Source organism: Gambusia affinis, linkage group LG11 (genome assembly GCF_019740435.1).
Source record: "Gambusia affinis linkage group LG11, SWU_Gaff_1.0, whole genome shotgun sequence".
In the NCBI taxonomy this organism is placed as follows: domain Eukaryota; kingdom Metazoa; phylum Chordata; class Actinopteri; order Cyprinodontiformes; family Poeciliidae; genus Gambusia; species Gambusia affinis.
This window is the reverse complement of record NC_057878.1, coordinates 27,113,963-27,399,950: the sequence shown is the minus strand read 5'-3', so window position 1 is coordinate 27,399,950 and position 285,988 is coordinate 27,113,963. Positions and strand designations below refer to the sequence as shown.

Sequence of the window (285,988 nt, the reverse complement as noted above, 5' to 3'; positions counted from 1 at the left end):
GTGAACTCATTATATGAGATGGAGATTCTAACACATAGACTGAGGACACAAGAAGAGCAATGCCAGGACAAATGGGAAAAATGGATAAACATCACATCAACGTTACAGGACTAATTTTGGATACGAACGGTACCCTTGAATCTTGTGATACTGTAATAAGAGTCTCCCCCACACTATGTTATATTTGTTTTGTTTGTTCTGCTTTATTTTTGTTTGTCTTTTTGTAGTGTTTGATTTTTTTATTTTTTATTTTTTTGAAAATATTCTAAAAATTCCAATAAAAATAAAGTTAAAAAAAAAAAAAAAAAAAGAATTAAAAGGTAAAAGGAGGGATGCAAAGATTGATTATTCAAATAACTGAATTATTTGTTTTTTTCTATTATTGCATTAAAAAGGCTTAAATAATGTCAGTGTTTTTTATCTGATTAATCAATTAATTGCCAGAATAATGAATCAAATAATCAATTACCAAAGTAATAATTTTCTCCTTTAAAAATTAATTTAATTACTTGTTTATTTCTAATATTGTATGGAAAGGTGTAAATGAAAAATTTGCAGCATGAGTAAACATTTTGTCTGATTAATCGTCAGGATAATCTATTGATAAATTAATTGTTACATCGTATAGACAATTAGAAACTAAAACAGAAATAATCTCCTTTATTTGCTTTAGATTTAAGTTGATCCAGAAACAAACTTTGAATCTCTGCAGTTAGAAAAGTCCGACTAAGTGTTTCTGTGGCTCAACAAGGTTGAATAATGTCTTTGTGACAAAATAGCCATCTGGACAAAACTGCCTTTTCATTAATTATGCAGAACAGAGCTAATCAGAAGTAATGGGCTCCTTAATGACAGCCTTTACAGGAACGCTGTGGAGCAGGTGAGCAGCAGCACCTGGTCACTCCACCGCATGCAGTTTGGAGGAGAAACCTGCAAATTGACGTAATGAGGTTGACAAACTGTCAGCGATTAATGAATCCAGTTTACTGTCTCACAGGTGTCCTCAGGCTGCTGCGTTTCATCTCATCACTGTGTCACTTATTTTAGATAAATTTTGTTTTTAAGCCTCTTTGACATTTTTTACTCCAGTTGATGACTGTAATCAGCTTATTTATGTCTGCATATTGTTTTGGGACAAAGCAGAATTAATGGTTTCATGACAGTAAGAATATTTAGATGCATATTTCGCTCTTTTGACCTCATCTTCTTCTTTGTTTTAAATCCAAAATGAATAAATGAGCCATTTATCCCAGAGTCTGTTCACCAAATTATACCTAATTATAAGTGCATTTTTTATTAATCGGTTGTGATTCATTAACTGGATTCTGATTTTATCTGGTTTTACCAAATTTCTAAAGTTTAGCCGTTACGCATTTAATTCTGCAGTTTTATCTTATGAAGCGTTGTCGTAAACAACATCCTCCTTTAGAAGAGACGAGCCCAACAACGTCTCTGTCAGCAGTAAAATGTCTTAAGCTGCGGGTGTCAAAATGTGGCGCGCGGGCCATTTGTTGTCCTTGGGTTGATTTTTTTGCGGCCCCCAAACTGCAGTTCAAGGCCAATACAGATTTGTTCACTGCAAAAACACAAACTTTTACCAAATATTTTTGTCTAGTTTCCAGTGAAAATCTCCCAGTGTCCTTAAAATAAGACAAAAAAAAAAAAACATTTTCCCAGGTTAGAGGTAAAATAATCACATTTTACAACAATATCAAGCAGTTATTGACTGAAAAGATATCGTGCTGAAAAGTTACGTCTAAGTTAGTTTTGTCTTATTTCAAGTGCACTATGATATTTCCACATGACCAAAAATACTTGGTAACTTTCTGGTTTCCAGTGTGAAATGAGGAACTCCTGCTCAAAGGTACTGAAATAAAACGGTCGCCATCAGAGCAACGACTGACATAAAAACATTTTTATAGTTGGAAAAGGCCTCAGCAATGAGCCTGGCACTCTAAAAATGATTTTTCTTCCACATTTTTTCTACATTTGCAGTGGATTTCCCAGTACAGATGCTCACAGCTGCTGGTGAATAACATAAATTGTTTCTTCAGATCTAAAACTCCCATAACTGCCTATTTCAATAGTTCAGACACTAAATATACCTTCATGTGGGTCGATATTCACAGAAGCTAACATCTACAATCCTCCTTTAAATAAGCACTTATCAAATTTTAGCTAGTAGCATCCCAAACTGCTTTTTCTTTTAGAACTTTTTACAAAAAATCTACAAATTTTCAGTTTTCCACAATTAATTTTAAGTTACAAATCTGAGAAAAATCCACAAAAACGAACTGTAGCCATAAGGGTCAATTATACCAACCACTAAAACATCGTATTTCACTGTAAAGACTCAACAATCACACCAGCTGGAGGGGGTTGATAATTTATTTTAACAAAACCTTTTTCATTTATTTCAGAACATTGACTTTGATTTTTATTAAGTAATTTACACATTCTGTGTTCATTCGATTAGACTTTCTCGACGTAATCATGAAATAAAACGTATATTTGACGCTGGACGTCCTACATTTTCTCACAGAGGACATGTGAGCTGTTGGTTGGTGGAGTTTTGTAATTTAAATTAGCGATTAAGACAAAAGAGGGTGTTTGTTTGAACAGCATGAAAGGAATCGGTGACCGTTCTACGTTTTTCTCTGGAGGCTTCGGCCGCCAACTGAGCAAATTAATCCTTCAGAATCTGGGAAAAACAAATCTGAGAGGACCGTAATTCACAGCGGGCTCTGAAAAGAGGCGTTCAGTGAAAAGACGAGCCATCACTCTCACGGGGGATTTAAGGTTCAACTCCGTCTGAAGCTGATTACGGTTTCAGAAACTCGTAAAGAAAAATGGATTAAAAAAACTCGTTTGTTGAATTCTGCTTCTTTCAACATGTTATGACTTGGATTTGTTGAAGGAAAGAAACTGAACATTTTATACTTGAATCATTGAAAAAGCATAAACAGGATTGAATTGTTTTACTATCTATATATAATATTGTATTCAATACGTCTTAGATTCAGTCTGGGCGCATTAGATGCTAACAAATGCAACACAAACACAGGATTTAATTAGTAAATCTGGACTACAGGCATGTTGCAACATGACATCATCAAGACCCCGCCCCTTAGCTTCCTGCTGGGGGGCAAAAAACTTTTAGCTGACAAAGATTAGCATTGGTATTAGCTGTTAAGCTGTTAATATATCAAGATGAATCTTAAATTTATGCGTGATATACAAGAGAAAAAGGGAGGCAGAGCTTTGGTACTGTAACAACTAGATAAGTTTCAACAAAGAAAAAAACTGAAAGGAAGAGGGAAGTAGTTCAGTTATGCTAGCTTGACTATGACAACGTTAACATGTAGATGCGTTGTGGAATTTGGTGTGTTTCAGTTAAGTTAAAAAATAAAATAAAAGGCGATCTAAACACCAACTCTGACGGATCATCAGTAGAGAAGTTGCTGAAATGAGCTAATCTACCTCTGCAGTGTTAGATTAGCTTATAGCAGCAGTAGCTAATCTACCTCTGCAGTGTTAGATTAGCTTATAGCAGCAGTAGCTAATCTACCTCACCAGGCACTTATTAATAAACACAAAATAAACATCAAGCCTGAAAACATAAAACTGTAATGTTCTGTTTTTGTGTGATAAATGTTAGAATGTTTTTGGTGTTGAGTCCTGATACACTAGTGGAGCTGTTGTCAGTCGACACAGAGAGCGAGAAAACAGTGGTTTCACTTGTTCTTCGATGTTTTTTCGCCGTTATTTTTCCCTTTGCTGTGGCGCACTGCACTAAATTAATAATACCTACATCTCCAGGTTCTTTTACGTAACAGATTTTGGATAGTATGTAAAAAAAGCATCTTTTTTTCCTCCAGCGTTGGAGGTAAAAATGTGCAAAATTTCCAGATATAAAAAATAACATGCATCAGGTCTTCATCACTTTACTTTTGCTTGAGTAACTTTTTGAAAAAATATTGTGATTTTAGGATTATTTTTACTGAGTTTGAGTAACTTTATTATGAAGTATCACTACTCTTACTGTGAGCAATTTTGCTTTTGAAAAGTCAAAAGTTTTTTGGTTTTCCATCCATCCATCCATCCATCCATCCATCCATCCATCCATCCATCCATCCATTTTTTTGTACACCCTCCATAATGACCCTAACACATAATTGTAATTATTGTTGTTTTCTAAAATTCAAATTTTTCCAAAGTGTTTTTAATTGTGTAGAATAAACAGAATAAAACTCTCCAAACTGTACTCTTCTTATTTTATCAGCAAGCTGAACATGTCACTGAAACCGAATGGGTTCAGTTTTTATTGAGACGGTCGTCTAGGCAACAGATTCCAGCTGAGACTTTCACATCATGTGACAAGCAGCAAACAGCTAAACATGCTTGACACGACTGGCTGTTACAGATCATCACCGAGGTTCATGGCAGCAAAACTGAATGATGAAACTGGGTGAAACGAGGAAACGTCTCCAGTTTAATCCGCAGGCATCCGACATGACAAACATTCAGAAAACAAAGAGTCTCTGAGACCAGAAATCAATTAAATGTTGGTCAACTTAAACATTTCAAGATCAGGAACTTCATTATTTGTTTTCTGATTTTACATAATAATCTATGGATTGCATTATGTACAGTATAAAATCAATCCATGTAACACTGAAATGATTTATTTCTTCATTTCTCAATATATTTGTACATTTAAAGGTGACCTGTTAGGATCGGTCTATGGCCTATTCAAAACATGATCATCAAAGATTTTGTACAAAATCTTTGATAATGAGATTTTTGTCTGCTCATTTCTGCTTTTTCTTTTTAGCCCCTTTCAATATGGCTGCAAACAGATACGCAATTATGCAACCGTCCATCTTTGAAAAGCAGAAGTGGAGCCTCCTGCTCAATCAACAAGAATTCAGCCCTGGTTTCTAAATGTGTTAAATTTTTTAATGTTTTTACTTTTATTATCCATTCCCCTGGAAGAAACTTGTTGCTAAAATATCTTAGCTAGTTGGCTTACATATTTATATATCTAGCTAAAATAAGCTAGCCAGGTAACTTATTTTGACAAGGTATTTCAAGTTTTTTTTATTGGAAATTTACTCTTTTTATGATCTTATTTTATTGAAATTTATCTTAAAATGACAGTTCTGGAGTGTGAAAATAAAATACTAATCATTAATATTATTATTTGTTTATTTTTCTATTCTGTTACATTTATTTAACTAAACCAGTTGACCAAACATTCAGGAGCTCCACTTGGGTTGCTAGGCAACAAGGCAGAACTCCGCTGGGGTTGCTAGGCAACAAGGCAGAACTCCGCTGGGGTTGCTAGGCAACAAGGCAGTACCTGCAGATTTACATTCTGGAGGTTTTTGAAACAGCTCATTTTCCAGACACTCAAAGCAGATTGGTGGGTTTCTTTTTTTAAACACTTGGTCAATTTTTTTTTCGAAACAGTAAAAACCCATAAGAAAAACAAAAACATGCAAAATTTTAATTTTGAACAATAGATTCCCTTTGACTGGAACTTAAATGTTTGCAAACTCTACAGAAAGATTCCCACTGCAGTTACTTTTTACATATATGCTCAAAGGCACAACAGCAGCCAATTACTCAGCGCTCCCAGGCCGCCGCGCAGCTAATTGAGTGTCACTTTGAATAGCAGCTAGCTAGTAAAGCTCCTGTGGAGGAAGGAGGGTGTGTTTCTGAAGCGCTGTTCCACCAAATAACGCACATCATTAATCTTGATTTTGGAGCCTAAAGGAAGATGAGAAGAGGCTGAGTTTGTCTCTGATGATCATTTTTAGACTCAGTTTTCCACATTGGTGTCCTGGGGGTTGAGGCGAGTTTTATGGTAAATAATGGGAGTGTTTAATCCTGTTCTTTGTGTTTGCATGCAGACCTGCGAGATCAGAGGTGATTAGATGTAATCAGATGTGGCCGGCTTCACTCAGCCCACATTAACATTCATGCTTCTGACTGAATGGATTAACATTCACGCGCCGCTCTCATATCATGGCTGATTTATCCGTCTGATTAGGCGACTTTATGTCCTGATCACAAGTTTCTGTGCAGAACAAAAGCAGAGCAGAAATCTTCAGATATCACCTGAATCAGTCAGGAAACTCAATTTTTCCACTTGGTCCAGCTAAATTACAGTAGTTTATCAAAACTACTGCGGAAAATTAGTTTTTATTTTGACATTTTTATGGTTTTAGAATAAAAACATCTTCAAATTGAAACATAAAGGAAAAGAATACATTTTCAAACTACCAAAAAGAAACACAACAAAAAACTTAATTAAAAATCAATTTTACATGAAAATATCTAGAATTGTTTTGAATAACTTTATAAAAGTTGTAAAGCTTTAATAAAGGAACATTCCCCTCACTGTAATCAATTTTGCATTAAAGTTACAGCGATAAATTATAATATTGTTTTGAGACTATTTTGAAGTGATATAACGGTACAGGAGAAAACATTAACAAACATTTAACACTGAAACTAGAAAACATGTAAACAAAACCGTCCTTCAAACTTTTATCATCCTGTTTTTCCTAGAAATAGTCAAAAGAGAAAAAGGTAAACTCGTACAAATGGAAATCAATAAGCTTGTTTTAATTTATCGTTCAATAAACTGACTTATTGCAACAGGCTTTGCTCTCATTTCCTGGAAACTAAATATGAAGAAAACATGAAGTGTTGCTCTTGACTTTTACAAAGTCCTGAGAAGCTTCATGCTGCGTTCATGAATCTGCAGCGATACGCCGTTCCTGTCCCGCAGTGACGGACGCCTCCGACGGAGACCGAAGTGCAAACCACTCAGTCTGACTCGACTCAACAAAGCTGCCGTTTCTTCCTGGAACGAAGGCTGACTTCGTCCGGCCGCGGCGCTGCAGCACTGGAGCTCACCAGCTTTTACATGTTGCTCCAGATGTTCATAATGACAGGTTCTAATCAGGATCTGAAGGGTTTTTAAAAACTCAGCAGGTCTTAGAAATCAAACAAGTGTCTCTGATTGGCAGCTTGACCAAACAGTCTGAGCTGAAAATAGAAAACTTAAAATCTCAGCATGAGTTTCTTGCGGCTGTATTCGATTCAATTTGGGACCAAAACTGCAACATTTTCTCCACTTTCAGCTACTGTGGTTCTTTCTCTCTTCTCTGGGTCAAACCAACCAAACCGGTTCCCCTCCTGGCCTGTGGGGGCGCTGCACCTAGAACCACTGGAGGAAACGACTGAGTGCAACTTCCTCCTTCATGAAAGGGTAACAAAAAACAGGTGCTGTTATATTTTAGGGGTTGGAGGATTTCTCTTTTGTCTTTGGTAAAAAACCACGAGCCATTTCTCCTGCTAGCGCTAAGCTAACACGTTTGGTTTGGTTGAATTTACCCAGAATGCCCTGCACTGTAGTCCACTTCCTGCTTTTGGAGCGGTCTCTGTTCTCTTTGAGTATCTTATTGTTAGCCTTGATGTTCACTGAGTTTTGTCGTCGTTTAGGATGAAAACACATCAACACAAACCGATTGTTTCATCTGGTTTAATGAAGCTTTCTGTTTACTGCGCCTTCACACACTGTTTTACTAATGTAGTTTGATTTGAATTTTGCTGTTTAGTTTTGCTGTTGTTGCATCGTAACAATTTGCATATTATTTTCATCATTATTTCAGTTTAATTTTCCAGAAATGCTTCATTTGTTTCCAGTTTTTCCTGCCTTTCCATCGATTTTCATGCTTGTTCATCAGATCTGAGTTACTTTCTTGTTAACTTTATGTTCTAAACTATCATCATTCAGGCGTGTATTTATTTAAATTATCGCATTATCTTTGTGTTTTCTCAGTTCCTTCCCTGTGTTGTGATTTTTCACTGATTTAAAGTTTTTTCCCCGCTTTGTTTTGTCTTATCAGTTAGTTTATTAAAGTTCAGTCTTTGCTGATTTATCTTGCTGGTTTTGCATTTGTGTTTTCTCTTCTTATCGCTCCTCTGACCACAACACAAACCTGCACCAAAAGCCAAACATCTGCCCGGGAAAATAAACCGTCTGCTGGATGGAAACGGTGCAGAGATAAGATGATAACATGATTTCCTGTCAGTCACCAGAGAAATCATCGTTTATTTCCTGGCAGTTCAAGAGGCGCTGAAGCTGCAGATGATCGTTAATAGAAGTGATAAAAACACACCTGTCGGTTCGCAGGATGTGGCGTTTTCATTTCTGGGTTGCATGGCTTTATTACGTTTGTGAAGGTCAAAGTTTGGTTTGGTGTAAAAACCAGCATGGAAATAAGAGAATATCTCTGCCTTGACTGCCACAGTCATAACTTTGATATTTGTATGAATAAATGCTGATAAATGCATAAATATATGGATACTGAAGAATATTTTATCTTCTCCATGAATTTGGACAATCAAAGTAGAAACAATTTCTGAAATTAAGCTCAAAATTTTACCGTTGTTTTTTTTTTTTTTTTGCCTCAGATTTACAACTTTTTGAGCTCAGAAATAAATGAAAAAAAGTTCTATAAAACTTTTGAAATTTATCTCAAAATGTGACGGTTTTCTCGTAAATTGTTGATCTCTGAAATTTCTATGTTTTTCTAGAAAATTTCTGAGAATAATCTCAAAATTTCTGAGTTTTGGTGCAGATTTACTACTGATTTGTTTTCTTTGTACAGTGGCTCTAATAAGCCTCCATAGAAGAGACACAAACACAGAATAACTTCTTTGCCAAATCTTCTTTTTAAACTAAATCAGCTTCAGATCTGATAAACTAACAGCATAACCCTGATAATCAGACTTCTGATGATCCTCTTCATGTGAAGCTGCGTTGTTGTTTTTGTTTTTTTGGTCTGTTTATTGTCTCTGCTGTCGATGTGAAACCCGGCTAACGACTCGGCTAACATCCCGCGCTCCAACGCTGCCACATTCAGTCAATATGAGGCTAAACGTCAACGAGGAAATGAAGACGTCCGTAAACAAACACAGAACAGAAGCTGTTTGTGTGTAAAATGCAGATTTTATTAAGCTTGGACATGTAACTTTTTTGAAGTGCTCTTCAGGAAGCAGATGGCAGCAGCAGGAAGAGGAAGACTTGATTGGCGTTCAGTGGTTGGCAGTTTGACGGCTGCTTTCTATTTATACACCAGCGTCTCTGTCAGTTACATATGAAAATAAAATCTGCCTTCTGCTGCTGGACGTTCCCTCCAAACGTTTTGCATTAAGGGACAAAAAACAGGAAATATTTTAACAATATTGATTAAGAAGACTTTTACCAGTGACTTACCATTTTGGTTCTGTTTTTTATTTTGTTGGTCTATAAAATGTTTTTTTCTCTCTTTTAGAGCAACATAACTGAGAATTTTACTTAATATGTACTGGATATTTCTGTAAAATAGTAAGTAAATATTAAACATTTTACTTAATACATACATATTAATAAATATTAAGATTTGTACTTAAAATGTTAATAAAGCTTTATATTTTGATTTAGAGAGTTATTGTAAACTATATATTTAAATTTTTAGAAGAATGAAAATACTCGCTTGTTTGTTTTTATGATGTAAACAACTGAACTGCCTTGTTGCTGAAATTTTCTAATCAAATAAATTTGATTTATTGCCACGAATTACTAAATTACCACAAAATGATATAGAGAGTCTGTGTATCCTTAAAGTTTTAAACGAACGTATATAAATTTAAGGCTTTTAAATGAGCTGTATTTGTTTTAAAAAAATTGTTGCTGAAAATCTATTTAATCCATCACAGCAACACAACCAACAAGAATCCAGCAACTGGTTTCTGCTTGGTGAGTCGACAACAAAACACTTTGTACAGCAGTAAAACCAGCTGACCAAACATGCTGGAGCTCAGCTTTTGTTGCCAGGTAACGGGCAGAACTCGGCTGGAGTTGCTAGGTAACGACGCAGTACGACTCTAGTCTGGAGACTTTTAAAACGGCTTGTTTTCCAGACACCAGAACCTGTCTTGGTGGGTTTTTTAGTGCTCTGTTGTTTTTTATAAACATCTGAGAAACAAATGAAAGTAGAAAAACTAGGGAAAGTGAGTTTTGCATAATAGATCCCTGTTAACGACTGAAAACTGCATGTTGGGTTCAGACTTCAAAAGTGTAAACAAACTTTAAATGTAAATTTATGTCCAAGGTTTTCTCCTTTAATGTGATTTTTAAGCTTAAGCGCAAACAAGGACATTTCAGTTAGACCCACTGTGGAAGAAAATTACTCTCCTTCTATTATTATTATCCAGCAGATCTTTAGTTATGCATTCTGTCTATTTATTACAAGGAACAACAAAGAAGGAGTGAATAAACTCTTAGCTTGTCCCCTGAATTGGGAAGTCATGGCATTTGTCTGGGTGTGAAGAAGTCGTGTGTTTGGTCTGCTGACTCGGCGCTCACAGCTCCAAGCAGCTGTTTGTTTATTCAGACCTCTGCCCGGGTTCCCGCGGTATCCTCAGTGTCGCTGTCTCTCTGCATCAGGCTCAAAGGCGACTGCATGGGAAGCGCAGCAGAATGTTTACGTCGGTGCCTTAAAGTAATCCGAGCAGCTTAGCCGACCGGCCTGATGCCTCACTCTGCTGGAAATCCTCCAGGCCACAAAATATTCATCAATATGAAGGTTTCAGAGACTCCAAGTCGACCCCGTCAACTCACACTTTCTGCTGCTCAGCGTCTCACTCATCCTGCTGTTCGCATCTGGATTCAGAGCCTGAAAATGGAATAAAATCCAGAAAACGTCTCAAAACACGTTAAAACAAATTGTTGTAATAGTTTGGGTTTTTCATTGTAGTTTACTATTATTTTTTTCTAATTTAGTTTAAGTTAGTTTTTAGAGTATATTTGTTAGTTTTCATTAGTACTAGTAGTAGTTTTGGTTGTTTAGTTCATTTTTATTTGCAGAAATAAAAAAAAGTCAAAGTATTTTGATTATGTGAACATTAATTTGGTAATGAAGACTATTTTAAAAGATTGGATTAAATTACTGATGAGTAAAAACTTTTGCCTTCTAGTTTTACTGCTTGTGTGGGAAAAAAAGCAATTTGACATCAGATTGATAAGCAAATAAATGTATTCATTAACATAAAATCTATAATTCCTGTATTTTTACTTAGTTTTATAAAAGTATGGTACAGTCCCAGTTAGTTATAGTTTTTCCCATTCAATTACCGTTTTTAGTTATTTCCATTAGCAAAAATATTTTGTCAATTTCTGTTTCTGTTAATTCGTTCAAATAAAGCATGAATTTTTCGCATGAAAATTTTTAACACAAGTAATTATTTTCCTCACATGAGATTTCAGTCTGGTCAGTTCTGCCTATTTTGAGCTCCTTTCAAAACCATACTCTTTGAAAAGCAGAAGTGGAGCCTTCTGCACAACCAACAAGAATGTAGTAAGTAGTTTCTGGATGGAAAGTCAACAACAAAACACTTTGTCTTTTCCAGCAGCCATTGTACAGCAGTACAACGGCCAATTTTAAATTGGCTCATTTTCCAAACACCAAAAACTATTTTACTGCATAAAAAATGTCTGGATGTCCTTTTTTTAAGTGCTTGGGCTGTTTTTAGGAGCAACAGAAACCCAAATGGAAGAACAAAAATGTTCCATTAGCTCTGTCTAGTGTCATCTCCTGAAATAAATGTCCTGACCTGCAGCAAATTATTAAAGTAAAACTTTGAACTACTTCAGCCACAGCTCTGATATTACCACCCTGTAGCTAACAATCCCAAGTCTTGCTGCTTAACTTTGGCCTGTGAAGGGATTTTGTACCATTGCCCATTCAGAACGTGAGCCGGCCCGTTTGGTCGTCCCGGCGGTCTCGCGATCCCTCACGGCCAATTTAAGAGAGGCACTTGTGCCGCTGGAGCCGGAGCCAAAAGGTCCCCGCTAATTTCAGCTCTGAGTGAGCAAACGCTGATGACACGCCGCTTTGTTCTGAAGTCGCTCTGCCCCGCTGGCCTCCGCATCAGAATGCAAATGAAGGGTGGAGGACTGTGGATGTTGGTGGGGCGCCTGGTAAATATTTAAATTAGGGGAAGCATGGAGGCACCTAAATTAAGATGGAGCGCGGGCGCGTGGGGTTAGGGTGGAGAGCGCCACTGCATTTCATAAAACGGTCACACAAGCGCCGTCTTTGTGATCTGCTGAATCAATATGTACTGTGCTGTTGGCTGACGTTGGCCTGAATTCAGTATGAGCACAGCTTGGACACTGACAAAGTGTGCTAATTAAGGATTTTCCCCGTTGGCTGGTTTCCTTTCAGATTCCGTTCTGAGGCACTTGGAGAAACTATTTCTAAACAGATCCGCCATGAAAACACACTTAAAAGCGTGGCAACGACATGTGACCTATGAATATTTCACTCTTTTCATCCTTCTGCATGCTCTTTGACTTTGACTTCCTTTCATTTGGTCTTTCACTGAAGCCAGCTGGGACTTCTCTCCAACAGTTTAAAAATAAATACATTAGAATAATTTAAGTAAAGATGTAATGTTGAGTAAATTGCATAGAAGCACATCAATTTGTCCCCAGCAGCAGCTTGTAGATACAATTATGGCACAAGAGACGACGACTCAATACATCGCTCAGGCAGAATAGCTAACCCTGCTAATTGGACTGAACAAACCAGAAATTCCCAGAGGACAACCCACATTATGCATCACTAATCACAGACTCGCTGTATATTCCTGTAGTGGGAAACTCCATGAGACAAGATATTTTATGTTGACTTAAGCAGAACAAAACAACCCTCTGTAGTTTTGGGTTCCCTCATGTATGGCAGCGTTAGCAGAAATTAACTTAAATACATTTAAATACATAATACTTTTCATTCCAGAACATTTACTCATGTGTTCAGTTATTGCCAATCCAACCTTGAAAAACCTGTTTCCCTCCCAGCCTGGAGGGGGCGCTGCCCCAAGAACCACTGAAGGAAACGACACAAAAACATCTGAAGACACAGAGAGCAACTTTCTTCTTCATAAAATGTAAACATGAATGGAGTGGCATCAAATTGTAGAGGTTGTAGGATTTCTCTACAACCAGCAAACTAGTCTAGCACTAGACTAGCCAGTTTGTTTTGTTAGTATTTACCCAGAATGCTTTGCTCTGTAGTCCACTTCCTGCTTTTAGAGCGGTCTACAGTCTGCTTGGTGTTCACATATGCATTCAAACTGCACCAGAGTTCACTTCAACCAAACTGAGACCCAGTTTTGTAGGCAGACCAGTTTGTTTCAGCCAAAGTGCTTAATTAATTAGCAAGCTAAAGCTAAACCTTTACATAATTAACTATTTGCTTTGAAACTGTTGCATGGTGAAAATATATATTTTTTTTGTTATGAAAGTCAACATAACCAAATTATTGCTGTTAATTTTTCACTGTATTTTTACGAACGGCAGGATGTGAAGCACTTTTATAAAAAAAAAACTTGATTGGCTAAAACTCAGCTGTGGTTGATTTCATGAAGCAACTCTGTGGATTTTGTGATGAAAGTAAAAAAAGTGAGTCCATGTCTGATCACATTTAAGTAGTGGTGTGTTGGTTTTCTGAGCCAACAGAGTCGATCGACAGTACAAAGCATAATGAGTCTATTTGGAGGTCACTGGTGCATTCATGAATATGATTCCTGGACTGATGTGCACATTAGCTGTCAGTTAGGAGATATTAAGTGTTTCCACTCTGTTAAGATGAGCCTGGGTTGTCAATCATCTGTCATAAAGTGGATGAATCCAGATGGAACAAATGAGATGTGCTGTCTGTGTCCAGTCATTACTGAGAGCAGTTAATCAGAACTCTGAAAGCGACGGCTCCCTTTTTCACTGCAATAATAAAGTTTGGATTCAGTCTACAAATAAGAATAAGATGTGTGTTTGTCACCGCAGTGCACAAACTTATAAAAGGGAGTAACAGCCATTTTACCTGGAGTGTCTCCACACACAAAGCCTCTCCCAGGTTGGTGAGCTTCAATCTCACGGCGGTAATTCAGGCCATTCAGAGGCGCCTTTTCATCCAGAAGCAGGTCATCAGCCACCTGAGATGAGTTCTTCATCTCGTCCTGCTCTGTGTGACGAGCCTGAGGACAGGTGGGCGTGCAGGTGGGCCCATTGATCCAAAATGACAGGCGGCCGCGGAGCATTGCCTGGAGACAGAGCGCTGGCAGGCTGCTGCAGAGGGGCAGGCTGGACGTGGCGCCACAAACCGTGACTGACATCGGGTCAGAGCATGCTGGGTAATTTCAAATAACTTCCCCTTGAGAAAAGATTCTCCCCAGATTTCATATTTGCAGGAATTTGTTGGGGGGGAAAAGGAAAATCTAAATCTCAACGCTCCAAAATACTCACTTTCCGTCACCCCACTTCCTCTCTGCTTCCTACCACAGAGCCGGCGCTGCGCTGTTCTGCAAACCGCGACGTCGACATGGATATTTTTAGCTGACTGCTGCAGTGAGAGTCCTGACTGAAAGAAGCACACACTCCTCCAAATTGCACCTAGTCTCACCTGTTCTAGTTGCTGAGACTTCTAGTTTTAACAGTTTTTGACAAAAGTCACAAATTTGCACCGATCCTGTTCCTGTATGAAAACAACATGATGTTTTTATACCACAGATGTTTGCAGATGTTTCCATACCGAATACAAAAACCGGACAGTCAAAGTCACAGTTCGACCCGGTCCTGGTGTCGAGTCCAGCAGGCCGTGCCTCTCCGTGAACAAAATGATGCAGTTTTCGTCATGAGAAATGATTTTGGCCCTTTGGATGGAGAATATTGAGACCTTAAACAGACAGTGTCGTGTAAAATAGACTTTTTAAGCTTTACATCATCTTATAATCCCTCATCAGAAACAAACCTGGAGTGTTGCCTGGATTATTTTATACATGTTTGAGAAATCGTTTAATCTCCATAGTAACCATTCCGCCTTACAAAACGCCTGGTTGGACGTAGCCCCGCCTTCCAGACGCAGCTCCTCCTCTGAGCTTCACACTCAGCTCCTTCAGACTAGCCAGCAGCACTTAGCATCTGCTGAGCTCATTATAGGAGCTACTTCTCATTTCAATGCTGTTAAAAATGTTGTTAAAGGGTTAATAGAGGAGCCATGTTGGGAGGACTTCCTGGAGGCGGAGCTTCAGAAAAAGCAGGAGTTCCTTAAAGAGACAGAGGCCCAATTTCTAGATGTTAAATCAGGGGAAAAAAATAATTTTGAAGTCATGTTTGATATATACAGCATTTTTATAACAACTGAAGGTAACGTAGTTACTTCATTATAATATAAAATGATGATCTGTGCCTGGAAAATACATAATACTGTGGTTTAAATGTTGGTGGACTTTTTTTGTAATATGAACTCTGTTTTTGGATTAACTTGTAAGGAAACCCTTTAGAGTAAAAGAATGAAGGTCATAATCTTTAAAAGTGCTAGAAAGTATAAAAGCACTGACTGTGTTGAACAGGAGATGTTTGGGCTCCTTGAAGGACTCACCTTCCCCCATCTGCCGCTCTGCGGATGGCCCGGGTCCAGGCTTGTTCTGGTTCAGGTTCGCCAGCTGTGAGCGCTTTTAAATGGCACAAGGAGCACCATCTGCACCTGTTAATAGGGATGAGAAGGGATGTAATGTAGTGCTAAATAATGGTGCTGGGATATCTGGCATCCTCACCTCCCACCGCATTAAAGCGCCATCACTTCCTGGAAGCCAGAGACGGCGCGGCCTCTTCGCCTCACGGGTCGGGCCGCGTTCACGCTCCTGTGGAAATATCGATTTTTTCTTCTTTTAATCAGCCTTTCAGTCATTTTCTCTGTGGAGGAATCTGCTGTAATCTGTTGTCACGTCTCACTTTTCCTCCTTTGTTATGCAGATGTTGTTCTGCTGGGAACCGATCCAGTTCCCCCGAGACCCGGACCAGGCAGGAATCACACAGACTGGGTTTTTATCCTCGTCTTGTAACACGTGTCGGATGCTGCAGCTCCTCTGGTCGGGACGTCAGTTTACATGTTTAGTTCTCGTTTCGCTTGGTGAGCTGATTACTGTCACTTTGTTGTGTTATTCTGTCAAAATCATCATTTCAACTGCAGTTTAATCTGAAAAAGCATCAAAAAGTCTCTATTTTACCAAAAGATTAGAGATGAAATCCGTTCAGATATGGATTTACTGTTATAAAACTCAATTATATTAAAACAATCATGGAGCCACAAACACAAATACTGATCATTTAATTTTTACTTCTTCAGGATTTATTTCACAAAATTGCACCATATTTCCACATTTAACTACATTTATTGATCCTCTTTGGAACAAATAGTACAAATAAAATTTCAGATAATGTCAAATTTAGTTCAAAATTTAGATCCATATGGATCTATAATGATCCATATAGATCTATAATGATCAATATGGATCTATAATGATCAATATGGATCTATAATGATCCATTCGGTGAGGAATAACTTGTCTACCGTCATACATATGTGCAGTTACCACAAACATTTAGATTTTTATTGTAAATAATCACAAAAGCAAAACCCTGTAGGGACTGATCCATATCATTTTAGAATTTATTAATATTTAAAAGTTTGTTCACAGGTTTTATTGATACATTCTGGTGCAACCGGCCCTTTAAGAGCATCCATGATCCTGATTTGGCCCAAAATGAAAATGAGTTTGACACAGAAACCAACAGATGTCTTTCAAATAAATTCATGTTTTTGTTTGTCTCAAATTTTTTCTGTACTGATAACAAACAGAGACGCTGTGAATCTGGTTTGGCAAACAGAGATCCACCAGCGCAGCAGCAAGGGAAGGAGAGAGGGAAGGAGGAAGGGAAGGAAGAAGGGAAGGAGGAAAGGGAAGGAGAGAGGGAAGGAGGAAAGGGAAGGAGAGAGGGAAGGAGGAAAAGGAAGGAGAGAGGGAAGGAGGAAAAGGAAGGAGAGAGGGAAGGAGGAAGGGAAGGAGGGAGGGAAGGAAGAAAGGGAAGGAGAGAGGCAAGGAGGAAGGGAAGGAAGAAGGGAAGGAGGAAGGGAAGGAGGAAGGGAAGCTCCTATATCCAGGTAAAAAGTTTCTTGTAAGTTAATTTTGTATTATTTCAAGTGTATTAAGATATTTGCACTAGAAACTTGACCACATTACTTGGTAATATTTTGTGTTTTTGCAGTGTGTTTATCTTAATTTAAATTGTACCATTATGCTCTGATTAGAAAAAGTTAATCAATATGAAGCTAATTATCATAAAAGCACAAAATAATATGTATTTTTTTGTTCTCTGTCAAAGACTTTATTTTATTGTTTAAAACTGTAAATAAATCATGTTGAAGAGAAAAGACACGAATAAATAAAGAAATTCAAACAATAATATTCAGGTAAAAACTTGAACTTCGTGGTGATATGGATGTGGCAGTATAGCGCCACCTAGCCTAATCCGGGGCAGCAGGTCAGACTTTGAAGTGATGCCAATCATTCTGCGCTGCTCGCTGTAATAAAGCAGCTCTGCACCAGGAGGCGCCGACTGCTGAGGCTCTGGGACGATGTGGCCGGTTTGAGGTCAACTTCCTGTTTCAGGGATTCACTTCCTGTCTGCAGACCCGACTGACTGTCTGCTCATCTGGTACCGACACAAACCACTCAGCATTATTATCTACAAACCACTCAGTCCTACTGATCAGGACTCAAAATAAGTTTAATTATTAGTTTCTCCTGAGTAGCTGAACCTCTAATGTTACCAACAACCCAAACTCTGCCGGAGTTCCTTTGAGCAGCTAATTGGTGCTGTTATTAATATAAATGGACAGAAAGTGAAATGAGTCAGTAGCACCACTGAGTTAAACTAGGAATAAAAACAAACAGATTGAAATTAAAGGAAACCCTAAACCTGAACAATAAAAGACGTATAAAACAACACGGCGCAGGTTTCCACGTTGGCGCAGCGCCCCCACAGGTCTGGAGGGGAACAGCCTGCTGAAAGCGTTTTGGTTGGTTTGACTCAGTGCAGTGAGAAATAGAATCTGAAAATGTAACAAATGCTCTAATTTTGGTCCCCAATCGAACAGAATCTACTGGATTATCAGGTGTAAAAACACCCAAATCTCAGGTTTCACACGCAAATACAACTACAGGGTTTTCTCAAAGCCCCACTTTGTTTTATATAAATAATCATTTTTAGTGGTCTAAAGCAGACTTTCCATCCTACAATGCATTTTGACCTTTGGATGAAAGGTCAAAATGCATAAAAATATTTATGTTTTCCCAGATTAGACTAGAGCTGAGTCAGCCATAACTCTCCTGATCTCTAAACCGGTGAGTATTTCGTTGTAACTTATGGTGCTTGCAGCCGTTCCAGCTGTGAATCATCAACTCTGCTCGTCTTTATCTTTCCACTTCCTGTCGGCCATCAGACCCGGCGCCATGCGAGGTCTGATCCGCGGCGTGAGGTCGCGGGTTTACGAGTCCTGATGACCCCGAGCGGACCTGCAAAGGTAAACAAGGGGATGGACACTTCCACATGACATTGGGAAGAGGTAGCCAGTGGCCCGTAGCAGCTACATTATCGCTGGAACATTAACTGTAAATCCAGGCAACGCCGGAGAGAGGCCTCAACGGCAGCTCATGAGGGTCAATCTGCAATAAAAGGCGTCCCTTTTCATAGCCTGCAGCAGGAAGACTGGAGACCTCCCTCCACTCTGCGAGCCATTAACTTCACCCTTTCACGGCGGCAGAGCGGCCGGTAACTGAGCTCCCATAATCCTGAGCGTTACCTTCACCTGACCTTCATATGCCCAAGAAAAGAGCAAGGATGGATGAAATGATGGGACATGTGAAGAGAGGCAGCAGCTGTTGGGAGATAATTCAGTGGAGCCGAGGTGAAAACAGAGCTAGGTTGAGTATTTTCCAGTTTAAGGAAAGTCGTCTGAAGGACGAGGATTAGCGCATCAAACGGCGACCCCAATCAATCCTGGAATTTCAATCATGCTGGAGTTTTGGACCACAGTATTTTCAGAATAATGCCAGCAATTTTTCACTGCAAGGAAAAGTGTTTTAAGTAAAAAAATGCAGTGAAGTTTTAGAACGAACATGTGAACTGGTCCAGTTGTGACGTAGATCCTAAGTTGTGCTTATTGTGTGAGAAGTTCAGGGCCAGCCGCCTGTTTCCTGCTTCTTTTCTTCCACATTGAGCTGCACATTTTTGAGATAAATTGAAATTGGTCTGATGTAAATATGGAGCTGGTTAGAGGGCATCAAGAACCACTGAGGGAAACGACACAAAAACCTCTGAGGAAGCAACCGAGAGCAACAAACGGAGTGGAGACATATTTTCTCGTTTGTCATGAGTTTGGAGCCTGGAAATGTAGCTGTTAGCATATCATGACTCTCATTCAGCAACATCTTCAGTCAGAGGCGTCTTCAGATTCACTGCCAGACTGACTGCTACTGGAGATGCTTCCTGGCCACAGGAATATTTTTGACACGCTGCTGGAACAAACTGCTGTGTCATTTTGGAGGTTTTTAAACAACTTTCCACTGAAGTGAAGAAGAAAACTCACGTTTTTCATGAGCTTTCGGTTTCAGATGAATTTTTTTTCCTCCAGTCTGATGAACAAATGTGATGATTTAATGATCAGAAATGTAGTTAAGTGGATCCAACTGCAGAACATGAGATGCTTTATGGACTGCAGCGGATCTGTGGAAGTTCAGGGATGTGCAGAAACGCTGAAGGGGGAAATATTGTTTTTATTGTCATGGGAACACAGTCGCCTCACAGTATTAACATTCATTTCTGTGACATGAACACGGAGGATAATTTAGGTCGCAGTGAATCACTTAAAATCATTACGTCTGTAGGAATGGCGGAGCTGAACAGCAGAGCCACGGCGCCCTCTGCAGGTGGAGGGAAGAAGCGTTTTTATCTTCCAGATTCTAAAAGAGAAATTCACCTTCAGCAGCTCTTAAATGTTTTTGTTGATGTTGTTAGGAAGGACTGCTGGAACATTTTCTCTCTATCAGCTCTGTTGAGACATAAACTCCAGGTGTAGAAATTGGCTCCCAAACTTGCACAGATGCCCGTCTGTGGTGGCGAACAGCAGCTTCACAGCAAACACTGTCATTAAAACCCCTGAAAGAGACACAAGTCTCATTTCCTATCAGGAGAAAAACAGAGGAAATCTTTTTAAATCCAATACTTCCAGGTGTTTCAATGAATTTGGGCTTAATGAAAGGAAAGGAAAGAAAGTTAATACCAAACAATAATGACAGCAGCCTGTAGCGTTCTGTTTGTAAAGTTACACTGTCAAAAATTATCAGCAATAATTACTCTAATTATTGCTGTTAATTTTAGAAGAGAAAATGAGGGTTCATCTTTCAAAGTCATATTTTCACCATGTTATTCAATAATTTATAAATGCCACGGTTTCAAACTAAATATTCAGTATTTTAAGCTAATTAAATAGCAAGCTAATTATCTTGCTAAGTAGCAAGCTGTCTAGTTAACTTTATAAATAAACAATTTAGTTAGTTAGGTAGCTAAGTAGCTTACTATTCAGTTTGTTAAATAGTAAGCTATTTAGTTAGCTTGCTAAATAAACTGTTTAGTTAGCTTAGTAGCTACATAGCAAACTAATTAGCTAGATAAATGGATAACTATTTAGTTAGCTTGCTAAATAAACTACTCAATAAGCTTGGTAGCTAAATAGCAAACTAGTTAGTTGCTAAAAAGCAAGCTATTTAGTTAGCAGTAATTTGCATATTAGCTTAAATATATAGCTAAATATTTAGCTAATATGCAAATTACTGCTCCTAAATATTGAAATTTGACTAAATTAAGTTTAATCTAAAACCTTAAACTAACAAAAACTATTAAAAATATCTAAAAAACTGTTAAAATATAAATAAAAACGTTTAAATTACCAAGAACACATTTCTGTTTTTCAGATTTCGAGTTAAAAATCTGACATTGAGTTTCAAATCATTTTTTAGGAAAATGCTATAATTATGACCGTTTTCTGGCTCCGTAGTGTTGATGTTCACAGAAAACCTCCAGCTGAATAAAAATCTGCACATTCCAACACTAAAGATGATCTTCCATGTGAGAGGAAGTGAACTAACTGACAGAGACGTGGAGGATCCACTTCCACAGTGGGGGTCCTTCTCACACACTCTGTAATCAATCACATTTCTTCCCCTTTCATTCACACAACCTTCACTGCAGCTTCACACTAAAACGTCTTCGCCATAAAAAACCAATAAAGGTTATCATCTGAGCAAATCCTGATGAGTGGGAACCTGAATGCACCACGAGAGGCTTTTCGCTAACGACTAAATCTGCACAGAAAGTGTCTGTAAATTAGAGGAAGGAAACACAAAGACTGGGAGGGAATGATTTTTGAACGAAGCTCCAGCAAAGAGCGGACAGAATAAGAGGAAGAAAATCAGAAAAATATCTTCAGTCTGGCATTTTCTTGAATGCATTTTGATAAACTAACAGTTGTTTGTTTTTAAATAATCTAAAAAGAAGCAGGAAAGCAAACGCATGTGGATGTAAAAGTAGGACAGAAAGCGAGTTTTCTTTAAAGTGCTAATGTTGTTCCGTATATCAATGTGACTGAGTGCATGTTCGGTTCAAATAGGACACAGGTGTTTCAGTTCACCTCAAACAGCTCAGATTCTGCAGACTTTGCAGCCGTAACACCAGTTTTCCTGGATTTTACCCCTGGATTCATGAAAAAGGTTCTAAAAGCACAAAGGCGTCGCCTCATGTGCTGCTGCTTTTTTACTTTCTGGATCCTACTGAAGCTAAGTTCACGCGCCAAACTGAATCTGATTTACGACCCATATGAACCGGTTCCCTGCAGCCTGAGCGGCCCGTTTCCAATCTTTCTACCCCCCAAAAATCCAATTTATGCCACTTCCATCTAAACTAACCCGGATACGTGATTTGTGTTTCTTTAGGTTTCACCAACTCAAATTTTAAACTTTCTAAGGTCTTTAAACACCATTAGGAATTAAATTTAAGACCCTCATCTCCACAGAATTGTACAAACTTTGTCCATCTAACTGCTGATAACTAGCTAACAAACCTGCTAACTATGCATGTTAGCAGCTAGTTAGCGGGAGCCTCAAACTACCGCTAACCGCTTCCATACACAGAACTAAATGGATGTAAGGTTTTTTATGTTTCACCAATTCAGATTTAAAACTTTTTAAAACCTTTTAGAGGCTATTAGGAATAATAAAGTCAGAAATTAGAAAGAAATGCAACAGAAATTCTCTCGATTGATGTGGTTAGATTATGAGATGCACATCTGGATATTTTTTTTATTTAATTGTTATTTCACCACAATAAAAACCCACTGAGATTAAAAACATCTTTTGCGAAGGAGCCCTGGCCAAGAGGCAGCGACAAACACAACACAAAGAACTATACATTTAAAAGAAAATGAAGGGAAGGCGATATAACAGTTTATTTTCTTACAAATTTCCAACTTTACAACTAATGACATTTACTTAATTACTTTTACTTGAGGAATTTTATTTCAAAGTATTTCTACTCCTAATTGAGTAAAATTTCTGGATTTTCTACCCACTGAATGGAAAACAAACATGTTTTAACCACAAACCCACCAGACAGAAACACCTGCAGCTTCTGTTAAAGTTTCATCAGTTTTCTATTGAAAGAAAAAACTTTTTCTTGTTATTTTTTGTTACTTATATGAATTATTGTTATTTTGGTCCTTAAAATACTAAAGTTTCCACTTTTTAGTCCATCTGATGGAGTAATCTTTAAATATTAACTGATTGATTATATGATCAGTTGCTCTGTACTTGAGTAAACTTGTTACTCAAGTACTAAATACTACCAAATACCAAATACTAACTTCTTGGATGGCTACCCAAAGTATTTCTACTTTTACTTGAGTATATTCTAACAACCTCTGATTTCTTCTTGAAATTAAACTCCAGATTTCTCAGTTTTTTACAGAAATTTGCTCCTTTTTTCTTCTTTTATCTAGAATCAATGCCCCTGTCACTCAGTTAAAGTATAAAATTAAATATTAAACATATCAGCAGCTCCAAAGTGTCTCGGTTTTGTTGTGTGAGAAACTTCAGTACTGAAGTCGGAGCCGTAACTCAGCTTGTCCTCCGTCTCCCGTCTCCGTTCTTCACTCACTTCATTCACAAACCATTTGTTTGTCAGCATGCAACAGAAACTTCTCTTTCATGTCAGAGTGTCATAAATCCTCTTTCTTTTGCTTTTTTCCTTCCCCTGACAAAAGCAGAGAAAAACCTCAGGTTTTTGGATAGTCTGCTACCAGTATGTTTTTTATATTTTGTGTCATAAAGGTAGCTTTATATTCACAACAAAGCGAGTGTTGCAGTCTCCAGAAGCCCTGAAGGAACTGTGGCGTTTTATTGTTTGTGTTTTTACACGACGTACCAGCGGGGTTCGCCAAGACTGGAAAGGCGGTAACCTCAGGGGGTCGGAAGTGGCAGCGACAAACACTCCAAACGAAAGAGAAAAGGCCTCAGCGGGGGGCAACAGGGAGGCTTTTTTCAGCCAGCGTCTGATATCTAACAAACTCAGGTAACCAAATATTAAAATCAGCCACTCTGACACACTTCAGACAGGAACAAAACCCTGATTCGGTTTCCGCGCCGCATAATAGTTCCTTTTGAAGAGCACTCAGAAATCCCTCTCTGCTCCAGAAGTTTCTACATCCACTTTCTCAAACTTGTTCAAAGCTTTTTTTTTCCAGCTTTAAAGTAGCTTTAGAGCATTTTCTGAGATTCATCACAGGAGCTGAGTCAGCATTTAACTCCTGATGGTTCCTGTTGCCCCAGTAAGGATTTGTATTTATAAATATTGTGACCATAAATACGATCATTAATGACTTAAATTTCACTAAAGAGCAAAACAAATAACAACAACAAAATATATATTTTTTATGATAATTTATTTTGGAACTTAAAAAACGACAACAAATTAATCTACGTTCTGTCTGGGATTTCCCCGGTAGAATTTCTACCCGGCCAATCAGCAAAGAGAACGACACGTCCTGAACGATGACGTCAATTCCCTGCGCTGTTTTGGATTTGTAGTTTGCCTGTAGTTTCAACACTGCCAGCAGAGGAAGTGAACGAAGCCTTTCAGTCCGAGTTGGCGACTCTTTTAAATACTGAATTACAGCATTAACATCCGCCTTGTTCGGCTCGGCGCTTCTCTCTTCGCAGTAGAGGACGTTTTTTCCGGTAACAACGGCAACTTCCGGTAAGCTTATTAGCGTCAAGCTAGCACAGCCGCTACGTAAGGCAGAGTTTTAAACGTTAATAGAGGGTCCAGACTGTCTGTACGAAGCAAAGCGTTTTTACCAGGCTGATTATTTCCTAACACAAAATTTAAATATGTAATTCCTCATTCTGTAACTATATGGACCACTGGGTATCTGAAATGAAAGAATAAGAAAAATAAGATGCTAGAAAAGAAAAAAAAAATTTCTTGCCGATTTGTACGGATTTTCAGAAAGGTAAGAGGACTTTTTAATTAAGATGTCTGATAATTTTATGTATTTGAATAGTTACAAATATTATTGTATAGAAAGTAGCTTAAAGATCTCTGTAGTTTGCGTTTCACTTATTTTACATTGAAAAGTGAAACAGTTTTATTGGGATGTATGAGACCAGGGTAATGAACATTAATCTAAATTAATCCAAATTATTCTGACGGATTCAGGAAGAAAATATCTCTTAAGAAGTTCTCTCTCAATTCAGACAAAGAATTAAGGTTTTGTTTGATTTTGGGCAAACTCATTTGTAGTTTTATACTGAAAACTGCACAGAAAACATAAAAATAACAAGACCTTTTTCTATTCTTAAGGCTTTAAAATCACAAATTGTTGCTTTGGGCTTTTTCCGGCTGCATATTTAATTTCTGTGTTTTAAATTGTGCTTTTATTTGGAATTTATAAATATGCATTGCTATTAAAACATGAATGTTAAATATTCAGGGCTAAGCTGTTGACTATTTTTGGATTGATGGATCAATAATTGGACATATTGTGGAATATATTCATAGACAAAGATGTTTTATTTTTTTACTTTTAAATACAAAATCAGTTGTTGGGGTTTTTTGGTGTAACTACTGCTCTGGCTGTGTTGTTCTTTCAGCAAATCAGCTGTTTTTGAGTTTGTATGCACCAGTTGACAATTAATCAATGACTAAATTAGTTGACTGTTATTCTGATTAATCATGATTAATCTAAATTGTTTCAGCCTTACAAGATATAAGAGCTTGTTTCAAGTCAATTATTCCTTAAATTTGTAATTTATTGAATTAAATATAGTCTTAATCACTGAAAGTTGTGTTTTAGCCTTTCATATATTTAGTTTTTGTTTAGTTTTATTGAATCAGAATTCAAATAATTCACATTAAATGTGGTCAGTTTCCAGCTGGCAGCAAATCCTCTGAATATGAATGAAGCATTGAAATGTTCACGCCGCTGTAAGTCTTCTGGAAGGACAGTAAGGATTGATGAAACTGGAACCAAACGAGCCCATAAAGCAGCATCAACGTCGCTCACCGCCGCCTTCCATCACCCACGCCGTCTGAGGCATATTTACTGTACCTCATCTTATATGCACTTTAATAAACACGCACTTCATCACGCTCACACGTCCATATGCATCCGACAGCCTGCGAACGCCACATTGTTCCTCCAGCTAACGGAGTGAGAATGGCTGACACCATGTTGACAGCGAAGGAAAGAAATAAAGATGTCAATATGTTGAGTTTGACTTCATTGAACATAATGTAATAAAAGATGTATACAAAAGAAGATCGGTTGTAAAGTATACTTACATCCACTATTACTATTCATGTCAATTTAGTTATAATGTTCCTTCTTACATAAAAACTGTAAAATCAACAGAAAAATACTGTGGAAACAAAATGTTTTTACATCAACAATATGAGTTTAATCAAATAAACCAGGAAATTGGAAAATGTGATTAAATACAGTTATTTAGTTTAGTGATAACACTTTTTAAAAATAAAAATGATGATGTTTTTCAATGCAATATTTATGTCACAGCCATAAAGTTACCTAAAAAATAAGTAATAGTTATTTTGTTTTCTTTTTTTAACATGATCACAATAGTAGTAGAGATAAAACGATAAAGTTTTATTGCCTAAAAGAACCCATCCAATGTTTATGCAAAATTAACTTTTTAGAGGTTTATGTATTTATGTTTGTTTCTCTACTGCTTCTAGAAACATCCAACCACTTAAAAAAAACCATTCAGCTACTTTCTGGCAATAATGTTCAAAAACCTTCCAATATTGACATCTCATTTGGCAGGCAGTGCCCCGTTACCTAGCAACCAAAGCCCCGCCCAGCCCGTCACCTAGCAACCTCAGCAGAGTTCCGCCCACTTTGTTAATAGAATGGTGTGTAGTCACGGTTTTTAAAGATTAACTCGTGAAAAACGCACTTTTATTAGTGTTGGAATGATATTTTGTCAGTTTGCTTCCAAATATTCTTTTAGTTTCTTGATCTATGGCTGTAAATCTTTGCCTCTCTTAAAATAAGTCTCAGTTGAAATGAGAAATGTCACATTTTAAACTTTTTTATGATCCAGAGAAATGCAGGTGTATTTTTTAGGTTTTGTGTTTTTATTGGATAAAAGTAGCAAAAACAATGTACGGTAAAGTCTCGTAGATATTAGCTTGTGGCATGTCTTTAAAAAAAAAGTGTTTTGAGCTGAGTATCTGTAAAAAGCTGGAAAAAAATAATTATGAAGCCATTTTGTTTAACTTGTCCTCCTTTTGTGGCTTTCACATGAAATTCTGGAAGTTTGTAGGTTAAAAACATTCCTTTGGGTTTAGAAAACGTTTTGAGTTCTTAAGTGTTTTAAAAATGTCAAAAAGACAACACTGAGATTCTTTATTAAGCAGCAGGAAACAAATGAGGATGGAGAAAAGCTGAACTGCTGGGAATATCAGCGTTTCACTATGATGAATGAGCAATGATTCCTATATGTAAATTGGGAAGTACATTAATAAGAGGTGTGAGGTTCGTTAAAGAAAATGTTTGGGGTTTTTTATGGTTTGACTTAACCCAGTTTCAGCCCGCAGCATGACGGATGCTACAGTTAGTGCTGCCAGAAGAAGCTAATCAGCTGGAACTGCAAAATAACAGCAATGCTGGAAAAAATGGTGCTGCTGCTGCTGCTTGTGTTCAAAAATAAAAACTGTTTGGCTGGATATTTTTTACCCCCTGTAGCTCAGTAATAATAATAAATGCATAATGTTAACATCTTTTTGATAACCAGGCCTGCAGAGACTTTATTAGATAAACACATTACAACCATAAATATTTAAGCATTTGTTTATTAACAACTAAACAGTGTGAGGTGTGGACAATTACCTCATGTTTGGTTTTTGTTTAGGGAATGAAACTGAAAAATCAAGCAACAAATAATAAAGAACTGCAGCAGCTTAAATGCTGCTAACCTGCTAATAGCAGAGCTAATTTATCACTTTTGCTAACTTTAAAAACGCTTGGCTCACTCAGCTTCCCCTAAATAACTTTTTTCTCAGAGAGTCTAAAGCGATATTTTACGTGGCTGTTTTGTAAACTTTCAGTTGAATAAATTTCTTCCGGTATTTTTCCGTTTACATTCATGCTCTTACTTTGAAGGGGGTGAAGAGTGTTTACCAGGATTATAATAGTTTTGGGTTTTTCAGTATAGTTTAACTTTATTTTGTTGTGACTTTTTGTTTGTCTAATTCAGTTGGTTCTAACTAGTTTCAGAAGGTTTTTATTAGTGAAATATTGTTTAGTTTTTATTTCTTCCAGTAATTCTTATAATGTTTTCATGATTTGGTTCAAAAGGTCATATATTGTGATTATGGTTACATTGACTGGATAATGAAAACTCAACAGAAGACACCATTTCAAAAGCTGCAGGTGTTCATCTGGTAGATTTTTGGTTAAAACATGTTTTTCATTCAGTGGGTAAAAAACCCAGAAGTTTTACTTAAATAGATGAAATTACTCAAATAAAAGTAAACATAAGATACTCCAAAAGTACTTTTAAAAAGTTACTAAAGTAGATGTAATTGAGTTAATGTAACTAATTGTTTTTAGAGCAGTGACGCTGGTCGTGGTAGGATTGAGTGACGCTGCCCTTTGACCTTCTGAAATGACACATTTCCTTCTTCTTCTCCTTTCCGTGTGGCATCATGACAGGATCAAAGCAGAACGATGGCTTTAGAGAAATAGTTGGAGCAGAACTTTCCCCACTGATGTGCTTCTGCCCCAGTTTCTATGGCAGAGAAATATTTCAGCGACTCAGAGCTCAAAGAGAATCTTTGAGCTTTTATCTTTTTCTTGTTCAGATCTACGAAGGAATCCGTCTCTTTTCCTTTGGCATGAAGACACAGAAACATGAAAACTCAACATGGGCATTTGAATGGGGCATAAATAATGATAATTACGCCTCCAGGTTCTTTGCATGTGCCGTTTCTCCAGGACGCGCCGTACAGTAGAGCGAAGGGCAAACTGAGACGCTGCTCCTCAACGACTCGTTACGCAGACAGCCATCCATCTCCGGCGGAGGATGAGTTGAGCTGGAGGACACTGCAGGCCCATTTCCCTCATTACCCAAAATCCTCGGCTGGTCTCAGAGGAACCGCGTCCATTTTAATAACTGGTTGTCAGACAAGTTTCCAAAGGCTCTTAATGCATCTGCTGTAACGAATGACAGCTGTGACCTTCTGACTGCTGCAAGCGCCGAGAAAAAGTGAGCAGCAATTAGAGCAAATTTACCTTCCTATTGTCCACTTTTATAATGACATGATTTATTCTTACGTTGCTAATATTTTCTACTGAATAAAGTTTAAATGAGGCTGCAGAGGAAGATTAGAGTCTGATTCTTAATGCATATTATTGTTTTCCTAAATTTAGGAGTTTTTCCAATCACTTTTCATTGATGTTGTAAAACTAGGTCAGTAAAAGCAACACTAGAAAATGTTGCCGTTTTTTCTGTGCTGTAGGTGAAGTTCTCTGCCATTGGAGTTTCTTTTTATCAATATTAAAGCTGCAGTATGTAACTTTTATAATTAAAATAAAATCTGCACTACTCCCAAACAAAAACAACCAATGAGAGCCAGGAGGAGGGGCTTAGCGCTGTCAATCAACCTCATGAACACATTGCTTAATGTGCTAATGACTGAGAAACAATTTACAGTTACAGGAAAACTGTTTATCTGCTGCCGTTGCCAGCTATGCTAACTAGCTTTAGCATTTACAGCATGCTATCTGGAGGGTGATTGGCAGCGCTAAGCCCTGCCTCCTGGCTCTGATTGGTTGTTTCTAGTTAGCACTTTGATCATGGCAGACAATCTTTTTTTTTTTTCCTATACTGCAGCTTTAAGGAATTATTGACTTAAAACAACCTCATGTATCTTGTAGGGCTGAAACAATTAATCACGATTAATCGATTACTGAAATAATTGTCAGCTGATTTTGTTATTGATTAATCGTTAACTGAGATATACGGACTCAAAACATATTCTGATTAGTAATTAAAACTATATCTTACATTTAAGATGAAAACATCTTTCTAGCGTTACCTCTGCTAGCAGCTGGTTGGAAAAGCAGCTACATAAAACTACAGCTCCATTACTCAAAAACTTCTTGGACTTTTTAGGATGTTTTTATTATATTTTTGCTAGAAAGACCCAAGCATAAAGTTATAGTGGTGACTGTGTTGTGTGGGTTTTACTGCTGGCTTATTCATTTATTTTATTTTATTTTTATGTGATAGAATAAAGTCAGTCTGATCTGTTGCAGAGAGAATAACAAAATTTTGCAAAAATATCTTACTAATAACCAAGTTTCGCAAAGCTGAGTTATTATTTTTGCTGCGTTTTGTTGTAAGTGCCCCGCCCCCGCCACTAATTAAAACAAGTAAACCTCTTTTAAACTGTTGTGTATTTTTATTGCCCAAAATAAAATCAGCTTGTTTTGATTTGGTGCGAAGCGATACATTAGAAACCAGCTGACTGCGCCCGACTCTCTGCTGTCACAGGAATAAAAGCAATATTTAATAACGCTGAGTAATAACATTTGTTTTCCTGACATGCGAGTCATTAAAGCGAGCTGGGGAGCGCTCTTTGCCTGGCCAGAAACGATCAGGATGCATCATGAAACGACATTAGAGCCATATTGATGCCAGCCATTACCAACTAATCCAGGCTTTGCTTGTGTGAGCTTTTTGTGGCCTCTGTAGAGCAGAGAGAACGCAATAAAGAGCCATCTCAGAGATCTATGCTCACAATTTCAATTATTTTATATTTGTCCATTCTAAGTGCTCAGGGATAAAATGCTATTTTTCTGAATAGACACTTCAAACAAATTTCTCTTCAACCTCTAAATGAGTCTGAGTGCTGCCAGCATTCATGTCACGTATCTCTGATTAAGTTTTAATTTGCACGTGTTTGTGGCTGTGTGTCAAACACGAGCATTACTACAAATTTAAGAGCATTATGAATTAAATTTAAAACCTGTATCCCATCAGAAATGTACTGAAGAAGAAAAGCAAAGCTAGCTGGCTTGTTTACACGTTTTAAAGCTTGCTAGCTAGCTGCAGGTTTTACCAACTCAAATTTAATGTTTTTTAAAGAAATCTTTAAGGGCATTATGAATTAAATTTCAGACCTGTATCATGACAGAAATGCACTAAACCTTGCAAATAAATCGTAGAGTTTGGCTAGTTAGCTTTATCCTTGATAGCTACCAAAGGTATATTAGCTCACATGGTTTCTGCAGCGTTTCACCGCCTCTGATGTAAGATTTTTAAGAAATTTATAAATGAAATGTAAGACCTGTATCACAACAGAAATAAGTAGTATGGCTTGGCAACAGGCACTCTAATTTAAGACTTTTTAAGACTTTTATGAATAAATTTTAAGACCTGTATCGCAACAGAAATGTACTTAAGAAAATCAGACATAAATAAATTGCGTGGTTTGGTAGCAGACATAAATCAATGGCTAAGAACAATATCATCCAGCCAACTAGCGCTACATTTGAATTTACTCATGATGAACATAAAAAAGATAGCTAGCTTTAGCTTTGCTAGCTAGCAAGCATAAATGAGCTCACCGGGTTTCTGGAGGATTCACCAACTCAGTTAGGATTTTTTAAGATAACTATGAATAAAAATTTAAGGCCTATATCACAGCAGAAATGCACAAAAGATCAGCGAGAGAGAGGCTGAGGTTGGATGGATGGATGGAGGGATGGATGGATGGATGGATGTGTCATTCTGAAACTGTTAAAGCTTTAAAGTTTACGTTATTGCTTATGATCAAGCTAATGTTTTGTCAGTCTGCTTCTTCACAACACTTTGTTTCTTCTTTTCTTTGCTGAAATTCACTCAAGCAGCTAAAACTTGATTTAGGAGACGTAAATATTCAGAGCTTAATTAAAATGCAATTTACATGCATACATTTAATCCAGTTCATTATCAGTCTGGATGAGTAAATGACAGTAGGATCTTTAAGTATCGCATTAATCCCATTTACAGCACCAACCAGATGCCACATGAAGTTAAACATCATTTGAACCTACAAGCCCCTGCAGAGACGAACGTCTGACCGACACCCACCCACAGTTTTCAGGAGGATTCCCATCAGATCTTCCAGCTCATTCCTGCTGGATTTTATAAAGAATGACAGCAGAGAGGCAGTGTGCATCAGATCTAAACAAATCTGTCTTTTTCTTGAACAAAATGGATTAACTTGAACGCAATGATGCCTGAAGACAGAGCCTACAACACTCCATGGCTCATTTGATTTGTAATAAAATGAGGCAAATATTTAATATTTTTACAAACCTCAACATTGAAACTACGCAGAACTGTTGAAATTCTTCTGCCTGATGTCTTACCAGAAGTTTGTCCTGTTGGTGGAAGTGGGTTGTATGAATTATTAACAGATAGGGAGACAATAAACGTGGGTTTTTCTTTTCTTTGTAGGATCCTGCTGAATTATTTCACTGACAATGTTGCTACAGTGATCTACATTTCTCCCCAGGGCCCAAATTAACTTTCATAATATCTGTTCTGTCACACCTCATCTCATTTGTTAAACCCACGTGTCACCTCTGGCTGTGCAATGATATGCAACATAAGCACAATATCACTTCAATTTGCTTTCTCTAAAGAGAAATCCATCAGTTTTTCATGATCTGAAACAATGATTGCTTTTAATGCGGGGCGTAGCGTCGCCAACATGACTCAAATCAAGGGCAACAAAAGGGGCTTTTTCAAAAAGAAACTCTATTGTTCCACACAACGGCGTGAGCTTTGGGTTTGTGATTAATCACTGTGGCAACACTATTAATAGTGGCATTACAGCCGGGTCAGCTGGGAGGCATCATCCGGCGAACGGAGACGACTGAAACGGAGGAAAATGAGGTCTCCAGACAGTCGGCCGTAACGTTTTATGGGAGCCCCGGACACCGGGCGAGGCCAGGCCAGGCATTAATCAAAGAGTTGCCAGAAACCAGAAGAGCGCTCATTGTTGCCACACATGCCCAGATTACCTACAAGTGATTGATTGGTTTTCATTATCCAATGATTGGAGCTTTTTCCCAGTGATATGTCATCTGTGGATCCGTCATGGCCTGATTGTTTTTGTGTGAAGGGACGGGAGCTGTAAGAATAAAACACGAGGGACTCGGCAGCGGGCTGCTCACCAATCATCGACATGCAGACGACTGTGGGAATAATTCAGTTTGGACAGCAAGCACCTTCATCTGAGCATTAATGCCACAAAATACGTAAAGAAAAGAGTTTTTTATTTATTGCTTAATAATTATTCCATTCATATACCATACATTTTGTTTCGTACCATCCAATTTTAGATCTCCAAGATTTCTGTGGCAGAAAGTTTTGACTTTACTAGATAATACAATTTTTCATCACAATCAGCTATTTTGATCACAAGAAAATAAGATTTTATTTTTATCACTTTAAATTGGATTTTGTTCCCAAAGTTCTCCAAGCAAATGAAAATGTAAATAAACAAGCATTAGCACAGCAAGCAAATGCTAGCATAGCAAAGAAGTGGTAGAACTGGTAGCAAATGGCAGCAAAGCTTTCTATGCTAGCAAATGCTAGCTCGCTATGCTAGCTTCAGGAGTAAAGTAGCCAATCAGAAAATCAACATCAGAGGTAACATTTAAACCAATTTGAACTTATATTTTATTTTTAGCATTAGCAATGCATCACAGCTAGCTGCTATAACCAGTTAACTTAAAACAAACTCCAATAATTTTTTATTTATTGTATTGGTTTGTGTTGCAACACAGCAGCCATTAAGCAGATCACTTTATACTGATTACTCTGCAAACTGGACGTAGTGGGAAGTGATTAAGAGCTACTAGAGATGATGTTTCTTCCAGAAATCTTTTCTTTATTTAAATTTGTACGAGTTTCAGCAGTTTTGATGAAATTGCACTTTATATGTGAGTCAGGAAATAATGCAGTAAATAATGAAAAACAAAACTTTACTGTTCATCCATCTGTCGTCATTATCTTCGCATTGTAATGTTTGTGTTATGGTAATAATAATCTGTTGCCTTTTTCAGTTTATTAAACTGTAAATGTTCATGCTGTGTATTAATTTAACTTCATTTTCAAGACATAAACTTTTCAAAACTTTCATTACAAAAAGCTAATTTTTCTTTCATTCACAACACTAGAAAAGGTTAAACATTTTGTAAGAAAGGTTAATTAAACTCTAAGAACAGGAAAAAGCTTCTGTTTTACAGTAAAACCAACTGTAAGAATCCGACTGGTAAAAATGGCAAAAATATCTTTGCCTCCAATCTCACATGAAGATTAAGCAGAACAAATTGTTCTCTTGTTCCTCTGGCTGCTTCTTGTGGCAGTTTTCAGAGGAAATCCTTAAAAATGTGCTATGGACTTGTTAATTAAATGTGGGGAAAAGTTTTATCTTTCCAAACCAATTTAAAACACATAAAAAAGAAAATTTAATTTAGTTTAATAAAATTTTGATTATGTTTTTTTGAGCAGTTGTATTTATAGAGCTGCTCCTTTGGGCTGGATATCAATCCAACGCTTCATATTTGTGATTCCCCAATCACAAATATGATTAAACAAAATTCAGGATTAGTTCAGGAGATATTTTGACTTTATTGCATCTTTTCTTTTCTGATTAGATCAGATTTCACCTCCCTGAAACAGCCTTACAGTTATTTACAGTGTCGCCTCTTTCTGCTGGTTTATTATCATTTTTATTGCCAGAGGAATCCTCCCTCTTTCCAACCCAGAGTCCGCCATCAGCCGCTGTCTGTTTAGCCGTGTTCTCACTGCATGAATGAAAGAGCTGCGTTTGAAACTGACGGTTTTTACGGCTCTACGCTCCGTTTATCTCACGTCCAACGGCTCCAGAAGAACGAGTTCAGATGAGAAAAGCTTGTTTTACAGGAAATCTCTACACTCCAGAGCAGGAAGGAGGAACGCATGTGTGTCCTTCATAGTGGTGTTTGATATTTATATGTCATAAATATTATAGTATTGCTCAGTGAATATGCTTTTGCGACATGCATCAAATGGGACCTGTTATGAAAAATTCACCTTTTACTTGTTTTTAAACGTCCATTTGGGTTTCTACTGCTTCTAAAAACAGCTAATAAAACAGCGGCTGGTTTTTGGTGATACTTAGTTCTCATGTGGTGTCACACTTAACTGGCATCCATGTTGGTAGGTATCCGTAACTATCAAGGCAGTTGCTTTGATAACAATAAACAAACTACAGGTTTAGAACAAGCTCTCTAACTTACAAACAATGTAAGTCCATTCCACCTATATTTATTTAATTGTTTTGAGGATAACCCTTTGAGATGTAGCATCTCATTTCCAAAACATAAAATACACAACAATAACACAAATAGTAATAAATAAATCTAAAATCTGAAAAACAAAGCATTTAAACACAAGTCTTAAACTGTTTTTGTTTCTTTTTGTTGGTCTGGAAGCCATGGTTCATCTACGCATTGAGCTGCGTTTCCTACCAAGATGGCGGTTCAGTGATGCGGATCCCTTCCGCTTCAGACTGGTGGCAACCAGGTTTAAGTTAATATGTTTTAGTATCTGGAAAATGAGCCATTTCTAAAGCATCCCAATTGTTGAGTCACATTCTGCTGTTACTATAGCAACCCCAGCAGAACTCAACCCATTACCTAGCAACCCCTGAGGAGTTCCGGCCCATTTGGCTGGAAAAGGCAAATGTTTTGTTGTTGACTTTACATCCAGAAACCACTTGCTGCATTCTTGGTTGTGCAGGAGGCTCCACTTCTGCTTTTCAAAGATGTACGGATGCATAATTGCCCAGTTGTTTGCAGCCATTTTCATGTGGGGGATGTAAACGTTGAGTTGCGGAGCATTTAGATTTAAAGTGACAAAACACCCTGAAACAGGTACAATCTCATTATCTAAGAATAATTTTGAATGTTTTGTGTCGACCACAAAACCAACCTGTTCAAGAAAACATCAGTCACCATTCAGGGTTCTCCTTGGCGTCAGTACTGAATGTTTCATCAGTACTACATCGATGAAGGCAGCCATGATGGTTTTATGTCCAGCTAGAGGAAACAAATTCAGAATAAAATGCAGGAAGGAGCAATTGGAAAATAAACTTTATATCTCTGCAGAAGAAGGGAGACGGGAAAGGAAATGACAACGAGCCGAGTAAAAATACTCAGAAATTTATGAAAGTTATGAACAAACAAAAATAACACCCAGGGGCAAACTGAAAACATAATGTATGCAAATATGCATATGAACAGGGATGTGAATAATCAGCAAAAATAACTAAGAGTTGAAAAGATACACAATAAAACCCACAACAGTAGAGAAATCTGCACAGGTTTGCTTTCTTCTCTTCATTTGGGCCTCCGTTTGTTTAAAAATCCTCTTTATTATCCTGGAGCGGTGCAGTCTGAACTTCAGACTCTTAGACTGCAGAAAAGATTAATTTAGTCTCTCGCAGTGCTGCAAACACATCTTTATATTCTGTTAGCGCCGTTTTTTCCAGGTTTTCTCTGATTCCTGTTATGTTTTCTGAATTATTATGTCGCAGAATTTACTGCTAAACATGTCATAAACGTCTGGCTAACCAATTCCTCGAATCTGCCATCTTTACTTCTGTTAGCAGTCAAAGAGAGTTGCTGTCTTTTATATTTGTGATCAGCTTGTAAAGAAAGTTTGTTGTCCACAACTGTAGCCATTGTGAATTAATGAGTTGCTCCATTTCTCGGCCGTTTGTTGGTCTGGATCCAGACCCAGATGCAGCGTCTTCCAGCCTCTGTCCCAGACACGACTCTCCTGCACTCTGCAACAGTCTGCCAGTGCATTTCAGAGCAGCATCTTGTAAATCTTTAAAGACTTATTAATTCTCCCCGGCTTTTGATCTGGGTTCTATCTATGTATCTTTTATTATTTGTGTTAATTTTGATAGTTCAAACTCAAAATATACCTTTATATGCATTAGTATTCACAGTAGAAACCAACTTAGCACCTCTGTAGAGGCTAACATCTACAGTAAATTATCTCAGTCAATCAGGAAGATTAATTTCCAAACACCAACCAATAGAGTTAAAGGGACAGTTTGATGCATTTTCCAGACACATAGTGTCATTTTATAGCACAATCAAGTAACAAAGTTGCATTCAGTTGTTATGAAAACAATGTACAGATCAAAAACAGATTAAAGTAAATGTGGCTTTGCTTCATAGTGTTATTGGAAGCCTTGAAATTAAGAACTGACACTGTCCCTTCATGCTATCATCACAACAGTGCTCCTCCGTGATGCTGTTAACAATGGTCCTTTGGAGGTCAGCAGACACGCAGTTCCTCCAGGTGTTTGCTAACTGCTGCTGCCACTAGTCTGAAGGAATCTAAGCAGAACTGTTCCTTGGTATTTCAGCTTCTCAAACTGCACTTTACTTAGAATAATTTAGATGAGCTCTATGAAAAAATCTACAAAGAGGCAAAAAGATGTACCTCTTCGAACAGCAGAAGTGGAGCCTCCTTCACGACCCACAAGAATGCATTTAATGGTTTCTGGACGGTAAACACTTGTGTTTTCTAGCAGCGCATTCAGCTGTAAAACCAGCTGACCAAACGTGTTCGAGTTCCTCTTGGGTTGCTTGGTAACGGGCTGGGCTTCTGGTGTTGCTAGGTAACGCCTCATGGAACGAGAGTCAAATGTGATGTTTTTCAAATGGCTCATTTTCCAGACACTAAAAAACCTTAACTTACTGTTTTTGAATACACAGACTGTTGAGACCCAAACTGAAGTTAAAAAATATGCAAAAAGTGAATTTTCCATAACAGGTTGAATTCAAAATGAATCTTTTCATTTTTTTAAGACACTGACAGAAACGTCTCACTGGAAATCTCTTAAAAGTTTCCCAAGACAAATCTATGAAACTAATTCTGTAACTCCTTGAACACGCTGTCTTTATATTTCTGGATCATTAATATCATTGTACAGCAAATCGTCTCCCTCTATCCATTTGGAAATAAAAGCATTCCACATTGTTAGCCCGCTCTAATCTGTTTTCCTTATAATTTAATACTTTCAGAGACGGCAGGCGGTGAAATATGGCGGAGGCGTCAAGGCAAAGTGCGTTCCACAAGCCCTGGGTGGCGATTTGTTGCCTAATGAGGCCATTAACCTCACACTACCAAACCTGATACAAGCAAAGTAATGGCTTCATTAGAGGGAGAAATTGCGCCACGTAACAGAATTTCAATGCACGTGTTGGTGGTGCGAAATGATCCGGCACCCAGGAGAACGACGCCGACAAACACAAATCTTAGTTGTTGTTAATGACGAGCCGCGCGAGTCTCTGCAGCTGCGAGGGGCGTTGAGGAGCAGCTGCTGCACGCGACGGCCCAAACTCTCACTCATTCATTTCTGGATGCTGTAATTATTTTGAAGTGACTTTACCCGATAATCTGCTTCGTCTTCGGAGAAAATTGCATCAGGGTATTTGCTCACCATGCTCATTGCAGATGCAGCTGTTGGTGGCTGTAGATGAACAGCTGATGGAGCAGCAAGCCTGTGAGAAGTGTGGGAGAAAAATTACTTTCACTCTAAAACTATGAAATATTTGAGCTCAAAATACATAAAAACATTAACGGAAAAGGATTCATGGACCACACAACTTGAACCTGCGAAATGTTACAGGGTGAACATTTTTTTCATATTTCAGATGTTTGTAAAATGATGTAGAAAAAAAAACAGTGTTTAGAATGGATGTTTGCTGTTTTTATGGAGAAAATCTGTAAAAGTAAATTTTTGCAATGTTTCTTTTTTTTACTTACCTTTTTAAAAGTGGCACTTTTGGCCTGCCATAGGCAAAGATGAGTTTGAAGACTTGAGCAAGTGGCAGATCATGTATTGAGTGATTAAAGATGTTTAATCATCTCAGTGGGAAAAGTGTTAATACAATGACATTCCCCCTGGAGCGGCGGCCAGGTGATGGCCTCAGCTGGCAGCCATCTTCCCGCTCTGCATGGACCATCAGCTCGGTCATTAGCATTAAGACGTGCTAATTAGCAGGAGAAGAGTTGGCCTTTGCTTTCAGAAGACAGCCAAGCACAAAAAGTGCATTAGGATCTGTTACTGCAGCAGATAATTGAATGGTTCAGCAAAATTTTTCACATGAAGCTTCACTCTTTTAAAAAGTAAACCCATTACAAAATTCAAGATGGCTGCCAAGGTTGTAAAGGAAAATGTATTTATTCACTGAAACTGCCATTATTAATCACAAATGAATACTTTTGGTCTCAAATCACACATAATTGGACCCATACAAAATCATATTTATGGATAATTTTTTTATTTCAAACTTATTTTTGTTGGGAGACAGTCTTTCAAGATGGACCCTGTGGTTGTCCTGTTCGTCCTCTTCCTCTGTCCGTCACCCAGGTCAACAGTTCCCGCAGTAAATTACAGTCGGTGACTTCTGTTTGTCTCTCCCGGCTCGTCCCCTTTCTCTCCAAGGTTCCCGGCTCCGTGTAATACATCATTCATTAAATTATGGAAAAGCCATTAGAGGAGAGATTGGGAACTCGCAAACTCTTTGTGGCATTTCGCTTAGCATATAAAGCAGAACGCGGCGGCTTTTATGCCCAACTAAATACCGATGACGGTCCTTGTTACACTTGATGGATGAGCTTCATAATTAGATGGTGCCACCGCTTTCGACTATTAATGAGGGTCGCGAATGGAGCCCTCCTCTTTGTGCTGCACATAGCTCATGTTTGGCAGTCAGACCTGTGAACAACAGCCTGTCTGCAGCATCACAGCCTCCAGGAAGGCAACAGGTTTTCCTGCAGGAAAATTTGATTGGAGAGCTTGAAATGATGGCATGACCTGGAAAAGGCCTCACAAATACTGTGTCACTAACAAAGGCAAAGATGTAAACTTTATACTGTTACATAACGTGTATATACAGTGAACTGTATTATTACCAAATATACAGATTATAGTGACTCCTGTACTTTTTAGAGAACTAATAATGTTACCATAATTTTCAAACTACAGTTGTCACTAAAAGTATGTTGAATTTATATAAATCACTTCCGATAGATATTTTGTTCACATAGATAAAAAGAAAGAGCCACAGACAAAGTTTATGAGTTTTTGACCGAGTTATTGTCTGAAGAAGGAGACAATAGAAAGTTGCTTCTTCAAGCAGCTCACTGTGTTTTCTGAAACTCTGCAGTGGAACTTTGCCTTTTATTAGCACAAAACAAGAGCCAGGGGCTGATGCTGATAAGATTAGGAACCCCCAGAAACTACACTCTAAACAAACAGTTTTACAACTAAGGATTATCTCAGAAGACCATCTACAAAGAACATGTTTAAGGTTAAAAAGAGGTTAGCTCTGTCTCACACACTTTAACAAATTCCTCCTCTGTTAATAACCTTTAAATGAAAAGCAAACTGGTAACTACAAAACATAATTATTCTAACAACTTCTGTTACTCATGTTGAAGCATTTAAACTTGTTTTCCTGTTTGTGCATTTTGGGTAAAAAACAAAACAAAACAAAGAAACTACTTCCCAGTTGAAGATTGGACAATTTTTGTTGCAACTTTAAAGAGTCAAACTGAGTAAAAACAACGTCTGGAGTTAAATCTTTAAAGTGGAAACAAGTTTATTTATTGCATTGTTATGTTGGAGCCACTGCTGCTGTTAGGCTGGAGATTTTGGGTCGCAGCGCAGGACTGGAGGGATGAAATATTTAAAAGCTTGCTCTTGCTGTTACTTGGTGTTTCATTACTTATTCATGTTGGCCTAAAACGCTTCCACAATATGCAGAGAGGAGAAATGCATCCCCATCGGCCCAAACACGCCGCGCTGAGGGTTACGGGAGGTTTCTGTTCTCTGGGTTCACTCCTGGAACTGGTTCCCGTCCAAAACCATTCAAAAGCACGGAAAATATCAGAGATTACAGTTTACTCAGCAATCTGTGCTCTGGTTAACATACATGTTGGGTAAAAACACAAAATTTTAATTAAACTCTCCAATTTCTATTTCTGATTTTGACATGAAACAAAACTAACTTACAAAAAAATTCAGAAAGGTGTACAGGATCTTTTTTAATGTTAATTATACTTTAATATTGATTTAAAAATATTAGTTCCACTGGCAGTTTATTTCATTCATGACCTTTTTTTGTTTTAAAGAAATAAAATCAACTAGTATTTTAAGTCAATAAATATTGACTTAAATGATTTATCCAAGTCTCAAATAAAAAAGAAGTCATTTATTTATTTGACTTAAGGAATTGTTATTAAATTACTTTTTCAAACACATCTAATATTATAAATCTACATTTTCGGCAGACAGACCCTCAGTCTTCCAGATTCAGACATTCAGAGACAAATGAGGCATTCAAGTGTTCTCTGTAAATAGAAGCGCCCTGGTCATGTGCTCAGCCGGCCTGAAGGGAAATCATCAGAGCCAGAGACTGTAAAAAACTCGCTTCTGTTTCCGTCACAGTCAGGATGTCTGCTGTGGGTGGGGGGCCGTTTACGGCCTCTAGAATGATCTCATGTGGCCCCCAAAGCACGATTCAAGATGGCCGCTTCTTCAAATTCATAGCAACCATTTACAAGTTTATATTTCTTTAGTTTAATCTTACAATAAATAGGACCAGAAGCATTCAGAGACTTTAAAGGTGAGCTGTTAAGCTTCCTTGAACAAGTCAGAATCGATAAAAAACATGTTTGTTACATTTTTCCACAAAATGATTCTTAGATAACGAGATTTTCAGTGTTTTAGAACCTCTTGTCACTTTAAATCCACATAACCTTTTGCTGTCCACGTCTCCCTACTCAGTGTTTAAAAAATGGCTGCAGACAGATGCGCAATTAAACAAACATTCATCTTTGAAAAGCAGAATTGGAGCCTCCTGCACAACCAACAAGAATCCAGCAAGTGGTTACTGGATGGTAAGTCAACAACAAAACTCTTATCTTAACCAGCAGCATACAGCGGTAAAACGAGCTGACCAAATACACTGAAGGTTGCTAGGTAACGGGCTGGGGTTGCTAGGTAACGATGAAATGTTACTTAACAATCCAGAGGTTTTTCAAACAGCTTATTTTCCAGAAACATAAAAAACATCAACTTACTATCAAAAAAACAACTGGATGGTTTGTTTTTAGTGCTTTTGTTGTTTTTAGAAGCAGGTGAACCAAAATCAAAGTACAAAAACTTTCAAAATATGAAATTTGCAAAGATTTATGCACAATTATCAATCAAATTTTGATAAATGAGACTCATTTGCAGTTTCTGTTGCTCAACTAATTGGATAAAAATCAAATAAAACCAATCAAACCAAAAAACATTAGGAACTTTTGATGTTTCTTTTGATGAGGCATTTGTCCTTAATTTCAGATCAATGTGATTATGAGGAATATAGCAAACTACTTTGTTTATTTCATGAAAACATGGCATGTCTAGTGTTTTTGTAGCCAAACCAAACTCAATAAAACCACATTTTTAATTAAAAACAAAAAATTTTGTTGCCCTCAATTAATTTTAACTTGACAATTTTGCCCCAGAAGTTATTAAAACATTTGGATACTTCTCATCTGTGTCGTATATTCTGGAAAATGTTAAAGCAAAGCTGATTTAATGGAGTATAAATGTCACTAGGAATTTTTAAGTATCTGTGTTTTCATGATGTTGAAGAATTACAAGGATTTCTGAGCAGCATTTGGTTGCACTTTATCTATAATTTATTACTTTCTGTTCCAAGTACACTTCTTACAGTCGTTTTTCTGCCTCCCAGCATGTAGGAAAGCTTTTTTCTTGACTTGATTCTGGTGCATTTTAGATTTTTCCATCCACTTGGTAATTGCATGAGCTTCTCTTGACCTTTTCCAGGAGATAACTTCAACTTATCTGCCTTCACTTTGAGTTTCAGACTTTATTATGTACTCGAACAGAGAGCCCTTTGCCTCTTATCTAAATGTCATCAAGCCTGGAGAAATACTGGAGAAGCTATTTCACTCTGGAGGAGTTTAAAACAACTTCTGTGTCCTTTTCTGCAGTTTTTGCTCTTCCTCTGCTCGGAGGAGATTTTACTTTGGGGGATATTCTCTGTCTGCTTGAGGCGTGAAGCAGCCAAACTGCGGCTAAAGGCCACCATGAAAACTGCAGTACAAACATCCTCCGTTCAATCTGTACCGCTCATTTAATCATTTAAAGGGACAGTGTTTTATATTTCACATAAAGCCATTTTATAGCACAATCAAGCAACTGTTATCTTCAGTTGTTATAAAAAAATGCTACATATATCAAATAGAAATTTTACTTCCTGATTTAATGCCTTGAAATTGGGTCTCTGTCTCTTTAAGAACTCCTGCTCTTTCTGAAGCTCCGCCTCCAGGAAGTCATCACCCCTGTTAACCTTTTCGCACAGTTTCTCACTGAGAAGTAGCTCCTATGATAAGCTCAGCAGATGCTAATTGCTGCTGGCTAGTCTGAAGGAGCTGAGTGGGGGAGGAGCTGCATTTTGAAGGCGGAGCTACATCCAACCAGGCATTTTGCACAGCTGAATAGTTGCTATTGAGATTAATAGGTAACTCAAGAATATAAAGAATAAAACACATCAGAAATGTTTTGGATGAGAATAATGATGGAAAGCTCAACAAAGTAAATTTTACATGATCCTGCCCCTTTAAAAGGTTTTGATAAATGTTTCCAGAGGTCAATTAAGTTCACAAAATCAGATCAGATTGGTGTCAATCAACTTTCTCTGAATTTTTGCAGTCTTGACCTTTCCGCAGAGTTTTTCTCAGAATTCAGAAGATTAACATCAGAAGAGGAAAAAGTCAAAATCATTTTTTCTTCTCCGTCATGTTAGCGGCTCCTGGGTGCTGGACGGAGCGTTCAGCATTTTAAAGAGAAGATGTTTTCGTCTTGCTCTGCTGCGTGACATCTGAAGAACCAAACATGGCCGCCTTATTGAATAATTGCTGCGATGTTTGTGGTTAAGTATGCTGGTGATCTTTCAAATTAAACTGAAGGATGGTGACGGGGTTAGAAAAAAGCAGATTTGTGTTGTCAGCGTGGAGCCGCCGTTCGGTCATCAGACGACCGCTTTCCAGAACGGATGTGACAGAAAACTCATAAAATTATGATAATGATTGGGAAGCGTAATAAAATCTGTATATGTGTGAAAGTGAAGCTGAGCTGTAGGCCGTCTGGAAAACACAGAGGAGTTGGAGAGAAAGCCGAGAGCGTTGCTTCGCTTTTCTTCAGCAGAATAAAGGATGCAGATATCTGCAGCGTGTGAAATCAGCCTGTCAGCTTTATTTTCTGTTATGGCTTGTAAAACACCATCTGTCCTTTTTCACTGACAGAGATAAGAAAGGCAGGAAAAGTTTTTCAAATTAAGATTTTCTGCAGTTTCTGTGAAGCTCTGATAGAAAAGGAGTCAAGATTATAATCTCACATTTGGCTGAGCAAATTTTTAAAGAATGAGTTAAAAGAGACAAAGAATCCTGAATCTGAGGAGAAACTCGTTAATGTTTCTCTCTCATCTCTGCTGAAGAGCAAGATGTCCAAATTCTGCTGCGTCAGCAGAAAAATCCAGCCAGGTGTCAGAAACGTTTTCAGGACGTTTCCTGGCTCACAGATTATTTAATGAGCGGAGAGACCGAAGGAAAACTGACTGCAGCACAGCAGATTGTAAAAAAGGCCCAGGGATTTTCATTTTTTACTTTTAGATATAAAAATCTGGTAACTAGGAAAAAGATTTGGGCCACTGAAAATAAATAATTTACTTTTTTCAGAATTCTGACATTTTATTAGAAATTTTAGTTTCATCCAACTTTTCTGACTTTAATTTCAGAATTCTGACTTTTCCTGATGTGAATTTTTACTTCCCACTTTTCTGACTTCTTATAAGCACAAATTTGAAATTAATCCCAAATTTCAGACTTTTTAAAATCAGAATTCTGAGATTAAAATCCAAATACTGAATTTTATTTGCTGGTTATATAACGTCAAACTGTGTTATTTCTCTTTTGGTTTTGGATTTCTTTAATTCTGTCTTTCTGTTTAGTGATTTATATATAGTAACTGAAATGTTTTGGCTTTTTTCCATTTTGTAATGATTTGTGAAGAGATCATTTAGTTTAATCTGATGAGTAGATTAGACATCAATATTAGTTTGCACCTTTTCAGCCAGGTTTTTGGTGACTAAATAAATAAATAAAATAATTAATTACTGCAAAGCAGCAGCATTGAAATTTTCTTCTGACTAAAGAATTTGTCTTTTTCCTGCTTTCCATGAAAATACCCAACATGATGTGAGGATTTTATCTTTTAGCATCACATTATGTACTACAGTCTGTATAATGGCTCCAGTTCATCTCATTTCTATTGTTTAAAGTGAATTATATTTTACTTTGAAAGACTGAGTCACTTTGAAATGACTCTTCTCTGCAGGAACCTTTGAACATGTTGCTTTTATTTTATTATTTTCCCTCAGAAATGAGAGACGCTGCCCTGGAGCTGGATTTAGAAAATGTCAGAACTGAAAGGACTTGTGTGGGTTGAAGGAATTAAACTCTCTTACTGTGAACAGCGGACCGAGTCTCGACTGGACAATCTCCAGTCCGTCACAAAGCAGAGAATCATGCTGCAGATATTCACATTGGTTTGGACCTGGAGGACACAGAGACTCTGCTCCTCTTTGCTGCTGCCGTTAGCGATCTGCTAACAACACATTCACCCGGAGGCTGAACAGCAGCAAACATCTGAAATTCCTGTGTGAAAAACTCCTTGATGCTCTGACTTGGCTTTACCCACGTTTGGATGTAAAAACAGCAGAAATTAGAGCCAGAACGACATTGGCTTATTGGTTTCTTCTGGAAGGTATCTAAGGGTCTGTTCACATCAGCCATGTTTGATCCGCTTTAATCCAACTCCAGTCCATTTGCCTAGAAAGACCAGTTCGTTTGGGGAGGTGTGAATTCTAAACGACCAAAAAACCAAACGGGTCCACCTAGAAATCCCCGGTGTCGGTTTGACTGAAGTGAACTCTGGTTTGGTTAAGATACATATGTGAACGCCAGGCGGACCAGAGGAACTCCAAAACCAGGAAGTGGACTACAGCGCAGGGCATTCTGGGAAAATACAACCTAAGTCTACCAGACAGTCAGGGACCTAAAAAGGCTCAACAGCCTGATGAAGACTGGTTCTATTCTGGGGAGGACTGGAACCTCAGGAGATGAAGAGGCAAAGCAGGATTCTTCATAAAATCAAGAACATTTCATTTCCTTTTGGCATCAATAAAGTATTTTTGAATTTGAAAAAAAAGTCAAAGTATCACTTAGTGATGACATATTATGAAAATTCTTAGAATTTCTGGAATTCTGTGATTTTTTTCTTAGTTCTTGTGTGACTTCTCTCTTCTGGGAACTTTTCAGCTGTCAGCCATCTTGGTAGGTATCCGTAGCTAACTATCATGACAGTTGCCATGGAGTTGCTATGACAACAATAAACAAGCTACATTCTCTGTCTCATTTGGGTTGTGTTGACATATCTTTCAATCTTGGTGTAGCGTGTCAATATATTTTCATCTTGCCTACCAAGATGGCGGCTCAGTGGCCCGGATCACTTCCGGTTCAGTTTTGTGGGAACAATGTATTTCACTTCAGCCTATACTGTAGTAAAAGTTTTTCACTGTTCATTTCCACACAGAAACACTTTATAGCGCCTGGACGCTCCCTGCTGGTCACATCGATCCAGGGTGTGTGAGCTGAAACACATCGGTGTTGGCTGGTGTGTGTGTGTGTGTGTGCGTGTGTGTGTGTGTGTGTGTGTGTGTGTGTGCGTGCATTACTGTTTTGGCAGGTACAACAGACCTGAGGGGCAAACAAGCAGTTACACTCAGCTTTTCTTTACTTCTTTTTTTTTTATATCAAGCTCCACCCAATTAAAGGGAATGAAAAATCCATGAGCGTTCATTACAGAGGTCTACAGGTGGCTAATGAGCCGATATTTAAAACTTCTTCCATGCTGAATTTCTCCCTGTCCTCCTTTTGTCCCTTTTCTTCTGTCTGTCTTTGGCCGCCCTCCAGGCCACGGCGCCGGTGTTGTGCCAGAACTGCTGTGTCTCAGCAAACTGTGCGCCAGGAACATGAACAACGATACACAAGTTCCAGATTACAAATCCCTGAAGCACATTTCCTCCGGCAAAAGCACCCATTCAGGATGGATGAGCAACTCTGACTCCAGTAATGTGGCTTCCTAATTAAGAAGGAAAGTGAAATAAAACCGTTTCCTCTTGTGTCTCCAACCAATGAAAGATCATAAAGCATCAGGTTGCCGTCAGTGCAGCAAAGTACTGTTAAAATCTGTCAGATGTGAAAACAAGCATAAAAGTTAGCATGGTCTCTCCTCATATTTCCCTTTAGCCACTTAATTTTCAAGATGACAACCAGTTTACAAAGTGGCGGCTGTTTGTAAGCCTTTTAAAGCAATTATTGACATAAATTGTGACTAATTTTTAAAACTTGGGTTAACTTTATGCCACACTATATGTTTTTGACTTTGGTTACCATTTTTATTCAACTTTAAAGTGATAATATGTAACAAGTGGAGCATCAGTTGTTTTTATGCTTAGTGTTAGCTTCTGCTAATTTTAAAGCAGTTATTTACATAAGTCATTTATTTTCACAACTTGGATTAACTTTATTTCACAATATATGTTTTTGAATGTAGTTAACATACTTAAGCAATTTTAAAGTAATAATGTGTAACATTTAGCAGGTTGGGCAACAGTCGTCTTCATGATTAGCGTTAGCTTCCGCTAATCTTAAAGCAATTATAGGCATAAAATGTTACTTATTTTCCCAGTTTGATTAACTTTATGTTTTTGCTGATTAGCGTTAGCTTCTTCTACTTTTTTATGCGTTTAGAAGTTTAGCATTAGCTAAGCTAAGACTCTTGTTGGCTGGCTGTGCCCACCACTCGTTCTTAGTACAAATATGTATTCTCCATTACAACCATGACGGCCATTTTGAAAATGGTCACTAGATAAGTTTGCCAAACTGTATTTACATTTGTTTAACATAACAACTTAATATTTTTACTTTATTAGTTCTAATATATTAACTCAATTTTTTAAGTTAGATCACCTGTTTCAGTGTATGGCTCCAAATACATATATATATATGTATGATTTGACACCAAACACAGTCATCTAATTCCTGGACAACCATGGAGTCCATCTTGAAAAACCATGTTTGGTTCTTGTATCCACATTTTCTGCACTAAATGAATACTTCCAATTGTTCTTCTTGTTAAAAATTTGCGCTTAATTACAAACTGTGTGATTTTAAAAAGGCAGGAATCAATACTGTAGTCAGAGATCCATTGGTGAAAGCCTCACCAGACCATTACCACTTTGGTTGCAGTGTAGGAAATATTACATCTGTAATCTCTACAAGAGCCACTCTAGCAGGAAATGGCTCCCTGTGTATATATGGTCAGGCCTGAGTGTGGCTCATAACTCAAAGTGATCATTGGTGCTATTCATCGTCTGTCTGCTGAGCCAGGGTACCGCCTAAATGACAGTAAAAGCCACAGTGGCACTTTCAGCATTGCTTTACGGCTGGCAGGAACCCTGGGGCATCATGACTGGAGCGCTGAGTGAGAACATGGCTGCCAATCACTTGGCATTAATCTCCCTGAGATCAGGAGAAACGTGTCGGGAGGAGCCGGGAAGGAGGCCCAGCTGGACAGAAATTAGCTCAGTGTTTGGTCTCCTGGTGTCCCACTGCTTCACACACACCTACACACACACACACACACACACCCCACACACACATACACACACACACACACACACAGAGTGAAGGTCAGCTCCTCTCACTGCAGTCTGAACTATAACACATAATTCATTCAGACACAAAGTTTCAGAGCACATTGTCTCGATGGATCCCTGGGAGCTTTGTGGATGAAATTACTGATTGCTCTGACACTCTGCTAAAAGTTCAGACCCCCACTGAAAGAACAACTACTGAAAATTTTGAAGAAGAAACAGGAGATATATTATAAAAGCAGTGACAGTTACAAGTAAGAATATTTTCCTTTTTTTACACTTCAGAAGGCGTGTAAGGATGATTTTACACATGATAGTCCAGTAGATGTGGTTTGATTTGGGACCAAAACGGCAACATTTCTTACACTTTCAGCTGCACTGAGTCAAATCAACCAAATCCTTTGAGCAACCTGTTCCTCTGCTCGCCTGTGGGGGCGCTGCACCAACATCCACTGCAGAAGACGCTTCCTTCTTCACAAAATTTGAACAAAGATGGATTAGCGTTAGCTTGTTAGGATTTCTCTTTCATATTTGGTAAAAGATCACGAGCCTTTTCTAATGCTAGCATCAAGCTATTGAATCTGTTTTGATTGTGTTTACCCAGAATGCCCTGCGCTGCAGTCTGCTTCCAGCTCATCCCCATCAACTCCAGTCCATTTGTCTAGAAAGTCCAGAAAGTCTGAATGAGTAATCAAACTTTTCAGACTGAAAAAATGAACTCTGTTCTGCCAACAAACCTCGTTCTCAGTTGAAGTGAACTCAGAACAAGGTAAAAGCGGGAAGCTGACTACAATGCATTCTGGGTAAATACAACCAAAGCTAACATCCTTCAACCACTGAAATCTAATCCACTACATTTTTGTTTACGTTTTGTGAAGAAGATGTCTTCTTCTGAGGTTTTCATGTTGTTTCCCTTAGTGGTTCTTGGTGCAGCGCCTCCACAGGCGAGGAGGGAAACAAGTTGCTCAAATGGTTTGGATCGTTTGAGAAAGAGAACCACAGCAGCTGGAAATGGAGCAAATGTGGCAATTTTGGCCCCAAATTGAACCAAACCTTCCAGACTATCAGGTGTGAAAACATCCTAATGGTGCGTTCACACCAGCCAATTACAACACAAGATCAAACTCTGTTTCCTGTCTGGAATGAACACATCCCCACAACATGATGCTATTTGTCCTTCCACTGTTTGATTTACTGAATCCCACTGCTGATATGTCACCTGTTTGTTTTCAGTGGCTGGTATTACTCACGTCCTACTATCATTATCTAGATGTAACACATATTTAAAGATTTGGTAACAGGTTTTAGGGGCTTTAAACGCCTTTACTCAACACTTGACACACCTTAGCCACAACAACATGTTTTGTCCTCTTCAGTTCCAGTATTCCTGCATACACAGCACCTTATAGTGCTTGTTTCTTCCTGTTAAAACTTAGTTTTTCCTCTCCACTGTCACCACAGGCTTGCTGAGGATAATTTATTGCAAATTCATTTGGAGAAGATGGTGGAACAAAGGATTTTACATAAAATCAAAAAGATTATGGACAGACCCGAGCGTCCTCTTTAAAAGCAGTGTTTTCAGTCAGAGGCTTATCCGCTTCTGCTGTAACACAGAGTGCTACAGGAGAATCTTGAATAATTTGAAGTACAACATTTAATTTTCCTTTGGGATCAGTAAAGTAATTTTGAATTTGAAACATGAAATACCTGAACTAAAAAACAAATCTGAACAAGAATTAATCTTAACTATTATTGTACAATTAACCTAAATCAAGTTTTTATATATATATATATATTTCTGATTAATTTATGTAAGCATGCAGAAAGGTTATTATAGAGTCAAGCTGAAATGTCTGAGTATTTCAACAAAAATTTATCATCAGTGTAAATAACTATATTTTTAATAAAGCCAATTTATATGTTTGTTTTGCTGTGCTCAGAATTTATTTATTTGTTATTTATTTATTTATACAAAAATATGTACAACAAATTACAAAGATGAACATATGGTGGTGTGTTGAGGATTAAGGCAGGCAAAATAAAGATTACAAACACAAAACTAAAACAAAGTTTTGGCAAACTACATTATAAATATGATGATAACATATTAAGATATGCTATCATAATAAAAAGGAGTGCATTTCTTCCAAAAAACTTTTGAAGATTAATCTCAGAAATTTTCTGGGAAAAAGCCAAAAATTTTCCACTTTTGAAACCCATAAATTTCCAAGATTTTTTAAAGAAAATTTCTATGTACAATGACCATAATACGCCGTCGTAGTGAAACGACAAGTCCATTTTAAATGTACTTTTTTCTCCTGTAATGCTTTTGCAGTTGGAAACACAACTTCCTCATTTCAATCATGTGACGGCGGAAGAGAGTTTTTACCTCTGCGAAGACTGCGCAAGCTAACGGCGCACTCCCGCCATTTTTTCTCTGAAACAGCGTAAGTGCGGTTCGTGAATGGGCTGAACTGTAGTTCCCGAACGTAACCTCTACGCAGGATTTTTTTGGTACCGAGCGGAGAGGAGATGCACACGGCACTCGAGTGAGGTAAAGCGTTTGTTTTCATTCACTCCCCCAACATGGACTCTGGTAGCCGGAGTCACTGAGCTCTGTTAGGCACATTTGGAGCGAAACAGAGGGCCGTAAATGACTCGCTATTCCCCGCGGACACCGGGTTGATTCCCCGGCGGTCGTATGCTAGCTAGCGTTAGCTGTTTTAGCTGTTGTTGGTGAAGGTTAGCGTTAGCATGAGGCGAGCCATGAGGTTTGCTGCTTCCTTTCGTTCATAGGAAGCTGAGAAACTAACCGGTGATGAAGATGAGGTCAAATATTACTATTTATCTGTGTTTATGTTACTCTGCGTCCGCTGTAATTCTGTGTTTTATCTACTAGGATGTGTGGGAGTGTTTTTTTAGTTTGAAGCGGAAGAGATTTGCTCAGGTATGCGCACCACGTGTCGCTCCTCTGTTGGTCCATTGATTATTGATTGGCCGAGTTGATTGGAGGGAATGCCTGCAGTTGGTTTACTGTGATTTCTCTGTCATGTTTCGCTGGGACAAACCATCCGAACTGGTTTGTGTTCATTGAACCGATGGAGCTCCACCTCCCGATAAATACACCGTCACAGTGCAGAGGAGGCGCCAGTGGCGGAGTTCAGACGCTATTAAAGCTCAATGTTCCGACATAATAGTAATAAATATTTAAATGAATAAAAATAACAAACAAACAAAAACACGTCAGTGAGTCGACTATAACTGAGATTGTACAATATGTATACAAATAAACAGACATTAAAACTATATATATATATATATATATATATATATATATATATATATATATATAAAAATGTATTCATGTATATCTATTGCATAAACATAAATTAGTAATATAGCAGCATATGTATATATGTGTGTGTGTGCGTGCATGTATGTGAGAGAGGTTTTATATATATATATAACTAATTTCAACCTTTTATTTATATATATATATATATATATATATATATATATATATATATATATATATATATATATATATATATATATCTATATATATATATATATATATCCCCCAGTAGGGACGAAGGGTAATTAGAAAATGGATGGATGAATGGATATATAGATATATAAAATACTGACTAATTCCATTTGCTGAAAGAATAAAACCCTGACAACAGCACTTAAGCTGGGACTGCACAATAAATACAAAATTAAGATCGAAATGATTTTTGTAAATATATGCAACATTACATAAATAATGTAAAAGAGAAGTAATTGCTTTTCTTTTGGTGAATCATAACTAGCCTTTCAGTGAAGGTCAGAGTTTATGTTTCTTCAGTGAGTAAGAGACTGGCCTAAATCGTTCTAATGTTGTGCGGACCTTCAGTGAAGGTGTGATTTCTGCTGGTACTCCTGTGTTTCTGGCATAAATCACACCCTGAAGCACAGCTTGCTAGCTCCATAAAGGGTTTAATTTGATGCTATGCAGTTTCATGGTGTGAGCTCTGGGTTGGTTCAGATCTACATGAACAACCGTGTTGTTGTTTTTTACTGCAGCGTGCTTGTCAGTCGGAACCGTTTCGGATGTTTCTGCTTGGAGGTAGGAATTTCAAAGGAGTGTGTGCAGCTGGGAAATCACTGAGCGTGCAGAGCAACAGCTGCTCACGTATGAACAGCTGCTGGGAGAACGTCTATATATACAGAGAGGCGGATGGAAAGAAAATACAACAATAGATCTGATGTTTCTCTTTGTAGTTTCTCCTGTAATCTTGTTGAGCGGTCCCCAAGAAAAAGTTTGAATTCAATCCAATAATCTCAACTGCAACAATAACAACATTTTGCTAGATGCTAAATTGTCCCAGTAATTGTTGCAATAAACGATAATATTGTTCTTTTGAGACCATTTTCAACTATTATGGAACTGGAAGATATTTTATATAACGTGAGGAAAATACAAAATTTATAACATTTTTGTACATTATTGGCTTAATTGCTTCTCTTAATATGTTGTTTTTCATCTAATTGCTTTTTTTTTTTAAATTCACTCCAGTTAACGATTAATTGGTGATTAATTGATCCAGCGTAAATCCTCTTCAGTCAATTTTAACTTGTTCACTTGGTAAAAATGGGCGACGGTGTCGATAGTTTTAAAAGAAAACTACTCACTATTCAGATTGATTTTAAGAAAATGTGACAAAACTTAAAGAAAGGGCTCAGATTTTTTTCATTCCAGATTTTAATAATTTTTTTTGCTCTCGTTTTCTGAAAATAAAATATTTTCAAAAAAAATTTTTTTTTTCCTCCTAAAGTTACTTTTGTTTGCCTTGAAAGTTCGGTTAATTTGGGGGAAGTTGCCGATTATCTTAATAATCGATTAATCGTGATTAATCATTTGAGCCTTAATCTCAGCTGTAACCAGCGTCAGGACGGTGAATAATTCAAATCTTTCCTCACATCCTGCTTTGCTGAGTTCCCTCTGAACTTGCAAGAGTTGGGCTCTGCTTGCAGCTTTTCACTGATGTAAAATGGATGAGCTGAAGGTTTGCTTCAGTTCTCGCTCACTTCCTGCTAAGGCGTCTGACAAGGCAACCGAACCCGGAGTTTTACACGTAGCAAACCTCCAACACCAAACTTGCGTCTGTGCCTGCCTACTGACAGCTCTTCTTACACGAGTAAAGCCTGTTCCTTGTTCTGAAATGCCACCAAGCTTTGAATAATAGATCTGTGTTGTTTCAGGAGGAATGGATTCATATTTAAAAATGAAACGTCTTGTGTAAATGAGACTCTGTGCAGTGTGAAAGGAAAACTCCCATATCTCACTTTAGCATTGCTTTCAGTTCCTGTAGATTTATGCTACAGTTCGCATTATTGCTTTTGGTAATTGTTATCACAGAAAGATTTACAGTGTATTCACACCAGCTCTGGTTAGTCCACTTTAATCCAACTCCAGTCCATTTGTCTAGAAAGTCTGGTTCAGTTGGGGAGGCGTGAATAAAGTGAACTCTTGGGAGAAATGGCTCGTGATCTTTAACCCAAAGACAAAAGGGAAATATGACGCCACTCCATTTTGTTTACACTTTGTGAATAAGGAAGTTGCGCTCAGTGTGTTCTTCAGAGGCTTTTGTGTAGTTTCCTTCAGAGGTTCTTGGTGCAGCGCCCCCATAGGCAAGGAGGGGAACAGGTTGCTCAAAGGCTTTGGTTCATTTGACAAAGTGCAGTGAGAAAGAAAACCACAGCAGCTGAAAATGTAAAAAATGTTGCAGCTTTGGGCCCTAATCAAAACGAGTTTACAGGGGTACCAGTATTGTCATGACTTATATCACCCATTTAAAGAGTTGCTGTTGATGGGACAGATCTCTGGTTGCAGTCAATCAGACTGAGCCTTCTGATTTATTGTACTTCCGTTGCAAACATGAGCAAAACTTTGTCAAAAAAAAAAGACAATTTCGCAGTTGCAGTGTTTCCATTAAATAAGAAACAATTAAAATCAGATTAAAATCATGCCACCATGACTACTTTCTGTTATCTTTATCTTTGATATAATTGGTTGTTGGCAAGCACTGCTAATCCTCTTCATTTGCTTCAACTCCTTTTCGATTCTCCTTCCGGCTGTATGGTTAGAGATGTTGGAGTAGGGGATATGATGCTTGCCCGTTGTGATTGATGGAAGACATGACATATTTTATTTAAAATGGGTTACAGTTGTTACTTTCATGTCATCATTTTTAAAACCTTTTTATGATTTATTTAAATTTTTCTGTTTCCAGAAAGAAATAATTATCAAACATAAAACTGTAAATGGTTTTAAAAACAACAAATAGGAGATAGTTTCTGATCTATACATGGTTAAAATGATACATATACACTCAAAAACATAACTCTGGATGAACATAAAAAATCATGGAACCTGATTACTTTGCTATATTTCAACACTATGTAATTCTGTTACTCCAATTTAAAGCAAATTTGTTGGCTCAACTTAACTTTTAAGGTTGAATCAACTCATTTATTATAGTTGGACCCAATGTAATTTAATAGAGCCAGCACAACGATGTTTTGGACCAAATAATTGACTTCACTTGATTAAGATTAATCAAGTTGGTTTAGTTGAAACCAACTTATTTTACAGTGATACCTTCACACTACTTATTACGTTGATCCAACTCATGAAAGTTAAGTTAGCTCAACAAACATGCTTCATGCTGAAAGAAAGATATTTAATCGTGTGAAAATCCTTTCCTTGATTGAATTACGTTACTTCAAAGTCAATTTTTTAAAGTTACATTAAGTGTTTTAAGGACTGGGTGAAAGGGTAGAAAGAAAACTCAACAATTAGAAAAGGTACAACAGAACTGTATTTTGTTATGGATTTTCTTTTCCATGTGCACTTCACTACAAAAGGTATGAACTATTGCCATATGACAGCCCATTTGAACATGCATTTAAACCAGCTTAAATTAATAGTTTAAACAAAACCTTTAAAGTCGGTGTTAAATTAGTAACAAGAAACTTCAAAATAGTTCAGCCTATTTTGAACAGTTCTTAAGTGCCAATAGTTCCCTGCAGAGGAAAACAATAACAGCACAAAAAACAGCTGAGTTGAACATTGATGCTGGAAATGCTCACATTCCTAGATTTACACAAACATCTGTAGTTTAATGTGTAACTAAAAAACAACAAAAGGTTAAAGTTTTGTTTTTCCAGCCAAAACTGGGCTGTGTTGATCACTGTTTAGCATAGAAATAAAATCCCTAACAAAATAAAAAGTGTCAGTAAATTTGCTCTTCAACTGGAACAATTTAAATCTTGTTTTCGGCTGCAGTCTTTAAGGACTGATTGGTCTTATGAAGCTTTCCTCAAGTTTGGAAAACCATATAGCAAGTTTGTTTTGAGAACTTGTGCTTTGTCGGATAGTTTGTTTCCATCCAATTCCAGAACAATTTTCTGCAGAACCTCAAAAGTAAACTTGAGCTCCTGAGGGTAGCTCAAGTTTAGTGAATAGATAAGACCCAGCAACATCACCACCGCAAAAGATACATTCTCCAAGTTGTTCATCACTTCCATCCCCTTCGGGAAAAACCCAACATCCACATGGGCATCGCCAGGCTCTGCACCTTCTGGTCGAATAACGGAGATTCACAACACCGTCTCTGCTGTGGCCATTTGTGCACCTTGGTCAACGTCCTATGGGAGTCAGGGTGGGATATGATATTGGGGGGGAGAGATTTCACATCTCATTAAATAAAAAATTTACGTTAAAATTGTTTGGCTGGCTCAGGGTAAAATACTTCCAACAACAAAGGTCCATGAAGGACCTGTCTGTTAATTGTTCATCAAATTAACTAGATGCACGCCAGGAATCTACGCGCTTCTCTTAAAAAACCACCCTTGAAGTTTTCCCAGGCGTTAAACGGTTATGTCGCGGGATCTTCCGTAATCTCGCTAACATCTCGCGTGATCTCCGGATCTCACTAGACGGCAGGAAATCAATCTGATTAAATTGAATCACGTTATCTCAACTTGAATACATTTTATTAATGCTAGGTTGTTGAGTTTTATGTTTATCTGACATGATTTTATCATGTTTGCCTTTGAAACACAAAATTATTTTGTTAAGACATGTTATCTCTTTGTAAATGCAATGACCATCTCCATAAATTTTTTTGACACAAGCAGAAAATGGTGCAAATGGTAGAGAAACGCTGATTAATTGCCAGCTAACCATCACTTCATGTGATATTAGCACATGTTAGCCACTGACTTGAGTAAATCAATTACATAGAAACATGACCAAATATGTTGCCAGGAAAATTTAGTCTTCTCATAACTGCCGGTGGAGTTTTCCTGGGCACACAAAACTATTATCTCACGTGATTTCCCATGATCTCACGTGATTTCCCATGATCTCACGTGATTTCCCATGATCTCACGTGATTTCCCATGATCTCACGTGATTTCGCTCGTCTTCAGCACAAGATCAGTCTGATTAACATGATTAATTTTCATAAACGTTAAATTGTTGAATTTCTTGTTTTTCCAACATGATTTTATCACGTTTTCATTTGAAACATGAAATTATTGTGTTAAATGTACAAGATATTCTTTTGTTAATGTAATAACCCCCAAAATTATTTTTTTTGAGTGTAAGGCTTGAAATGAATATTTATATTAATCTGAATCTGTTAAGTGGTTCTGAAGATTTTAGATCAGGGTCTTGGGAGACTTTACTAGCAAAATTGTAACTACTTTATTAAAATATCGTAACATTTTTCAGGTAAAACCCCCAGAAAACTACGGACGATTCTGGGTGGGAAAAAGCAGGAGGAACCGTCCACATTCGCCAACCTCTCCCCAGATCAGAGGACAGTTTCTGTTCGTGGACTCTAGAAAACAACATTAAAGCCCTTTAGCTGAATTTATTTAGTTTTTCTCTAGTTATACAGACCACTAAAAGCATTTTTACACTCCGTGTCACATTCACCTCGAACTGCAAATATTATTATTACCGCCTTGGCAGGAATCTCCACAGCCGTAAACGTAAAAGTTCAGACTGCTCTCTATTAATAAAACATACACACTAATATTTCATTTAAATTCTGAGGTTTTACATCAGGCTAAAGCAAAGAAAAACATCTTCATATTTCTGTTAAAACAAAGTGAATAAAACATTTGGTGAATAAATTTAAGCTAGGAAATTGCATTGCAAATAACTTTTACTTTCTTTTTCTGTGGTTAACAATGTTTTTTAGATACAATTGCAAATCTTAACACACTTTGGTTTTCAACAGTTTGTTTGTTGCACTTTGGAGGCATGTTCACTAAATTAACACAAACTTTGTGTGTTAATTTAGGGGTAGAAAACAACTGGATATCAGGGCCATTGCAGCTAGAAAAAATGAGCTAATTTTTGGATTACGTCCAGACATTTTCTAGGAAAAAAACATGGAAATTTCTGATTTCCAAAAGTCAGAAATTTTCAAGAAAAAACCTGAGTTTAATTACTTGAAAAAAATGTACTTTTTGACTTTTGAAACCCAGGTTTCCAAAAGTAGAAAATTTTCACCCTTAGAAAATTTCTGAATATTTTGGCAGAAATTTACTGGCCCTAATAAATTGTCAAACAGAAGATTAGTCAGGATAATTTCCTTTGATTTGAGAAATTCCTATAAATCCCAGTAGAACTTGATATTTTGAGTAATTAAAACAAGGAGTTTTGTTACAGGATGAAACAGTTTGACGTGTGCTTTTACATGAAATAACCGTAAAGTGTTCATCAGTATTTACTGCCTCAGCTATAAACACCTACAGGACTGAATGAAGCAGCGATTCCTTTGTAAAGCAGGAAAATACCTCAGTTTAAAGACATAAATCTTAACAAGTACCACGCTGTGACTGGGAGTGCTGGAAGCACTGGGAACCAGCATCTGGGTTCAGCAAACACAGATGGGACCCCATGAGTTCATCTGTTGCTCTCGCACTCCTGTTTGCTGCGGCTCCACATTTGGCTCACAGTAAGCTGATTAAGAATAGATATGTGGGTATAGAACAGCTTCCCAGATGGGTTTGTGGTGCTTTTTGCTTATTGATTGCAGCAATATGATCCAATATTGGAGAATTTATCAGAATTGAGCCAGGACTGTTATGAGATTATAATGATCTTCAGCAAAAATATCATTTTTTTCATACTTTTAAGCAGAATAGGAACACAAATTTCTACTTCTGCCTATTTTATCTTTAGCATCTATTGATTGTTTCTTGATTTTCATACACAAATTTGATCAGAAAACAAAATTCTTGATTTCCTGATGCAGTTGGTGATATCTTCATCAGAGGGATAGGTGGCGCTCTTTTAGTTTTCACATCCTGACAGTCTATTTGTTTTATGGGTTTTCTCATTGAGAGAGCAAGATAAAAGTGTAGTCAGCTTTCAGCCAGCTGACTAGCAGTGAGTAGCTGCAGGTGAAAGAGGGTGTCCAATTTAAAAAAGCTAAAGTATTGTGAAGGTTTTTAAACCAGAGCTTTTAAAAACTTGATTAACCAATCGAACTGTAGATGATCTAATGATTTTGGGTTCTTGTTTGACCAAAACTCTCCCCAGTTTCCTGAAAATAAGAGATTATGATCCCACATATTAACAAAAATACTCAAATTGTCACTGTGTTTCAAAAGGAAAACAAAACTTTGATAAATTAAAGACACTGTTGTCTTAATATCTGGTTAAAACCTGTATTTTAATGAGTCAAACCCAGTTTAAAATCAGTGTTGGTGACAGCAGCTGGTTCCTAATGAGCTCACTGCTAACAGAGCTGTTTGGTATATTTGTTGTTCTGCTGCTAATGGTCCCAATCTGCTCTCCATGTAACACCATCCCACACTAATGCTGCTTATGAGACAGTCATTTATGCAGCTGCACAGTGAGGCAGTGTGATATTTATATCTGCAAGGCTTTATGGGTAATACTCCAAATGGTCAGGTCAAAGCCACCGATTCGGTTTGAGATGGCTGCATGCAGCGGAAGCAGCTTCAGGTGAGTCAACCTGTTTCACTTTGAGTTAAAGTTGAGATCACTGCTGCAGCCATCTTCTGTTTTTATTTAGAAGAAACCTTTATATTCTGATGTCTGGAAAATACACAAACATTAGGAAGTGAATGTTTGTTCTGGTCTTTATTGGGCGTTTGAGTCTGCATTGAAGTTGGCAAAAATCACATTTGGAGTTCCACAAGGCCCCTTATGGGGGCTACTTTCATTTATATACAGCTATTAGTTCAGATTGTAGCACATGACGAGATAAGCTACCAGATGATGGACAGCTTTACATTACAATGTCACCTGGTGACAATATTAAAGCCAGTCAGTGAGTGGAGGTGCCATTACTTTCTTCAGCTAATCAGAAGCAAATTGAAGAAATTATTTTTAGACGTAAAGAGGAACAATCAAGAGTAGGGGTAATGACTTATTTATTTATCACATTGACTATTGCAACACTCTCTCTACAGATTGGAGAATAAACTTTAAAATATTTTGTTAGTTTTATAAATCACTGAACGACTTAGCGGTAAAATACATTAAAGATCTGCTGTTGTTGTATCAACCTTCCAGACCTCTCAGATCTCCTGGTTCTGGTTCTGGTTCTGATGCAGAACCAGAACCAAACATGGAGAAGCTGCATTCAGCTTCTATGCACCACAAACCAGGAACAAACTTTCAGAAAACTGCAAAGCAGCCGAAACACTGAAATCCTTTAGAGTTAGATTATTAACAGTAACATCAATAATTTCAGTCTGTAATGAAACTTTCCTTTTCTTTATTGACCTCTACGATGTACTCTTTATGTTTTCATCAGCACAAGTTTGATCTTCAGGCTCATCCATATTGTTCAGTAAACTGTGTTTGACTATTCCTACATTTTTAAGCTCAATATAGTCTGATAGTTAAAGGTGTGGAAAGAAAACAGGTTGAAAGTGGTCTCCATGAAAGTCTGTTCTTGTGAATAAGTCTGTTGAAACGTTCCCACATTGTTAACATTTGGGTAAAACACAATAATGCACAGTAACTGCTAGAGCCTGATGAGTCTGGTCAGGTGGTTTCTGCTCAGCCCGCCTCCCTCTGCAGATGAGTTCACCCTCCAGACATCCAACCTGTTAGTCTGCCCTGATCGCTCACCCAGGGTTAGCTTCACTTCTTCTTTTTCCTGATTAGAGGTAAGCATCACATTCGCTCTGCTCCACCGTGTTGGACGTTTGCGTTTACGTTGGATCTGCTCGAGGTAACTCTTGTGGTCGTCGCGTCCTGTGGTCTTCAGCTGTTGCGTGCTGCCATGGACGTGTTTCCAGGCCACAGAGCATCAGCCCTGCAGCTGGGACTTCACACAGCCGTCTACCAACACGTCACACTGCAGATCTCTCTGTCTGAGGGCTGAGAAACCTTTAAAGTCAGAGCAGGAACCCTTGACCCGGTTGGCATTTGATGTTATAGAGAAGTCTAATGATTGGTTCTTGAATAAAAGCCAGAGGAATTTCTTGAGTCTTCAGTAGATGGATGTGTCCTGTGTTTGTTGTAGTTGTGATACACCAGTTGGACGTCTGCCTGTAGCCTGGCTGTCCACAGACATAGACCTTTGGTACCAAGTCAGAGTTGGATGTCAACACATTATGTGCTAACGTTTGTGTAATTGAGATCTCTCCTGTGGCACTTGGGACTTGTCTTGACCAGGTGATGACAAAAAGAAAACCTTCAACGATATTTTCCCACGAATAGCTGGAATCTGTGGCTGCTTGTGAAAAAAAACATTAAAAACTGTCTATTCTGACAGTTCAAACACAAAATATACTGTAATAATCATTAGTTCGCACAGTGGAAACCGTCTTAGCACCATCACTGAAGCTAACGTTGAAGTTCTTCCATATTTACACACTTGTGGGTTACAGCCAATCAGTGGCAAGAAAAATGAACACTGCTTCTGAATTGGCTGCTTTGCGAACGCCAGCCAGTAGCATTTCTCGTACCATCGTGTTCCAGCTTCTAAAGGTGTCATTTCTACCCAACAACTTGCAAATATTTTGGGGTCCACTTTAGGCCTGTGCTGCAACATTGGGCTACCGATGGTTGACCTGATGTGATTTATTGCTTCCTGCTCAAAGGTCCTACATGTTGTTTTATATTCAGTATTTTCGTTTCGTGGGACATTTCTGTCAGGCAAAAATATGAGTCTGTCAAACTTCTTCATTGCGTTCTGTGACTTGAGACGTTTAAGGCTATAGCTAACTCATTGCTAACATCCTTGGGCTAGCCAACTGGATAGCTTTGTCTACCCTGGTAAGTGGAAATTTATCGCTGATTGGATGGACGAAGTTCGTACATTTCTGTGGAGATCTGGGTGTTAGGAAGTCTTACATGTGAGTTAATTTTTAAGTTTCTTAACATTTGTTAAGACAAAAACCTGGCCGCTGATGAAGTGCCCTAACCTTCCTACCGCTGAGCTTAGCTCATTTCAACCCTGCCTGAAAACTTGCATCTCCTTCAGTGAATCTGTTTTTGTTGAAGTAAAAAACAGTGAATCTGTTTTTGTTGAAGTAAAAAACAGTGAATCTGTTTTTGTTGAAGTAAAAACCCATTCAAGCAGATCAGTGGTTGTTGGAGATCCACTAATTGCTGTTCTGAGCAGACAAAGTGTCGGACCAACGCTGACTTTGTGTTGTCTGCAGTAGCTTGTCAGCCCAACCTTCAATCATCTGTGGATAATCACATGCAGCAACATCGTGTCTGTTCAGAAAGATGTAATTTTCCAACTTGTTGTGATTATCGTTGAACTTCAGTCAGACGACTCCTGCTTGTTGCTCTCCTGAACTTCGTCTTTCGTCAGCAGATTGCAGTCTGCAGATTTCTAGACCATCTGTTAGGAGTTGGGTCCATGTGGCGGCCGGCATCTGCCCTCCCTTCGGCCCTTTCTAAGAAAAAACGCTCCTCTGACACTTTCCTCAGAGATGCAAACTGTTGTCTGTCCCTGCTACCATGCAGGCGTCGGGTTTGTGTGGATCACAAACTCCAACCTTAGTTGTTACTGATAGGAACTGGAAGGTCTCAGATAGTTTCTTCTGTTTATTCCAACTTGAATTGATGATTTATCTGAAAACAACCAAAGTTATTTTATTAACAAAATGAAATAACATCAAATTTTTACTCCTTTTTTAATGGATATTAAAATACAGAAGGTTTTAATTTACTTTGTTTGAATTTTGACAAGACACGACAGCATAATTATTTTTTATCTTTTAACATCCAAAAGCTAAAAAGTAATTAATATCAGCCGGTACCAATGTGCAGCGGAGTATTGGGGCCGTTTAGAAAAATTAAAATAAAAAATATAATGAGCATTAAGTAAGTGTTTCAAGAATAAAGTCTAAATAATATGTGAATAAAATTGTTGCATTTAGATTTTATTCTCATATTAGTTTATTCTCAAAATATTATTCCTCCAATCTTATATCTTTATTCTCTTATTTCCATGTTTTTTATTTGATCTTTTTCTCAGTGCGGCTGTAACTCTCTGCCGATGTAAATCATCCAATAAATAAAAGAATAGTTGATGATTAGCATCAAAATTCCCTCTCATGTTTTAGTAAGACATGAATCTTTTTCTGAGGGTTTCAGCTCCTGACTTGTGATGAAGAGTCGGTGCAGGATGAAGATGAGGAAAGAACGACTCTTCAGATTTACGCCCCGGGGAAGTGATGCGACTTCCCTCGGCTGATCATTTATAACTTCTTCCAGAGCGGCGAAGTCAAGAGTCAGCGCTCACCATGCAGCTTAGCGCTTCTTCTGGACGACTTGCTGTTTCCACAAACCGACGAGCAAATTCAGGAAAAGGGGCACAGCTAAAACATTCAGGGCCCCGAGTCGAGTCGGACACCTCGGCTTTCAGAAAATATCTTTAGTTCATTGAATATTGTTTGGGTTTTTTTTTTTTGGTGTGTTGCCAGCGGGGTTCCCAGAGTTGTGGGTTTTTGTTTTTGTTTGTTTTTGTTTTTTGGTGTGTTTGCGTGCGGAGCTCCCAAAGTTGTGGGTTTTTGTTTTTGTTTGTTTTTGTTTTTTGTTTTTTTTTGTGTGTGTGTGTGTGTGTTTGCGTGCGGAGCTCCCAGAGTTGTGCGTTTGCCTCAGAGTTTGACTTCGTTCCTCGGCTCGCTCCCTGCAAACAGCCGCCTGCTGCGTAGATGGGAGGAATGTTTTCGCCGTGTGAGAATCATATGAAGCAGCTTAAAGGTCAAAGCCGTTTTTTTCCTGCTTCTGCTAAGGAATCCCAGCTTTCCTTCTCATGTTGAATATCTAGAAACAATGCTGGGAAAAAAACTTTCCTCTAACAAAGTGAGCAGAATTTGAACTTTATTAGTGTGGCAATTAATTTTGTTACGTTTAACAGCAGCTGTTTAAAAAGGGTTTCCAGAATGAAATGATGTTTTAACTGCTGTTATCCGTGTTATTCAGTAAGATTCAACATAAAGAATAAAAAGTACTACTACTACTCAAGTACTGATCAAATTATCAATCATTTGGTATTTAAAATTTACCTAATCAGACCAACCAATAACAATTAATATTGTTCCAGTAATATTAACTAATAAAGTACAATACTGTTGTTTTGAGATCATTTTAAAGTAATAAATTGGTAATGTTGAGACCAATAAACTAGAATTTAACTTAACATTTGAACTAGAAAAAATAAAACAACCAAAGAAACAATAAATTAAACAGAAATAAACCTGGAATCATAAAGAAAATTTAAAAATATGATTGAGCTCATTTTAGTTTAATTAATTGATCTTTATTGAAAGTCTTATGTGGTTTCAGCCTGATGACGAGATTATTGTCTCGTCTTAATCGGCCCTCGTTGTCGTCGTGGTAATTGCATCTCTTAGCTTCCATCTCAGTTAGCACAAAGCGAGTTAAAACGCTGCAAAACTGCTGCAGAATAACATTTTACAGTCAAACCAGTTCAACTCCGAGTGAATAAAGATTTTCTTGTTCATTAAATACCAAACTGTACAACAAAGAGTCGTGTCAGGAAGTGGCTGCAGGCTGCTGCTAGGTGGGTGTGTTCTTAAAAATAGGCCCTAGTTGGGTTCAAAGGTCAGTGCCGCCTGGTCTATAAACGCAGAGCAGTCTGCAGCGGTTCCAGCAGCTGAGGTCTGTTGTTGGTCGGAGTGAGTTTCACTCATTCCTGGGGTTCAGGTAGGTCCATCCCATTTTATTATAACCACAAGTAGGTTTGTTTTTAAAAACTGAAGTTTTTATTTTTAAATATTTGCAACAGATCAAATCTTTTGAAGCAGATTATGTGACAGTAATTATCAGAAATTGTTTGTATTTAATGTGAAAATGTTTTAAAGAAGTCAAACTGTAGAGAGGAAGGAAGTCCTTGATGATCTGATCAGCTCTGATTTAATCGGGTCAATGATCAGTCAACAGGGCGGCCGTTTCCACGGTAACGGGTTGTTTCCTAACACATTGATGGGAATGAAACGCCGGTTTCTATCTCATGTTTATTCACTGGCTGATGTTAACTGTTCTTCTGTTTTACAGCAACACCAGAAAGTATTCACATCACATTTTTACATCAAAAACTTTAATTAGACCAATTTGAGCACATATGTGAAAAATGGCAGAATGTGAAAACACACTTTAGGACATAAAGAAGTATTTAAAATGTAAATAATGTATATAAATATTCACATCTAACTTTGCTGGATGATAAATTGTCCCAGAAATGATATTGTTGTTCTGAGAATATTATCAAGTTGTTTAATTGTGTAATAATGTAAACCCACCTTCTTAAAGATCTTTAAGATAAAGATAAATAAAGATCTTAAAGACCTTTAATTCTAGTGAACATTTAACACTGGAGCTGGAGAACAATTTAAATTTCCAAAATAAATGAACAAAACAACAGAAAATAAAGTTATCATTTAGTCTCTGAAAATTAAATTGTCCTTCAGGAAAAGACGAAGCAGCAGACTGAACATTTTTATCGTCCAGCTTTTGGCAGAAACAGAGAAGAGAGAAAAACAATAAACCAGGCAAATGAAAATGATTCAATTTAATTTATTTTACAATTATAATTTTTTTGTTTACTGCAACAAGAATAACCACAGGTCTGGTATAGACAGTTTCCCTCCCTTGTGTGAAAAAATGTTCCTCAGGCAAAAGTTTAAGTCACTCAAACTTCTTCACTGCGTTCTGCAACTTTAGCCGGTTGAGGCTACCGCTAACCTATTGCTAACATACCTTCTCTAGCTAGCTAGCTTTATTGCATCTGTCGTGGATGGATGAAGTTTAAGTTTTTCTGTGGAGATACAGGTCTTAGAAAGTTTTAAATTTATATTTTCAGATTTCATGTGAACATTTTTCTAAGACAAAAACACAGATGGCCGCTGGTGAAGTGCCCTGGCCTCCCTCCTCCTAGACTTGGTACAACATTGTTGCATGTGATGATGTTGTAGTCATTGTCTAGTGTTTGGTTTCTGTATGTTTGTCCAGATTCAGATTTATTTGTTAGTTTGTGTAGAGTGAGAAATTGATGCTGCTAAATATTGATGGTCTAGTTGGTGTTGAAACTCGACTGTGAGATGAGGATGAAACGTCTTCATCTTTGTTTTTAACAGTCCTGAAACTGGAGAGCTCTGTGATAAACTTAGTTAACAAGCTGGCGGCTAAAAGTGTGTGTGTGTGTGTGTGTGTGTGTGTGTGTGTGTGTGTGTGTGTGTGTGTGTGTGTGTGTGTGTGTGTGCGCACGTGCTGCCTCACCTCTTCTTCATCTGACCTCTCTTTATTTCCCTCTCTCCACGCTGCAGCCACCCACGGGCCTCGGCAGAGACCTTATGAGGATCATTTGACTGGATTCATATTGCTGCTTCAGGCTTTTTAAAGTGGGAGAAAACAAGCAATTTGTTTCTCAATCCTCTGTGGAGTTTGTTGGGCTGCAGAACGTTGGATCTGTTATTCCAACATGAGAGGTGCTGCAGCTTTGAAAGCACTGTTTGTCTACAAGCTTGTTATCCTAATTCTCCTGCTGGATCCATGAAATTCTGCTTTGGAGACTCGTCATCCTGCAGTGCGTCGGTGGTTAAGTGCAGCACTGGATCAGTGTGTCACTGCATTAGTGTGTCAGTGTTCAGCAAGTCACTTTGTCAGGGAGGCGGTTTATTACTGAGTTAACGTGTCAGCGATTCATTGAGTAGCTACATCAGTGAGTGATAGTTTGGTGAGTCAGCTGTGTTTGCTCTGCTTTAATCCAACTCCAGTTTGTTTGTTTAGAAAGTCTGGTGTGAAAATAATTTAACTCTGGTCCGCCTATAAACCTTGGTGTATGTTTGGTTGAAGTGAACTCTGGTGCGGTTTGAATGAGGATGTGACTCCAAAAGCAGAAAGTTGTGACATCATGTTGGGGTCATTGTAGATAGAAAAATAAAGAATGAGGAGAACATTTCTGCCACAAAACTCAGACGTTTTCCAGAAAAGAAATCTGAGATTTCTGAGCTCCAAAAGCTGGAAATTTGCTAAGAACTCAGAAATGTTGAGATTAACCTTTGAAATCTGAATTTGAAAAGTCAAAAATTTTGCTGGAATAAACACAGAAATTGTTGTTTCAGGATAGCACAAAAGTACTTGTGCTATCCTGACTGCTATATGCTATCGTCCAGACTTGGAAATTTGGAGTTTATTTTAAAAGTTGAACATTTTTTACTTTTAAAACACTGAACATTTCTCCTTTCTTTTCTTGAAAATAAACCATTAAAGTTTTTTGATGGACGTTTTTTCCCCATTTACAATGGTGCTAATACTCCGTTGTAGAAAGCGGAGTATGGCTCAAGGCATTCTGGGTAAATGTTGAGCGCTAGCTCGAGACATGGCTCGTGGTTCTTTTACCAAAGACTAAAATCTCACAAATGAATTTTTGATTACATTTTGTGATGAATGAAGTTTCACTCGGTGTCTTCTTCAGACTGTCATTTCCTTCAGTGTTTCTTTGTGCAGCGCCCCCACAGGTGAGGAGGGGTACTGATTTTTCAAAATATTTTGTTGGTTTCACTCAGTTCATTGTGAAAGAGAATTAAGCAGCTGAAAATGTAGCAAATGTTGCAACTTTGGACCCTAATTGAACCGAGTCTGCCGGACGCAGTGCAGTGACTCACTGGATCAGTTTTCAGTGTTCCAGTGAGTCTGTAGTCCATTGTTTTGGTGTGAATCGTTACATCATCGTGTTTGTCCCTGAATAAGCATTTCAGTGACTCGTTGGTGTTTTAGTGAGTTATTACCTCTGAATTAAATTTCAATTTTGCCTCTTTAGGCGCCTTTGTGGTTAAGTGACTCTGTTTTTGTTGCAGGGGACCAATAACGAGGACACAATGCGAGTGCACGTACACACCAAATTCTGCTTCCTGTGCGTTCTCACCTTCATCTTCCATCACTGCAACCATTGCCACGCGGACGGACATGACCACCCAACCGTCAGACATCAGCACAACGACCGGCAGATCTCTGAGGCTCCGTATGTCCGAGCCACCAGCGAGTCTGACGCTGAAGAAGGGGGACCTCTAGAGGAAGAGCAGCGTTTCTATATCCAGAAGCTGTTCAGGCGCTACGGACAGAAAGACCGCTTGGACTTCCAAGGCTTCCAGAGTCTCCTGATAAGTCTGGGTTTAGGGGAAGTGAAGTTGGTAGGTGTGGATCATGAGGATCTGGGTCATGACCATGTAGCCCACCTTGACCTACTGGACGTTCAGGAAGGGCTTCACTCACACACATCCTCTAGCGACGACCACAATCATGACCACCACAATCATGATCATCACAGTCATGACCATCATGACCACAGTCATGACCATCATGACCACAAGCCCCGTCCTCCACAAACAGAACAGGTTCCCACACGATGCAGCCACACCACTGCTTCCAGTCCGCCTACTGGTGAGCCGAGTGGGAACCAGGAACAGTCTGATCATGATAGGCGTGATTACAGCCGTGATGAGGACCACCCACACCAGCAAACAGAGGTACAGACCAGCCGCAAACATCTGACCTCTGTGCATCATGGCCACAGAAACCACAGACACGACCGACACAATCTCACCGACGGACAGCTGGAGCCGCCGGTCGGTCCGACGCAAAATCCTCCCAGGAGGACCAGGAGGCCGGGAAAGGTCAGAGGCCAGCGGAGGCCCAACAAGTCACCCACACCTGAAACAACCCAATCTGGTGGTCATGACCACCCTCATAAAGACAAGAGAGAGGCTCCGGGTGTGGCTGCTGTGGTTCCAGGTTCACCAGGGATTACAGAACATCCAGGTGGAATGACGCACCAGCATGAGGAGGTAGAACCTCACCCTGATTGATTAACTGATCAATAATTATTCAGAAATCATTTTGGATGCTCCTGTTTTTGTCTTTCTACTCCCTAAAACGTTAGCTGATATGATTCTGGTATTTAGGTCTGAAATGATTAATCAAATAAATTGTGATTAATTTATTAAATAATCAACTCATTTAGTTAATTGTTAACTAGAGTATTAAATCGATTGCTAAAATTTGTTGATTATTTCAGTAATTGATTAATCATGATTGGTTGTGATTAGTTGGATTGATCATGATTAATCGATTATTCAAATAATCGTCAACTCGTTTAGTGATTGTTAATTGGAGTATTAATTGATTATACAATTAGTTGGTAATTTATATTATGCATACGGTTTTATTATGTTTCTTTGATGATGCATTTCACTCACCATTACCAAATCCACATTTAATGCTCTATAATTCATTAGTATGGTATCATGTATCTATGCTTTTCAGTAATGAATAAAACTATATTTAGTATTTTTATTAAGGGTATTTTGTAAGATAAACGATGAACACTTCACCTGGTTCAAATTCTGTTAAAAATAATTTATTAATGGATTTAATTAGATTACTAAAGTAGTTTTCTTACTTTTTAACTCTTTCCGCCTGGCCAGTGTCTGAACCTGACTCAGCTCCTCACCTACTACGGCCTGCATCCCGACTCGGTCATCTCCCCCAGCGAGTTCACCTACCTGTGCCCCGCCCTGCTCTACCAGATAGACAGCCGCGTCTGCATCCGCCATTACCACCAGATGGAGGTGGAGCAGGAAGCCCTGGAGCCCATCAGTTCTGGTAAGCAGCCACATTGATCCGGCCCGTGGTTCAGGCACCAGCAGAAGTCTGAGGAGAACAATAAAGGAGCTCTGATTCATGCTGGTCAGGTGTGCAAAAAAAAAATCTGGTATGAAATTAAACTTGAAAAATCCAGAAGAAATTCTTCTGGATTATAATGAAAGTTTTGTTGGTGATTTAGGCCTGAAATCAGTTCACATTTAAAGGGAATTTATTGTGAAAAATTCACATTTTGTTCTTCCATTTGGATCTGCTGCTTCTAAAAACAGCCCAAGCGTTTAAAAAGTACTTGTGCTATCCTGACTGCTATATGCTATCGTCCTCTAAAATCCTAACAAGCAATTGTTAGTGAATAGCAAAAGGTATTAGCTACATAAAAATAAACTAATAATACCATGTGGGATTACTATTAAGCTTTAGCGTATGTACTCTCCTTCGCTACAATGCTAACATTTTCTAACCTACTGAGATATGTTATCATTTTCTAAAATGCTAAGTATTAGTTGGTGTCAATAGCAAAGATTATTAGCTATGCTAATGTTAGGAAGTATGCTAGCATTTGCTACTATGGTAGCATTAGCTGGAAAACCACTGCTAATTGCATAGCAACGTATTGCGTCTAACACTGCAGCTTATATGTGTCCTTAGCTACAAGGCTAATGTTTTCTAACATGCTAAACTATCCAGTTATTAGCTTATATTCTAAAATTAGCTACATTTAGCATGTTAGCATTGAATACTGTAATAAAATTCACCTGTTTACACATGTTAAAGGTCCAGAGCTTTTAGTTTCACGGCTTGCTCCTTTATTTACAGGTTTAGCTATAATGGCGGATTCTGTGTTTACATGTTGGCAGAAGGAGCAGATATAAGGAAAGTGACTCTGAGCGGTGACCTTCTCTGGGGTTACGTTTATTAGCCTTTAAAACAGGAAAGCACAGAGTTGCACAGTTAATGAGTAACAAGTTCCAGAAATACAACCCATAAAACCATAAACATTTTATACCGATAAGTCCAGAACCAGTAATCGCTTACCCTGATTAAGCCATATATTAAGAACGTATGCAGCCCACAGTTACGTTAAATGAAAATGTTTCCGGTGTTATCCTGGAAGTTGTGACGCTGAGCAGCTTGGTGAGTGGAGGGGTCATAAAATGTCCCGCTCAGCCTAATTCAATGAGAATTAGTGCTTAAAAAGTCAGCTTCCTCCATTTCAGCTGCAATAATTTGAACTTTAAGATGTTTTTTTTTCTTCCCGGATGGAATAAAGTTCAGTTATTAAACATGGAGGAACCTGCATCACATGAGCCCCATGCTGCTGCTCACAATAATCATAAAAATGGAAATGATGACGGTAAAACAAGTCAAAAGGGCAGCGATGGCTCCTCATTAGAGGGAAACTAGAGGCGCTAGACATCAGGAAGCGCTGCGGCGCTGCCTCTCATCTACCTCCTGCTGGCCTTCATGGGGAGCTTCCCCCCCGCCGCCGCCGCTCACACCCTCTCTTCGCCGAGCCAATTAGGAAGCCGTTGGCCATTTCTCGGCACAATTGGAGAGAAGCCTTCGTCTTCTGTCCTTTGTTGCTGCGCCGCAGCGCCACACCTGCATTAAGGTAACGAGCTGCGTGAGCGTGAGGGAGCGGCGGCGACGCACCGCCCGGCTGATGTACAGCCGCCGCTCAGGGCGGCGAAGCTCCAACGGCGACAAATGGGAACGCAGCGAGCTGTGAAACCGTTTCCCTGTACGGCGCGGGAAAACAGGAAAACATGAGAGAGAAGGTTATCTGTGATGTTTGTCCTCCATAATGATCCGTCTGCGATATTTACATCCTGAAAACTGCAGCTCAGACTGACAACACTATCTCTCTTTTCTTTTTCTTTCCTTCCTCCTTTTCTTTATTTCTTTGCTTGTTTCTTCTGATTTTTGTCTTTTATTTCCTTTGGGGTTTTTTTCTTGCATCATTTTCTTTCTTTTTTTTCTTTTTCTTTCATTCTTTCTATCTTTCTTTTTCCTCTTTTCCCCCTCTTTTTCATTTTTTCCTTTTTCGCTGTTTTTTTTGTCTGTTTTCTTTTTCTATTCTTCTTCTAGCTTTCTTTCTTTGTTCTCTCGCTCTCTTCCTGCCTTCATGCTCTGAATAATGAAAGTTAAATGTTCACAGCTGGAGTTTTTAAAGAGACAGAGGCCCAATTTCCAGGCTAAATTAAAAAGTCACATTTGTTTCAAGTCATATTTGATATTTATGGTGTTTTTATAACAACTGAAGTTAACATGGTTACATTATAGTGCTATCAAATGGCACTATGTGCCCGGAAAGTGCATAATATTGCCCCTTTAAAAACTAAATTAACCAAAGTATGTAAAGTACTACTATAACTAACAAAAACTAAACTGAAACTAGAAAGTATTTAAGTGTTAATATCTAATTGATAATAGCAAACACACTAAAAACTAATTAAAACTAACTGAACAAAACGTCTCAAAACGACATTAAACTATAATGAAAACCCAGGATTGTTGTAGCCCTGGGAAGGAGCCGTCATGCAGAACTGATCAGCCAATCAGACGCTGACTTAATGCTACACAAATAAAAATGGATGCTATTATTTCTTCTGGTGTTTTTAATAAGAAAGGGAGAGCAGGAATGTAAACAAAAACATTTGTTTTTGTTGCTATCTCCAGTGTTTTTGTTGGTATTTTCAGCCATCAAATGTAACATTAATTATAAACTTAAAAAGCATTATTTTCTAACGCTGTGTGGTTTTAAGCTCTGATTCAGGGTTTGTTTTGCCTCTGGGTAAAGTTTAACTCGACAACAAAATGTTTGTAGTTAAATAATAATCCTTTGCTGATGCAGACGGAGCTGCAGTCTGTGAAACGTGTCGTAGTTTTGGTTAAAGCTGATTTTAAAGGACGAACTCCTGCGCTGGTTTTTACGACGCTGCGTCTGCAGTTACGGCCGCAGCGCTCCGTCGGGTTTATGAGCTCCAGCTGAGCCGCCTCCAGAACTCGCCTGTCCTCTGCGCCGCTCTCGTTTACTGCAGTACAGATGAACGGAACGGGAATCCAGAACAAACGTTGGACCGAGTGTGAACCAGTAAAACTGCTGCAGTAGCTGGTTTAAATGGTTTCACTGGTTTGGGTTTGAGGTTCGAGTTTATCCCAGTTCCTCGGCTGAATATGAGCGTTGCTATGGCAACCAGCACAGACTCGCCGTGACGTTCAATTTGATCCGACATTAAACTTTTGGTCGTCTCCGAGGAGAGGGTCACAAACGTTTCTCACCCACGACTCGGTCGGCATGGCAACGGCCGACAGGCGGACGACACTTTAAATAATATTCTGTCTGTCTTTCTTTCTATCTCCCTTTCTTACTTTCTTTCTTTGTTTGTCTCTTTATTTCTTTCTATCTTTCTCTCTCTTGTCTTTCCCTCTTTCTTTCTTTGTCTTTGTTTCTGCCTCTGCAGTGACTGCCCCCAGAGGGGGGCCAGAGGGGACCATTGCCCCAACCAGAAAATCACATTCAATTCATACAAAGGCATAAAGAGTCATATTCAATCAAAACATAAATGTAGAACCCAATAAATTATATGCAATAATTAATTACATACACTTTAACATGTTACAGATTTTAATGCACTTTATTCTTGGTTTTTCTTTTTTTTCTTCTTTTTTTTTTTACTTCCAAAAGTCTGGAGCCAGAACCTTCGTTTTGTGTAAATCTGACGCACCAAGTACCTGCTTAAAACTGGTCAGTTTTCAAAGCCTACTTTTAACCTGATAAATTAGCTTTATTGGAGCAAATATTACATCATCTGATGATTTAATGATCTAAATAACATTAAAACAATAAATATCTCTGTTGTTGAGCTTACGTGTGTATTTATCCGATAATTTAGCAGCAAAAAGTGTTTTCTGTGTTGAAAATGCTGCTTATGTTTTTTTGTTTTTTTGGGGGGGGGGGGTTTCCCACCAGGGGGTCCTTTTTGTGGGCTCTAGTGTCCCTTATACCACAGCAGGCTGACAGGAAAGGGGGAAGTAGAGGGGAGTAGACATGCGGCAAATGTCGTCGGGTCCGGGAATCGAACCCGCGATGGCCGCGTCGAGGCCTGAAGGCTTCCAAACGTGGGGCGCGCTAACCTCTACGCCACTGGAACACGCCCCAATGCTGCTTATTTTGTTGATGTATTGATAATATCAGTCTTTTCTGATTGTGGTCTGTGCAGTGTGGGTGTGGATCTGGGGCTTCGTCTCCATCACCATCATCAGCCTGCTGTCCCTTCTGGGGGTCGTTCTCGTCCCCATCCTCAAGCAGTCCTGCTTCAAGTTCCTGCTCACCTTCCTGGTGGCGCTAGCGGTGGGAACGCTGAGCGGAGACGCTCTCCTTCACCTGCTGCCTCACGTGAGTTCAGCCCGACCCGAAAACCTTCTGGGTCGGAAAGACTGGATCCAAACAGCAGCTGAATAAAAATAAAAGGCTCAGAGCTTTTAGACAATCTGCTAATAGTGGAGCTAATGTTAGGCTCTTAGCTTTGCTAAAATAATAGCTAACGCTAAATGTTAGTTAGTTAGGGTTAGTTACCTGGTGATTATGACGTTTATTCTCATAATTCTACTTTAAAATGCCTAAGAATGAATTTAAAACCCATAATTCAGACTTATTTTTATAATTATGACTTTAGAATCTTAATTAAGACATTTAATTTATTTAAAACATGTAATTATGACTAATTGTTATGATTATAACTTTTAAGCTTTAATTATGATTTCCTTTGGCTTTTTTTAAAACTTTTCTTTTCTGTTTGGAATGGGCTTTCCTGTCATTGTGACCTCATAACTCTTGATTGTGTAAATTATGTATAGAAAACATTGGTATCATTTGGACCAAACTCTAGAACAACCTGCAGGATGTTTCAAAGTTTATTTTCTGGAACTGTTTTAGTCATTCTTTTCATCTAAAAACAGAAAAATAACGCCAACGCCGTGTAATCCGTCTGGTTTCCTCTCTGCAGTCTCAGGGTCATCACGACCACAGCCAGCAAGACGCCGACGCCGACGTCGATCTGCTCACGGCCTTCGACGGTGTGTGGAAGGGCTTGACTGCGCTGGCCGGCATCTACCTCCTCTTCATCATCGAGCATTGCATCGGCATGTTCAAGCACTACAGAGACCAGAGGGTGAGATGGGTCGGCCAATCAGAACCGACGATCAGGACCGCCCATCAGAACCGCCTCATACCTGCTGTCGTTTCCCCGCAGGAGCTGAGGAGGCAGCACCAGGAGAGGAACATCGGCAGGAAGCTGTCGGACCATCAGCTGAGCCGCCGCTCCGACGCAGAATGGCTGAACCTGAAACCACTGGCAGAAGGTGAGACAGGGTGTACAAACTTTATCACAGCGGCCAAAAGGCGAGAACGGGGTGTACAAACTTTATCACAGCAGCCAAAAGGCGAGAACGGGGTGTACAAACTTTATCACAGCAGCCAAAAGGTGAGAACGGGGTGTACAAACTTTATCACAGCGGCCAAAAGGCGAGAACGGGGTGTACAAACTTTATCACAGCAGCCAAAAGGCGAGAACAGGGTGTACAAACTTTATCAAAGTGAACAAATTGAGGAGTCAGGATTACTTCAGCGTAAAAGTAATGTTATTACTAATCAAGTAAAAACAAGGAAGTTGAGATGTAATAATAATATAATAAAGTCAGAATAATACAACTATTATATATTATTTCAACTTTATTTTCATACTTTTACGACTTTATTCTCGTTACATTATGTCTCATAGTTTGACTTTGTACGTGTAATTCGGTTTATTTTTTATTAGCATAGCTTAATTCTCCGTCGCAGTAAATTGTGCTAAAGCCAAAATTTTAACGTGTTTTAGACGAACGACCTCCAGTGTGTAAATGTTTGAAGAGTTTCTCTGGGGGAAAATAAATAGAAGAATTTCTTGACATTTTTGGATCACATTTTCTGTATTTAACAAATTTTAAAAAGTTAATCAGTAGCAGATTTGAATGCACCAAAGTCTGTTTTAGTGTCACTAATTACCTAGGAGATTAAAGAAAATGCTGCTGATTAACAGTTGAATGCCTCCAACCTTCTCCCTCCAATATAATTTTAATTTGTTTGTAATAATCCTGCAGTGATTTAAAACTAAACACTCTCAGCCGAGGTGCCACATTTGGCCCACGCGCCCCAGGTTTAGACGCTCAGGTCCTGGTTGTGACGTTTCCTCCTCTTTCGTTCAGACCCGGAGAGCTCCGCCGTTTCCTGCGACAACGCGCACAACGACACGCAGCTCAGCGACCTGCAGCCGCCCGACTCCCCCACCACCAAAACGCCGCTGGCGCCCGGCACGGACGGAGGCCGCAAGGCCCGCAAGCACGGACACGGACACGGACACGGACACGGACACGGAGGGAACTGCCACTCGGACCAGGAGATGAAGGACGCCGGCATCGCCAGCATCGCCTGGATGGTCATCATGGGAGACGGGATGCACAACTTCAGCGACGGCCTGGCGATCGGTGGGAGACGCATTTTAACACATCATGGCTTCATCCTCATAATATTACAACTTTAATTTTCTATTATTATGACTTTATTCTTGTGCAACTGCTTTGACTTTTTTCTTGTAATATTAAAATTTTTTCATGCATCAACATTTTTCCACACATTATTTTAACTTTATTTCTTGCTTTATGTTTATTTAAAATCTTTTAACTTTATCGTCTTTTTATAACTTCATACAACTATTTTATCCCAGTATCACTAAGACTTTCTTCTTTTTTCTCATCACTTACCTGTTATTTTGTCACAATATTATGACTTTTATTCTTATAATACAATTTTCTGAATTTTTTCATGTATTATTTCTCGTATTCAGTGGTTTGTTTTTTGAGTTCAGAAACACTTTAAATAGCAGCAAACATGAAGTTTAAATGGAAATAACAGATTATGGACTCAGTGGATTGAATGAAATGATGAAAACTGTAATTTTTTTGTTGATTTTGGTGATTTTTTAACGTGAAGTTTGACTGGATCTTGCAGGCGCGGCGTTCAGCTCCAACATAACGGGAGGCATCAGCACGTCTGTGGCCGTCTTCTGCCATGAACTACCTCATGAACTCGGTGAGTTATAGTAATCAGAAATGATCGATTAGTTAATACTGCTGGGAGATCAATCCACTTTATCCACTAACCAGATTTTTGGTTGTTGAAGATTTATTTTGTGGAAAATCTGGATTTTGTCCCACCAAGAACTGCTTGTGTTTACGAAGCTGAAAGTGATGTCAGCGCCAGGGCGGCCATCTTGTTTTACAGCTTCTACTAAAGACATAAAATCACGAGGAAAAAGTGGTAATATTGAAACAAAAAGTCATGTAGGAAATGTAATATTAGGAGAATAAACCGTACAGCAATAATTCAAAATAATGTGAGAATAAAGTTTTTAACAAAAAGTCAAAAAATAAGAATAAAATTGTAATAATACCAGAAATATGTCAGAATAAATAAAACAAGTCATAATATTGCAACAAAAAAATTAGATAAAAATTGTCATGATGAGAATAATAAGTTGTAAATATTAAGTTGATATAATGCAAGAATAAAGTTGTAAGATAAAAAGTCCATCCATCCATTTTCTTTACACCCTTCTTCCCTAATGGGGTCGGGAGGGTTGCTGGTTCCTCTCCAGCTGCGTTCCGGGCGAGAGGCGGGTCACCCTGGACAGGTCACCAGTCTGTCGCAGGGCAACACAGAGACACACAGGACACACAACCATTCACACACACACACACACCTAGGGAGAATTTAGAGAGACCAATTAACCTGACAGTCATGTTTTTATTGGACTGTGGGAGGAAGCCGGAGAACCCGGAGAGAACCCACCATGCACAGGGAGAACATGCAAACTCCATGCAGAAAGACCCCGGGCCGGGAATCGAACCCAGGACCTTCTTGCTGCAAGGCAACAGCTCTACCAACTGCACCACTGTGCAGCCAAGATAAAAAGTCATAATATAAAAATAAAATTGTAATAATGAGAATAAACTCATAATATTAGAAGAAATAAATAAATTTATCATAACTTTGACACAAAAAATGAAATTAAAGTGTTTTGTGAATTTTTTCTTTTCTTTTTTTCTTGTAACTTTAAGATGTTTTTGTTTTTTTTCTGGTAAAATGACGTCGTTGTTCTCGTATTCTGGTCGCACAACTCAGAATAGGAAAAATATTCAGAATATTTCCTGTGGAGTGTAATTCCTATTTTAGAAAAGAAAGCAACAAATAGAAACCCTAGAGGAGCTGATGTGTGTTCCTCGTTGCCTTTATCTGCTTTAATCTGTCGCCGTGGAAACGTGTTGAGTTCCCAGACGTCCAGAATTCGCTCTTCGGTTCCTTTAGAGGCTCATCAGACGGATCGCTGCCAGAGCGGCTCGTCTTCCCACATCTGGGCGGAGAAACACCGTCACAGCGCTGAGGGCTCTTCAGCCGCACACGGAGAAGCTAATTTGGCGGTGATGGGTGTGTTAATTGCGGTAGACGATGCGGCGGGAGGAAGTGGAAGTGAGGAAGAGTGCGAGCCGGCGCTCTTCCTCCTGATTGATGAATGAGAGCAGAGCGATGATGTATTCATCGCGGTAATTAGCGAGGAAAAGAGGACGCTGTTACAGGAAATGTAGGCCAACCCCCCCACCTCCAAATCCAGGCGTTTCCACCGAAACTCGGCCGCTCCTCGCGTTTGGCCCGGCGATGATTGAAGAGGCTAGACGCTGCGGCGGCGCGCCGTCACACAGAATAACAGAGAAAAACTCCAGACGGATCCAAATATCAGAAATACCAGAACCTTCCTGGGTTTTAGGGATTTTTGCTGCCTAAAATCACCTTTTAAAGTTTTAAAAGGCGATTTTAGGCATACGCAACAATTTAAACTTTAAAAAAGTTTAAAGTTCCCAAAAAATACAGGATTTTAACATACTTCATATTTAAAGAGGAAATAATATTTTCTAAGTAGCTTCTTGATACATAAAACAAATCAGATCCTGAGGAAATGTTAAGTGATTAACTCCATATTGGTCATTCATGTTAGCATAGGGCTGAACAAGATGGCAATGTAAACATTTCATATCAGCTGGTATTGATAATTATTGATTATTTTTTGTTTTAAAGATCTGAAATTCTGCCAAACTGAAAACAGTTTTATCCAGTTTTTACTCCACTAAGCTGTTTTTTTATTTTTAAGCCGTTATAAGGCACGATGGGGAAACCTGGCCAAATTACCCAGCACGCCGTTGCTAGGCAACCAAAGTTAGGGGGAACTTGAAACTGCTTCTTACCCAGCGGGTCGTTGCTAGGCAACCAGAGACTGAGTTGATTCCACCCACTTAGCTTAGCCAGGCGTGAGAGGTTGAGTTTCCTCTGCCCACATCTCCCAGAATGCCTTGCGGTTCTGGATCTGAACTCATACTTTATCACACGTATTATCTATTGATATTGATCAACTATTGATCACGATAGATATTTTTATTGATTTATTACCCAGCACTAAGTTAGCATGAACTGTTTTCGTAGTATCAGTTCACTCATCATTTGCTAATTTTCCATGGAATTGCAATTTCCACAAGTCAGTGCAACTTTTCCACAAATCTAATCTAGTTTACTGAGGTGATCTAAAATCACCCGAGTACAAAAGAAGATCAGGATCACTGAAAGAAAAAAAAGTAATTTGGACTTCAGTCTGAGAATTCAGACATTTTCTCAGAATGTCTGAAAAGTTTAGTCATATTTAGCTTCAGACAGCGAGGAAAAACTGTTTCTGTTTTTATTTGGTCTGAATAAATATCTGGTTTCAAGCGTCTATAAGTGTTCATAGAAAGTGACATATTTCAGCTGTGATAGGTAGTTTGTCTGGTAGTTTGTCTGGTAGTTTGTCTGGTATTGACCGGTTGTTTGTGGGTCCAGGGGACTTTGCGGTCCTGCTGAAGGCCGGCATGTCGGTGAAGCAGGCCATCGTCTACAACCTGCTGTCCGCCCTCATGGCGTACGTCGGCATGCTGATCGGCACCGCCGTGGGCCAGTACACACACAGCCTCACCAACTGGATCTTCGCCATCACCGCCGGCATGTTCCTCTATGTGGCGCTGGTGGACATGGTAAGGCCCGGCTAACCTCTGACCTCTAACCAGGGCTACTATAGTTCTGGGTTTTTCATTAGACTTTAGTTTTATTTATTTGTGACATTTTGATTGTCTAATTTTGTTCGTTTGCTAGTCATTATTAGTTATTGCTTAGTTACCGTTTAGTTATTAGTTAAGTATTACTTAGTTTCAGTTTAGTTTTTTAGCTATTAGTTAAATATTGTAAATAATAGATTCATAAACACAAAAATTATGTATGTTATATCTATAATTTTAGCATGTGTTTAGTTCAGTAAAGACACAATAAAGTTCCAGTTATAGTTTTATTTATTTCAGTTAATAAAAATGATTTCTTTATTTTAGTTTTCATTATTTTATTAGTTAGCTATAATAAGCCTGGAGAGGAGCCGTCATGCAGAACTGATCAGCCAATCGGATGCTGAGTTAGAGTATCTGATTGGTTGATTAGAGTAGCATCATGTAGCATTACACTGCTACATGCGGCTATGCAATGCTACATGCTGCTACATAATTCTGTATGCTGCAATGTGATGCTACATGATACTACGTGTTGGTACATGATGCTACGTGTTGCTACATGATGCTAAGTGTTGCTACATGATGCTATGTGTTGCTACATGATGCTACGTGTTGCTACATGCTGCTACATGCTGCTACATGATGCTAAGTTTTGCTACATGATGTTACGTGTTGGTACATGATGCTACGTGTTGCTACATGCTGCTACATGATGCTAAGTGTTGCTACGTGATGCCACGTGTTGCTACGTGTTGCTACACGATGCTACATGATGCTAAGTTTTGCTACACGATGTTACGTGTTGCTACATGATGCTACATGTTGCTACATGATGTTACGTGTTGCTACATGATGTATAAAATGGATGCCATCATTCTGACGGTTGGTGTCGTCCCCAGCTGCCGGAGATGCTGCACGGCGACAGCGAGGAGCACAAGCGCTGCCACCTGGGCCACTTCATCCTGCAGAACGTCGGCCTGCTGACCGGATTCGCCATCATGCTGCTAATCGCCATCTTTGAGGAACGCATCGTCTTCGACTTCGGCTTCTAGCGGCCGGACGCGCCTGCGTCTGTCCTGCATGCGCTCCGTTCGTCTGCGTGTCGCGTCGTGCTGCTAGCGATGTTTATGAAGCACAACGTCCATCTGTGTCGTCGTCTTGTCCTTCGTCGAGTCCCACCTGCTGATGTCATCATGCTGCGTCCTGATGGGAACAGAAGCATTCCTCCGCACAATATGTCGTGTTTTTACGTTGTCTGGGTTCGTAGGGAACCTGGATCGGTAGAGTAGCTGCCAAACAGGGCTGGGTGATAAATTCAACTCACGGTTTCTTGGTTAATGAAGAGTTTGTTTTTTTTAAATCGGGATTTTTTTTCACCAATCCATCCTTTGTTTTCAGAGCTCAGCGGCCATTTTGTTCACAGCTTCTGTTTATCTGGACTTTATTTAGAATTTAGTGATGAAATATAACGGCCAGACTACAATTTTAGTTTTAAATTATGAGAACAAATATAGTTGAAATAATACAATAAAGACGCAAGAATAAAGTTGCAAAATTACCAGAATAAATTTGTGATATTAGGAAAATAAAGTCATAGTTTTATGAGAACTCCAATTTGAGAAATAATCAAACATAAACTTTGCTGCATCATGCATCTTGTGAAGTTATACTTTTGTATCAGTAAAAGAAACTATTTTTTAACTCATCAGCATCAAATTATTATCAGTAGCAGGATTTTGAAACAATTGTGCAAATAAAGGACAAAATGAACCGAACTTGATAATATTAAAACCTTTTTTCTTGAAATTTTATGAATCTTTTCTGGTAAAATTGCGTCTTTATCTTCTATTATGACTTTATTCTCAAAGAAAAAATCCACTTTTTGAAAATATTTTTCTCTGTCCTTTAGAAAAGAAAGCGAGCCAAAAAAAATCTGTTAAACTCAGCCTTATGTACCAGACTTTGAAGGAAATAGTGACTTTTATTTTGGCGTTGTGTCGCCCAGCCCTGCTGCCAGAGCCTGTTAGCTTTAGCATGTCCAGCTGTCCGCCATGTTTCTGAAAGGATTCAATGATCTGGAGCCAAACTGCAATGACCTCCACGTCACATTCATATTTTAATGAGAGCTATGGAGCTACATAAGAGCCTTAAAGTTTGCACAAAAAAAAATAAAAAATACGTTTTGAAACCAAAAAAGTATATTTTAAATGAAAAAAATTAAAACTAAAAATAGATTTAAAACTGAAAAAATAATTTTGAAACAACAAAGATTAGAAGCTAAAACAATCAAATTGAAAAGAATTTATACTAAAAATTATTTTGAAACTGAAAAATAATTTAAACTAGAGAACAATTTTGAAATTGGAAAATAAAGGTTTACTTCTCAGATGAAACGTTTTTTTTATTTTTTGTTTTTCAGCTAAAATAAGTAAAATTTTAGTCAAACTTTATGGCACCAATTTATCTCCATAGAGAACCAACCTGAAGCTCTGAACTTGTCTCTGCTGCAGTTTATTTATGGTTCCAATCTATGCAGATTTTCTGCGTTTCTGTTGGACGCTGAAGCCGCCAAGAAACGTTTTGGTCATTCCAGGCTCTTTTGTTGGAGAGCTTCGCCGGCCGGCGCCACCATCTTCATCACATTCCACTAGCGCATAAGCTAACGCGGCGTTCATGACCGTATCCTGTCACTGTGTGACATCACCGTCTGGTCCCACCCGGCGGCGAATCATCCTCATGCTGTTTGAATCATGGAGCCTGAGACGCTAACGAGGTCCGACTGGACTCATCATGTGAAGGAATTTTTTAATTTCATCAGACGTTCATGTAGTTTCAGCAACGGCCTTTTCATCCCTTCATCATTTTTTATTTTTTTTTTAAGTTATGAATTTATAGTGGCTCTCAAATCAACACAACTAATTTAAAATATCAGATTAATTATTTTTATGTGACTAATCTGCACAATTCAACTAAAAAAACAGAAAAACATCATACACACAAGTGAACACGGTGGTGGCAGCATCATGCTGTGTTGTTGCTTTTCTACAGATGGAGCTGGAAATTAAAACCCAGAGGGAGTTTGTTTCTCACACTCCTCACGATAAACATAAAGGGGATTTAAAAAGAGGAAACTTTATTTTTTCAAGATAGTTCTGGATAAAAACTCAAAAAATTTTGAAAATTTTAGGTAAATTTGACCAAGACAAAAAGACACAGAATTAAAATATTATTTCAGTTTAAGGCTGTGAATTCTCATTTTTACATCAGAGTGTAAAAAAAGGGTGTGTAAACGTTTGAAAGCCACTGTAAAGCTGAATGAAAATATGTACCAGACTTTGCTTTACGGAAGCCCATTGCTGCCATAAAAAACATAAATGCCCAATAATGAGTTTTAAAGTCATAAAAACGAGAATAAGTCAAAATTACGACTTTCTTTCAAAATTGGTTCAGAAAGTTGAAAGTATGACTTTCAAAGTTGAAATTAACTTTTTATCTCAAAATGTTGACTTAAAATCTCCAAATTGACTTTCAAAGTCAGAATTATGACTTTTTTTCCCCAAACTGGGTTTAAATCTCAAAAATCATGACTTTGACTGTTGAAATTCAGAATTTTTATATCAAACTTATGACCTCCTGTTGGGCTTTTATTTTTGTCATTCATGACAGAAATGGCCTTCCATAAGAAATACATTAAAATAGGTAAACAGCCACAGTCTGGGTTAAATACTTGGGCCAAAGTGGAGGTAAGAAGGAGCGACTGAAGTGACTGTGAATTAGTGAACCGACCCGGATCCGTTCCAGCAGAACCTGAATGTTTTTACTGTAATCTGGAATCGATTCATTTCGTCTCGTTCTGTTGGACAAACATGAACTCCGCTCCAGGGATTCCTGCTGCTGATTGGCCGTAAGAAGAAAACGCTCTGATCATCATCATTATTATTTTTATTATGTGTATGTATATTTGTTTTTGTAAAGTATAAAATGTAACATGTCGCTGTTAGCTTGTTGGTGCGTTTTCCTGAAGAAGAATAAAGAGAAAGGATGATGCTGAATTCTGCAGGTTCTGGTTCTGTTTTTTGACGTTAAATACCAATCCGTGTTTTTGAAAGATACGCCTTCCTAAAATATTCACACCCCTTCAACTTTTTCTCACATTCCAACCACAGACTTTATTTTAAGGGGATTTTATGACCGAAAACAGAACTGAAAGGAAAATTGTGCTTTTTTTAAAATGTTTTTATTTTTAAATAAAGATTTGAAAAGTATGGCATGCTTTTTTGTTTGGCTTCTTTTATTCTGATATCACTAAATAAAATATTTAATGCTGTCAGAAGTCACCAATTGGCAGAGAACTGGCAAAATGAAGACCAAACCTCGTTTTAAAAAATGATCGTACATACAGGATTATTTTCAGAAACGTTTTTGTCCACATGAAGCAAACCTGGCCCTCAGCGTTACTTTAAATATGCCAAACCCATAGGGGGCAGTGTAGCGCAGAGCTCTATCATGCTACGTTAAAACTGGCTCACCTGTTGCTAACTCATTCTGAGTGGAAAAAAACGTAGCCCATTATTATATAAAATATACCATTTTTTTAATATTTCTGTTGTGAAACGAGACTTAAATTTTATTCAGTAAAGGTTTTAAAAAGTTTTAAATTTGAGTTGTGAAATATTTAGAAACTTTCTGGTCCTCTGGAGAGGTGAGACCAAAACTGTCCTAAAATATGAAAAAGTTCAAAGGGTGTGAATAATCTTAATGTTCTTGGTGTGAAACATAAAAAACTTGGGATGTGCCATTATTTTGCAATTTAACAGAAGTCTAGACTCCAGTTCTGTAATAAAATGGCGTAAAAACTCCCCTATGTGTCATAAAAAGACCAAGAATCTGAGAAGTGTTGCAGGAGGAGTTGATGAAAATCCTCCAAATGAGAACAGAAAGAATCTGGGCCTCGTACATTAAACATGAACAATGTTTATTAAACATTATTGGAATGTTACCGACCATGAAACTGGTGAAACTTTGGTTCTAAAAACTGAATGAAAGCTGAGAGTATTTTTTAAAATAACTTCTTACATCTTTAAATTCATTAGATTTGGGAATAAGCTCATCTTTAGCTCACCTACTTTTCACAGACCTTTAGATCAAATCACTTTTTCTTTGCACTTTGCTGTAAAACACAAAGCTCTTTTTGAAAGCAGCTCAGATTTAATGAGAGTGGATCTCTTCTTGGATGGCTACCCAAAGTATTTCTACTTTTACTTGAGTATATTCTAACAACCTCTGATTTCCTCTTGAAATTAAACTCCAGATTTCTCAGTTTTTTGCAGAAATTTGCTCCTTTTTTCTTCTTTTATCTAGAATCAATGCCCCTGTCACTCAGTTAAAGTATAAAATTAAATATTAAACATATCAGCAGCTCCAAAGTGTCTCGGTTTTGTTGTGTGAGAAACTTCAGTACTGAAGTCGGAGCCGTAACTCAGCTTGTCCTCCGTCTCCCGTCTCCGTTCTTCACTCACTTCATTCACAAACCATTTGTTTGTCAGCATGCAACAGAAACTTCTCTTTCATGTCAGAGTGTCATAAATCCTCTTTCTTTTGCTTTTTTCCTTCCCCTGAAAGCAGAGAAAAACCTCAGGTTTTTGGATAGTCTGCTACCAGTATGTTTTTTATATTTTGTGTCATAAAGGTAGCTTTATATTCACAACAAAGCGAGTGTTGCAGTCTCCAGAAGCCCTGAAGGAACTGTGGCGTTTTATTGTTTGTGTTTTAAACCTGTAGATTTTAAGTTTCATCAGTTTCATATTGAAAGAAACTGATTTGTAAAATATTTGTTTTGCTTGATTTTGTTATTTGGTTGCAGATTGATGCAGCCCACTGTCGCCATGCAGCTAGAAGGTCCTGGGTTCGATTCCCAGCCCGCCATCTTTCTGTATGGAGTTTGCATGTTCTCCCTGTGCAGCTTCCTCCCAGTCCAAAAACATGACTGTCAGGTTAATTGACTGTATGAACAGTCCTTAGGTGTGAGTCTGTGTGCATTCTTAGTTTTACACAGTGGTGGGTAGAGAACTCAAAAATAGTAATAATTTTACTGACATTGCTTACAAGTGAAATAGGAATGAGGTGAACTAGTGCTGAGCTTGTTTATTGTTGTCATAGCAACTCCTGAACATTTTTTTTCGGTGCTAGTGGCTCGTATTTTTGTGACAGTAGGCAGACAGGAAGGCGGGTGAGGAGAGGAGGGATGACATGCGGCAAAGGTGGTCGGGACCGGGAGTCGAACCCGTGACGTTCGCGTCAAGGACTAAGACCTCCCAACAACCCCCTGCACCGCCACAGCACGCCCCAACTCCTTAACTTTTGTACATTTTTAAGTCTGCTCGGGTGTAAGGGGAAACACTGAACACATCCGTGGGGAGAAGGTATGGATCTGTTGCTAAGCTAGCCATTTCCAACTAGGTTTGCTACTTTCTCAGAAACATTAGCTTGACTCCAAGTAGATGCCATAGATACACTGACAAAAACTGTGAATCCCGTCTTCAATAAAGACAAAGGCCAGATGGATCTGATTAACTGGATTTATTCAACTTTTATTTACATATAGGAACTGAAACTAAGCTGCAGCTACGCGTTGAGCTGGCAGAGCAGAGCGACGCCTCGTCTGATCCAGTGCTCTGCGGGGACGTTGGTGTTCAGCGTCATGGCGATGACGTAGTTGGTGGAGTGTCCGGTGGTGGACAGAGTGCCGCGCCGCTCGCTCGTCTTGTAGACAGGAGACAGGTAGCACATCCTCTCAGGAATCTCCACTCGCTTCATGGGCTTCAGCCACATCTACAGAGCAGAAGACGGAGACGTGAGGAGTGTGCTAACGAGGGGCGGGGCCAACGGGGGCGGGACCAACAGGGGCGGGGCCTGACTAGCCTTGAAATCTGGTGACAGAAATGCTTCCGTTCATAACAGAGAAAAAGCGGTAATTAAACGGTTGTAGTTAGTAACAGCTCAACTTGTTTCACTTTAAATTGAGTTGAATAGAGTTAGCATAATGGTGCTAACAGAGTTTTATACAGTTAGGCTAATTGTGAGACTATAAATATTAGCATGTTGACCTATGACTGTGATGCATCGTAGGTAGAAAAAATTGAATAAATTTACACCAACAAACTGAAATTTTGAGACTTGAGACGTTTTCAAGAAAACAAGTGGAAGTTTCTGAGCCTGCAAAGTCAAAAATGTGCAATAAAAAAACTAATGAAACATTTTTTAACTTGAAAAGTCAAAACTTTGGTAGAAACAATTTTTGAGATGAAGCTAAATTTTTTTCAGAAAAAACTTGAAAATTGCTCAATTTAAAATGTTTAAAAAAAATCTGCTAGAAAAAATAAACATGAAATTTTATGTTTCAAAATTTGACCTTTTCTGACTTTTCAAACTCAGAAATTTCAAAAATATTCTAGACAATTTCTATGATGAATATAAAACAACCATTTTGGTAGAAATGTGCCATCAGTTACTTTTTTCTATCTAAACGGCTCTAATACCGTCGTACTAAACGGATTAATGAATTTTGTTCATAAATGATTACAAAGAACATTCGGCCAAAACGTGAGTAACAAATCTCAGACTGCAGTGCTTTCAGATCACATTGTGATTTCAGTTTGCTGCCTGTCTGCACTTTGTGCCACGTTTGGGGCTTCTTTCCGGTCGTATTTGCCTGGTGGGGTAATTCAGTGAACCTCTGGGTCTGGACGGAGCAGCAGGGACTAACCTGAATCTCTTTGTTATCCAAACACAAACAAATTGAAACTTTGGGGACGTGAACTCGTAAAAGCACGAACCCCCTGGAGTTATTATGAAGTTCTGCTTATGCAGAAGAGATAAACTGGGCCAGTGAAGAAAAAAAACATCTTAAAGAGAGTAAAACAAAAGCGGTTTGTTGAGCAGTGCAGAGCGGGGGCCTCGGCGCACATTTACATTTCAAAGTCGCTGTTCCTCTTTTTTTTTTTCACCCACACAAATAATAAACACATTTAATGAAGTTCTGTTCTTGTTAATAAGACGCCCTGAAATGCCTGAATATTAAATAAGAGAGGCTGGTGCATTATTCATATCCAGAGAAAGGAGAGAGAGGAAAGGAGAAGCTATAAGATTCGTCTTTCCGCTCTGATGATCCACGTCAGGCTGAACCGCGAAGGGATGGCCGGCTTCCCACAGGAGACGCAGCGCCGCGGGTCCGGGTCCGGATCCGCGGTGCCGAGCCCAGGGACACTCAGAGCAGCAGAAAAATAAACCTCCATCCTGCAGCTCCATGCATCGTCATGCAGACCTGACCTGCTGGTGTTGCAGCGTTTCTTTTCAGTAACGCTGCAACACCAGGGGTGTGAATACTTTTCCACAGTGAAACCCTAACAGCTTACAAGCATTAAACCTAAACAAACTGTACCACCAACCCCACTACCAATCTTACAACAAACCCCATTTCCCAACAAAATGTGGCTTTTTGACAAACAAAATAGAGAAAATCATTTTAATGTCAAAGTTAAAACTGATTGAGCATCACTAAACCTGGAAAATTAAAATAAACTCAAATATGAATTAGCAGGAAAAAAATGTGAGGAAATGTTGATCTTCCGTGAACGTCTGAGTTTGTAGAATCACGTAAACCTGGAGGGCCTGACCGCCACACGGTAATAACACGCTAACAACATGCTAACAACAACACGACCACAAGGGGGCGACAACACAACAAGCTCACAATAGCTAAGAGCATTCTTCACAAACTGGTGTGATAAATTCATTGATCTGCAGAACTTCACCAACCTTAACTTGGATTCAGGTGTGTGTGTGTGTGTGTGCGTGTGTGTGTGTGTGTGTGTGTGAGCTCCTCACCACTGGCATGGAGTCGTGCAGCACTTTGGGGAAGGACTCTGCCAGAAGATTAGTGTCCCTGTTCCAGCGCGCGCCGTCAAGGAACAGACCGTGAACGTAAACACCTGACAGCAGATCAGAACAGAACAGAACAGATCAGATCAGATCAGAACAGATCAGAACAGAACAGAACAGATCAGATCAGAACAGATCAGATCAGATCAGATCAGAACAGATCAGAACAGAACAGAACAGATCAGATCAGAACAGATCAGATCAGATCAGAACAGATCAGATCAGATCAGATCAGATCAGATCAGAACAGATCAGATCAGATTCTACGTTCACACAGCAGGAAATGTGACCTACATCCACATTGTTTACCAGTGTGTAACTTTTTCACGCCAGTCTAAAAATATCAATTCTGAAAAAAAAAAATCTAATTATTGATGGATAATAATTATTTGTCATCATTGGTGGCCATGGTAACTAGATTGAACGTTAATGACAGGCTGTCCTAGCAGTGCTACAGGAGGGTGATTGACAGCTCTAAGACCCGCCTCCTGGTTCTGATTGGTTGTTTCTAGTTAGCTTTGGCGGCACTGGGAGGCAGAGGAGCAAAAGGTCACAGGTGACCTGTCTGATGACACGGTGACAGCTAAAGAATATTTTCTGTAAAAGTTGCAGCTTTGCGGAGGCCTTCAGCCTGCGTCTAGGCGTCTAGGCGTCCTACCGTCCTCGGGGGGGTGGGTGTACTGACGGTCGTCCAGGACCTGGAAGTCGAAGCCCAGCAGGTCGATGGGAATTGTGTGTTTCCTGGCGTAGTTCTGCTGGCTGCCGGTGAGGAAGGCCTGGGTGAAGAAGAACCCGGAGATCCAGAAAACAGGAGGCGTACCGTGGTCATACCAGTCCTGAAGAACAAGGAGAAGAAACGCAGTTACACTCAACCAAAATACGAGAGGACGGACTCACCGATCCGTACTGCTCAGGGTTTAACCGCCCAGTTCAGGGGCGACGAAAATCCTTTTCATTTCAGGTTGCATTGAGATCAAAGGCTGTGGCAGAATGTTTAAATAAAAATAATTAATAACAAACTGCTAAAAGATTACAGCTGTCTCTGCGTTAGATTTGTATTAAGATGAAATACTCAACATCTGTTCTCAATAATGTAATTTGGTTTAACTGATAAAATAATTGAAGCATAAAACTTGAGTCTGCAGTAGGCTGAAAACATGATGGTTTAATCTTTTCATATCAGTTGATATCGATTATTATTGATTAGATTTTTAAAAATGTGTTAAAATACCAAAACTGTTGGCATAACCTTTACTGCTTCCTCCAGTTTTCACTTCAGAGTGTTTTTCATTATTAAGCCGTTATGAGGCTCTGTGAGGAAACCTGAAACTGCTGCTGCGCCAGTTACTCAACAGCTTGTTACCAGGCAACCAAACTTAGAGGGAGAAAGAGTTAGTTGATTCCACCGACTTTTCTAAGCTAGCTGTGAGCCTCTAAAGTCTTTCTTCTGCCCATATCTCCCAGAATGCTGTTCGGTTCTGGATCGGACTTCAGTGAAAGTTTTAAATACTGAATGTTGTATCAGATGTACTGACCACGCATCCATTGTGATGTACAGTGACCTTTACCTTCCACAATGAAGCTTAATAGCTTTGATTAAAAATGATAGATACAAAGTTTTAAAAATAGATGTAAAAATTAATTTCAATTAAATTACATTTAACTCCACAATGAATGACACTAAAAGTACTTTATTTTTGTCATTAAACTGGAAACTGTGCAAATAACATCTCTGTGAAAACATTTTTTCTTCTTTACTTTAAAGCCTAATAACAGGAATAAAATAACTATTATTTAAAAACAGATTTTTTGTAGCAGATATTTATAAAAAAATATAAGATGTGTTTTTTCCTCAAATGGTCAGGTAATATTTGCAGCTCTTAATCAGTTTTATTCAGCTGTTCTGTGAATAATCAGTAAGTTTAATTTGATTTTCAGACACATTTGTTCAGCCTTTCACCAAAGCCAAGGCGTATGTAAACTTCTGACCCCGCTCAGCTGAGCTCCTGATCTCCTTCATTGTCCCGCCGGCGGCGGTTCTGTCTGAGCTGAGGAACCCGTGACTCTGCAGTTCAGCGGGTCAGGAGTCACGCAGACATTCCTGTTAGCCAACACACAGGAATCCTTTCAGCGTGACGATCTCTGGTGGCAGCAGGGAGGATTTCTGCTGTGGGAATGAACCGACTGACCGGCTCATTCCCGGTCATGTGGCTCCCTGGATGCTGCATTCCCCTCTTTCATAACGACTCATGTGTTGCGTCCTTAAGCAGGTTCAGTTAGTGCAGCATTTTACTGTAAAACTATTTCCAGTCTGGATACAAACACAAAGAGTTTTTTCATTATCCCCACTATCTTTTGACCTTTTAAATCAGTTATTGCAATAAAATATTGCCTGTTTTCATGACTTGGTAGAACTTTATGTCACATTGTATGTTTATAACTATGGAGTTCATTTTTAAAGTAACAAAATGTAGCAAAATCTGTTTTTGAATCCCAGACCAGTCGATGACTGGATTCAGATGAAGATGTGTGACAGAATGAGTGACAGTCGTCTTAAGACACTTTTTAAAAAAAACTTTTTTTTATAACTTTTTTTATATGGTTAGCGATTTAGCATTAGCAGAGCTAAGATTCTTGTTTAGCAAATTAGTGGAACATTTTGGTTGGTTGTGCCCACCACTGGATGCAACCATAGAGTCTCCTTTACAACCATGGCGGCCATCTTAAAAAACCCAAACATCACCAGTAAATATGATTTCTATTTGTCCAATCATGGATGATTTGTTTTTTAAAAGTATTCATGTGTGGGGGTGTGCTGTGGTGGCGTAGGGGATAGCACAACCCACATTTGGAGGCCTTTAGTTCTCGACGCGGCTGTCGCGGGTTCGATTCCCGGACCCGGCGACATTTGCTGCATGTCTTCCCTCCTCTCCTTCCCCCCTTCCTGTCAGCCTGCTGTTATATAAGGGACACTAGAGCCACAAAAGACCCCCTGGAGGGGGGGGAAGTATTCAAAAAAGTATTGAAAGTATTCAAAAAAGATAAAAATGGACAAATTTGGTGTAAAAATAAGTCTTCCTTGACGTCCATCTTGAAAAATGGCTGCCATCTTGAACCTTTCAGTGGCTAACATTTTCTTTTTTTTCTTCTTTTTTTTTTGATGAACATCTGAACCAAGGTTTGTTCTTGCATCTGCATGTGAAAAATGTAATTATCATGCAACAGAAGAAGCTTTACTGTAAATATAAAACTACATTATTCCCAGAGTACAAACATCTCTCACTGCGCGGCTGCTCCTCATTCATTAACACAGAAAAAATGTTTTGCCTCTGCTGACGCCCCGGGGTCATCTGTTTATGACATCACAACTCTATAACAAATATTCCTCCTGTTAACAGAAATAGTTGGTGAGCTTCCAGGCACCTGTAAGAACTTGAGTCTCTGGAGGAAGTCGTTGACGTAGCCGCCTAGTGGTTTCAGGCTGGGGTACGACTTGCTCATCCACATGCCGGGAATTTTACCTTTCAAGATGCTGTTCACCACTTCCTCCAGCTCAGCTGACATCACCACCAGACCCTGCAGGACGACACACACACACACACACACACACACACACACATGAGCATGTACGGTTCTGATATGGAGCTACTAATAAACTAGCAGCAGAGTTAATATTTCTCTTAGCGTGTTAGCATCTCTGCTAACTTTCGTAGCTTCCCCTAGATTCATTTTTTCCAGATAAATTCTAACACAATAATTTACTTGGGTATTTAGTAAACTTTCAGTTAACTAAAGTTCAACATATGTGATGAAGTTTTGGTTAAGAATTAGACATTTATGTTCATGCTCTTATTTTGGAGTTCCATTTCCTCTCCAAAAAGGTTAATGCACTGCTTTAGATCTACAGTAAAGAGATTAAAACCTACTATGGTCAATTAGGCAAAATCCGCAACAAAGTTAGCGATAATCAATAAATATAAAACATAAACCAGGGGTGAAAGGTCAAGCCCAACCGTTCAGGTAGGTGTGTAATAACAAATTTGACCCAGTTGAGAAAGATGTACTACGTTGCAACACATCAACGCTATAGCATTAGCCTCTATTAAATCCTATGCTGGTTTACCAGTTAGCATTAGCCTCCACTAAATTCTGTGTTGGATTACCATTTAGCATTAGCCTCCACTAAATAATCTGCAATTAAGACATGCAGGACTCTAAAGGGTTGCAATTGGCCACCCTAGTAGTTTTTTAGCTTGAATGCTTTTTAATTCTATTAGCTTTTGGATACAAATTTTATTTCTATGGAGGAATTTGCAGCTAAAGTTTCATAATTATATTTTGGAATAAATAAAGTATCATTTAGCTTCTGTATGTTGCATCCTGTTGGAAATGAACTGAACTCTCCCAGTTCCAACCCAATATTAGTCAGAATGACGCCAGAAACTCACTAATGGCTAAAAAATAAAGCTTGTGGTTGAGGTGCAACTTGCTGTTAGACATTTAACCTGCTTCACTTCCAGACTCTACCTTCAGTCTGTTGAGGATTGTGGACTTCAACATGTTTGCTCTGTAAATACAAAAGTAGCTTTTTATATTTAAATGTAGTGTAATTAACAAGGCAAAGATAGATGACAGAAAAACCCACTGATGACTTTCTGTCGGCTCGTTTAATAACGTAACTCTGGTGTCTAAAGATCCTCTGCTGAAATCTTTAATTCGTAGCTTTTGGCTTTCAGAGACCTTTTGAAATCAAACAAAAGGCCTGATTAAAATGACAGATCCGCTAAATTAATTAAGCATTGGAGCAGCTGTCAGTTCTAACTTATTTCTGAACAATATGCTGATTATAATGACAGATGCTGAAATATTCACACAATAGCTAAGGCTGCAGCTGAACCAAAATCACAACATAATCAGACAAACAAGCAAACCTGATGACGGTTGTTCACCTTTCATTCCCAACAGGACAGATGTTGCTTGTTATTTACAGAGCGGCGCACATGGAGACGTTGCTTTCTGTTATTATTAGACATTAATAAGCTTTTCAGGGAGGTCTAATGTCTTTGTTTAGATTAAAGAAATGTGATTTTTGCTGCAGTTTTCTGCCTGATTAAGACGGATGCTACAGTTACTTTTAGTTGTTTTTTTTTTTTTACCTTTATGTCCAGGAAACTCTAAATAATTACTAATAAAATGTTATTTCTCCTTCACTACCTGCCACTGCAGACTTCAACCCAAATGTGTTTACAGAATCTGATTTTCAGTGGAAGTGTTGAAATAATGAGAAAAAGTTAACTTTGTGGTTCACAAATTTAAAATCAATAAGATGTAATGATTTGGAGCCAGTGTTTATATGAACAACAAGAATCTTAGCTATGCTAATGCTAAAATGTTGAACAAATAAAATAATTAGCAGAAGCTAATGCTAACTAGTAACATTTTTAGAAATGACTGCGATGGCTGGAATGGAGAATGTTTGTACTAAAACCTGCAGCAGTTAGTGGCAGCATTGGGCACAACTAACCAAAACGTTCCACTGATTTGATCAACCAAAATGTTAGCTCTGCTAACGCTAACCATTAAGATGGCTGCCAACCAGCCTGTGTCACAGCTTCATCAGTTGACAACGGGTGTGAGACTCACAAACAACAAAGTCTTCAGTTTCAGTTTTTGTTTCATATTATCACTGATGTCACACAGCCATGCTAATGGGTAACATTTTATGATAATAATTGGCTTAAGAGGGTCAAAATGGCAAAAAGTCATCCTGAAATTCACTTGGCTGATGGGAAAATGCGACCTGAGGAGTGACCAAGCTCATTCTCATGCTTGTATCCAGTCTTGAAAGATTTCCAGAGCGAAACGCTGGAGTGCTGCGTACCTTTATGGCCTTCTGGATGTTGATGCAGGAGCTCCGGATGGTGCAGAGCAGGTTGTTGAAGCGGCCCATCTCCTGCACCAGCACCGTGTTCATGCTCTGCTTGTAGCTGGTGGGGAAGCTCCGCAGCGCCGCCTCCAGGTCGAAGTCCGGCGGCAGCTTGCTCAGGATGTCGGCTGCCACTTCAAACACCATGTCGTCGGTGGATTTGGCGTCTCCGCCTCCGGAGCGCGACTGATCAGAGACACAGAGCGGCGATCAGAACAAGGAGGCGTCTCATTAAAAATGACAGTTTCTGGGAAAAACGATCATTTTCCGCTTCTCCTGTGTCACATCATGAATTCCTCTTCAAATTCTCCAAGGTCTAACTTCTGTTTCATCACAGTGATGATTGATTTAATCTAAAACATCTCAAAAAGAAACAGACTGGGGATGAAAGTTATTGATTAATGAGTTAATCTAAAGTTGAGTCATCCTATTGCTAAGCGGCTCTTTTCTTAAAACCTGATTTTTGTCTTGTATCAAGAAATAAACACCTTTGTGGGATGATAAACTGTCCCAGAAGTTATTGTTACTCTAGTTTCTAGACCATTTTCAGATGTTATAATGAAATTATCACGAGAAAAAAAACATTGTTTCAAAGATCAATAACCTTTAAATTCTAATGAACATTTAACACTGGAACTGGAACACATTTTAAATTTCTAATAAATGAAAAAAGAAAACAAAAGAGACAACAAATAAAATTAATTATGAAGACGTTGTAAAGAATCGTCCTTAAATAAAAGGACTTGTTGAGACCAAAGCACCAAACTGAAGGCTGTTCTCACCAGAAAAACAATAAATCAGACAAATGGAAATTATTTAACTTGTTTTAATTTCCTAAATTAAAAACTTATTACAACAGATAAAGGCTGTCAGTCGTTCCATAATATAAAAGGCTAAATCTTTCAAAATATGCTGAATTTAAGAAAAATGATCACAGTCCAACATTATTTTGTGTCAGCTGTCTTAAATACTGACTGAATAAACAGAAAATAATCAGGAACCTCTGAAGCTGCAGAACAGAAAAATAAAATATGTGAAGCAAACAGAGTCACCATTTCAGTAAAAATCTCTGGTTGAACATTTTGTTAAAGCTTGGTTATAAAAACACTTTGTGTTATACTTTACATTTTCCATTGTTAGAAAATTATATCCAGAGTAATTTTTCCTTTTGTATCATTTTTGAATTGCAGCTGAGGGCCCAACAAAATCAGTCTAAAGGCCACAAACGGCCCCCAGGCCGCACTTTTGGATGCCCTTAGTGCAAGAAGACGTTATTAGTTAATCAATTTAAAGAAATTTTAATCTAATAATAAATCGATTAATTTTTTGCCTCCCTAAAACAGATACATTATGAGCTTCTATGTAATTTTAGCTTTATTTTCTTTATTTGCAGACAGAAGTCGGAGCTGAATGGCGTCACATTTTCCGTCCAATTTCTCCCACACACCAATTTGACACACTCTCATCAGCCGTTCGTTCTGAAGCTCATTCATGGTGATAATTATTCACTCTAATCTGCGATTCTTCCGCTTTTCGTCTTATCCATTCACCTACACGATGTTCAGCCAGCGGTAATGGATAATCACCGGCTAATGGCGGCCGCGTTGCAGCAGCAGAATGACAAATAGCCGCTTCATTCCGCTTTAAGTGCGTCGCTGTTTATCGATCATTGAGACTGATGAGAGCGTATCAGATGCTAATGAAGTCCACACATGACTGACGCCAATATTAATCTTGCCGAATAATATTAATAGGAATAAATCCCAAAGTCTGTGGAGCTCTAAATTTAACTTTAAATGTGGGAGTCACGGTGCGTCTGGAGATAATTGTCTATTTATCTGTTGCAACCAAAAAACTCTGACGCTCTGGAAGTAAGCTGCTACTGTAAATATAGAGCTGAGAAACACACACACACACACACACACACACACACACACACACACACACACACTCAGCTGTGAGTCTGAAAACACCTGGATGTAGAAATAAATCAGCTAGAAGTGCGCAGGAGCAGCGACTCTCATCTAGAAACAGGCGTTGAGGTGAAATCTTTGGATTTGATTTGCAGTGAAATGTTTCAGAGTTCAGAGCTGCGGTATCATGATGTGGGATCACAGGATCCACCAGAGCCAAAAATACTGAAAAAGTCAACTGAAATATTCACGTTTGGTTTACAGAGTGAAGTTTATTTTAATGTAGATTGGCCATTAATAGGATTAATCAAAAAGTCTCACCAAGTACTTTTGGTCTAGTTTGGTGCAAACATCTTATTACACTTAAAGTAAGAGAAAAGTAACTAACAACTAACTTTTCAGAAAGAAATATGAGCTTTTTTAAAGTAAATAACTCCTTAATATTGTAAAGTTGTAGATCTGCTGGGCCGCGGCGTTACCTGTGTGAGCAGGATGCTGTCAAACAGCAGCTGCGTCTCGGCCTGATCCTTGGTGATGTCCGCGTTCGCGTTCATGCCGAAGATCTCCGGCGACGGGTTGAGGGGAAGCGACTTGGTGAACTCCAAGTAGCTGTTGTACTGCGGCAGAAACGGCGGCAGGCGGGGGGCGAGAGGTTAGACATTTTTAACGTAACATCGGAAAACATCTGCAGTAATAACCCTCACTGAAAAACAACTGTGCTCCAAAGATTGCTGACATTTGTTTTAATGAATATGTAAATGTGACTTCATGAATAAAAGATGTGATTGGAGGGGGGTGAAGTACGGCGGAACAAAATGCCAAATAAAATGCCGCTCGCCGCAGACCGCGCTGCGTTAACAAATCCATCAGCCGTCGGTGGCAGCGGCCGCCTGCTGCGCCTTATTACACACATTTTATCTGCTGATGACTTTTTAAAGGTAGCTCATCAACAGTTAGAGCGAACTCTGGGTCAGGGGCTGCGGCTGCTGGGGAACTCCAGAGTTTATGGAGTTTTTAAAGTGCCGGCGCGGCCTGAAGCGACCTGAAGCACCGCTTACCCGACGGTCATTAACTGGCCTCCTAACATGCTTCCCACTGGGATCCAAAAATTCAGCAAAACGCAAAGTTTTATAGATGCAAAAACAACAAAATCCACCTTTAATTTAGACATTTAACCTTCACAATTCAAGAGAAATATAAACAAATGTGCTACAGGGTGAAAATATTTAACAAAATCAAGTTACATCCTCAATCTGTTACTTTATTAAAGCACCTGTTTCTATAAAACATGAAATATTACAGGAGTTATTGTCAGGAAGGAGCTGAACTTTGACCTGGACTGCAGTTCAGCGTTGAATGTTTGTTTTATTGTAATTTAAAAACAAAACGATCTTAGCCTTAGTGTAATGGTCTGTTATAAAAACATTCAACGCTGAACTGCAGTCCAGGTCAAAGTTCAGCTCCTTCCTGACAATAACTCCTGTAATATTTCATGTTTTATAGAAACAGGTGCTTTAATAAATTTGTAAAAATTCCAAGAATAAAACCTTCAAAATGTAAGAAAAAAGTTGTAGCATTACGAGAGAAAAGTCGTGAAAACTATAAGAATAAAGTTGTAATTCTTTGAGAACAGCAGTCTGAGTTAAAATGAGGATTTTTCAAATAATGAAATACTTTATCTATTAACACATCGGCATTAAAACGACTGAGACAACAGAACCAGACGGAGTTACGAAGTGGGTCTGACTTACATCGCCGTCTGGTGGCACGTAGTAAAGCCCGCTGGAGTCAAACATGTAGTCGGGGTTATCGATCAGTTGTGTCGTGTAGAAGATGGAGAGGATGGTGCGCAGAGTTCGTCTGTCCCAGTCGTCTGTGACGCGTCCTCCGTAGTTACACTCTCCAGTCATGTAGCGCAAGGCATCGAACGGCACTTCCTGGAAACACAAATCAGTAAAAGGTTTTAAATTTAAAAATATATTGAGAAAGTAGAAAGTAGGTCAGCTACGCTAGCTTGACTATGACAGATCTAACATGTAGATGTGCTGTGGAATTCGGTGTGTTTATTTAACTTTAAAATAAAGTGAACCACACACCAACTTGGACATCCTTGCTTTAGCGGCTTACAGAGAGACTCGAGGAGAGTTTCACTGACATGCTGAAAATGTCACCATCTACAAAAAAAAGATCTCCTCTGCTCTCGATTTCCGCCGTGAATGTTGGAGTGTTTGTGGAAAAATGTCAAGAGGAGCTTGGAAAATGTCTCATGAAAAAGAATACTTCATTAAACCAGAACCAGAGGAGCTGCGATAATAAAACGTGACTGTAGGACCTGGTACTGCTCCAGGAACATGTGCAGCTGCTGCACGGAGATGCGCAGGTCCGTCTCGTTGAACTCGTACGGGATGTTCCAGCCTAACGGGCCGAACTTCCTCCTCTCCTGCGTCAGGGCGTGGAAGAAACACAAACCGAACAGCAGCTTCTTGAACACAACCTGGGACAAACACAAACAAAAGGAGGAAGGTTATTGTGGAGCCCCTGCAGGTTACTGTTTACATCCAGAAATTTTGCACATGCGCACATCACTGGAGGGCAGAAAGACGATTTTTTACATGCCGCTCCGCCGCAGTGGAACAATTAGATCAACTAAATTAAACCTGGAGATTTAGGTCCTATTAATTTAATGCAGTGCGCCACAGCAAAGGGAAACATAATGCAGAAAAACAACTCAAAACCTGGTTTTCTTCTTCTTTCTCACTACAAACAGTCTCGTTGCCATAACAACTGACAACAACGCCACTCTATGTGTCAGGATTCAATGCCAAAAAACAATCAAATGTTTCCCACACAAAGAACAGAACATTCAGTTCGTTACAGTTTTATATTCTCAGGTTTGGTGTTTATTTCGTGATTATTAATTAGTGTTCACTGTAGTTGATTAGCTACCGCTGCTATTAGCTAAGCTACGACAGCGGCGGTTGACCAGCTAATTTAAACATTAATCTATTGATGATCTGTTTCCTGGACCTGTCTTCCCCCTTCTCTCATTACCCACTTTCTTGTCAATTAACTGTCAAATAAGGGCCACTAGAGCCAATAAAATCCTTTAAAAAAAACCCCCAAAAAACCTGATAAACACTAACAAACTGACCGGCTTGTTGGAGCTGTTGAAGAACTCCGGGTCGGAGATGGGGTCCATCAAGTAGGAGCGGCCGATGTTGGAGCGGAGGCCCTTGGGAGCCTCGTTGGTCATCTTCACGCCGTTCTGCAGCACGGTGACGGGGAAGGTGGGCGACGGGTAGCTGGTCAGCCACAGCCTGAAGTCTGGGTGGGTGGTGTCAGGCAGCAGGCCCTGCTCAGTGACAACACACCAACCTGCTCAGCTGGGTCGGAATACAACTACGTCAGAGACGCGATTGGCTGTTTCTACCTCACAGACTCTCTCCAGTATCGGCATCCAGGAAGTGGCTAAGTGGCAGTTCTGCAGGACGACCCAGGTGCCGTCGTTGACGCCCGTCTGAATCATTTTCATGGCTATTGGACCCTGGCCTTGGCCCAGAGACAGGGAGGTGAGCTTACTGCCTGAAAAGCCCTGAGAGAGGAAACCAGCAACACATCTCATGGCTCTGTTGCAGAGGAAGGGGTTAAAGTTATTCTACCAATAGTGTACAATGATCTGCAAAAATCTTACCAAGTATTTTTGGTCTGGCTTCTAAACAAAACAAAACTAACCGATAAATAATTTTTCAATAAGACACAGAAGCTTGTTTAAGTCAATAATTTCTTAATATTGATGAAAGAAATGATTCTATAAGTGAAAAAATCTTCCACTGGAAAAATACATTGTTCAAATTTGGTAGCAAATTGTATGATCCCAACTTATGGAGCTAAATTGGTGCCACAAAGTTTGCTCCAATTTTTTTTTAATTGAGAAAAATAATTTAAATTGAAAAGAAAAGATTTTAAACAAAAAAAAATATATTAAAGCTGACAACATATATGTGAAGCTGAAAAAAAGTTTCAAACTGAAAAAAATTCTAACTTAAAAACAAACAGAAAAAAGTAAAAAAATTAATGTTGAACTGAAAGTAAATATTTGAAGCCGGAAAACTAAAATAATTGTAAAACTCAGAAAAAAATCTAAATGCAGATGATTTTCAATTGAAGAAAAATATTTGAAGTTAAAAAAAAGATTTGAAACTGAAAAAATAATTAAAAAAAATAGAAATTGAAAGCAGCTCAAAATTAATTTTAATTTTTACGTTCTGTTTTTTCTTCAGTTTTAAAAAATGTAAGCAAATATTATGGCCTCCATTTAGCTCCGTACATTCATTTTTGATCATTTGGTGAAAACTGTGTAACATCTTTTTTTTAAAAGTGTGTCTGTTATCTACAAATTTGACTAAATGATTTGTCACCCTGACTTGAATGTCAGTTATTTTTGCACCAAATGTGGCTCCATCTGAGGTTCCCTCATCAAAACAAGAGCTTGTTGAGACTTTCCCAGGGTGGTTATACCATTTCGTCTCCGAATTTCAGCAGAGCCGCCATGGGGTCGGAGCCGGGGGACAGGATGAAGATGAGGGGAGCGCAGCAGTGGCTGTCTGAGAAGGCAGTGCTCAGGTTGAAGGGCGGCGGTTCGATGAAGAGTTGGCCAACGCTGTCTGAAACAAACTCCTGCACCATCGGGACAATCTGGGGCAGAGCAACGTCTTCAGTGTTCGTCACGGTGAAACAAACTCACAGTAATCACCGTCGGACAGACCTTGTCGGGTCGGAGACATCGGATCACCATCATCTTCTGGAACTGGGACAGGTTATCCTGCCACACGCCAGGGAATGGAGTCTGATGGGGGTTCTGCAAACATTCACAACAAAAAACAAAAACACTCATCAAAGACATCTAAATATCGTACACACTCAGTTGGGGAGAATCCAACACAAATACCAAGAACACTGCACGTCTCAACTCTTTACTCCTTCACAAACACACATTACTTTTAGGTTTTTGTGACACTAGGAACTAGACTACAGACACTAGGGACTAGACTATAGACACTAGGGACTAGACTATAGACACTAGGGACTAGACTACAGACACTAGGGACTAGATTATAGATACTAGGGACTAGATTATAGACACTAGGGACTAGACTATAGAGAGTAGGGACTAGACTACAGACACTAGGGACTAGACTATAGAGAGTAGGGACTAGACTATAGAGAGTAGGGACTAGACTACAGACACTAGGGACTAGATTATAGATACTAGGGACTAGATTATAGACACTAGGGACTAGACTATAGAGAGTAGGGACTAGACTACAGACACTAGGGACTAGACTATAGACACTAGGGACTAGACTATAGACACTAGGGACTAGACTATAGACACTAGGGACTAGATTATAGACACTAGGGACTAGACGATAGACATTAGGCACTAGACTATAGACACTAGGGACTAGACTATAGACATTAGGGACTAGACTATAGACACTAGGGACTAGACTATAGACACTAGGGACTAGACTATAGACACTAGGGACTAGACGATAGACATTAGGCACTAGACTCCAGAATCTAAAGACTGGACACTACAGACCAGACACTCTGCACTAGAGATTGGAGATCAGAGACTCTTGGCACTGGACACTAAAGGCTGAACAGGCTAAACTTTTGTGTGAGAAAAGTAAAAAGTCTGCAGATGTCAAACAGAAATATTAGAAGGTATGTTGTAGAAAACTGAGAATGTTAATGCGGTACCATGGGAATAATGGTACATGTGGTTTCCATGGGATGGACATATTTTTATTCTAATCACCTAGGATTTCTGTAAAACTATCCATGTGGGTGTGTGTTTGCGTGTGTGTTGAATTGAACAGCTGTTCTCATACTGAGATTGAATAAATGTGAATTTTACAACTGGAACAAACTAGAACTAATTAGACAGAAGTGTTGTGGCTGATTGTGTTGATTATACATCAAACCTGGAGTGTGTGTGTGTGTGTGTGTGTGTGTGTGTGTGTGTGTGTGTGTGTGCAGCAGCAAAAGATAAGTTGGTGTGCACCAAACATTGATTTAACAGCTGTTCTCTCCTCTAAACTGCATAGATGTGACTGGCACAACCGAGCAGAGAACATTTAATGAGATAAAAATTCAATTTGAGCTCTTTTGTATTTCAAAGACATGTCTATGAGCATCACCTCCTCTGAGTCTGGCAGCAGATCTTCTCCTCTTACTGCCTGAACTCAGCCATTTAAAACAAAACATGATAATACAAAAACAGATCCTCACTTAATTAGTACACAGAAACACCACATACATAATTAAATTTAGCCATACCCTGAAATAACAGGGTGTAGAAACCATTGGGGCCTGGGTGTAGAAACAGGAAGTAGCAGGCAGATCACAGAATAAGAGACAAACGACTCTAAAATGACTAACATCAGAGACTAGAGACTATATTGGACAATAGAGACTAATGTCTAGAAACTAGACACCGGACACCAGAGACTAGACCGAAATACATACTTTTTTGGCACTACTAGAGCTCCATACAATGGCTTTGTGATTAAGGTTCTTGGTCATTCATGTGTGTCCCACAGTGCTTAGGCATAAATCCAAATACTAAAATGTTTTTTTATCAACTTCCAGCCAAGAGTCTGGCGTTTCCATGGATACCAAACCTGGTCTATGTTAAACCCATGTGAAGTGCTATAATGAACATAGGGGAAAGAAGTACCAGGGGTGTTTAAACCAAGACCGAGCTGGGCCTCACCGGGCTGTCGTAAACCTCCTTCCAGTCTGAGAGGAGTCCTTTAAAATCCTGCCGGAAGCTGTGGAAATGTTCGATCTCGTCCAGACGGCAGAGTTCATCCCAGGACGTCTTGGGGAGCCAGTTGCAGGGGTTGGGGTGAGGGTTGTCCAGGCCCACGCCGCCTGTGAGCAGGAAGCGCCAGTCCACCTCATTCACCTGAAACATTCACATCAATTCAGGCATTGGAAGAGTAAAAATGTCTGAGCGCTTTATACGAGGTTATGCCGTCCATAAAATGAGGATAACTTGCTCGTCTGGTTGCCTAATCACTCAGTGAAAAACATGATAGGAAAAGCCATCAGAGACGTTACGCTGGTGTCACAGATGTGTGCGCGTGTGAGCGTGCACCCACCAGCTTGTCGTGCATGAGCAGACTGACACTGAGGCAGAAGGAGAAAAGCAGCTTGTCCTTCTCAAACAGGGAGCGGCACACGTTGACATACAGCGCGTAGGTAAAGTGGTCCCTCAGGATCTGCAATCTGAGGCAGGAACATGTGTCACAGTTTTAATCAGCACGATTATTCCAGCAGAAACCAAACCGAGCGGCGCTGCAAACCCGTCCTCATGCATTAAAATCACTTCAGATGTGTTTTAGAGGAGATCTATCATGAAAAAAATTAAGTTTTTGTGCTTCCATTTGGGCCTCTACTGCTTCTAAGAACTTAAAAAAAAACACCTGGATGTTTTTGAGGAATGAGTTAAAACTTCAGTGTGTAATTTTTATTTAAAAAAATATTTTTTTACATAATATCATGACAGTTTGTTACGAGACGGACAACCAGAGCTTCTACTGCCGTCCTGAGAAATGCACTTCTCCCAACAAAAATCAGCCAATCAAAGCCAGGAGTAGATTGCTGGTGCTGTCAATCAACCTAACATACGCGCTGCTAAATGTGGTAATGGCGGAGAAACAGAAAAACCATTTATCTGCCATCATTGGTGGCCATGCTAACTAGCCTAGCATTCACAACATTCTGTGCAAGCTGCAGAGTGTCGGATGAGCTGCGCCACACAGAGGATGATTGACAGCACTAAGACCCGCCTTCTGTCTCTGATTGGTTGTTTCTATTTCTAGAAGGCAGAGAAGCTTAAAATTTTCACAGATTATCCGTCTCAAAACAAACTGTCACAACATAAAGACAGTTTCAACAAATATGTTAATTTTTTTTCTATTTTTAATAAAAGTTAAATCTGCAGCTTTAATGTTTTTTTGGTCTCTGGAAAATGAGCCGTTTCAAAAAAATCTTCTGAAAATAATGTTCTACAATAACTCTGACTAAATGAGATACTACAACATTTAATTTCTCTTTGGGATCAATAAAGTACTTTTGAATTTGAATACGCATCCAATGCCTGTTACCTAGCAACCCCAGCCTGTTACCTAGCAACCAAAGCAGCGCTCCAGCACATTTGATCAACTGGTTTTTCCTCCGTATGCCCTGTACAACTTGTTGGTTGTGCAGGAGGCTCCACTTCTGCTTTTCAAAGATGTATGGTTGTATAATTGTGCATCTGTTGTCGGCCATTTTCATGTGCGAGTGTAAACGTTGCGTGGCCAGCAGCAGCTTGTTTGGCTTTAAAATGGCAGGTGGCTCCAAAACATCTAATTTTAAAAGAAAATCTCATTATGTAAGAATAATTAAAAAATATAATGAACATGTTTTGTTTTGCCCATAGATCCTATTCTACCTGTTCAAGGAAGCATAATAAGTCACCTTGAAGCTAAGCGGCGGAGATGGAGCGGCTTACCTCTTGTCCACTTCATCAGACTTCTCTGAGCTGTCGATGGAGTTGATGAAGAGGTTGATGAACCAGGTCAGGGAGTACTGGTACATCGGCTCGATGTTTGCCAGGTCAGCAATGGAGAAGAACAGGATGGCAGAGTGAATGGCGATGGGTTTGTAGCCCATCCGGGTCTCGTCGATCTTCTGCTCGGTCTCCTCAGCCACCGCCTGCTTCTCAGAGATTTCATTGGCTAACACCTTGGAACAGGACAGGATCTTGATGGCCGTTTCGTCCTCCAGAATGTTGCCCTCAGAGGAGGAGAGCACCTCCAAGATTTTATCCTCGATCTCCTTCAGTTGTCTGACAAAGAACCACAGTTTGGTTTAGGGTTGGAGTCTCCAGGCAGCTGGTTGGACGGCGCACCGTGGAGGGAAACCTCACCTTTTGTTTTCTGCACCCTGCCGGATGAGGACTTGCTTCTCCTCCTCCAGATCGGGCCGTTCCCGAGCCACCACGATGCCCAGCAGCTGGTCCTCGATGCCTTCAGGCGTGATCATGAAGTTCAGCAGTGTGACCTAAACAGTGCAGCACATAATTTAATATTCCAGCAAAATCTTTCACATGCAGGTACAGGAACCTAATGAGGCACTGATGTACTTAAGGGCTTGCTGCTTAAAAAAAGAATTCAAGACAACCATTTTGGCAGCCATCTTGAAAAATGGGAGCCAAGATGGTGGTCAAGGAAGATTTACTTTTTGCACTAAATTTGCCCATTTTTATCAGAAATGAGCAGTTTTAGAGTCAAATCACACATGACTGAACCAACAAAAATCATATTTACTGATAATGTTTTGAGTTTTCAAGATGGCCACCATGGTTGACATGGAAAATGCATTATTATCAACATGTCAAACTGACAACAAAATTGTCAATTAGATGAATGTCTGTGGAGTCAAATCATAGCTACATATCTCAAACCATAGAAATCAGATTTATTTTATTAATTCTGTGTCTCTTTTTTTCTTGTGAACATTTTTCAAAATGGCCGCCATGGCTGTAATGGAGAATATGCGTTTGAACTAAAATCGGCAGTAGTTATTGTCAGTCACAAAACAAGAATCTAAATATGCTAATGCTAAACCTCTAAACACAAAACAATTAGCCAAAGCTAATGCTAACCATAAACATTTTTGATAATGGCTGCCATGGTTGTAATGGAAAATATGTTTGTACTAACATCAGCAGTTGTCATTGCCGATGGTGGGTGTTCCACTAAACTGCTGAACAAGAATCTTGGCTATGCTAATGCTAACTGCTAAAGACATAACAAAATTAGCAGAAGCTAATGCTAACCACTAAAATGACTATCAGTCTGCATCAGACATCTTGAAATCCATCCCGTTGACGACTGGTGTGAGACTGAGACAGCAAAGTTCTCAGTTTCAGTTTTGAATTTTTTGTTTCTAAAATAAAAATCTTTCTACTTTCGAAACTCTGAAAATGCCACGTTTCAAAATTTCTGAGTTTTGTGGAGTAAATTTATTCCTTTTTCTGTCTATTAACAATGTTCCCAATACACCATCATAGTTTAATCTTATTAGAAAGCAGTATAACTGGTATTAAACAGCGCCCCCTGTCAGAGATCTGGAGCAGAACCACTGCAGTCAGCAGCAGCCGTGGCTCTATTGGTGAAACCGATACAAATATTGCTTCATCCCAAACGCCACTACAGATCTCAAACGATTTTGACCAAATGTGTCACATTTTGAACATTTTTGAAACATCTGTTTTCTCATTTTTTGTCACTGAATGTCGTATTTGTGTTGTCTGCAGCAGTGGAATCATAAAGTACTGAACTGAAGAGTTATTATTGCTTTTGTAAATCGCTGTGCTTATCTCAACATGACATTTCCTCTGTAATCACTAAAGTTTGTTGGTTTTCTCTGTTATAAATCAGTTGCAACGATCAGATTGCCTGTAATAAAGCAGAAGGTGAGAAGGTGTTGCAGTTTCTTAGCTTTTACCTGGAGGTTCTTCTCTATAAGCTAAATAAGAAGCATGCTTCTCTGGGGTTTAATTTTATTTCCATTGATGCAGTGAGGCCCACTCTGCTGGTGGTAACAGCTTGGATCTCATATAAATCTTCAGTTTGTCCTTTTCACACATTCACATTGGAAAAGAGCCGCTTCTCCAGTGGATCAGCCCTCTTTTGCATTTCGAAAAGCGGTTTAATGGGCGTAATGGAAACCCTCACACTAATATACCGTATGCCAAAAAAAGATTTAGACAAAAATGGAAGAGAAAGGGACTGAGCCAGTTGTGAAAAATGAGCTGAATCAATCTAATAGCCGGCCATAAAGCGGCGAGCTGCTACAAATAGATGCTGGAAATGTGATCTTCTGAAATGCTTTCCAACCTCTTCCTTCCCTGTAATGTGATTTACTTTAATGATCCTTTTCCTGAAATACTTTTTCAGATTATGGAGGGTGGGAGAACAATGATCCACTGTGTGATTGGGGTAAAAGTGATCGTTGTAATCAAATAACAAACATCTGCCTAAAAAGGGAGAAAAAAATATTCAAGCTGTGAGACAGAAAGAGCAGAGACTTTCTGACAGAATCGTCAAAATGACGACATTTCATTTCATTTACTAATGAAAATTGAAACAGAATATCATGTTTCTCTGATATTTTGAACATAAACAAATCATTTTCCAGATTTGAAAGGACAGACATGAACACTGCAAAAATCACAAAATCCCACCAAGTATTTTTGGTCTCCATTCCAGTGCAAATATCTTATTACATTTAAAATAAGACAAAACTTACTTATAAGCAACTTTTCATCATCCAACCAGTTGGGTTAGAGTTGCGTAACTTGTGGTTGCCTAGCAACAAACTGTTGCGTAGCTAGCGCAGCAGCAGTTTCAGGTTTTGCCTCGTAAGTGGTTAAAAATAAAAAAATAACGGCATGGAGTGAAAACTGGATAAAACAGGAAAGGTCACGGCATCAGTTTGGAAGCATTTCAGATATTTAAAACAAAAGCAATCAGTAACGATCAATATTGATCGTTACTGTACGTCATGCTAGGTTTTTCGGCCTTATCGTCCGGTCCTGCAGGACAGATTTTAAATCCAGAGAGTTTTACCTTCACTGAGATCTTGGGTAAGTAGTGAGGGTTGCGCAGCTTGGTGGTGATGTAGAAGCGGAAGTCGGGCGCGTACTCGATGGTGGAGTCTCCCAGGCGGATGCACAGCGCCCCGCCCTGCTTGAAGGTCTGCTTCAGCAGCAGAGGCTCCAGGATGGGGTCCAGATCCTCGCCGATGTTCTCCAGCAGCACTGGAACACAAAACCCGCCTCATCTTTACAAACCATCGTCATCATCCGGGTGTCAGCCGCTACAACGGTGAAGCTGCACCGGTTTAAATGGTTCCAGTCGAACCAAACTGTTTCCCTCCACAACATGTCAGAGTTTTCACTGAACTGGTTTCCGAAATGACTCTCAGTCAGAGACAGAGCAGCGTAATGCTGTCAGGTCAACAGAGCGAAAAACATCCAGGAAAAGCTCAGAGGCTTTTGTCCCTCATTTTACTCAAACTCATATAGATTCATTTACGTTTCATTACAATTTTATTCTCATAATTTTATGAGTTTATTCTCGTATTATTCAGACTTTTGTCCATTTTACTTCAAGTTTATTCTCATTAGATTATGACTTTTTTCTCATATTACGACCTTTTTCCTGTATTATTGTAACATTTTGTTGTTATATTGTGACTTTTTTTCTCATATTATTACGACTTTATTCCCGGATCATTACAACTTCTCTTTCATATTATCACCTTTTTCTCACACGGTTACAACTCTATTAGCGCTTTAGCATTAGCTTCTGCTGCAGTGCTGATGTAGTGCTTTAATGTTAGCGCAGCTAGTGTTTTAGTTAGCGGTTCCTACCACCGGCAGCTACTACCTTATTTTAGTTATCAGGACGAATAAATTGACCAACATTAACTCTTGCTCTGTGGAGCGCATGTGAACGACCAGGAAACCACTGAGGCTACAAACGCCGGACTCCCCTAACATCACTGCTAATGTGATTTCACATTAAGGATGGTAATGCTGTTCTCATGTTTCCAACGCTGGCCCCTTTATAATTGATGTTGCTCTGTCAGGAGGCAACTCGGCTCCCAGAGGCAACTGGGAGCGGCGACCTTTTCCAAACACAAACCAGCAGCAACTTGCTAATGATTACGTAAGAGAAACAACAGTTCGGTCCGGCCGGAGGAGCGAACGGCGGCACATCGTTACGGACTGCGACACAAACACAGAGAAAGTGCAAAAGTGTGAAATAAGAAAAGAGGCCATCAGGGAAGGAACTGTTCCCTCTGGGGACAATTTTACAGAGACGTTGCTCTGCCAGTGTGCTGGTGAGCGAAGAATCTGGTCGTTACTCAGATGTCCTTTTAATGCCTCTGTTTCTCACTTTAAACACGTCGCCTCTGAATCCAGTCAAATGGATGTTTTTTTAGTGTTTTTCCTCCTCAGAGCAGCTTCTTCTGCTGTTTGGTGGTTCATTAGGCCACATCCACTAAGAAGGTTCTACTTTAGTGCTTCAGCATCACAAGTCAGCCCACACACTTCAATCATACCCGCCTCCCGTTTTGGTGGGGAAAACTACAGAATTTCACCCGATTTCTGAGATCAGCTCATCCAGCCTGACTGAGCGTCGAGTCGAGTCGTTTTGAACAACTTTCTCTGTTGTTTACTTCTTTTAGACAAATTATGTTAACACCAATAGCATACAAAGCTTTATGCTCAAAGTTACAATAAGGGTTCATCTCGTTTATCATTTCCTGCCCAATGAAATACAATTTCTGCATGAAATTATTATTTCAGGAAGGAATTATTTCACATAAATATGGTTGTGTAACAGGTAACAAAAAGTTGTTTCTCCAAACGTTGTTGATGGATTAAGTTCTGTTAGGCTGCTTTTGACAGTTGGTGGTTACCGTAGCAACCGGTAACTGTTGGCTCCGCCCCCTTTTTTTCTTTCTGTTGCCATTTGAAACTGTGGTTTGTCAGGATCAGCCCAGTTTTTTCTTTTCAAGTATTGCAAGTATTATATTTCAACATATATTTTACACAAATTTAATTATATACAGTGTTTCACGAGTAATGTTTTGTATGTATTTCTATCTGTTATTATTAATGCCCATTTTAGCTGTTTAAATTTATAAATATCAACTCCTGCTAACTGCTCATTGGGAGCCATTGTTTTGTTTAGGGTTATTTATTATGTTTTATTTAATGTTTAGAGGCAGAAGCTGCTGGACTGATGTTAACCATCAACGTGATTTCCTCTTTTGTTAGAATAAATAAAGTGGATCTGTGTGTTTCTGTTGTGAAGTCAACCTACTGGACCTGAGACGAACACTGAATTGTTACAGTTGATGAAAATGTAAATAAATGTGCTTCAGTGGCTTTTTGTGTTTTCATTTAGGCTCTGAAATAGGAATTACACTGGAATTTCCACAGCACCTCAGTGTTAAAAGTCAGCCGACCAGATTCTGAGCGGCTGATTGTAGTTTGTGGTTAAATGTTTGTTTTTTCTTTTTAAAATTTCTTGTCCTATGATTTAGGGGATACTGGACCGAGGTTGTGCTGGTGGGTCGGCTCGAATCAGGCAGCGAAAAATGTCCCTTATTTTTAAATCCAAAACTTGACAGGTATGATTTCAATCTGAGTGCTGAGGACACTAGCAGATGCTAACAGCTGCTAGCAGATGCTAACAGATGTAGCTCTCTCTCTGCAGCGTTAATGTGATTCTCTGCTGTTTTAAACACAGCAGCCAGAATCAAATCCCATCTGAACAGAACATCTCAGTGGCTGATTTCAGTTTCCCTCTGCAGAGACCAGAACAAAGGAGAGCAGCAGTCTGTGAGGTGAAGACTGACACCGTGTGGCCGGAGCTGGAACTGCAGATATAAATGAGGGGAAGGAGAGACCTGGGTTCCCGAACTGGATGCAGTTCTCCAGAGTGCGGACAAAGTCGGAGTCGCTCAGCTTGATGACATGGAGGTTGTTGGCTTTCTCCATGTTCTTCACCCACTTGTTGGCCTGACCCTGGGGGTCGATCATCAGCGGCCATCGCCTGGCGTTACTGGAGGGAGGGAGAGGATAGATGGAGAGAGGGAGTAAGAGAGAGCGTGAACAAGAGAGAGAGAAAACAAAACAGAGAGAGAGAACAAAAAAAGAGAGAGATAGATTCATAAACAGAACAATGTCTTGCAAAAATATTCACATACCTTTATAAAAAACCCAAAAATGTGTTTTTATTGGGATTTTAAGAGTGACATGAATACAAAATATAGTGTCCATCCATCCATCCATCCATCCATCCATCCATCCATCCATCCATCCATCCATCCATCCATCCATCCATCCATCCATCCATCCATCTATCCATCCATCCATCCATCCATCCATCCATCCATCCATCCATCCATCCATCCATCCAAAGACAGCCAATCAGCTACTGGAGGACAAACTGACCACTTCTGCTCACTCTGCACAACGACTAATGGTGATTAATCACCATTAATCGTTTCACTGAAATAATTGTCAATTAATTTAGCAATCAATTAACCATTAATTGGAGTATACAGACTCATAAAACTGCCCTTTGCTGACAGAATAACTCACTCAGAGCAGTAATTAGACCCAAATAAAAAAAATGTCTTTAAATATTAGTTTAACTAATCTCCTAAACAAAAAATCTCCTATTAAGCAATTATTGTTTTCCAAAGATTGATCAACTAATCCAAAAAGTAATCACTGGATTAAGTGAAGCAGAAATGGCTCAGATATTTACATGTAGATTTTGGAAGAATTATTTCAGCTGCAGATGAATCCTTTGCATAAAAATATCTGCAGAAAGTGCAAATTGTTTTACACGATTAATTGATTTATCATCAGAATAATAATAATAATAATTTGAATAATTAACAAAGCTAATTGAACTGTTTGATAACTTTTGAAATTAGTTCTTTGTAAAATGCTTTAAGACAATATCTGTAGTAATTTAAATAAACTGAATTGTTTGGAACCAGAAAAAATGACATTATTTCCTAAAGGAAGGATCTGGATGTGACGCATCCTGCAAAAATCTGTTTCATTTTGCTTTTATCTGCCTCCCAAAGTTTGTAAACTATTAAAAAGAAACATCCACAGATTTGTATTGCATTTCAGGTTTATCAGTTGTTTTTTGTCACATTTGTTTCTCCGCCTCTGTTATCAAACTTGGATATTGCTAAGATACAACCTGGTGTGTTTTTCCTCCAGCCTCTTATCAACACAGAAAAAAATATCTGTGTTGCTTTTTTTTCCAGAATTGAAGCTTCTCTCACAGTTTGCTAACAGCAGCAAACAGCAGACGTCCAGCAGAAAAGACTTCGTCTCTGTGCTGCTGCAGCTTTAACACAAGCCAGGAGCGACGAAGATACATGTTTTGATTCACCAAGTCTGAAGGAGCTGAGTATTTACATCTTCCTTGTTTTTATTTCACTTTATTTGCTTGAAAAAAACCAAACAAAATTCTTAGTTTTTTTCTAGCAAATGTCCAATTTTAACAACTCTTTCATTTCCTTGGTTTCATTTTGGTGGAAATTTAATTTAAGCAGGAAGATGAGCATTCCAAATAATATTTCAATTAATCATTGGAAATTATATTTTAGATTTTGTAATAATTTTTATTTACAAGAATTTTTTAAAATTCTCATCTTCCAGCTTTCTGCGGGCCTCTATATCGCCCTCTGGTGGCTGATGTATGACATAAAATCCCAGTAATTTGTGTGTTCAGTGTGTTGAAATAATGAGACTAGAGGTGGGAATGTCTTTGTGTCCTGAACTCACGATATTATGATGCCGTTTTCTATGGAGAAGCTGTCTGACGGCAGGCCGGCGATGTTCCACGCCTGGATCTTTACCGGGTCGCCCAGAGAGCTGGTGAGCGACATGTTGGAGGAACACGGGATCTCCATGACCTTACACATTTCCAGCCACTGCTCTATTTGATCCTGGAGGAAACGTTTCAATAATCAGTAAAAAACACACATAAAAACATCAAAGATTTCAGTTGGACACAGAATGCTATGCTAGCATTTAGCATACAGAAGAACTTTAAGCTCAAAAGTAGAGTTAGCTGCAGCAGGCGGACATCTTGGCTGCCTCCACCTGTCTGTATTTGGAGGTGAAGGCTCCCAGGTAAGCCACGATGCCTGATGAGATTAGCATGTCCCCAGTTAGATTGTTGTAGAGCAGGCCCAGATTAAAGGCCATTTCACTCCAACGGGTTTTTTCTCCGCCCAGGCCTCCAATCAGCTGCTCGGCTCGCTCCAGTTTCTTACTGCACAGATCCACCTGCAGGCAAAACCAACACAAAGTCAAAGTTTGGAAACATTTATTGCAGCAAGGACAAAACTCTCAGCACAATTCCATAAAGTTTGAGCACAAAAACATTTTTTGAAGCAAAAACAAGCAGACCTGAATTGGAAGAATTTTTATTTTCAGTTCCATTTTTTTCTTTGTTTCATTTTGAATAGTTTTTTTAGTTTAAAAATTATTTTTCCGCTACAAAATCTTTTCTTTAATTTTCCATTTTTTCAGTCTCAAAATTACTTTTTAGCTTCAAAATCAAATTTTTTGAGCAACGTTTATTACCCCAAAAAACACCTAATAGGCACCCTTCAGTCAAAATTTAATCGGGGGATGATTGATGAGTGATTAATGACCCTAATTAATTCCTGTTAAATTCCAGTGATATGAATTCTGAACACATGATGTCCCCTCCCCCTCAGAATGCTTACATGGATTTAAGAAAACTTAAATGATGTTACCACAGTGAAGATTTGCGTAAACAGCTCATATTCTATTATTTCTCAAAATCAATGTGCATAATGGTTTAATATACATCCTTCTACTATTTTGTAGAATTGATTTCCTGAAGACTTTATGTTTCAATTGGCCAGTGTGGGGATGGAACCCATGACCTTGGCATTCTTAGCAAGAGGCTCTAAGCAGTTGAGCTAACCAGCCATACATAATGTTGAGTTTTCATTTCAAAATCATCATGAATTATGGTTTAATTTAAAACCTTGTGCTATATTGAAGTGTTGACTTTATGAAACACTTTATGTTTCCATTAGCCAATGTGGGGATTTAACCCATGACCCTGGCATTATAAGTGACCTACTCTTAGCAGCTGAGCTAATCAGCCTCACATAATGGGGAGTTTTCATTAATGTTCGAAAAACTTACATAATCTTGACAAAAGCAGGGAAACTGTAAGGTTTTTCAAAATAAACATGAATAAATGTTTCATTTAAAGTCTCCTGCTATTTTGAAGAGTTGATCTTTTGAAAAACTTTGTTTCAACTGGCGAGTATGGGGATTGAACCCATGACCTTGGCGTTCTTAGTAAGAGGCTCTAACCAGTTGAGCTAATCAGATACACATAATGGAGAGTTTTCATCGATATAAGAAACACTTAAATAATCTTACCACAATGAAGATTTGCGTAAAGAGTTCATACTCTACTGTTTTTCAAAATCAATATACATAATGGTTAAAAATACAGCCTCCTGCTATTTTGAAGAGTTGATTTTATAAAAACTTTATATTTCAGTTGGAGGATTTAACCCATGACCCTGGCATTATAAGTACCTACTCTTACCAGCTGAGCTAACCAGCCACAAATTATGGGCAGTTTTCATCAATGTTTGAAAAACTTGCATAATCTTGACAAAAGCAGGGAAATTCAAAAGTTTTTCCAAACAAACATGAATAACAGTTTAATTTAAAGTCTCCTGCTATTTTGAAGAGTTGACCTTATGAAAAACTTTGTTTCAACTGGCGAGTATGGGGAACCCATGACCTTGGCATTCTTAGTAAGAGGCTCTAACCAATTGAGCTAACCAGCCACACGCATGATCTTCTTACTTCGTCAATATAAGAAAACCGTAGATGATCTTACCACAATGAAGATTTGAAGAAATTCTGTCATGCTTTTCAAATTCAACATAATTAAAGGTGTATTTTCCAGCAATATTTTATTTTTAAGTGTTGATTTTAATTTACACCCATTTTTATTTTGAAGTATTGATTTTAATTTACACCCATTTTTATTTTGAAGTATTGATTTTGTTTTACACCCTTTTACATTTTGAAGTTTTGATTTTGTTTTACACCCTTTTACATTTTGAAGTTTTGATTTTGTTTTACACCCTTTTTCATTTTGAAGTGTTGTTTGTCTGAAAGACTTTAAATGTCCATTGACCAGTATGGGGATTGAACCAACTACCTCAGTTATATTAACACCACACCTGTCCAGCTGAGCTATCAGCTGGACAGAGATTCCCTAAATAGATGGTAACTCATAATGTTTAGTTTCCATGATTATAAGAAAACTTACATGATCTTACCACAATGAAGATTTGAGTAAAGATTTCATATTCTAATGTTTTTCAAAATCATTGTGCTTAATGGTTAAAAATACAGCCTCCTGCTATATTGAAGAGTTGACTTTATGAAACACTTTATGTTTCCATTGGCCAATGTGGGGATTTAACCCATGACCCTGGCATTATAAGTGACCTACTCTTACCAGCTGAGCTAATCAGCCTCACATAATGGGGAGTTTTCATTAATGTTCGAAAAACTTACATAATCTTGACAAAAGCAGGGAAACTGTAAGGTTTTTCAAAATAAACATGAATAGCAGTTTCATTTAAAGTCTCCTGCTATTTTGAAGAGTTGATCTTTTGAAAAACTTCTTTTCAACTGGCAAGTATGGGGATTGAACCCATGACCTTGGCGTTCTTAGTAAGAGGCTCTAACCAGTTGAGCTAACCAGCCACACATAATGGAGAGTTTTCATCGATATAAGAAACACTTAGATAATCTTACCACAATGAACATTTGCGTAAAAAGTTCATATTTTAATGATTTTCAAAATCAATGTGCATAATGGTTAAAAATACAGCCTCCTGCTATTTTGAAGAGTTGATTTTATAAAAACTTTACATTTCAGTTGGCCAGTGGGGGGATTTAACCCATCACCTTGGCAGTATAGGTACCATACTCTGACGGGTTGTGCTAACCAGTCACACATAATGTTGAGTTTTCATCAATGTTAGAAAAACTTACATGATCTTGACAAAAGTGTTGAAATTATAAAGTTTTTCAAAATCAACGTGAATTATGGTTTAATTTAAAACCTAATTCTATTTTGAAGAGTTGACTTAAAGAAATACTTCATGTTCCCATTGGCCAGTGTGGGGCTTGAACACATGACCTTGGAATTATGAGTAACACGCTCCAACCAATTGAGCTAACCAGCCACACGCGCAATCTTCTTCTTCGTCAATATAAGAAAACCGTACATGATCTTACCACAATGAAGATTTGAAGAATTGCTGTCATGCTTTTCAAATTCAACATAATTAAAGGTGTATTTTCCAGCAATATTTTAACTTTATGTTTCACCTTGCAATTTTGGGGATCGAACCCATGACCTTGGTGTTCTTAGTAAGAGACTCTAAACAGTTGAGCTAACCAGCCATACATGATGGAGAGTTTTCATCAATATAAGAAACACTCAAATAATCTTACCACAGTGAAGATTTGAGTAAAGAGTTTATATTCTAATGATTTTCAAAATCAATGTGCATAATGGTTAAATATGCAGCCTCCTGCTATTTTGAAGAGTTGATCTTTTGAAAAACTTCTTTTCAACTGGCAAGTATGGGGATTGAACCCATGACCTTGGCGTTCTTAGTAAGAGGCTCTAACCACTTGAGCTAACCAGCCACACATAATGGAGAGTTTTCATCGATATAAGAAACACTTAAATAATCTTACCACAATGAAGATTTGAGTAAAGAGTTCATACTCTACTGTTTTTCAAAATCAATATACATAATGGTTAAAAATACAGCCTCCTGCTATTTTGAAGAGTTGATTTTATAAAAACTTTATATTTCAGTTGGCCAGTGGGGGGATTTAACCCATCACCTTGGCAGTATAGGTACCATACTCTGACGGGTTGTGCTAACCAGTCACACATAATGTTGAGTTTTCATCAATGTTAGAAAAACTTACATGATCTTGACAAAAGTGTTGAAATTATAAAGTTTTTCAAAATCAACGTGAATTATGGTTTAATTTAAAACCTAATGCTATTTTGAAGAGTTGACTTTAAGAAATACTTCATGTTCCCATTAGCCAGTGTGGGGCTTGAACCCATGACCTTGGAATAATGAGTAACACGCTCCAACCAATTGAGCTAACCAGCCACACACACGATCTTCTCCTTCATCAATATAAGAAAACCGTACATGATCTTACCACAATGAAGATTTGAAGAAATGCTGTCATGCTTTTCAAATTCAACATAATTAAAGGTGTATTTTCCAGCAATATTTTATTTTTAAGTGTTGATTTTAATTTACACCCATTTTTATTTTGAAGTATTGATTTTATTTTCCACCTTTTTATTTTGAAGTATTGATTTTGTTTTACACCCTTTTTCATTTTGAAGTTTTGATTTTGTTTTACACCCTTTTTCATTTTGAAGTTTTGATTTTGTTTTACACCCTTTTTCATTTTGAAGTGTTGTTTGTCTGAAAGACTTTAAATGTACATTGACCAGTACGGGGATTGAACCACCTACCTCAGTTATATTAACACCACACCTGTCCAGCTGAGCTATCAGCTGGACAGAGATTCCCTAAATAGATGGTAACTCATAATGTTTAGTTTCCATGATTATAAGAAAACTTACATGATCTTACCACAATGAAGATTTGAGTAAAGATTTCATATTCTAATGTTTTTCAAAATCAATGTGCTTAATGGTTAAAAATACAGCCTCCTGCTATATTGAAGAGTTGATTTTATAAAAACTATATATTTCAGTTGGCCAGTGGGAGGATTGAACCCATGACCTTGGTTTTAGAAGTACCCTACTCTTACCAGCTGAGCTAACCAGCCTCACATAATGGGGAGTTTTCATTAATGTTCGAAAAACTTACATTATCTTGACAAACGCAGGGAAATTGTAAAGTTTTTCAAAATCAACATGAACTATGGTTTAATTTAAAGCCTCGTGCTATATTGAAGTGTTGACTTTATGAAACACTTTATGTTTCCATTGGCCAATGTGGGGATTTAACCCATGACCCTGGCATTATAAGTGACCTACTCTTACCAGCTGAGCTAACCAGCCTCACATAATGGGGAGTTTTCATTAATGTTCGAAAAACTTACATAATCTTGACAAAAGCAGGGAAACTGTAAGGTTTTTCAAAATAAACATGAATAACAGTTTCATTTAAAGTCTCCTGCTATTTTGAAGAGTTGATCTTTTGAAAAACTTCTTTTCAACTGGCAAGTATGGGGATTGAAACCATGACCTTGGCGTTCTTAGTAAGAGGCTCTAACCAGTTGAGCTAATCAGCCACACATAATGGAGAGTTTTCATCGATATAAGAAACACTCAGATAATCTTACCACAATGAACATTTGCGTAAAAAGTTCATATTTTAATGATTTTCAAAATCAATGTGCATAATGGTTAAAAATACAGCCTCCTGCTATTTTGAAGAGTTGATATTATAAAAACTTTATATTTCAGTTGGCCAGTGGGGGGATTTAACCCATCACCTTGGCAGTATAGGTACCATACTCTGACGGGTTGTGCTAACCAGTCACACATAATGTTGAGTTTTCATCAATGTTAGAAAAACTTACATGATCTTGACAAAGTAGTGAAATTATAAAGTTTTTCAAAATCAACGTGAATTATGGTTTAATTTAAAACCTAATTCTATTTTGAAGAGTTGACTTAAAGAAATACTTCATGTTCCCATTGGCCAGTGTGGGGCTTGAACCCATGACCTTGGAATTATGAGTAACACGCTCCAACCAATTGAGCTAACCAGCCACACGCATGAGCTTCTTCTTCGTCAATATAAGAAAACCGTACATGATCTTACCACAATGAAGATTTGAAGAATTGCTGTCATGCTTTTCAAATTCAACATAATTAAAGGTGTATTTTCCAGCAATATTTTATCATATTTTAACTTTATGTTTCACGTGGCAATTGTGGGGATTGAACCCATGACCTTTGTGTTCTTAGTAAGAGACTCTAAACAGTTGAGCTAACCAGCCATACATAAGGGAGAGTTTTCATCAATATAAGAAACACTCAAATAATCTTACCACAATGAAGATTTGAGTAAAGAGTTTATATTCTAATGATTTTCAAAATCAATGTGCATAATGGTTAAATATGCAGCCTCCTGCTATTTTGAAGAGTTGACCTTATGAAACACTTTATGTTTCCATTGGCCAATGTGGGGATAACACTTGGTAGTGTGATACATGTCAGTAAAAGTTTCCAATCTGTAAAGTTATTTCTGAAGAATATCCGACAGGGACTAAACAGGCCTAGGTGAGGATACTCATATGTATCTTTCAAACGTATCTTAAAGTTGAAAGTTTTTTACATTGCACAACCACACTCCAAGAGTTACTGCAACATGGGAAATTATTATTTTTTTATGTTTAAAATTATAGACCCAATAGAAATGATCAGAAATATAGAGAACCACACATGTCACGCATGCTGACCAGAGGTCATGAGAGTCTTCTTGACTCTGTTTAAAACCGGACGTAATTACAACATCCAAATCTATTTAAATATACCATATTGTATATTATTCTTGATTATTTAACACTTATTGTTTTTTTATATTTTAATTGTATTACTCATAAAACTCAGAGCCTGTCTCTATTTCTATTGGTTGAATTAAAATTACCGGGAATATAGTGTCACACATGTTAAGCATGCTAAGGTCATGAGACATCCTGGGGGGGGAATCATGTGACCGGATAGGGGGAGGGGTGGATCATATGACGGAAATTAATAGCAATTAATTAGGGTCATTAATCACTCATCAATCACTCCCCGATTAAATTTTGACAGGGTGCCTATTAGGTTTTTCCCCAATGTAGCTCCATACGATTCCCAAAATCTATGCAGCTCAAAGTGCTCAGTGCTGTTAGCTTCACACTTTACAGTAGGAGTTGTTACAGACCTGGAACTCCAGATCAGCTTTCTTGTTCTTGTTTGCCTCCAGCGTCTCTTCCAGCTTCGCCAGTTTATCCTGGACTTCTTTGAGCGCCGCCTGCTTGATGTGCAGAGCGTCCATGGCGATCTTCAGCTCTCCTTCAGCTTCTGCAAGTTTGGCTTTCTTTGGCGCAACCACCTTGGCCACTCTGTATGCATATTCACAAGACGAAAAAACAATTTACACAGAATTGTATGGAGCCAAATTGCTCCAAAACATTTTTTTAGAAACTGAAAAAAAAAAAATGTAAAATTGACAAATAAATTTGAAACTGAAATTGAAATTTTAAACTAAAGAAAAGCTCTGAAGCTAAAAAAAGTTCTCAAACTGGAAAATAAAATAATCTACAGAATAAAATAAACAGAAAAAAGGTCAAAATTACTTTTCATATTGAATTTTTTTTTACTAATATATAAAAAATTGGAGCAAATCTTTTGGCCCCAATTCAGCTCCATAAATTATGAAAAATAAAAAGAAATTAAAACTGAAAGGAAAAGATTTGAAACTGAAAAATAATTTAGAAACTAGAAAATGAGTTTGAAACAAATAAAAAATTTTCAAAAATACTTTTCAGAATCAAGGTTTTGTTTTAGTTTCAATAAAACAGAAACAATTTGTACCAAACGTTATGGCCCCAATTTAGTTCTATAAATTGCGACCACAAATTTAAAACTCTGGAATTATATTTTTAATTATACAAATTATTATTTTTATTATATAATTTTAAACTGACAAAGCTAAAAACTAATATGAAGGTTGAAGGGTTTTTTAGTAAAAAAAAAAAGTTGGAGCAAATGTTTTAAAAACAATTTATACCTGAAAAAAATGAAACTGACAAGAAAAGATTTTTGATACTGAAAAATAAATAAATACATTTTAAGATGGAAAAAAAAAAAACGACCAAAAAAAGTAAAACTCCCTTTAAGATTCAAGTTTATTTTTCAGTTTAGCTCCATAGAATTTAAGCTACGATGGAAATAAATACTACAAAAATAAAGGCAAATGTTGGTAAAAATTTAGAACAAACTTTATGGCCACAATTTAGCTCCATAAAATCCAAGCAAAACAGGAAATATACACCGTAAAAACTATGGGTAAAAATAGGTGTTTATAAATACGGATGAGATTCAGTAAATGTGACTGAGACAAAGTGTAAGAAAGGAGCTGAAGGGAAACTCTTACTTGTCGTACTTGTCCATGGCACAGACCCACTTACACATTCCCTCCGCCGCTGTGGACGCCGTTCTGATCTTCTCCGGCACAAAGTCCGGGTTGGTGATGTACTTCTGGCGGATGACGGTGATCAGGTTGAGAGGGATGTTGTCCTTGTTGTACTCATGCAGACTCTGCAGGAAGCGCATGTCTCCCAGCAGCTTCTTGGCCGGACCCCAGTAGTCCTCCACCTTCTTCAGAGAGCCGCCCGGGTCCGGGATTCGGTCCGGCTTCACGCCCTTCAGGATGCAGATGGCCTCCATCACCAGCTTCACCCCTGCAGGCGGGTTCTTCATGGACTTCACCAGCGAGATGTCCTGCACATTTCAGCACACAAATCAGAGAAGATGGAAAAAATTGAACCGGATCAAAGGAGTGGGAATTCAAACTCATCTTTGAACAAATATAGCAGCTAAATCAAGACTGACTCTTATGTTACACTGCAAAAACAACAAAAGATTTTGGTCTTGTTTCTGGTGCAAATGTTTTAGTACATTTGTAAGACAAATCGAAATTTTTAGGAGGAAATTTGAGTTTGTTTCAAGTTAATAATTCTTACAATTGATACAAATAATTATTAGTCCCACAGGAGGATTTAACCTTATTTTTATCTGAAGGTTATGTGGCTGTTGGCCTTTTTACAAGAATGAATGTTTTCTGTGGAAAAGTGGACGTTATGAGTCGGGTTTTATTATTTCAGTTCACAGTTCATGAAGTGGGTCTATCATAGTTTCTATTAATTCCATATTCAAGAAAGAATTTGATGTAAATTGTACGTTTTGTGATTCATCTCCTTAAACTGTTGTCCACTTGTTTTGGCGCTGTCCCTTTGTTGATGCTTTGTGACTTTATCCACAACAACATAGAAGCTCAATTTATGGGAAGATTCTCACTAAAAGCTCAACAATTCAGAGTTTCTCATAAATCCTTTATTGTCACTAAATATCATGTTCATTGTTCCAGGCAGGGGAAGCCATGCCTTGCTGCATTTTACAATGAAGTTAAGTTTTATATCCGGACTATCAAAGGCATAAAACAGCTGTTAAAATAATTGAAATCTGTATTGCTTTGAATGAACCGAAGCCCCTGAAGTTTTTCTTTTCCTTGAATTTGTTTATCCGTATTCATCAGTATTTTTTTTCTTGAGGCATAATAAATGTTTCACTCTGTTGTTTTACAGTGTATCTGTGGATAAAGTTTAAAAAAACCCATCCTCCCCACAGCCCCCCTCCCTCACACCCAACAGACTTCTTGTGGCTTTGATGTCAAACAGTGATGTCACTCATCCTGTCTGTGACATCACTGGTGACTGTCTTTGTATTCCCAGATTCCACAGAGAAATTCATTTGCAGTTTTAGATCTCACCGACAAAGAAAGCAGAATGAAGGGACAGTATTTATTTTCAGCTGATCTTGACGCTTTAGAAAAGTACCGCCAGCAGCTGGACAGTGAAAATGAACAGCTGCAGGAGTCTGTCAAAAGCTTGAGGATAAAATTCCAGCGCCTCAACAACAGACGAATTGAAACTGCAAGAACCTGGCAGAAGAAAAAGGAGATTCTGGAAAGACAACATGAATATAATAAAAATCTGTTAAGGTCCCTTAAGATGAACTTCGAAGAAACAAGTGGACCAGCTGATTGGTTAAAATGTGATTGGTTAAAATGTGATGGCGATGTCATAGCACAGCTAAAGGTGGTCCTTCAGCAAAAACGAAACACCGAAAGAGAAAATGTAGAGAACTCATGTACTGACAAGTCCAAAGAACTTAATGAGCTAAAAGCAGACCATGAAGAGCTGCAGGAAGAGATCGGTGCTTTGAATGTGAAGCTTCAGAGTATTAATGTCAGAATGGCAAAAGAAAACAAGGATGTCCGGCCCAGAAAAAAGAGCCCTGATAAAACCCCTGACAAGGCGTCTCTTCAGGGCTCTTATCAGGATGAAACCCCTGATAAGAGCCCTGAAGAAATCCCAAAACCGACATTGATCAGAAGAGTTGGACATGTTTTGATCAATATGTACGAATCTGGGACGCTGAGGTACTGGGTGCCACTGTGGATTTTTTGAACTGCTCTGCAGCAGAGGGTGAACTTTGGCCAACAAACGGCCTCTTGGAAACATAAAAACTGAGTTTAATCACCTCTGGGAAAAATGTAAAGTTTCTCTGATTTTACTCTTTATATGTTTGAGTAAAATGAACATTGTTTATTCTATGAATTACTGACAACATGTCTCTTAATTTGGTTTGTGAATGTTTGTAAATAAACAGATTTAGAAAACTGCACCAAATATCTTTTCATGGGTTTTAGCCCTGCTGGGGGATCGGCAGCCCTAAAGGTCAGATCCTAGAACCGCCCCTGCACTGCAAAAACACATTTTCCTTGTATTTTTAATTATTATTTTTCTTACTACACTTAAAACAAGATGAAAATAACTTACAAGAAACATTTCATTAAGATTTAGGAGTTTATTTAAATTAATAATTAGTATCAGTATTAAATTATTTAACTTCTAACAAGACATTTTTCCTTTAAATAAATTAATCTGCCAATGGAACTAGAACTTTTTCATCAATATTGAGAAATTATTGACTTAAACAAGCTGTTATAATTTTTCGGTAAAATTTAACAGCTTGTTTTAAGTTAATAATCCTTAATATTGATAAAACAGTTCGAGCTCCACCGGTAAATTATTTCAGTTACTGTGTAACAAGACGTCTTTCCCATGAATATTAAAGAATTATTAAAGTTATTAATTGGTTTTCTCTTACTTCAATTGTGCTGAGATATTTGTACTAAACTTAACCAAAAATACTTGGTAAGATTTTATGTTTTTGCAGTGTAGGAAACCCTTCCTTTGCTTCTCACTGCAGAAACATAAGTTACATATTTTGCCAAATATTTTTGTCTAGTTTGTAGTGCAAATATCTTCATACATTTGAAATAAGGCAAAACTGAGTTATTAGTAATTTTTTACCTATAAGTAGGAGTTTGTAATAGGTAAATAATGCTTGAATACAGGTAAAAATTAGTAGTTTCACTGGCTGATTATTTCACTTAAAATATAGGAAAAATGTTTTGTTATAAAGGAAATAATTAGGCCTGTTGCAATAAATGATAAATCAATTAATCGTACGATAAATTAAAACTATCTACGTCATTTTAATTATCGGCGTTATCGTCTCTTCCAGCCTTTTTCTCTTTCTGTTGATGACGCTAAATGAAAAAAGGTTCAACTCCGCTGCTCTCCACTGACCCTCCCTTCCTCATATCTTTAGTGTAATGTCCAGTTCACACTACACCATCTTAGAGCTGTCGGTCGATTGTCGGCCCATTTTCAAAACCTGAGAGATCACACATTAGCCGACAGAAATCCTAGGTATAACGGTTCCATTGGGCCGTGTGGTGTCCAACAGTAGGCACAACATAATGGCTACAAGTCCAGTTAACTAATTTTAAAACCAGGCATTAATCAATGCTTTACTACAATCTATCTGCAGTGCATGTGGCTCTAATGTCAGCGTAACGTCCTGACTGAATGAAAATCATTATAATCTATTTAAATCACGTTAACGAAGAACAGCTGAAAAGTTACCGGGTTCATCAACTGGTAACAATTTCGCTCCAACTCCTCCCCTCCTCATTTCTATATTCTTTGCACCAAATGTTTTATAAACATTAATGTTGTTTCCACATATTATCTCCAATGTCCGCTGGACTTCGGGTTGCTCCGTGTCAGCTGTTTGGGATTCCCCTCTGTAATTTCCCCTCAGAAAGCAGGAGGAGAATCCGGCTTTCTGATTGGCTACCTGTCACATTCAACAGGCTGCGTTAACATCCCAGTGGGGAAAAACCCCTGATTTAGATCGGAGCGGCCACAACGATCTACTTTAACAAAACACACAGCAGCCCTAAAGGTCAGATCCTAGAACCGCCCCTGGTGTGGAGCAAAATGTCAAGCGCCTGAATTCTACGATGCGTTCACACGCGCATCAAAAACACGTCCGATGCTTCAAGTTCGACTCGTGTTCACTTTGAATGCAGACTCTGCTGTTCATTCAGACTTTGTGGAAGCGCGTCGAGGGCGTCAGCTGCAGTCGGTGTTTTGCCCTGGATGCTCTTGACGTGTCAAACTCTCGAAACGCTGCGCGGCGGCCCGCCACGCGCCTCCACAGGGACTGTGACTGTAAACCTGACGCACCTGAAGCTCAAAACCTGTTTGGTGAGAACGGAGCAAAGCGGACACGCGTCACACCTGAAGCCTCGGACACGTTTTTGATGTGAGTAACACGCTTGTTGTGAACGCAGCATTAGAAAACCCCAGACCTTGACATCACCAGAACACAAAACTACTGCTAACCTCAGTCTAAACTTCATCTACACCTTAACCCAGATGCTAAATATAATGCTTCACAGTGTTAGGATCAGGCTTCTACAACATACACAAGTGAACAATAGAGACTATATAGACACCCTTATGTCAAAATGTAATCACTGGAGTGATTTATGACCTTAGTAATTAATTGCCTTTAATTTTCAGTGATAGAAGATGTAACTAAGTCTCCGTGAGAAAGACCTAGGCTAATTTGTGGTATTTAAGAAATAAACACAAATTCACTGATTGAATTTGTCTTTGATATGCAGCATATCAAACATGCTGCATGGTGCTGTTGCGTAACTTGTGGGTTATCTTTGCAAACGTTGTTGTTTGTGTACTTATATGTATTCTTGTTTTGGTTTTTATTGTCATTTTCAATAAAAAAAAAAACATATTATCATATAAAATCCATTGAATTTTGCGATTTAAACAGAAGTAGGGTTTCTTTTGGCGCCTCCTACCTGCGGGGTGAGCGTGTTCAGCGCGTCCAGAGCCGACTGCAGGATGGGCGTGGCTTCGGCCAGGTCGGCGTCGCATTCATCCTTTATGGCCTTGGCGGCCATGGCCTGCTCGTTGGACACCGCCTCGTCCTCCTTCACCACCTTCTCCGTGGCGGCCACCTCCTTGGATTCGTGCTCGATCACCACCATCATCTCGTCCACCTGTTTGCTGGCCACCAGCAGCTGCGGCTGCAGCGCCTCCAGCTCCACCTGCATGGTGGCCACCTGGTCTGCGGCTGACTGCAGCTTTTCCAGACCAACTTTGTAGCGATACTTTAGCTGCATCACCTCGCTGGACAGAGAGGCAAGAAAATATTGCTGATGTCCAGATGGATTGAGATGAAATGTTGCCTAATCGCTTAAAGTCAGTGGTGGGCACATTTCTGCTAATATGCTAATAGTATAGCTAAGTTAGCATTTTAGCGCTATACCACTTTTACTAAAGTTTAACAACAGTATTGAAGTTTTAGCAATCAACTGTTTTCTTTTTCACGTTCTTTAGCAATAGCTTAGTCTAAATACCATGTTGATGTAGCACTTTAGCATTTTTGCTAACTTTGAAAACATTTAGCACAGATTCTTTAGCATGAGCTTCCACTAAATATAATACTGGCGTAGCGCTTTAGCATAATGCAACTAATCTTTGACTAATGCCTTAGTGTTAGCTTCTGCTAACTTTTTCTTGTTAGCGGTGCCCACCACTGCTGTAATGCTAACATTGACGATTCGATTGTCTCACGTTCTTTTCGTCCTCAGCAGGTTTTTGAAAGTGGAAATGAGCTCCAGGTAGGACGTCGGTGTGACGTAGTTGTGGCGCTGCAGCTCGTCCAGAAAGCGAGCCGACAGCTCCATAGTGGACGTGTGGAACCTCTTGCACATTTGGATGCAGCCCTGGCGGTACTGATCCGTCATCTCAACGTCCTCCAGGAAGCGATCGGCCACGGCTTGCAGGGCGTCTTCAGGCCACGGCTGATGGACGCAGAAATGTGTCCAGTTTATCGTCAAGAAAAGTTGTTTTTTAGACCAGGTATGATTGAAATGTTCAAAATGGAAGAACATCCTATAAGAATATTAAAGTTGGGCTCCACCAGACTAGTAAAAGTATTAAAAATATCCCTGGATTGTCAAATGTTCTGTTAGGAAATGTTTCAGCCAAGCTACACAGTTTTAAAGCTCATCATCCCAATAATACAGAATATCACTGCAAAAATATTTAAAATGTCGATACAAACATGAAAATGTGTACGATCACCAATCAGGTTGGTTTTCATGTTTCCCATCAGGCACGTGAATTTCAGGATGACAGCCATCTTTAAAGATGGCCGCCATCTCACAAATTTTGCTGTTTGTGAGTCTTACAGCTGTCGTCAACTGGAATGAGATGAAGATGTGTGATACAGGCAGAGAGGCAGCCATCTTAATGGTTAGCATTAGCTTCTACTAATTTTGTGTTTGCTGAGCAGTTTAGCGCTATCTGTGCTAAGATTTAAGATTCTTGTTCAGCGAATATATATATATATAAAAAAAGATTCTTGTTCAGCGAATTAGTGGAACTTTTTGGTTAGCTGTTCTCAACACTGCCAAACACTACCGTTGATTTTAGTGTAAACATTTATTCTCCATTACTACCATGGCGGCCATTTTGAAAAATGTTGATGGTTCTTATTAGCTCCTGCTAATTTTTAAATTATTAAATGGTTTAGTGTTAGCGGAGTTAAGATTCTTATTTACCGAATTAGTGGAATTGTTTGGTTAGCTTTGGAAACATCATATAATCTCCAGTATAAAAATGGCAGCCATGGTGAAAAAGAAAACAGAGGCACAATATCAAAAAAATTTAAATGATATCTATCATTCAAAATATGTAGCTGTGATTTGTCTCCAAACAAATTCCTTTAATTGATGATTTCAAGGAAAAATACATTTCCATAACAACCATGGAGGCCATCTTGAAAAATCAAAAGAGTATCAGTAAATATGATTTTTAATGGTCCAAGTATGTTGGATTTGACACCAAATGCCAATAAAAATTGGCAAATTAAGTGAAAAAAAATCTTCGTTGATGACCATCTTGGTGGTTTGAAAAATGGCCGCCATCTTGAATTTTTCTACAAATTCTACATGTAGAATACAAGAACCTACATGTTGTAGGTTCTTGTATTCTACATATGAAAGATTCAACAATCTGCTGCACTACAAAACTTCAGACCTGCAAACTCAATAGATCCCACTGCACCTAAACATTGAAAATCCGTCAGACCCCCGATCCAAGCTCAGAAAGTTCTGGTACCAAAGTCATGAAATCGGGTTAGTCGGCCCACCTGGAACCAGTTAATGGTGCAGCAGTTAATGAGGGCGGGGAATCGGCGTAAGCGGTCCCTGAAGGCGTCGCCGATGGGACTCATGGCCAGCACCACGTGCAGCTGTGTGCGGCAGCGCTCCAGGAACATGTTGAACAGGGCGAGCGGCGAGCCGTCCGTCTGCTTGTCGCGATCGCGCTGCCGGTCCAGAACCCGCATCTTCTCACAGATTTCCTGCTTCTCGTCCACAGCGAACAGGTTGGGAACCTGGAAAAAAACATCAACATGTCAGCCGAAGTTTTAGTCATTTTAAAATTAATCCAACGACTTTCAACTCTTCTGCTCCTATTTTGATGGGTGTTATTTGTAAAGTCACTCCATAAAAAATTAAGATCAATATTTTTGTTTATTTAGATAATCGTAAGACAAAAAAGGGTGTTCATTTTTCAAAACTATATATATTTTTTACCATATTTAGCTAATAATCTAAATATTTAGCTGGCAAACTATTTATGTCCCAGCTAAACCTTTAATTTGGAAATTAAATGTTTTATCTTATAAAGTAAATATTTACTAGGGAACTAAATATATACAAGCTAAACATTAAATTCCCAAATAAATATTTAGCTATCAATCTATCAATCTATTTAGCTTGCTAGCTAGCTATTTGGAAATTAAACTAAATGTCTAATTTCCAAACATTTATTTTGGAAATTAAATGTTTATCTTAGAAAATAAATATTTAGTTTGGAACTACACATTTACTTTAAAAACTAAATATATAAATTGTAACAAAATATCAGCTCAGATCTAAACATTTAGTTGTGTAGCCAAATATTTTGCTTCCCAAGTAAATATTTAACTTGTGAATTAAATATGTAGTTTGAAACTGTGACATTTAAAAATGAATAACATCATTTAGTTGTTTTTTAACTTTATGACTAAATAAACTAAAACATTGCTGTTAGTTTTTAACAGCTCTCTGCTGGTCTCACCTCTCCGGTGTTCAGCAGGTTGCCGATGTCCTCCAGGAAGGATTCCTTCTTGATCTGCGTGTCGGTGAAGAGGAAGACGCCGTGCGCCTCGCCCTGCGTCGACTTCCTCATCACCATCTTCAGGTCTTCGTGCCACTCGTTGCTGCCGTACGTCTTGCTGATTTCCACCTGGAAGAGCTCCGAGTCGGCCATGTAGGCGGCCAGCCGGGTGAGCGACTGGCGCCCGCTGCCGCCGACGCCCACCAGCAGCGCGTGGCCGCTCGGCTGCTTGATGATGCGCGAGATGCGGCAGACGTGCTCGATGGCGAAGCGGAACAGCACCAGGTTCATGGGCGCCTTGCTGATGTTGTTGTACTCGTCCAGGTGCGCCTCCACCACCAGGCGCAGCTGCTCCAGGTCCGGCACCTCGCGGTAGTTCTGGTCGTCGCCCTTCGGGTCGTGGAAGTCGCAGAACATGAGGCTGCGCAGGTCGTCCTCCGTCACCACGCCGTCCCGGTCCTGGTCCAGGTGCTGGAACAGCTGGTGGAAGTCCTCCTTCATCTGCTCCGCGAACACCACCTGCAGGTGGCTGACGAGCCAGGAGCGGTCCAAGTCCTGCACCAGCCGGTCGCAGTACACCCTCAGAACCTGACCGGGCCCAGCAGAACTGTATTATAGCAGAACTCTTCAGCAACAAGGCAGCTCAAACAGAAAACCAGCAACAAACATCACATTTTATCAAAGATCATCAGAGAGCTGCTCTTCATTACAAACATGAGGAAATTTCTGCCTACACTGCAAAAAGTCAACATTTTACCAAAGATTTACGTCTAGTTTCCAGAGCAAATGTCTTAGTACACTTGAAATAAGACAAACATTATTTAGAAAGATATAAGTTTGTTTTAAGTCAATAACTATTTTATATTGATGAAAAAGTACCAGTACTGGTTCCACTGGCAGATTATTTACTTTATTTTTCTCCATGTTACAAGTGAAATAATCTGCCAGTGAAACTAATAATTTGTATCTATATTCCAGCATTATTTACCTAAAACAAGCTCCTGTGTCCTGCTGAAAAGTTACCAGTCAGTCAATTTTGTCTAAGATATTTGCACTAGATACTAGACAAAAATATTTTTTAAAATTTTGTAATTTTGTAGTGAGGGAATAAGGAAGGGTTCCCTACACTGCAAAAACACAAAATTCTACCAAGTATTTTTGGTTTAGTTTAGCACAAATATCTCAAACTGAATTACCAGAATGTTTTCAGCATGTTTTGGGTAAATAATTATTTCATATTGATTAAAAAGTTCTGGTTCCATTGGTAGATTATGAACCGGACTTTCCAGAGAAACGGACTGGAGTTTGATTAAAGCGGCCTGAACGGGTCTGTGTGACTCTGAAGGTTCGGGTCATGGCCTGATGGACTGTTCTCCTCTGTTACCTCGTGGACCCAGAGCCGTTTGATGACAGACGGCTCCTCTGCGGATTCGGGCCGGGACAAGCAGATGCCCTGGATGACCCGGGAAACGTCGCGCAGGTTGAACAGGTAGTGGGACTTGGCTGGTGTTGGCAGCAGGTTCTTGGTCGCTTCCCGGTACACGGACAGAGTGCTGTTGACGATGTCAGAGGTCAGAGACGCGATGTAACTCGGGAAGGGAAACCTGGAGGTAAAAACGGGTCAGAACTTAGACAGGAAACCTCTGCTCAAGTATGGGATTAAAATCTTGTCTGAACTTTTCATTTTAATGAATGAATGAATGAATGAATGAACTGAGAGATTTCAGTCCAATTATAGACGCCATAAGCATCTTATCAAGTATTTTTGTCCAGTTTCTAATGAAAATATCTTTGTACACTTGAAATAAAACAAAACTAACTTACATGTAACTTTTCAGCTTGCTTTATGTCAATGATCCTTGAATAGTGATGGAAAAAAAAAACGGTTCAACCAGCAAACTGTTTTACTTATGACAAGAATTTTCTTCCATATTATATGTGAAATAAACTGCGAATTGAACTGGTATGTCTTCATCAATATTAAGGAATTATTGACTTAGAAAAGCTCATGAATCTTACTGAAATGTTTCCTGTAAGTCTCGTGTGTCTTATTTCAAGTGAAGATATTTGCAGTAGAAAATGAACAAAAATACTTGGTAAGATTTTGTGTTTTTGCAGTGCATTTGTCTCTTTAGGCCCTCCATTTTGAGTTTTTCAATAACTTTGTTCAAAAGAGTTTTACAATGTTTTAAGATGTAAAAGTATTTTTTTTTAAAGTTTAAATATTGTTGAAAATGCACACCACACTTTTCAGATCCTTGTTTCCAAAACCTGTTGTTACCTTATGGTGAAATGCCAATCTGTGATCCTGGAGAAGATGGTGAACATTGTCTTCTCATCGAATTCGTTGATGGTTGCCACGTTAAAATGGCGGAGGAAACGAGGAGTGACAGGATTCCTTCCACCGCCTGAAAAACAAACAATTTAATCGTTTGGTTTTTCTCCTCTAAAAATATGAGTTACATGTTTTTTATTTCATTTTGTAGTGTTAATTAGAACCAGGCTACACAATTATTTGTTTAATTAAAAGAATACAGACTCTATATTAGGAGAACAAAAACATAATTTTACCAGAAAAACATCTTTAAACTTTAACTTTATATTTATATTTTTGTCCGCCTGGTGATGGAATCTTTAAATATTCAATGATTGATGTTTTGATCAGTTACTCAGTATTTCAAATACCTTCTTACCAAATAATTTTTTACTTTTGCTTGAGACATTTCTGGGATGGATACTTTTTACTTTTAGTTGATTAAAAATATATCGAAGTGATGCTGCTCTAATTTGAGTAAAAGTTTTGGGTTATCAATGTTTTGCTGGGCATCTTGTCACTTTAAATCCAAAGAAGCTGCTGCTGGCCACATCCCTAAAGTCAATGTTTACACTCACATAAGAAAATGGCTGCCAACAGAGCCACAATTGTACAACAGTATATCTTTGAAAAGCAGAAGTGGAGCCTCCTGCACAACCAACACGAATGCAGCAAGTGGTTTCTGGATGGTAAGTGAACAACAAAAGTCTTGTCTTATCCAGAAGCCATTGTACAGCTGACTAAACATGCTGGAATTCAGCTTGAGTTGCTAGGTAACCGGCAGAACGCAGCGGGGGTTGCTGGGTAACGGTGGAATGTGACTTAATAATAGGGTGGCTTTAGAAATGGCTCATTTTCCAGACACCAAAAAAACTCTGCGAGTTTTTAGAAGCAGTAGAAACAAACATGGAAGAACAAAAACCTCCAAAATGTGAATTTTTGCACAGCAGGTCTCCTTCAACTGCCAGTAGATGCGGAGGAAGAGGATGAACTGCTTCCTGTGACAGGGCTGCTGCTCACCTGGTGGCCCCATGGCACACATGATCTGAATGTCCAACAGGCGGATCATGGAGCAGTCCTTCAGGTCGTACCAGTTCCAGTGGTCCAGCCACTGGCGCAGCAGCTCCACAGGAGGCTGAGCGCCGTAAACCTCCCTGGCTGGCATGTTGACGTCGTCTACGAACACCACCTGAGACGAACCCAGCCGATGAGGTCACACACGACGACTGGCTGGTGGTTTAGCATTTAAAGTGTTGACAGAGACACGAGCCGTACCATCTTCTTCCCCATCGGAGGCCCGTATGTGCCTTTCCGCCGCTTATCGAGCTTGGATATGATGAGGTTTTGAGTCTGGGCCGCGGTGGTCTGGGCTGAGAAGCTGATGAATAACGGGCTGTACACATCCTTCTGCAGCCTAGTCAACAGGAAGTCCTTCAGAACACAAACAGGAAGTGGAAATGTCAGATTTTAGATGGTCCAGTGGAGGGAACATAAACAGTATGATCTCTCCTCGTGAGAGAACGTAAGAAATTAGACTAATTTAGCAATAAATATAGTTTCTGATTTAAAGTGGAAAAAAAGTGAATTTAATTATTTGTTTATTTTATTTTTATGCAGTATGTGGTAATTTGTTTTATTTGACTAATTAATTAATTGTAAGAGTAATCGATTTAAAAAATCAATTACTATAATAATCGTTAGTTGAATGTGTTAGTCTTTAACTGGTTTATTTGTATTTTTAATATATTTCTACTGTTGTTTAAAATAGGCTTAAGTAATTAAATGAAAAATCTGAAGAATGTGTTAATTTTTATCCAATTAATCTATAAATTGTCAGAATAATCGATTGCTAAAATGCCATATCGGGTGATCAGAGCATCATAGTTACAGAAGCGATGTGACTGAGGCGATGAGAAGATGCAACCCAACTGGTCCCAGTCTGATTCTGGACCAGAGCAGAGGAAGTGAAGCAGCGCCGTGTGCAGGTAGCAGGTAGGGCATCGTGTTGTTTGTTTTCTCATGCTTTCCTCCTCTATCACGTCTGCCATGTTTGGGATTCAGTCGCGGTCTGCTGCCTGCGGCGTGGGATGGAGGCGCTCCGCCATGCAGGCAGGCGGGGCGATCAGGGCCGGGCGGCGGGCTCCCTGCTGAGATGAGCTCCGTTTACTCGCCAGCCCGAAGTTTGAGCAAACTAATGGATGAAGCTACAAGGGCAGGAAGCGAGTCCTCTATCCAAATACAGAACGATCCACTGAGAAATACTCTGTGTTCGTTCAAGAAACTCTGTTAACTCTGTCACAGAATCTAAGAGAGAAAGTAGCAGCCAGGAGCTGCTAATCAGTTTTAGCACCTCTAATCCAGACAGTTCACTACTCTGGATTACACTGGTGTGTCAACGAGGCACCAATGTCAATTAACTAATTAGTTACATAAATCTTAACATAATTAATTACATTATTTGTATTTTATATACAAAAGCCGGAACCTTTGTTTGTGTTTCCGGTACACCCCTAAAACTGACGCACAAGCTTCGTTCGCATTAATGGCCAATCAATCCGCTTCTCTCGGCCCGGGGGGTTAATTTTTTTGCTTCAAAAACAATCAGACGGGACGCTAGTAAAGACAAATGTTGTGTTCAAGATGTGCTAAAAGCAGTTAGCTTCTCAGCGAAGCTTTTCAAGGCTAAAATAACGATGCTAAACATGTAGCAACTAGCTTGAGCCATGAACGGTCAGGGGTTGAAAGCTGAACATAAAAGCACTTTGCATCAATCTGATAGTTGAATAACATGGACAACAGATTTAAAACAATAAATATCTTTGTTGTTGAGTTCATATGTCTATTTATTCAATATCATTTAACTTTAAGGACCACTCAAAAAATTGAGAGATGGCTACTTATTAATTTTACAACAGTTTAAGAGCTACATTCTGGCACAACCAGCCTTTGAGGACATATGATTTTTTATATGGCCCAAACTGAAAATGAGCTTGACAACTATATTGTGTAGAGAGAAATGTTAATCTCAAAAAATTAAGACAGCTGCTAATCTTTTCAGGAGTGTATGTCCCAAAGATTCAGAGCATACAAGCGCTGCAAAAACCAAAATATTACCCACTATTTTTGTCTACTTTTTCTTGAGCAAATATCTCAGTACACTTGAAATAAGACAAAACTAAAACAGGTGTAACTTTTCAGCAAGAAATATTAGTTTTTTAAGTCAATATTTCTTAAATATTGATGAAAAAGTTGCAAGTGAAATAACCTGTCAATATAACTGGTACTTTTTTTATCAATATTAAGTAATTATTTAATTAAAACAAGCTTTTATTTTGCTGATATGCTCCCTATAAGTTATTTTTTTCTTATTTCAAGTGTATTAAGCTATTTGCACTAGAACAGGAGTGGACAACTCCAGGCCCAGAGGGCCGCATGGGCCCTCTTTGGGCCGGAGGGCCCTCTAGGGCCGGTCTCCTGCAACCTTTAGATGTATCGCTACTTCAACACGCCTGAGTCCAATAATGAGGTCATTAGCAGGTTCTCTGGAGAACCCGACTGGTTCTCCGGAGAACCTGCTGTTGGACTCAGGTTGTTGGACCAGGGAGCCTCTAAGAGCTGCAGGACTCCGGCCCTCCAGAACCAGGACTGTCCACCCCTGCACTAGAAACTAAACCGAAAACACTTGGTAATATTTTGTTTTTCTAGAGCGCTTTAGAAGGTCGGCCATTTTGGCTGCACCTTCGTGCTTTAAAATCCACCGTTTGGACTCACAGTGATGTAGGCGCTCTTCCCGGTGCCGGTGGGGCCGATGAAGATGGTCGGCTTCTGGTGAGTAACGAGGAGCTGCATGAGCGCCATGTAGCGCACGGTGTTCTCCGTCGGCACGATGATCTCGTTGAACTCCATGTCTCTGCTGATGGCGGGCGCGGCCTTTAGCTCGTCCGTCCAAAGCTCCCACCGGCCCGGGCCCTGAGGAACCAGAAGTTAGGCGGCTCAGATTTAGGATCACTCTGCTCTGCGTTAAACATGGAGACAGTTAGCGAGAAGAGAAACACACCGATCTGGGGATTTAATCACATTATAAACTGGATGTTTGCTGAAACGGATTAGTTTTTAGTTTTGTATCGTCTGTAAAGTGAACAATTTCTGTCAGACTAGAACGGAAGAGGATTGGAGACACTGAAAACAAAACTTGAATTTTGACATCAATTTGCTGATCTTAAAGTCAGAATTTCTTTCAAAAAACAACAAAAAAACCATCAGAATTCTGACTTTTAAATTAAATTCTGAGATTAAATCTAAGTGGAAGTTAGCATCACTTTAACCCAATACTTTTAACTATTTTTGAGGAATAAATAGTTAAAAAGCTCACAATTACGCATTAGTGTGAAAAAATATGTGACTCTATTTTGAGGTAATTTCCATAAAAAACGAGCCGCAGCATAAACTAAAAAAAATAGATTTGATTTGATATTTGATCACACACTGATCTTCTTATGTGTCTCTAGCAATTTACTGGTATTTGGTACGTAAACATTTGATCTTAAAATAAGTTAAAAACAATTTTAACTGAGCCGAAACAGGAGCCTTTAATATCAAATGTTAAGAAAAGATTGAGTCTCTTCAAAACTAAATATCAGGTGCTGACTGGGGATCATCCAATCACACGTCGCTTTACGGTCGTACCTCTTTGATGAAGCGGTACTGGTAGACCGTCCCGTCGGAGGGTAAAGGAACCGTCAGCTGTTTCGGCGGCATTTCGACTTCTCCCAGAATGCCATGAAGGTTCATCGTCTCTTTGCTCAAAGGTCCGGTCAGGATCTCTCTCACCACGGAGTCGAACTTCTCTCGACCCAAATCGTCGCAGGTGGCGCCGACCGACCACACCAGGCAGAACACAAAGATGCCCTTCGAACAAGAACAGAATCTGACACTGATTTCTTTTTGAGGTTATAACTGAATATCAATGTTTTTGACAGAAAAATCTCATAAAGTTTCTCTGAAAGAGTCCAGAAAATTTCTAAATTTAAAATGTCTAAAATTAGCTTGAAAAAAACTCAAAAATGTTGAAATTAATTTTAAAAAATTCCTACTTCGGTTTAGTTGCAGCAGTAAGAAACAGTTTAAAATGGAAAACAGTCCATCACCCTGTTTCATACGACGGCGTTAAACATTATAGACGAAAAAATGACAAATGAAGCTAATTTGCTCCAAAAAAATTCTGAAATTTGGAGATTATTCAAAGAATTTTATATAAAAGAAAAAATTTATTCTGAATTTCAAAACTTTAAAAAATTGCTAGAAAAAAACTCAGAAACTTTTAGATCTAAGAAATTTTCTAAAAAAAAGAAAAACAAACAAAAAAAAAAACAAGGAAATTTCATTGATAATTTGAACAAAAAAACCTCGGAAACTTTGAGAATAATGATAGACATTTTTAAGAAAAAAAAACCCTAGAAAATTTCAGAGAATTTGACTTTAGGAAATTTCTGAGGTTCTTTTAGAACATTTTTGACTTGTTTTTTCAAACGTAGAAACGTTCTTGTTTTTTCTGATTCTTTCTAGAAATTTTTAACATTTTTAAACTTCAAAATTTCTAAAATTAACCCACAGATCTCTGAGTTTTTCTAGCAAGTCTAGAAGATTTCAGATTTCAATCTTAGCTGTTTTTTTGGAACAAACTTCCTCCTCTTTCTTTCTGTCTGCAGCGCCTCTGACTCGTGGTTGCATCAGACAGGGTGATGGGGTATTTTCCCATTTTAAACTCTTTCCTGCTGCTGCAGCTACACCTGAGTGGGAGGTTAAACCAAACAGGATTTATTCTTATAAAGGCGTTTTAATCACCGTGGAGCACCAACGCCTTCAGTGGTTAAATCCTCTTAGAGCCGCCATTTACAGCTGGAACAGCAGGTTAGCTGCCTCCATTTATAGTTGTTAAGTTTTTTGAGGTTTCAATAAAATGCTTTGGAGAATTACAGGAACACAGATCAGTTATGATTAAAGACAAAAGGCTGTGTGATTCAGTGGTTCCAGATTTCATCTGGTGTGAGATTATTTGAAACTATTCAGGTGATTCAACACAGAAACTCGGTGTAGCAGCCGGCTGGACCATTAAAGCTCATATCTGTGAGGAACGTCAGTGTCATGACCTGACCTGACCTCTCAGACCATTCCTTTGGGTTTCTACGTCAAAATAAAGCGTCTGAATTTATGGGTTCTTTAAAAAACTGATGGCAGCACGTTGTAACTGAAGCGATCCTTCAGACTCTAACAGTTTTAGCAACACTCCGTGTTTGAGGCTCCACACCTTAAGGACCAATGTTCCCCGCTCTAAAGAGGAAATACTTTCCCCCAAATGTATTGTTACTTAAAATACTTTTTTTTTTTTTTTACTAAAAACAATTTAACTACATATCTCAACAATAAAAGTATTTATTCTACTTGCAGTTATAATAATTTTGTTAAATTAAATAAGCACCTATAATGTTAGGTAACTCGACTGCTAGCTAGTTAGATTGGTAGATTAGTTGGTAGGTAGCTAGATAAGTTGGTATCAAACTTGACTCTAGCTAGCTAGATACCCAGCTAACTAGTTAGATTATTTTGATAGATGCTAGATAGTTAAATAGCTACCCAGATATATAGAGATCAAGCTTGATCAATTGCTTGGTGACTAGCTATGTAGTACATCGTATCATAGCTAAAAGGATGATAGATGACAGATAATATGCATAATATTGTCCTTTCAAAATTAGTGAATGTTATTTCTGTCCAATCTTATGTCTCTGTGGTCGCACCGATCTGTTAAATTAAATAAAAATGAACTTATCCTGGAATTAAAGATGTGATTTATTGATGTTTTATAAAGATGCTGTGGTTCTATGTTATTTCTGCATGTCACAAACATTTTATTTGGACCTGAAATCGAGTCAGTCTGTGAACAGAGGGCAGCACACGTCTCCCTAATGAGCAGAACAAGTACAGTGGCTGCAAATGAAGGTTATTCTGTCAAACATCTCACTGTGTAAGGAAAGTTTGTTATTAATCGTCGGAGTTAAGTCTGCACAAATAAAAAGCTTTGGCCAGAGTGTGTATTATTGCATGAGACATGAAACAAAATCCAGAAGAAAGGGATGTCTCTGTTGCAATCAAAAAAGAAAAACTAAAACAACACAAATCAGCAGGGATTCTGTAGAGATTGTAAATGAGGCTTAGCAGCTTCATGATGGCTCCTGCTGCTAAAAAGCTGATTAATTCAACACTTTGATAATGACTGGCGGGGAAACAGCAGAGAAGGTTGAAAGGCATTCATCATTATCATCATCATCATCATCAGTGGCGTTTTCCACAGGAAGATAATAGCAGCGTTCTCAAAGAATCCTTGCAGGAGGCAACAAAACAGGTCTCAGAAAAATTTATTTTTCTGTTCCCTCTGTGGGGGAGCAAATCTTAATAATTAAAGCAATCTAATATTTAGATGTTATTTTGGGTAAAAAAAAAAAGTAAACATGGAGCGTGTTTAAATCTCAGCTCCACTGTTCGTATTTGTTGTTTAAATAATTGTGCAAAATCAAAAGCTTTTAAAGTTATTCTCATCAGAAACTAACCTGGAGTGTTGCCTTGATTATTTTATTCATGTTTGAGAAATCCTTTAATCTCCATAGCAACCATTCAGATCTGAGAAACGCCTGGTTGGACTTAGCTCCTCCCCCTTTCAGCTCCTTCAGACTAGCCAACGGCAGTTAGCAAACACCTGTTGGAACTGCTGAGCTCATTATAGCAGCTGGTAAAAACATTAAAGCGATAACAGAGGAGCCATGTTGTGATGACTTCCTGAAGGCGGAGCTTCAGAAAGAGAAGGAGTTTTTAAAGAGACAGAACCTCAATTTCAAGGTGTAAATTTTCTTTTGAGTTATATTTAATGTTTAAAGACTTTTTATAACAACTGAAGGTAAAATTGTTACTTGATTATGTTATAATATTTAATTATGTGCCTCAAAAATACATAATACTGGCCCTTTAAAGGATTTGTCTTTGACCAATGAAGTAACGGGAAAACTTTTTCTGTTTCTTTCAGTAAAATAAAACCCATCCATCAGTCTTCATCAGGATATTAAATTAAATCTGAATGTTAACTACGGCCAATCCGCCACATTCAGGGTGACAGTTTTCAAATTATTCATCAAGGTCTCATCTTTGTTCAAACAAAAAATTCAAACACTTTTGAGACGTTCTGCATAAAACAGGAAGCTGATTAAGTTCAGTTTATCAGGCTGCTTTGTGAAACTTTAAGGAAAATTCGATACAAACCTCCAACCAGGAGCGAACATCGTCTTTGCTTATGTGCTTCATTTTTCCTTCGTCGTGAAACTCATCCATCATGCAGTCCATCAGATTCATCAGGGACTTGACCAGGTTGGTGTCAGAGGTCGGGGACAGCTCCTGTAGTCAGACAACACAATTAGAAACCGCCAACACGCTCTGCTGCCTGAACATCCGGTGAGACCCAGAGCTCGTTAGAGTCTGGATGTCTGACCAAACTCAGGAACCGACTCAGATTTCAGCCTGCAGCTGAACGCAGCAGCACATTCCTGCAACAATCGTTCAAGTGTGGAGACAAGCATAAAAATCAGCTTTTCACTTTTCCCACTTGAGTTTGAGGGTGACGGACAATTTTCAAGATGGACGCCTCGTCTGAGCCTTTGAAACGAATTATTTCCAGAAGGAGGGAAAGACGTGTGAGAGACTGAGGAACAGTCGTCTTACTGGTTACTGTTAGCTTCTGCAAAAAGTTTACTGGTGTAGCCGTTTAGTGCAAATTTTATATGTGCTAAACGGTTTAGCATTAGCTTCCACTATTTTTTTTGTGTTTAGCAGATTAGCATTAGCTCCCAGTAATGTTTTTAGTGGAATGTTTTAACAGTTTAGCTTTATCTTCTGTAATTATTTTTACATACTTAGCAGGTTAGCAATAACTTCTGCTAACTTGCTAAATGGTTTAGCATTAAACCATTTACGTGTTTAGCAGATTAGCATTAGCTTCCACTAACTCTTTTATGTGGTTAGCCGCTTGGCATTAGCTTCCACCAAAGTTTGTGTGGAAAGTTTCAGCACTTTAGTTGTAGTTTCTGCACTTTTTAGTATTTAGCAATTCAGCTGTAAGTACCACTAATTTGTTTATATGATTAGCAGATTAGCATTAGCTTCCACTAATATGTTTAGAGGTGAAAAATCTCCACCAGTAAAAGGAAACGCAAAATCAAGACAAAAATAAATGTTTTATATGGCTGGAAATATGATTTGACGCTAAACATATTCATATAATTTTGATTTTAGTCAAGAAATTAATTTTACATGAGAACCACAGCGGCCATCTTGACAAATCAAAACAGTATCAGTGGATATGATTCCAATCAGTTCTATTATCTTTGATCTGACAATAAAAATATAAATCTGTGATAAATTTCTGATGCAAAAGTACATTTTCTATGACGACCATCTTGAGTTTTTCAGCAGCCGACTCAGGTTCTTGTGATGAAATATTCAGTTACCTGCTGCACTAGACGTTAACGTTCAGTAGATTTAAACAAATTTGCTTGTGAGAAATGTTTCTTTTTCCTGTTTGGTTGCAGCTGCAGCACCTTGGTGGCCTTCCGGATGAGCTGCAGGCAGGCCGGCAGCGTGCGGTCGAAGAGGCCGGTGATCAGCGCTTTGTGCTCGTTGTTGAGCGAAGCCGGCAGAGTGTTGAGCCAAGACAGCAGGTGAGGTCTCCAGCCGAGCATGTGGGGCTCCAGGTAGATCATCCCGCAGCGAGACACCTGTCAGTAACACAGCAGGTAAAAACACTTTGGTTCTTTTGTTTACAGGAGAGAGTTTACAGATTAAAAACTCTTCAGTGAGACGGATAAAACGAACCGATTCCAGACTTTAAAAAAACACAAATGTTTAATAAAAACCCAGTTATCTTCAGGAAGAAACAGGCTGAAGAGCAAAGTTATGTAACTCGTATTGGAAATGCTGTTTTCAGCTTATGAAGGAGGATTGAACATCACTAACAAACAGCATCTCTAACTATAAAAACATTTTTCTTTCAACTCTACAGGAAAAAAGTGGAAAATATTTTTTCATCTTAAGTTAGAAAAATTACAGAACTTTTCCACTCGTCATTCAGGACATAATTTAAAAAATATATAAAAAAGACTGAAAAACATTCAACTGATTTATTTTATTTTTTTGCTTGTCTTTTAGGACTCAAGAGAGAAAAAAATACAGAACATTTTCTTTTCCACTTTGTTGGTTGTTTGCTGCAGTAATGAAAGAATTTTTATTTTTTTATTCAGAAATACTTAACAAAAAAGGAATTTTGCACATCGCATTTTTTAAAAATGATTCCCTTGAGAAAAATTATTGAAAGAAAGAAAAAAAACTTTATAAAGGTCGGAAAAAAAAGAAAAAGATTTTGGCTTCCAGGATCAGAGACCAAACAGTTTAAAGGTGACACAAAATAAAAAGAGTAACAAGAAAACAGGAAGTAGATAGAACCCAGATCACCAAAATAAAACCAGAACTATGACCGGTTAAAACTCCTCCAGCTCGTCTAACAGCTGGGCGGCTCTCTCTGACGTTTCACAGTATTTTTTGTTTTATTCAGGAGTCATCCGTTAGCTTTTTGTCCCTCCGTTCTCACCGTAGCCGGGGACGCCACCTCCAGGTCCATGGGCTCAAAGATCAGGCTCATCTGCGGCGACATCTGGATGATTTCGCCGCTCATCAGGCACAGCTTCTTGTTGTCGTCCAGCACGGTGTTCATGTTCTCGATCCACACGGCGTCGACCGGACCGTCAAAGATCAGCCACTTCCTGTCAGGACTCTGCCGGACAGGAAGTCAGAGGTCAGCTTTGGTTCCTGAGCTTCATTTCCATCACAAAGGATCAAATATATTCAAACGTTCATCTACATTTCAGTTATGACATGGAAAAAATTAAATAATCTGCCAACTAACTAATAGTTTTCTGATCAATATTAAGAAATTATTAACTTAAAACAAGCTCCCACATCTTGAAGAAAAGTTATTTGTAAGTTAGTTTTGTCTTAATGCAAGTGTAATAAAATCTTTGCAATAGAAACTAGTAAAAAATATGGGGTCAAATTTTGTGTTTTTGCAGTAAAGTTGCTGATTGAGAGTTTAGAATCGTAGCAGAACCAGAAGAGGCTTTAAAAAGTCGTTCAGGCTGATCTGATATCCACAACAGTCTAAAAGTTAAAAACAGACTGCAGATAAAAAACAGGAACAAAAAAGAAAGCAAAAAGAAAACAGAAAATTTTCTTAAGAAATCTTGGAAATCTTTTTTCTAGCAAATTTCTGAATTTGCTAGAAAAAAACAAATAAATATTGAAACTAATCTCAAAATTTCTGATTTTTGACTTTTTGATTTCATAAATTTTCTAGTTATTTTTTTTTTTACTTTCTGAGATTAAACTAAAAGTTTCCTTGTCAAAAGATTTTAGCAGTTTTTTGACTTGGATCTAAAAAATGTTCTTGGTATTTTTTCTATAAACTTTCTGAAATCAGTCTCACAATTTCAGGTTTTTTTACTGGTAAATCTTTTAACTTTTAGAGCTCAGAGATTTTCTTTTTTTTCCAGAAAATTTCTGAAATTAAATAGTTTTTTTTCTATCTAGAATGGCCATAATATGTGGTGGTAGATACATAAGTTTGATGAAAGTGAGATTTTCAGAGTTTGGGTTTTGGGTCTTTAAATGCCCGTCAGAGCGCCGCCGGTCCAACATCCTTCATTATCCGCTAACTGCAGTCTCTTCCTCAAACAGCGATGCGCAGACTCCCAAACACTCGTTTTAGCTCCCGGGAATCATCAACAAGGTGACGGACAGAAACACACAGCTGAGGAGATTTAATGGAAGCTGACCGGAGCCGTTGGTCCTCCAGAACCTTAAATTAAGGCGTTATCATGCAGACAAATGGGCCGGGCAGCGCCGGCGCCATCTGTGGCAGCACAGGGACGTGATTATGTTGTAATATGATGATCTCGCAAGAAAATAAATAAAATCAAAATGTGCGCATGAGGAATTTAATAATTATCAGTTATGAAATCCTGTCATTTCTAAAAAAAAATAATTTTTTTTTACTGTTTTTGTTGAATTGTCTCTCCCAGTTGAAACAAAGAGCAATTTGCAAAGAAAAAAATTACAACTTCATAAAAGAAGTCTTTTTTGAGCTGACAAGTTCATTCGCAAACAATTCAAGAAACGGTCGAGGAAATGATTTTCCTTCAGCGCGTCTGCAAACTGCCTGCAGATCTGGAAACAACGTTATTAAAGATCAAATTTTAACAAGACAACCAAATGTTTCTATTGTTCGGCCGTCAGCGCGGCCGTTCTTCCTGCTCGCTTTTAATTGAAATGTCAACTCTTTTAAGCAATAATCCATCCAGAAGTGCCGCTCTGACGTGGAGGAGGCGATGCTGCGTATCAGCGGCGCTGCTCAGGCTCAGTGTGATTCACCACTGAGTTGCTCATTATAAAGGAATCATACTGTGTGCTGCATCGACTGATTCTTCATCACCGCTGAACTCTGCCAGGCGGAATCGCTGCCCAAGCGTTTCAGCGCCAGAAAACGTTGCCTTCAGGCATCAGCTGACCACATAAAAAAAACAGGGAAACTGCTTCCTCAGTCCGTCTGTGAGGAGAACTGAATGCTGACTCTCATGTTGTCCTGATTTACATGGGAACCTTTAAGGGCTTTAACAACAACTGAAACTGATGCTTTTGTGAGTTTTACTTGTGAAAGTTGCTACATAAGCAAATTTATCTTACTTATAGATTGAATTATCAATGAGTCCTATCAAAACAGAGCAAACATGCTAACGTTAGCTCAGCCGATCAGCTAATGGACACCTTGCTGCATGACGTCTCAGGCTTAAGATTCCACCTCCATCTCCCTGCTGGAGGGCAAAAAGCTGCCCGCTAATCATGGCTAGCATCGGTTGTAGCTGTCAAGTTGTCAAAATAAAGTCCTAAATGTTAAAAATATGTGATGAGCAAAAGAAAAAGGGATGTAGTGCTTTGATACTAACTGTCTACACTATGACAACTAGATAACAAGATCAGGAAAAAGTGTTAATTAAAGAACAGGGGAGAGGCTAGGTCAGTTATGCTAACCTGACTATGACAATCTTAATATGCAGATGTGCTGTGGAATTTGGTGTGTTTTGGTTCAGTTAATAATAAAAAGGCGACCTTCACACCAACAGATCCTATTTTTAATTAGCTAATCAACTATTGTGTTAGCTTAGCTAATAGCAGCATTAGCTAATCTATCACTGTGATCACTTATTAGTAATCATAAAATAAACATCAAGCCTAGAAACATAAAACTGTAACAGACTGAATGTTCTGTTCTTTGTGTGGGAAATGTTTGAATGATTTCTCGGGTCAAATCCCAAAACATAAAGCAGTGTTGTTGTCAGTTGCTATGGCAACGAGTCTTTGTGTAGCTCAGCCGACACAGAGGACTAAAAAAGTGGTTTTGAGTTATTTTGCAGTTTTTCTGAGTTATTTTTCCATTTGCTTTGGCGCACTGCACTAAATTAATAAGATCCTCTTTTCCACTAGGTACTGTGTTGGTGCAACACTTTAGCATTAGCAGAACCAAAGTTTACTACTAGTTCTTTAGGGTTAGCGCAGCTAGCTTTTTCGTTAGCAGTGTGCACCGCTGATAAGTTTTTGATTCTCCAGGGTTTTTGTGGTATTGACTGTTGCTAACACCCTCTGACTGACCTCAGATCTGAGGCTGCAGGTATTAGCTAACATGACAGGCGGTGGTTTTACCTTGGAGGAGGCGAAGATCCTGAAGCTGACAGCCAGGATGCCATCGGACCACTCATGGGAAACCGGGTCAAACTGGCCGTACAGTTGGCCCATGGTGATCGATTTGGGGTTGATGACTGTGATCTGGACCTGGTTCTCCTCCATCAGACCCTAAAGCGATGACACGTTTGCACAGACATGAAAACCCAACAAACGGAAAGAGGAACAACTACAGACAGAGCAAACTGCTTCTCCACAATGAGAGACGGAGGAGAGATGAACACGGCCACAGGGAGGATGATGAGTCTCCACATCTTCCTCCTCCTCGCCATGTAAATCCAGCGAGGTCCAAAAATTGTAAATCCAAAGGTGTCTGGGTGTTAGCTGTACCTCAACAAGAAGGTTTCAGAATAACACAGATTAGGATTAGGGGCTCTGAAAAAAATTATGAAAGAATTCTGACTTTTCTCACAATTCTAACTTTAATTTTTTCTCGGGATTTTGACCTTTTTCTTAAAATTCTTACTTTTCTCAGATTTAAATTTTTTCTCAGAATTCTGCTTTTTCTCCAAATTTTGACTTTTTCTCAGAAATTTCTTTTTCCTCAAAGTTTCAACTTGAATCTCAAAACTGAAGTTTTTTTCTCAGAATTTCAACTTTAACCTCAAAGTTAATTTATTTTACTCAAAACAACTTTTTTTCTTTGAATTCAGTCAGAATTATAAGGTTGAAGACAAAATTCAGAAAAATACTTTGGAAAAAAGTCAGAATTCTTTTTTTTAATTGGCCCTAACTGTCTTCCGTAGAATAGAGATCCTCGTGCTGTTAGGGTTCGGGAAGCTTCTTAAAGTCTTGATTGGACCTGCAGTTTGTGTCCCGCTGCTGCACAGACGGCCTCCCACCTGGGTGAAGATGTCCTGAAGCGCTGCAGCCAGCACGCGGTAGGCCGAGGTTTTCCCTCCGAAGGGTTCGCCCACCACCATGAAGCCGTGCCGCACGATCATCATCTCATAGATCTGCAAGATTTTCTCAGCAAAGAAGTCGGTGACCTGCAGGTTCATGGTCTGGCAGTTTTCTGTGATGGCGTTCAGGAGAATGTTGTAGTCTCGATCCGGGAGCTTCACACCCGGGAAGAGATCGGAGGTGATCCCCTGCAACGGTACGGTCAGTTATTTAGTTACTAAATACGGAATGAAGCACAACAATGTAAACACACTGATGATTATTGGCATCCCTGCAACAGACGGGTAAAAATAACATAGTTTTAATTTCCTATAATTAACAGTACTAAGGATTATTTCAATAATCGCTTATTTTGACAATAAATTGGATTTGTTATCAAACAATTTAAGATTTTTTAATGCAATATCAGAAATATATTAAAATATGCAAATAAGCCTCTAATTTAATTCCTTTTCTATATAAAAAAAAAATAAACACTTTATTACTTATTGCTGAAGCAAAACTGTCTGTAAAATGATGCAGCGTCTCTGCTTCAACATACATGTGGATTTTTTTAACGCTTAGTTAAACAGTTGGGAGATAAATCATGATGGATGGACGTCGTGAAAGGAGATTATGGATGAGGAAAGCAGGACTGACAGGCGTGAGCTCAACAAACCTCAAAAAGCTGCAGGTCTTGGGCCAGGAACTTGGGCAGATTGACGTCGATGATGGATCTCAGCAGCAGAGTGTCTTCGTTGTCATCTGGGAAAGCCAGCTGCAGAGGAAGGAGGGAGCGGGATGAGAGAAACAGCAGGAAGGACTAAAACGAAACCAGAGAAATGGAAAACGAACAGGAACACCTAACACTGAGTGTTTGTATAATATGCTGATATAAACACATGTATCATGCATGGGAAATATACCATACACTATAACTACGGACAAAAAGGGGGAGAAAATTTCTGAGGAAAAAATTTTAATTTCTCAGTTTGAAAAGCCAAAAATTTGCGAAGCAAAAAATAAAAAACTTTCTGGCAAAAACATGGAAAATTTCCAAAGGTAAAACATTTTCGACCTTTGAAATATAGAAATTTAAAGGTTTTTTCCTCGGATTTATAAAAGTATTTTTTGTAGCAAATTTTTGACTTCTCAAAATGTGAAAAGTTTTTTTTCCTCAAGAATCTCAAAAGGAGTTTTTGTAGTAAATTTTGGATTTTTCAAACTCAAAAATTATTTTTTTTCTAGAAAATTTTTGAGATTAATCTCAATATTTGTCAGCAGTGGATTTACTTTTAAAAAATTTCACTAAAGGTGTCAACAGCGGCCCTGTTTAACCCACGGCGCTCAGTCCCAATTTTAGCCACGCCCCCTCCACGTCTCTAGGCTGCGCCCACTTCGTTGGAAATTTTTGACATTTGCGTCCACAAAAGGACTAAAATACAGAAAAATTACACAAATAGCATAATTACAAAATAAATTCAGAGAGAAGAAAAACTTAAAAGACAACATTTTCTAACACAAATCTTGAAACCAAGATTTATTGGAAAATATTATCAGTATTAGTCTTTTTGACATCGAAAACAGAAACTTCTGAAAAAAATTTATGTTTGTGTTGATATACCCACATCACTATAATCTAACTTAGCATTTCAGCTGTTTTTCAAAGCTGATTAAATGTTTTATTTAGACCAACAGCATGGACCAACCTTCAGGTTTCCAGCGGCGGTCAGCACAGATTTGACGGCTCTCATGCCGTAGTCGTAGTGGCACTGGGAGGACAGCTGCTCCGAACACAGCCGATATGTGGCCACGATTTTCACCGAAAGAGGCCGAGCCGTCACAAAGCCGCAGGAGTACAGCACGATCTCCGCGATCATGGCGTAATCTGGCACCATCATGGCCACCGTCCTGAACAGAGCCTGGAGGGAAGCGGCGGTTTGGGTCACAGAAAGAGTCCAGATTTAACTTAATAACACTCTAACACTGCAGCCACATCAGAATATACAATGAATTACTCTAAATGATCGATTAATGGTTAGTTAGATTAAAAATAGACTAAATTAGTTCCAATCAAAGGTTCGCTTAAACCTTCTTTAAGAGTTGTAGTTTGGCCACCATCCAGCAGAGGGCGCCGCTGGTCATCCTGAAGCGGAGCCAGAAACAAACAAAGTTTTATGTGGTTCTGTTTAGAAATACTGAAATAGTGCCTTAAATTATATTAATAGTGCTTTATTCAGCACAGCTTCAACTTCTCATTCAAGAATTACTGATTTACTTTAATGACAGAAAAACACAAAACATAACAGAGAACAAACATAAAGGTAAAAACATACAACAGTGTGTGTGTCTATCTCCTTGGAGATAGAAAAGAAGAAATAACTTCCACCAAAAAATGAGAGTAATCTCAGAAAAATCTTAAGAAAAAAACCTTCTAAGTTTTCTAAAATTTCCTTACGAAACTCAGAAATGTCGACATTTTTTCTAGAAAATTTTGGAGAGTCTCAAAATGTCTGAGTTTTTTTTCTAGCAAATTTTAGAATTTTGAAATTTCAAAGTTTTTTATTACGGAGATCAATCTCAAACTTCTACAACTGTTATGCAAAATATACGCCTTTTTTTCTGCAGTGGAACAAAATGATGTAAAAACAAATAAATAAATGTCAGTAAGTGAAAAAAAAGTCTGTTTATTCAGTCAATATGTAACGTTTCAGACACAAAATAGCGTTAAAATGTAATTTTGTGTGTTTTTTTTTATTATAAAAAAATTAACCCTTTATGAGATTTAGAAATAGAAGAGTCATCGTTAGATTGACTCATTAATCGCTAAGTGTTGGAAGTCAGTGTGTTTTGTAAAGTCTGGGCTGGCGGCGCACCTTGAGGTTGTCTGGCAGCTCTGATCGTCCAGCGTAGCCAGGATTCATGGTGATGAAGACGGCGCAGGACGGGTCCAGTTTCAGCTCCGTCCCCTCAAACATCAGCATGTCAGAGTGAGCAGCGATTCCTGCACAAACGCACACAATCAGACGGACGGACAGTTTTACCCGACATGGTGCAAAACCCAAAACACAACACCTGGAAAACCACTGAAATACTGAAACATGACAAAGTCCAAACCTGTTTACTGTCAAAACTGTGAAACACTAAACACAAAACTAAGATAAACTAAGTTAAACTAAGTTAAACTAAGATCAGTGATTTAGGAAATTACTGAGCAGCATTAGCAATCCATCCAGGAAAAAGATAATTGAATGTTTTTAGGTTATTTTACTTAAATAATGTGCTTCATGTGAGAAGAAATCATTTTTCCACTTTATTAAAAACAGCTGCATATTTGTACCTTTACAAAACCTAAACTGAAAATAAAGACTTGTCTCTAAAGGATAGAAAACATGCAGAATGTGTTTTAGTTCTCTTTAAACGGTTATGAGAACTGTAAGGTTATTCAGAGTAAATAAAACATTAATAAACATTTAAAAAGCAGCAGCAGCATCTTTAAAATGATAAAAACCTGAAGCAGACTCAGCAGAGGTTTTCCTGGCCTTTCCTAACAGTTGCCTTTCTTTGTAGTTTAAAAACGATTAATTTTTCTTATTTCTTCACTCCTGAATCTTTGCCATGCCTTTGTTTTCTGGTCCACTGCCAGTTTCCTTCAGCATCAGACGGGAAAGCGAAGCCGAGTTTTGAGAACGAACCTCTCTGGATGGTGAGAATCTGCTGCGCCACAACGGACAAAACCTCCAGGTCGATGCGATTAAACTCGTCAAAGCAGGCCCAGGCGCCGCACGACAACAGGCCCTGCGCACACACACACACACACACACACACACACACACACACACACACACACGCACACACACACACACACACACACACACACAGTAAGATTCACCCCAAAATAACAACAACAGAAAACATCAGGTCTGAATTTTTAAAGCCATCTTTTATTTATCAGGTGTTGAGCGGAGAGATGCACCTTTGTGCAGGAATTTAAGGTGAGGCGGATCGAAGGTTGTGTTAGAAACAAACTGAAAACAAACGTGGCATAAAAGAAGATATTCTCATGTTGATGCGTTTTTCAGATGGATTTTTGGATTTGATATCTCCGCCCACACCAGAGGTTACCAAAACATTATACTGAGGTAAGAGAAGCTCGACTTTAACTTATCTTTGTTCAAGTAAAAGTAAAACGTATCCGTCCAAGAAGTTACTCAAGTAAGAGTAAAAATGTATTTGGTAAAAGTTTAATCAAATACTGAGTAACTGATCAAATGATCAATTATTTAATATTTAAAAATGACATGGTCAGAATATAAAGTTAAGTGGAAATTTTGGCATCTTTTTAACCAGAATGGCAATAATTATTATAAATAAATACAAAAGAAAAACAAACTTTTCCAAATCACTTTCTTTGATTTCTTTACTCTTAATTGAATAATTTCCTGGACATATTTTTATTCTACTTTTGAGTAAAAACATGTTAAGTAGTGCTACTTTTACCTGAGTGTAACTTTTGGATACTCTGCCTGTGTTTATGATAAAATCATCCAAAGGTAATAAAATAAAAACAGGAGAAGTTTCTGGGTTGACAGCATGTTGCTATGGCAACAGGGACAGGCGTGAATGTAAACACTGGATCTGTGTTGTAAGAAGCTTTAGAGGGGATCTATTATGAAACATTCACACTTTGGAGGTTTTTGTTCTTTCGTTTTGGTTTCTGCTGCTTCTAAAAACAAACCAAGAGTTTAAAAAAGAAAACAAGAAAAACATCCAGCTGTTTTACTGACTTTGAAGAATTTTCCCAGCGCGATGTAGTCCAGTCCGTCGGAGCAGTTGAAAACCACGCACTGCTTCGCCACAGCTTTGGCCAAGTCCTTGGTGGTTTCTGTTTTTCCTGTGCCTGCGGGGCCCTCAGGGGCCCCACCCAGATGCAGGTGGAGGGCGCCAAACAGGGTGCTGAAAATCGAAGAATAAAGTCACATTTTAAATATAAAATTATAATATTATGAGCGTGAAGTCATTCTATGACATTATTCCAGTAATTTTATAATTTTTTAATTTCTTAGCGTGGCCCTAACACTCCGTTAAAAACCAGAGTTTTCCTGATCTATTTTTACCGGCAGTGATGTCAGTAACGCGTTAATTTGTAACGCGTTACTGACGTCGGACCACTTTTTTTAGTAATGAGTAATCTAACGCGTTGCTATTTCAAATGGAGTAGTCAGACTACAGTTACTTATCAAAATCACTGTGCGTTACTATCTTCTTTTGTTATTGAATCGTATTTCCTCTACGCGTCTTGTCGAGTGACCGACGTCTCTATGCGACAGAAATGTAAACAATGGAGGGAGATGCGCATTTTGTTGGTGGAAAAACTGGAACTATTTTGAGTTTCTGTCGCCAAGTCCGATTATTATAAGCGGCTTTGGGGTTCATTTTTTTAAAAAGTCGCTTGCAGATTTAATGAGCGGCGTGTTGCGCCTTTTTTGGCTCGTTTTTGAACGTGAAGTTGCTCATTTGGGTTTGGAAATAAGCAGAGACTCATAATAAATTCCAGAATTTGTCCGTCATTAAGGTAGTTTTACTCCATCTCTCTCTGTCCATCATTTCCCGGATGATCCGTCCCGCTGTGTCTTGTTAATGTCAAATTAATATATTACCTCTGAATGACGTCGAGCTTCACGTTGCGCTCCAGAAAACTGCAAACATTGAGACCAATATGAACAGCGCAATAAACGTGAAAACAGCCACGAATAAACGTGTCCGTAGTTGGCAATAATTATAATGGCAATTTAACGCCACTATAATTATTAATATTAAGATACGTGTCACAAATCTGTGCAGCCATCTGAGTTGTGGAGCTGCAGGAGGAGCTCTGTGTGCTGTGACACCAAACGCAGGGCCGTAACGCAGAACCTGAAGGTGGGGGTTGGGGGGCTTTACAATCCTTCTTAGAGTTTTCCAGACAACAGTGGACCACACAAATTACTCAGGTTTTTTATTTTTTTGTACTGTTTTTTCTACAATCTCCTCTTCAGTTCAACCTTATCAGTGGAGACACATTGTTGATGTTACCATTATAAAATAGCTTACAATTAAATATTGGCAAAGCTCAATGTGATTTTCACAGGAGGCGGAGCGTTGTTGTTAGCAGCTGCTGAAAGTAACTAAAAAGTTACTTTTAGTGTAACTTAGTTACTTTCCAAATCAAGTAGTCAGTAATATAACTAAGTTACTTTTTCAAGGAGTAATCAGTAGTCCGATTAAAGTTACTTTTTCAAAGTAACTATGCCAACACTGTTTACCGGTAGCAGCGGTCAGTCAGTGGAGTAATGACCAGCCTCGGTGTGTTGCCCAGGTATTCGTAGCCGTACGGTAAACCAGCGTTGATCATCTTGGTGTAAAGGTTATTCTCCTGCACAGATTGGACAGTGGAGCCACTGAGTTTCTGCCGTGAGCCAATCAGAAAGCCCCAGCTGTGCTCAACGTACCAGCCAGTAATACCGCAGCTGGCTCAGCCACTCAAAGTCATTCTCGTCTCGCACGTCTTTCTGCACCAGCGTGGCCAGAACGTCGCGGGCGTGGACGTCCAGCACCACCAGGGCTCCCAGGGTCACCCGGATCTGTTTGGACAGCTTCCCCCGAACCAGAGCCACGATGTCGTCAATCTGCCTGTTGTTCTGCTGCAGGTAGGCCTCCAGGGCCTGGGCAGAGGCAGCAGGTTCACCAACACAAAGCTTTTCACTCATGTTAAAGTCGTGTTGCAGCTCCGTCTACACACTACAACATATTATTACCAATAGTGTTTAGGAGACAAAATTCAACCATATCAGCAGTGCTGGGCATCAGCTAATGTGCTATTAGCACAGCTAATTTGTCACTTTGCCCTTAGCCCTTTTTTTCACACCTCGCAGCCCCATAGATTCTGTTTGATTCGGGAACAAAGTTGAAACATTTTTTATATTTTCAGCTGCTGTGGTTTTCTCTCACACTGAACTGTCAAATTATTCAAACTTCGGCCTCGGATGGTTGGGATGGTTGGGTCATTTTTGTTCTGCAACCCCAGCAGAGATCCACCCGTTACCTAGCAACCCAAGAGGAGCTCCAGCACTTTTGGTCAGCTGTACCGCTGTACAATGGCTGCTGGAAAAGCAGCCATTCACACATGTGGAGGATGCTCCACCTCTGCTTTTCAAAGACGTACGGTTGTATAATTGCACGTCTGTTTGCAGCCATTTTCACATGCGAGTGTAAACATTGATTCAGAGGACGTGGCAAGCAGCAACTTTTTAGAATTTAAAGTGACAAGACGCCCTTAAACAGCTAAAATGTAATAATCTAAGAATAATTATGTGAAAAAACCTTTTATGAACATGTTCTGTATCGCTATGGATTTACCCTAACCTTTTCAAGAAAGCACAATCGGTCACCTTCTAGCTAGCAGTGCCCACCACAGGTAAACCTGAAGCTAACAGTTGGGAACAAAAACAGAACGGAGCAGATCACCTTCGGTCCAGAAGCCAGAGCTTCGTGGATGTCTTTGGTCCAGTAGACCTGTGAGACACACAGCACCGTCTGACCAGGCCAGGCGCGGACCCAGTCGGTCCTCTTCTCAATTGGGTAGGCCGTGATCGCGTCTCCGATGACCTTCTGCAGGGACACGGTCATGCCGTTCTCCAGCTCCAGCAGCCATTTCTCCACCTGGCCCCTGGTTTTGGAGGTGGAGATCGTGTCCAGCAGCTTCACCGTTTCTCCCTCGCTGCTCTTCATGTGGGTTATGTCCAGAACCTCGGTGAATATAACACTGGCAATGCCTTCAAAGCACTTCTTCAGATGGGGCTGCACTCTGGTTCAGGAAGCAGAACAACACCGAGACCAACACCGGCCCGTTACACACAGACACGCAGAACAATCTTTTACCTTTTAGTGACTTTTAGTTTAACTTGACTAAACAAATTGAAATATCAGTGGAAGAAAAACCAAAAAAGTGAAATGAGATCATTTCACAAAATCAGGTGTTGCACTGCAAAAACACAAAATCTTACCAAGTATTTTTGGTCTATTTTCTATATGGCCAAAATCTTATTACACTTCAAATAAGACAAAACTAAATTACTAGTAAGTTTTCAGCAAGAAATGCGGTAGGAGCTTCTTTATGTCAGTAATTCCTTAATATTGATGAAAAAGTTCTGGCTCCACTGGCAGTTTATTTCACTTAAAAACAAGGGAAAATTGTGTTGTTTTAAGTGTAAAAATCTTAAACTTTTTTTAAATCAACCAATCAAGAAATTATTTCTGTAAAACAACCTCTTATATTGCTGAAAACGTATCTGTAAATTGGTTTGTCTTACTTCAAGTGCACAAAGATATTTGCCAGAGAAAGTACACTAAAAATACTTGGTAAGATTATTTGCTGATTTTTCACTTGTAACATGAGAAAATGTCTTGGTCTAAGTTAAATAAATAAATACCAGTGAACCAGAACATTTTCATCTTAATGGAGGAATTATTTTTAAATCAAAAAAAGCTCCTGATTGTTGCAGAAAAGTTGCTACTAAATTAGTTTGGTTTTATTTTGAGTGTTCTCAAATATTTGTATTAGAAAATAGACCAAAAATAAAATAAAGATTTGGTGTTTTTTTCAGTGTGAACAAGTTTTTTCAAAAGATCCGAGTGCAGAACCACAGGAACTATTTAACAAATGTAACAAATGTTGCAATTTTAACCCCCAGTTCTGGATTACCGGGAGTTAAACCCCCTAAGTTTAACATATTTCTCTGCTGTTTTTTAACATAATTTACATCCCTGTTTGTGTTGCAGGAGTTTGTAGAACACTGACGACATAAAACTGCAGCTGTGACCAATCCGACAAACATCTGCCCAAAATAATACAGTGTTTCTACTATTAACCACCATCTGTGTGCGACACAAACGGCAGAAATCCTCGTCTCACAGAGCGGACGGCTGGCTTTGTGTCTGCGCTGACATAATGAAAAATTCCTGCCAGTCGCACAGAGATTGAGGAACTACAGAGTGAAAAGGAAGCGAAAATTGAAATAGCACAGAGAGTATGAAAGGTTAAAGCATCTTTTGTTTGGAATCACAATCTACTAAATGGAATTCCCCTGTGAAATTAGATAAGCGTGGATTATTGTGGAGAGTTTATGGAGAAGCATTACGGAGATAGAGGAGGTTTTATACCGCGCCGTGTTTCCAGTTCCACCTTTCAATTCTGTTTTTGATTCTATTCTTTCTGCACCTCCGATCATCTTAATAAAAATAACCAAAGTAAATACAAAAAGCTGCTCTTTCAATTATAATTTCATTGATTAAAGGTGAAAGCTTTTACACAAATATGGTACCATGTGCAAAACATAACTACTTTTTGGTTGACTGCATTTGTTTGGTTCAGTTTTATGAACCACATTGTATGGTTCCATCTAGTTTCATGTGCAAATATCTTAGAAACCTGAAATAAGACTAAACTAACTTACAAGTAACTTGTCAGTAAGAAACAGATGCTAGTTTTAAGTAAATAATCTCTTAATATTTATGAAAAATGACTGGCTCTGCTGGCAGATTGTTTCGTTTATGGGAAAAATTTATTATTTCTTGCTGAAAAGTTACTTGTAAGCTGGTTTTTTCTTCTTTGTACTAAACTGTTTGAACTAGAAACTAAATAAAAAAAATACTTGGTAAGATTTAGTGTTTTTGCATGCTGAGCTCTCGTCACTAACAGACTTGAGAAACTGGGAAATATCCTAAATAAAACCCGTTTGACAACTGGAAGTAGGCTCTCACCAAGCCCTGCTTCAGAGCTCTACAAAACTCAGTCAGGGTCAAAGTTCATTACGTTTTGCACATTTTTGTACTTACTTCGGCCTCTATTGCTTCTACAAACAGCCCAAGTATTGGGAAAAAAACACCAAGCAATTTTTTTTCAAAAAAGTTTATCTTTTTTGGTGTCTGGAAAATGAGGCATTTCAAAAACTTCCTGACCTGGCAACCTCAGCGGAGTTCCGCCGGTTACCTAGCAACCCCAGCGGAGCTCCAGCCCATTTGGTCAGCTGGTGTACCGCTGTATGCGCTGTAGAGTTGTGCTGTTGACTTAGCATCCAAAAATCACTTGCTGCATTTTTGTTGGTTGTGCAGGAGGCTCCACTAATGCTTTTCAAAGATGAGTAGTTGCCTAATTGAGCATCTGTTCACAACCATTTCAATGTGTGAGTGTAAACATTGAGTCAGGGGCCGCGGTCAGCAGCAGATTATTTGAGTTTAAGGTGAAAAGATGCCCTAAAATACGTAAAACTTCATTGTCTAAGAATGATTTTGTGCAAAAAAATTATATGAATGTTTTGTATAGACCATAGACCTATCCTAACTTGTCCATGGAAGCATAATAGGTCACATTTAGGCAGGATTTGTCTGCCTACACACCTAGACTGATGTCATTAATAAAATTAGAGCTACAGCAGGTTACCTTGTGGGGTCTTTGGTCTCTGAGAGGATCTCCAGAAGTTCTTCATTGGACAGGAAGAAAAATCGAGGGAAAAAGAGACGTTTCTTCTCCAGGTAGTTATTCAGGCCTTTGAGGATACTTTCCAGGAACTCGTTTGACTGTTTCAGCTTATCCAGCATTTTCTCAAACTCCACCACAGCCAAAACACGTTTGTCCTGCAACAGAAACAGCAGTGACCAAGACTTTCTTCAGCCAGAGACGGTGAAGTTGTTGTTAACGTTTCAGGGTGAAATGTGAAGGATTGTATGTTGCAGGTCAAAGATGCAGGTTAAAAAGAAGCAGAAACAGTTTTTACACTGCAGTTTCAGATCTGATCAATTTATTTGATTTCAAGATTTACATTTTGGAAAATCTTTATTTTTTTCACTAAAAATAAATGTTGTTTGACATGCTTGTTTTACAACTTCTATTTATTTGGACTATGAATTCAGGTCAGCTAGAATAGAATGTTTTATTTTTTTTTTTATTACAAGAATAAAGTTAAAATATTACCACAGTACAGTCATAATATTAGGATGATGTAGTGATTTTATCACTTTTTTTTTACTCCAACATGAAAAACAACAGCAACAAAAACTTAAATGATGAATGTTGTGAAGGTATACTTTGGTTCAAATAAGGAAGTACTTAAAAAAATACAAAACTGCACAAACTCAGTTGGTTACGTCAGAATCTTTTTTCACATTAAAACTTTCTTTTTTCTTTTGTTTTCTTTTTTTTTTAAATAGTTGGGAGCAGCCCAACTTTATCCTCCTATTAATCAAAAATGTTCTAGCCTGGTTCTAATACTCCATTATACAACACACAGAAAGGATGATTCAAATAAAAGCCACTTTCTGAAAATACTTTTTGTACATAATTTAGGTAATTTAGGTAAAAAAACGAGAAAACCCAAAAACAGTTGTTGAATCTCTTGTGAAAAGATCAGATTTCTGATGTTCATGTTGTATCGGCCCAGTGGCCTAATGGATAAGGCATCAGCCTCCGGAGCTGGGGATTGTGGGTTCAAGTCCCACCTGGGTCGCAGTGACACAGCCATTGTTTTCTTCTGTAGGGTGAAAGGTCAAGTTAGAGAGAACGCTGATGAGGCTGTGTGTGTTGCCTGTTTGTAGTTGTGTAATCTACTGAAGACCTGTTTTGTTTAAAGTCACAAATAAAAAAAGATTCTACATGTTATGTTATGTTGTGTTTTATTTTGGCTGTTAGAATTTAACATCAACAAATTTCAGTTTCTGCTCAACTAAATTATCCATTTACAGGATTTAAATTAAAATTCATCACACTTATGCAACCAGAAACTTACGTCAAAATGTGAGTGTAGTGATGAACTCTGACATTCAGAGTCACATAAAGACAGTTACAAAGTCGGCCTCCTAACACCTGAAGAACATTTTCTAAGATTAAAGGACTAATCCACCTGTTTAGAGCCGCCTTTGATTCATATTAACTGGAACACTAATAAATAAATTTGATATCTATTTGCTTGATGATAGCCTTAGACAAAATGAAATGTTTGTTGCTTGTTTATATTATATTGTATGGTGTAAAACACTTGCCTTATTGCTGAAATGCGCAACACAAATAAACTTGACTTACATCATATCTACAATTAAAACCAGAAGATAAATCAGATTAAACTTCTATTGCTTTAGGTTACTTAAAATTACTAAAATTATTTCTATTTGCTAAATGCAACAATAACTGGAGAGAGAATATGTCAGAAATTTATTTCTGAATGTCTTCAGGAGTAGAAATTTACAAATAAAATTCTAACTGTGTCTTTAAGCAATGAGACAGCTTGTTTTAAACCAGTTATTGAATATTGATAAAAGTACTAGTTCCACTGACAAATTATTTCACTAATAACTTGAGAAAACATCTTGTTATACGTGAAAAAGTCTGGAACTAGCACTTCTTATCAATATTAAAAAAATATTCACTTATAATTTTGCTGAAAAGTTACTTACCTTATTCCAATTGTTCTAAGATATTTAGACTAGAAACCAGAACAAAATACTTGGTAAAATCTTGTGTTTTCACAGTGCAGCAGATAAAAATCTGATATCAGCCACCCCTAACATGATCCTGCCCTGGGCAATTGCCCATTTTGCCCAGAAATTGCCACTGGTGTAACTAGAACTTTTTTCATCAGCATAAAGGAATTCTTTACTGACAACAAGCTCCAATATCTTGCTGAAAAGTTACATGAAAGTTAGTTTTGTCTTATTTAAAGTGTACATTTTCACCAGAAACTACAGTAGACTAAAATACTAGGTAAGATTTTATATTTTTGCAGTGTATTGAGTGAATGACGTTAAAAAATGAAATGAAATCTTTGCGGGGTTTTTTTGTCAGTAATGTTTCCTTTTAATGGTAAAATAATATATAATGTAATTATAATATCACTGCTCTTGATTCCTTACAGTCACAAAATCCAACAATACCATCAACAATAAAAGTAAGAATATTAAAACCAGAGAATGGGAGGTTTTTGTCTTTAATCGTACAATAATCAGCAAAAGAGTCGGATGTCTTAAAGGCTAAATGAAGCGATCCGGCTCAGGCGCCAACACCAAAAAAAAAAAAAAGAGTGATTTGATTGGGCTTCAAAGGCCAGACCATTATTCCAGCAAAGTGTGTCTGATTGATGAAGTATGATTCCATCTTTTCGTAAATCTCATCATGCTTATGATTTTGTCCCATTCTTTGAGAGGACAATGTAATAATGGGTCTAATTTTATATTCAGGGAGCCAGCGGGAGCTATTCATGAGCACACTGAATGGATAACATGGTATTATGTGTGATAATGTCGTTTTTATGCACCGAACAGATGGCTTTGGTGGAGGACAGAGAGTAGGAAACTCTGAGGTAAAAGCATTTCAACAGATATGCAAACCACATATGGGACAAATGTGGCTTATTAATTCAGGGAGCAGAGAAACTGTTTCACTAAATATTCGTTGCTGCTCTGCATGAATATGCTCTGAAACAATTTGTCGCTTATTTCCAATAAGCTGAGAGGAGAAAACAGAGAGGTGAGCATAACACCATAAAACAACCAGCTGAAAATTAAATAAAAATATTACAGAAAACAAAGAAACATCTAATGTATTTGAAGATCCGTGGATCTTGAGCTCCTCCTGGTGGCCGAGCTGAAGATGGCAGTTTAGGACAAATCAGGTTTTAATGATGATGTTGTTGGATGAAGCTGGGATTATTTTTTATTTTATGGTCTGGATTGATTCTGCTGATCTTTGCATCATGATTTCAACAACAAAAGGATAAATACATTTGACAAAAAACTGATCTAAAGTATTTAAACACAATGAGCACTAGTTTAATTTCCTTTTGTATTTTTGAGCCTCTGATTTTTTCTAGATTTTTTTTTCATATAAAAAAGCAAAAAGCAAATTTTCCACTTTTCAAATACAAAAATAAAAAATACTTTTTTGCCAGAAATTTTCTCCTCTTTTTTTTCAATGTACAATGGCCCAAATACGGCACTGTCATTTGAAAAGTTATACAGATTTCCAAGTTTTCGTCTAGAAATTATTTGAGATTGATTGAGATTAATTTCTGAGCTTTTTCTAGAATTTTTTAACTTTTAAAATTCAAAAATGTACATATTTTTAATAGAAATTTTCTGAGATTAATGTAAAAGACAAATTCTGAATTCTTTTCTAGCAATTTTTTGACTTTTCTAACTCTAAAATTTCCATATTTTTTTCTGAAAAGCTTCTGAGATTAATGTAAACATTTCAGTTTGTTTTTTTGTTTTTTTAAGAAATGTACTCCTTTTTTTCTTTCTATCTACAATGCCTCGAATACACATTTGTACGTAACAGAACAAATGTTTCATTTGGTTTCTTTTTCAAATAAACAGTGAAAGACATAAAACGGTGGGTCCTGGTCCAGATTTCTGCTGTAGTTCTGGGTGGAACTCATCTGTTAGCTTGTGTTCTCCACGGAGCTCTAAAAAATGAAACACAGGAAGGAAGAACTCACCTGGGAAACCTGCATCATAGTTTCCCTCCATGTCCTGTCCACGGCCGTGAAGCGCCGGCCCTCCTCAGGCATCTGCACCATGATGTCCGGGGAGCTGAAGATGGGCTCCAGGTACAGCCAGACGAACTGCACCTTCAGCCACTCATCCAGGATCTCCTGCAGGAGCAGCATCTTTCCTTCCCACGCACTGAAATGAAGCAGAAAAACGGGACTTGCACCTCGGGATGGTAATTAATCAACTTACGATTAATTATCGATTAGATTATAATTAGTTCCAATTGATGAGCTAAAAACGTCACATTAGATCTTCCTTTAAAGTTGCAGTTTGGCCACCATCCAGCAGAGGGCACCACTGGTCATCCTTAAGCGGAGCCAGAAACAAAGACGGCGGTATTGTACCAGAACAGTAAAGAGTAACGGTCCACGTGAAATGTTCTTTTCGTGGAACTTAATTTTAAACTTTATTGTTCATAAGCAAACACCGCCTTTAATTAGTTCCGTTTAGAGTTGCAGGCGCTTCATGTAGCACTGATTTCAGATTGTTTGTAATATGCCTCCCTGATCACATCTGCTGCTGATGCGAGGAGCGGCCATATTGAAATGCAAAGTTGGCCTTGTAAGTTGTAACTCGGAATAGTCTGAGTTGCTCCCATTTTTATTGTGGGAAATCCGACTTCGTAGGAAAAACACCTTTGACTTTTCCTGCTTTGAAGTTGGAATTTCCCAGTTTTGATCACAACTGAAACGCAGCACTAGACCAACAGGGATTTTCTTCAGAAGTGTGTGTGTGTGTGTGTGTGTGTGTGTGTGTGTGTGTGTGTGTGTGGGGTGGGTGGGGGGGGGGGCAGCAGCCAAGCCATTTTGTTTCTTACAGTATCTCTGCCTCAAAGGGCTTGATGAAGGGTGAGCCCTTCATGGTTTGCGTCTTCACGATGTGGTCGTCCAGCAGTAGTTGGACCTCCTCCACGGACGACAGGATGAAGGTTCCCGTCTCCCGATAGGCCAGCAGGGTGAACTCTATGTCCACCCACTCGCCGGCCATCTTCTCCAGGGCCTTCTCCAGAGAGTACTCCTTGCTGGCCGCCTCGCTGATGCCGTCGAAGCTGGGCAGGTGTTCCTCCAGCTTCAGGGACAGGTACTGAGCCACGCAGGCCTGCTCGTCGGCCGGGTGCAGCGAGAAGCCGGCCAGCTCCGACATGGCGTCCCAGTGGCGGGCCCGCAGCCCCGGGTTGCACAGCACCTACACACCGCCAGAGATCCCCAGCAGCACAGAAATGTAAGCTATCTAGGCTACCACACAGTGAATATTTATATGGGAAATGAAAAGGAGGAGTAAATTTCCCCCCCACAAAAAAGTTCAAACTCTGAGATTAATTTTAGAAATTCTGTAGAGAAAAAAAACTTCTGAACTCCAAAAGTCTAATTTTTGCTAGAAAAAACAAAATATTTCCAAGAAAACACTCGAAAACTTGTGAGTTCCTAAAGTAAATAATTTGCCAGAAAATATTTAGAAATTCTTAGTTTAAGCTGTAAAAAATGTTTAAATCTGAGGTTTCAAAACGTGAACATTTTAATCTCAAAATTAAATTTCAAGATTATGTTTTGCAAATTTTTTCTCGCAAAGTACTGAGGAACTCAAATTTCCACATTATTCATCAAAATTTTTTGAGATTCTTTGCAAAATGTCATTTTTCTTTTGCAACTTTTGAACTCAGAAATTAACATGTTTTTATATAAATTATCCTCAAAATATCAGTATTTTTTTCTGCAAATCTTTTAACTTTACAAACTCAGTAATTTCTACAATTTTCTTGAAAATATCTGAAATTAATCTCAGAATTAATTTTTTCTTGCAAATTTTTGACATTTTGATCTCCGAAATTTCCATGTTTTTCTAAAAAAAATTCTGGGATCAATCTCAAAATTTTATTTATTTTCCCACAAATATTTGAGTTTTCAAAGTCATAAATTTCCACGGTTTTTGTTGGTTTTTCTTCTTGAAAATTTTCAGGAATTTTGGTGGAAACTTACTGCTTATTCTTCTATCTATAATGGCCGTAATCCAGGTCATATCTACCAGAGGACAAACTGTTTTTGACGGTCTCTACCTGCACCATGGGGATGTGCGACTTGAAACTCTCCACTTTAGCCTTTACGATCTTGGCTATTTTCAGGGCATTGGGAACTTGAGAGAAACCTTTCTCCAGCTTGTACAACGTGCGCCAGTAGTTCCCAACGTCGCCCTCCACCTACAGGAAAACAGTTTTTATTGGGCATGAAAATATTAAAACACTAGAGTCACGTGAGCGTTATTTTGTGGTTTGGTACCTTGTCTGGAGGAACCCCGGACAGCGGCCCGTGGAGCCACTTCTCATTGTCCTGCAGGAATTCAGACGACGTTTCATACAGGCGCAGGAACGGCGTGAGCCCGTCCTGGATCTGTTTCCGCTGGGGAAACTGGGACACGGGCCAGCCGAAGGCCTCCTCTTCCATGTTGAGGTCGTTAATCTTCTCAGAGCGAGACGAAGGAAACGGACAATCCAGAAATGATTAAACTTTTAGAAAATAAAATGACAAAACTGATAAAAAATGACTTCTGGAATATTTTGGGACGATAACTGAAAATAAAGATGATTAAATGCTGTTTCGCATCCAATGCTGCCCTCTGGTGGTAAAAAATCCACTTGGAGGCACTTTGCAATTAGCGTAAAAACACCAAATCTTACCCAGTATTTTTGTCTAGTTTCTAGAGGAACAAAAGTAACTTACAAGTAATTTCTATTGAAGATATAAGAGCTTGTTTTAAGACAGTAATTCTAGTATATTGATTTAAAAAATGACTGGTTCCTTTGGCAGATTAAGACATTTGTTCCCTGCTATAAGGGAGTAAAATCTGCAAACTTTTTTATTTCAAGGATTACTGACATAAAATAAGCTCATATATCTTGCTGAAAACTTACTTTTAATTTAGTTTTGTCTCATTCAAGACATTTGCAGTAGAAACTAGACAAAAATACTTGGTAAAAATGTGGGCTTTTGCAGTGATGAGTTAATGGAGCTATAAAACCTCCGTCCTTGGTCCTACTGCACCTTGTCACTGGCCATGTCCAGCCTGGCGTTGAGCGTCTGCGCTTTCTTCAGGTACTTGCTCAGATCCGCCAACTCACCAAAACCAAGAAACTCCTTCAACTGCATGTTGTAGCCCACCAGCTCATCCATGAAACGCTCTCGTTGCAGCTGCAACAATTAAACCAGGCAGCTTTTTATCATTTCCCTTTCAGTAAATCCTTCATTAACCCTCGGTAGCTCCTCCGCTTCAAGCAGACCTTCAGCGCGTTCTGGTAAAGCTCCGTCTTCTCATCGATTATCTGCTGGTGTTCCTCAAACACGGCCGGCATGCGCTGGAACCAGTGGACGGTTCGGGCGTTGAGCTCCAGGTCGTCCGGCGACAGGGTGACGAAGTCCATCAGGTCGCAGAGCTGCTTGTTGGAGTCAGCCAGCCGCTGCTCCAGCACAGGCATCTCTGTTTCTATGACCTTCTGGATGTAGGTCTGCAGAGAGATGCAGGGGAAGCATCGGCACAGTTAATCAGGTCATATCTTAAAAGCTAACTGATAGATTTCTGTTACCGTTTTGAGACACTAGCATAGAATTAGTTAAAGGCAGCCTCTTATGCTTCCTTGAATGGGTAAGGATTGATCTATGGTCTAAACAAAATATGTTCATTACATTTCTTGTATTACTTTTAGATAATGAGATTTTAGCTGTTTTTGGACTCTGTCACTTTAATGCAAGTAAGCTGCTGCTGGCCACACCCCCCAACTCCATGATTACATGGCCGAAACAGATGTACAGTTATGCAACTGCGCGTCTTTGAAAAGCATTCGTAGAACCTCCTGCACAGCCAACAAGAATGCAGCAAGTGGTTTCTGGATGGTATGTCAACAACAAAACACTTTGTCTTTTCCAGCAGCCATTGTACAGTGCATATAGCCCACCAAACATACTGGACTTGGCTAAGGTTGCTAGGTAACAGGTGGAATTCTGTGTGGGTTGTTAGGTAACGGGGCAGTGCCTTCTGATTTGTTACATTCTGGAGGTTTATGAAACGACTCATTTTCCAGTCACCATTGCTAAAAAGCAGCTGAGTGTTTTTTTAAGTGCTTGGACTATTTTTAGAGGCAGAAGAAACACAAACGGAAGCATAAAAACATGCAAAACGTGAATTTTGCATCACAGTTCCCTTTTAAATGAAAATCTCCAGAAACAATATTAAAACAAAATAAAATATACTTTTACAAGTTAAAAAGACAAAAACTTTCAAGCTTAATTTACTGACTGGACAGTATAATTATCACTGTGTGACTGGAAACAAAAAGTCACCTTTAGCTCCACCATTTTCAGAGTATCAGGCGGCGTACTCAGGGCCGTCTCTGAAATCCTCTCAAACTCTCTGCAGAGCCTGTCAGAGAGAAAAGATTGTTATTCTGATAAAAAATGTCTGAAACCAGAAACATCACTGCTTCAAATTCTCCAGACAAACACAACCTGGAGGTTTTATTTTCTCCAAAGCCTCCTTGAGCTAATAGCTGCACAGCTACACAACACAGCAAAATAAATAAATCTTAAGTGTTTTGGGTTTAGTTTCTGATTAAATATTGTAGTATGCTTGAAATAAAGTTAAACTAACTTACAGGTAACTTTTCAGCAAGATATAGCAGCTTGTTTTAAGTCAATAATTCCCCAGTATTGATGAGAAAGTATTATTTCCACTGGTACGTTATTCTATTCATTTCACAATCAACAGCACAGTGTTGCGAGGTAACACTGCGCTGTTACCTAGCAACCCCAGCCAAGCCCAGCCCGTTACCTAGCAACCCAGTTGTAGTTCCGCTGGAACATTATTGTACTTTTAACAGGAAATATCTCTTGGTATAAATTAAATAACCTGCCAGTGGAAGCAGTACTTTTTTATTTACTTGTTTTAACTCCTTCAGACTTTACGTCTAATGGAATGAATATCACACATTTCTGGGTTTAAACCAATACAGAAATATGGATTTGGTCATTATAGTGATTCTTGTTACTGACTAGTATATTTAGTTTGGTCATTGGTATCAGATAAGACGAGCAATTATCTGAAAGAGCATCAAAAATATAAATTTAAGTTCAACAGAACGGCTCCCATAATTTTATTTTTATTTTTTTTTATTGATTTTCATAACTTTATGTAAACACCAACAAAATTAAACAAAAACAACCCACCCCAAAACAACAAGGAGCACTGCAAAGTCCACATAAAAACATACATACATACAGCCCACATACACAAAATACAGTAGTCATGATTCAAAATAGTCACAACTGTCAGACAGCCAAATGAGTGATATATCGAATGTAAGAGAGAGAGAAGAAAAAAAAAAAATATAAAAATAAAAAAAAATTACAGCCTCTGTAAAAAGGATTGCAGTGGGGCCCAGATCCTCCAAAATTTGTCCGACTTTTGATGAAGGTCATGAGTGAGTTTTTCAACTGAGACAATGGCAGAAATCTGTGAAATCCACATATCAACTGTAGGGGCCTGTGGTGCTGACCATCTCAATAGTATACATTTCTTGGCCAGAAATAAAAGGATTGCAAGCAGATGTTTAGTGTCTGCATGGCTCCCATAATTTTTAATATCTCCACAGATAGTATTTGAAGTTATTTTGAAAATATTTTCCATCATTTAATTTATCCCAATGGACAAATTTAATGAGTTGGGATACATTAGGCAACACTTAAATATTAAGTGTTACCATGCAAAGAAAAAAAGTATTTGTAAGCATTTTATAGCTTTTTAGTGGTTTCATTATAAACTCTCAGACTTTCTTAAACTGCTTTTAAAAGACGTATTTTTTCACTTTATGTGACATGGAGTAAAAATGTGTTGGATAAAAATGTAACTAAATGAAAGTACTACTAGCAGATTATTTCACTTTTAACAAGACATTTTACCTAACTTGAACCTAACTCATATCTTGCTTAAAAGTTTCATGTAAGTTACTTTTAATTCCCAGTGTACTAAGATGTTTCCCCTAGAAACTAAACCAACTATATTTGGTAATATTTGGTGTCCAAAGGCAAAGGATGAGGCAGGAAAGCAGTGAAACCCTTTAAGGAACCTTTCATTAATTTCCTGATGATCGTGTAACATCTGTATAGCCAGTTTCTCCTTGAGCTCCAGCGCACGTTCGGCCAGAGAGCTGAGGAGTTTCTGGGCCTGGACCTCAAACATGCCGAGTCGCGCCACCTGAAGTCCAAAATATGACCAATCAACTCTCACAGAGCAGAGTGAATCTTTCAGAAGAAATATCTCTATTTGCTGCTAATAGGACGACCGATACCAGTGATCTACTGAGTAACAGACGGCTCAGGTTCCAGATCTTACCTTGGATGATGTGTACTGAATCTCATCGGCAAGCTCCTGGTAGTAGATGGCCTTGTCCTTGATTTCCTGGAAGGGTTTCGGTTGACTGAGGAAGTTCTGGACCTTCTCCTCCGCCTCCTTGGTCACCAGCATGGTGTACTTGTCGAACAGGTGGATGTGCTCTTTGGGGCTTTCCGTCTCAGCCCAGAACGCCCGGCGTACTTCCTCCTGCTGGGCCTTGATGATCTCTGGGAGGATGATGGGTCTCAAGGTTTTCACAACTTGGGAATCTTCCTGATAGAAGGTGAAATTAGGGAAGAACTCAGGCTAAACTCAAACTGTCCCCCTGAGACATCAATAGGTACGTCTGGACAATAAATCAATAACATGTATAACACTAGACACATGATCAATATGAAATATGAACTCTGTGTCAATAACAAGGTTCTGGTGACTGGCAGGATAAGTACATGTAGCAACAAACACCTAGGCTACATGTCCCTCTTAGCGGGCAGATAAAAGCTACGTTAGCTAAGCTAATTTTTGCTAGTTCAGCATGAAGTACTACAGTAAATTTCACTGATATTCATCTTAATATTACAGAGGTGTAATGCTATAAAAAGTGATCAAATTGTAATGTACTTACACTTTTTAATTTAGATGGGGACTAGTCTAATTCTTAGCTTGTGGCTTTATTGTTGTCATAGCAACTCCATATTAACTGGATACCAAGATGGCTGTCATTTACAAAGTTCATAGAAGTGCAACGTCACATGAGAACCATTTAGATCAATAGATAATAAATCTGATAGAATATTTAGTCATTTCCCTGAACTCCGATCCAGAACCGCACGGCATTCTGGGGGATGTAGGCAGAGGAAAGGCTTTCTCCACCAGCTGGCTAAGCCTGTGGAGTCAACTCACTCACTCTCTGGTTGCCTAGCAACGACCTGTCTGTAACTTGCAGTTTTCTGTTTATTAACTGTGCTTTACAACTTCTTAAAAATAAAAAAACTATGGAATGGAGTGAAAACTGCAGATAAAACAGAAAATGTCACACCAACTGTTATGTTTATTGTGTATAATATTGCTAGTGTTATTATTAGTTGAAATACGCCACCTTGTGGTCACTTTAAGTTATTGTTTGAATTAATAGTAGAAGAAGAATATGGACAGGAAGTGCTACATTGTTGCCCTTGGTTACCAGAATCGAACGGCCGCTCCACACTCCTCCTGGTTCTTTCTTGGTGTTTGTTAAAGCATTGTCTGTGAGTATTACTTGGTTAAAACATTGAGACACCTGTAATGTTACATGATATGATGGTATTGTGTAAAGTTGTATGTATATAGCCCGTTATTATTACGCTAATGAGTCCGTTTTTATATGCTAATTTCTTGTTGCTAATCGCTAGCTAACATCCTCATTTCATTGAAAGTCAATGCCATGTTGGTCCTTTATTTTATTTATATCATTCTGTAAAGCCTAGATTGTAATACATTGCATTTCTGTATGTTACAGTTTCACAAATTGAACTACTACTGAAGTAAACTTCATTAACCAGTCATCGCTGTCCGGAGTTTCTTCATTGTTCAAGATTGTTTAGCTGTTTGGATAGCTGGTGCAGTATCTAGCGAGGCCAATAACAGTGAAAAGACAGCACCACGGCAAGCAACAAAGCTACAGAACCTATCACGTGGAGCTCCAGTCAGCCCAAAGAGCCAAGTAAAGTGCTTTCAGTCATCATAAGCCACAAAATGTCTGAAAACAAATCCCAAAAGTCTCAAAATAAGTCAGTACACTCTCTAAAGTCATCAAAGGCAAGTTCTACAGCTGGCATTGAGTTACTAAGAGCTAAAGCAAAGGCCGAAGCTGCTCAAGCAAGAGCTACATATGCAAAGAAAGAAATAGAAATCAAAGTGGAACAGGCACGTCTACAGGCAACCCTTGATGCACTTAGAGCAGAGCAAGAGCAAGAAGCTGCAGCTGCAGAAGCAAATTCATTGGAAGCAGGACTACTACAATTGGGCTTTGAAACACGCAGTGTAACATACGGGTCATGTCTTACAGAAAATAAAGCAACACGCACAGCCCAGTATGTTTTAGATCAAACAAATCGCACTGCAGCAGAGTCACCTGCCCCTGTTCAAATTGAAATAAATAATCCAGAACTCCCGTTGCAACCCTTCGTTGTAAAGCAAGAAATGAACTACGCAGCTCCTGAAAGTGAAGTTTGTGAACCCCAGTCTGCCAGTTTCAAGCAGTTTGCTCCTCTTGCCCCAGTGTTACCCAAAATGAACCATGCACACAATAGCTACGTCGAGACCCAGCCAACTTACGATCTGGCCAAGTATCTAGCCCGCAGCCAGCTCGTCACTTCAGGCCTCACAAGCTTCGATGACCAACCCATGAACTACTGGGCATGGAAATCATCTTTCAAAACCGCTATAACAGGTTTGGACCTTTCTGCAGGAGAGGAACTAGATCTGCTTGTACGTTACCTCGGTAAGAACTCATCGAGACAAGTCAAACAAATGAAAGCTGTCAACATTAGATGTCCTGAAGCTGGTTTAGCCATGGCTTGGGACAGGCTCGAAGAAGTCTATGGCTCTCCAGAAGCTGTAGAACAAGCACTCTTTCAAAAGGTAGAGAGCTTCCCCAAAATCAGCCCCAGAGAGCCTTTCAAACTCCGAGACTTAGCTGACCTAATGTTGGAGCTTGAAGCAGCTAAACTTGATGGATATTTACCAGGCTTGTCTTACTTGGACACATCCAGGGGAATTCAGCCAATAGTTGACAAGTTACCTTACAATCTGCAAGAGAAGTGGATGACATACGGCTCAAAGTATAAACGTGATCACGGCGTCAGTTTTCCGCCTTTCACTGTGTTTGCTAACTTCATTCGCACTGAGGCCAAAACGCGAACTGACCCAAGCTTCACCCTCCACAGCTCAAACCAGTTACCTGAGAGAAAACAAATGCCAGAAAGGTTTTCCAAAGTGCCCATATCTGTCCACAAAACTCAAGTACAAGACAAAACAGAAAATAAGGAAAAAATCACAAGTACAGTAAACCCCAACAAACAGTGTCCAATACACAACAAACCCCACCCGTTAAAACGCTGCAGAGGATTCAGAGAGAAACCTTTGGAAGAACGAAAACAGATAATCAAAAGTTTAACATCTGTTTTCGCTGCTGCTCATCTACAGATCATCTCGCCAAGAACTGTACAACAGACATCACTTGCACGGAGTGTGACAGCAATAATCACATTTCTGCCCTCCATCCAGGTCCAGCACCGCAGGAATCTAAAACGCCGCCTCCCCCACAGCACGGCGGGGAGAGCAGCAAAGCGGATGTCCAAGAAGTCACCTCTCGGTGTACTGAGGTGTGCGGAGAAGGGGTGAGCGCCAGAGAATGTTCCAAAATCATACTCGTCAATGTGTATCCTGCTGGCCACAAAGAACAAACAAAGAGAATGTATGCAATCTTGGACGAACAGAGCAACCGTTCTCTTGCACGTTCACAGTTCTTCGAGTTGTTTCGGATCCAAGGAGCAAGTTATCCCTACACATTGAAGACGTGTGCAGGGCTCACAGGAGTTTCAGGAAGAAGAGCTGGTGGCTTCATGGTGGAGTCAATAAATGAACAGTTAAGCCTTCCTTTGCCAACACTCCTCGAATGTAATGACATTCCCAACAACCGCTCAGAAATACCTACCCCGCAAGCTGCATCCCACCACACTCATCTGCATCGGATCGCGGACAAGATTCCACCATTGGACTCTGATGCTGACATACTTCTACTGCTGGGCAGAGACGTATTGAGAGTTCATAAAGTCAGAGAGCAAGTAAACGGCCCAGGTGACTCCCCATTTGCTCAGAAACTGGATCTGGGATGGGTTGTGGTTGGTGACGTCTGCCTAGATGGTGTACACAGACCCACACAAGTAAGCAGCTACAAGACTTACGTTCTGGAGAACGGTCGTGCGAGTCATCTTCAACCATGTAACAGTCAGATAACTGTCAAAGAAACATTCACAGAAACACCTGAGCTCTCTCACAGCCTCAGAAGCTTCCAAGCGTCAGGATGTAATGTGGACAGGATTGGTCAACAAGTTTTCGCTCACACACCTGACGATCACAAATTTGCACCATCAGTTGAGGACATGCGGTTCCTCCAAATAATGGACTCTGAGTTCTACCAGGACAGTGACAACAGCTGGGTTGGTCCACTGCCCTTTCGGTCGCCACGACAACGTCTACCTAACAACAGACAGCTGGCTTACGATCGTCTCATGTCACTCAGGCGCTCTCTAGGAAAGCGGCCTGAAATGAAAGCACATTTTCTGGAGTTCATGGAGAACATGCTCGCTAGAGGTCATGCAGAGGTCGCACCATCTCTAGCCCACAATCAGGAATGCTGGTACTTACCTTTGTTCGGGGTTTACCATCCCAAGAAACCCACAAAGATCAGAGTTGTGTTTGACTCAAGCGCCCCCTATGAAGGAGTCTCTCTCAACGACGTGCTACTCACAGGCCCTGACCTTAACAACAGTCTCGTCGGAGTACTCATGAGGTTCAGAAAAGAACAAGTAGCCGTAACCGCTGACATTGAACACATGTTTCACTGTTTTGTTGTTAAAGAGAGCCACAGAGACTTTCTCCGCTTTTTGTGGTACAAAGATAACAACATGTCCTGCGAAATAATTGAGTACCGCATGCTTTCGAACAGTCCCTCCCCCTCTGTCGCTATATATGGCCTCAAGAAAGCGGCAACGACTGGTGAAGCAGAGTTCGGGACCGATGCGCGCAGGTTCATAGAGCGAGATTTCTATGTCGACGATGCCCTCAAGTCATTTCCTACTGAGCAAGAAGCAGTTCATGTTCTAAAACAAGCACAAGAGGCTCTCGCTTGTTCAAATCTCAGGCTACATAAAGTCACCTCAACCGAAGCTGTTCTGGAAGCTTTTCCACCAGAAGACAGAGCTAAAGATGTCGAAAACTTGGATCTGTGTGCACCAGATCTCCCTGTCCAGCGGAGTATGGGACTGTTGTGGAATGTTGGCCTTGACACTTTCACATTCAAAGTCGACGAGGATCAAAAGCCCTTCACTCGTAGAGGCGTCCTCTCTACTGTCAATAGCCTCTACGACCCTCTTGGGTTCCTCGCCCCCATCACAATCCAAGGCAGGCAAATACTCAGAGAGCTAACCAGTTTGACGGACGACTGGGACGCACCTCTTCCCGACGATACAAAGGCAGACTGGTGCAAGTGGAAGGACTCTCTCCAAGATCTGCAAAGTCTGCAAATACAGCGTCCTTACACCTCGCTCTCCACAACTAACGCCCAAAAAAGAGAACTCTTCATATTTGCTGATGCGTCTGTAAAAGCCATTGCAGCCGTTGCATATATCAAAGTCTCAACATCAGAAAGCACAGAAATTGGATTTGTGTTTGGAAAGACCAAGTTGGCTCCTCAATCAGGCCTCACGATTCCAAGACTCGAGCTATGTGCCGCAGTGCTCGCAGTTGAAGTTGCAGAGTTGATAGTAGCAGAAATGGACATTTCATTTGACAACATTGAGTACTATACGGACAGCAAAGTTGTGCTAGGATACATATACAACCAGACCCGAAGATTCTATGTGTACGTGCATAACCGAGTCCAACGCATACTCCAGTCGACACGCCCTCACCAATGGAAGTACGTTCCATCTGGGCTCAACCCAGCAGACTACGGGTCTCGTTCTGTGACAGCAGCCCAACTGAGCAACACAACATGGTTGGAAGGACCGGCCTTCCTCCTCAAGCCTTCACTACAGGTACCTCCTTTTGAAAATTACAACCTTGTTGATCCTGCTGCTGACATAGAAGTACGCCTTGGTGACAACAAACCTGACTCAAGGCCACAAAACCAGCAATCGCTCCAACATGTTTTGAAAAGTTTTCAAACTACAGCGCTCTCATCAGAGCAATAGCCCAGTTGATTCATGTTGTTCGCTCATTCAATCACTCCAACCAAGCATCCAGCTGCCACGGCTGGCACCTTTGTCGACCTACAGAAGAAGAAATGGCAAAGGCAAAGATTTGTGTCATAAAGAATGTTCAAAGTGAGTACTACAAAGAAGAGCTAAAATGCATATCAGAAGGGACAAAGATTCCCCTCTCAAGCAGTCTTTGGAAGCTGCACCCCATATTGGACAATGATGGACTCTTAAGAGTTGGGGGCCGAATCGCACATGCTGAACTGGGTATCGACACCACTCACCCTCTCATCATTCCAGCCAGACACCACTTGGGTACCCTCCTGATACGCCATTACCATGGATCTGTGAAACATCAGGGGAGGCATTTCACAGAAGGCGCGATAAGAGCTGCAGGATTCTGGCTGGTGGGAGCCAAACGAAGCATTAGCACTGCTCTTTTCAAGTGTGTCACATGCAGGAAGTTACGAGGAAAAGCTGAATGTCAACAGATGGGAAACTTGCCTCCTGAACGGATGAAGGTCGCACCCCCATTCACGTACGTGGGTGTGGATGTATTTGGGCCGTGGGACGTTTTCACCCGTCGCACAAGAGGAGGTCAAGCCAATTCCAAAAGGTGGGCCGTCATGTTTTCCTGCATGTCTACGAGAGCAGTACATATCGAGTTAATCGAAACAATGAGCACTGACAGTTTCATAAACGCTCTGAGGCGGTTTTTTGCAATCAGAGGCCCGGCAAAACAAATCAGGTCTGATTGCGGCACAAATGAAGCCTAGGCGAAAATTCAAGCTGGGAGACAAAACACAGCCGTCACACATCAGACACTCACCACGCTCCCGCCGCAGCCAATCAGGACAGGTGCGCCGCACCGCTTCAGCCAATCGTCGTTCACGGATCCCTTCAAAGGACAAGCTTCCCCGGATCTTCTTGCTCGTCAGCCGTGCTTCGACCCACCTCCTCCCCATCTCCACCATCATCCCAGGGACATCTTCCTAGCTCCCTCTCTGCTCCTTCGTTCAAGGCTCCGTTCCACCACCAGTATTCGGACCGGGGGGAAGACTACCCTGAGCTAAACCTGGACCGATCACCTGCCTGGTGATCCTCAGCTCACAAGTCTTCCGCCGGGTTCGAGCGCCAAAGTTTCTGTATCATTAAATCTTCTAACTGCTTCTCTTTCTCTGTGTGAGTCTATCCAGATTGAAATTTCATCGGCGCCTCTCACGAACTGAAAATGGTTGAGACGGATCTCTCCATCGAAGATGTCGAAGGCTACTTGAACAAACAAAACTGCTCATGGATCTTCAATCCTCCGCACGCATCACATATGGGTGGTGCTTGGGAGCGAATGATCGGGATTGCCAGGCGCATCCTCAACTCCATGTTCCAAGATTGTAAAAGGGCAATCTTGACCCACGAACTGTTGTCTACGTTTATGGCTGAAGTCTGTGCCATCATGAATACTCGTCCTCTTGTTCCTGTGTCTACCGATCCTGAGTCACCTCTTATCCTCACGCCGTCGATGCTGCTCACCATGAAAACAGGATGTGCGCCACCACCTCCTGGAAACTTTGAAAATGGGATACTTCTGAAAGAACAATGGAAAAGGGTTCAAAGTCTCGCTGATATCTTTTGGTCGAAATGGAGACGTGAGTATCTTCATACTCTGCAGTTGCGCCACAAATGGCAGGATAAGAAACAAAGCCTGAAGGAAGGAGACATCGTTCTGCTCAAGGACTCTCAGGCCAAAAGGAACGAGTGGCCCATGTCTATTATCTCCAAGACCATCCCAGGGAAGGACGGACTTGTCAGGAAAGTTGAAGTAACTACTTCTCATGCGGGAACTAAGAAGACTTTTTCGCGCCCTGTGACCGAAGTGGTTCTGCTTTTGTCCCCCGAGCAATTCAGTGACTGTTAATTTGAATGTGGGATAGTATTCTCCCAGGCGGGGAGTGTTATGTTTATTGTGTATAATATTGCTAGTGTTATTATTAGTTGAAATACGCCACCTTGTGGTCACTTTAAGTTATTGTTTGAATTAATAGTAGAAGAAGAATATGGACAGGAAGTGCTACATTGTTGCCCTTGGTTACCAGAATCGAACGGCCGCTCCACACTCCTCCTGGTTCTTTCTTGGTGTTTGTTAAAGCATTGTCTGTGAGTATTACTTGGTTAAAACATTGAGACACCTGTAATGTTACATGATATGATGGTATTGTGTAAAGTTGTATGTATATAGCCCGTTATTATTACGCTAATGAGTCCGTTTTTATATGCTAATTTCTTGTTGCTAATCGCTAGCTAACATCCTCATTTCATTGAAAGTCAATGCCATGTTGGTCCTTTATTTTATTTATATCATTCTGTAAAGCCTAGATTGTAATACATTGAATTTCTGTATGTTACAGTTTCACAAATTGAACTACTACTGAAGTAAACTTCATTAACCAGTCATCGCTGTCCGGAGTTTCTTCATTGTTCAAGATTGTTTAGCTGTTTGGATAGCTGGTGCAGTATCTTGCGAGGCCAATAACACCAACAGTTTTTAAGTGCTTTGGATATTTAAAACAGAAATGAATAAAATATTTTCTAAAACAGAAATCACTTTACATGTTGGGGAAACTCAAATAAATAAATCTCTGGAAGAACTTAGGGCTGCACAGTGGCGCAGTTGGTAGAGCTGTTGCCTTGCAGCAAGAAGGTCCTGGGTTCGATTCCCGGCCCGGGCTCTTTCTGCATGGAGTTTGCATGTTCTCCCTGTGCATGGTGGGTTCTCTCCGGGTTCTCCAGCTTCCTCCCACAGTCCAAAAACATGACTGTCAGGTTAATTGGGCTCTAAATTCTCCCTAGGTGTGAGTGTGTGTGTGAATGGTTGTTTGTCTTGTATGTCTCTGTGTTGCCCTGCGACAGACTGATGACCTGTCCAGGGTGACCCCGCCTCTCGCCCGGAACGCAGCTGGAGAGGAACCAGCAACCCTCCTGACCCCATTAGGGACGAAGGGTGTACAGAAAATGGATGGATGGATGGAAGAACTTAAACATTGTTTATCTATTTGTCAACTGTTTGTTTTTCCTCAGAATTGTGTATGAAAAAGTTAAAAATAACTAAAATAAAATGAATGAATAATTATCAACTGATATGAAACGTTTATTTTATCGTTCAGCCCCAGTATTGTGTAAAAACTAACCACCATATCAGGGTTTACTGATGACTGATGCTGGGTGGTTTTATTCTTACCCATTCTGGGAACAGGGTGGATTCGACCCGTGGAATATCGCTGGTGGACTTCAGCATGAGCTCAAACACGTTGATGAGCGCCTCCTCGTACATCTTGAAGTCCGGCTCAAACTTGATTTCAGTACCTTCTAAGACCAGATGCAGAATAAAGCCTGATGTGCCTCTGGCTCTGTCTGAATGCTGAGAGACAGAGGGCAGGAATTAAAACTAAATTCACCAGCTTGATTTATTCTTTAGATTAAGCCAGGATAAAAAGTGAAATTGTACCATATTTGTAGAAATGAGTTTTGTGTAGTCGCTCAGTGAGTTGAGCGTAAGTTTCTGCAGATGCAGTGTCATCAGAGCTGCTGCAGAGTTTAAGAAAGACTCGAGTTTTCCTTTCTTGCTCAGAGAAACCAGCAGATTTGGAATGCAGAAAACCTTGTGCACTTCAGAAAGCCAACTAAAAAAAAAATCAAATAACAAAATAACATGTTGAGTGTTTAAAACCAGGCATCAAACGTGTAAACGTTTGGATGTTTTCAAACTCAGAAATGTTTGTTTTTTTTAATTGCTGAGATTACTCTCAAAAATCTGCAAGAAAAAATTTTATTGCTAAAATTTCCTACAAAAAACAAACACATTTTAATTTAAACTTTTTCTGAGTTTCAAATGATGTTTGAAACAAAAATTTCCAAGGTTTTCTTTTCAAGAAAATATTTGAGATTATTCTGAAAATGTCTAATTCTGCAAATTTAAAATTTTTCAAACTCAGAAATGTTTCTGAGGTTAATCTCAAAAAGAGTCTGAAAAGTCAAAAAATTGTAAGAAAAAACAGAATCTGAAGTTTTTTAGAAAAACCTTGGACATTTCTATGGAAACTGAAGGGACTGATTGGTGTAATTTGGTCGTATGCAGGTGAAAAACTGCTTTGATTTGATTGACGACACAACAGTTTAGCACAACGCTACCTAAAACATAAGAACGCATGGCGGGCCGGATGAGGCCACATAGGGGATCAACATGGAGTTATGCTGCATTCTTCCTTGTGTTGGAAATCACTGTGATTTATTTCACTGCTGCTGGATGCGATGAGTTATCTAACTTTGTGTCAGACGGACGTCTTGCTTACTTTTCCATGAGGAAACCTTTGGAGAACTCAACATGTTTGGCCACAACCTGCTGAAACTCAAAGAGCTCCAGGAACTTCTTGTTGAAGCAGATCGCTGCCACGTCGATCAGTCGGACGTCTCTGAAAGCAGATTGTTGGAGAAAGCGCCGATTACACAGAGTCTGTGGTGGCATGCTCAGGGCCACCACCTCCACCACAAAACCGGTAGATTTTGAGTTGTTTTTTAAGAAAACTGCTTCATTTACACAAAGACAGTCTGAAAGCTTCTGTTGTACCTACTTGTACAAGTCATACCACAGAAGCACCAATTGCAGCAAAGGGCGGCTGACGCAGTGAAGGTTTAGGCTGATCTTCTTCTTCGCTTGGATAAACGATCGATTCCACGGCTTCGGCACTACTTTCATCCTGACAGGGAATGACATCAGAAAATACTTTTATTTTCATACAAATATCACCACATTTCTAATGTTTTCAGTTTATTCTTGTTGTTTCAAGGTCAAGCTACTTAGCATTTTGTAAGCTAAGCTAAATATTTCACTTTCTTTCTAAGTATTTAGCTCCAAACTAAATATTTGATTAGCATCTTAGAAGGTCAAGCAGACTGACTCCAGCCTGTGAGAGGGCAGCTCCTCCTCGGCGCCCGCCTCCTTTCCACTCTGATCTTGGAGCGTTTTTGTTACTGCAGTCAAACACAGCAGACATTAAGTCATTACTTAAAAACAAAATCATAATTTTTCTAAACAGATTACAATCAAAACACATTCAGCCGTTCATCCATTTAGTCCATATGAATCTGAGAGGATCAGCGAACCTCTGTCATCTGTTTACGTTATTATTTGGAAATAATTGGGTTCATACGGATTGCAGCCCTGATGCTCTGCAGATATTCCTCCTTGGTCTCGTCATCCAGCTCCTCCAGCGATGTGCTCAGGCGCCTCAGCTTGGGGGGGATCAGCGCATGGATGTTGTCCATCCAGGAGTCCTGCAGACGCGCCAGGTTCACCAGGCCGATGCCCCTCTGGATGTAGTAGTTAAACATCTGGCAGGACACGACGCAGCGTTGAGGAGCAGGGAGACGCCTCCAGGCGGCACACAGTGAACTCAGGAAGAGTTATTTTGGTTTTTATAAGATGTTTGTTTATTGAGAATAAAAATAAATCACATGATAGATTAAAACAAGCTTAGTCATTTTCATTTGCATGATTTATATCAAAAATTGGATGACAAAAACAGCTGTGGTTGGTCTCAAATACACTGCAAAAACACAAAGTTTGACCTTTGTGGGTTTAGTTTCTGGTGGAAATGAAAAACAAAACAAAACTGACTTAAATAACTGGTCAGCAAAATATGAGGGCTATTTTAAGTACATAATTCCTTAATATTGACAAAAAGTAGATTATTTCATTAATAACAAGGGAAAGATATCTTTTTACAAGTGAAATAATCTGCCAGTTGAATTGGCACGTTTTTATCGTTTTATGTCTTCTCTCCGTTATTCTGCTTAAAAATCGCCTCAAAACAACAATTTAGAATTAAATACTAATTCTAAATGATGATAAATGTCATCATTTATCTGGGACGATTTATCGTCCAGAAAATTTGTTATATCCAAAGTAACCAGCTTTGATCACAACGCTCCTTGACGCACTATTGGCTGATGCTTATAAACCAGCCAATCCAGGAGCAGCATTCACTTCCATTGATGCTGATTGGCTGAAAAGATCAGCCAATCAGACTGCAGATGTTAGATCAGTAATTTTTTCTGCTGTTGGCACAAGCAGAGCAGATAAACTGATATATTTGTATGTTTAAGGAGCATGTGTTTTTGATTATTATTATTATTTTTTTACCAATTTACGTTTGGCATCGTCTGTAAATCTTAAGGGTCCAGTTTCTGTGGCGCTGCCCTCAGCAACCCGCTGGCTGAAATCAGACAACATCTTTTAATTACTGGCATATTTCACAAGCAGGAAGTGTGATTAACTTGTTCTGTACTAGAAATGCTACGGAAGAGGATTAAGGTCAAAAGGGTTAAAATTAAATGTAACTTTTTTTCCCCTCAGATTTAGAATTGTTTAAATTGTTTCTGCACCATCAAGCAAATAAGAGTCTTTAAATGAAAATCTGCCAAATAAGTTTGGGGTTTTCAGTTTTGGATAAGGTACAGATTAAGAAATCCTATAGCAAGGAAGGAACAGCTGGGTGATTATTTTCATTTGCTAACTACTTAACTGACATACACCCATAATGTCTGGATATTTATTTGGATTTTGACAGAAAGAGAATTCTGAGATTATAGTCTGAATTCTAAGGGGGAAAAAAGTCAGAAATATGAGATTAAAATACCAATTCTAAGATTAAATAAAAAATTTTAGAAAGCATGAATTCTGAGGAAAAAGTCAACATTCTTAAAAATTTTTATCTGAGATTAAAGTCCAAATGTTGATATTAAAGATTAAAATGTCAAATTTTGAAGTAAAGAATTTCAAAGAAAAGGAAATCTGAGATTAAAGTTGGAATCTAGAGAAAAAGTCAAAATTCTGAGAAATAATATGATTTTAAAATACTAATTCTGAAATTAAAGTTTGAATTCTGAGAAAAATTCTAAATTCTTCAAAAAATAAATTCTGAGAAATATATATCTGAGATCTAAGTCGGAATGTAGACGAAAAAAGTCTAAATTCTGAAAAAAAGTCAAAATTCTGAGGAAAAAATATCAGAATTTTGAAATAAAAATCATTAATCTTAGAAAAATGTCAACATCACATTTTCCAAAATAATAAAAATATTCTTAATGACTGTAATCTTCTTCCGTAGTAGAAATAACCGGACATGTTTCCATGGGAACCTGATGAAAGCTCACCCCAGGGCTTCCACGACACTTTCAGTCAGTTTCCGGTCATGCTCCCTCAGATCCGCCCGGCTCGCCCTGGTGCTGCGCTGCTTCATCGGTGTCGGTTTTCGGTAAAGCCCAATTCCAGTGCTGCTGGTGGTTCCTCTGGGTCTGCTGCCAGCTCCATGTCCTGCAGCTAAACAGTGCAGCTAAATGCACCAACAATTTCATACGAAGCTACAAGAATTATAGATATATTGTATTTACTTTCCACAGCTGCTGCTTCGGTCGTTTCTTCCGTTTGAAGACCTTCTTCATTTTCAAAGAGAGAAAATGAAGGTTTTGCTTCAATCCACGGCTCCTGGCTGCCGGACTAAACAACGGATGTTAGTGAATAACTTTTCTTAAAACAAAAAATTAATACAGCCAACTACAAAAACATAGCAAAGATGTATCAAGATAATATTAAAGATAACACCAGGCGGCGTATTTAGCGTCAGAATCGCATGAACTTGAAGAGAATAAAAATAAAAGAATAAATAAACATTTTCTAAATAATTCAGTTTTCTCCCGCTTACCTGTCCATCCGCGGTATGTACATACACATCTGCGTTATCTGCAAAATCGGGTTTCTTCCTCTTTAAACTCATCGTGGTTAAAAACTTTCTGCGATCAACAGAAACATTTATTCCGTTGCTAGGGCGGTTGCTAGGCGACGCGGAAACACCTGAGCGCAGCGGGGACTGAGATTTATGAGATTTATGAGCACAGATGCATTTCTCCCACCGATAAACGGCTTTTTAAAACCCTTTCTCTTCTTCTTTACAAAAGAAAACAAAATTTAAACGGAACCTCACATCTATCGGAACCAACTGGCCCGATTTAAGACACATTGTGCAGCCAAAAGGAGCGTGATTGCATTAAAAAACGACGTAAGGAAAACTTGACTCAACTTCAAACGTTCCTGTTTACATTGCCCCCCCCCCATTGATTCTTCCGTTATGTTATTTTGCCAATGATAAAAACCCCCCAACACATTTCTGTTATATTCCACTTTTTTGTGGGTCTATATTAAGAGACTCAACAGGGCAACACGTATCGTTGTAAGTAGAAAAAAAAAAGAATTAAATTTCCACCCAAATACAAAATATTTGAGATTAAATTCGAAAATTTTCTAAATGAAAAACAGAGTATCAAAAGTCGAAAATTTTTTACTTCTGGAAACGTTCTGACTTTCAACTTTTGGACCTAAACGATTTCATTTTTTCCCCTAGAACAATTCTTGAGATTAATCTCTAAGCTTCCGATATAACAAAAAAAAAGATTAATATCAGAAGTTTGAGAAAAAATGCAGAAGTTTCTAAAGCTTAAAATTTGTGTTTAATCAAGAATTAATCACAAAATCTGTTTTTTCTCACAAATATTCAACTTTTCAAGCAGAAATGTTTTTGATTTTGAAAAGTTTTTTTTACTTTATTTTCTGGAGGTTAATATCAAATTTCTGAATGTTTTTTCAGCAAGTGTTTTATGTTTTTTGGTGGAAATGTTCCATCCATCACTCTGATTCAACATCATATAAAAATCACTCACATTTTAAAAATGTCACACTTTTTTATTTCATAAACTTTAACATGCTGAGTCATAATTTTACAGTAAAAACAAATAATTCCACAGTTTGTCTTTTTGAATAGGTTTATTTTTTAATAAATATTTGACAAAAAAATGTTGTTTTACTTCACCAACAAACTTGGAAACAATTCTCCTTTGTAACTTAAAAATAACAGAGAAACATTAAAAGAAAATGGTGCACAAATTTCTCAGAGAAATCCTAAAATGATTTATGGTATTTATTATGAATCAGGTATTTATTATCAGCCACAAAGTGGATGTTTTCAACCAAGAAATGTGACTTTTCTGTTTAATAAAATTGAGTTTTGGAACTCTACAATGTAAAAATGTGTTAAAGTGAAACACGTCGATGACAGAAATTATGAAACAGGAAATGCGGTTTGTGGTAAAACGTGTTTAAAAACTTTCTAAAACAGTAAAATCTCTCAGTGTGATTCGCTCTGAAAGTTTTTCACCCAAAGCTTCAGAAAAACGACGCGGCTGCATGGACACGTTTTAAATTTCCTCAATTTAAAATGATTCTCTTGATTTCAGTGCAACAAATATTTGCCTTTTTAAGTTGTTTCTGATTTGGATTATTTCCAACTGCAGCACAGATGAAGAGGAAAAACTAAATCTTTTGGTCTCTGTGGAATGAATCAGCATTTTTTAAAAATATTTTCAATAAAATAATACAAACAGCTTTAACAATAATATGCAATATGATCCCACTCTGCTCATATTACAGAACAAAATATTTGCACATTCACTTGGTGCTGCAACATTCAGGACAGAGAAACGCCACCTCCACAGAATTTCAAAATAAGAGTTTTAGAAGCTGCTGGAAAGGAGTCACTTCCTCTAAAAGTGACTCTGCATCGTCGATCTCGACAGTCCAGGTATTGTAAGTTCAAACCTTAAAAAGAAAGAAAAAGAAAATAGACAAAATAGGTTTATTGTTACACAAACAGGTTTCTGTAGAGCAGCCAAACCATCAGTCAGGGCTCAGCAGAGGGAGAATGTTGCTCAAAATTATGGGAATTAAATCTAAAAATATTCAAAATATTATGAGGCATTTTCATCCAGTTTCCAGTTAGGTGTACCTGGTTATGTCTTTGTTAAAAAAAAAAAGAAAATAGAGTAAGGAGTACATTTGATTAATCTAAATTAATGATTAATCTAAAGTTTTTGAGAAAAACTGTTAGAATTTTCTGACCTCCAAAAGTTGAAAAATTGCAAGAAGCAAAAATCTGAAATTTTGAGATTCATCCGAGAAATTTTCTATAAAAAAACTTTCAGAGTTTTAAGAGTCAAAAGTTTGCTAGAAAAAACTCAGAAATTTCCAACTCAGAAATTTACAAATTTTTCTAGATGATTTCTGAGATTAATCTAAAATTTTTGGATGTTTTTCCATTAACTTTTAAACTCAGATATGTTAGCTTTCTTCTGGAAAATTTGAGCTTAATGTAAAAATTTCTGAAAAATGTCAAGCAAATCTTTCAGTTTTTAAACTCAGAATTTTCAGCTTTTTTTCTGGAAAATTTGAGTTTAGTCTCAAAATTTCTGAGACTTTTCAAGCAAAATCTTTTACTTTTGAAACAGAAATTTCCAGTTTTTTCCTAAAGAATTTCAGAGTTTACTGGTGGAAAGGTTTTTTTTTTTAAATACATTTTTCTTAATTTTTTTTCTATTTGCAATGACCCTGGTTGTAATCTAAAACCAGTTACAGAAGGAGAAATTAACCTCCTAATTTCAGTTTTAGGATAAATTTTGCAACAGAAACTACATTCTACGACGTTATTGTATGTTTTTCTGTTGATGCAACAGGTTAGTAAAGAGAGACGTTTTGCTCCATACCAGTCTGAGGTTCCTTTGACCAGATCGATCTGGGAGAGATCCAACATCAACTGTTGAAAAAAGCAGAATGTTAAAATACATTTGTTCAAAATGTAAAAGAAAGAAAGAACCAAACTAAAGGTACCATTCCAATGTCTGTTCGCTCCCTTTTACGGAACATCTTGTTATTTTTGACGGACACGTCCAACTGCCTGATTTGAGCTTCTTCAAGCGGCACATCAAACTCAAACCTGTATTTAAAAAAAAAGGAGATTCTTCATGATTTTCTGTTTCAGATTATTAATCTGTGCTTCACAGGATAACTGAGTTGTCTTACTTTTCTTCAAAAATAGGCCTGACTGTGTTCTTCTTGACGTGCGTCTTCTTGCGGTGTCTCCAGGAGACGTCAGGGAGGAGATATATGCGGACGTAGGAGTCAGTGCCGCTGTCGCTGCAGGGAAACAGGTTTCTGCAGGGAAACGTTCCAGTTTTTAATTTTGGTTTTGCACATTTTCAAGTCCTGAGGATTTGTATCGACTCTCTGTGCATGACGGAGGTCAAAACAACCAACGGATGTCGCTCTGTTCCGACATCCATCATGGCGCCTCAACGTGATTAAGTGCAAAAGGTCAATAACATCAATAAATGATGTTGATGCTGGAGAATCATTAAAGGATGAATGCTGTAACAAACCTGCAGGAATGAACCAGGACCATGAGTTTGTTCCTCATGGTGGCATAGCGAACAGTCAGGTTGATCTCCCCAAACGAGCCCTGATGGTCCCTGATGGCCCTGAAAGGGTTAAAAATAACAACAAGTTTAAGTTTTTGCAGCTTTCTGCATTAAGAGGAGGACATTTCTGCCAAAATCTCTCAAATTAACCCAGGAAAAACAAGATTTTTGAGTTTGAAAATTTGCTAAGAGAAGTTCAGAATTATTTAAATCAATCTCAGTTTTCCACGTTTGTTTTTCTAGAACATTTCTGAGTTTCAAACATTTTAGACTTTTTGTAATTCTGATATTTGGAGCTTTTTGACTTTTGAGACTCAGACATTTTCCAAAAGTGGAAAATTTCAAAATTCTGACAATTTGTGACTTATGAAGCTCAGAAATGTCATTGTTTTTTCTAGAAAATTGTACAGATTAAAATAAAAATTAAAGAAAAAAAAACATGGGAAATTTTTGAATTTCATAAGTTTTTTAGGAAATTTCCAAAGTGTGAAAATGTTTGACTTTTCAAACTCAGAAACATTCTTGTTTCTTCTAGGAGATTTCTTAGATTCATCTCAAAACTTCTCTGTTTTTTGGCAGAAATGTAATTTTTTCCTACGTAACGTGCCGTCAGACCACCGAACCGGGCCGGCATTACAGGTTTCAGAAGGAGGAAATCGTCTCCACTCACTGTGGAAAAGACGCTCCGTCTGTGAGGTCGAAGCGCGACGAGGCGATGGAGTTCTCCGACAGCAGGCTGTGGGAATCGTACCGACGCATGTTTAGGGTGGAGTGCTTGCTGGTTTCAGAAGCCAGGAAGGAGTTGCGCCGCGGCTGAGGTGAAGCTGCCTTGTCCGTCCCGTCCGGCGGGACTCCGGGCAGACCCGGAGAGGAAGCTGCAGGCGCACCGTTGAGGGGAACCGGTGTGGCGGCGACGTTTCCTCCTGCTTTCACCTGCTGGTTCTGCTGTTTGACGGCCGATGGAGAACTGACGGTGATTTTAGGCGGCGCCCGTTCCTCTGTAAGAATCTGTAATCAGTTAAACATCTTTATTTGTTTTTGCATTTTTTTATAACAATTGATTTTGGATTTGTCACAAATGGATCTAGTCAAAGGCGCCTCAGGCGAAGATTTATTTATTTTTATTACTCACATTGACAGAAAAACAAACATCACTGTCATATAATGTTTCTTTTGCAAAAACCGATTGCGTATTTAATCTGTTCTGGAGATGATGTTCATTTCTCCTCCTATTTAAAAAAGTAATTATGACGGCATATTGTTGTTAGAAGTAAAAATAAATGAATGAATTCCAACCAATAAATTTTGAAAATGTTCTGAAATTGTGCTAGAATAAAGCTCAGACATTTTTAGATTAATCTCAGAAATTTTCAAGAAAAAAAAACAAAAAACTTTCTGATATTGAAATGCCAAAAATTTGCTAGAAAAAAAAAACCAATCTTGAGTTTAATCTCAGCAGTTTTCTAGATTTTTTTATACATTTCTGAGTTTGAAAAGTCAAAAATTTGCCGGAAAAAAAAAATCTGATTTTTTAAAGATTATTGTCAGAAATTTTGTTAAAAGTATAAAATTGCTAGAAAAAAAAAAACAGAAAAAAACTCACCATGAGAGTGGCCTTCAGTTTGATCTGGCTGTTGGTTCCGGAGTGATCCAGCAGGAAGTTCTGGTCCAGACACATGGAGGAGATGGAGTAGAGGCGCTGGAGGGGAATGTTGAGAGAACCGAGAACAGATTTCTTCTCCTCCTCTTTGACCTAAACCAAGCAGGAATGCAACTTATCAATTAATACGTTAAATTAAATCAGATCATTTTCCTGTATGTTTAGCATTGAGATGCTGGATTGCTCTTGAACTGCTTTAGCACAACGAAAGCCTTTTCCAGCGTCCGTTTTATGAAGCATAATTAACCCCATGTGGGCCGAGAGAAGCAGCTTTGCTTGTTGCTCGTGTGTCAGATGTATGGAAGTCGCCTTTGGGCCGTTGTAGAATAAAGACAGGAAATTTCCACCAGAAAACTCAGAAATTTGGAGACAATCTCAGAAATTTTCTAGAAAATAACAGACATTTCTGAATTTGTTTAAAAAAAAACCCCCGCTGAAACTGAGATTGATATCAGAAATATCAATTTCAAAAGTGGGAAATTTTCAAAGTTTTAAAACTCCGTTGAAATGTTGAGTTTGACTTTAGAAATTTTCAAGGAAAACAAACTTTTTTTTCCCTAAAAGATTTATGAGATTTTTTGGTGGAAATTTACTCTTTCCCCCCCCCCCATCTACAAAATAGCCTTAATATGCTAATATAACCTTCTCCTCTTAATAAAACTGATTTTTTAAATTTACTTTATTTAATTTAATATGTGGTTGATGATTTCAACCACATAACAGCAGAACTCTGTAATTTTCCCATCATGCCAGCAGCTCCTGCGTGTTTCCCGACTGACCTGAAGTGTGAGCTGCTGAGTTTTTATGTTCTGCACAAAAAAGGTGAAGCCCTGCTCCCACACTGGGTTTTTACTCAAATATGCAACCTGTAAAAACAAAATGGCCGGTTGGAAAACAATTAAACACAAACAGCCAACATAAATCATTTATAAGTAGATAAGTTAATTAGAAAATGTGTGCCGATTCCTACTTTGCTCTTCTGAACGTCCTTATCAAGAGTAAATTCGACGTAGGAGTTGGGGCCCACATTCTTCTTTGTGAGCTGAAAACAAACCAGAGAAGAAGTCGGTAAATTCCCCAGCGCAGCCACGCCTCCATCACCAGGCGTCCACTCCACAGATCCTCCCTCTGGAACGATGCTGCTGCTGCTGCTGGTTAAATTTCATTTTTAACATTCCAGAAAAATCAAAACAAGCAATTATTATGTTTGAAGTCCCTGCTTTGTCCAGCAGAGGGCGCTCAGCAGCTACTGTCGGCACTATAAACCTTATGGACCAAAAGAAACTGCAGCTGGTGAAAAATGTTTTCTTCATTCACTAAAGTTATTCACAGCGGGTCAAACATCAGAAATTATTCAGATAAGAGTAACTGATCAATATTTAATAATTACATCATCAGATGGATTAAAATAAAGTTATGTAAAAAATGTTGGTATTGTAAAAAGTCAAAATGAAAATAATAAATCTAAATTACATAATTAGAAAATGAAAACATTTTTCTTTCAACATAAAGTTAGTGAACTTCAACACAAACTGCATGTGTGCATCTCTGTCTGGTGAAAACCTTTTTGTTTTCATTCACTGAAGCAAAAGTAAAACGTACAGTGTAGTAAAAACACTAATTTTCCAACAAAAAACTTTCTAACTGAGTAATGTATAAAATTAAATGGAAAACTGAATGAACAAAAGAAATCTACAATCTTGCAACTCTACAGAAAAATACATTTTTTGTAGCTGTTTCCACGCAGAAAACCGAGTTAAAAATAGACTGAACTCCCTTCAGATCAGCTGATTAAATACCAGGCAAACAGGAAAAACCAGCCGAAAAACTGTCTGATCTGCCCGAGCCGTTGGGCCAAACATCCCAACGCCGAGGTCGAATCCCGCTTCGAAAGGTTGACCCCACGACCTCTGGCACAAAATACTGGGAAGTTTTCAGATAATTCACTGAGAAGAGAGGCACTCCTTCAACCTGCATGACTGAATCTCACTTCATTACCAGGGGGAGTCGCTAAAAGGCCGCGTGCAGGAAGATAAACAAGCGTAACCATGGCAACACAGGCAAAAACACACGAGAAAGTCAGAAGCATTTTCAGTTGTGTTCGATACAAACTACGTAAAGACTGTTTTCAACAGTTTGTAAAAAATATTCATAAATATTCAAATGCAAATGAAAATAAAACAGCAAATAATTATATTCCCTACAATCCAAAAAATATTTAGTTCACCTTTAAATCAGTTTATAATGACGACAGAGGCCAAGTTAATAAAAAATAATTAACTAGAACAGTCAAAATATTACAATAAAGTCGCATGGCAAAAATTCATAATTTCACAAAAATAAAGTCAGAATAATACGAAAAAAATATAATATTACAACAATTCATTCCTACGTCAAAAAGAAAGTCATCATGCAAAAAAGCTGTAATAACACAAGAAAAAAGTCAAACTATTACAAGAATAAAGTGGTAAAAATAAAACAAGTCTCAATATTATCAGATTAGAGTCGAAATAATACAAGGATAAACTCCTTTTACGAGAAAAAAACATGATATATATATTTAAAATTTTAAATGAGGAATGTTGAGCATTTTATGAAGTTACACTTTGGCCTCCATTTTAAAGGAAATAGTTTATCTTTGAACGCATCAGCATTAAATTACAATCAGAAGCAGAACTGAAGGGTGAGAGGAAGTGTTGGTCTTACCCGAGCCTCTTTGTCTTTGTTGTGTTTCCCATGTTTATGATGAACAGTTAACTCCTTTTGGTCTTTCTGTGGGCAACATGACGAAAACCTGTAAAAACTCGACTTACTGTCACAAATTATTGGAAAATGAACTGAATCAGATCCAGGCGTCTTACTGGAAGGTTGGAAGCGCTGTCCAGATAAACAGCGAGCATCGCGCAGGACAGGCCGGCGTTGGACTGGAAAAAAGACGGGACAGCCCTGATGTTAACCACTGAGCCCTAACCTGACAGAAATGTCCCTGCCAGGCTGCCGTACCTCGTTCAGCAGAGAGGCTTCGGTGCTCAGAGCGAGCCACTGCAGCTTCAGGTGAATCTCTCCATGAGGAACGCCTTCCAGAGGAAACCACTTCAACAACACGACCGGCGGTCAAAAGGAACAAAGTTTAACATTTAAACGGATAAATCTTTGGATTGTTACACTGCAAAACTTTTAGATTTGGTCTATAAATAACTCTTCAGAAAAATATAAGCTTGTTTTAAGTTCACGATTCCATAATTGATGCCAAATGTCTCATTTTAAAAAAATATTTTCCTCAACAATTTGCTGCATTTCAAGGATATGTTGCACACATGCACATACTTTTTAAATTGGTAAAAGCAATAAATGCTTTTGAAGAATCATATAATGTTTTCATAATGGTTACAAAATGGATACATTTAGTTATGACATAAAAGCCTGATGCATTAATTACAATGGAAACAAATTTAGTTAAAAATTTTCATTTTTTGCACAATGAAACACATTCAATGTTTCATTTAAAAGAAAATTCAGAATTTTCTCATAATTGTTCATGTTTAATATTGATTTTTAAAAAATACTTAAAAGAAATTTTTTCCATCCAATAAAGAAAATAATCTGCCAAAGTTACCCATATTTTTTAAATCATTATTAAGGAATTATTTACGTAAAACATACGTTGAGAAAAAGTTACTTGTAAGTTAGTTTTGCTTTACAAAGATGTTTGTTTTACAACGATATCTGCAGTAGGACCCAGAATCTTTTTTTCTTTTAAGATTTAGTATTTTTGCATATTTTTTTACCAACTTTATTCTGGATTTTCTCACCTGATCCATTTCTTTCTCCCGTTTCACTTCTCCAGAATCCAGGTTATATCTAAAGTAGAAAAACATTTCTTTACAACATGAAGTATAAAAAATCACACTCATCAACCAGGAAAGCAAAAGACATATTTTCACACCACAATAACCTTAATATTGCTTTTACAGGCGTCATATGATTCTTCCTCCTGGTTTATTCATAATTCTGTAGAAGGAACCTGGGAATTACAGGTTCCCAAAGATTTCCGTCAACATTTCAACTCTGGTTGCTCGTTTGCTGCGTTTAGTGGATATGTTGCAGTTATTCATAGCTAAAACCAGACTCCGATGTGGCAGGATATCATAAGTTATGAAAATCTACAAATCTAACATGCATTTGTACGAATAACAAATGCATGTGTTCATTTTTGCACGTAACACATGCAGAAATGAAATCAGGTCCAGGATTTAAACACGTAACGCGTCGCATTAACAGCCTCCTTCGCTTTCGTTTCTTAATCACAAAATATCCAGGTTAAAACATGGAGGTGTTTCTACAAATATGATCATATTTATAACAGCATAGTATTTAAAAACGCATCCAGTGACACACTTCTGTTAGACTGACTCTCACCTTCCCATAAAATCATCCTTGTCTCTGTCCTCGTCATACAGCTCCATCTCCAGCTCTTGTCCAGGCGCCTCGTGAATAACAAACTGCAAAGAAAAGAGTTTTATGTTCATAATTTCAGAGACTATAAAGTTGAGTACATTTCTTAAAGAAAGAAATGTGTGATTGTAATTCAGCTTCAGATCCTGGTGGGTGTAGAGGCGACCGTTCAACAAAGCACACACATGAAGGAAAATGCTAATTAGTTGTGTACATTTTAGGACTGATGGAATGACGGCATAATTGCTCAAAAATCATCAAATGAGTCAAAGCGTGTAGACGTTTTGTTACCGACCTCATAAACTTCATTCCACTTCGGATGCAGGTTTTCTTTGATGGTCTTGGTTCTGAAGAGTCGGTTGCCGACTCGGAGCGTGAGGTAAGGGTCCGACTTGCCTTTCACCAAGCCCATCATGTAGGTGTCCTTGGCCACCAGGTCCCTGCCCTCCAACACGTGGACCCTGACCACGCCCTGAAGGGGGCAGCAGTCAGGAGGGTTCACATCAGAACCTTTTGGATTAAACTCCCATCCTCTAAACTCCAGATTAACACATAATCAGAACCTTCAAGATAACAGTTGTGTACTCAAATATGAGATTCTAAATCAAATGTCAGAAGATGTTCAATATTTAGTATTAAGAGATTCTTATTAAATGAGGATACAGCTATTTATTAATATTTTATCAGTCTCTGAATGGATTTTATCAATACATTCTGACACAATCTGTCCTTTGAGGACATTCATACTCTTGATGCGTTTGACAGATTTAAAGTAGCTCTTCAGGTTTCGTCTCATACACACCCGAGGAAGAGGAAATCTCATCTCATCTACTTTGAGTTGGTCAATCAGAGGAATGCACATGCGGTTTGGCAAAACCAGGAGGGACGCAATGATGTCTACAATGGCCTCCTCAGACAGGGAGCTGGACAGAGGACAGGTCAGATTAAAGAGGACGTCTAAACCTCAACAGGTGTGAGTGAATAAGAAGACTCCATCAGTCAGACCTAAACCCAGGACTGTCCAACAAATTGGTCATGCCTGTCCAGTTGATCTGCAGAGTCTGAGGATAAAAACATGAGTTCTGATCTTACAGCTGCTCTTTACTAGTCACATAAATATGTGTGTGTGTGTGTGTGTGTGGACTTACAGGGCGGCGAATGAAGAATAAAGTGACTCCTCCCACCAGCGGGGCCTGACTAATCAAAGGCTCTAAGATGACTCTGAGCATTCCTCGGAACTGGAAGAGTCAGGAGGATTTTACAGCAGCAGTTAACAGAAACAGGAGAAGCAGAAATGAAACACGAACACCAACCTTCAGTCCTTTAATGCCAACTTTGATAGCTGAGTTCACATCCGCGTCGATGTCCACGTCACTGTCGTAACTGTGCAGGAAAACGCAGCTGATTAGAGATAACGGAGGTCACTCTGAAACTGAAATGTGTTTAATTTCACTGACTCGATGTTCATGTCCAGAATCACTTCCCTCTGGTCCACTTCATGCGTATATGCTCTAATCCCAGTGATCCTTAAAGGCTGAACGACGTCAAAAAGAGACAAAACAGGAGGCACAAAGTTATCTCCAGCCATGCTTAGCTTGCATGTTAAAAACTGGAATCTGTTTAGTTTAATTCTACACTTTATCATTTATTTTACATCACATTTATAACTCCTAATTGCTCTTTATGGACCATTTGAAAGGTTTATTGCAGTTTATTTTTATATGTTTGACCAAGGTAGTCAACCTATAGTTTCTGTCTGTTTCAGTTTCTTTTATAATTTAATTAGCATTGGTTGTTATACTCCTAATTATACTTGACTTAACAAATTAGAGTTGTGTTGTTTTTACATGTTTGACCAAACTTGCTGCACTAGTACAGAGTTATCAAACAAATGTATAATTCATAACTTTTGATCAATGTTTAACATCTTAAGTCAATTCAGCAGTGTGTTTCTGTACTGGATCGGTATCAGCCGACACCAAACAGTATCGGAAGTAAAAAATGAGGATCGCTGCATCCATATTGAAAACAAAGTAATGTACGCCCTTTTTCAGTTCTAGGGTTTGAGAAATCATAAAATATTCTGTTTTTCACAGGTTCTAAAAATATTTCAAGTAACAGCACAGATTCCAAATTCTGATAGTTTGTGATAAGAAGATGAAAAAAAATCTTATCTACTTTGTTTCATTCTTGAACAAAACAAAATCAGGAAATATCTCTGTGTTCACCTGGACAACAGACTGGACTAGAGACGCAGCAGTGAATGGACAGAGCTGATTTTACTCGTTGAGGAAGTAGCAGCATCAGAGTCGGGGGCTTAAAACAGGCTAACATACTATAAAATGGCGGACATTACTGACAACCTTGAGTACATCATCTGACAACAGTACAGGCTTCATTACACTATAATACCGACCACAAGTGCTGTAATGATTCATCGAATGACTGAGGAACCTTGAGTATAAAATTCCTCGAGGCAAATTATCCATGTCGAAGCTTCGCTAAATTATCTTTTACCATTTAGCGCGCTGTGTTCCGGTCGGGCCGTTATTAGAGTTGCACTAAGCTCTCACTTCCGCCAACGAGCCGTTGACGAGCCGTTGACGATTGCTAAGTGCTATTAGCAGCTACGGAGGACAACCGCCAGGGACGTAAAGAGATGCCGCCAAGAAAGAGACAAAAAGTGTCAAAATTATGGCATGACTTTAAATTAAGTATAAATATATGTTTTAAAAATACATTTCAGAGTCTGTACTGCAAAACGGAATTGACATTTCACAATAACACGTCCTCGATGCTGCAACACCTCAGAAACGTCCACTTTCGTGGCTACTAAAAGGTAACGGTTTTTTTAATGTGATTCTTAGTACATAATCTGGCATGTTATATGTACAGGAAAATACATTTTTAACTAATTACATGTACTTGCTTATCAAAAAGAATAACAATGTAAAAAATAGATATATTTATTTTTATAAATGTTTTTTATGCTTTAAACTTGAGACTAGCGGTAATATTTAAATTGTATTTAATTTTAGGCAATACAATTTAAATACAAGAAGCAAAATACTTTTTTTTTACTGGCCTAATGTTTTTTGAATACTCAATTAATTGTCAAAATTGATAGATTATGCTAGTACTGAAATAAAATGGGAGATACAACTACTTGTTTTGTTGGTAGATTATTTCACTTAAAAGAAGACATTGTTCCCTTGTTTTAAATTAAATGATCTCCCATCAAAATTAAGGAGTTATTGACTTAAAAAAAACTATTTTCTTGCACAAAGGTTACTTGTAGTTAGTTTTGTCTTATTTCAAGTGTACCAAGAAAGTTGCACTGGAAACTAGACAAAAATACTTGGTAAGATTTTGGGTTTTTGGAGAGTATGGGTGGATGTTTTATTGTTATTACTTATATTACTTATTATTTTTAATAACTGTGGTATTATTGTTATTACAATAGTACCACATAATTTTGTGATAAAACTTTTAAGTCAATATTGCAAACCACTACTTTTCACATGATTTAAAATTAAACTTTCAGCAGAAAAAGAGAAAGACGTGATAACCAGGTGCAAAGTAGTTCAGCTAGCTGCTTATCTACCCAGTAGTGACAGTTCAAAGTCTATCTGAAGTGTGTTTTATACATAAAACTCTAGAATCAGAGTTTTATGTACTTTCTTTTTACGTTAAGTTTTATGTATGTTCTTTTTTATATTAAGTTTAAACTTGCTTACGAATCAGACTCACTTTATGTCCGAAGTGGATCTTGGTAAACGTGAACATTTTGAGCGCAGAGTTGGATGTCCTGACCTTCTGCTGGATTGTTTCTCTCAAAAGTTTCTCCATGTACATCCCGAAGAAGGGCCAAGCCTGCTCCAACACCTGATCACATGACCAAACCCAAAGCACAACCAATCAGAACCCAGTGGTTCAACTATCAGCTCGACAGAGGAACCCAACAAATACAGCGAACAATAACTTTATTATGATCAGTACCGTACCTTGTTCACCCACTGAACTTTCTCAACGTTGGTGAAGTTAATCTTTAGAGAAAGCAAATGAAAGATTTTTAAAGTGATTTGTGATCAAATCTGGAAGGAAAACAGTCAATGCAGATGAAATGCTGGATTAGACAGTAAATCTGCAGGTAAACTGATTAAAAGACAGTCTTAATTTTCCATTGCTGTAATTAAAAATTCATTGGTTTGGGGGTTTTAAAGCCTCTTTGAAGCAGCAACATTGGAAACAAAATTAGATATCATATTCTGATGCTTATTGTGGAAGAGGCTTAGGGCCACCGAAAAAAAAAAAAAAAAAAAATTCTGAAATTTTTTCAAGAATTCTGACTTTGATCTCAGATTGTGAAAGACAAAATTCTTAGAAAAAGAAAAATTGGACAAAAAAAATTCTGAGGTTAAAGTTTGAATTTTGAGAAAAAACAAGAAGACAATTTTAGAGGGAAAAAAAAAAAATCAAAATTTTTATTTAAAAAAAAGTGTCAGAATTTGGAGAGCAAAAAGTCAAAATTTTGAATTTAAAGTCAGAAGAAAAAGGAGTTCAAATTCTGCAATGCCATATTAGATAGAAAAAAAAAGGACTAAATTCTACCAAAATAGCTCAGAATTTGAGATTAATTTCAGAAATTTTCTAAAAAAGTGAAACATTCGGATCAGAAAAGGTTGTAGATTTGTGAGGGAAAAAAACCCTCTGAAATGTTTTAATTAATCTCAGAAATTTCCTGGAAAAAATGTGGAAATTTCTGAGTTTCAAAAGTCAGATTCTGAGTTTCAGCTTTTGAAACTTTCAGTGTTTTTTTCTGGAAAATTTCTGAGTTTAATCTCTAATTTTCTGAGTTGCTTTTCATGCAATTTCTTTTTACTATTGGAGCTCAGAAATTTCCACATTTTTTCTAAAAATTTTATGAGATTAATCTAAAAATATTTGTTTAACTTGAAAATTCTTGACTTTTGGAACTCAGAAATTTCTGTGTTTTTCTATAAGATTCATTCTATAAGATTCATTCCTGATATGAATCTAAATATTTCTGATTTGGTGGAGAAATGTACTCCTTTTTTTCTGTCTACAGTGGCTCCAATACGCTGCAGTAGATTTTGGAGAAAATGTCAGATTTAATTGTTTTTCCAGTGGCGCTAGTCCTGTTCTGTATCTTATGTGTCAGAAACACACTGTGCTCTGCAGGTGGACACTGTGTTTTGACTTTAAAGTCAGTAAGCACTTTGCTACAATCCACTGATAAACCCCAGAATGTGATCACAAACATTCCTCCAACACTGAAACAAGTTTTGTTCTTCTCCAGTTACATGAGTCACTGCGTTTCTGGGTGTGGTGCAGTGAAATGTGCAGAGGTAAAACTCCTGCACCAATCCGTGGGTCAGGCTCCTGGGTTGGTCATGCAAATAAAGAACAAAAACAACATTCACGGAGTCCTGAACTTGTGTTATTTTTTTACTACATTGGTGTATTAAATGAGTAAAAAACACCATTCCAGACATGCAGAATGTCAGAAATGTTGCTCCCAGCCTGGAAACTTAAACCATCTGCTGACATTAAACCTCTAAATCATGAAAATTGGATTCCTCCTCACCCATGAAGCCATCTGTAAGGACTTCTTCAGCTCGCTGCTGATAATATTTGCTTCGTTATCCATTAAATCGATCGCAGAATCGATCCGGACGTCCTTCCACCGCCGGTTCTTCTGCCACCAGGTGAACATGAGCATACAGAGCAGGACCCAGCTGATGCTGAGGCCCAGGTACCCGGTCAGGTACACCGGGTAGAAGACCACCACGGCTCGGCCGAAGTAAATCAGGAACTCCATCAGAATGTGGTTGACAGCGGACGGCGTCAGGCTCTCCGTGCCGCCTGGCTGCGTCTGCGCGGCGGATGACATTTCACCAAAAGGATCCGCTCAGAAAGCGTTCAGGTTCGGAGTCTGGACAGATTTATGCGCTGGATGACAGCATGAAGTGTTGCCTCACTCTGCTGGAGAACCTCCCTCAGCCTCAAAACTTCCGTGTTTTTAACTGACGAAAAGCGAGGTGTAGACACACCTGCGGAGCGACACACCTGGAAAAACCGGATTCCGATTAAAAAACAATGGAAAACCCAACAAACCTTCACTGATTATTAACTTCAGAAGTTATACAAAATGCTGCTAGGAACGAAATTGTGTTGACGTGGATCTAAGTGGGGGCCTTGGGAGGATTTATTGCAAAATGAAGCAGAAATAATCCAGTGAAAGATTTATGCAATAACAAAACGTGACCTGCAGGTGGCGCCAAAGATGAATAATTGTCTTCCAGTTTCTCTTTATTATTAGTCCGACTATTTTAACTATGTCCTATCTACTTTTGCTCATCAGAAACATTCATCTCATTAAGGACATTACGACTGTGACTTTTGGTTTGAATACTCTTTATACTTTTTAAAATATTCCGCTTTTTGTGACAATTTTTGCTTCATTGAAATACATTGAAAGTGTTAAAATTCTGCAAAATTACTCTTTGGAGTTTCTAGCTTAAAGTAGGCAGAAGTAGTTAGTTTTCAAAGTTTAGGCGAATCACAAAGCTCTGGGCTATCTGCAAATTATTAATATTTTTGCTGTCTGTTACAATTTTTCTGAAATTGCGATTTAAGTTTTATTCAAAATTTTCCACGTTTTTAATTTACAATGTAATCCCATTACATTGTAAATTGGACATAATGCGCAATTTAGTAACTGAGTATTTTTGAAGTTTGATGCTTTTTCTCAAACAAAATGCTGCTGTTCATACACATTCCACTCTACAAAAATAACTTTTGCATCAAACATGGCTAGGAGTGTCTGCTTTGAGTCAATATGAGCATCACTGCATCAGATTCACTTTAGCACTTTATTTTCAGCCTCCCCTGATGCTGAATCCCAGACCTTAAAACCAACTAAAGCATCACAAACAAACTCGTGTGGAAATTATCTTCTCAATAAAATATTTTCCAGATTGAATACATTTAATTTTCACAACACAAACATTGTATTGTCTGTTAAGATGTAAATAATAAAGACTTTCAATTACAGTCTATCCAAAATCCATACAAAATCTCAAATAAATGTTCAAAATTTTCATCATGAGTTATAAAAATGGATACTAAGCATTTTAAATTGCATCTCATTCATGGTATTAGGGAGAAACAAGGAAATGTAACCTCCCCAGTACTGAGAATATGCCTTATTATCGCCACCTACTGGTTTGTTTGTCCCTACAAACTGTAACCTTTTACAGAGTTTTACTCTCCACAACCTTTTTTTTTGTAAATCTTTATTCAAGTTTGAAGAATAAACTGTAAACATCAGATTAAAAAAAACATTTTGACATGATAAACTGAGCAGAAAAGGAATACATAAAAAGAATAGTCTACAGAAATAATACACAAAATAACATAATGTGAGGAAAATAAAGTAGAAAATATTACAAACCCAAGAGGAATCAAATCTTCAACTACTCACATATTGGTATATAGATTGTTTTATTGTGTTATTGCAATGTTTAAGCATTTCCTCAAATAAAATTGTTTCACTTATAAAATGTTGAAAATTGGGGTAATTTTTAAGTGAAGGCATTTACAAATAAAAAATGTAGCCACAAGGATTAAATAGTTTGACTCTTCATGCTGTTAGAAGATCACATTTTAAATATTAAGACAATATTATGACATCGACATTAAATAAAGTCACAATGAATTATCTGATAATAAAATTTTCCACCATAATCAATTAAAATCAGAACGCAGGAGGCAGCACAATGTTTTTATGCGTTTATTGTCAGTATCAAACAGACCAGGTAACGGGGGGGATTTCGGGGGGATTTCGATTTGGGCATTTTGCTTCTGCATCATGAGGAAGGACAACAACCCCATAGCTTAAACGTAGGGCAGTATTGATATCAGCTGACTAGTTCTAGTTCAGCTGATTGTTCAGGTTCAAAGTTGTTGCTAATAGAAAAATATGGCCGTCTTCCTTAAGGTCCCCGTGTTATTTCTTTTTATTACTTTTGCCTGCTTGTTGCGAAGAGCTCAAATAAGATGGTGTTTACAGCAATGTGTACAGGCGGATCAGTTGCTCGGCTGTCTGGCTCTGGTCTGCTCTCTCGTTCCCATACTCTCGCTCTTTCAGGCTGAATAGAGAAAGTGATTCCATGGAAATAATACAGGATGGCTCCTTTATTTACCTTCTTTAGGCTGAAGAAACTGATCCGGAGTGAAGTGAAGGCTGCAAACTTTGCTGTGCAGCGTTAACTTTAACTGGTACCGACAAATATTTACAAGCCACTGTCTTCTTAATTCAGGATCGCTTAGAAATCCATAAAAACTTAAAAGCCCATTATATTAGGAAGACAATAATGTTCATAGTATTGCTTTATTTGCGTCTGAAATACGAGTTTGTCTTTTCTAGCTGTCATGGTAACTCAAAGTGGAAACAAGAAAGCCACATTTGCTCATGTGGATGTGACGTCAATGCCGTACGTGCAAAGAGCCCATTGAAGTAGCTTTAGTCTTTATGCTTTGAAAGCTTCAGATTTTCTGTTTCTTGCAACCTGTTGAGTTGATTTGTGTAAATTGGTTTATGGTTGTACACTTTTGAAGTAATCCAGCGTCTTTTCTTGAGAATCAAAATTGAAAATTGCACTTTTCAGGGAATGAACCCTAGCAACTCTGTTTGAGTTTATATACAGTTGTGTTCGAAATAATAGCAGTGCCTTTAGAAAAATGAGTAAATGTCAAAATTCTTCAAAGAAATTGTACTTTAATGAACACAAATACATTGGGGACACAGTACATTCTATTCCAAAGCAAAACAATTGCGCAAAGTCATCAAAACTTAAATAATAATAATAATATTTCAAATAAAGTAAGAAATGGCATGTTCAAAAGAATAGCAGTGTTGCCATCTTTCCTTGGAAACTCAAAAATGTACTGTACAAACAGAAATTCTTGATAAGTGAACCTAGCTGAGTATCCTAAACTAATATTTTGTTGCAAAACCACGGTTTCCGATGACTGCTTCACATCTGTGGTGCATGGAGTCAACCAACTTCTGGCATCGTTCCACAGGTATTGCAGCCCAGGATAATTGCACTGTATTCCACAATTCCTCAGCGTTTCTTGGTTTTGCCTCATGCACTGCACTTTTTATGTCAGCCCACAAGTTTTCAATGGGATTAAGGTCCGGGGATTGTGCTGGCCACTCCATCAGTTGAATCTTGTTCATCTGGAACCATGCTTTTGCTCGCTTGCTGGTGTGTTTGGGGTCATTATCCTGTTGAAAGGTCCACCTCAAAGGCATTTCCTCCTCAGCATATGGCAGCATGACCTCTTCCAGGATCCTGATGTACTGGAACTGATCCATGATCCCTTGTATGCGGTGAATCGGACCAACACCATAGTATGAAAAACATCCCCATATCATGATGCTTGCACCACCATGCTTAATGGTCTTCAGTGAGTACTGTGGCTTGAATTCTGTGTTTGCAGGGCGTCTGACATACTGCCTGTGACCCTTAGACCCAAAAAGAACAATCTTGCTTTCATCTGTCCACAAGATATTATGCCATTTCTTTTCAGGCCAGTCAATGTGCTCTTTGGCAAATTGTAAACGCTTCTGCACATGTCTTTTTCTCAGCAGTGGGACTTTGGGGGCTTCTTGCTGGAAGGTTAACCTCAGTAAGACGTCTTCTGATTGTCACAGTACTCACTGTCAACTGAAGGTCTTGCTTGATCCTCTTGGATCCCATCATTGGCTGAGTCTTCGCCAGTTTGGCTATTCTTCTGTCCATTCGAGGGGTTGTCTTTCTTTTTCTTCCTCGTTTTTCAGTTTTTTGCTCCCATTTCAGGGCATTTGAGATCATTTTAGCTGAACAGCAAATGATTTTCTGCACCTCTTTGTATGTTTTCCCTTCTTTAATCAATTTTTTTATTAGGAAACGCTCATCTTCAGAACAGTGTCTTGAACGACCCATTTTCATTGTTTTTTCAGGAGAAATGCACAGCCAGCATGCCAGTTGTCTTGATCCTTAAATACGGATCATCTGTTAACACCCTTTTTTCCCAGAATACCCTCCCTAATTGATGCCCTCTCTAATTGAACTCACCACTGCTATTTTTTTGAACACACCCTTTTCAGTTAATCATTCAATTTCACAGAATCCACAGTATGCATGGCTGTCCTGTTGGGTTTGTTGGTTTTCTATACCTTTATTTTACCCCCCAGAAACTTATCTGGGGTATAGAGTTTGAAATGTTAATAAAACCAGTGATTTTCTTGCTACTGTTGAGGCACTGCTATTATTTCGAATACAGCTGTATAAACCAAAGACTATACAATTTTGTTCTTGGAAGAAATACTTTGTCTTTTCATGCAGGCCAAGTTAAAGTTGAATCAACAATGTCTTATAAACTGCCGGTGGTTGTAAGAGCTACAGTGTGATGGACTTGCTAAAAACTGAAATGAAACACAAAGCGGTATAAAGGTTCAGTTCAGTTTGTTACCTACATCTGAAATTAAACTTTTATTGATATCATAAAGAAGTGTGAGTAGAGAATGATTTGTTTGAACCAGTTAGTCATACAAAAGTAAATGCATGGCAAGTGTATTTTTTATTTGTTTTGTTTCTACTTTAAATAATATCAGCCTTAGTAAAACAGATTTTAAAGACCTTTAAAATGTTTATAATAGCTTTTGTATCATAGAAAACCAGCAACAAACTTGTCTTTGGTTTTCAGTAGTAGTAAAACTAGACTAGTATCCTTTTTTTGCTAGGCTTGTTGAATTTTCTCATTATTTTCCTTCTTCGGACAAATTAAACAGTATATTGGAGGACAAATTTTCAGACGTTGGAAATTAATTTTGATTCTGTTCTTAGTGGAAACTTGTTTAATTATATTTTGTATAAATTTAGAAAAATTTTCAGATTGAGTTAAATCTTCATAATAGCTACTTTCTTAAGAAGACTCACTATTGTAACAATATTTGAAATAAAGTAAAGATTTTAAAGTTGTACAAAAGTCATAAACAATAAAAAAAAAACCACTTCAAAGTTGACTTTATGAACTTAGAGAGAAGAAGTCATTTCTCTTCTTGGCTCCATCTACTTTGATCACAGACATGGAAGAATGTTGGCTCCACTTTAACAGTCTTAATATCAAACACCCCGTCTTCCTGTTTGTTGTCAGCACTTTCTGATCCAAATACAGTTGCAAGAATAACAATAACTTGAAATAGAACGTCAGATAAAAACATTTATTATAAAGGCAAAAACAATTTTTCTTCCCATACTTACATTTTATCCAATGTTGGCCACTTAAGTTGTGGCAACATTGGACCAGAATCCGCCTTTGTCCTTTGGTGCAGTGACATTTCTTTCTTGCATGCTGCTGTACAGAAGCTATGAGTTTGTTCTCTGACGCTGCCAGGCATTTCATGTGAAATTCAGGTTAGATAAACTTGCCAACAATTATTTCAATAATAATAAGTAAAGCAATACTCCTGTGATAGCACAGGAACTTGTCTATGAGTCAGATTATTAACTAATTTCCACTTTTTAGCTCTCACCTGTTTCTGTTTTCCGTCTGAAGGAAGGCGGACTGTCATCTTTAGCACTCCTTGATCCAAACTGATCTGGTGCTTCTCTTTGCACAGGACATTTTTCTGGTCTGAGGCAGAAAACGGGTTAAATCCAGCAGGTTTTTACTCAGGACTGATCAGAAACCTGACCGTCTGGGACTCACCCTCCTCTCTGCGGAAGTGCAGCAGCGCAGTTGGGCTCCCGGACTCATAGTCCACCTCGCAGTCTCCTCCGTTGGACTTTTTACTCTGAAAATATTTCACCAACTTATTTTTCAGTCTCGGTGTGTTGCTTTCTTCCAACTCCACCAGAACAGGGAAGGCTTTTTCCGTAATATATAGTCATGGAGAGTGAGACATTGTAGGTTGTGTCCAGGACCATTTAGTTTCTGACTTGCAGTACAGTAACAGTGTTCAAACAACGACTGACCGTGCTATCTAGTGGTCACAGTAAAGTCCCAATGCCTTCCATAGATAAACCTGCTTTTATAATTCTTACCTAGTAAAGGAGACACACTTTTTAAAAAACAGATAAGAACATTTCTTTCACTTTCTGACAGTAAATCAGACTCTCCGCTTTGTCAGCAAGAATTATCTAAATAATTTCTGTCTACAAAACGGCAGAATAATGAGAAAAGAAGGTATTCAACAATGCTTTATTACTTCAAGTACAGAAGAAAAGTGAACAGTGAAATCAGCTGTGCTTGTTCATAGCTCATTCTTAAGTTTTCATTAAGGTTTGTTTCATTTTTAAATGTAGAAATTATTGTTAGTCTTAAACTTCCACAATTACATGATTTATATAACAGGAGTGAGATCGTGTAAATAGTTCATAGGCATTAAGGCATGAGACATTAAGGCATCACTTTGAGGCACTAAATGTTCCAGAACACATAAAGTACTAATTAAGTGAACTTAAGACAAGTTAAAATAAGTATATCAGGAAGAAGATCAGATTTTCTATGGTTATTAGATGTTGCATTTGTATTTAACATTTTCTAGGTGTTGCTACTTGAAGGTGATCAGATACTCAGGATAGGCCTGAGTGTCATGAAACACTATAAACATGCTGGGGGGGATCTTATCGTCCACCACACTGTCATACATGTGGACACCGGAGCCTCCTTTGGGTGGTGGAGCGATCATATTTGCTTGTCCCTTGGTGTAGTCTCCTGTCAGAACTCTGCACAGGTACATGAACTTCTCTCCATTTGCATTGGGCTTCGAGTAGGTGTCTTGTGCAGAGTAATCAGCTTTAACTGCAAAGTAGGAACCGTTTCCATAATAGGCAGCTGAAAATAGATCAGTCAGTGTGTAAATATGTGACATAGTTACATATTAGAAAAACAACATGTCAAAAGCTAACACAGTATTTAATTATGCTGCAAATAAATAAGTACAGTACTGCTTAAAGGTCTTGAGTCATTCCTCATTTACTTAAGTTTTGCCTTAAAGGACAATTTACGGACTCATTTACACCTCTAGGTAATAGCACTACAATATCTCACTTAAAACTAGATCAGATTTCAAAAACTAGAATTAAAACTACAGAGATTTTTGTTAAAAGTTACTGATTCAGCAGACAGATCTCCTAAAGACAAAGAAATCGCTGAAAGTCTCACCATTTTTTCCTGCGTAGCTTCTGTTGAAGCCAGATTCATTGATGATGGGGACGGTGTCTTCACTGGTGCCGTGGAAGAGACGTTTCTCATTGTTCTGATGATTATTTCTCACCTCCATCTCTTGTTTTTTGATCTGAAGACTTTTCCATAGTGCAGGGTTCTGGATCCTTTCAATCTAAGATTTGTAGAATGGATAGACTTTGATTTCTTCTTTTTTTATCTCATGCTTTTTACCCAAGACTTTCTTAAAATCTGTGGATTAGAACATAAAGTTACACTCCTTGACTCACTATTGGTATCAACCAATTTTGTGAATTGTAGAGCATGTTGTTAGAATAAACTGCAACAGGCAATGTTCACACTGCTGTCTGAAATGACCGAAATTAAAAGAAAATTGCTCTTATGGGACCTGTTTCTGATCTTTTCTTGACAGTCTGTATAACACAGATCTGATTTTTACAAATGACCGCCTGATGAGTCTGTACAGCCAAGGAGCATTCTTCTGTCATTGATACTTGATAAACATCAGCATTCTGAATCCTCAAATTCAAAGGAAGCCTGAAGAAAAACAACAAGCGTGGTGCATGCTCATGTGGATTAAGTTGTTAATGTGCTGGCTGCAGTTGGACAACAGCCATCCATGTTTATTTTCGCAGACATTGAGCATGCTCACTATGTGTGACGTTATTGCGCCCTCTAAAGTGCATGTGGGACACTTTTAGTTTGTCTGCGGTTCACACAGATAATTACATACATTTGGAGTCGCATACATTTGGAGATGTGACATAACGCAAAGAACATCAGATTTCACAAAAAGTTGGAATTAAGCATCAAGGCCTGCAGTGTGAATGAAGCCATGTGGGGCAAGTGAACTACCTTGATGATTTTTAAACGTGACAACAGCAGACTGTTCAGCTTCATTCAGTTGAACATCTTCCACCTCTCCGCCTTGATCTTCAAAGTAGAGGCAGAGGATGTCTTCGCTGCAGTCCGCAACTCCTTCAACCACAATCTTCTTTGTGGTCTCAAGGGGTCGGACTGATAACTCCTTCTTTGTAAACATCCGGATTTGAGGACATCTTTCTATAAAGTCAGTGTTATCTGTGAAAAAGTTCCAAGCTAAAATAAGCAAAGGTTCCAAGTTTCAAGTTGTTCATTTTACATTCATAAACTATGTGGGTACCTTTTCCACTCTGGAAAGTGACAACAGCAGATGAGATGTCAGGGATCAGTTCCAGGATGTAGTCCTTGGAGGCAGTCGGAGAGCTTAGGTCTTTCAAAATGGACTTCACCAGCATTTCCAGGAATTCTGACGTTGCAGAATCTGGAATATTCCCTATAACAGCCGATTCGGAGCACTGCTCCTCATCACCTGAATCACCATCTTTGCCTTTTGGGCCTGTCTCACCACCATCCACAGGGTTGGGTTCTTGAATTGTTGACTGTTTGTCGACCCCTGCATGATCCGCTGTCATTGAAATATAAAAGATGATATAGTAAAAACCTGGTACAATGAAAAGTATTATTGTATTACTATTTCGGTACTTTAATGGCTTTTGGTGATTGTTTTTTGTGATTCACACACATCTATTTGGCATGAAGACAAGACAAATGTGTTCATAGAATCACAAAATACAAATGTTTATTAATAGGCTATTTAAAGCCCGGGTATAATTTTCTCAGCAATCAGAGAGTGTTATTCCATTTAATGAAAATTAGGTGAGATAATTTCATTTGTCTATATGTTGGATAGTTGAAAGATGTGTAATTAAAGCTTAACACTGCTGTCTATCTGCATAACAGTAACATAAAGCCGCGAACCTCCAGCCCAGATCCCGTCAGTAGCGGCTTCAACCCATCAGGTAGAAACGTTAAGGAGAAGCAGATCGAACAGAGACCAGGTGGTGCCGGGTGGTGCCGGGTTTTGCCGGGTTGTGCCGGGGCTGCGTTTCGACTCGGGATGACAGTCGGTACCGTGTCTTACATCAGGATGTCTGATATAAAGACAGGTGTTCTTTATGTCTGTCGGTGGGACCGACTCAGACTGCCTGTAGCGAACCGGGCTTTTAGCAGAATGAATAAGTTAGAGTCAGAAGTTTTCTGTGCAGCTGAAGCATTTATGTGTTTAGGGGTGAGGCGTTTTTTGTCCCACTATTGCAAAGACGCTTATAAAAATATATATAGAAACACTTTTTCTAACGTCAACATCAGACCTACGTTTTAATTCACATAACAAGGTAAAAAAAATAAAATAAAAAGAATAAAATAAATACATTTGTTTTTCTTGCCCATAATTTGATGGTTAGAGGGCACAGATTGGCCCCCCTCCTCACCATGGACCCGAAGTCTGAACAACATGGAGGCTCTGAGAGTCATTAAACTGAGGGCAGCCAGACTAGTTTATTTTTTACTAAATTATTATATTTAGCTAAATATTACTGCTGAGGGGCACAAACAGGCCTTCTGGCATACAGATTAAAAATAAAAAATTAAAAAAATCTTTTTTGAAAAAAACCCAAAACTCAAAAAGGACACTAGGGGCATCAAGGATAAAAAGGGCAGGAGCTCAAGCCCCCTTTGCCCCCCCTCTGCACGTGCCCGGTGTGTTGCAACCTGAAGTGTGAAATAAACTTCAGTGGAGTTTTAAAACAAAATATGTGTAAAGGTTTATGTCTGGTTGAACGATGTGTGACCCAGTTGATTCTTTTTCCGTTTTGGGGGGAGGATTTTATTGTAATCCATTGGGGGGCCCAGAAAGTCGTTGGGAGCCACTGCACCAGTCCAATATTTAAGTGAGGAGTGTTGTAGGTTTTTCTTTGCATCCTGAACATTTTCCAGCTTTGTTGCAGACTTTCTTTTTGGTCTACCTGACCATGTTTTGGTTTCGACAGAAAGCCATGACTTTCTACAGCTCTGAATACTTTTTCAGAGCTGTAGCAAAATCCCAGGTTCACAAATTAGTCGCTATCTGTAACTCCGAACTTGTCCAAAAATATCTATCATTACCTGTCATTGTCCTAATATTTTTTCAGACGTTATAATTTCCTTTAACTTTACTTATGTTAAAAAAATGCTTTCACATTTCTTAATTCATTAAGAACTTGATTTCCAAAGGAGGTAAAAATGACTCCATCATTTACTCATTTTGTTGTGAGTCATTGTAGAGTATGGGGATTTGTTAAACAATAAAGTCCAAGTACTTTATAGAGACAAATTAGTTTGACAGTTTAAGAGACAGATAAGCACATTCTACATCACACATCAAATCAGACAAGCCTTTACCTGCTTTTTTAGGATTTCTGTTTACTAAACATTAGAATAATGAGTGAAAAGAGTTTTTCAACAATATTTTATTTTCTTTAAGTATAGAAATTTACAGAGATGTACAGTGAAATCACCTGTGCTTGTTTACTATATATTCTGGAGTTTTAATTTGGACACCTGTTAACTTTTACTTTAATTTTTAAATCTAGAACTGCTTGTTGGTTTATAAGAGTGTGAAACTTAGGTTCAGAACAGAGGAGGTTCTTGTCGCAAGTCGTAAACTGTAAATAGTACAAAGGTAACATGTATTAGAATCTCTTGATTTGATATTTCACATGATCAAATCGAGATCATGTGAAAGATCTTGATTTGCAGGGTCTGACTCTATATGTCTGAGAAGTTAAGGCAACGCTTTAAGGCACTAACTGGGCCTGAATAAAACTACTAAATGAGCATAAGATGAAACAAATAAAAAAATTATTAGACTTAGTGTGATTATCATATCTTCTATTTGTATTTAATGTTTTCTGGGTGTTGCTACTTGAAGGTGATCAGATACTCAGGATAGGCCTGAGTGTCATGAAACACTACAAACATGCTGGGAGTGGTCGCGTTGTCCACCACACTGTCATATATGCCGAGATTCCCTTTGGCTGGTGGAGCGATCATGGTTTGCTGTCCCAGGGTGTAGTCTCCCGTCAGCACTCTGCACAGGTACATGAACTTCTCTCCATTCGCATTGGGCCTGGAATAGGTGTCTTGTGCAGAGTAATTAGCTTTAACTGCAAAGTAGGAACCGTTTCCATAACAGGCAGCTGAAAACAGATCAGTCAGAGTTAATTTTTGACTTAAAGAAGTTCTCAATAATGTTACTTAACTTCTTAAAGCTGCAGTACGTAACTTTGACAAAAGTATGTTTTTCCATATATTTTAAAACTGTTACTATGTTATGACAGTTTGCTATCACAGATAATCTGTTAATGATCAATCTCCTCCACCTCCTTAAAGCAAAGTGTGTACATGAGCAGTGTGAGCAGTGTGTACATGAGGATGATTGACAGCAACAATAAGACCCTTCTCCTGGCTCTGATTGGTTGTTTCTGATTATATTTTATTGTATTTCTGCAGTTAGTACTGGGAGCAGTGGGAGAAGATACAGTAGCAACATTTTTCACAGATTATTTGTCTCATGTTATTATAGTGTCATGACATGGTGCGAGTAAAAACATCTTTTTAATAAAAGGTATATACTGCAGCTTCACCAATACTTAAAAATTTAAAATATTTAATTTTACAACAAATAAATAACCACAGTACTGCCGAAAAATCTCTAGAATTAGCCCAGAATCTGCTGTACCATTTACATCTCTGAGCAAAAGTGCTGCAACATCACAATTAAAATTAAAATCAAAAACTAGGATAAAACTACAGAGATTTTTGTTAAAAGTTACTGATTGAGCAGACAGATCTCCTAAAGACAAAGAAATTGCTGCAAGTCTCACCATTTTTTCCTGCATAGCTTCTGTTGAAGCCACGTTCGTTGATGATGGGGACGGTGTCTTCACTGGTGCCGTGGAAGAGACGTTTCTCGTTGTTCTGATGATTATTTCTCACCTCCATCTCTTGTTTTTTGATCTGAAGACTTTTCCACAGTGTAGGGTTCTGGATCCTTTCAATCTAAGAGCAGAGATAGATCGTCCAATATTTTTTATCTCATTAAAAAAACAAAAACAAAATTAATGAGTGTTTCCTTATTTCTTTTGCCTAAAGGTATTTATTTTTATTTTTTTTAATAAAAGAAAAAAAATATCTCAAATTTCCAGTTGATGACAGAACAACTCGTTTTGAGAGGGCCGGTCCTATACTCCTGTTGTAACTTAAGGGGTGCAGGACCTCCTGAGGTGGAGAAGGTTTTGCAGTCAGCAGGGATTGTTGGGCAGGAGGTGGCAGCATGGCTCTTCTCTGTTCTCATTTACGCTGTCGGCCTATATCCATGTTGGGTGGATAGCTGCTCTGGGAAGCTATTCCAGGTGACAAATCATCCCTAAATGTCTTTTTTGTATAGAAATTATTCTCTGGTACATGCTAGCAATTAGCTTCTTCAAACTGTGTGTCAGGAATGAACAACTCTACTAATGATATTACCTTGCTGACGGCTCGATTGCATGTGGCTTTGAAGAGATTGAGGACTTCTGCGTACTCTGATGACGCAGTTTGGAGGGAGACAGAATGACACGTTTTACCAGCTGGCATGGCATCCCAAAACTCAGGAACATCTTCATCTGTTAAAATAGAAAAACATCTAGTTGTTTTTTCAGTTTAGGAAATAGAACAATTAAATTTCCTGCAGACAAATTAAAGATCAGTAGCATTGGATATGAATTTTAGATACTTAGATACCTTTTAGTTTGTCAATTCGTTTTATCTGCAGGATGGTTCCCTTGCTGTCAGTGGCTGGTCCTTTAGGCATCTGGACTGTATAGTCTGAGCCAAGGATGGTAACTTTTACGGTGGGTGCTGCCCTTTCCAACGCATGCTCAAGCTCATAGTTGGTCATCTGATCAAAACTCTGATATGGAAGCCCATGTTGCTGATACTGCCAGTCTGCCACCGTGGCAGCCAGCTCCAATTTCCTTTTCAGCTCCTGCTCTCCTCTCACTTTCTTCAGCATACTATCTATCTCCCGACTGGCTCGGAGCACGTCTTTACTGAGTCCTTCAATGATGAAAGAGGCTTGGCCATTGGTGATTTGATTTTTGATGCTCACACCCAACTTCATCTGGATGTCAACAATGCGCTGACAGTCTGCAGAAGACAAGTTCAAGATGTCGTTGTCTGTTATCTCTTCACTGCATTGTTCATTAGATATCAGGTCGTTTATCTTCTTCTTGGCTACATCTACTTTGGACTGTGAGGCACCACAGATATGGAAGACGACAGGCTCCACTTTGACAGTCTCAATATCAGACGCCTCATTTTCCTGTTTGTTGTCAGGACTTTCTGATACAAATAACGCTGTAAGAATAAGGATATTTTGAAATGGAACGTCGGATAAAAACATTCATTACAAAGGCAGAACTAGTTTTCTTGCCATACTTACATTTTAACTTGTGGGTAAAACTGGACCAGAGTCCGCCTTTGTCCTTTGGATCAGTGGCTTCCCTTTCTTGCATGCTGCTGTAGAAATCTTTCAGCATCGGTTGCTGGAAGATGACTATCCTGATCAAAGTCAGGGAGCTGGAGGAGTTTTGGCTGAAAACATCAATCACAGCATCCAACATGGAGTCTGCCACTTGTTTCGCCTGAACGTTGCCTTGACCTGGAAACAGGCAACACAAGTGGTTGATGATTCAAATCTGCAAATTCAAAGAGTTTCTTTCTACCCACAGTGCTAAGTTAAGACTCATCCTTGGGTGCAGCAGAAAAAAATTTGTATGTTTATTCAATCCAAATCTACACAGTCAAAATCTTTGGATCCAAAAAGTTAAAATGGTCAATTCAAGACTATACATCTTCAGAGTCAGTTAGCCAACATCTGAAACTACAACGATCTGAATCTACATTAGCAGACAAACTAAGGCTACGTTCACAAAGCAGGCAAATGCTACCAAATCTGGTTTTTATGCCCATATCAAACCTATTTCATAGGTCTGTGCTATGCTGTATGATAAACGCAGCATAGCATCGGCCATCTATGCTATAGTACAGTGGAGACTATGCTATAATCTTTTTACCTCCAAAAAATTTCCAATTTATGTCACTTCCATATGTAGAACTAATTCAGATATGTATGTGATAGTTTTCAAAGCATCTGCAGGCTGAACCTTCATGTCGCATTCAATAAGAGTTTTACATCATTAATGTCAGACATACATCATAATTTTGCACCAGAAAATGCCAGGTATGGTAAATCAAGATGAAAACAATGGTAGAAAACTATAATTATGAAATTACGAAAGACGTTTGTGTCACTGAAGTACATCACATCACATCACAATCCCACCACTCTTAGTCAGGATTAGGGTTAGGTTAACCCTAATCCTGACTACACATCCAAACAGACTTCTGTACAGAAGTTGCAGTCAAGGAAGTTTTTAGCTTCCTTCATCTTGTTATGATCTTGTGACAATACTGTTGGCTCCTATTGCTGAATAAACTTTAAAATTAATGGCGGTGTCCATTACTGCTTTCTTAAACAGTGCGCTGTAGTTTAACGTCTGTTCTTCTTCTGTGCTTGTGGGTCGCTTTGGGGTCGTAAACTGTTCACACATAGGTCTTGTTTCAGCTGGGTTTAATTAATAATATAAACAATCACGCAAAGAAAATCCCATTTCAGCAAAAATTCAGAACTGAGCTCTAAATCTGCAGTGTGAATGTAGCCCAAGATGAGCTCATTATGTTGGCAATCCTCACCTGTACCAATGGCAGGAAACGAAACAGAAGTGTAGGAGTGGTTCACACACTTTTGGAGTGCTTCCTTTACAGTGCTGTGGATTTTCACTGGGTCCGTCTGTCCGACAAGGTGAAGAATCTTTTTGCACTTTAGGTTTCCTGGTACCGTCATTATAATGCCTTGGTTGGACTGGGAAGCTGGTGGGATGTTTTAATCAGAATCACAACCTAGTTATAGAACTAAATGAACCATAAACCATAAACTAAGGATGCATGTTACAACAAAGCAAAATTTAATGTCCTTACCAAGATTTTGGCATTCTTCAAAAACAACTACACCAGCTGCATCCAGAATAGCCTTTGATACTCCTGGGAAGGTAGATGAAGTGAAAGGTTTGATAGTTCTGATACTGATGACCAATGTTTGTCTTTATTTCATCTTTTTAAATGAGTATATCTAACTAGATCTTATGGTGCACTCATATTTACTTGTTTAACCTTATTAAACATGTATGTCCCACAAATCAATATCATTAGGAAGGAAGTGTGCATTTAGTGCATTCTGGTGATTTACACTTTACATTACAAATATATCACATATAGATTGATTTACCAGACTTGAGAGTGAAACTATCATTTGAAGAGTTGACGATGACATCAGTAGTTTCCTTGGTTATATCTCCAGTTACTACCTGAATCATCACGTTTCCCAGTTTAGTCTCATGCGTTCCTGAACTGGAGACAACTTTAGAGAATTTGCCTGTTGGTAAACATAAATATCACTTTAACCTTGAAATTAGGCAATTTCTCAAGTTTTGTGTAAGTTAACCAAATGGCAACTGAAAGATCTGCCTGCCAGTACCTTGTGAAGAATCTGCAGAAGCTGGACCTGCAGCTGCTGAAGAACCTGTGGCACTGGGAAACTTCTTCTGAAATTCATCAGTGAATACCTGCAAAATGTCACAAAATTAAAGGCTTAGTCATGAAATTTTACTACAAATTTCTGCATTAATAATGAGCTTTACCAACTGATAATGTTGATCAATAAGTTCTAAACTAAGAGCTTATCACTCTAATATTACAATGATTCTTATTTTTCATTACCTTAATAGTCTGTGTATCTCCAGGATAAAGAACAACTGTAATCTTCTTAAGGTTATTGGATTGTCTCTGGCTGCTGAACTCCAAGAATTTATCCAGCATCAAAGTGGCAACAAGATTTTTTGGAAAACCCAAGTTTCCAGTGCCAACAGCTGGGAAAGTTATAGACGACAAACGAGTTTTCTCCGCCAAGTCCAAGCAATCTTTAAAGATCCCAGCTAGAGTCTGAAAGACATTTTGTAAAACAGATTACCTGGTAGTTCCATTGATTCAGAAAGAAATTCAAAAGGTTTTATACTTTATGAATATGATATACCTTTTCAGCTGTGCCTTGGCCTTTGTCCCAGTGTGGAGCGATTGCATGGAAAACTTGTTTGCTCTTCAGCTTGCAGTTATCTGTAACAACAATCTCGCCTGGTGCTCCTTTTGTTTTCTGGCTGTGTACCAGCTGTTGAAGTTTGGCTCCAGCTGCACTGAAGATAGCTTTAGAAATTGCCCCTCTGTCCAATACAAGATCTTCCGTCACTGTGTTCACAATTACCTCTGTCTGAAAATATGGTACAGCATTATTAAGATATGTAATTTCACTATAGTTTTATTGTAACACAAACAAAAGTCAACAGTGAGTGGAAGCAGAATCAGTCAAGAAAATTTCTATCCTGATAAATCTACTTTTCCTAAGTTTGCATAATTCTAGAGAGACAGATTGAGTAGGGTTCTGTGAGGTTCTTGTCCTTCAGTTTGTCCTTCTAGAAGAAACTCAGTCCTATGAGTTCACATACAGAAGTTGAAATTCTGACCGGATTTTTAAAACATAAAAAACTGGGCAGTTGTCTTGAGGTTTCTTGTCTGGTAAAACAACTTTGGATCGCACCAGCAATTAAATTAGCTCTCTGGGGGGCCTCTGCAGGACTACCCATTACCCTTACTCTGCTTTCAGAATATCTTCCTCTTTCTATAGACAAAGGGTAGTGCACATTGAAGAATATTTCAGTTTAAAAACCTTTATATTTAAATTAGTTTTTCAAAAACATGCATATTTACCTTGGCAGCCTCAATGTTTCCCTTTTTAAGAACAATGTTCAAGCCCTCTTTGGTCTGCCCTCGGCACAAGCTTGGGTCCGGTGGAACAAGCTTGAGTAGTGGAGATTTCTGACTGACTTTAGGGGTAGCATTTTGAGATGAAACACTAACTCCATGATTTCCAAACTCCTGCTTCACAGCACTTTCTAGACCAAGAGCAACACTGTCCTCATTGTCCACCAGATGAATGGTCTTCAGGGTGTTGTCATCGTACTTTTCATCACAGTAATCCTTCACTGCTCTAGCGATGGTAGCTAGGCACAGATTGAGTGGGAAGCCAAGACTTCTGCTGATGGCAGGAAGGGCCACAGACACACAGCCACACTTTTCAGCTTGTTCTAAGCTTTCTCTAACAGTTCTTTTCAACTGGGCCTCAGCCCTCTTTGGCTTAGTTTGATCAAAATAGGGTCCTACGGCATGGATCACTTTTTTGCAACGAAGCATTCCTCCAGCATCTGTTACGACACAATCTCCAGGTCGGAGTTTTCCTTTTACATTAATTATTTGGTCACATATGGCCTGCAACTGAGGTCCTGCAGCTTTTGAAAGTGCCAAAGCAAGACCTGCGGTATGTTTCAAGTCCTCAGTAGAAGGATTGACAACAGCATCCACAGAGTAACTGCACATGTCAGCCTTGGAGACCACGATTTCCACTCCATCACTTGTCTGGACTTTGTAAATGGGTTTTCGTACTTGTACTACAGCAAAGTCGTCATCTTCATTCGATTTACCAGCCATCTGAATCAGGCAGTCAGTTTCACTCTTAATCAAGGAAGTATAAAGTTGTTCTTTCTCCTTAAAGAACTTCTTGACTCCAGGTTTTGTGACTTTAAAACTATCAAAGCACACAGAAGCTAGTATACCTTTGACAATGGTTTTACAATCTTTCACAGCAGATCTACAGCCACTTAGGATGATTTCCTCATTTCCAAAATCCACTTCCACTCCTTCCAGTTGCTTCAACCAGGTTGTCTCATGTTTCAGGTACTCAATGATGACATTTGCGTCAACAGCAATACATTCTTCAATATGAGCATTTTCTGTTATAAACTCTTCTAGTTCACTGCTAACTTTGTCCACACTGTCCTTGTGACCGGACACTACCACTTGCTGTTGATGAGTTATGATCTGAACTCTCATTCCTGACCCACTGTTGGCTGTTTCCTGCTGATGGACCAGCTGCTGCCACTCCAGCTTCTTCAGGACTTCAAGGTCTTCAACTTCGATATATTCAGATTTCAGAATTTGGCTTAGATGGACTTGAGCATCCATTAGATCCTTGTCAGAAACAGCAACAAGCTGCACCCTCTGTGGACTGATCTCCAAGGCTGCTTTTATCCCATAGGCTGTAAGAAGTGCATCGGTGGCCTCCTCTTGTTGTTCGTCCTTCAGCATGTCAAGCAAAAACTGATCTACTTCTAAATTCTGTCGCTTTAATCCTAATGTTGCGTTGCTTATCACCTGGGTTGCTTTAATAATCTCCTCCACAAAGCCAGTCACTTTCAGAGCTTTCTTCTTTTGGTCGTATGTCATTTTGAGTTCTGGGTACACTTGCAGGAGTTTATCTTGAAGACCATCTTGAGAAAGGATGTGGAACATCGATGGTGACACATTGATCTCTTGAGTTTTACTTAATTTCTCCCTCCGGACCCTTTCGTTGATCTTGTCAAGAATGTCTGAAATAGGTTTCTTGAGTGTGTTGACATCATTCTCAAGGCCGGCCACTGAAAGGACACCACTGGTTTTATCAGTAACTACAACAACATCTTCCTTCTGCAGTTTCTCTTTAATCTTCTGCTCAGATTCCTCCCATACATCTGACTCCAGGGAGAACTTGATGGATTTGAATTTTGACACAGCCTGAGAAAAGGCTGCTTTCACAGTGTTTGCCCACTCTTTGATGATGACTTTGGCTTCTTTTTGCTTCAGCAATGAGGGCGAGGCACTGAGGCGGACGGCAGACTGCTCCAGGGTTATGTTGCAGAAATGTTTTTCCAAGTCACGGCCAATGGTCTCCAGAGCTGCTTTGTGGTTAGCTAGGTAACTGAGGACAGCGTTGTCAATGGGCTCAGAGATGGCAGCAGGAAGTTTTGGGGACGGCTTATCTTTCCCATAAAGTGCTACTCCCAAAGATTTGTAGAATGGATAGACTTTGATTTCTTCTTTTTTTATTTCATGCTTCTTACCCAAGACTTTCTTAACATCTGCAGATTAAAACACAAAGTTACACTCCATAATTCTAAACTGGTAGTCACTTCTGTTGAAGATAGAGCATACCGTCAGAATAAACTGCAGTAATTAGAAAGTAGAGCAGGTTAATTACCTTGATGGTTCTTAAATATGACGACAGCAGACTTTTCAGCTTCATTCAGTTGAACATCTTCCACATCTCCCCCTTTACTCTCAAAGTAGAGACATAGCATGTCTTCACTGCAGTCTGAAACTCCTTCAACCATAACTTTCTTTGTGTTCTCAAGGGGCCGGACTGATAAGTTCTTCTTTGTAAACATCCGATTTTGAGGACATCTTTCTATGAACTCAGTGTTATCTGTGAAGTTAAAATAAAAACATCAAATTTCAAGTTGTTCTAAATATAATTGAACATGCATGAACAAAGTGGGTACCTCTTCCACTCTGGAAAGTGACGACAGCAGATGAGATGTCAGGGATCAGTTCCAGGGTGTAGTCCTGGGAGGCAGTCGGAGAGCTTAGGTCTCTCAAAATGTTCTCCACAATCATTTCCATAAATTCTGAGGTTAAAGAATCTGGAATATTCCCTAAAACAGCCGACTTGGAGCAATGCTCCTCATCGTCTGAATCACCATCTTTGCCTTTTGCCCCCGTCTGACCTTCATTCAGAGGTTTGGGTTCTTGAACTTTGGACTGTTTGTTGGTCCCTTCATGGTCCGCTGTTATTGAAATATGAAAGATGAATGAGTAAAACCTGTTTTTTACTGACCACTGAAACAAGTCAATCAGAAGCAGAAACAAAGTAGGTCCATAAGTATAGACTGTATTATTATGAGCTAAAGAAAAGCTTCTATTAGATGATCCATCTAATTATGACTTTAATGTGGACATATCATATTTACTTAGTTTTATTTTTATTTAACTGAAGGAAGTTATGGACATCTACCCATTGATTGGTTTTAAGTATCTTCTTAACTCTTCAGTCAGTTTATAATTACCTGGTGACATGGGCTGTGAATCATCTGCATAATTACTTATCTTGTTATTTATTATAATCTAAACTAATCTCAGCCTGTTGATATTTAATAGGAGAGACCCCAACATGGTACCTTGGGGAATGCCACATGGGATTTTCATCAACTCCAATGAAAACTTTACTATTGGCACAAAGAGTCGAGTCGAGTACTGGACCAGAAAGTCTGACCAAATCTCCAGTTCTAATAAAAACACAACATAAAAACAAGCAACTCAACAGGTTTTTAAAAATGTGGAAACTACTTTTTGTCAACAATAACTGTAAAACTTATAGAAGAGTAAAAAAAAGTCCCATTTTAGCAAAAAGCTTTGGTACAATAGTTTCCATCAAACACCATAAATATTTTAAACCTCTAAAGATTAAAACCAAAACCAAAATTATTTCTGACAATCAAAACTATCACTCAGTATGACCAGCCGCAAGCATCTCAAAGCAACCATGAACATTTCCTGTCCAGCAAGGAAGCAGCTGTTATTTAACTGGTAATCACCGTTTTTATTGTCATTTACAGGCTTATTGTTATTCAAGAGATTTAGTAATAATCTGATGTGCATGGATAAAGACGCGCCTTTAAAACAAGGTTATACTTACATCTTTGTCAAAACATAATAATTTATAGTAAGGTCATTATTATTATTATTATCCATTATTGTTTTTGTTTGAAAGATTATATTAGAGCCCAAGAAACATCTTCTGAGTACAGAAAGAAAGGCATAGAACTTAAAAAGTAAATCCCATCATTATTTATAATTTCCTTTAAATATGTTTTACTAATTTAATGCAGATTAGTAAAACATATTTAAACCATATCCAGCCGGTTGTATTGGTAAAAACAGACAGTCACAACCTTGTAGTTTGAAAATCTCTGTCTCCCTCTGCTGCAACAAACTTAAAACAGCATTTCATTTTGTACAGAAGATTACAGAGGAATGCAAAGTTCCTCTGTAATGATTATTTGTTAGTTAGTCCAAAGGACTCTTCCTTGATTTGCAAAATGATTCAGTCCCCTTTCCTCTAAGTTCAACAATTACCTTCAGAAGTTGCCTGATGATTGCTAATGAATCTAGTGTGTCATTTAAACTCAGTACAAATCCAGCTGCTCCTTGACGGCCTCAGATGTTGGTTAAGAGAATATCATGAAGTCAAAGATTTGTCTTTGTCCCAGACAGATCTGGGATAAAGTTGTGGAGAAGTTTAAAGCAGGTTTAGGCTATAAAAAGATTTCAAAAGCTTTGAACATCTCACAGAAATGATTGAACATCAATCCATCATCCGGCAATGGAAAGAGAATGGTACAAGGCCGTCTACCGAAACTTCCTGAACCAGGAGAGGCCTGATCCAGGAGAGGCCTGAACCAGGAGAAGCCTGAACCAGGAGAGGCCTGATCAGAGACACAGCCAAGAGGCCCATGGTGTCTCTGGACCAAATTCAGAGATCCACAGCTCAGGTGAGAGAATCTGTCCACAGGAAAACTATTAGTCATCACTGGATAAACATCTTTATGGAAGAAAGGCAAGAAGAAAGCAATTGTTCAAAGAAAACCATCATACGTCTCGAATGCAGTTTGCCAGAAGCCATGTTGGGGACGCATGTGGAAGGTTTAAAACATTCCGTCAGAATGGCCCAGTCAAAGTCCAAAATGTGTGGCAAGATCTGAAAACTGCTGCTCCCAAACGCTTTGCATCTATTTTGACTGAGTTTAAGTTGTTTGGGAAAAAAACAGGCAAAAATTTCAGTCACTAGACGATCGAAGCTGGTAGAGACAAACACCAAAAGACTTGCAGCTGGATTTGCTTCAAAAGGTGGTTTTACACACACACCACACTTTTCAGTTTTTTAGTTGTAAAAAATGTTTTGAATCATGTATACCCCTCCTTCCAGTTCACAATTGTGCACCACTTTTTGTTGGTCTTTCACACTAAACTCCAGTGAAATATATATATATATATATATATATATATATATATATATATATATATATATATATATATATATATATATATATATATGTTTGTGGTTGTAATGTGACAAAATATGAAAAAGTTCGAGAGGTGTGAATACTTCTGTGTCACATCAGTGGCAGATATTTCCTTCACGGGTACTTACACTTTTTGCTGCCTGGATCAGTTGAATCCCCCTGTTTAAAACAGATTTGAGACATTTTAGACAAATAATCCTGTGTTTGAGGATTGTTAAATATCCTCAAACACAGAAAGTGAAAGGATAAAAGCAGGAATGCAATCAGACAGAAACTTCTTGGATTCTGATTAGTCATATAACTTGCAGTAAACAATAAAAGCCCAGCAGGGGCAGGTCTTCATTAGCAGCTCAGAGTTTAAACAAAAGGCTAAGGAAGTGTTCAAAGGTCCAGGACTGGTCAGGTCAGCATCATACATGATGAAGGCAATAATAGTAAACATAAAATGAGTTTACCGATTCATAGACATAAAATAAATCACACCCACAAAGACAAACATGAACATGTTTACAGCAGCAGGAGGTGAGTGTTATGTCACTGTCAGGCATTTTATGAGATTACAGGAAGTAACTCAGGTCAGATCAGTATTCCATTAAATATTCCAAACAATATTCCAATGATCATAAGAGAAGAAATTCTCATTCGGTAGAACGTAAATACGTTTAACTTCCACTTTTTAGCTCTCACCTGTTTCTGTTTTCCGTCTGAAGGAAGGCGGACTGTCATCTTTAGCACTCCTTGATCCAAACTGATCTGGTGCTTCTCTCTGCCCAGGACATTTTTCTGGTCTGAGGGAGAAAACGGGTTAAATCCAGCAGGTTTTTACTCAGGACTGATCAGAAACCTGACAGTCTGGGACTCACCCTCCTCTCTGCGGAAGCGCAGCAGCGCAGTTGGGCTCCCGGACTCATAGTCCACCTCGCAGTCTCCTCCGTTGGACTTTTTACTCTGAAAATATTTCACCAACTTATTTTTTAGTCTCTGTGTGTTGCTTTCTCCCAACTCCACCAGAACAGGGAAGGCGTATTCCTCCGCCATGCTGCTGGCCTCTCTCCTTTCTGATCTGACTGAACACTTTCGGTTTTGTTTGTGGAGAAACGACGGGAGGCGGGAGGCGCGTTCTTACTGACGCAGCTATGGAGCTTTGCGGGATTGGCGCAGAAGGAGTCGCAGCAGGAAGAGCGACATGTTTTCTTTGTTATTTTGAAGACTTATTAACTCGATCTAGCAGTTCAACCAGTTAGAACTGGTCCACACCCAGTTCCAGTTTACTTTCAGTTTTTCACTCGGGACTTTCCACGCCAGGCAAGGTAAGCTATTCGCCTCTTTGTTTCTTCTCTTTTAAACGAAAGTACTCCTTTATGGGTAAAGCCTTTACTTTTTATTTAACGTTAATGAGAAGCTGAACTGAAAATAGTTTAGTTGTTCATAATTCGCATTTGGATGTGACTTAAAGTGATCGCTGGCGTTAAGATTGGATTTCACTAACAGAGAGGGTGATGATCGGGAAAACGGCGACGAGAATCTGAAAGCATTAAGTTAGTATGTGTTAGGTCAACTTATTAAAATTAAATTATGCCGCATTTGCTTGCAGCTTTGCATTAAGGAAAACATAAACATGCAACACTAAAATGTGGAAAAATTACAGCAAATATTAAATGTAATAATTAAACTAGAAATCAACATGATTACTTTATAGTTGAGGTCGGGCAGGTGTTTCTGTTCAGGCCAAATTAATGATTATATGATCTGAAGATCTTTTATTTTAGTCACCTGTCTCCCTCTGCTGGAGCTAAATTAAAATTGCAATTTAGTTTCATTACTAAAGTCCTGAAAATGTATTCCTTTGCGCAAGAGTGATCATTTTAGATCTAAAACGAAAAGAGGCAGAAATTTTAATCTATAAAGTTAAAATTCATAAAAACTTTCTTGATCAATAAATAATGCAGATTGCATCCTCATGAACGTGTTTTCAATTCAAACAGTTCTCCTTTGTCTGCTGTTATGGGTTTTATTGTTTATGTTTTTATTGTTCATCACTAAAGTCCAAAACAACAGCTGGAAGTTTGGATTTATCATCTATTTTAATAATTCCAGCTCACATAACTAATGAATAAAATATTACTGTGATTGTTTTTAACTAACCAACATTTACTTCAAAGTATCCTCTGATATGTCAGTATTTCTAAAGTGATAGTACTGGACATTTACTACTCAGGTTAGTTTTTAACCAGTCCGTGAAGAACTATTACATTTTACTTAAGAAAATGTCATGAAATAACACCATTTGCAGGAATATGGTGTTATTTTGGTGCCAAAAACTGAATCTTTGGCACAAACACAAAACCTTTGTTGCAGGTGTAGTGGTGAAATCATCAGAAACTTGATTTAATATCAGAAAACAGATGAGGACCTCCTGAAAGGATGGTTATAAATCTCATTTAATTGAGTCTTCATGATGTTACGTATGATCTTTCCACAGGTTTGCTAAGAAACGATGGCCAGTAAACTGGACATTCCTCTATATGAGGCGTCACTCAGCATTGTGAGAAGATGTGGAGCCGATGTGTGTGAAATCATCAACAGTAAATTTGGATGTGTGGCCACCATCGAGGGTGTGGAGAATGAGAGCAGGACTTCATACCAGCGACCGCCAGCAATCATTAAACCAGAGATAAGATTAGAGGTCATGATGCGTTCAGGTGTAAAGGTTTCTGTGTGGAAAGCTGATCTCACCAATTTCCCTGCTGAGGCTGTTGTGAATGCTGCTAATGAAGATTTAAAGCATTATGGAGGCCTTGCTCTGGCTCTGTCTACAGCTGGTGGTCCTAAAATCCAACAAGAGTCTGATGATTATATCAAAAAGCGTGGTAAATTACAAACAGGGGAGGCAGTTGCTTTGGGTCCAGGGTCACTACCGTGTAAAACGATAATTCATGCTGTGGGTCCAAATCTGTCGCCAAGTCCTTCCCAACAAGAAGTACAAAGAGCTACAGCTTTGCTAGAGAGAGCCATCTTGAATATTCTCAATAAAGTTGATGAATACCAGCTGGCAACTGTTGCCATTCCTGCCATTAGCTCCGGGTTGTTCCACTACCCACTGCGAGAATGTGCCGACACCATAGTGTCAACTATAAAAGCCTTCTATGACAAGCTGCCTAAGCAGTACCATCGTCCCAAAGAAATCTTCCTTGCTAACCATGATGATCCCACAGTGCAGGAAATGGAGAGAGCATGCAATCAGATATTCAGGCTTCAGCAGAAGCAAACTTACAGCAGTGCTGCAGCACAAAATACCCAAAGAGCCGGGAACGCCCCACAAGCTTCAGTCAAGATCGGAAATGTCCTCCTCACTCTGCAGAAGGGGAAAATTGAAGAACAAAACGTAAGAATTAATTCAACATATTTATTTTCAGTAATACCAAGTAGAGGACACATCAGGTTCAATTACTTTAAGGGGCAGTATTGTGTAAAATCAGCTTTTTTCAGCTTTACATCATGTCATAATGTTATTCCTTTATCTAAAACAAAACTGGAGTGTTGCCTTTACTCTTTCTTGCATGGTTGAGAAATCCTTTAATCTTCATGGCAACCATCCAGCTGTGCAAAATGCCTGGGTGGACCTAGCCCCGCCTTCGATTTGCAGCTCCTCCTTGTGCTGCAGTTTCCAAGTTGCTGCTCTGTGAGGCACAATAGTCCTTCAGACTAGCAGAAGCAATTAGCAAACGTCTGACAAACTGAGCATCTGCTGAGCTCAGGATATGAGCTACTTTTCAGAGCAATTCTGGTAAAAAAGGTTGGTAAAGGGTCACTAGAGGAGCCATGTTATGATGACTTCCTGGAGGTAGAGCTTCAGAAAAGGAAGGAGTTTTTAAAGTTTCTTGAGCTGTGTCCAAATTCAGGGGCTGCATCCTTCGAAGGACGGATTTATCAGGCCGATGACATGGCCTGTCCAAATTCAAAGACTCGTTCAAATGCGTCCTCATGTTTTCCCCTGATTTGAAGGATGTGTCCGGTGTATCCTTCACGACCCACCATATCCCATAATTCATTGCAGGTCCAAACCGAGTGTTCAGGCAGAGCTGCAAATTATTTTGTTATCTTACACTTTAAGTGACACAACATGATTTTTTTTTACAACGTTTTAGGCAAGACTGTGGCTTTCTCAAATATCTGCTCGGTTCACCAATACGTCACCTAATTGCAATTGTGACACTTTTGGACATGTCTGCTGTTTTACCAGCCAGCTCCCCTCACCAGCTGTCAGCTGGCCGGGTGCTCCAGGTTCAGTATGACTCCTGGCACATCGTTATAAAAACTCCCACTAGCTTTCCCCAATGAGTGGAAGTTAAACACCGATATTATTCAGACAGGTAATGTCTAGCTTTAAAATGTTTGGTTTACTAGCGTAGCTAATTTATTCCCGAGCATTAAAGTTAAGCCTTCAAACATACTAGTTTTATTTAACTGCTTACCTGAGATCTGGAGAGTATTACATTTGAAAATGAATAATTTGCTCATGTTTATTCCTTGTAGAAATGTGCACTACATGTTTGAACGTTTTAGAATCAAACTAACAGATTTACTATGAAGGTGAAGAATAATACAGAGATCAAGAGTAATACATGACAGAAACAAACTTTAGCTCCGATGTTGTTTTATTTCTTCGTCGCTCTCTGCTTCACGCTGTCACGGTTGCTAGGCAACATGAGTTACACTGAGGTGGCGGCGGGGTCAGTTGATGAAGGCTAGACCTGTCCGAATTCACTGCTTTTCTCTTCCGGTCTTCATTTCTTTGCAAGGATGCAGCCCCTGAATTAGGACACAGCTAGAGGCCCAATTTTAAAGCATCAAATCAGAAAGTAAAATTTATTTTAAGTAATCTCAGATAAGAGCATTTTTATAACAACCCAAGGTACCATAGATGATTAATTGTGCTATAAAATGGCACGATGTGCCTTGAAAACACATAATACTGCCCCTTAAACACTTAATTGTTGAAACTCTGCCACAGGGTTTATGGTGGTCTGAATTAAATTCACTCCTGTTTTTGTTCTTTGTTTCTTTAGACAGATGTCATTGTAAACACTGCATCAGAGGAACGAAAACTCAGCCAAGGCCAAATTTCCAAAGCAATATTGGAAAAAGCTGGCTATGAAATCCAAAAAGATATGTACAAAGCTGTTAAGAAGGGTAATATCTACTGCACAAACGGTTATAACCTGAAGTGCAAACAGGTGTATCATGCAATTTGCACTGGACAGAGCAGGAGTCCTACAGAATGGACAGCACCTCAACAGGTACGTCTCTCATTCCTTGGTACTTGACTTAAAATAAAAATCTCTTTTTCTGCTTTGATTTCAGTTCCTGTCTTTGTATCTCAATAATACAGTTACTCTACAGTTCGGTGTATGAGTGTTTAGTAGAAGCCACAAAGAACCAACACAGCTCAATCTCCTTTCCTGCAATCGGCACTGGAAACCTGGGATTCCTTAAAGAAACATCTGCCTCCATCATGTCAAAAGCTGTGGCTGAATTTGCTGAACGGAGTCAGAGCAAGTTGGATGTTTATTTTGTAATTTTTCCATTGGATTATGATACATACCAGGTATTTCTGCAAAACTTCATCTGCACGATATAAGTATTATACATTTACTGTTGCATAAAACGTTTCAGAAATGTTACAGTAGAAATAATCATTTGGAAGATGGTTCTCTTGCTTTAAAAAAATTCTCAAACTTTCACCTTAAATCATGTGGATGTCTTCTGTATGAATTAATTGTAAATAACATGAAAACTATTGGACTCATTTTTTCTAGGCTTTTGAAGCTGAAATAAAAGCTCTTCAGGAAAGAGTATCAAACTTCATGTTGGCAACAGGTAACTAAAAATACTATTTTACATAAATCAATTTCTTGACATCTGTGTTTTGATACTGTGCGGATTTGACGGGTTGTTACCGACCCCTGGTGAGGCTTCAGTGTTCAGAAACATTGGATCTTAAATCTCAATACAGAAAATGCTACGACTAGTTTAAAAGCTTACTATCGTGAAGACTGAATTCATCTTTTCAACTGATCTGTAACATGTAACATGCTTCCTTAAGCAGGTCAGGATAGATTCATGGTTTGTACAAAACATATATCATTCTTAGATAATGAGATTTTAGCTGCTTTAGGGCTTCTTATCACTTTAAATCCTAATAATCTGCTGCTGGCCTCTCCCCTCAACTCAACATTTACACTCGCATGTGAAAATGGCTGCAAACACATGTGCAGTCATACAGCCGCACAGTTTTGAAAAGCATAAGTAGAGCCTTCTGCACAACCAGCAAGAATGCAGTAAGTGGTTTCTGGATGGTAAGTCAACAACAAAACACTTGACTTTTCCAGCAGCCATTGTACAGAGCAGACAGCGGTAAAACTAGCTGACCAAACATGCTGGGGCTCGGCTGGGGTTGCTAGATAACGGGGCAGAATTCTGCCGATTTGTGACGTTACATTCTTCAAAAAATATTAACTTATTGCCAGAAAGACGGCTGGTTGTTTTTTTTGGGGTTTTTTTTTTACTTTGTTTTTTTTTTTTAGAAGCAGTCGAGACCTAAGAGGAAGTACAAAAATACGCAAAATGTGAATTTTACATAATGGATCTGGATCCCATTTAAAGTAATTTGCTGTGATGTTGTCCATTAAAATCCATCCAAGCTGCACAAAGACTATGATTTCCTGATCAACATAATGCATCCAAATTACTCATAAAGTAATCTTTTTTGTGTTTATAACTTGTTCACCAGCTTCTGGGTCAGAAGACTTCCACACCTCAAGAGCTTCAACCCCAAAGATCACGCTGCTTGGTCCCTCTGATGAATCAAAACGCGAGGCTAAGAAGTGGTTCACTGACCTTCTTTATAGGCATAAGCCCATCCAGATCAGAAACAACTTCATCTCACACTTCAGTGAGGAAGACCACCAGGCTCTGGCCCATTTAGCTGATACAGGGTTGAGCATTGAGGAGTTTTTCTCAAAGGGTCATGCATGTCTAACAGTCAATGGAAAACCGGAGGAAAACGCCGTCATTGCCGCCCTGCAGGTGGAGGTCTTGCTCTGCAAAATCCACAAAGATTTTATAGCAGAAGAAGAACATCAGCTGAAGATGCTGACGGCCATGAAAGTGTCTGGAGAGAAGAAAACAGTTGATGAAAAAAGTCCGGTCTTTTCACAGCGAATACAGCTTTTCAGACCTGAGGGTCTGTGGATGGTAAAGGTACAGCACATAAAAACATCCAAAGATATTACAGAGCTTTATCAGATTTTTTAGGACAAATGTTTATAAAGACTATAGTAAACTAAGAGCACTACAGATTCACAGTGAAGTATTTTATGTTTAGGTGGACAGAGTGGAGAATGATGCTCTGAAGGAGATGTTCGATCGGAAGAAAAAGCAGCTTCATCGATCCTCTACTAAAACGATGTTCCAACGCATCCCTGCTCAGTTCTGTGAGATGATCAGCAGAATTGGATTCCATGCAGAGTGCGCACCGCCTGAAGGTAGGCTACGCTAACACCAATGCTAGTGTGAAAGGATATAGTCAGAATAGCATAATAAACTTTGTCTTAGCATTTCATCATGTTCTAATGTTATTCTCTTATAAAAAAAAAAAAAAAAAAACTGGCGTGTTGCCTTGAATCTTTCAGACATGGTTGAGAAATCCTTTCATCTCAGCTTCCCCCCTACACCCTCTCCTCCTTCCTCTGCTCCTTCAGACTAGTCAGCAGCAATTAGCAAACACCTGGTGGAACCGTTGAGGTCATTATAGGAGCCACTTCTCAGAGCAATGCTGGTGAAAACATTAGATGGTTAACAGAGGAGCCAAGTTGTGATGACTTCCTCAAGTCGGAGGCCCAGAAAAAGCAGGAGTTTTTAAAGGGGCAGAGACCCAATTTTAAGATGTTATACCATAAATAAGGAAGTAAAGTTTCTGTTAAGTCATATTTGAGATGTATAGCATTTTTTTAACAGACATTAAAAAAAATACAAAATTTTAAGTAGTTTTGATCTAATTTCTAGTGCAATTATTTTGGTACTTTCAGAGTACCAAAATAATTGCACTAGAAATTAGTGCAATAGTGCAAAAGTAGTGGAATCCACTACTTCGCACGCAGCAAATTATTTTGCTGAAAAGTTAATTATAAGTTAGTTTTGTCTTATTGAAATAAGACAAAACTAACTTATAATTAACTTTTCAGCAAAATATAGGATCTTGTTTTGAATCAATAATTCCTTAATATTGATGAGAAAGTACTCGTGAAATTGGCAGATAAATTCTCAACTTATGGAAAACTTTAACTAATCTGCAAGTGGAACTTGCAGTTTTCCATCAATATTAAGGAACTGTTGACTCAAAATAAGATCCTATATTTTGCTGTAAAGTTGCTTATAAGTTAGTTTTGTCTAATTTCAAGTGTATTATGATATCACTACTAAGACAAAAATCTTGGTACGATTTTGTGTTTTTGCAGTGTATGTGCCTGAAAAACGCAACGCTGCCCCTTTAAGACGAGTTTCTGTTGTAGTCTTTGTCAAATGAAATTGTTACCAGCATGATTTAAAATAAGAGCTAATTCAGTAATCTGAGCCACTGGGATCATGTTGTTGAAGTGAGGAAGCCTGAGGACACAACCCTGCAGAACTCCGTGTCTGATTAGCAAACATGTGACACATTAACAGCACAATGAATCTCCTGGTTACAGACCCAACGTATGGAGAGGGAATCTACTTCGCACGCAGCATAAAAGCAGCGTTGGAGCTGTGGAGGGAGAAAGGTGAGGAGTACCTGTACTTTGTGGAGGCCGACGTCCTGCTGGGAAACTCGGCTAAAGGTGAACGAGGATTTATTCTTCCTCCTCCGGATGAAAAAGATCCCAACACTCTCTGTGACAGCGTGTCTGGAGGATCTGACGTCTCTGTCATCTTCAGCGGTTATCAAGCTTTGCCAAAGTACATTATCACCTGCAAGAATTCACACTCTCACTAAATATAAAGAGTTTTACTCTTTTTGGTTTGAAACCAGAATCTGATTACAGAAAAAATTATCAAAAAGAATCTCCAGAGAAGTAAACTAGTTTTCTATAAATTCACTTTTAGCCTCAGAGATTCAAAATAAACCTGTATGCTGACTCAGAAACTAAAAAAGTTTTGTTATATTAGAAACTTTGATTTTCATATTGGCACTACATTATAAGCAGAACAAATATTACAATATTAGTCTTATTATGTCTTTGTGTAGAACCGTTAAAACCATTAGGAATGATAATGATAAGCAATAGTATGTTTGTAAAAATATGAAGGTTTCTGTTTTTTCTTAACTTGTTCAAATATATTAAAATATCTTTGGTTTAGAATCCTGCTTTTATTATTTTATGATTTATTTAATCTTTTTTGCAGTTTGGGGAAAAAAATGACCAAAAGTCTTATAATCATCTGTTTGTTGAGTAAAAGTGTGAAGTTAAATCAAAAACATTATTTGTTTAAAGGCATCAGTTTATTTGACTTTACTTTGTAAATCTAGCATCAGTCTTTCTATGCTCTATATAAAAAGTTATCAGTAGATGCCTGGCAGAATATCTAGATATATATTTCTAAGGGATCTTTGTCTAAATTTGTGTGTGAACATGTAAACATTGTACTAATGCTGCTGTAAGTAAATAAATAATAAAGGAAGTTGGAAATAAGCAACAGTGTGATCAGTTTCTGTTTATCTGAAGATGAAACTACAATTAAAACTCAGCTGCCTGTAATCTAACAAATGAGGACATTTAGCATCATTCTGGTCCAAAACGTGAAAATTAATCTGAAATCAAAAAACAAAAACCCACTGAAGGTTCTGCTGAAGCTGGTAAGACATGAGTTATGAATTATTAATAATGTAAATTATGTTTAGCATAATTTACATTATTATTTATTGATTGTAGCATGATTGTACATAATTACAAAAAAGTGAAGTGAAATATTTAAGTGCAAAGCAAGATTTATTTTGGAGAGAGGAAGTCTTATTTTGAAGGATCTGGTGTCTTTTGTTGCCATCTTGCCTTATCAGTGTTTCTCAGTTCCAGTCCTCAGGCCCCCCTGCCTGAATGTTTTAGGTGTTTCCCTTCTGCCACACATCTGATTGAATCTTTGGGTGATTAACAGGCTCCTGCAGAACTTGGTGGCTGCAGAAGACGTTGTGCAATCATTTGAATCAGCTGTTCTGGTGTAGAGACACATCTAAAACATGCAGAGCTGGGGGGGCCTGAGGACTGGAATTTAGAAGCACTGCCTTTTATTGACTTCGGTTGCTAGGATACAAGCAGCTGTTGCTGTTTGTTCAGTAAAAAACTGAACAGAAAATGTTCAGGAGAGACATCTGAGCCTCTGTTATGATTGCAGAAGCTTCCTGTCCTCCTGTAGCCAAACGGGCTGAAAGGTCGCTCAGCAGGGGGGAAGCCAGAACTGTAAAAGAAACATAAAAAGACAGACTGCAGCTTGAGACAAAGATTTTCACTTTTAGAAATACGAAGAAAGAAAAGTGGAACTATCTGGGCATAACGACCATCTGGAGGAAGTACAGGGATGCTTGTACCACCCTGTCTGCGGTGGCAGCATCATGCTGTGGGGCTGTCCTGCTGCAGGAGGAACTGGTGCACTTCCTACACGGCATCATGAGGAAAAAACATCCTACAGAAATGTTGCAGCAACATCTAAAGACAGCAGCCAGGAAAAAGCTTTGGTCTTCAAAATGGACAATAACCTTAAGAATACAGAGAAAATACAACGTGACTTAACAGAGTCAATGTTTCATGACCCAGTTACACCGGTTCTGTCAGGAGCAACGGACCAGAACTCCAGCAAATCCAAAATGTTTGACCCGATTCATCCAGTTCAGAGAAAATGCTTCCCCTGAAATACATCTGACATATTCTGTCTCTCATTGTTATATTTATCAATTAGAAATAATTCTGGTGATTCGAACTGGTTTCATTTAATGGAGGAAAAATGTGAATGTCTGTAAATTTCTGGTTTCATTTGTAAATTTTATCCCGTTTCATGTGAGAAACATAAAACAAGTTTTTTTGTTTGAATTTGTACTTTTATTAGCGCTTTGAGGTTTTTGTGCATTAAATCTGTTCTATAAATACAGTTTATAACAACAGAAAACACAGGATGTGGCCTTTAACTAGACCGCTTCCATCAGGGAAGGCTTTTACTGGCGTCTTTCCTCCAAGAACCACGACTAACATCCAAACAGTACCGACAAAAAGAAAAAAGAAAAGCACTGACCCAGTTTCTCTATAAATATAAAGAGAAATTTAAACTAAAAGTTTAAACAACCACAATAAAACAAAAGTTTCACAGTTCTCTACGGACAAACAGGAAGTTTACACAGAATAACAGGAGAGATCACAGCAGCTGTACCTGTAGGTTTCTACAGCCTGCACTGCAAAAACACAAAATCCTACCAAGGATTTCTGGTTAGTTTCTACTACAAATACATTTAAAATAAGAAAACTAACTTACAAGAAACTTTTTGGCAAGAAATAGGAGCTTAAGTACAAGTTATAAGTGGAACAAGATATTTTTCCCATATTATAAATTATAGATATTAGTTATAAATATATTACGATAATAATTCTTCTAACTTTAAGTGTATGACAGAATGTCGGTTAGATTCAAACAAAAAGACGAACATTTCCACCGTTGGACCAGCGGACATTTCAGAGTTTCAAAAGTCAAAAATTTGCTAGAAAAAAAACAACAAAATTTTGAGATTCATTTCATAAATTTTCTTTAAAAATAACAGAGTTTCAAAAGATGAACATTTTAAATTTTCGGAAATTTTCTTAATATTAAAATCTAATATTTTTGACTTTTAAAACTCAGAAATTTCCAAGTTTTTTTTTTTTTTTCCAAGAAAATTTCTGGGATTGTTTTGGCTGAAAATTTCTGAGTTTGAAAAGTTGACAACTTGCTAGAAAAAAAAAATTCAGATTAATCTGAAAATTATTCTAGACAAACCTTTTCAAATTCAGAAATTTACTTTTCCAGATATTTTCTGATAATAACAATATATAATAATAATTACTGTGATTATACAAACAGTTATATTATTATAACTTCACAGTATCGGAAATGCTTTTCCTCACAGATTCACTGTTGATGTTTTCATTATTTTTTTTACAATGATCCTAAAACGATATCTTTCATACTGCCACTAGACTCTAGCTCAGTGAACTAGCTGGTGTTATTTTCTGTTTTTGCAGTGTAACTAATCAGTATGATTGTCTGAAACGGTTGCAGCGAACAGCAGGAGATGGAGCCTTGATTTCTTCTTCTGCAGCAGCTGCTTGGTCCGATAAATAAAGCAGATAAAAACTCACAACATGAAACCACAGAGGTTCCTGGTTTCCACCAGAAAGGCTGAAGCAGAACCGTTTCTAACTCATAAATTACATTTAAAGACTAAAAAACCTCATTAATTTTAATGTAAACCTTTAGAGACGCAGAATCTTCTGACTGACGTTTCTAGCAGCTCCGTCTGCCACTAAACAGACTCTATGGCGTTTATATCTGCCCCGTGTGGACCGGCGGCGCCGCGGCAGCCATCTTAAAGGAAACTTCTCCAGTCTGACAGACCGAGTCCGGGCCGAACCCGGTCACTCGGTGCACTCGGCGACCTCTGTGCCGTCCACCAGCAGCGTGTGAATGATGCCGTCTCGCCGCTTCCCGCTGCTCACGGCTTTCACGCAGCAGCTGTGGTCTCCCAGGGAGAAATGCGTCTCCGTGCCGTCGTCCACGAACTCGCCCTGCGGACGCAGATCGCAGCGTCAGCGCGGCAAAACTCGACTTCTCTTTGGGCAACAATGAGATTATTAATGCTCTTAAAGGGCCGGTTGGGCCAGAATGCATTTATAAAACCCAATTAACTGCTAAAATGTAAAGAAGAAACTCTTACAATTATCTTTTAAGGTGGATCTATGGAAAAGGATTAGTGCCATTGAAAAAAGAAATCCTCAAAACTTCCTCAGAATTCTGACTTTAATTCAGGATTTTTTTCCAGTGGCTCTAATCTTCTCCAATACTGATCAGTCCCTCCAAAATTTGAAATTATTTTGTGACATTTTTGCGGTGAAACTGATTTGCAGAACTAATTTAGACATATTTCCTGGGAATTTTGCATTATTAGCTTTTTTGTATTACAGTAAATATGACTTTTTCTTACACATTACATCCACCACAGACTATAACTTGACATTAAGTAAGGCTGAAGCAGCAGTGCAGTACAAATAAGTTTTACTGCCACCTGCAGGTGGGAGTTAGCATCACAAACCATTTTTGAGGAAAATTTGCAATAAAATAATTATGCCTTAGCATGAAAAACTTCAGCAATCTGTTGATCTTGAGTGAACATTCATGCAGAACTGGAGGGACTGGTGGATGTAATTTGGTGGCATACAGGTAAAAACTGCTTTGATTTGATTGATAATATTTGCAGAGAAAACATAAAACTGTACAACCTGTGATGGATTATTTTCTGATTAATTAAAAAAATACTTACAGCAGTTTCAATCTTCTCTCCGTTGCACCAAACGTCCATGGTGTCTTTCTCTGGAAGTGAAAACAGTGAAAACAGTCAGAAACGCGCCGACAGCCTGGGGAGTCAGAGGAGTTTAACAGATCACTGATTTATTATTTTAATGTTAATCAGGACTTCAGAAATCTGTTCACAGTTATTTCATCTTGAAACCTGATTTAGTTTTACAGAAATAAAAATGTCTGCAGAGACTGCAGCAGCAAATATGTCTGTCTCCATCTGGCTTCTCTTTTGTTTTCATCTAAATTGACATAAAAGAAAAATGTCTTGTTAAAGGTAAAACAACCTGCCAGCGGAACTGGAACCTTTTCATTAATATTTAGGAGTCATTTACCTAAAACAAGCTCCTATATCTTAATTTTGATGACTTTAGAGTCTTGAGGTTTAAATTAATCAGGAACTAATGATCTAATATGTCTCACTATGGTTTAACTGTTTCAAATGAAGCTAAAGCAGCTCTTTGACAATTTCTCTTGATTTTCATGTAGTTTAGAGAAAGCAGAACATTTTTCCTATTTTAAAGGTTATGTAAGGATTACTGCAGAGCGTCATCTGATGAGCTGCAAGCAGAGAGATTATGAGAGGGATTAACCTGTCCAGTCAGGAGAGGTGGCGCTGTGGAGCTTAAAGCCAATAAACAGATTAGCTTCAGCATTAATGCCAGAGTGCAGCTCTGAGGAGCACAAGTCACCACTCTCAATATCAGATCAATAATAATAATTACCAGAGATGGGAAGTAATTAGTTACATTTACTGGAGTTACGTTTTGGGGGGAAAAATTACTTTTAGGAGTACTTTAGTGCTGTAGACCTTAATTAAGACAAAACTAACTTACATGTAACTTTTCATTAAGACATAGGAGCTTGTTTTATGTCAATAATTCCTTCCAACTTTAAAAAAAATATGTATTTTATTTTGTAAATATGAATTATTTTCATTTTGGTCCTTAAAATTCAAAAATTTCCACTTAAATTAAAATTTTGGTCCATTTATTGATGTCATTTTCTAATTTTAAATGATTGATGTTTGGGTCAGTTACTCTCAAGTCACAGACTTTTGACTCTTAATAGTCTAATAACTGGCTACTCTAATCAATCTGATCATTATTGATTATGTGAATGAACCGATAAATCCAGGTAAGATTAATATTTAGCACAACCTCTGACTCAGACAGTAGAAGAGGTGGAACTGAGCTCACCCAGAACCACCCTGCAGTCGATGCCGTCCAGGTTGAGCAGCCAGGTGCTGGTGACCTTTGACCTGTTCTCCATGTACTGCTTCAAGCTCTTCCCGTTGATCTCCAGCGTGTATTCGTAGGCGAAGCCGCTGACCGCGTCGATGTTGATGGTGGCTTTGGTGTCCGCCTGGCCCACGCTGAACGTCTCCTTCCCGACCAGTTTGAACATCCAGTCCCGCCTCAGAACCTCCTGGAAACCCAAACTCAAGGTCAACTACACACTGCAAAGACACTCTTACCAAGTAGTTTTAGTTTCTAGTGCAAACGAAATAAGACAAAACTAACGTACATGTAACTGTTCAGCAAGAAACAGGAGTTTGTTTTAAGTCAATAATTCCTTAATATTGATGAAAAGGTACTAGCTCCCCTGAGCCGCCATCTTGGTAGGCAAATCAGCACAAAGCATAAACGACTCATAAATTCAAGACCAACAAAAAGAAAGTATAATGTGCAGGAAAAAGATATATCAACATAATGTCTGCTGTTGGGATCGACTCATATCAGACACAGAATGTTGGTTGTTTATTGTTGTCATAGCAACCAGAGGTGCATATAGTTCCCAAAGATTTTACTCCAGTAAGAGTAGCACTAGTAAAAAGTATTTGGTAAAAAGTCTACTAAAGGACTGAGTAACTTATCAAATTGCCAATCATTTAATATTTAAAACTTACACGACCAGATGGACCAATATATGGAGGTAAGTGGAAATTTTGGCATTTTAAGGAGGAAAATTATCATAATTTATATACGTAACAAAAAATAAAGTCAGGCAAAATAAAATTTTCCCGAATCAGTTTCTTTCAATAAAAAAACACCTTATGAAATGTTAACAAAAATTTTTTCAAAAAAAGTTAAGTAAATGTAAGTAGTTACTACCCAACTCTGATAGCAACTCTATAGCAACTGTTATGACAGTTAGTTAGGATGCCTACCAAGATGGCTGCCAGCTGCAAAGTTTCCGGAAGTGCAACGTCACATGAGAACTCCGCATAGCGGAGCTACATTTTCATTTCAGCGTTTGTTGCTAACTTTGAAAACGCTCAGCGCAGTTAGTTTCCCCCAAATTAGTTTTTCTGTGCCCAAATTTTCACATCGGTGCATCGGTACTTTTAAGACGAAAAGTAAATGTAGGTACACCACAGACATCAGTACATAAATGAGAACCAAGCAGGCAGGAACTGTAAACTGGGACCAGTTCTTTCATTAGAGACTGAACTGGTTGTGCTGACCTTTCCGTCCACATAGATGACTCTTTTCCCGGTGGTTGTCCCATGTTCAAACTCGATCCTGTGGACTCCGTCGCTCAGCGCCACCTCCCACACACCAGCGAGGTCACTGGACATCCTGACTGGTTCCGAACCTGCGGAGGTCCAACAGAATCGGGTTTAAATGGCAGCTGCCGACACCGGTGTCAACCTGCAGGTTCTCATGAAGAGTTTCATGAAGATGGTCCCCAGTCTGCGGCAACTGAGAAATATTTACTGTAAAACATCAACAAGAGCAGAACATGTTGATGAATGAAGTGATCAACTCAGAGGAAACGCGGCTAAAGATAGCATGCTAAGCTACCGCTGTTTCAGGTGATTAACTTCCGGTGCCAGGGATACCTTTTCAAAATAAGGATACAGTACCTTAAGCAAAAAACGTTTTGTTTGGGGGTGGGGAGCTGGGGGGGTTTGCTCAAAAAGGTTTAGTGTACTAACAACTTGTTCCATATAATTGACTGGAATAATAAAAAAAAAATAATAATATGTAAATTTATTAATAAAAACAGTTGATTTTATAAAATTGAACTAAAATGAATGTTTAGAGAAACATTTATTTTCACACTGATGTATTTTGATAAGTTATTTCGTATGAATTAGAAATATGCTCATTTACATGATTTAAATGGAAAGATTTTCTGTTTTTCAGGTGCAGTCTCTATGGAACAACAGAGTATTATAGATTAAATAAACGTCCACCCAAAAACTCAGAAATGTTTAATTTGATCTCAGCAATCTTCTTAAAAACAAAATAAAATTTCTAAGCTTGAAAAGCCAAACATTTCCTAGAAGAAACTCAGAAATTCAAAAATTTATCTCAGAAATATGTACAAAAAAAATCTAAATTTCTGAGTTTCAAAAGTCAAACCTTTCCTGAGTTTTTGCCAGAAATGTTCATATTTTTTTCTTACAATGGCCCTAATATGCATAGTAGAAGTTTTTCTATTGTAAATTGCATAAACTATTTTATTTTCACTAATGAAACCCTCAGTTCTGTTCTTCGAGTGGCACTTTTCCACAACAACACAGTGCACAGACAATTCTTCTTACAAAGTATTTTTGATCTAGTTTCTAGTGCAAATATCTTAATGGACTTGAAATAAACCAAAACTGACTTACAAGTAGCTTTTCAAGAAGATATAGGAGCCTGTTTTAGGTAAATAATTCTCGAATATAAATATTTAAAAAGTAAAAGTTCCACTGGCAAATGGTTTAAATGTCTTGTTAACCTATAAAAAGACATTTTTTTCTGTTTTGCAAGTGAAATGATCTGCCAGTTGAACTGGTACTTTTTCATCAATATTAAAGAACTATTGACTTCAAACAAGCATCTTGTCAATGAGTAACTTGTAAGTTAGATTTGTGTTATTTCAAGTGTTCTACAATATTTTCTAAAAAAATAGACCAAACGTACTTGGCAAACAGAAGTGTTACATCTTTAAGAGATAGTTTGAAGCTGACATAAAATAATGAAAAATCATTCTACTGCAGAAACCTGGTGACAAACTTTACTTCACAAATTACAAGCCTTCATATCTGCTGCCAAAAACAAATTAAATATGTTAGAAAAACATCTGAAAAAAAAACGACCTGAAAGAAACACGTTTTTACATGGAAATCAATTAGCTTTAGATTTCATTGTTTTATTTTGAAGCACAAGCGGAAGTAGACATGGATCAGCTTGTTCACTTTGATCATGTTTAGAGCCCAACCAACTCCGACCGCTAGCTTTCCGTTCGGTCCGGTCCGATTAAAACCGGTAAGCTGAACTCGGGACCGTCATCCACTAGTTTACAGCTGAATTACCTCAGTGGTGGTGAAATGTCCTCGACAACAAACCTCCAGCCGGACACTTTAGACGCAGTTTATCCTTCTCCCAGAAGCTACACAGGTTTAGTCGAGCTGTTTTTATGCTGTTACCATGGCAACGTAGAACGACCCTACGCACAAGCGTGTCTCCGCCCCGCGTGCGAGTCAAACTGCTGAAAATCAGAAGCCTTTAAAAACTAAAACTGAAAAGTCGGCCTAAAAATGGTGTTTTTGTTGCTTTAATTCGCAAAAACATTTATAATTATTGAAGGATAGAAAATGTTCTGCTCTGTAATGATAAAAAATATTAGAAGCTTAAATTGAAGAAATCTTTTTAATGACTTTCTAAAAAGTTTAAAAATGGACTTACTGTAAGTCTTTGGAAAGTTTTTCTTGCTGTTTGTTTAAGTCCTCCCGTTTCAGTTTTTTGTCAGCTTTCGTAGAAATAATTGCTTTTTCTGCACAATAATGTAATAATCTAATCATGTTGATGCATATTTTCCATCTACAAAGTGTATAAAAGGGAATGCTTTTTTTCAGTCATACACACTGATGTGTGTTCCGGCTTAAGGGCATAAACACACTGCATGTAAATTATGAAATCACTTCTGGTTTTACTCAAAATTAGACAAGAATAAGCTTGACAGACTGTGGAAAGTCAGGATTTTAAAATAAATGATGTTCAGAAGAATGCAGCAATATTAAAATTCACATAACCAAACAATTTGGCAAGAGTTGGCACTGATAAAGCTGAAGTAGTTCAACTTCACGAGTTCAAGATGGACGAAAATGTGACAGTTTGTTTCACAGCTGGTGACCAGTTTCAGTTCAGGTTTTTCACGCTGTGGTGACAGAAACTGCTGAGAAGAACTGGAGATCCTGATTTCGGTTTTTGGGTCGTCCAGAGAGGCTTCTGTATCAGATTCTGTTGTTTTGTAAAGAACAATGTGTGTTTATGGAAGAAAAGAAAACATTTTCTAACTAGTTAAAGATGAATAAAGGTTTGGTTGCACATAAATACCCCACTAGATGGCGCCAGTAGCTCCCAGGTCCCACATGAGCATCTAGATGTACCTGTTCCTGCCCACCTATTAAAACCTCAGAGAATAACCGCCAACATAAATCACAACTACAGCTTCAAAACGTTGGTTTCAATTTGAAGCTACATGGACGTTTGTACACTGTAAGATAGAGGAAGACTTTACTACGATATTATTATTAGTAGTTGTAGTTTATTTAGTAAAGCAACAAGTAAAACGCTGCAAAACACAAAATCTTACCAAATAATTTTCATCTTCTTTCTTGTGCAAATATATTAGTAAACTTTAAATAAAACTAATTCAAAGGCAACTTTTGAACAAGATATAGAAGCTTGTTTTAAGTAAAAGAATTAAGTAAGTACGTTTTAAACAAGCTGATTAAAAAGTTCTGGTTCCACTGGCTGATAAATTAACTTATAAAATGTGAAAAATGTCTTGTTGAAAGTGAAATAATCTGCCGATGTAACTCATACTTGTTCATCAGTAGTAAGAAATTATTTACATAAAATAAGCCTCAATATCTTGCTAAAAAGTTTCTTTTAAATTAGTTTGTCTTATTTCAAGTGTAATAAAATATCTGCACTAGAAACTGGACCAAAATTAAGTGGAAAGATTTTGTGTTTTTGCAGTTGATAAGTTTCTCAAGCATCTTTTCTTCCTTGTCATAAGTTATGATTTGTCTAAAGTTTATGATTATAGTTGATTTAAGATGTAAAATATTCACTGGTTACTCAGGTTTATGATGATAACTTGTAGATTTGTCAGGATATGCAGCATTTGGTAAAACATAAGGTTATTTAGAATAAATAGTATTTTGTGGTAAAAGTACAGGATGATGTGATTAAGAGAAACACGTGTCGCTTGATGTGTAGAAAGAAAAAAAATGAAGGTTGTAAAAGCTTCAAATTCAACTCAAAGTTCAGTTTAAATTCTGGTTGTGAGTCAACCTTTTAATGAATCTATAATTGTTTTATTAATCCTAAGAATTTTGTAATTTGGTGATTTTTTTCCAATTTTCTTTATACTGTAGGGTTCTGATATTCTGTTCCGAATTCATCAAATTGTTATCTGATTTTTTTGCGTGGGTTTATTTAAATTTGCAGGTAGATTTAGATAAGTGCGCAGGAGGAATAATAAGAGTATTTTTTTCCACTTGAGCGCACGCCACCGCGCTCAGATTACCAGATTAAACTTCTGATGCCACTTTGATCCATTATACATTAAAATTAGCACAAACTTCCTAATTTATGAGGCTAAGTTCATATTTTTTGTTTGTCTTGTAAAGCGTCTTGAGATTAGAGTTGTGAATCAGTGGAAACATAATAAATTTTAAAAAATACAATAAAATTAGAAAATAGTAAATCTTCTGCATAGTAATGGACATGATGTACAGTTGGATCATTGCTCAGATAAATTAAATGTTTTTCAACTTTTTCCCTTTAAATTAAGATTTAAAAAACTAAAGAATATTGCAAACTTCCAGAATATCAGAAAATCTGCTGGTGATCTTCATTCTTCCTCCATTCATTTCTCCTTTTTTTCCATCAGGTGTAGCGCAGGCCTGGGTTCATATCTTATTTCCTCTTTCCTTTTTACACCAGAATAAATTTGTTCCAGGTAGTAGTGATATGTTCATTACGAGAAATGAAGAACGAGTTTGTTCTAAAGTTTGCATGTTTTGTCTTCGTAGTTATTTTTCGCCTGAGGTTTTAACATGTCTTGTGCAGAGCAGGTCCGATAACAACAACACCTCCGAACCGCAAAGAAAAACAGGAACTTGGCTGAAACCTTTAGGATGAAGCAGCTTTTAACCAAATGTCAGTAACAAGCTGCAACTTATCTTTAGGTTTATGATCCTGCATAAGATACACAGAGCAACCGCTTTGCAAGTAGACCAGACTGATACAGAAAAATATATTTATTGTGCATTAAATCTGGATCTGTACAGATTAGATCCTGAAAGCTGCTTTCCATTTATAAAAAAACATTCATTTAATTCAGAAAAAACAGACATCTGCATCTATTTTGTAATTTACAACAATGAAAACCAGAACAATTCTCCTGTACAAATGCAGAAACATTACTACGAAACCAAAAAATTAACTTGAGATGAGAATACTGATAAGAAGACGCAGCAGTTTCCACAGAAATGTTGTATAAATGAAAGTCATTCATCAAAGGGCACACGCTGTTCCTCGGTTGTGAAAACAGAAACGAGTTTCACTACCTCTTCCTGCTCTCAAGATTTTTCATCTAATTGTAAGATTTTTTTTTTTCAATAGGAAACATTGCAACAGCAAAACAACTAAAAATACAAATGTGTCATTTACATTCAGAAACATTCAACTGTAAAGTCTTGATAACTAACTCCGTAGTTTTGCACATTTGTCAATGAGTTGATTTTTCCTTTCAAATTCATTGACATTTGATGCTTTCTCAGAAGTCAGAGTGTGATGAGGTTGACTCAAAAGTCAAACATCGAGAACAGCTGCAGAAGCCAGATGCTTTATTGACGTTAGACGCCAACGGGAACTTTGAGGGGGTTTTCAGGAGAAATGAACGGAGACATTTCAGAACCTCTAAGAATGACTGGGTTTTCTAACACTCTACGTCAAAAGAAACAAAACTGCATCATATTTACTGCTTCAGCTTATTGAGGTCTGCAAGCATCCAGCTACGTTTTGCCCAACATTGGGTCAATAATGGGCTCTGCAAGAGAAGATACTTTTATAACCCAATGTTGGTCAAGATTCAGCTGCCAGCATCATGACCTCACGTCTGATTCTTCAACATTTGGCTGCAAAACAAGCCCAGATCACTATTCCACCACCACCAAGCTTTACCGGAATCTGTGTTTGGATGTCTTCAAACATGGACAACCATTTCTACTTTGGCTTCATCGGTCAAAAGGTTGTTGCGTCTGTTGTATTTTGTTTCATTAAGGCACAACTATGTTTTTTCTTGCCCTCAACCTTTGACCTTCTAATCTTGGGGTGAATTTTACTGTGATTTCTGGGAACGGGGACGTTTTAATACCTGAGAGTTTCTGAAAATGGCTTTATGATGTTTTGCAGATTGCTGCTTATGAATCATTGCACAGACCCCAAAAAGGGTTAGGGTAAGGGTTAGGGTTGGGGTTAGGGTAAGGGTTGGGGTTAGCTTACACAAGTGTGTAAGGTATTTGCAAACCTTACACATTTGCAAATACTGAACTGCGAATTGTGTGGTTTCACACTCCTGCATGTTTCAAAGCACCAAACACAAACTCCTGTTGCCATGGAGACGGTTCCTGATGATCAGATAAAGTGTTTGTCTCAAACTATTTTCTCCAGGAGAATCACCATCAGTTTCTAATAGTTCGGACCACATTATAAGTCTTGAGATGACATATTTATTGATGGTAGCACACTGTCACTGTCATTTCTTTTTGAAGAAATGACATAATTGATGAAACGTCGACAAAAATTAGTAATGGGTTTAATCCAAATCAGGAACCACCGCTTTCCAAGATGAACTCCATCTTGAAAAAGTTTTTGTTTCAGGATTTGAAAAGACTAAACATCTTAAAGTATCTCTCTCTGAATAATTGTTTTTCCGCTTGACTTCATAGTTCTTCAGAGATCTTATCAACGTTACACCTGAGGAAACGTCTTGTGACAAAAAAAGTCTGCTGAGGACAGGATGTAATATTTTGGGGTTTTTTGTTATTTGTTTTGAAAGTAGTTGAAGTTTCTTTGCTTTGTGAAATGTGTGTGTTTTATCTTGAGACTAATAAGTATTTAAAAAATAACAGGTAAACCCCCAGGACTAAAGCTGCCCCTCAAAAGCTGAAGCTTCCTCTAAAAATGCTTATAATTTCCTATTTAAAACTTTAAACACCAAAAATATGGAACAAGAATATGGAAAAATATGGAAACCATCTTGGCACTACTGCTGAAGTTCGCTAATATCTACAGTCCGACTCATCTCCATTATTTGGGGTACAACCGATCATTCCTGGATTGGCTGCTTTGCAAACACCAGCCAATAGGATGTCACGCAGCATGGTGCCTAGGTCAAAGGTCGTAAAATCTACTTTTAATATCTACAACAGGCTTTTAAAAGATACCCAGCTTCAAACTATGCTACACATATTTCTCCGTTTTCCATATTTATAGAAAAGACTCACCCCATTCTGCTAAATTGTCATATTTGTTCAAAATTCTGAAAATTTGAATACATTTTAGCATAATTTTGTTAACTTTCATAATTAAACATTTTATGGAATGTATGAAGTACATTTTTAAAAAATAGTTTAGCGCCGCAAAACTTTTTTTTTTTTTTGTGACACTAGGCAAGTTTTATTTTGTAGCAGCGGGGGAAAAAGTAGCTCTGTGAATGGAAAAGGTTGCTGATCCTTGATCTTACACATTTGCAAATACTGAACCGCGAATAGGCAGGAGGTCCACTGCAGTTAGAAACACGAAGCCAGAGACAGATTTTAAGACTTCTGCTAAATGCTTACACTTTTCTGGATTTTATAGATACTGCTAAATATCTCACTTCTACATATTTGCATCAGTGCAACAGTAACGATATGACATGTGGCTATGTTCACACAGCAGACAAATGTGACCCAAACCCATTTCTTTATTACCCGTATGGGACCCATATCCAACTTCTTTCAGTCTGAAACGGCCCAAACCCGATGTTTTCACCCCCCCCCCAAAAAAATCAGATTTCTGGACGTAAACAACGGCTGAAAATGATCATGAAATGATGAAAGAGGTTTGTGTCAGTGAAGCGCATCACATCACAATCCCTCCACTCTTTGCTGCAGCTCCGCATCCGGACTGACTTTTTTACAGAAGTCATAATCACAAAAAGCCGTTGCCATTGGCGACGCTGTCCTTTCATCAGCCTTCTTCGTTTTGTGATGATACCGTTGGCTCTTGTTGCTGAATAAACTATAACATCGATGCATAAATGACTGTCAAACACTGTGCTGCTGTGTGACGTCAAAGTAAGGCGGGACAATATGGCTGAAAAACGTAACACGATTCAAGGGTTATTGACCATCAGTCAATATTGATAGTTACTGTTAGTTTATTGTTTCAAATGTCTGAATTTCTGCCAAACTGGTTTTGTGACATTTCCTCTCAAACTGTTGTACTCATGTTTTCCCTTCACTCTATGCTGATTTTTATTTTTAAACAGTAATAATAAAACCTGAAACCCAATAGGTTGTTGCTAGGTAACCAAAGAGTAAATGAGTTACTTGATGCCACCGACCTTGGTTAGCTGGTTGCTAAAGCCTTTTCTGTGCCTACATCCCCCAGAATGCTGTGCGGTTCTGCATCGGAGTTCAGTGAAATTGTTGAGTATTATATTGGACGTACTGTCTATCGATATCGCTCACATCTTTACTGCTTTATATATTGTTACTGATTTATCGTCCAGGTTTCTTCTGCACAAGCAGGTCGCTTTGGGGACATGAACCGTTTGCACAGAAATCTCATTGAAGTTGGGTTTATAATTATGAATGACCATGAAAAACCCCAAAAATATTGGAACTGAGCATCAGGACGTGCTGTGTGAACATAGCCCATGAGACAGCGCTAGCTTACACCGATACAGAGGTGTTTCTGGACCTGAGGCTAGGCACGCTGGCCGCAGAACCCTTCCTGTAAGACACCCAGAGCTTCTTGCTGATGATGCCCTGTTTGTAGAGAGCTGTCAGCAGCTCGTTCCGAAACTTCTCCCCGATGAAGGCGTACAGCACCGGGTTCACCATGCAGTGCAGGAAGGCGATAACCTTGGTCACCTCCAGCAGGGCCTCCACTCTGTAGCGGACGTTGCAGGTTTCTTCGAGCGACCCGCCTCGATAGAGCGTGTCTATCAGAACGGTGATGTTGTAAGGCAGCCAGCAAAAAATGAACGCCAGCACCACTGCCAGGATGACGCGCATGGCCTTGTGCTTCTGTTGACTGCGCGTGCTGAACAGCGTCACCACCGTCCAGCCGTAGCAGAACGCCATCACCACCAGGGGGAGGAAGAAACCCAGAGTGTGCCGCAGAACTCGAAGGCCGACCCGCCACTGGTCGCTACTCTCCCCGGTTAGGTTCTCGTAGCAAATGGGATGCTCCAGTCCCAGTGGAAAGATTTCCTCCCTTTGAACCGCTAAGGGTACAGACAGCAACCCGGACATCAGCCACACAACGCCGCAGATCACTTTCACCAGCAGGTGGCGGGAGGACAACACTCGCGTCGCTCTGACGATGGCAAAGTAGCGGTCCACACTGATGCACGCCAGCAGGAAGACGCCGCTGTACACAGACGCCTCCTGGAAGCTGGATATGAACTTGCAGGGGAGGGTGCCGAAGATCCAACCGAAGTGAGACTCGACGGCCCAGAAGGGGAGAGTGAAACAGAAGAGGAGGTCAGCCAGGGCAAGGTGCATCAAGTAGATATCTGTGCTGGCTCTGCCTCTGCTCATAGAGCAGACCACGAAGACCACCACGCTGTTGCCCAGGAGGCTGAACACAAACACGATGATGTAGATGACCAGAAGGGTGAGGGAGTTAAATCCCGGCACGTGCCGTTCGCAGGGGGAGCTATCCTCATAGTCAGTAGGGTAAACATAAGTGTTGTTATCGAGTGAAATCCATGAATCCCAATTCTCTTCCTAAAATAAAAACAGAATTGTGATAGTTGGTGACAGAAATAACCCCTGATGTGAACAGAGAGCAGGTAAAGTTTCAGTGAAGTTACCACAGATTACAGTCAAATTCTAAGCAGTCATGGTGAAAAGAAATTACATCCTGTTGCATTTCCTCTGCTTCACGCACTGACTGCTCTTTAACAGTTCCTTTGATTTCAATCAACCCTCAAGGGAACAAAAACAAAGAAAAAGTTGCAAGTTTAGGAACTTTAAGAGTTTTGTATCCCAAATTTGACCTCAGCGATAAACGTGGAGATGAAACTGTTGCTGTCCATCAATCTGTGAAGGATTTTCAGCTCATTTCCAATTTAAAGTTCATTACTTTACCAAAAGAAAGTAAGCCTGTCGCAATAAGACATTTTCTTGAACGATAAATTGTCCCTGCAGTAATTGCGATAAATGATCATGTTGTTTTGAAGTAGTTTAAGGGAAATGCATAAAAATGCAAGAACACTTTCTTTAAATTCTCATAAACATTTAAAACCTGAACTTAAAGACATTTTAAATATCCAAAATAAATAAACAAAAACAACAGAAACAACAAATAAAATTAATTATGAAGGCAAGTTGAGAACAAAACACCAGACTAAACACTTTTATCCTCCAGTTTTGGGTAGAAAAAGAGAGAAAACAGAAAAATCATGCAAATGAAAGTTACTGAGCTTGTTTTAAATTATCATGTGATTAATGGATTTATTGCTTATTGCTACAGAGTTATTTCCAAGTGGAAATATTTTAAGATATTTGCCAATATTCCCAGAAGAGAATATTACTCCAAGGTCAGAGAAATGATGGTTTGCAAAGCGGCACCTGAATGAATCATGAGACTTCTGACGTATTTCTGAAGATTTCTGAAGTTCTTCAAGAGATGAGACAAAGATACGGATCTCTGGCCGTAAAGCACATCATCGTTTTCAGAGAAAACCAAACAGCATTTCAGGGTAAATATCTAGTCCAGTTACTGATTGTTTGGGTTTGATTTGCAGCAAGAGAACCTTTATACCTTGCAGCCATTGAGCGTCAGGCCATCAACATGAAATATTTTAAAATATGGATCAATTCGTCATTGAAACTTTGTAGGGGCAATATTGTCTGGAGATGATGTGGTAGGTTGATAAATATCAGAATGAAAATGACTTCTGAGAGCTGCTGCTACTAAAGCTGGTTTCAGGAAGCTGCTGCATCAGAGAGTACTTAAATTTCAACCCACAGCTTTTCCACTTTTGCGTTATTTTCATTTTCATGAAAGCATGTTTGAAGTTTTTTGTTCTCTTGAGGTTGAACTAAAAACTAAAGCTATGATTTTCTCGACACCTTTGTTATATTGTATTTTTACTCTGACTGCATCACTTGTCAGAGGGATGGCTGCTCTTCTTACTTAAAGCAAAATAAATGCATAAATAATGAGCGTTCTTCTATAATTGTTTCAGTTTAATGTTTACACCTTATAATGCTTGTAGCTTAGACCACAAACACAAGATTCTGCAGTAACTGCTGCAATTTCCTGACTTTGTCATGAAATGACTCACTACTGGTTTAAATGGATGAAAAACGTAAACACTCGTTCAAATATTCCACACATTTTTAGATATATATATCGATATATATATATGCATTGAAAAAAATATGTTAATTGCATAAACGTTTAATAAGACAAACTATTATGAAGACTAAAAATATTTGCAAAAGCACAAGCAGACAAATGTTGGTTTTTTTTTTATCAAATCCTCACATTAAGGAAATAAAGTTTAATAAAAACAGAGAAAATGCAAATATTCCATACCGATTTCTGCTCCTCTTGATTTGTCAACAGCAAATAATTCATGATACACATTAAAAAAGTGTGTAGCTTCATCGCTCTGACTTGTTGTGCACAGGTAAAAAAAGTAAAGCTGCAGATGTAAAGAGGTGCAGTCTTTCCTTCAGACTGAAGTCCTGCTGAATGTCTGCACACCGAGAGGTGAGATCGCTGCTATTAGCACACTGAGAGCTCCAACTGTGCAAAAAAAAAAAAAAAAACCCAAAACAAACCACAGATATTATCTGAGTCTGGGGGAAAAACACATCACGTTGTGTCTTAAGAAGTTTCAAGTTTTTCACAAAGGTGGGGAAACAAATGTGGTAAAAAAAAAAAAAAAAAGTTTAACTTGCAAATCAAATCTGCAGACATTATTTTTTATTTTTTTACAGTTTCTTCTGCTCCTTCCCTTTTGAAATAATGTTCATTTATTCTGACCAATCCTCTCACATAAGCATTAAAGTTGTATTGTTGGTAGTAAGAATGCAAATAATCATTTAATGGATTAATCTCACGTTAATCGATCTTATTGATTGATGAAAGATTAAATGATAAGTGGCAAGTTTCTTAAAATCTTGAGTTTTCTCTTATGTCAAGTGAGTTGACCATCTTTTCATAGCAGGAAGGGCAACATTTTGCACAATACGCTAAATTAAACCAGAAATCAATAAATTATTGATCATCATTATATCATCTATATTAAATACAGCAATTTGTGGTTTTCTTACATCGTTAGTCACACATATTTAAAAAAACAAAACATGAACTAAAATATGTGAAACATTTAATTCCCCATGAACAGAGATATTCATGCAGAAGAATACTTACCGTCTGTGATTGCTCTTGACTGAAAGATAAAACTTATCTTCATAAAGTGCATTAACTGAGGATAACCCTCAAAATCAATCTTGCTTATTGGCATTATGTTTTTTTTTTCATCATGTTACAATTTTTCCCCCATTGTCTCCTCCGCTTTTCTGACGTACCATCACCTTCTCCTGAGAAGTTGACGGCTCTCCGCCATGCAGCTCGCCTAAATAAAGCGCCAATGTGGTAACTTACGGAGTTTGTTGAATGTTTATATTTTAAAACAAACCGTATAAAGAGCATATTGGGCTCTGCTTGGACCGTTTCTCTTTCCCTTACTGAAATAGCCGACATCTTTAATCCTATATGAACGATTCCATGTAAGGATGACCAGGCAGCGAAGCCCTCTGCTGGATGGCGGCCGAACTGCAACACACAAAAAAGGCGGACATTATTAGTTAATCGATTAGATTAATACAGCCAATCATTTTAATCGGGGTTCAAACCTATGAACGCAATCAGAGTTTCATAGGATTTGTAAACCCTTCATGTGAATAAAAGGGCTCAGGTGACTGGCAAAGTAAATACAAATAACAGGCTAAATGTCCGTCTTAGCTGCAGCTGAAAGCTACATTAGCGAAGCTAATTTTGCTAGTTCGGTAGTGGGCTATGTACTACAGTAAATATCACTAATATTTATCTTAGTATTACTCAAAGGTGGGCAGAGAACTCAAACATTGTGATCGGGTAATAAGTTGTAAGTTAGCTAGGAACGAGACAAGAGCTACTTCTAAGCTTGTGGCTTGTTTATTGTTGTCATAGCAACTCCATAGCAACTGCCTGCCGGCTAAGACGGCTGCCAGATACAAGTTCACGGAAGTGTGACGTCACATGACTGTATTGTTGGACCTATTCATTCTTTATTTTTATTATTTAGAATTTTGGTCACATTTATTCTTAGTTTTCTTCATATTTTGGGGATTAGATATAAGGTTTATTTGTAGGTTAATTTATTTTTTATTTCTTTGCTTTTGTTATTTACTTTTATAAGTTAGGCAGGAAGAACTGTGGGTCTGTTTTCTATGAGCACAGAGACTGGTATGGGACCAGCTCGCACTAGGCTGGGCCTGTGTGTGTTTTTCCAACCGGAACAGAAGAGGCAACAGGAAGCAATGGGAAGTTTGATCTTTGTTTATTGCTTTCCAAACTGGAAAAAGAAACCAAAAAATTGTATTTCTTTTGCCTCTGCACAGAACATCATGGCAGTGCAGCAGTGACTCATTGAATTTTTGATGTTTGGTTGACAATCACCAACAATTACTTGTATTGTTTGCTTGTTGCATGGAGCCATCCTCCCATTCCAGCACAACAGAAACCTAATTAGGTTTGTGCATCAGGATGTTATTTTTCACTTCTTTCCCATGTCTTTTAATTTTCTTAATCAAGAATCGAAACATTATTTTTTATATTTGGATACAGTTTGATACCGTTATGTAGTCATGCAGCTGCAGTACTGAGGTTTGAAGTCTTCCTGTAATACCGATCACCTCTCTTCACCTCCTGCTGCTGGTAAAATTCTTGCAGATAAAGGTTTATTGATGAGATCAACCTGGAGGAAGTTTGCAAATGTGCATGTTCACCTTGCATGCATGATTGCAGAACCAAAACTGAAGCTCTCGCTGAGAAACTTGAGCCAGTCCAGTTGGTTTCTGAAGTCGGATTGTTGCATTGGATTGGACATGACCGTCCATCCTGAAATTATTTGTTTTGGGAGAGGAGCTGAAGTGAAAACATGAGACTGTGTGGGTAGAGCTGATTCACTGCGGTTAACGCGTAACGGCTCAAATGAGAGATTGACATTTCCTGCCCCATTAGCTCTTTAAAAAAATCCTTCTGCAAAATGTGAAAATGTATTTTCCAAGAAGCAGCAGCCCTTTGTTCTCTGAATGAACTCACAGTGGGTTGAAATTATAACAGGATTGTGTGGAGTAGGAGGAAGTTTAATCTGATTTTAGATTAAATCTTTATGCAGTGAAAACAGATCTGGGTTTCCCCCTTTTTAAGACTTTCATGAAGCAAACACTGGGAAAGTGTTGAATTTACTGAGTAAAAATAAATTTTCATTTAAAACCACAGCAGCATCAAATAAAATTTTCTAAAACTATTCTCTATTTTGAAATTAGCCAAGCGTGCTAAATAAAAGTTCAACGTCTGCCATGTCGTTTTTGGCTTATTTTCAGTTAAATTGTGGTTTCAGGCTCTGCCACAAACACTGTTGTTTCCTTGATTTTGGTTTCGTTTCCTTTTTCCTGTTCTTAAGAAGACAATTTAAAGTTCTATCTTCAAGTTTAGCGTTTTACTAATCTTATTTTTAACATGCAACATTACAGTTTAGTGGTCAATGTCTCCTGGACATTGTTTAGGTTTTCAGCATTTCTGTTGTTTTAATTTGAATGTCCTTCAAATAAGATAAAAGTAAATTAGCACAGCTACAGAAGAAACATAGTTTGCATGATGCAGCTTGTAGAACCTTCTGAAAGCCCCTTCATGATATTTTGGTCAGGTTGAGGTGTGGAGTTTTATTATTCAGGTGTAGACTTCCTGTTTCTGTAGATTAGGTAAAGTGGACCTCTGGTATTTGCAGTGTTTAAATCTGCAGTTTGTACCTTTTAGAACTGTTTTTTTCTAATCTGTTGCACCGTAGTCGTCAACATGTTGTGACAGTCTGGTACGAGATAATCTGTTGGAAAAAAAATAAAAATAAAAAATCAAGGTATTCTGCTTCCTCCAGTGCTGGCAATAAAAACACAGTAAGAGCAGCAGGAGACTTCCTTTAATGAATGCTAAGCTAGTTTGCACAGCCACTGATAACAGCAGATAAATGGTTTTCCTGTCTGAGTGGTGTCTGCACCATTAGTACATTTAGGTTACACAAGGTTGATTGACTCGAGACTCGAGAGGTTGATCAATTAGCTCAGTTTGCTGTCCTTTCAGTGATTGCAAGGTGCCCAGTCTGTCTGGCTACAAACCCTCATCCCTCCTCCACTGTACTTGACAGTTTTTAGGGGAAACAAAAATCAAAAACGATGTTTGTACATCTTGTTCAAACATTGCTGTCCCAGAGGTCTTGATCTTCACACAGATGCAACTATCTAGAGAAAAGAGATTTTCCCACCCAAACAAGCCACAGTCTTTTTGTAATTGTCCCTTCCATGAACTTAAACATTTGACCTGCTAGCTGAGGTTTGTAGAATCTGAGATCGAGCTCTTGGGTTTTTTCCATGTCTCTAATCATAACGCTTTGACCTCGGATTGACGTCTGGGACTTCCACTGATGCCCTGATTACCAGCGGTCTGACATGTTTTCCAGTTGAGAAGAATTTTGTCTTTGTAGAGTGATGGACTTCAGATAGGTTGACCTTGTAACCTTCCATCATGACATTTTTCCACCTCACTTGACCTGAACGAGTCTTTAGAAAACTAGCAGAATTTAGAAGTTACTTCACATTACCCCATGTACCCAAACCCAAAAGTGCTTTAAAGTTATCCAAAATAAAATGTTTTCACTAAGAAGCCATCAGTAAGTTTACAGACAAATGCCCACTAGAGGGCAGCACCAGTCTTACGTTTCTTTAGCAACAGTTTTCTTGTGATGTACAGGAAGTTATAAAGTCTTCTGTTCACAAGAACTTTTCAGCCTTTAAAAATCAGCTTTAAAATGATTTCTGTATTAAAGTGACTTTTCCTAAATGTGTGAAAAAGAAATGATCAAGTCTGACAGCTTGAGATAAATATGTTTCAACTTAAAGGTGACCGATTTGCTTTCTTGAACAGGTTAGGATAGATCTATGGACGATATAAAACATGTTCATATATTCAATATGTCATTCTTAGATAATGAGATTTTAGCTGTCGCTTTAGATCAATAATCTGCTGCTGGCCATGTCCTCCAACTCAACATTTACACTTGCTGCAAACAGATGCAGCAACCATGCATCTTTGAAAAGCAGAAGTGGAGCCTCCTGCACAACCAACAAGAAGAAACAAGAAAGTGGTTTGTGGAAGTAAAGAACAGATCCCTTGTCGTTTCCAGCAGCCATTATACAGTGTAGACAATGGTAAACCCAGCTGACCAAACATGTAGGCAGCAGCCATTTTGTTCATGTATCTTTCTCTCGCACATCGGTCAAGAGTGTAAATATATTTTCTTTTTGTTGGTCTGGAAGCCATATTCCGCCATGCATTGCGCTACCTACCAAGATGGCGCCGATTACGTCCAGTTCAGATTGATGGGAAATTTTATGAAGAAATGGAAGCATAAGTCAGGCTTAAGCTGTTGCATCTACAAATATTGAATTATTTTAATTCTGAACAGGATGCCATTAGACAAGTGGCAGTGTTTCAGGCTTATCAATCAACAGAAGATACTACCGTACTTCCAGTTCTCCCAACTTGAGTCCCATTAGGGTTTGCCTGTCAATGAGAAATCTCCTGGCTGCTCTCAGCACTCACTTAATGGACACATTTCTTAACATATCTGGACACAGTCCTTTTAAAGACTGCAGTCTTTGTCCATCGTTGGACTGCCTCCTACTTTCATCAGCAGATTGTGACACAGAGCTCTGGCAAGAAACCAAATGTGCTTTTTAGTCTCATTACTCAGTGTGCTCTGACTCAAAGCTTCTCAAGCTGCAACACAGAAACTGCACAAATGATGGTTTTGAGGTTGACCTTTGGTGGTAGTGAGTTAAAATGACGGTATGAAAAGCTGACGAAGTAAATTCAAAACAAACTACCTGTGGTGTAGAGATAGTATGTGGAAGAAAAATGAGCTAACAAACAACAAATAAAACATTTAATTCAAACAGAAACTATTCAAAAGTACTAAACCAAACAAGATAAAAATACTGTGGGGTGATCGAGGGACAACTTGACAAACTAACCAGACAAGATCTGCAATACTGATAGATACATAACAAGTGAAACGACTGGAATTTCCACACATGAATACAATTAAGTAATTATTACAAAACATAAAACAAGTCAAGACACAAACAAAGTCTTAAGTAACGTTATTAATCTAGAAAGTTCCAAGAAACAAATTTGTTCAACGGTTCAACTCGACGCTCAGTCGTTTCTTTCCTAACATCACAAACGTAAACATGGAGTTAGTTGAACTTTGCTGGGATCAACTGGAACTTTGAGTAAATCTAAGTAGATTTAGTAAAAAAACAACAAATATTTATAACCACTTAAGTTTTCACCTCTGACTTAAATGTTGGAATTTCTTAAATTCTCTGAAGCAAAATGACTGAAAAGTTCAAAAACCTTTAATGAGCGCTATAAATATACAACAAACTAGTTTTTATTTGGGGTCACATAAAGATCATAAACAACCTTTTTACAAACTGTTAAGATATTAATAAACAGTTTTCTCTACATTCAGTGACAATGTATTAAAATTAAATAAAATTTATATTTATTATTAATGTAATTTGGTAGTAAACAGAACAAACTGCTTTGATTTGATGGATAAAATAGAATTTCAGCCCATAACTGTTGGACTGTCTCTGAGTCTGGAGCCACATAAAAACTCCTGGCAGCATATCTTCATGGAGGACCAAAACTGACAAATAATATCAGAAATATATGCATATTGTTTTTCCTTTTTTTAAAATGCAATTTCTAGAAAAAAGTCAACATTCTGAGAAAAACATCAGAACTTTTAGAAAACAGTCAAAAATCTGAGAAAGTTTAAAAAAAAATTAAAAAAGGTCAATTTTTTAGAAAAAATGTCAGATTTCTATTTAGAAAAAAGTTTTAAAAAATCTGAGAAAGTCAGAATTATTAGAATGTGAGAGGTTTTTCTTTTTTTGAAAAAGGTAAGAATTATTTTTTAAATTATTTTTTTCAGAAAAATATCCGAATTTAAAAAATAAAGTCTGAACTTTTTTTTTTTTAGAAAAAATAAAAAGATGTGAGAAAGCTAGAAGTTTTAGTTAAAAGAAATTCTAGAAAAAAATTACAAGTGTGTTTTTACCATGGCACACATATGGAAAATTAAATATACATGTGAGTAAATCTAAATGTGAATTTAGTGAAAAAACAGGGAAATCAAAAATATTTACATTTCTGCTTTTATTTTTAATTATGTCATTTTTGATCCTCCATAAATTTTGCACTAAGATAAAAATGTACTTTTTTAGGTAAGGCAGGTAGCAGTGAAAGCTTTTGTGTTGCTTCATCGCCCCCTAGTGGAAGGCAGAAGGAACGCAGGCTAAAAATACTTAAATCAAAGAATAACCAGTTTATTATTAGTATTATAGGTGACACCAGTTTGAGCTTTTAAACTGTGTTTAGGTTATAAACATCCAGTTTGAGCTGTGATCTATCAGTGAGGACGGTTTCCGTTTCCTGCCATGTTTGCGTTTGTTTGTTTTGGAGGTTAAGCTGTGGAATCATGAGTTAAAGGTCCTGTCTCTTTAAACTGGAGTTAAAGTGGATTTAAAACCAGAAACGTGTGTACTCTGCTGGTCAGGGGAGATCTTCACTGTTACAGCAGGAAGAGTTCAGCCAGTTTAGCTGGTATTCCTCTTACACTTTTAGTTTTTTATTTCTTTATCTCCTTTCTTGAGGTTTGGTAGTTTATTTTTTAATTCCAGAGGAGGTTTTTTTTATTCAAGTTTCTGTTGAGAGATTGGATCTTTTTAGAAAGAGGAGTTACATGAAGTAGTTGTGAATAGGCAGTTATTTCCATCTGCTGTTCATTTCCTTTTATTTGTTTGAGTCATATTAGGAAAAAAACATAAAACAAAATTATGAGCGTAAAGTAATGGTATTGCATCTTGATGGGTCACATTAAGTGATTAGACATGACAATATGGGTGTGAGCAGCCACGTTCAGAGGATTTTAAATCCCTTTTAGCTTTTCTCTTGCATAAAAATTATTTATTAGCCAAATAATCTCCTATCTAGGGTCAAACTTGTCAAATGATTCGTCCACTGGCGGTTAGGCTCCTTCTTTTCTTTCCAGTTCATCTTTTGAAATCAGAAAAATAACTTAGAGGATAGGAAATGCTACATATTAGAAGTTTCAGGCAGAAAAAGTTTTTTTCTACAGATTTTCTTCTGAAAGGAGGTTGAAAAAGTTGCCTGAGTTGACATATTTTCATTCTGGAAGACCACTTATATATTCAACGCGATTGCCGCACACACCTCCAAATTGCACCTATGCTTCTATTTTACTGGGAGTGACTCTGACTTTAAATGTATGAAATTATAGCATTTTAACCAGCTTGAGCTTGTTCTGCTTTATGTTAGAGAGACATGTGGGGGTTGGCTGGTGATGTGAAGCTTGTTGCTGTTGGAGTAACAGAGGATTAACTGCCCAAGCATTCAGCACGGAGTTGTTTCAGGAATGAAAAGCATTTCTCTGTATCAGACTTGTTGCTGACAAGTCGCTGTAGTCGTCTTCCTGGAAAAGGCTCCAATCTGTTCACTGATTTCAGTCCAGGAATCTGAGCTGGAGCCATTTAAGAAACGTTCTGGAAGCTGCATGTGAATATTTTCAACAGACGAATAGATTAATGACTCTGGGACATTTTAGAGAAATGTTCCCATTCATAGGAGCTAAGAATTAAAAACATATATATATACACACACATGTTTTTTTCCACTTTTTTTCCAGAAGAGGAATGGGGCCACTGAAAAAGAAAATATTCAGATTTTTTCTCCTGACTTTAAAAAAAGTCAGAATTATGAGAAAAAAAGAATTTTGTGATTAAAGTCAAAATGTGGAGATTAGGTAAAAATTCAGAGATTAAATCCAAAATTCATAGAAAAAAGTTTGAATTCTGAGACTAAAGTCAGATTTCTAAATTAGGGCAAATTCTCAAATTAAATTAAAAATTCAGAGATTAAGTCAGAATTCTAGATGAAAGTCAAAGTTTTGAGAAAAATGTCAAAATTCTGACCAAAAAATTGATTTTTTTATTTTTATTTCCCTCATCCTCCTTTTTGCCCAGTTATACAATTTTTAATGATGACTTTTATTTGCAGGACAGATCTGCAGATTTTTTAGTGTGTTTGCTGGAATGGCCTCGTGTTCCTGAGCGGCTCCTGATTTTTTTTGTTTGTTTTTTTTTCTTAGATATGATTAACAGACATGGATGATTTCCAGTCGTTTATCTCTTTTAATCAGTGAAACGCTCTTAGACAGAGAGCCATAAATGACAGCATCAGAATATGCCCTGTAGCTCAATGCAAATAAAATTGAGGCAATCTTTTTTGGCGCGGAGAAAGGCTCACTAACATGTACACACCTGATGTTCCCGCCCGTTAATTTGGGCCAGAACCAAAAAAATCCCAGCATGGCTGTTAAGGAGCTTCACCGCGACCAAGCAAGTCAGTTCTGCTTTTACATTAATGCAAAACTCTGCAGATTTTACATTTCTTTTCTTCTTGTGTGTTTATTCTGGACTTTTAGTTTCTGTACATTCTTCAATGTCCTTTTTTAAGTTTATTTTTTTATTTTCTGCTTCCTGTGTTTGCATGGACAAAATATAACCTCATTACAAACAGACTTTTTTTAAATACTGAATTTATAAGACTGAATTTTTAGCCTATATATTATTTTTTGTTGTTGTTTAAAAAAATCATACAATTCTTGTTGATTGTGCAGGAGGCTCCACATCTGCTTTTCAAAGATGTACAAGATGTACAGTGGTATAATTGCACGTCTATTTGCGGCCTTTTAAATATTAAGTTGGAGGAGCGTGGCAAGCAGCAGTTTATTTGGATTTAAAGTGACAGGACGCCCTAAAACAGATAAAATCTCATTGTTTCAGAATGATTTTATGCAAAAAGTGTGATGAATGTTTATTCACATTCAAAGAAGCACAACCGGTTAAACATGAGAATACATCTAATATTGATTCAGAACTATCACTTTAATAAAAGGTGCCACGACGCTGCGGCGCCAGACAACATTCCAGAGCAGGAAAGTTGAAAGAGACGCACAACATGATCTTATCACAGGAAGAACCAACATGTCTCCGACAGGAGAGATGCAGCAGATAAAAAAAGATAAAGTCTGCTCTGGATTTAAAGACAGGAGGAGAATTACATGTAAATGTGAAAACTGCTGCAGTAAAAAGCTCAGTTTGTGTTGGAAAAACAAAGTCAACGCTCCAGATTCTGTTTTTATGGGCTGTTGTGCAACCAGGGTTTGGACCTGGCCGTTGGAAACCCGGCAGCTGTTCTGTTGTCTGGCTGCAAGGATGAGAAAAATTCTTGGGCAAAATGATGCAGCTGTTATGACAAATCCTTTCCCCAAGTTTATAACAACAACCTGTTATATTCAGAGTTACGTAAAACCTCCAGACAGAGGAAAACCTCAGCAGTAAACAGAAACAGGATGTTTTGGTAACAGATTTAGTTTGTAACGTTGAAGAGAAATGAGGAGTTTTCTTCTTAAAGGAGGAAAACATCTGGATCGCATCCAGGTCCGATTCAAAGCAGTGTTGACCTCTGTGCAGACTCTACAGAAACATTTTAAGAAGGTCCCTATTCTGGCCACAATGATTGATTAGTGGCCAGAATAGGGCCACTAATCCCTATTTCTCTACTTTTTCTGCAGAAAAAGTAGAGAAATGAAAGAAATATTTTAAAATAGTAAACAAAAAAATATATATATTTTAATAAACTGTTTATATTGTGTTTTGGGTGACAAATGAAATAAATAACATGCATCATAAAATTATTAGGAAACATTATTAAATTATTTAATTTACCACAAAATAATCAGATATATTATTAAATTGTTAAATAATTAAACAAGGTAAAGTTTGATAGTTTTACAGTTTCAATTATTCTATGACAACAGCGCTCATACATGAAATAAATACACAATAAAATAATTCAATATAATGTTTAAATAAAAGTTCTTTCAAAAGACATTTTGTAATTTAGTCATCATTTAAAGTAACATTTAATAATTTCATGATTTAGTTATTTATAATGTGATTACACATTTTATATACCTTTAGGATGCAAAGTTATGATAGAAACTAAACTTTGTCTAACACAGACAGACAAATAGCTAGGCTAACCAGTTAGCTAGATTGTTAGCTTATCTAGGTAGCTAGCTAGCTGGATTTATTTATTGTTTTTATTCAAACATAAGCTGGGTGCTTCTTCATTTAACTTTATTTAGGATGGAAATTTTAAGATGAAATATAAGAGTAGATAGATGAATAGCTAGTTGTTAGCGACTGCTGTTAGCTTATCTATGTAGCTAGCTAGCTAGATTTACTTATTGTTTTTATCCAAACACAAGTTAGGTGCTCCACCATTTAGTTTAGTTTTAAAAAGTTTAGGATGGAAACAAAGAGTAGATAGACCAATAGCTAAGTTGTTAGCAAGTTAGCATGACAGACAGACAGGATCAGAACCACAGACATGAATATGATCAGAACAGCCTCATTCACTAATCTGTAACCAGTGATGTCAGAACTATCACTTTAATAAAAGGTGCTACTGACGTCGGACCACTTTTTTCAGTAACGGTAATATAACAGTTGCTATTTCAAATCGTAGTCAGACTAACAGTTACTTATCAAAATCAACATGTGCACAGATCTTCTTTTGTTATTTAAAAAAGATTTCCTCTACTCGTCTTGTCGAGTGACCGACGTCTCTATGCGACAGAAATGTAAACAATGGAGGGAGATGCGCATTTTGTTGGTGGAAAAACTGGAACTATTTTGAGTTTCTGTCGCCAAGTCCGATTATTATAAACGGTTTTGGGCTTCCTTTTTTTTTAAAGTCGCTTGCAGATCTTACCCAGATGTGGTGACACAGCCGACCAGGGAGGGAGCGGATCAGCAGGCGAGGGCTGGATGGAAGCCGCTCGCCGCACCAACCTCCAACTGCCGCCGCCAACGCTAGCTGCGCAACGCTGCAGAAACGCACGGCAGGTATTGCACCAGGATCCGACAACAATCCCAGCCCAGATGGCAAAAATGACACTTACTATTTTGGATGAGTGGATCGAGCACACCAGCCACTTGGGCAGCCGACATACAGTAAGGAAACAAAGACACACGCACATCGCAGGGGACTGCTCAGCTATAAAGCTATCTGCCCCACCCACCAATCAGTCGCTACACCTGGTGTGTGTAGTTGGGAGGGTGGAACACCATCCCACCACACAGATTTAATGAGCGGCGTGTTGCGCCTTTTTTGGCTCGTTTTTGAACGTGAAGTTACTCATTTGGGTTTGGAAATAAGCAGAGACTCATTATAAATCCCAGAATTTGTCCGTCATTAAGGGAGTCTTACTCAGTCTCTCCTTGTCCATCATTTCCCGGATGATCCGTCTCGCCGTTTCTTTGTTAATGTCAAGTTAATATATTACCTCTGAATGACGTCGAGCTTAAACAAGGTCCAGAAAACTGCAAACATCGAGACTAATATGAACAGCGCAATAAACGTGAAAACAGCCACTAATGAACGTGTCCGTAGTTTCCAACTACTAGTTGGCAATGATTATAATGGCAATTTAACGCCACTATAATTATTAATATTAAGATACGTGTCACAAATCTGTGCAGCCATCTGAGCTGTGGAGCTGCAGGAGGAGCTCTGTGATAGACACCAAACTTTGTCTAACACAGAACCTGGAGGCTGGGGGGATTTAGGGGGGGGGGCTTTAAAATCCTTCTTAGAGTTTTCCAGACAACAGTGGACCACACAAACTACTCAGGTTTTTATTTTTTTGTACTGTTTCTTCTACAATCTCCTCTTCAGTTCAATCTTATCAGTGGAGACACATTGTTGATGCTACCCTTATAAAATAGCTTACAATTAAGTATTGGCAAAGATCAATGTGATTTTCACAGGAGGTGGAGCGTTGTTGTTAACAACTGCTGAAAGTAACTAAAAAGTTACTTTTAGTGTAACTTAGTTACTTTCCAAATCAAGTAGTCAGTAATATAACTAAGTTACTTTTTCAAGGAGTAATCAGTAGTCCGATTAAAGTTACTTTTTCAAAGTAACTATGCCAACACTGCCTGTAACCATGAATTGTTAATAAGATGGCTGACCTGATCTTTCAGAGCGACTCTGTGATGAGACATTTATATTTACATAAGTTTGCATTTAAATATCTTATTTCTAGTAACTTTACCAACGATGAGGAGCTAACAACAAGCCATCACTTCGAAAGCTCTACTCAACCAGATTGTCTTTCTTAAAGCGTTGAATTCCAGTCTGACTCAAGGCAGCATGTGTTTTATTTCCGCCAGGAGAAATAACTTTAAATAAATCTGCAGCCTGTAATTGTAGGGGCGGTTTTTATGGTCCAGAATAACTCTGACCAAGGGGACAGTTTGTGTAATTCGTCCCGCCCAGACTGCACATACGTACGGTCTCTCCAAAGACCAAGTTTTTGTGTTGTGGTGCAACGAGCGGGGATATGAAAAACTTGTTTTCCTGACATCACCGCTCAGACATGAGAGGGCAAAACCCAATGGAGTTAACACATGTGCATTACCCTGACTGTAATAAATTTAAACTGGATTAAATCCAATCAGCGCTGATGCTTAACTTCATTCTTCATATTACCGTACATTCTCGTGGCGAGGAGGAAACAAATCACGCTCTCCTCTGCAGTCTCCTCTGTGATTTATGGTCTCATTTTCCCGTCATCCAGCAGAGCGGCGCTGAATCAGTGGTGACGCTTGCCCTTTTACGCAGCCAGTAATTCCTTCTTGTCAAACCTGATTCAAACACTTCTGGTCGGCTGCCAGCTCCTTTTGAATTTTTAGGAACAATCATGCTGACATAACTGGAGGAACAACAGGTTCAGGAGTTTAACAGGATGAATGAGGCGGTTACAGTTTCTGCATTGTGGGATTTATTTAATGCTGACTGCGCAAAGAGGGCAAACCAGAGAAGTACTCTCTGTGAAAGGCAAAGGAACAAAACATGATGGAGGTTTAAAGGGCCGGGTGATGAGTTGGCTTTTTACAGTGCAGCAGCAAGGAGATGACTCAGCATTAATTCCCTCTGCAATTCAGAAACGACTAAATATGAGCGATAAACTGCAGCCTGAAATGATCCAAGTTCAAATTTAGGATTGTTCCAGTGATTGGCAACTTCAGAGCCCAATATCTTTATTTTCAAAATAATTCACTAAAGAAAGATTTTCTTGAAGGCCTTGCAATATTAACAAATACGGGATTATATTAAAAGGATCACTGCTGCCACCACCTGTTTTGGAGGGGAACTGTTCAGCTGGTGAGTTTTTCTCTACAGTAAATGATCTGTAAATCCATATTGATCAATTAGTTTATAGTAAACATTTTAACTTCTGAATGTTTCTAATTATTAGTTTAGGTTGTGTTGTCTTTAGTTTTGTATTTTCTGCTATGTTAAATGTGAAATATACTAATTTGTAGGCCTGTCACAATAACAAATTTTGCTGGACAATAAATGATGAATAACAATAAATGATCAAGAAAACTTTTTAAATATTCCAAATAAATTACTGAAACTACAATAATTAAAATAGATTAAAATGTCTCGTAGCTAAAATTGCGTTTGAAAAAATAATCCTTCAACCTTGACAGGGAAAACAGGCAAAAGTGGGAGGTAGTGCAAACTTCGTTCTGGGTTCCCAAAATGGCTGCCCTTCAATGACTTTAAATGGGAGCGTCTCTATAGCGACTGCTGTCCATATGGAAATTATCGTACTCAAGAAATTATGTTACATTTGATATAAATGAACTCACTCAAACCATTTTTATTTTGTTGTAAAACTCCATTTATAAGGGAGTGGCAGCTGGAAATGGGCGGACATGATCTTTTCTGAGCAGGCAGCATCAAAGTGGAGGCATCGCAGCGCATTTCCTGCCCCATGAAGAGCTTCTTTCTTCCTCTTTCAAAGACTTGCCTTTTGGCCCTTAAGCTGGTTTCCCCTCAGGCATCAGATTCCTTCCTTTCATTCTGGGGAATGTTGCTCCGAGCAAGACTGGATTGGGGGAGAAATCCAAGACTGGATTGGATTTCGCCCCCAATCCAGGGGAAAGACTGGATTGTGTAGCAGCTAAATAAGAGACATCGCTTATAAAACACGATTTCACAAAACTCTGATTAAAAAGTTAGTTTGGTATTCAAATTAATAAAAAAATACATTTTCTAAAATTGATTTCAAGGACAGCTGAAAGCATGAATGCAACTGGAAAGGATGTAGTGTGCATGCCAGGCCTTTAGGGGGCGATGAAACATTGTGATCGGAGGTTAAAATGCATTTTTATATTTTACTGACACCTGAAAGTTGTGTCTGAGTGGATTCTATATTCAGGTATGTTGAAATTAATTATTAAGAGACATTCTGCGATAAATAAGATCTTATGGAACAGGATTAGGACCACTGAAAAAAAGACTTTAATCTCAGAATTCAGATTCAAATCTCACAATTTAATTTTTTTTGTCTCATAATTTAGACTTTTTCCTCAGAATTAAGATTTTTTCTCCCAAAACATTAAAGTGTAATTTCTGAGGTTAAAGTCAGACCTATGGTGACGTAATATACTATTAACAGAAATATTCCTAAGAAACAAAATATCTTTAAAAAGATTCTTATGTCTTTACTGAACTCATTTTTGATGAGTTCAGTAACTCGATGATAAAATTACAGATTTTATCATTATGGATATAAATCTCAGGTTGAACAAAAGTTGTATGAAAATCAAGAACCGAGTAAAATAATCCATACATTTTTCTTAAACATTAAAACAAAAATCTTGTGAGATGGTAAATATTGTTTTTCACCCAGGAGCTAGCATAGCTGCTATGCTTACACTAACTCTGCAGCCAAATTACACCTCCATGTTGGCTCCTGACACCTTTAAGCAGTAATGTTACAGAACTACAGTTCCCATAATGCCTCCAACATGCAGAATGTTTTGCCTGTACATGTTCCAGGGAGCAGAACCTGCTCTGAACGAGAGAACCTGGCGTCCTCATCATGCAGCGTTCATATAAAATATGCAAAGAATTTCAACCAAAAAATGACAACGACGCCACACGGGATATTCTCTTGGTTTAGATTATGATTATGTGTGACAATAATATGCTTTTGTGATCCTTTTCTCATGCTAATGATTTTGCAAATCAAAACTGCTCAGTATTTTTTATTCCCATTTAATTTTGATATTTCTTCCGTCGTTTCCACAGCAGTGGCGTCCAAACATTTTGATACATGAATCAAAATCTTTAATTTTAATGTACTTGAGGGCCAAAATAATAATAAAAAAACGTTTATTTTTTCCTGTTAAATAATAAACATGATGTAATAATTTTATTAAACAAATATGGTTTTGTTTGAAATTAATATCCAAAACTGAAAAAAAGTTTGCAGGTTTAGTTTATTATTAAAAGTACAGCGACCAGTTTTTTCCCAAAATGATAAAAAAAACAGCAACAAAAACCATCTTAAAATAAATATCAAAGATGATTGTAAGAATATTTAAAGTTGTTATTAATAATTTTGTCCAAACAACATTAACGAGATGCAGAAAATGATTGTAATTTGCTTGTGCAGCCGCCATATTGGATTTTGTTTTCAGAGAACTGCCGTGGAACATTGATTTAATTTGGTCATTTCAATGTTTCTTTTATTGTTTCTATATAACTACATCCAGCATTTCTTGGCTAAAAATGAGTTTTTTGGGTAGAAGTCTCAAAAAATTCAGCCAAAATTCCCAGCATTTCTCGTTTGAACCAAACTGGATTTAATATTTGATGGGAATTAGTTTCCAGTTTCCAGAACAAAGCAGAACAAAGCCACCTGTTTAGTGAAGAAGACTCAAACAGTCTTCATCTCTGGAGGGTCCCGCCGTCCTGACACCCAGCCCCCGTTATCCTAACATCCACCATCTGCTCGGGGGGGTCAGCGCTGTCTGTTTCTATGGCAACGATGTACCCCTCCTCCCCTCTGTAAGACGTGGGCGTCTTTTGTGTGGCTCCAACTGTAAACCCAACGACTGGTTTAATGACAGAAGCAAGTTTCTTTGTATATTTTCAGTGTTTTAGGTCCTGATTTTTGAAGATCAGAGGTTGTTTTTGCAGAGACTGCACCAAAAAGAACAAAAACAAACTGCTGGTCTGTGGTGGAAACCCTCAGTAGGATGTAGATAAGAACCCCTCCCCCCAAACGCAAGAAGGTGACCTCGCAATTTAGCCCCAGCTACCTCTTTTTCTGCAATGCCTAGTCACCCTTCCTGTGGAGGTGAGGATGACTGGGAGGAAACGGCAGCAGTAAACTAACAAGAAAACAACAGCAAGCACAAAGACAACGCCTCGCTCTCTGGTTTTATTCTATATCTCATCTGAATGAGGCGCTAAAACAAATCAAGTTTCTCTTGAAGTGTTTTAATTATGTTGACTTTCACTCCTCAGACTTGTGTTGTAACATTTGGAATGGCATGTTTATCCGCTAATAAAGCTTTCTCCTTTTGACTCTGCAGGCATGAGAGACTTTTAAAAACACCCGACGACGGTTAATCAGTCTAATCTGCCTGTTTTCCATATAATGCAGGGTCACATTAAAGTGAGTCCCTTTGATCTAACGCAGAACCTTATTAGGCAGACCGACTCCACAACAGCACACAGATGGAAAGCATTAGCCCTGCTGGCAAGAAACTCAGCCTCTCTGTTGCATTGTCAATGGATATCTTGCAGTAGGAAGGAGGTTTTTTATTGCTAAATTTAACTAATTTGTTCTCAAAGTGAACAAATTGCCCGTGACGCCACATGTGCAGGTAGATTTGCTGCGTAAACTTTACCGTTTCGTACGTTTACAGTTGAAACCAGATGTTTACGGAAATGGAAAAAAACAAACTGCCTTTTTTGTGGTTTGACAACAGGATTAGCCGAATTGTTTCTACTCTACCAAATCACCGGGGTAGTGAGAGAGTTTTTTACGAATTGGTTTTAACTTTATTCAAAAAGTAGAATTAACATTTAAAGTGTTTGACTTGGATCAAACATTTTGGGTTTCTTTCATCAAGCTTCTCACAATAAAAATCGTATAACTGATTGTGTTTCCATTCACCATGAAATTGCACAAATTGAAATTACAAAATAAAATTTGCTTAAAGGAACTGCACCAATTTTGAAAAAGAAATTCACTTTTCTGTAAAAAGGTTTTCAGCCAGCTGGATGAAGTGATTTTTCAGCCGCGTCAACATTTGCATATTTCATAAAACTGCAATAGAAATACTCTTTTCTTATCACACAAGTCACATAATCACCAACCGGATGTTACTACTGGCGAAAATGACAAAGAAGGCAACAGGAAGTGGTAAGAGGATGTTTTTTAATTACTTATTGTGTAAAAAAATTTATTCACGTTTGATTTTAGTTGCATTTCTTATTTAATGCAAACATCGCAATTACAATACTGCATTTTTTTGGTCTTGGGCAGATTTGTAATGAAAACGCAGCTACTGAGTCAGGTTTTCAGTTGCCAGACACTTTTCACCTCTAACTTCAATTCTTCTCTTGGACTGAGCCCAGGGTTTTGAAATAACTCCAAAGAGCTGACTGTGTCCTCAGGATCACTGTCCTTTTGCAAGACCCATTTGTGCACGAGCATGAACTTCCTGGCTCATCTCTGGAAATATTGCACCGATATTTCCACATATTTCACAACTGTGTCAACTTTCTCCTATTTTTCCGCAAATATAATGTCTAAATGAGTCGTTTTGACCAAACGGTTTAAGTTTAGCTTCATCAGACTCCAGAACAGCCTCCATTAAAAGGACGATGCCCACGTTTCTGTTTCTGGTACTTTGGCTGATTTCTGTACATTTTTCCATGAAGTCACAGTTTGTTTTAGGTGCGGCTTCGATTGCATTCATGGGTGTGCCTCTGTTGAACTCAAATGTTCTGAATTTATGTAGCGTTTTCCAAGAAGAAACTAAAGGCATTTAGTATATTATTGATTTGTGTGCAAACTCAGCAAATCCCTGCAGAACATGAAATCTACAAAGATATAAACACCGGATTTATAGATCTTTCTTTCTAATGACATTTCAATCTGTCAAGAACCGTCTCTTCTTATATCTCTGGGCTTTCTTTTAATTCCTCAATTCAAACTCTTAGTTTGGGATTTAACGTTACTTATTAAACGTTGTAAGTTTATTATTATTATTATTATTATTATTATTATTATTATTATTATACATATTTCAGTAAATTTATTTTCATTGTAAGACTTTGAACAGAAATGCAGCATTAAGTCTTGTGTTAAAGATATTTTTGGATTTCTCTCATGTTTTTTGCTAATTTACTCACCAATATTGTGTTTTCTTGCTATTTTGTGTTCTAAAGAGGCAGATAAAATTGGAAAATTATTGATTATTGTTCCTCATTGACTGAGATTCTGATCCCTCTTCTGGTCTATTAGCAAACACCTACTTGTTGATATTATAGAAATTAAATCTATGAATCTAGGAAATCAAATCTTGCAAAAACAATGTTTAAATACTTTGATACAATAAATTATAATGAATATTTTACAGCCCTTGTCTTTCCATATGTAGTTTGAAGATGTTGATTTATTTCCGTTTATTGTGTTCAATCTGTGCACATATTGTGTAACCACTACTGAGACTCCTGCCTAGGAAACACGAGACAAAGAAAGGTCATCCTGGTTCAGAGCACGGACACAGCTGGTGTTTTACATTGTTGTTTTGGAGATTTAACTCCAATGCTCTAATGCAACTTAATAAAAAGATTTGTACACTTCTGCATTTTTCTGTGCTTGTTGGCATAAAAACTGCTTCAAGAATGTGATACAACCTTAAAATAGAGCCTGTTGCAAAAACCTCTGCTACCACAAAGACACTGAAATCCCTGCAGCTTTGCACTTCTTTACATGTAACCTGCAATAGTGACGTTATTCAGAAGATAAAAGGATTTCCAACTCGGTAGTTATATTTGAAACAAAGGATAGTTGAGGAAAAACAATGTCCAAGGTCTTTTTATAGTTTCATGGCTCTTTTTCTGCCTGTGTTTTTTTAAAAAGCTGACCACAGCTGAAAAAAAGGGGAAACGTCAAGGCCTTTCTTGCTGCAACTACTTTTAAAAACAACAACAATCTGGACAATCGCAGATTTACAGGCCGATCCCCAAACTTCTATTCATCTGTGAAATAATTGAAAAGTTGTTTCTTAACAATGACCAGTCGCTTTGATGTCTTTCAGTCTGGTTCCCATGGTTACCACAGTACTGAGACCGCCCTCATCAAAGCGTCCAATCGTATCCATACAAACATAGCACATAGAAGAACCACAGTACCGGTTCTGTTGGACCTGAATGCATCATTCCACGCCATGTTACATTATTAGAGAGTTGGGTCGGACTGTCCGGTACCATACTCCACTAGTTTTACCTAAAGAACCGGAACCTCTTTGTGTCAACAGATAACTTTAAATCAGAGTGGACAGACGTCACATATGGGGTACCACAAGGCTCAAACCTGGGGCCCCTCCTGTTTAATACCTACATGCTTCCACTGACTCAGGTTATAACAAGTGATTGGATTGGTTACTGTAACTCTACATTACAATATCATTAGTCGACTCTGAACCCGTCCAAGCACTGATCAGACATTTGGATGGTGCCAAAACTTTCTACAGCTAAACAGAAACAAAACAGAAGTTATTATCTTTGGACCTAAAGAGGAGCGATCCAGAGTCTGAACAGATTCAGTCACTACAGCTGGAAACTAGGGGTCAGAGCTGAACATTCAGAGCAACATAAAGTCAGTTACAAAGCCAGCCTTCTCTCACCTGAAGGACTTTTTTTTTTAGAATTAAAGGACTAAAGTCCCAGAAAAATCCAGATAAACTCATTTGTGTTTAATGTTAGTTGAATCAATGAAATTCAGAACCAAACATGGAGAAATAGCATTCAGTTATGAAGTTCATCTAATGTGGAACAAACTTCAGAAAACTAAAAAATAGAAGAAAAACTCAGTTTTTAAAAACCTAGATAAAAAGTTATATTTCAATAACAATAACTGAAACATCACAATAGGATGATTCACTGTGGGTTGGGAAGCCAACAACAGGACAACTCTCCACCAGAGGCTTTTCACCTCTTACACCCAACATGATTTTGCAATTTCAGTCTTGCGTTGAAGAGATTTCTTTATCTGTCTGTGGAAAGACACGGAAAACACGAAAGTGTTGAGTAAGAGTAGGACAAAACAACTGGTATCACTGTTGAAATTGACTCATGACACCCGGTTCTAAGAAAAACTGAAGTTTTCACCTTAACACCAACAGCAGAGTTTCTATTATTACAATTTCACAGGTAAAACTTGGAAGCCATTTGTGTTTGGTTAAAAAAAAATCCATGATTAGTCGTAACAATACGCATCCATCTAGGAAAATTAATTTTAGAAGAAACAATGCTGGAAAAGTACTAAAATATTGCCACACAGACGTCGCCATGTTGTTTACGCTGCAAAGCATTCTGGGGAAATGACATGGTGTTAGAGTATTTTTGGTCTAGTTTCTAGTACAAATATCTTACGACACTTGATATAAAAAACTAATAAATGACATTTCACCAAGATATAGGAGTTTGTTTTAACTCAAGAATTCCTTAAAATTGGTAAAAATAAAAATACCAGTTCCATTGGCAAATAACTTCACTTCTAACATGGGACAAATATCTTGTTAAAATGAAATAATCTGCCAATAGAACTGGAACTTTTTCAGTTCAATAATAAAGAATTATTATTGATGTTATTGATATTATTATTGATGTTTGACTTAAAACAAGCTCCTACATCTTTCTAAAAAGTTACTTTAAACTTAGTTTTGTCTTATTTGAAGTGCACTAAGATATTTGCAGATCTAGACCAATAATTCTTGGTAAGACATTGTTTTTTGCAGTGGATGAGGTTTCTGCAGGTCTCTCTCTGCCTGGTCACACTGCCAAAGGTCACTGCTGGTCTTATGCATGGAAAATCTTCGGCAGAAGTGGTTCTGGAATCAGATTAGTTTGCAGCCTTTAGGACATTTTCTAAGAAAGCCCCAATCAACGGAGAATTCAGGACAAAAGCAAACAGAAACTGCTTCACGTCTGGTTCATCTGGGACTTAAGAAAATCCAAAGAGGAGTTCTGAAAAACATAAATAATCACAAAGGAAGTACTTCCAAGGATAAATACTCCAAACGACGATCTCCTTTGTCGAGTAAAAAGACGTGAGGTAAAACTCGGCCTAAAGGAAGAGTCTGCAGCAGAACAACAAGCCCTCCGTGTAACAGGCTGATTCAGGAAGTAAGCAGGGCAGAGAATGATCTTCTGCATCACAGTACATGTGCTAAAAGGTACTTTTACTTGTAGATGAGTTAATTGTCCTCATTGTATTTGGATTGATATGAAAATCAGCATGTCAGCTCTGGGAAGGGCTTTCATATGAAAAGACACCAAATACATTTAGTTTCATTTATAGAGCAAATATCTTAGTACACTTGAAATAAGAAAACAAACATACAAGTTTCTTTTCAGATATAGAAACTTGTTTTAGGTAAATAATTTCTTAATATAGGAGAAAAAGTACTGATGAATTTACTTATAACATGACAGTTTCCCCATGTTATAAGTGAAATAATGTGCTGATGTAACAAGTACTTTTTCACTTATATTAAGTAATTATTATTTGAAACAAGCTTCTGTCTTGCTGAGAAGTTACTTTTAAGCTACTTTTGTCATAATTCAGGATAACTAAGACATTTGCACTAGAAACTAGACAAAAATACTTGGTAAGATTGTGTGTTTTTGCAGCTTTTCTTTGTCTAACATGTCGGATTAGGTATCGGTTTGGTGGGTGTGACAGCACATTGTTTATCAAATCAAGCAACAATTCGAGAGCCACTAACAACGGGAGCAATGTCGCCTGGATATGCATGATCAAACTCTGCTTACAGAACTAATCGATGAAAAATCAAGCAAAGCAGCTGCTTTCAGCTCCCAGTCTGCAGGGCAGCTCGTCATATTTCTCTGTCACTTAGACAGTGGATACCCCAGATCCCACCCTGTGAATGAGAGCATGCTTGTGTTTCACAATGGAGCTGTAGCTGCACCCTGAGGAGGGGGAAGGGCAATGCATTCCTCCACTGACCTCCTGTTTGCAGCAGATATTTAACAATAACTGCTCCCCTTTGTGTGCTTCCACCAATAACAGCCACTGATGAGGAAGGTGATGCTTCCCAGACAATGTGTGAAGGAGAAGCTGAAGTGTTTTGTTCCACAGAAGTGATGAAATGATGAAGACTTGTCATCTGAAGAGATCCAGGAGGGAAAATGTGATCGTTTGTCCTGAGATTCCCTGGAGACAAGGAAGCCGACTGAACGGTTGTAAGGTTTTTAATCGGTGTGGCCGTGTGCGGCTCATTTTGAGTCACCTTCAGGGAAAACGCTGCATCAGCAAAATTAGTTTCCTGAAGAAAGTCTGTTTGGTTTAATGCACGAGTAAATATCTTTAGGAAGACAGGTTACAGCGACTTGGAAGAGTATTCCTATCCCTCCAGGTTGTTTATTTTCTGCCACACATTTAGATTTTATGTCAAAGGAAACTATTATTATATAAATTCAATATAGTGTATACCGGTTTGGCATTTTTAGAGACATCTTTGCAGATTCAGTTGAAGGTTTTTACATCTAGAAACTGTTTTACCATTTTTCTTTGCAAATTAGCTCAAGTTCAGTCAGATTGGATGGAGAGTTTTTCTCAGAATTGGTTTTTCCACATCTAGAGTCTGAATATTGACTGGGCCAGTCTAAGCATTGATCTAAGCCAAGTGTCTTCAGCTCCAGTCCTTAACGCTTGGTGTCCCACCGCCTTTACATTTATCCCTGATCCAATAGACTTGAATAAAACCCTTCAACTACGTCGTCAGTATTCAGTCCTGCCGATGACCTGAGTATTTGATTCAGGTGTGTTGGAGCAGAGTGTCTAATGTTACTTTCATCTCTGATTCGGTTCAATTGGGGAACAAAACTGCAACATTTGTTCTATTTTTAGGAGCTGTGATTCATTTTCTCACTGCTCTGAGTCAAACCAGTACAATCATTTGAAAAAGCTGTTCCCCTCCTCGCCTGTGGGGGCGCTGTACCAAGACCCGCTGGAAAAAAACCTCAGAAGACACTGAGCGCCACTTCCTTCTTCAGAAAATGTAAACAAAAATGGAGTTTATTGGTTGTAGGATTTTTCTTTTGTTTTTCTCCTGCTAGCGCTAGGCTAGCAAAACGTTTGTTATGCTTGTATTTTCCCACAATGTGGACAGCAGGAAGTGGACTACAAGTGGACTACAAGTGTTGTAATCCACTTCCTGCTGCTGGAGTTCACTTCAACAGAACCCAGACTGAGGTTTGTAGGCAGAACAGAGTTGGTGCTTTTGGAAAGCATCAGAGTTTGAGTGAATGTTCACACCTCCAAAACAAATCCGACTTTGTTTAGGCTTCACATCCAGCTACTCTTCCTGGGGTCCATCATTAAAGCACACATACAGTAGAAGTTATTCCAACATATCACAAATGAGATTTAACATACACAATAATAATAATTTGCATATATAACAAAATCAGGTAAAAAAAAGAAAATTGCTTCCAAATCAGCTTCTTTCAATAAAAAACTTACAAAACTTTAACAGAAACTGCTGCGTGTGTATATCTGTGTCTGTGGTTAATTTTTGGTTAAAATGTGTTTGTTTTTCATTCAGTGGGTAGAAAATACAGAAATTTTACTCAAATAAGAGTAGCAATACTTCATAATAAATACAGTGTAGGAAAAAAAACTCCTAAAAGTAATTAAGAAAAAAAAGTTATTCAAGGTAATTGAGTAAATGTAAATAGTTACTACGCAACTCCGTCAAATGAGATCCCGAAAGCAGTGAAGATATTTTATAAATTCTTAGAAAGATAAACCACAAAGAAAATGGTGCGCAGAACGGAACCCTGTGGAACTCCGTGGCTAATAGTGACGGAAACAGCCAGACTGTATGGATCAGTGACGTGCATGAATCCTCCTTCTCAGGAAGCCCATTTGTTCCTTTTGCTGTGACACAAGTTTGGGGATTGAGCAACGACTTCCGAATATTGTTGTGAACAGGAAGAGGGGCAGACTTCACGAGTTACATCCCAGAACAAAGATTTAAAGACCTGACTGCAGCTTCTGTCGTTTCATTTTGATTGCAACCTGCAGAATTAATAATGATAATAAATCAGTTTGTGCGCCGAGCATGACGCAATCTAATCTGAAATAAAATGACTGCCATGAGTTTTGTAAGGAGCGAGTATAAAGGGCGGTGCAGAAAAGCTGCAGATTCCTCGATACGCAGACGAGGGGGTGGGGAGCTCAAACTGGGAGGAGAAAAGGGGGATTTGGGAATATTCTTTGTCCTCGCCCAGTTAGCGCAGCACCACTGGAGAAGCAGCTGTCTCCTCGAAGCAAGAGAAGGGAAAAAACAACTTGAAGGGCTTCAAATTTGGCGCAAAGGGGCTTAAGATCCAGATATCCAACTGAAGACAACTTTCAGGAACCAGGAGACCTTCTGAAGGTAAAAGAAAAATGCCAGACAAAGCGAGGCGGCATCCTCACCGGTCCGCTCTTTATCTGCTAACAAACGCTTCTGTGACTTTAGTTTTTATCTCGCTGCTTTAGGATCTGTTTATAAAACTGTTTTTAAAACTATATATGCTGGGAAAGTGAATAAAATCGGGTTAATGGGGCGTTTAAAACCCAGTTTGAGTTGAAGCGCACAAACTGATGGGATGGAGCGCTAATTAGAAACTGGAAATCAGCCGGAATACTTGAAATGACCTGCGTAATGGCAATAAAATGGGTTTAATTAAAATAAGGTGTGGCGTATTGTAATATATAACGCCAGTTTGGGGGTTTTATTATTACAGGGAAATCTACAAGGGTCGTATTGTGTTTTTCTTTCTTGTGAAAATCTATTTAGCCCCAGACCTGCTGTAATTTTGCACTAATTGGAGCTTAAAATGATTCAGTTCGTCAGTCGGGACACATTGATGACCCGGTTCCCATTCGGATCCTGCGAGGTTCCGCCGTGACGTCGTTTGCCACGAGGAGGATTTTTCCCCCCTCCTCTCTCCCGCATTCTCCGCAAATGGGATTAGTTTCCAGTTCACGTTGTGCTGCTTCATGATGAGAAATTCTTGGTTTTATTAAACCCAAACATGCGTCTAATCCTGTTAGTTTTCGGGTTCCGTCGCATATCTGGGTTTTTTCCAGGGTTGAGCACATTCCTCCGAAACTTTTTTTTTTTTTTAAGTTTTAATTTTTTTTTCTCAAGCCCTTTCCCTACCCCCTCTAGGCTAAAGGGGTGGGATATATGAGGATCAACTTTAACCCTTCTCCCAGATGTTGAGGCCACAAAAGCGTCTCTGTTCTGCAGAACCGCGATCCTCCGCTGCTTGAAAACGGCCCAAAATCCCTTAAATACCCGCATCAGCTCAGCGCAGATGGATCTCTGATTCACTGATTTAAAGGTAGAGACAAGATGTTCCTGACGGCACGCAAAACGGCAAAATCCTGCTGGAACACGCACAACTGTGATTTCAGATGAAACCGGTTGAATCGAGTCAGATTTTGATCGTTTTGCGAGTCTGATTCAAATAAATACACTAAAACTCCAACTTTGGCCTCCAGATTAAATAATAATAAACTCTTTCGAGGAAAAAAAAAAAAAGAGTTAAAAAGTGAGTTAAATAAGAACAGAGGGAGTAGAAATGTGTGCAGATGGAGGGTCATCGAGTTCTGGTTCACATCTGCAAAGGCTCTCCGACTTTGGATCAGGCAGCAGACCTGATCTGATCTGGCAGTGACTTACAGATATAAAAAATTATGAGATTTATGATGGCAGAGCGTTTTATTTTTTTAACTGCGTTCTGCAGTGAACAGGTAGCCAATGTGAAAAGATCAATAAAAGTGCAACCTGGGAATGCCAAGAAAACCTGGTGAAAAGTTTTGGACCAGCTGGAGAAGATTTTAGAGAGGGATGAAAACAGATGAAAATTTAATTTTATATATATATATGAACATTTTTAACTGGGGCTTAGTGTCCCACTGTCTAAGCTTAACTGACATAAAGAGGATTAGGACCATAAAAATTTTTAAAGATGAATTAAATTCTGACTTTTTTTCACCAAATTTTGACTTCATTTTGTCAACCTTCATCTAAATCAAAATATTTAACCAATCCAATTAGTTCTTCAACATAACAGTTTGTTATATTTGTGAAACTGGACTTTATGTCCTCAGTTTCTTTGGTAAATTTGAGTTTTAAGACTAGATTTGCCTGATGGTGCATGAAGAATTTAAATAATCCTGAGATCAAAGTTGGAACTACGAGATTAAAACCTTTTTCAGGCCCAGTCCTCCTTCATAGACGTGATGTCATTGCAAAGCCCCTCCTCCTTCAAAATTATTTATCAAGAGATTAATGCAAGTTTTTAATTATTGCAGCTCATTTTATCATCAAGTCTTATTTCCAAGTTAATTTTATTAACTCAGTTTATAACATTTACCCAAAACTGCTCAGTCCACTTAATTCTCAAACGGATAAAAGTGAAAATGATTCACTGCGTTGTGTATTATAAAACTGTAAATATGAATTACTCGTCAGCTTCATCAACATATTCCTGTTCAAAAATGTACAATTGCAATCTCTTTTTTGTGGAAAAATTGCACCAAGTTTGGTTAGATTTTAAATAATTAGAAAGAAATTGTGTAGAACATTTTGCATTCACAGTAAACTCAAAGGCATGTCGACTTTGTCGTATTTTTGGACTCTATCACCTCATTTTTATTGTCACAAACCGTTTCTCCTCTGTCAGCTTTTGTATGAATGTTTCAACTTCTACAGAGTTAAAAAAAGCCTTTTTGAGCAAAGCTGCCACCTAGTGGCTGGCGGCTTGTTTACCATTCAAGCATGAATAAAGACACTAATATTGGACCTCAACACTTCAGAAGTTCTTCATGGAGTCACATCTGTTCAAGTTAAATCTGATTTTTGCTGATTCACAGTTGGAAACAGGATATTCAAGAGAAACATTGAATAATATAAATGCAATAATAATTCAAAAACCTTTCTGTAACAATTTGACAATTGTTGCTGTCAAAAATACATTTTATCTCCATTTCAATAAGTTTGTTTAGAACTTGGGCTGTAATGTTCTGGACATTTTACAAGACTGGTGAAAACACTTGAAACGTGGGCCTTTAATAAAAATTACGAAACAACTAAAAGGAACCTGCTGGATCTGGTTTCCTCCTACATCCAGTCGTAAAGCAGAGCCAGATGTTTCCATACTTCCCTTTCTCTCTCGGATCTTACAACAGAAGCTGTAGTGTACGTTTGTTTTATGCTGTTCTAAATGTTAAACAGATGAAGGAACCTGCAGGCCAGAACAAAGATCAGAGGAGAAATAAAACATCTCTAGGTAGCTCTTCTGGCTGCTTGCCTGTTGCACCCATTTAATGCTGTGGCTGCTGTTTCTACCAAATACTGCAGTAAGTTTGATAACGTCTAAGGAAAAATGTTTGGCTGAATAAAAACTACTCTGCCCACTGAGCTGATATGTACATTTATTAAGAGACAAAACTGCACCAGTCATTAGAAGTGCCACAAATCATGACTATATATATAAATATAAAACACAATTTAGCTGGATGACCTTTGGATAACCTTTTCAGTTGAGTTGTAATGACTTTAAGACCATAACTGTTGTTAAAATATTCACTTAAGAAATGGCTGAAAATATACTACAACTCATTTTTAAATGTTGTGATAGTTTTTAAAAAGTAGACAAAAGTTTTGAAAAATATTTTCAATCTTGTTTTGATCATTTTATGTTGATTTTCACTTTCCATTGAATTATTTGTCCTTTTCAGGGGTTGGTGTTGGTTAGCCATGGCTATAAACATTTTCTGAGATGACAGTTTATTTTTGTATCTGTGTTGAACAAAAAAATTATAATCTGCAGCTGGTTTTAGCATCATAACTGGAAAATATTTAAATAAAACCATGTGTGCAATTAGTTGATAAAATATATTGGTTTTTTTTACCTGCTAGTTGTGAAACAGATACAGAAAATACAGAAAAAGCAACTGAGTGAAAACACAAACAGATCATAGACAGATTTTTGTTTCCTGTCATTTACAGCCTTGTCTGCGTTTGTACCCAAACAAGATGTCGGACATTTTGGATGTTGCAGATGTAGTGAGAAGGTTTATCAAAATGAACAGTGGACCAAAACCTCAACAACAAAACTCTTTATTTACCCAAACAAAATACATTAATCTGCAGTAGCCAGCTTAACTGGGCTTAGTTTAGCTTAACCTAACTAAAACTATCCTTATCTTAAGTAGCTTAACTAGCTAGGCTAATATACGACTCTACTTTTACCATTGTTACACTAACCTTATTCAATTTATCTACTTAAGATCTCAGTTACTGAACTATTGTAGATTACAGATTACAAACAACTGTTTAATTACCATTGAGAGATAGAAATCAGCCTGATAGCTATAATATCAAACATTTACGTGTAAATATTAATTCATAATGCCCCATTTCTAAAAACCAAACAACAAAAGGAGCATTTCTGTTATCTACTGACATGGACTGTAGACAAAATGCTAATGTACGATATGAGGAAATTAATTGACAGCTAGATTAAGGATAGCCGGTGACGCCGCCGCCGCACCCCTGGGTGTAACGGTCTGTAAACGGCCGTAAACTAGGACGGCAATCTAACAATGATTCACGGCTACAGTAAAGTTTTCTAAAGAAACACCCAGAAACAGTTGGAATCAGCAGGTTGTTATGCATTGTTCAGTAATTTGTCTATTCACACAGCAGACCAACAGGTCTGGAGGGATTTTCTTTCCTTTGTATTCATTGGGAAAGATTTCATGTCTTGTTCAAACACAAAAGAAATGGTCATTATTCATCAGCTTAACCTAACAGGTTCTTAAAGTCAAACTGGACTGTTTCTTTTATGCATTTGCTTATTCAGGCTACGATATTTGGACTTCCTGTGGAGACGGATGTCCTACATTAACATAGTTTTGTTGGTGTTAATGATGTAAGATATGGTTTTAAAATGACTCATTCATTTATGTGTAGATTTGGTCAATTTGTGTAACAATTGCATAAAAAATATAAAATATAATTTAACGGGTTTACTTATTTGACATTTATGCATCTGTATGTATTTAGGTTTTTAAGTCAAATTTAGTAAACGGTATGTTAGACAACATAAAAACAGGTTTGATTTGCTAAATTTGCTAAAAATATTTATCACTTTTAAATACTTTAAATGCCAGAAGAGGTGGAAAACAACCCCATCATGACTACTTAAAATATCTCTAAGTGTTCAGAAATATCAAACTATTAAAAAAAAAAAACATGGGCATAAGCTGAACTGAGTGTGAATGCAGAACGATCAGATTTCCAGACACGTGAAGGAATTTAGTTTCCAAGTATTTCACCTTCACTAAATGCCTGGAGGCTTTTTCAGTTACAGTATCTGTTCTTAAAGGGATAGTTCTTTCTTTTAAGAGAGGTTATTTGAGGTTGTGTAACTCTGCAAATTGCTGGAAAAAACAAGCTAGTCAGGTGTTCAAAGTAATTCAGTCCAAATCAAACTGTAATTGGTCACATCAGTGGGATAGAACAGCATGTTTTGCGGTTTAGAAGTCTATAATTTACTAGTTTCTGCTAAGTTTAGTGCCGATTCTCCATCTTAATGTCTTTGCAGCCAATCAGCTGGCAGGCCGAATCAGATCTTGTAGATTAAGACGAGACAAATGTAATAAACCGTGTTACTCAAATGATTTTAAAAAGAGATTTGTGTCTTTTTATTTGGTTTCGTAAGTGAGATCAAGACTCTACAGACATTGAGGTTTGTTAGATGCTGTGAAACCACAACAGCATATTAGTCATTGTGAGACCCTATTAAACTTCAATCAGCAGCATCTGGATGGGACTGTGTGTGTGTGTGTGTGTGTTTGTCTTGGAGAACTGACTATTTAGTGAGACACTGGAAAATATCATAACAACTCAGTCAGAGTTTGTGGACCTCAATGGGAACATGACTAAGATCTTTACTTTCCTCAACAACAAAACTTCTGGAACATTCTGGAAAATTACGGCTTCGACCTTTTGTGACTTCTGTCAACGACTTGTGTGCTGCAGGGTTGTTATGGTTGGACGGTTGGCTGGTTTTTAGGCCTTTTCTGAGAGCTTTGCCTGAGCATGTCATTGCTGCAAGCGAGGAGGGAGATGCGTTTGGTTATGATTTTGCGCCGCCCTGTGGCCATTTGTTTTAATGCCAGCAACATCTGGATTGAAATTAATGTGAGCAAATCTGAGTTTCACAAGTCGACTATTTCCAACTTTGACTTTCTTCAAACTCAGAATTTTCAAAAGTGGAACATTTTTACTTTAGAAACTAAGAAATTTCCTTTTTTTCCCCCCAAACTTTTGACATTAATAAAAAAATTTTCCTAGCAAATTTTTGACCGTTCAAACTCAGAAGTTTCCTTGTTTTTTTTCCTAGAAAATTTCTGAGATTAATCTCAAAATTGTAATTTTTCTAGCAAATTTTTAACCTCTTCAACTCAAGTTTCTTTTTTTCTAGAAATTTTCTGACTAATCCAAAAATTTATTTTTCTGCTGTCTGACTTTTTAAACTCAGAAATTTCCTCAATGTTTTTTAGAAAATTTCTGCAATTACAAAATTTTAGTTTTTTTTAACAAATTTTAGACTTTTCAAACTCAGAAATGTCTCTCTTTCTAGAAAATGTCTCTGATTAATCTCATTTTTTTGATGGACATGTACATTTTTCCCTCCACAGTGAATATAGGTTGGTGATATAAACTTAAACTTTTATCAATAGTTTAGAATACCATTGGGATACAATTAAAGTAATAAGAACTATTTATTACTACTTTTTAAGGTAACTGACTGGCAGAGCAACACAAATACTGATCTAAAAATTATAATGCACTTCTTTTGGAGAAAAGTCACCTAAAAAAATGTGATTTGTGTCCTTAAACTGCTCACAGTAATTGCATTTCATCCTATTTTTCAAATGTATTGATGCTCTTAATGAAAAAAGAGAAAGTAAAATTAACAAGTCCAACAATACATAAAGTTTTTTTTTTAAACATTAATTAAAATTTATTTAAATTAATGAATAAATCAAAATTCTAAGAAATTTATCATAAGCGATACAATAAATATTTAAGAGCTGTAGAGTTTTTTTCTTGTAATTGTGTGTTTTTCCGGGCACGTTCTTATGGAAATTTTTCTTTTTTCCTCTTCACAGGATTTATAACTTCCTTCATCCGGCAGCAAAATGAGCTGGAGCTTCCTAACTCGTCTGCTGGATGAGATTTCTAATCACTCGACCTTTGTGGGCAAAATCTGGCTCACCTTCCTCATCGTCTTCCGGATCGTGCTGACGGCGGTCGGCGGCGAGTCGATCTACTATGATGAACAGAGTAAATTTGTGTGCAACACACAGCAACCCGGTTGTGAGAACGTTTGCTACGATGCATTTGCTCCTCTTTCGCACATTCGCTTCTGGGTGTTTCAGGTGATCATGATTACCACGCCCACCATCTTGTACCTCGGATTTGCCATGCACAAGATCGCCCGCATGGACGACGACGAATACAGGCCACAGGGCAGAAAGAAGATGCCGATAGTGAGTCGGGGCGCCAACCGGGATTATGAAGAGGCGGAGGATAACGGGGAGGAGGACCCCATGATCCTCGAGGAGATTGAGCCGGATAAGGAGAAGGAAGTTGCAGAGAAGCCAAAAAAGAAGCACGACGGCCGACGTCGCATCAAGAGAGACGGACTGATGAAGGTCTATGTCTTCCAGCTGCTGTCCCGCGCTGTCTTTGAGGCAGCGTTTTTGTTCGGGCAGTACGTCCTCTATGGGCTGGAGGTGGCGCCATCTTACGTCTGTACGCGCTCTCCTTGCCCACACACGGTGGATTGCTTCATTTCTCGTCCCACTGAGAAAACCATCTTCCTGCTCATCATGTACGGCGTCAGCGCATTGTGCCTCTTCTTCACCATGCTGGAGATCTTTCATCTTGGCCTCAGTGGGATTCGGGACTGCTTTTGCCGGCCGCGACCTCGCTCTCGAGCCCCTCGCCCCCCGCCGCCGGCCAGCCAGAGGTCCTCGATCTGCCGCCAGCCCTCTGCACCTCCAGGGTACCACACCGCCCTGAAGAAGGACCCGAACGGGAAGATAGGCTTCAGGGATAACTTCGGAGACTCGGGCCGTGAATCCTTTGGTGATGAAGCATCATCTCGGGAGCTGGAGAGGCTGCGCCGACACCTGAAACTGGCTCAGCAGCACCTGGATTTGGCATACCAAAACGAGGAGAACAGCCCGCCCCGCAGCAGCAGCCCAGAGTCCAATGGCATTGCAGTGGAGCAGAACAGACTAAACTTTGCCCAGGAGAAGCAAAGCAGCACCTGTGAAAAAGGTAAGCCATTTCCTCTTCTCTCATTTTCATAAATTGTGGTTTTTATGCAAGGAAACTGACCAATAGATGTCTTCACAGGTCTGCGTGCGTAAACTCAAATGATGAGAACAAAAAGGGAAGTGATGGACCTGCTTGAGGTGGATGAAGATCCCAAGCCCTCCAGTGTTACATCCCATTGTGCAGAACTCCACGTGGCAGACCCAAAGTGCTTATTAACTGCCGTCATGCAACAGAAGTGGTAAAGGTTGACATGTACATCTCCCTCAGGGCAGCTAACTGTTAGATACTATATGGATATTTTATTAAGAAACCTGGAGCTTCTTGTCATTTCTATCTTTTTTATTATTCTTATTGTTTTGGTCGGTATGTAAATCTCAAGTTTGCCTTTAGACTTGAACTGGAATTTTGTTATGGAAAGGCCAAGCCAGTCGTTTTGTAATGTGTGTACTTAGTGAGAGTGAGTTGGTTGATTGTAGAAGCGAGCAAAAGGTTGAACAGGGCGCCTCAAATCAAACACCGGTACTGGGAGTTGTGATCTTATGAAGACTGTACAAGATGTTGATCATCACACAAGGGCTTCTCTCGAGTGTCTTTTTTAAAACGTCAGTGTTGGTCCGGAACTGGTCAACACTTCCAATCCTGGAACCTATGGCCTGTATTGCGCAGCTGTAGTTCTGTTTCTTCACATTCATTTCTGGACTCAATCCATTTCCAAGATCAAAATGAAACCTCTGAGCAAATGATCAAACTCCTTAAAGCTTTGGTGTTATGCTTTATAGCGTAGAATATTTGATTTCTGTGCTGTCCAGAATTGATCTTCAGTATCAATTCTGTCTTCCTTGCATCCTTTCCTTTCCTGTGATGTTGCTACTTTCCCTCGTCTTTGCAGGCTTTCAATCAGTCCCCTCTTGTTTTGGTTGAATTTAAGATAAATGGTTTTACAGTGGATAGAACCAACTACCGAGGTTGCATGAAAAGGGAAGAAAACTAGGAAGCAATAACGGAAGGACAAATGTAGTAAAACCACCAAGGACAAGAATGATGCAAGGAACGATTGAAAGAATCGTTCCTTGGAACGATTGAAAGAATCGTTCCTTGGAACGATTGATGGGCAGACGGCAATCATAACGGAAAATAGTAGTAACATAACTACTTTCCAGTCAAGGAAGACTGGATGGGAGACAATTTAGGAAATACTGAAGACCAATTCAAGCTGTGACAGGAATCCAACGAATCTAATCTAATCTACTTAGATTCTTTGGATGTAGATTTTTGGGATTCCTGAGCTATCTAGAATTGGTCTTCAGTATTTCAATGTTCTGACCTGTCTTGTGTAAATTTTCCATCATGTCTTCCTTGTATTATTTCCTTTCTTTCCTGGGCTGTTACTACTTTATCTCATCGTTGCCATCTTTCCAGGAGTTCCGTCTTTCTGTCCTTCGATTGTTGAATCTTTGCTCAATCTTGTGCGATGGAAAGTGTCACGGTTCCGGCGGCATTCGGTGAGCTCTCGCTGGTCCTTGAAAATCCGGGGGAGAGGGTGTAAATCTCACACCACGTCGTACTCGTATCTACTGCAGGTCTCCAAGGTGAACAGCCTCTAGCATGTTGGATCAATTGGGTTAAGCGAAGTCAGCAAGTCAGATTTCTAACTTCGGGATAAAGACAGTTATTTAGTTCTACCCTTTGTAGAACCATTTGCCATAAATTCAGTGAACGTCAGTTCAACAATCCTCTTAGTTGTTTAAGTTCAATAAAGTTTCTCTGTGCATCCATGTCTGTATCTTGTAATTCAGCTGGTTTTTCTGTGTGCTCTCTTAGCATGAAGCTGTTTCTGTTTTGCTGCTCTATATATTCTCAGTCAGGATGAAGAAATCTTGAAGTGATGAACCTTGTTCGCAGTACAGGCCTCTTTTATAGGTAACTGGAACACTTGAGGTACCTTTGTCCAAAGGAACAAACAAACCTGGGTAATGCTTGAAATAAAATAACCATGTAACTCTTGATATTGCCATGTATTGTTTTGAAATGTTTGATACTGTTCTTTATTTTTGTACTTTGAGTATTGTTGTTAAACGTTCACTACTGTCTCTGCTTTCCGTGGCTGGATTCTGAGAGTGAACCTGTTCTCAAAGCTGTTCGGTACAGTTTGAAAGATAAAGTGCAGCAGTTTTTTGTTTTTCTTTTGTTTTCTGTTTGGATCAACCTGTTGCTTCTTTTCTTCGGTACATGTTTTCTGTGACCATGAAATGTTTACTTCTGCCGCACCTGCCTGTTCAGTTGTCTGTTAGTTTAATAATAGAAGAAGCTGTGTGCCACTTCACCATCTAAGTGCTAATTTTCTGGAGCTTGATGTTCCAGACCTGAGAGGATGGTTGCAAAAAAACTGCTACAATGTGAATTTCTTCTTTGATTGCACCAACTTTTGTATTCAGATTCATAACCACAGTGCCATTAGTACACCTTAAATATTGTCATCTCAGATATTTTTTGACCAACTTTTTTTGTACTTTTATACGTTTTTGTATTGACTAGTACTTTGTGGTTTCTAAAATAAACATTTTTACAATCAGTTTTCTAAGTTGTCTCAATGGGAGTGGGGGTTTGGTAAGGTTTTCCTTACAAATTTTTATCAGGAGTTGGCAGCAAAAAATTTACAAAGTTACACTTCACAAAACTTTTAAGCAGTTTCAATGTTTATATCTTTGGGTTGAATTAGTTTGAAGAAATTTAAGTAAGTTGAGTAACAATCAAGGGCCTTTTACTGCTGGGAGATATTTAATGAGGACTGAATGGTGGTTTTGAAGCAAGAGAATGGCATTCAGAGAGTCCATTGGCTAAAGTTGACATCTATCAATCAAATTTTATTTGTATAGCACATTTCAGCATCAAGGCATTTCAAAGTGCTTTACAACATATCAAACACAGAAACACAATGCAACATAGAATCAACAATCAAAACACGACAATGAGTCAAGCTCCGTCAATAAATTTGTAACTGATTATGTTTCAAATATAATCCTAAACAGGTGGGTTTTTAGTTGCGTTTGCATCCATAAAAGGTTTACTGGTTACACTCCTACTGTGTTATATGGAACGAAATACCTATTGCTATTTTTTATTCCACTCACGCTCACAATCACACAGTTTAAAACGATGTGAACAGCCTTTCAACGGGTTTCCGGCTCCAGGCTCCGTACACCTCTTTTAGGGAATTTTGAGCAGGGACTCCACCGTCCCTCACAGATTTTTGTGCAATTCTACGGTACCTGTTAGTGTCTATAATTTACAGGGTTTCCGTTACGCGCAATAACCCTCAGTCACTCGCCGTTTGAGAGTCCAACAGCCAGAGAGAGTCCAGAGGCCAACCGTTTTAACGTCCAGAGATCAGGGGAGCGATGAGGATCACAGGAAATGAGACTAAAGGTACTGAGATCTAAGGGCGGAGCTTATCAATCCTCCACCTGGGATTAACTGAGTTTGGCTTTTCTGTCAGCATGTCTGACCATTTGAGCCGACTATCATGTGATGTTATGTGAGTTTGCTTCAATATACATAAAGTGGGTATCATTGAAAATAAAAATTAATAACTTTAACACAGTCGTCTTGCTTTTGGAAAAAAATATTTTAAAAAGCACTTTTGATGATGTAAAGTTAGGCTATTTTCCAGGATCAGCATGCCTTCTTTCCTATTCCTGAGTAGGAAGAGCATCGCTGCCGGTACATATTTATTGTATGAGTGAATATCATATAAAATTTATTATACAAAGGTTATTTTCTATTGAAATGTGTTCAATGAGTAAATTTTTCCAATGTTGGCGGTCCTTGTCTGTTTGGCAAAGGTTAAAACCATAAGGAACTGTTTAGGACGTCATTTATAATTATGGTGTCTCCTAATAAACAAAGACATGGTGATAATGGGATGAGGCAGTACTTATATAATGCAGTACTTATATAATGCAGTACTTATACAGGTATTTAATATGTTTAACAGTTTGTTAAAAAGTGGGTTTTATCAGTACATTCCAGCACGACCGGCTCTTTAAGAACATTCATGATCTTGATTTGATCCAAAACAAAAATGAGTGACAGCCCTGCTCTAAAATAAAGTGCATGTTTCACCTTAAACGCATGCTTAAAGTGAAATATTTAAAATACCTTGTACCGTAACAGGTCTGAAATTCACATTTTGTAAAAATGGTCCATGTTTCAAAAGAAAAGGTGTTAGTACCTCCTCTACCTCGCCTGCTTACTGCTTCGCCTGAAAGTAGCGACCCTAACGACAACCGTTAATGCTATTGTATAAGACCTGGAGGCGGTGACCAATCCTGAGCATTAAATTGGCCATATGTTTAAGACTGAAGGCTCACAGGTTAACCAGAAACTAGAACAGACATAGTAAACAAAGATAATTTAAATGGTATTAGAGCGTGTATTGGAATAACAACATGCTAACAGGCCTGGGAATGCTAACTGCAGTGCTAACTGCTAAGAGAATTTTGGAATGTAACTTACATTTACAGATCTTTAGATCTTTTTATGGGAATATATCTATGAAGATAAGGTAGATAAATAATAAGATACAATTAGGCTAAAAAATATTCATACCTTAGGAAACTTTTATAATTGCCCTCCAGGTCAAAGCTGAGACTCTGGTCTTGTTTCTGCTCCCCATCGCGTCGTTCTTCCCTTCGCTCCATCTGCTGTTATGGTGGTGCTGCTGTGGATTTCAGGCTGATTTTGCCATCTCTTCTAGATCCCATCTAATAAAAATATTCATTCGGGTCAATTTTGTTGAAAGCCTCTTGACTTGTTGACATACTGCTAGTGGTGAAATCTTGCCTTCCCAGCTGGATGAATCTCGCTCGAGGCTAAAATAAGCTGTTTTTTTTCTGTTGATTTTTGTCCTCCCCGTAATGTCCAGACCAATTGGACATTACGGACATAAACGGGTTTTAAGCACACCTGAGGGAACCCAACCTCCCTGAGCTCAGCAATCAGACCGCAGCCGTTGGGCTCCGTTCTCCTCCAGTTACGTCATGCAAAACGCGCTTTTTGGTTGATTTTACACTTTAAAACGTTCACTAATTAATTATATACAAAATACAGCAACCAGATTTACAATTTGACCTCAAAAATATTTTTCTACCATTGAAAACAAACTTAAATATGCTCTTCAATTTATCTCTAGCTGAGTTTGTTTTTCAGTTTTATCTCTTTTTTTATGGATTGCATGTGCTATTATTCTGCCTGTTGGTATACACATATTTTACTGTCTTTGTGAGCCTGCTAATTTATTATTTATGTTTATTTTAAAATTACATTTCATATAATTTTAAGTTTTTGTGTATTTTTTGTGACTTAAAGAGCTATGAAAATGTGTGCCGATATAGATGTCTGATATTAATAGTGTTATGTATATATGTTGTATTTATAAACTTTAATCAAATCGGTATTCTACTTTATCAAATCGGTATTCTCAAATTTTTCATTTGATTCCTCAACTGTCAGAATAATCAACAGATTACTTGATTACAAAAGGAAACGTTTCCAACATC

The 285,988-nt window shown here is 38.3% G+C and overlaps 9 protein-coding genes, 1 long non-coding RNA gene and 1 other non-coding gene across 22 annotated transcripts; 5 read left to right on the top strand and 6 right to left on the bottom strand.

Moving 5' to 3' along the window:
- The first annotated feature begins 50,869 nt into the window (after window positions 1-50,869).
- slc39a10 (solute carrier family 39 member 10) lies at window positions 50,870-83,879 on the top strand. 2 transcript variants are annotated; one of them, XM_044132527.1, is made up of 10 exons: window positions 50,870-51,012; window positions 67,845-68,831; window positions 69,471-69,648; window positions 73,872-74,047; window positions 74,658-74,822; window positions 74,904-75,012; window positions 75,898-76,176; window positions 76,700-76,780; window positions 79,613-79,803; window positions 80,727-83,879. In XM_044132527.1, the coding sequence occupies exons 2-10, from the start codon at window positions 67,866-67,868 to the stop codon at window positions 80,877-80,879; spliced, it is 2,298 nt and encodes a 765-aa protein (XP_043988462.1). In that variant the 5' UTR covers window positions 50,870-51,012; window positions 67,845-67,865; the 3' UTR covers window positions 80,880-83,879. The 2 variants fall into 2 exon arrangements, with proteins under 2 accessions (XP_043988462.1, XP_043988463.1); XM_044132528.1 differs by lacking the exon at window positions 50,870-51,012 and adding an exon at window positions 64,624-64,692.
- A 2,512-nt stretch (window positions 83,880-86,391) lies between these two features.
- Window positions 86,392-181,854, bottom strand: dnah7 (dynein, axonemal, heavy chain 7). Of its 2 annotated transcripts, none has more exons than XM_044132517.1 (65): window positions 181,522-181,854; window positions 181,211-181,316; window positions 180,974-181,139; window positions 179,961-180,033; window positions 178,969-179,149; window positions 178,717-178,789; window positions 178,390-178,515; window positions 178,111-178,230; window positions 177,267-177,441; window positions 177,000-177,179; window positions 167,802-168,074; window positions 167,536-167,663; window positions 165,755-165,833; window positions 164,698-164,922; window positions 164,462-164,608; window positions 163,700-163,879; window positions 163,480-163,620; window positions 162,244-162,611; window positions 161,372-161,558; window positions 157,327-157,520; window positions 154,353-154,692; window positions 153,338-153,550; window positions 153,152-153,261; window positions 151,634-151,802; window positions 150,542-150,644; window positions 149,723-149,850; window positions 148,556-148,768; window positions 147,526-147,624; window positions 146,807-147,055; window positions 145,926-146,075; window positions 142,765-142,947; window positions 141,719-141,895; window positions 140,388-140,519; window positions 136,764-136,985; window positions 135,849-136,046; window positions 133,353-133,508; window positions 133,098-133,266; window positions 132,045-132,171; window positions 131,148-131,367; window positions 129,725-130,351; window positions 128,751-128,996; window positions 127,169-127,398; window positions 126,391-126,721; window positions 121,525-121,871; window positions 120,310-120,490; window positions 113,384-113,569; window positions 113,063-113,226; window positions 111,157-111,311; window positions 108,300-108,490; window positions 105,593-105,726; window positions 105,176-105,511; window positions 103,779-103,905; window positions 103,388-103,582; window positions 101,372-101,464; window positions 101,125-101,301; window positions 100,037-100,198; window positions 99,758-99,958; window positions 98,939-99,100; window positions 98,358-98,543; window positions 97,086-97,223; window positions 94,649-94,879; window positions 92,191-92,343; window positions 89,426-89,603; window positions 88,714-88,817; window positions 86,392-86,658 (listed from the first exon to the last, which is right to left on the bottom strand). In XM_044132517.1, exons 1-65 carry the CDS (start codon window positions 181,591-181,593, stop codon window positions 86,452-86,454), a joined length of 11,994 nt encoding a protein of 3,997 aa, XP_043988452.1. In that variant the 5' UTR covers window positions 181,594-181,854; the 3' UTR covers window positions 86,392-86,451. The 2 variants fall into 2 exon arrangements, with proteins under 2 accessions (XP_043988452.1, XP_043988453.1); XM_044132518.1 differs by having other exon boundaries at window positions 180,974-181,133.
- On the top strand, window positions 158,317-158,389 carry trnar-ccg. The gene has a single exon. It is a non-coding gene; the product is annotated as a tRNA-Arg (tRNA).
- Window positions 161,348-163,961, top strand: LOC122840255. The gene is made up of 3 exons (XR_006372197.1): window positions 161,348-161,598; window positions 162,262-162,647; window positions 163,438-163,961. It is a non-coding gene; the product is annotated as an uncharacterized LOC122840255 (long non-coding RNA).
- A 686-nt stretch (window positions 181,855-182,540) lies between the features above and the next one.
- esyt3 (extended synaptotagmin-like protein 3) lies at window positions 182,541-197,438 on the bottom strand. Of its 2 annotated transcripts, XM_044132520.1 has the most exons (23): window positions 196,843-197,438; window positions 195,239-195,280; window positions 194,985-195,119; window positions 192,692-192,768; window positions 192,548-192,617; window positions 192,383-192,472; window positions 192,240-192,295; window positions 192,037-192,157; window positions 191,530-191,706; window positions 191,199-191,281; window positions 190,592-190,640; window positions 189,783-189,872; window positions 189,641-189,703; window positions 189,486-189,551; window positions 187,750-187,821; window positions 187,559-187,645; window positions 186,723-186,872; window positions 185,790-186,127; window positions 185,081-185,179; window positions 184,725-184,856; window positions 184,533-184,638; window positions 184,409-184,458; window positions 182,541-183,467 (listed from the first exon to the last, which is right to left on the bottom strand). In XM_044132520.1, exons 1-23 carry the CDS (start codon window positions 197,146-197,148, stop codon window positions 183,413-183,415), a joined length of 2,514 nt encoding a protein of 837 aa, XP_043988455.1. In that variant the 5' UTR covers window positions 197,149-197,438; the 3' UTR covers window positions 182,541-183,412. The 2 variants fall into 2 exon arrangements, with proteins under 2 accessions (XP_043988455.1, XP_043988456.1); XM_044132521.1 differs by lacking the exons at window positions 194,985-195,119; window positions 195,239-195,280; window positions 196,843-197,438 and adding an exon at window positions 193,752-193,770 and having other exon boundaries at window positions 182,583-183,467.
- parp9 (poly(ADP-ribose) polymerase family member 9) lies at window positions 193,883-229,251 on the top strand. Of its 2 annotated transcripts, none has more exons than XM_044132524.1 (8): window positions 193,883-194,073; window positions 222,003-222,905; window positions 224,590-224,820; window positions 224,913-225,128; window positions 225,340-225,400; window positions 226,314-226,783; window positions 226,908-227,067; window positions 228,271-229,251. In XM_044132524.1, the coding sequence occupies exons 2-8, from the start codon at window positions 222,018-222,020 to the stop codon at window positions 228,552-228,554; spliced, it is 2,310 nt and encodes a 769-aa protein (XP_043988459.1). In that variant the 5' UTR covers window positions 193,883-194,073; window positions 222,003-222,017; the 3' UTR covers window positions 228,555-229,251. The 2 variants fall into 2 exon arrangements, with proteins under 2 accessions (XP_043988459.1, XP_043988457.1); XM_044132522.1 differs by lacking the exon at window positions 193,883-194,073 and adding an exon at window positions 220,698-220,830.
- On the bottom strand, window positions 203,515-205,955 carry LOC122840254 (protein mono-ADP-ribosyltransferase PARP15-like). 2 transcript variants are annotated; one of them, XM_044132526.1, is made up of 4 exons: window positions 205,660-205,955; window positions 205,353-205,577; window positions 204,477-204,728; window positions 203,515-204,146 (listed from the first exon to the last, which is right to left on the bottom strand). In XM_044132526.1, exons 3-4 carry the CDS (start codon window positions 204,592-204,594, stop codon window positions 203,863-203,865), a joined length of 402 nt encoding a protein of 133 aa, XP_043988461.1. In that variant the 5' UTR covers window positions 204,595-204,728; window positions 205,353-205,577; window positions 205,660-205,955; the 3' UTR covers window positions 203,515-203,862. The 2 variants fall into 2 exon arrangements, with proteins under 2 accessions (XP_043988461.1, XP_043988460.1); XM_044132525.1 differs by lacking the exon at window positions 203,515-204,146 and having other exon boundaries at window positions 204,611-204,728.
- Window positions 207,812-220,558, bottom strand: parp14rs1 (poly(ADP-ribose) polymerase family member 14-related sequence 1). Its single transcript, XM_044132519.1, has 17 exons — window positions 220,384-220,558; window positions 220,208-220,308; window positions 219,649-219,679; window positions 216,941-217,225; window positions 216,640-216,864; window positions 214,278-216,520; window positions 213,550-213,780; window positions 213,237-213,458; window positions 212,995-213,082; window positions 212,746-212,892; window positions 212,439-212,501; window positions 212,154-212,330; window positions 210,841-211,059; window positions 210,141-210,755; window positions 209,886-210,022; window positions 209,243-209,417; window positions 207,812-208,555 (listed from the first exon to the last, which is right to left on the bottom strand). Exons 1-17 carry the CDS (start codon window positions 220,556-220,558, stop codon window positions 208,278-208,280), a joined length of 5,412 nt encoding a protein of 1,803 aa, XP_043988454.1. The 3' UTR covers window positions 207,812-208,277.
- A 2,768-nt stretch (window positions 229,252-232,019) lies between the features above and the next one.
- On the bottom strand, window positions 232,020-258,927 carry faima (Fas apoptotic inhibitory molecule a). Of its 2 annotated transcripts, XM_044132515.1 has the most exons (7): window positions 258,839-258,927; window positions 258,649-258,763; window positions 248,146-248,232; window positions 235,617-235,747; window positions 234,349-234,577; window positions 233,115-233,164; window positions 232,020-232,362 (listed from the first exon to the last, which is right to left on the bottom strand). In XM_044132515.1, the coding sequence occupies exons 1-7, from the start codon at window positions 258,914-258,916 to the stop codon at window positions 232,213-232,215; spliced, it is 840 nt and encodes a 279-aa protein (XP_043988450.1). In that variant the 5' UTR covers window positions 258,917-258,927; the 3' UTR covers window positions 232,020-232,212. The 2 variants fall into 2 exon arrangements, with proteins under 2 accessions (XP_043988450.1, XP_043988451.1); XM_044132516.1 differs by lacking the exons at window positions 248,146-248,232; window positions 258,649-258,763; window positions 258,839-258,927 and adding an exon at window positions 237,459-237,610.
- cxcr2 (chemokine (C-X-C motif) receptor 2) lies at window positions 240,424-285,445 on the bottom strand. 6 transcript variants are annotated; one of them, XM_044132512.1, is made up of 6 exons: window positions 285,253-285,445; window positions 285,039-285,150; window positions 248,146-248,232; window positions 247,828-248,032; window positions 246,985-247,197; window positions 240,424-245,165 (listed from the first exon to the last, which is right to left on the bottom strand). In XM_044132512.1, the coding sequence occupies exons 5-6, from the start codon at window positions 247,054-247,056 to the stop codon at window positions 244,104-244,106; spliced, it is 1,134 nt and encodes a 377-aa protein (XP_043988447.1). In that variant the 5' UTR covers window positions 247,057-247,197; window positions 247,828-248,032; window positions 248,146-248,232; window positions 285,039-285,150; window positions 285,253-285,445; the 3' UTR covers window positions 240,424-244,103. The 6 variants fall into 6 exon arrangements, 4 of the variants coding, with proteins under 4 accessions (XP_043988447.1, XP_043988445.1, XP_043988446.1 ...); XM_044132510.1 differs by lacking the exon at window positions 285,253-285,445 and having other exon boundaries at window positions 247,986-248,032; window positions 285,039-285,193; XM_044132511.1 differs by lacking the exons at window positions 247,828-248,032; window positions 285,253-285,445 and having other exon boundaries at window positions 285,039-285,193.
- On the top strand, window positions 272,274-283,002 carry LOC122840247 (gap junction gamma-1 protein-like). Its single transcript, XM_044132509.1, has 3 exons — window positions 272,274-272,450; window positions 279,254-280,430; window positions 280,509-283,002. Exons 2-3 carry the CDS (start codon window positions 279,284-279,286, stop codon window positions 280,520-280,522), a joined length of 1,161 nt encoding a protein of 386 aa, XP_043988444.1. The 5' UTR covers window positions 272,274-272,450; window positions 279,254-279,283; the 3' UTR covers window positions 280,523-283,002.
- Window positions 285,446-285,988: the final 543 nt, after the last annotated feature.

Excerpts from the sequence above, each read along its gene's own strand:
- slc39a10 (XM_044132527.1), top strand. The coding sequence starts at position 67,866 with ATGCGAGTGCACGTACACACCAAATTCTGCTTCCTGTGCGTTCTCACC. Across the intron at positions 69,649-73,871 it reads CCTGGAGCCCATCAGTTCTG|TGTGGGTGTGGATCTGGGGC; the intron begins GTAAGCAGCCAC and ends TGGTCTGTGCAG. Across the intron at positions 79,804-80,726 it reads ATGTGGCGCTGGTGGACATG|CTGCCGGAGATGCTGCACGG; the intron begins GTAAGGCCCGGC and ends TGTCGTCCCCAG.
- dnah7 (XM_044132517.1), bottom strand. The coding sequence starts at position 181,593 with ATGAGTTTAAAGAGGAAGAAACCCGATTTTGCAGATAACGCAGATGTG. Across the intron at positions 157,521-161,371 it reads CTATGATGCAGGTTTCCCAG|GACAAACGTGTTTTGGCTGT; the intron begins GTGAGTTCTTCC and ends TTTCTGTTGCAG. Across the intron at positions 142,948-145,925 it reads GGATCTTCGCCTCCTCCAAG|AGTCCTGACAGGAAGTGGCT; the intron begins GTAAAACCACCG and ends CCTGTCCGGCAG.
- esyt3 (XM_044132520.1), bottom strand. The coding sequence starts at position 197,148 with ATGTCATCCGCCGCGCAGACGCAGCCAGGCGGCACGGAGAGCCTGACG. Across the intron at positions 195,281-196,842 it reads CCTTACAGATGGCTTCATGG|ATTAACTTCACCAACGTTGA; the intron begins GTGAGGAGGAAT and ends CTTTCTCTAAAG. Across the intron at positions 186,128-186,722 it reads AACTGAAGGCCACTCTCATG|ATTCTTACAGAGGAACGGGC; the intron begins GTGAGTTTTTTT and ends AACTGATTACAG.
- LOC122840254 (XM_044132525.1), bottom strand. The coding sequence starts at position 205,951 with ATGACAGCGGATCATGCAGGGGTCGACAAACAGTCAACAATTCAAGAA. Across the intron at positions 205,578-205,659 it reads CACTTTCCAGAGTGGAAAAG|ATAACACTGACTTTATAGAA; the intron begins GTACCCACATAG and ends ACTTTTTCACAG. Across the intron at positions 204,729-205,352 it reads CACGTTTAAAAATCATCAAG|ATTTTAAGAAAGTCTTGGGT; the intron begins GTAGTTCACTTG and ends TCTAATCCACAG.
- parp14rs1 (XM_044132519.1), bottom strand. The coding sequence starts at position 220,558 with ATGGCGGAGGAATACGCCTTCCCTGTTCTGGTGGAGTTGGGAGAAAGC. Across the intron at positions 217,226-219,648 it reads TGATCCAGGCAGCAAAAAGT|CGGACCATGAAGGGACCAAC; the intron begins GTAAGTACCCGT and ends TTTCAATAACAG. Across the intron at positions 216,521-216,639 it reads CATATTTAAGAACCATCAAG|ATGTTAAGAAAGTCTTGGGT; the intron begins GTAATTAACCTG and ends TTTAATCTGCAG.
- parp9 (XM_044132524.1), top strand. The coding sequence starts at position 222,018 with ATGGCCAGTAAACTGGACATTCCTCTATATGAGGCGTCACTCAGCATT. Across the intron at positions 222,906-224,589 it reads GGAAAATTGAAGAACAAAAC|ACAGATGTCATTGTAAACAC; the intron begins GTAAGAATTAAT and ends TTGTTTCTTTAG. Across the intron at positions 225,129-225,339 it reads TGGATTATGATACATACCAG|GCTTTTGAAGCTGAAATAAA; the intron begins GTATTTCTGCAA and ends CATTTTTTCTAG.
- cxcr2 (XM_044132512.1), bottom strand. The coding sequence starts at position 247,056 with ATGAAGCTACACACTTTTTTAATGTGTATCATGAATTATTTGCTGTTG. Across the intron at positions 245,166-246,984 it reads ATCAAGAGGAGCAGAAATCG|GAAGAGAATTGGGATTCATG; the intron begins GTATGGAATATT and ends TTTTTATTTTAG.
- faima (XM_044132515.1), bottom strand. The coding sequence starts at position 258,916 with ATGTGCGTGTGTCTTTGTTTCCTTACTGTATGTCGGCTGCCCAAGTGG. Across the intron at positions 234,578-235,616 it reads TCATCTATGTGGACGGAAAG|GAGGTTCTGAGGCGGGACTG; the intron begins GTCAGCACAACC and ends TTGGGTTTCCAG. Across the intron at positions 233,165-234,348 it reads CGACTGCAGGGTGGTTCTGG|AGAAAGACACCATGGACGTT; the intron begins GTGAGCTCAGTT and ends TTTCACTTCCAG.
- LOC122840247 (XM_044132509.1), top strand. The coding sequence starts at position 279,284 with ATGAGCTGGAGCTTCCTAACTCGTCTGCTGGATGAGATTTCTAATCAC.